Consider the following 288,358-nt stretch of genomic DNA (forward strand, 5'->3'; position numbering starts at 1 on the left):
TATTTGCTACCTGATGATAGATCTCTCAGGTATTGTGAGAGATCAATACAGGTCTACCTGTGCTTTATCGATTACACTACTTTTTTGATAAAGTGCACCATGCTAAGCTGATGAGCCTGCTAGAAAGACAGAAGGTGGGTAAACAAAGCCTACACCTTCTGCGTAATCTGTACTGGAAACAGGAAGCAGCGGTCAGAGTGGATGGACAAGCTTCTTCGAACTGGGTGAAGATCAAGCGTGGTGTCAGACAGGGCTGTCACTTCAGGTCCTTCCACAACATTTCGATTGGATTAAGGTCAGGACTTTGACTTGACCATTCCAAAACATTAACTTTATTCTTCTTTAACCATTCTTTGGTAGAACGACTTGTGTGCTTAGGGTCGTTGTTTTGCTGCATGACCCACCTTCTCTTGAGATTCAGTTCATGGACAGATGTCCTGACCTTTTCCTTTAGAATTCGCTGGTATAATTCAGAATTCGTTGTTCCATCAGTGATGGCAAACCGTCCTGGCCCAGATGTAGCAAAACAGGCCCAAACCATGATACTACCACCACCATGTTTCACAGATGGGATAAGGTTCTTATGCTGGAATGCAGCGTTTTCCTTTCTCCAAACATAACGCTTCTCATTTAAACCAAAAAGTTCTATTTTGGTCTCATCCGTCCACAAAACATTTTTCCAATAGCCTTCTGGCTTGTCCACGTGATCTTTAGCAAACTGCAGATGAGCAGCAATGTTCTTTTTGGAGAGCAGTGGCTTTCTCCTTGCAACCTTGCCATGCACACCATTGTTGTTCAGTGTTCTCCTGATGGTGGACTCATGAACATTAGCCAATGTGAGAGAGGCCTTCAGTTGCTTAGAAGTTACCCTGGGGTCCTTTGGGACCTCACTGACTATTACACGCCTTGCTCTTGGAGTGATCTTTGTTGGTCGCCCACTCCTGGGGAGGGTAACAATGGTCTTGAATTTCCTCCATTTGTACACAATCTCTCTGACTGTAGACTGGTGGAGTCCAAACTCTTTAGAGATGGTTTTGTAACCTTTTCCAGCCTGATGAGCATCAACAACGCTTTTTCTGAGGTCCTCAGAAATCTCCTTTGTTCGTGCCATGATACACTTCCACAAACATGTGTTGTGAAGATCAGACTTTGATAGAGCCCTGTTCTTTAAATAAAACAGAGTGCCCACTCACACCTGATTGTCATCCCATTGATTGAAAACTCTAATTTCACCTTCAAATTAACTGCTAATCCTAGAGGTTCACATACTTTTGCCACTCACAGATATGTAATATTGGAGCATTTTCCTCAATAAATAAATGACCAATTATAATATTTTTGTCTCATTTGTTTAACTGGGTTCTCTTTATCTACTTTTAGGACTTGTGTGAAAATCTGATGATGTTTTAGGTCATATTTATGCAGAAATATAGAAAATTCTAAAGGGTTCACAAACTTTCAAGCACCACTGTACCAGTACTTGACCAATTCAAAGATACTGATACAAACAAGAGTGAGGATGATTAAAATGTGTATGGTCTATTGCCCTATACGGTGCGGAATGCTGGACCATGAGTGCAGACCTGATACGTAAGCTGAGAGCTTTTGAAATTTGGTGTTACTGGCGTGCACTTAAGATCAGTTAGCAGAAAAAGATGAGTAATGCGCATGTTTTGGAGATGGCTGGAATACAACGAGAACTGATGACAAAAGTCATGAAAAGGAAAAGCTGGTAATGCGGGCATTTGATAAGGGCTGAAGGCCTACTGGCAGATGTGCTGATGGGGAAAGTGTCAGGAAAGAGAGCAGACAGAGGAGAGTTTGGTTGGATGACATAAAAGAATGGCTTGATACCAATATAGAAGGGATTGTGAGAAGAAGAAACGGAGAGAGCTGGCGGCAAGCAATCTCCAACCTGCGAGATGCAGACGGAACCTGACCTGATAAAATGGTAGTAGAGGAGCACTGATAAGAGTAGAGGAGCACTACGTACCTCATATAAGGAAACATGACGGTATGTGGTGTAACAGGAAAATAATCACGTGTTTTATTCCTCTTATACTACAGCAATTTGCCAGCTATTAATTACGTCTTAAATTATTAATTAACAACATGTACTTTAACCTTTTCTAGTTCGGTGTTATCATTACAAATGACCTATGGCTGCTAAAGGGTGACTCTAAAGTTGCTTTCCTGGTAAATACTTTACAAATACTTGTGAGTTTTCATGGTTGTGCATTGCATACGGGTCATTCTAGAATTCGGTGTGCATTTCATTTCACGTTTCTGAGATAAACCTTTTGTTATTTTCCCCAAAAGAAATCTTTATTGAATCAATTTTGAACAATAATGCAAATTATGACAAACTTTCACCGATAGCGATGCTCGATGTACATTTACGACCCAATTTATCCATAAAACATTAACTAAACGACTCCCACCCCTCCCCCCACATTACTGGCCGTCTTCGACTCCTGATTCATCCGTTCAACTCTAATAAACAGTAAGTGATTCAGTCTAACAGTCTGTTTTGTGGAGCTTATTCTATTAACTGTTATAAAATCAATTGTGTAGGAAGGCTATTTTCTGTATTATGTGAAATTTCAGTCATAAAAATATTTTTTTATCCATCCCAATGTTCTTGTCAACTCTGTGATAAAACCGCATAAAATCCACAAAGACTTTTAATAAGACACATGAGACCTGAGAGAGGAAGTGATGTCACTTCCTCTGGCGGGAAACTTCAGAAAGGCAGTGAGGGATGTTATGTTCTGTTTTTTTCTCTCATTCATGTGAATAAAATGTTGAGGATTTTACACCAACAGTAGATTAATTATTCGTCAAATCTGTTATTGTGATATCGGAGTGAATCTCTCACTCATTTTTTAAATACAACAATAATATGATCCAAATCCATAAAATTCTGTTTTTATACATGCCGTGTGGTAGCTGGTTCGAGGTTAGTTAGCATGTGGGAAATGTCAACTCTGTTAATAGATTGCCCAGTTTAACGACAACAGAGTTGACGATGACGAACAGAATCGACACTTGAAATGTACCCGCAGTTATAGAATGGGCCGTACACGTAGCGCTGTTCAATTTTATGACAGCTTGGTTTGATTGAAAAATTACATACAGACATAACGTACAAAATGCATTTGCGGAAATTTAGAAAAATTAAAAAATGCCAGGTTAGTGATATTTTATACTAATCTGTCAAAATCTGACTGTATTATTAATGAGCATGTAAATACTCATCACAATTCTCAAAGTTCATCAGAGATCTCAAAGAAGGACAAGGGCAATGATCCTTAAAATTTGGAAAAAATATTGAAAGCAGTAGCGGCACGGTGGTGTAGTAGTTAGCGCTGTTGCCTCACAGCAAGAAGGTCCGGGTTCGAGCCCCGTGGCCGGCGAGGGCCTTTCTGTGCGGAGTTTGCATGTTCTCCCCGTGTCCGCGTGGGTTTCCTCCGGGTGCTCCGGTTTCCCCCACAGTCCAAAGACATGCAGGTTAGGTTAACTGGTGACTCTAAATTGAGCGTAGGTGTGAATGAGAGTGTGAATGGTTGTCTGTGTCTATGTGTCAGCCCTGTGATGACCTGGCGACTTGTCCAGGGTGTACCCCGCCTTTCGCCCGTAGTCAGCTGGGATAGGATCCAGCTTGCCTGCGACCCTGTAGAACAGGATAAAGCGGCTACAGATAATGAGATGAAATGCCCCTGTTGTGTTATTCCTTGTTTTATCAGCACATGCCTATATTTGTGTCCATCACAAAAACAAACCAAAAGAAAAAAAAAATCGAGGAAACAGGTCAAAGCACAGACACAGATGGACCATTGCTGTTTCTCTTGCCTGCGTGTTATCTGCTTGAATGAGCAGATGTGACGAGAACCCTCACAGTGCTCCTGACTGACTGCGCTTACAGAATAAATCCTACACTCCATCATAATGTACAGGACTCACATCAGTGGAGCTCCTCTAGAATACAAGATAAACCCCAAATTGCAGTGCAGAAATGGTGAAATGGCAAACAATAGAGCTCTCAAGATGTGTGTGTCTCACAAGTTAGTCTTTTAAGTGTCACCGTGGGAATTTGGGGTCCAAGAGTGTGACTGTGAAATAATGTTACAACAAATACATGTCTACAGACTGTATAAGCAAGAGGTCACCTCTGTTACAACACACACACAGCTGTCAAAACAAATTTCAGAATAATTACTTATTCAAACGCAAAAACGTAATTCAGTATTTTAATATTAGTGGCAATAACACAAGTCTATCAAAAACCTTTTTGGATGAATTGTCATGACTTGATGTAGGAAAATGGTCATTTACGTCTTCCATCAGTACCATCTGCTTGTTTTACCGTGTTAATAGGTTACATACCTGGATAACTGTACACCTGTACTCGGTATAAAACCAGATGGTCATTTATTGTCCAGACTCCAACCAGAGCACGTTCTGATGATGACGACTGTAGGGCCAAGCCATAAGGTGAAATACCTCAACCCTACAGGAAACTTATGAAATGATTTGGAACAACAGAGTGAAACGTAGGCACCCTTGAGCTCTAGATGAACTGTCATCTTTCACTGGAAGAGTAAGCTACAACTGACATGACCTATTCAAGTCATTCAGACCTTACCGGACCGGACCGGTGCTGTTTTTAAGGTGAGAGGAAGCAGATACGTATTGGATTTACTATTTTCTTTAACTGAATCTCAAATGGTGTTCTGCATGACACTGCATGTGCACGATATACAGTACGTTTTTAATAATAGCATTGTTATACAACCCCAATTCCAAAAAAGTTGGGACAAAGAACAAATTGTAAATAAAAACGGAATGCAATAATTTACAAATATCAAAAACTGATATTGTATTCACAATAGAACATAGACAACATATCAAATGTTGAAAGCGAGACATTTTGAAATTTCATGCCAAATATTGGCTCATTTGAAATTTCATGACAGCAACACATCTCAAAAAAGTTGGGACAGGGGCAATAAGAGGCTGGAAAAGTTAAAGGTACAAAAAAGGAACAGCTGGAGGACCAAATTGCAACTCATTAGGTCAATTGGCAATAGGTCATTAACATGACTGGGTATAAAAAGAGCATCTTGGAGTGGCAGCGGCTCTCAGAAGTAAAGATGGGAAGAGGATCACCAATCCCCCTAATTCTGCGCCGACAAATAGTGGAGCAATATCAGAAAGGAGTTCGACAGTGTAAAATTGCAAAGAGTTTGAACATATCATCATCTACAGTGCATAATATCATCAAAAGATTCAGAGAATCTGGAAGAATCTCTGTGCGTAAGGGTCAAGGCCGGAAAACCAGACTGGGTGCCCGTGATCTTCGGGCCCTTAGATGGCACTGCATCACATACAGGCATGCTTCTGTATTGGAAATCACAAAATGGGCTCAGGAATATTTCCAGAGAACATTATCTGTGAACACAATTCACCGTGCCATCCGCCGTTGCCAGCTAAAACTCTATAGTTCAAAGAAGAAGCCGTATCTAAACATGATCCAGAAGTGCAGACGTCTTCTCTGGGCCAAGGCTCATTTAAAATGGACTGTGGCAAAGTGGAAAACTGTTCTGTGGTCAGACGAATCAAAATTTGAAGTTCTTTATGGAAATCAGGGACGCCATGTCATCCGGACTAAAGAGGAGAAGGACGACCCGAGTTGTTATCAGTGCTCAGTTCAGAAGCCTGCATCTCTGATGGTATGGGGTTGCATTAGTGCATGTGGCATGGGCAGCTTACACATCTGGAAAGACACCATTGATGCTGAAAGGTATATCCAGGTTCTAGAGCAACATATGCTCCCATCCAGACAACGTCTCTTTCAGGGAAGACCTTGCATTTTCCAACATGACAATGCCAAACCACATACTGCATCAATTACAGCATCATGGCTGCGTAGAAGAAGGGTCCGGGTACTGAACTGGCCAGCCTGCAGTCCAGATCTTTCACCCATAGAAAACATTTGGCGCGTCATAAAACGGAAGATACGACAAAAAAGACCTAAGACAGTTGAGCAACTAGAATCCTACATTGGACAAGAATGGGTTAACATTCCTATCCCTAAACTTGAGCAACTTGTCTCCTCAGTCCCCAGACGTTTACAGACTGTTGTAAAGAGAAAAGGGGATGTCTCACAGTGGGAAACATGGCCTTGTCCCAACTTTTTTGAGATGTGTTGTCATGAAATTTAAAATCACCTAATTTTTCTCTTTAAATGATACATTTTCTCAGTTTAAACATTTGATATATCATCTATGTTCTATTCTGAATAAAATATGGAATTTTGAAACTTCCACATCATTGCATTCCGTTTTTATTTACAATTTGTACTTTGTCCCAACTTTTTTGGAATCGGGGTTGTAATACACTCACCGGCCACTTTAATAGGGACATGTTCTTGATTCTAAGATTCCTGTTCTTGGCTGGCAGGAGTGGGAACCAAGTGCGGTCTTCTGCTGTTGCATGCTGAGAAGCTTTTCTTTTGTATCTGCATGATTTTACGCATTGTGCTGCTCTCAACGGATTGGCTGATTTAGATAACAGCAGATGTATGGGTGTACCTAATATAGTGGCTGAGGAGTGTATATGTAGTGAATATATACACAGCGAATGCAAAGCCATGTTCAATAATAATTTTTTTTCAAATGGGTAAATAAATCTTAAATATTCAATTTAACGATAAAAGTGTTATTGCTGCTTATTGATTTTCTCATTTCATAGCTTATGTTATACGAACCCGTAGTGTAAAATGGGCCGGCTCTACGGAGGGGGCCTGGCCCACCTAATCACAAGGCTGGCCCACCCACCCGATGGAGAGAGGGGGAAAAAAAAAGTCATATATGTACATATAATGTTGCGCCCCCCCCCCAAAAAAAAAAAATTTCCTGGCCCACCCTGTTAGTGAGAGCTGGATCCGCCCCTGGTGTAAAGCTTACTGATAATTTTCACTTTGTCAGCTGGAGTATTAATATTGAAATGCACCGAATTAAATGTAGGAATGCACTTTTTTAAGCCTTTCCACCCTGCAGCTTGTTCTCCCCATCACACCGCAGTGAGCGATGAGGAAGGGTGAAGAGTAGCACATGCTTTCCCTCTCAAATGCAAAGTCACATGGCAGCTGATGAAGACACTAACTGCCTCCTTCTGTATCTAGGAGATAGGGAGAGAAAGGGAGAGAGTAATGCGATTCATCCCACCAAAAACAGGGCCAGTTATGATCACATGAACTCCTGTTGACTTACCAATTTACTAGAGGTGTGACGATTCAGTTTTTTCACGATTCGATTCGAATCACAACTTTGACCTTCTGATTCGAATCACGATTCACATTTTTTTGTCCTCTATTTTATAACTGATGCAAATCACTGTCAGTATCCTGTTAACTGTCAGCCTAGAAATGTACAGCAATAAAAAACAAACAAGTCGTGTTGCCTTTGCAGTCTTTATTCAGACATTGAATGCAACTATGGATGCATCACAGTTCAGTCATTTTTGGCACGTTTTAATTTTCAAACCGCAAAACACTAAGAAACAAAAAAAGCAATGAAAACTTCATGACTTTTGTCTCAATCTTTTAAAACACAAAAATACAGTCACTTGTGTCGAAGTGAATCCCACCGCTTGAGACACAACAGTCGTTGTCCAGAGAGTAGATAAGGCACTGAGATTGTAAGAAATGCCGCCAAACTGGGCTTTTAAAATCCGTCGGCTTCAGGAATTCCGAGTCGTCTGCCATGTTGTTAACAAAGCAACACGTGATCTCGTGAGATTGTCATACCAACCACAAACATGGCTGCGCCGGATACCGAATCAAAATTTTAATATCAAAGTTATGCCATTAGTCGAAATTTGTAATGCACCTAGGGTTATTGGGATGAAATTAGGTATTGAGTGAATCATCAGTGAATTTGATTAAATTTTAATCGCGGATTGAAATGGATCGATAGATCGAGGATCGATTAATCGTCACACCTCTACAATTTACCATTTACTGCTGCACCATATGGGAGCCCAAAATTCGAATGCAATTTTTAAAGGAATTTCACAGTCCTAACACACACACACACACACACACACACACACACACAGTCAGGAGACTCTCTGCTCACCAGTCTGCATCTCTACAACAGATCAATCGCCACAATTAGTTATGGATAAATCAACGATAGAAAAGCATTCCTCTCTCTCTTTCTCACACACACACACACACACACACACACACACACACACACATAAAATACTACACAGTGTGGAGTACAAAGAAATATCAATGTATTTAAATGATCAAAAAGGCACAAGGTATTGCTAATCATATAAAACATGCTAAAACCAGTCATAATTTCTTCTTTTGACTTAAACATTTAAAGACAATAAGAACAGTTTTAAAAGGTCCATCATTGCATAACCACCAAATATACTATTCCCAAACTCTGCACACACACACACTCACTCACACACACTCACTCACTCACACACACTCACTCACACTTTGAAAACACTCTGTGTTTAAAAGTGATTTCTGAAGGATGCTTTGATTTGTTGCTATTAGCAACTACTACTGTGTAAAAACATGTTCATGTGCGTGTGTTATGCAGGAAAAGAAAAACAAAAAACTAAGAAGTTCGTCAGACTGAAAGGATCATGAGTCGCTGGATTTCAAACAGTGCACTTGGAAATGGAAAAAAGTGAGAAGTTTAACTGCATGTATGAGTATTTTTTTGGGTGGGGGTGGAGGGGTGATGACTCTAAGGCTAAAAGCCCTTCAGTACAGAGTCAGGATCAGATTCACATAAACTCAAGTCAGATAGCAGCAGGAATGGTGTCACCCCAGTGCGCTGTGGGGTAGATAGAGGATGGCACAAAGTACCATGCCGTTGGCACTGTTACCAGCCAATAAGGTTGGCTTTGGCCTTCTCTGTAAGTTTGCGAACTCTGCCTTTGCTCGATGTGCCGAAAGTGATAGAGGCATCCTCGAACAGAAGCTGTCTCTGCTCTTCTTCAGAGTCTTCCTCATTGTAGAACGCTGTCCTACGGCCCTGGTTACGCGTTTTCATAGGTCCCTTACTGTTCCCATCCCCTCCAGACTCCGCCCCTTCTGGTACCTCCTTTGGGGCAGGAGATGTGTTCTGTTCGTTGCAACGGCGTCCGCTCCTTCTAACAGTTTTGGGACTTGGAGGGGCTTGCTCTGCTGTCCTCACTAACCGCGGTCTTCCACGACGCTTTGGTTGCTGTGGAAGCCCCGCCCCTGAGTCTGATAGGCTAGTATCCTGTGCGGTGGACGAAGCCCCGGCCTCGTCACCTGTGGACTGGTCGGGCTCCTCCTCGTTGGTGGAGTTCAAACGCAGAGCCTCCAGCTCTTTTTTACTTTTCCTGCCCCGCTTCCCTGGAGGGCGGAGCAACGGGGGTGGTTCAACAACCTCTGCTGTCCTTATCTGAGTCTCCAGTCTGGGTCTACCACGCCCCCTTTTCACTACACCCAATGGCATTTGACTGCTATGGCCATTCAGATGAATGTTGTTGGGAGGAAGAGGAGGATGATCCACTGGACCTGGCAGAAGAACAGAGTGGATAAATGAAGAAGTAAAACCATCGTAGATAATAACATCGAATGAAGTCAGTTTTTATCACCATATAATCTATAAGCATATTTATTCTCTCCACATTCACTGGATATGAGCAATCGCACACTCTGATTGGCTACTCTACTACTAGGCTATCAGTTCATATACTGTGAGTAGAGAAAAACAAAATGGCGGCGCGTGTTGGTGAATCAAAAACTACTCAAAAACAAAACCACAAAATATGGAATAAAAAAAAAAATATATATATATATATATATATATATATATATATATATAAATTTACCAGCTGGGAGGTCCATATGGTGAAATACCGTGACCGAGGTCTTGAAAGTACTGAGCGAGGCCCTCTGGGCTGAGGTCAGTGTTCAAGGCCGAGGTCACGGTATTTCACCATACGGACCGACCTTAAGCTGGTAAATAATATATTTATTTTTTCCTTTACCAAATTCTAACAGAAAACGAGAGCGCCCGAAAGGGAAAACCAAGGCGAGCCGCCATTTTGAATCCTCATTCACGGCTGTAATGCAAATGGCTTCCTCCTCGGTATACAAGTGCACTTCCATGGCAGGAAAAAAACTACATTTTGCCGCCTATGTAGTCCCCTATTTATACAAATAGGAGTCATTCAGGATTCAGCCATGTTTTTGCTCGGCGTTAGCAACAGTTAGAGGTTTTTAGTTTTCTCCTGAAATGTTTTCTTTTATTTCTTCTTCCTCAGGGTAGTAAAACTCGCTTTCGCTGTGAACACTGTCGTTATCGCTATCCATGCTGTAAAATTAATGCTATTCTCCTGAGAAATGCTGGCAAAAATTTATAAGATTTTTGATAATCTTATAAATAAATCTTATAAAAAAAGATAAATGTTGACAAAAAATGCTACTATGTTTGTAGTTGTTGTGAACGAGCGAGTCGCCAGAGGTCCGTAACTGGGGTCTGTATCGTAGGATACAGACCCGCTCGCCAGCCAATCAGAGTGCAGGACTTGATGGAAACTGGACCGCGAAAAAAATAATTGATGTTAAGAACGCATCTTTTTTTTTTCCAAGAATTTTTATTATCGCATTTTTCACAAATTGCTCCTGCCATTTCGCCGGTTTGTTTACATTCCAAGCGGAAACGATTTTGTCGGACATTCTTTATAAAGATTTTATTCATCGAATTTGCAAAAAATAAAATTAAAATGCTGTTTCTCAAAATCCAGTGAATGTGGATAGAATAAAACAGTTATTCCACTCAATCTCGTCGTACACGGATTATAGTCAGCTTTCTAAGCTGAAATTTCATCTGTGCTGTATGTCGAGCATGTATAGCATATTTGACAATAAAGTTGACTTGACTTGATAGTCGATGAGGCGCATGCTATCAGCTCATGCACAACTCAATTTCGTGGAATAACTGTTAAATATCTGGATGGAATATTATACCTACAGGAGAATGGTGCATCATACAGGACAAATACACCAGCGCTGTAAAAATGAGCACTGCCAGAGGTATAAGTGAAGTGAGAAAAGTTTGTGGGGTTTTTTTGTGGGTTTTTTTTTAATATATTGGGAAAAATTCTGGATCTAACTGGAAAAGCCTGATCTGGATCACTCTACTGAGACACTGCATACAATACACACTACATGGCCAAAAGTTTGGTCATCAGATCATCAGACCCATATGTGGTTCTTCCCCGGACTGTTGTCGGAGCTTTGGAAGAACACAGCTGTATAGAACATTTGTTTGCTCTCGAATGGAGTGTTCAAAAACTACATATAGGTATAATGGTCAGGGCTCCACAAATCTTTGGGCATATCGAGTATTCCAGTTGATACTAACCCTAATATCACCTGCAAATTGAGGCTTACGGTAACTGCTTCACCAAACCAGTGCAGTCAACTTTCTAAGCTGAAATGTGTTTAAATTTAAATACATGTTGTACTTTATAATAATCCTCATGAAAAGGAGTGTTTTTTACTGAAAAACTGAATTTTCAGGGATTGAAATTTTTCTTCGAACAGTGAAAACAGACACTGATTAGGAAGCCTTTTGGGATTCAGCCTGACTCGTGTAACGGTGAACCGAAGATATATTTTTAGGTGGATCTCGAATCTCCTAAGCCAAGTGTTCTCAAACCTTTTGCACCCAGGGACCATGACCCTAAATTATTAAAACAGGAAGGGAGCTATTGAAGAAAACTATTCCTGACATTGTGACCTTGCTGATTTTGGATCAATTCCAAATCATAAACATTATAGACGGGTAATACAGAAAACTGAGTCTCAGAGCATCAAGGTGTGGTATAACATTCTGCACATGCTACATCCACACCCCATCATCCGACAGCGCAAATACCTTTACAGTTGTACAAATGAAAGCGTGATAAATCCCAAACCTGGCGTGTGCTTGACAGGAGTTCGAAGTTTCCGCCTCGACTCCCTGCCTCCGCTGTCCGCGTTGCTGGAACTCTCGGTTTCCTTGGAGATGCTGGGAGAAGCCTGAGAGTTCTGAGCTCGAGCAGTCCTGGATGTGGAATCTGGTCCTTTGCTGTGGGTGGGGAGAGGGGGTGGAGATGACTGCGATGGAGGCGGGTCTGTGGAATGAGTGCCAAAACGACTGGAGCTACGAGTGCGCCCAGCGGTGACGGTGTGTTCCGCTTTGCCGTTGATATGCGGAAGTGTTTGTCTTAAGGACGCAGGGCGGGAGTGGCTAGCTGGTGTGGGTGGAGCTGCTGCATCAGAGCGAGGAGGAGCACGAGAGGAGACACGCTTCTTCCTCTCAGGGCTGATGGGAAAGGAAACAGAGGAAAGCATTACCGAGGACAGTTAACACAGAATAACCAGCATGGGGAAGATTACTGAGGATACGTAATTCCAGTACTGTAATATCATGTTTCGGCCTTCTGAAAAAAACCCCACCCAAGTACGAAAAAGACAAATGTGTATTTAATTGACTTTATTTTAACTTTTTTTTCCTGCCATTATAAATTAACCCTGGCTGTCATAAGTGCCCCCCCCCTACACCTAAACAGACATGTAAATGTTTTTTTTAATCAACTTAAAAAGCCCAGGTTCTCAAACTGGACCATATAATAATTAAAAAAAAATCTATTTATTAAAGCCAAAGTACAGAGCCCCTAAAGGGACATGTGAAAAAACACCTGAACTCCATAAATATGATAAAGCGATTCTGACAGGAGAACGACCGTATCGCGGGATATATGCAAGAACGCAAATTGCACCAGAAGATATAAATCAACTAACAGACAACATGCACACCAGATACCTTCCCAGAAGAATGGAGATTATTATAACAGCAAAGGAGAACTCAGTCTTGAATGGAGTGTTCAAAAACCACATATATTTAAGATGGTCAGGTGTCCACAAACTTTTGGTCATATAGTGTATATTTGTATTCCAGTTGATACTAACCCGAATATCACCTCGGAGACAAATTGAGACTCATGATAACTGCTTCACCAAACAAGTGCAGTTAATTTTCCAGGTTGAAATGTGTTTAAATTCAAATATACTTTGTACTATACAATACTCTCTATTTTTTTTCCTGAAAACTGAATTTTCGGAGATTGGCATTTTTCTTCGAACAGTGAAGATATGATAAATCAGTTAAGACATGACGTAGGCACCAGATACTTTCTCTAGTTTCAGAAAAAGGGTCTGTTTTTTTTTTTTTACCCATGTCCCTTTATGGGCTCCGTTCCGAACAGCTTTTTACCGCTGCGCACATGGGCGCCGGCAGGGGGGGAAAGGTTAGAACAATTCTAGGGGCCCAGCACTGCCATGGGGCCCTTTAAGGGGCTGATAATATGCTTTTAATGATTTTAATAAGACTTTTGAAATAACAACAATGCAATATTCCATCTGGTAAAATGAGCTAATTGAACAAGGTTGTCTATTTCTTGAGTTCTTCAACATATTGTCATTTAACCCTCCCCCTTTTGCGAAATGGTACGGTCCAGTTCTGGTAGAAGCGCGATGCGTTAAATCTGTGTGCTGATCAGTGCAACGCTACTTGCTGCTGTGTTGCGGTGCAGCAGCCAGCCAGCCAGCAGCGGAGTGCGTACAGTCTATGATCGCTAAATATGAAGCGTGGCTGTCAAAAACGTAAAGAAAGGCAGCTGAAAGCTGAGAGGGACCGGAGAGGCAGGCAACTGGTCACTCAGTTTTTCCCAAAGAAAGGTAGCTATCGCTCACGTGTGTTCAAAATATCAGCGAATGGTAAATGAACAGTATGAACGTGGTTGGATTAGCCTATCAACAGAACACTTTTACAGTTTGTACAGTGACATTTTTTCCATTTTAATAACTGAACTGACTTGTGTGATAAACAAGATGAAATATTACGTTATGCTGGTGCTAATAACTAGTGCTAATAACCAGTTTCATAACTAATGGGGTGCCCTAAATATGCACAGATTCAGCCTCAGGGGGTCCTCCGCCCTACCAAACCACTGAACCCCCCTTTGGAGAAGGAGGTAAGCAGCAATACAACCCATAAATGCTTTAGGATTGAAGTTTTTAATGAGCGAGCGCCATATACAGTTTGCTAGATTAAAGTGTTGCTAATAACGGACACCAGTCAAGTGTTTGACATGGTTACGTGTGTGGAATGTTCACACGTTCTAAACCATTGGTTTCAAATTGAGGAGCTGGAGAAAGCGCAGCACACATAAAAGAGGGATAGAGGTTACAACATATGAAGAAATACAAACATATTCCCTTTTTGCAGAATAGTACACACAGCTTTCTACCTAACACATAACAATCCATGGGATTTCCATAGGTATTCTGATGCTGGGTAGAAAACTTTTTCTATGATTTATTAGCAGTCACATCACACGTTTCACTACCAGTTGTCCTAGTACAAGAAGGCATGTGGCAAAATCTTGAATTTTCATTTGTGATTGTAAATGCACCAGAATTGGTCACTGACCAGTTTTCATCTAGTCCCTGGTAGGTTAATACATAAAATGTAATAACAAAGTCACAAACTCAAGGTCCATGGGCTATCAAAAGTCAAATAATAACAATAGTGCAATTGTGACGAGGGTGGGCAAAGTTGGGGGGCCCAAAATTCTAATCTTTCATGGGGCCCAAAATTTCTGGCGGCGCCCCTGGCTGCGCACATTAGGACCAAGTTACATTACATTACATTACAGGCATTTAGCAGAGGCTCTTATCCAGAGCGACGTACAGCAAGTGTGAAAGTCAGGTACATGAAGTGCTGAACTTCTAGATAAAGTTCTAGTGCGAACTGAACAAGTGACAGAATAATACTTATTATTCTATCCACATTCACTGGATATGAGCAATCGTGCACTCTGATTGGCTACTCTACGACTAGGATATCTGCTCATATACCGTGAGTAGAGAAAAACAAAATGGCAGAGCGTGCTGCTGAACCAACCGAGGACGAAATAAAAACTCTACTCGAAAACAAAACCCAAAAAATTATCATCAGGTATTTAAAAGAAACAGAAAAAGCTCAAAGAATCTAGTTTTTGCTCCCCAGTGTCTCCTGTTCCACACTCCAGCCCAGTCGGTGGCAGTAATGTACCTTTAAGTTGGTTTGCCAACCGCCATAAAACCCTAAAGCGGAAGAAGGAGAAGAAAACCCCCCCAAAATAAAAAAGCAACAAAATATGGAATAAAAGTACTTCATGGTAAGAATGTATCTTTTATTTATTTTCAAGAATTATTATTATTATTATTATAGCGTTTTTCACAAATTGCTCCTGCCATTTTGCCGGTTTGTTTACATTCTAAGCGGAAATGATTTTGTCAGATGTTTTTTATAAAGTTTTTATTTATCAAATTTGCAAAAAAATTAAAATAAAATTACTCTGTTTCTCAAAATCCAGTGAACGTAGATAGAATAAAACGGTTATTCCACTCAATCTTGTCGTACATAGATTATAGACAACTCGGTACTACGTGCCTCGTCGGCTATCAGCTCATGTACGACTCGATTTCGTGGAATAACTCTTAAGTGTAATACTCTGTTGAAGTACCAATACTTAGCAAGTTGATATTATTTATCAGCGAGGTAGTGAATTTTATATTAAACAAATTCACTTCAAGGGACCAGACAAACAGACTAATAACTAAAAAAAATCTCAACAATTAATATAATAAATTTGATAATTGTGGGTTGGGATTGCCAACACTGTTTAAAATAAATAAATAAATAAATAAATAAATAAAATAAAAAATCATGGACCCCCTGTCTATTTTTCACAAACCCCCGCTTTGAGAAACAATGTGTTAAACAACAGAAACCGTAATAGACACAAATAGTCAACTATTTGAGTTCCCATTATATTATAATATCATAAAAGAAACAAATCATGTAGCTTCCCATATCTCTCTTCAGCACACTGTTCTGCATTCTCACTCAGCTATCTCAGTAATTGGAAGTTCTTTAATAATGACAAAAGCAAGCTGCATCGAGACTGAGAGCCCAACTTCGTTTTTTTCAACCTCACTGAAATAAACTGAAGTCAAAAAGTGTGTTTTATTGTTGCACTTACAGCGGAGTTCAAAAGTCTGAGACCACACTGAAAATCTGGGATTTTTTTTTTATTTCACGTTGGAAATAAACAGGTTTATTTATTTAAAGGTAGCCCGCCTTTCAGATTTTTCAAGTGTAGGTTATAAAAAGAATTTTCCCGACACCCAATTATTTTTGTTTTGTGGACTAAAAGCTACTGAACTTGAATCACAGACTTCCAATTTAATTGATTTTTTTAAATAGAAAAATTAATTAATTGAAGGCCACCTGGTGCTAAATTCTCCACTATTTTTTCCTGCTTCACCATGATCCAATACAAGATACTACGTCATGCATCACGTGGTGGGCTTTCCCTGTTTGCGCAAGGCATTGTGGGATACAAATTTGAAACAGGAGAGAAAAATGGAGGACGCGAGTGTGTGAATGAAACGTGAAAGACCGACTACAGTAACGGAAAGAAAGTGAGAAGAAAAGACGTTATGTTCTATACGAAGGAAAGGAAACGCAGGACCAAACTAATAAATATGGGCGCTCAGCGAGCACCTCGGTGTGATCAGCTGTTCGTTTAGCGACAGAATGATGGAACTGTCAGTGCACGCTCAAAGGGAAACCTGTAGATGGCAGTAATGCAACACTGTGGATGCCAGCTGCCGTAAAACCCAAAAGAAGAAGAAGAAGGTAAACCTGCGCATGCGCACACGGACTTCCTCTGTCTGCGTGACTGCGCGAAGCGAGCGATTTCATGCACATTATTTGCTTTAATCGCCTCAAATTAAATAACTTCCCAGCCACAGAATGGCCTGATATTTTGTGAGATATTACAGAAATAAACATCTATCACAATGACCACATTTCAGAGGGAACTAAATTTCACCCATTTTATGAAATCGAAAGGCCGTCTAGCTTTAAAAAAAAGAAAATAAATCTTCAATATCTTGAAGATTTAATATTCAAGATTCTATACTATTTAGGTCCCTATTCACAGTCAATTGAAGCAAATTTATGATACTGACCATATTAATTGCGTTGTACAGGTTAGGTTTTCCTCATGCCTAATTATGAGTTCAGACGACACTCCAACAGATTTGATCTAAAATGAATCATAACATTTTGCCAACTTGTGGAGTCTGTGCCTGCTCGAGTGCACACTGTCATTAAAGCAAAAAGGAGACAAACCCAATGCTAAGAGAGAACTAAATTCATGTAAATATTTCAGAGATTTTCCTTTTCACTCAGCTTGAGGTCAGTGATTTTATATATATATATATATATATATATATATATATATATATATATATATATATATATATACATATATATATATATATATATCGGGCGGCACAGTGGTGTAGTGGTTAGCGCTGTCGCCTCACAGCAAGAAGGTCCAGGTTCGAGCTCCGTGGCCGGCGAGGGCCTTTCTGTGTGGAGTTTGCATGTTCTCCCCGTGTCCGCGTGGGTTTCCTCCGGGTGCTCCGGTTTCCCCCACAGTCCAAAGACATGCAGGTTAGGTTAACTGGTGACTCTAAATTGAGCGTAGGTGTGAATGTGAGTGTGAATGGTTGTCTGTGTCTATGTGTCAGCCCTGTGATGACCTGGCGACTTGTCCAGGGTGAACCCCGCCTTTCGCCCGTAGTCAGCTGGGATAGGCTCCAGCTTGCCTGCGACCCTGTAGAACAGGATAAAGCGGCTACAGATAATGAGATGAGATATATATATATATATATATGTTTGTTATTTACCAGCTGGGAGGTCCGTATGGTGAAATACCGTGACCGAGGTCTTGAAAGTACTGAGTGAGGCCCTCTGGGCCGAGGTCAGTATTCAAGGCCGAGGTCACGGTATTTCACCATACGGACCAACCATAAGCTGGTAAATAATATATTTATTTTTTTCTTTAACAAATTCTAACAGAAAACGAGAGCGTCCGAAAGGGAAAACCGAGCCGAGCCGCCATTTTGAATCCTCATTCACGGCTGTAATGCAAATTGCTTCCTCCTCGGTATACAAGTGCACTTCCATGGCAGGAAAAAACTACATTTTGCCGCCTATGTAGTCCCCTATTTATACAAATAGGAGTCATTCAGGATTCAGCCATGTTTTTGCTCGGCGTTAGCAAGTTAGAGGTTTTTAGCTTTCTCCTGAAATGTTTTCTTTTATTTCTTCTTCCTCAGGGTAGTAAAACTCGCTTTCGCTGTGAACACTGTCGTTATCGCTATCCATGCTGTAAAATTAATGCTATTCTCCTGAGAAATGCTGGCAAAAATTTATAAGATTTTTGATAATCTTATAAATAAATCTTAAAAAAAGATAAATGTTGACAAAAAATACGACTATGTTTGTTGTGAACGAGCGAGTCGCCAGAGGTCCATAACCGGGGTCCGTAACTGGGGTCAGTACCATAGGATACGGACCCGCTCGCCAGCCAATCAGAGTGCAGGATTTGATGGAAACCACACCACGAAAAAAATAATATTTGTAATGAAAAGTGTTGTATTAAATTAGAAAAGCATGCAAAATAGAAGCATTTTCACTGCTCTCAAACTTTTGGACCCCAGCGCATGTAAACAAGAACAGGTTGCTCAGTTTAATAACGAACAAATAGACCGATCACTGAGGACACAATGTTCCCGTAAATCAGTGCACCTGGAGGCAGAGCTGGATGGGGACGAGCTTCTTCTCCTCCTCTTCATGGTCTGTCTGGTCGGTCGCTCTCTGTGCAGACGCTGTCGGGTTTGTCGCTCTGTCTGTCGGCTCTGAGCTGCTTTGAAATCATCTACAATCGAGCTGACATGTTCTTCAAACAGGGCAGACAGGCGAAGACTCATACTGTAGATCTACAAGCAAGACACACAAAATATACAGTATATTGCATTATTTCCTTTAAGGTAAAAAGCTGCATCACTTTCATATTGGACTGCGTTGTTTTTGAGAACTATGGAGTAAAATCAGTAAAACGATATATGTATTCGTAAAAAAAATACCCTGGACTTCTTGCTGGGTGTGTAGGCTTTGGAATTGCTAAATATGAGTCGCACATCTTTGCATAAATCCATCGGAGACTCGTATTCTCCTGCTAGGAGAGTTTTCTGGACTGTCCCGAAGTCCATAGGAGTGTCCACAATTTCCAGGTAATCCTAGCAAAGAAAAAGGTTGGTATCTAAAGTTCATAAAGTTTTAATGCTAAGTAAGGAAGTACACTACCATTCAAAAGTTTGGGGTCACTCTGAAATGTCCTTATTATTGAAAGAAAAGCACTGTTCTTTTCAACGAAGATCACTTTAAACTAATCAGAAATCCACTCTATACATTGCTAATGTGGTAAATGACTATTCTAGCTGCAAATGTCTGGTTTTTGGTGCAATATCTCCATAGGTGTATAGAGGCCCATTTCCAGCAACTATCACTCCAGTGTTCTAATGGTACAATGTGTTTGCTCGTTGCCTCAGAAGGCTAATGGATGATTAGAAAACCCTTGTACAATCATGTTAGCACAGCTGAAAACAGTTGAGCTCTTTAGAGAAGCTATAAAACTGACCTTCCTTTGAGCAGATTGAGTTTCTGGAGCATCACATTTGTGGGGTCGATTAAATGCTCAAAATGGCCAGAAAAATGTCTTGACTATATTTACTATTCATTTTACAACTTATGGTGGTAAATAAAAGTGTGACTTTTCATGGAAAACACAAAATTGTCTGGGTGACCCCAAACTTTTGAACGGTAGTGTGTAAGTAAATAAATAAATGAAGTCAATGACTGGCAAATAATTATCACTATCCAAAATAATGTCGACTCACACCAGGATTAATTACACCATTCAAAAGACATGACATTATATTCATTTATTTATATTGTTACAGGGCTCAACGTTAACTTTTAAACCCACTTGCCCTGGGGGGTGAGTGGGGGTTAATTTCCACTTTCCCCCTATTTTGCGAGTACCAATTTTTTTTTTTTTTTAGGAAAACCATAGAATAGTTGTGAATTGCAACACAAAATGAAGATCACACATGGAGCTGAAGTTTGGTTATTGATCAAGTTTATTATTAAGTTTGGTTATTGGTTACTTTTTACTTGTAACGGACAATAACAATTTTATCCAAAATATTTTTTTCTGCCTGAGTGGATTTATTTCCATTTCACATGCATGCAGCTGTTGTAAAGTTCAGTGTGTTTGTGTAGAACTCTCTCAGACTGCAGGTTCATTACTCGATAATATGGACCCTTTTCACGTGACGTCACGACAAACGCGGCCGCCATTTTGGACGTGTACTACCAGTAGTTTACCACAGCCAGCATTGAGGAACGGCAGCAAAGAAAGTGTTTATTTTCAGCAAGACTTCCATCATGCCACTATGTTGTTGTGCACCTGGATGTAGTAACCATCAACAAACAAGGCAAGGGTTATCATTTTATCGGATCCCGGTAGATGCTGACCGACGGAGAAGATGGATAGCGGCATACCAACGCTTGTGTAGTGACCACTTTGTTGGAGGTAAGACGAATAAAATTAGCCAGAAAAGGCATTACATTGCTGTTAACATTCCATTCTAGTTTACTGTAATTATGATCTGGCAGCTATTTACACCGGATCCAGTGTAAATAGCCGCCGGAGCCAATGTCCGAGGTTCCGGAGCGCGCTTCCTCGCGGCCCGGCCGGACGTTGGCTCCGGCAGCTATTTACACTGGATCCGGTGTAAATAGCTGCCAGATCATAATTACAGTAAACTAGTAAATACAGTTTTCTGCATCTCGCTCCTTTTTCTTTTATGTTTGTCGCCTTCCTCGCATTCGAACCGATTTGAGCCGAAGTCCACTACATGTCCAAAATGGCGGTCGCATTTACGAAGGTCACGTGACTGAAAAGGGTCCATAGAACTATATAACAAAGTTTGTATGAAGGGTGCTAAGACTTTTGAACAGTACTGTGTTTGAGAATATTTATCTCTTTTTTTATATCATCTACCTCTAGGTTTAAAAAAAACAATAAAAAAAACCGCTGCATCATGACAGTTTAAAAAAAACATAGAATAGTTGTGTTTAAAATTATTGTTTCGTGTGTAGGATGTGGGTGTTTTATACAGACCTGGCAACCTGTAACTGAATCAGTGTCTGTCATGAAGCAGTGCTTTTTTTTTTTAAATAAACCTAGAGGTGGATGATGTAACAAAAAAAACCCCAACCACGATATATAAATATTTTGCCCAGGATTGCGTTCCTCTGATAACAGAAACAAAGCTCCAGCTCTCTCTGCTCTTAATCTGTTCTGTTCTTTCAGGATTTATCACTCATGTTTCTCCTTGTTGAGTTTTTTATGCCCGAGTTGTTTGAAACCAATCTGGGTTTTCTGTGTCGAATAAGGCAGCGGCTTCACCTTTAAGAAAATCAAACACTTTCATGAAGGAGCTGACTCGAATGTGAGCAGAAAAAAAACCCCGAGATTCTTAAGCAAACTCTTCCATCCTCACTTCCGACTTCCCGTTTTTGTAAAATACATTTTAAATACAATCGTGAATTTCTCTGGAGTTTTCAGGCTGAGCGCCTCTCCTCGTATTCTTTAACCGCTCATTTCCTGGTTGTTCTTGAAGCATTTGCTTCTATTTGTGAACAATTTTCTTGATAGCAGGGAGACCGTAATGCCTTTTATCTATTTCTCTGTTTGAACAAGCAAAAACAGCACAGAAATGAACCATATTGAAGACAGATTAAGCTGCTCGCATGAAAGACGGTGTCTGTCTGACCCCAGCTGTAATTATCACGTGATGCGTGATGTCATGCGCAAGGGGTCTATAAACAGTACGCGTCCCATACTACACCAGCGGGGGGATATAAAATAACTTGCAAAGCAGTAAATGAAACCGAGACTAAGAAAACAGCCAAGACATAATGGCGGATACGTAGTGAGGGAGGGACGCTTTTAGGAACTGAAATAAAAGATCAAAAAGCCTCATTTTTGTGGTGCTATTTTGTAATATATGCTCATTCCAACTTGCCCAGTCGCGCATGTCGGGGACATATCCCACTTGCCCGAATGCATATTTCACTTGCTCCGGGCAATCGGGCAGTCCTTAATGTCAAGCCCTGTGTTATTGTGTCAGTAATCTGAATTGCTTTGCATACGTCCATCAGAGACTTGTATTCTCCTGCTAGAAGAGTTTTCTGGACTGTCCTGAAGTCCACAGGAGTGATTTAGCACAAGTAGATGTTGTGAAATTTTGAAATTCAGACTAATGAAGCCCTCGCCTTCGGTATTTCTGACAAAATCATGCCCCCAAAACATTAATGGCCGCGTAGCCTGGAAAGCTGGTGTAAATGGAGATCTTTCTAAACTGGTAACATGACTGACAGGTAAGACGAGACACCTTTACGTCCTCACTGGTGGTCCATATCATTTTTTTTTTCTTTCTGTGTGACGCCACAAAGACTCTAAACATACAATTTATAATTATTAATGGTGTGCTAGGACAACTTTGTTGAATATTGAGACACTGAGACACTGGCATTTCAGTGCAAATAATATGGTTTCGGATGTCTAAAGCTGCACTATATCTACTATAACAGTACATTAATTTGGCTTGTGTACAGGGTTCATGTGTGCGTGTGTGTTACCGGGTATTCTTCAAGATCCACAGGTTGTCGGAAAGGCTCAGAGTCCTCACACTGGAATATGAGGTCCAGCAGCTCTCTGCAGCGCCCCCTCCAGGCCTGGGGGTCTCCAGATGCAGGTTTATTCCTCAGATTTCTCAGGATGGGCTTCTGCTTGCCCTGAGCACAACATAAGACAACACAACACCAGACTCATACAATCATCTATAACATAATTAAATTGACTGGATAAAATCACACATTCCAATAGTGGGCTTGTTGCAGGTGATTTACAAAGAATAATTGTGTCATCGCTTTATTCCTGTGGAACATGGCCCCATATGGACAACCTAAAGATACACTGAGAAGATGGCTCTGAATAATTAATACAAACAGTTTTGCTATGAAGGCTTAGGAGTACAATGGCCATGATAACTTTAGGACTGCAGTTGTCATGAACAGTTTTATGGTCGAGTCACTGTTAATGAACAGCTGATAACGGCAACAAAATAGACTTCATGTTAAAACTTTGCACTTTGTGACCATACAGGACAGTTATAGAAGTGAATTATCTATAATCACGCTATCTGTTATCACCCAAATGAGAAAGGGTCTGATTTTGAGTCTGGTTCCTCTCAACATTTCTTCTTCATGTCATCTCAGGGAGTTTTTCCTTCCCACCGTCACCTCAGGCTTGCTCATTAGAAATAAAGGCCCGGTCCCACTGGCCGATGGACACAAAACGTATGCAAAAAGGACACAGTGGACGAGCAAAATTTCAGGGGTGGCTCTATCCGTTTTCATCCGCTCCAGAAATGGACAAAATTGGCGAAAATTTGCGAAAACAGGACAGAAAAGAACGGACGTGGGTAGTATATAGCGGGGATGTTAAACGCATGTTCATAGGAAGCCTAGCGGATGAAAGCGGATGGAAGTGGATGACAGCTCCGAAGGGGTTACCGGTGATAACTGAGAAGCGGACGCATAGCAGAAAGAGCGGATGCATAGCGGATGAAGGGGATGCATCACGTACGCCTAACGGAAACAAAGGGGATGTTGCGCGGCTGTATATCGGATGCAGACCGTTCACTGCGCTAGGTGTCCTTCTACATACTCTAGACATACTCCAGACATCCTAAATATACGAGATACATCCCAGATATAAACGCTTTGTCCGTTTTGAATACTTTATATACGAGATGCATACGCTTACATCCTTTCTATTTCCGTGCTACTAATGATGAATAGACGTTTCATGTACCTTATCTTTCCTCCCTCTTTCCATTTTCAGCTGCAGCGGATGTGAGTTACGAGGATGCCCAGAGGATGCAGAGAGGATACAGCAGACGTTTAACGGATGATAACGGACATAGAACGTTTGTTGCTCGTATATGTCGCGGATTTACATCGTACACGGCGGAAAGTTCATCCGTTCTAAAAGTTTTGTGCAGCTCAAAACTTTTTGCGCGGATGAAATCACAGTGGACGGATGCTCGATGGATAGAGCGTATGAAGCACGTATGCAATGAGTACACAACGGATGCATAGCGTTTTCCAACGGATGGCAAAGATTTTTTTACGTTTCACATCCTCTTTGCATCCATAAGTGCAGTGGGACCGGGCCTTAACTGTATTAATTCATACATTAGGGGACGCCATGGCATAATGGTTAGAGAAGCAGCTTTGGCACCAAAAGGTCACTAGTTCAAATCCCTGGACCAGCAGGAATGGCTGAAGTGCCCTTGAGCAAGACACCTACTCCCCAGGCTGCTCTGGGTATGCTGTATGTTGCTCTGGATAAGAACATCTCTGAAATGCCAGTAATGTAACGTTTAAAATCTATACTTTTCTGTAAAGCTGCTTTGTGACAATGTCAATTGTTAAAAGCACTATACAAATAAACTGACTTGGCTTGTCAACTGCATGCAAAATAGTGTGAGGAAACAGGATATAAAAGAAGTTTTTGCATGCTCTAATTGTTCTTGATAAATGTTTGCTTCAACAGACTATTACACTACGTGCTATTCTGTCACTTGTTCATTTGGCACTAAAACTTTCTTGTCGAGAAGTTCAGCACTTCTTGTACCTGACTTTTGCACCTGTTGTACATCACTCTGGATAAGAGTGTCTGCTAAATGCCTGTAATGGAATCTAATTACAGCAGTAGAAATTCTCAGAAGTTTCAAACCAAAAGCAAAACTTGTTACACATGTCTGGTACCTAATATGAAACCAACTTTGCAGAGGTATTACAGTGGCGCTTGAAAGTTTGTGAACCCTTTAGAATTTTCTATATTTCTGCATAAATATGACCTAAAACAACATCAGATTTTCACACAAGTCCTAAAAGTAGATAAACAGAACCCAGTTAACCATTCTTTGGTAGAACGACTTGTGTGCTTAGGGTCGTTGTCTTGCTGCATGACCCACCTTCTCTTGAGATTCAGTTCATGGACAGATGTCCTGACATTTTCCTTTAGAATTCGCTGGTATAATTCAGAATTCATTGTTCCGTCAATGATGGCAAGCCGTCCTGGCCCAGATGCAGCAAAACAGGCCCAAACCATGATACTACCACCACCATGTTTCACAGATGGGATAAGGTTCTTATGCTGGAATGCAGTGTTTTCCTTTCTCCAAACATAACGCTTCTCATTTAAACCAAAAAGTTCTATTTTGGTCTCATCCGTCCACAAAACATTTTTCCAATAGCCTTCTGGCTTGTCCACGTGATCTTTAGTAAACTGCAGACAAGCAGCAATGTTCTTTTTGGAGAGCAGTGGCTTTCTCCTTGCAGCCCTACCATGCAAACATTGTTGTTCAGTGTTCTGATAGTGGACTCATGAACATTTAACATTTAGCCAATGTGAGAGAGGCCTTCAGTTGCTTAGAAGTTACCCTGGGGTCCTTTGTGACCTCGCCGACTATTACACGCCTTGCTCTTGGAGTGATCTTTGTTGGTCGACCACTCCTGGGGAGAGTAACAATGGTCTTGAATTTCCTCCATTTCTACACAATCTGTCTGACTGTGGATTGGTGGAGTCCAAACTCTTTAGAGATGGTTTTGTAACCTTTTCCAGCCTGATGAGCATCAACAACGCTTTTTCTGAGGTCCTCAGAAATCTCCTTTATTCGTGCCATGATACACTTCCACAAACGTGTTGTGAAGATCAGACTTTGATAGATCCCTGTTCTTTAAATAAAACAGGGTGCCCACTCACACCTGATTGTCATCCCATTGATTGAAAACACCTGACTCTAATTTCAACTTCAAATTAACTGCTAATCCAAGAGGTTCACATACTTTTGCCACTCACAGATATGTAATATTGGATCATTTTCCTCAATAAATAAATGACCAAGTATAATATTTTTGTCTTATTTGTTTAACTGGGTTCTCTTTATCTACTTTTAGGACTTGTGTGGAAATCTGATGATGTTTTAGGTCATATTTATGCAGAAATATAGAAAATTCTAAGGGGTTCACAAACTTTCAAGCACCACTGTAAGTCATAATTTTAAGAAATTATGACTTTTTTTTACGTGTGAGTGGGCACCCTGTTTTATTACGTTTTTATTTATAATGTACCATCAGGTCTGAGTTTCGTGCATGCTAATGAGCTGCAGCGGACATAAACACACAGTATTTCCCACTCGAACAATTGCTTATCATGATCTGAGTCAGTGCTCGGAAATCATGTCAATCAAAATTCAGAATGTTCATTCATAAAATGCACCTGCACAAACTGGCCTCCTAACAGCATTTCTTTGCAGAGCTGCAGAGCATGATGCGTAACGCTGACCTCAAGCAGCCGGAAGGACGCGTTTGAGAGCAACGGATAACTGGTTGCTAAGCAACCACTGTTTGCTTGTCCGTTTCCAAATGTAAGGCTCTCTCACGCTGCACAGTCAGCCGTGTTTTGTAACTTTTGCACAAGCTCGCAGTGTTCAGTGAGGGGATGATGGAGTTTGTTGGAAACTACAGGTCCGGAAGCGCTGGCAGTGATTTATGAACAGATTTATGCCAAACAATTCCTCCAGACAAAAATAGCCGAAAACACAGAAGCAACTTCCCCACTGAGAAGCTCTTACCTTATTATTGCGCTTAGATGTTCCTGGAGTTTCAGGCTCTTCATCCTCTTCTTCTTCATCCTGCATTTCCATGGAAACCAATAAATTAATAAATGCATTGCAATCCACAAACCATAAGAGACACCTGCTTATTAATCTAATAACCCCCTGTCATAAAGCAAACTTGAGAGATGTGCTTGAGAGAGGATGGGTATTGAGTACTTACATCACTTGAGTCAGAGAACGCTGTCTTTTTCATACTGTTGTACAGTGGAATAATGTCAGTGCAACCTTGGTCCCTATTAAAAGCACAAAGAATAGAAAAAAGACTAATTAGATGCACTTACTGAGATGCATTCAATCAGGCTCAAAAACGCAACTGTATCTCACATTACACTTTTCTCACATATCGAAGGTATTGTCAGTATTCAAGAATTACAAAGCAGCTGATTAGACGTTAAAATTTTCTCCTGAATCTTTTACTGTTTCTCCTTTTCAGTGTTAAACACTGAAAAGGGTTTTATGTGAAATAAAAGTATCATTGAACTCGGTTTTCTTTTAAATACAACCGCACTGTTTTGCTGGCAGGTCGTTACCAAATGTACAGTGTTTAACAAAGCACATATCCTGTATCGTAAAATTGCACTCAAGCCTCACGATATGGCATGGTTAGCGTCAATAAATTCCGATGGTATAAGAGAAATAAAACATTTTGGGATGTCCCGACACTCCTACCTATATATCAGGGCTCGACATTAATGGTAGTCCGACTGTCCAGGACAACCAAATGTTTAGTCTGGACAAGTCAAATCTACATCTGCCTGTCTGACGGGATGAGTTGAAGATTTGTTGAAAATCACCATTTTTATGCAAGAGTTACATCAATAAAGTTCCAACAAAACTAGTTCGATTGCCCTCAGTGATCCAGCCGTGTTATTGTTTACGAAATTCCGGGGAAGCAGAGTACAGCAGGTGCGGGTGTAAAAATAAACACGTTATAATATCTAATTACAGATTATTAAACTTTGAATTCATCAAAATCAGAGCAATGGCTATCAAATACCTCAGTAAAATAAATATCTGTGGTGACTCTTGCTTTCATTTGGACATTTGTTCTATTTTTTTTTTTTTTGTATGATCCACATTAACCACCACAAATGTCGTAAAATATTTCAGGGGGATTTTATGACCGTGCCGAACTCACTTATGGTTTGTTTTCATTCACAGTGTGATTCTGTCCCCCTTATCATGTCCATCTTGTTTTCTTTTTTCGGTTTAATTTCTTTAAATTAATTTATACTTCAACTTTAACTGGATTAATCAAGATTTAACTTGATTTCCTCCAGAACCTTTGAATTTTGGGCGAGTCTAACTCTTAAAACTGCAGATCAGGTAATGGGTTATAACAGCACGCACACACCATAATGGGGCACTGAATAGTTTGTGTTTATTGTTACAGTTAAAGTTTGACTTTTATTGAAAAATTATAAATCATTAAAGCGTAATGATTACCATAACTATACCTGCTTTTTGATAAACTTTGTTAATCACTTTCCTTTCACTGAACTAGTAAATATATAGTAATAAAAAGGTGACGGTCAGGACAAGTGAAAAATCTTGCTGCTTGTCTGACTAGACGAGTGGGTTAAAAAGTTAATGTTGAGTCATTCATATATATATATATGATTAGAATAAAGCTTTTTGGGGGAATATACAGAATGTAGTGTTGGGAATATTTGCTAATTTGCATATTCATATAATCTCTCCTCAAAAAGGGGTAACGTAGGAGGTGTTTAATGTGAGCGGTTCTACAAGAGATTTTAATCCAGCAGGAACCACAGTGTTAGCCAGCAATACTGTGCAAAAATACAGTGGTGCTTGAAAGTTTGTGAACCCTTTAGAATTTTCTATATTTCTGCATAAATATGACCTAAAACATCATCAGATTTTCACACAAGTCCTAAAAGTAGATAAAGAGAATCCAGTTAAACAAATGAGACAAAAATATTATACTTGGTCATTTATTTATTGAGGAAAATGATCCAATATTACATATCTGTGAGTGGCAAAAGTATGTGAACCTTTGCTTTCAGTATCTGGTGTGACCCCCTTGTGCAGCAATAACTGCAACTAAACGTTTGCGGTAACTGTTGATCAGTCCTGCACACCGGCTTGGAGGAATTTTAGCCCGTTCCTCCGTACAGAACAGCTTCAACTCTGGGATGTTGGTGGGTTTCCTCACATGAACTGTCTTGCTGCATGACCCACCTCCTCTTGAGATTCAGTTCATGGACAGATGTCCTGACATTTTCCTTTAGAATTCGCTGGTATAATTCAGAATTCATTGTTCCATCAATGATGGCAAGCCGTCCTGGCCCAGATGCAGCAAAACAGGCCCAAACCATGATACTACCACCACCATGTTTCCCAGATGGGATAAGGTTCTTATGCTGGAATGCAGTGTTTTCCTTTCTCCAAACATAACGCTTCTCATTTAAACCAAAAAGTTCTATTTTGGTCTCATCCGTCCACAAAACATTTTTCCAATAGCCTTCTGGCTTGTCCACGTGATCTTTAGCAAACTGCAGATGAGCAGCAATGTTCTGTTTGGAGAGCGGTGACTTTCTCCTTGCAGCCCTGCCATGCACACCATTGTTGTTCAGTGTTCTCCTGATGGTGGACTCATGAACATTAACATTAGCCAATGTGAGAGAGGCCTTCAGTTGCTTAGAAGTTACCCTGGGGTCCTTTGTGACCTTGCTGACTATTACACGCCTTGCTCTTGGAGTGATCTTTGTTGGTCGGCCACTCCTGTGGAGGGTAACAATGGTCTTGAATTTCCTCCATTTGTACACAATCTGTCTGACTGTGGATTGGTGGAGTCCAAACTCTTTAGAGATGGTTTTGTAACCTTTTCCAGCCTGATGAGCATCAACAACGCTTTTTCTGAGGTCCTCAGAAATCTCCTTTGTTCGTGCCATGATACACTTCCACAAACATGTGTTGTGAAGATCAGACTTTGATAGATCCCTGTTCTTTAAATAAAACAGGGTGCCCACTCACACCTGATTGTCATCCCATTGATTGAAAACACCTGACTCTAATTTCACCTTCAAATTAACTGCTAATCCTAGAGGTTCACATACTTTTGCCACTCACAGATATGTAATATTGGATCATTTTCCTTAATAAATAAATGACCAAGTATAATATTTTGTCTCATTTGTTTAACTGGGTTCTCTTTATCTACTTTTAGGACTTGTGTGAAAATCTGATGATGTTTTAGGTCATATTTATGCAGAAATATAGAAAATTCTAAAGGGTTCACAGACTTTCAAGCACCACTGTATATTGCAAAATATTTCCTACATTGGTTTGTTGATCACATTTTGAGGTACGTCGTCGTATTGTATAGTAAGACGCGATACACAGACTGCGCGTTTGCTTAGGGCCTTTATTGTAGTCTGACTTTTTAGGATGTGAAGCATCACTTACTTAATAAACTGCAGCAGGAGGTCTGATACAAATTTGGCTGTTTTGACGATGAAAGCTCCAGGCTCGTTAAACGTCTGTGCGTTGTGTTCAATATAGCGAATCTCCCACATGAGAGAGGACATTCGCCTGCCAGTATAGGACAAATGAGTACATACACAACAGTTCATCATACATATGACTATCTATGTCACTGAACAATGTGAAATGTTTCCTATGATACAGTGCTATCAGTTAACACAGAGGCTTTAACTGCTAAATGTATGTGGTGTAACCCAGCAGGATGAACACATCCTGATGTAATTTAATAACGGATTTGGGTAGGTGTCTGTCTTTTTGTATGAGCAAGTATGTGTGTGTGTGTGTGTGTGTGTGTGTGTGTGTGTGTGTGTGTGTGTGTGTGTGTGTGCTGACCTATAGAAGCGATTTTCCAGTCTGGTCCGGATTGTACTCAGGTCTGTGACATAAGCCACCACAGTGCAGTATGTGGGATACGCCTGCAGGTCCACGGGCACGGCAAATGGAGCTGCTACATCTGAGATGCAAACAGACAGGCAAACTGATTTAATGACACAATCAATATGTGCATTCAATATTTATGACACCCACTGATGACAGAAGAGCACCTGTCGTACTCACGGGCGCAGATAGAGGGTGGGACGGGGGGGATTCGTCCCACCCAGATTTAAATTCACCTCGTTCGGTCCCCCCCACTTATAGGGAGGAAAAAACGTCTATGCTGTCTTTCTTTGCATAAGGCAAACCTCACGGAAAAATCAAAAGACTAATTACCATTCGGTTTACTGAGGTGCACAGCAGTACATACATAGTTGCAACAACTCACATAAAACAAAACAAAGACTGATATTCGGTTGGTTGAGCTGCACAGGTTGCGAGCTCGAGCTTGGTTGCTATGGTTACCCACAACAAGTTTGACAGCCATATCGGGGACAGCTCCGAGTTCAGGACCCCAACACGGCATGATGAAGGGTGCCAAACCGAAAAGGCAGAAAACGATTGCATAGTTTTTTCAAAAAACAACGACTGTAAGTAAACTGTGCCTTACTTTATCATATCACCTTGCGATTTTTTGATAGTCTGTTCAAAGTAATGTCGTAGTGAAAGTAAAATCGTACGGAGTAGAGATGCCTTTCTGGTAGCCTCCTTCTTTCGGTGGTAGCCTGTAGATACAGTGCTCAGAAGGCAGTTTTAATGTTTAATCTGGCGTTCCCTGCCATAATTTCAGCGAGCATATTGTTTCATAAGGTTTACACTTTACACAGACCTAGATGCTATAGATAAATACAAAGGGTAGACAAAACAGTCAGCAGTCATCCAGACCACACACAGACACAGACACACACATATTCAACCCACATGACATCCTGTCGTGTCAGTGGTAAATAGCACATGAGAGCACCAGACATCACAGGTGTGCTCTATTCCTACTCTTTATTTATTAGTAGGCCTAAGCTAACGGTTGCAGGGATGAAGGAGTGATGTTTTTTTTGTCTTAGCTGAGTAATGTCGCCGCCCTGAGGGCATCAGAGTATATTCCTCGCACAACACATGTCGGGGGTGGGGTTGGGGTTGGTTTGCTGGCAGTTTTGTCCCCCCCGTTCAAAAAACGTATCTGCGGCCCTGGTCGTACTTCAGGATGACGTCTGAAGGAGGCAGATTTGCTAAAGCCGTATTTGTTCCCTTAATTTCTCAAAGTGACGTGTGTCAGGAAATATTTGTAGGTCATAAAACGCCAGATATGAAGTAATTCCAGTGGCGAACCGTTACAATTAGAGCTGGGACGTGAGCTCAGCCAAACCTTAGCCAGACGCCAAAAAAGCAACAGGGCAAAGGATTTTGTAAGGGATTAGCGGCAGGCTGCCAGGTTGCTCCGCTGTGTGTAGATGTCAATGTTGATTTTAAAAGTCGCTAAGTAAATCACACAGGGAAATTAATACTTAACTTACTTACTTATCGCCTTCTCGCTCACTCATGGAGCATAGGCCATCGACTACAAGCCTCCATCGTCTGCGATTTTGGGCCAGCTTTTCCCTCCTTCCACATTTCCGCCTCTACACTTTGCCTCCATGTAGTCCTAGATCTACCACGCCGGCGCTTTCCCGACGGGTTCCGCGTAAAAGCCTGTTTGGTAATGTGATCTTTCGGCTTCCTCAGCGTGTGACCAATCCAAGTCCATTTCCTTCTACATATCAGTCTTCCGATTGTCTTTTCTTTTCCTTTTAATACTTCTAAAGTAAAACTGGTGTCGAGATAAACTGTTATAACTCACAGCAGTCAATATTTTTTTCTGAGACTGTCAGATCATCTATTTTGTAATTACTGGATGGCATGAAATATTACTTTGATGCACTGTGTAGCAGTAATTAAAAAAACAAAAAACAAAAACGAATTCTGTACTTTTAGTAGATGAAAAGCAGATACTGACTCTCCACAGGAAATACAATCACTGAGGATCAGATGATCTTCATTAGTTTAACAGGTAAAACAAGATCAACTGTGAGCTACTGCTCACTGACGTATCTCTCCCCCGGCTCTCGCTTATATCAGAACGCAAGCAATCGAAGGAATAGGACGCTTATTATGAATGTTGACTGCAAGAAATAATGAACCCTGAAACAAGTAAGTAAAGAGCAGTGTCTCTCCACAGGGATTTCAAACAGCATCCTGGGAAACTGTCATTTTCAAATAGCGTCAAAATCCACGTTACATGTTTCGTAAATACGTTCAGTCGGTAAACAGGAAGTTGATGTGGGACAGACCTGAAAATGGTATACATGGTATAGAACCCCAAGCTGAAGTTTGGGACCAAGTGGCGATGATTAGTGGTTGCTGAGAAAAAGGGTGTTTCAGATGGACGGACGAACGGACGGACGGAGGTAAACCAGTATTCTCCTCCCCTTCGGAGTGGGGGTATAACAAATACCGTCTGAATAGGGTTTAAATGGTATTTGGGTTGAACAAACTGCAATCCCAGAAACACAGAGTAATGGAATACTAGGGTGACCGCATACCCAACATGATCAGTTGGTCAATGCCAGCGATGATGCGTTGACACTCTTCGTCACGCGTCCGTGAGCCCCACTCTCCATCCAGAGAACGATAGAGTAAGGCCTTGTGTTCCCCTGCAGTTAATGGCACACTCTGACCCAAGACTTCAGGAAATGCCGCTATACACAGGAAGAGAGAGAGGGGGCATGAGACAAGAATGTCCAAACTATCAGGAACTAAAACATTAAAACAAAATCACCAGTCTGAATTTCAAACCATCAAACACACACCCTTTCTTACGGAAGCCGCGAGAGGCCCTTCATATAATCTTTTTTTTATTCACCTTGTTATCCCGAGATAACGACATAATTAATTCGAGATCTTGAGAAAACAAAACAATTATTCCGTGATCTCGAAAAAACAAAACAATTATTTCATGATCTCGAGAAAACAGCTGAGATTTCTAGCAGAGCTGCGCCCCCTGTGGGTCAGACAACAAAGACTTAGAAATTGGCGGACATGTAACAGAGCAGAAATGGCTTTTTACAGTGCCTTGGGGGGGGCCAGTCTTCTGCGGAGGTGCCGCGGACTAATTTTGAAATTATCCCTTATTAAAAGACTTAATGCAATCTCTCCCTGTGTCAACCCCTGATCAAAATATTGCCTTATTAGGTGATCGATTATTCCAGACATTCTAATGACCAAAGTTGTGTCTATACAGAATGAGAAATAGCCCCAAAGTCAGCATATCACAAGTCTCTTGGCGCACCTGAATGAACCATTTCTCAGCTGTTTACTCGAGATCATGACATAATTGTTTTGTTTTCTCAAGATCACAGAATAATTGTTTTGTTTTCTCGAGATCTCGAAATAACGGTTTTGTTTTCTCGAGATCCTGAATTAATTATGTTGTTATCTCGGGATAACAAGGTGAATAAAAAAGGGATTATATGAAGGGCCTCTCTCGGCTTCCGTACTTTCTTCATTCACGTGCAACAAAAAGTTATTCATGAAACTGTAAAAGTGATGATACCCAAAGTGTGTGTGTGTGTGTGTGTGTGTTCAACCTTCGTTAGGTATCTCTTCCATGTCCCACGGGCTCATCTTTTCTGTGTCTCCATTATCCCAGCTGCAAAACACACACACACACACACACACACACACACACACACACACACACACAAACAAAATTTATTTTAACTGTGCCTAAATGTGCCTGCTCACCTTAAAGCTGAGATTAAGTGAGGTTGGGGAGTAAGGGCTTGCCATGACTAAGTGTATGGTTATGAATGTTATCCAGATTAGGTTTTGATTTGAAGATTCTAACCTTTGCTGATTTCTGACAGACTGTACAGCCACTCGGTTAGAAGTAATGTAACTCAATATATTTGTTACATCGTGTGCCGGTTCTAGCCTTCCCAGAACCCTAAAGAACATTTTTTGGTGCCCCACTTTCACCATATACATCCATCCTTAACCAGAGTAACACATGACAATACTGATAGCAAACCACTATTCAATGTCCCTAATGATAGCTAAACTAGCTGTAGTGAATCACAACCCCGATTCCAAAAAAGCTGGGACACTGTAAAACGTAAATAAAATAAAAACAGAAAAAAAAAATTGCAAGCCCTATATTTCACTGAAAACAGTACAAAGGCAACATATCAAATGTTGAAAATGAGAAATGTTATTGTTTCTGATGCTCATTTTGAATTTGATGTCAGCAACATGTTTCAGAAAAGTGAGGACGGGGCAAGAAAAGACTGAAAAAGTTGTCATGCTAAAAAAAAAAACCCTAATGTGGTTAATTGGCAGCAGGTCAGTAACATGATTGGGTATAAAAAGAGCATCCCAGAGAGGCGGAGTCTCTCAGAAGTAAAGATGGGGAGGGGTTCACCGCTCTGTGAAAGACTGCGTGGGCAAAAAAAGTGCAACAATTTAAGAATAACGATCCTCAATGTAAAACTGCAAAGAATTTGTGGATCACATCATCTATGGTCCATAATATCATTAAAAGATTCAGAGAATCTGGAGAAATCTCTGTATGCGAGAGACAAGGCTGAAAACTGTCATTGGATGCCTGTGATCTTCAGGCCCTCAGGAGACACTGCATTAAAAGCAGACACGGGTCTGTAGCGGAAATCACTGTATGGGCTCAGGAACACTTCAGAAAACCATCATCTGTCAAAACACTTCATTACTGCATCCACAAATGCAAGTTAAAACCAGATATAAACAATATCCAGAAACACCGCCCCCTTCTCTGGGCCCGAGCTCTTTTACGATGGACTGAGGCGAAGTGGAAAACTGTCCCGAGGTCTGACGAATCAAAAGTAGAAATTCTTTTTAGAAATCATGGACACCACGTCCTCCAGGCTAAAGAGGAGAGGGACCATCCGGCTTGTTATCAGTGCACAGTTCAAAAGCATTCAGCGTCTGTGATGGTATGAGGGGGCATTAGTGCACATGACATGGGTAGCTTATACATCGGGGAAGGCATCATTAATGCTGAATGATATAAACACGTTTCAGAGCAATATGCTGCCATCCAGACAAAATCTTTTTCAGTGAAGGCCTTCCTTCTTCCAGCAAGACAACGCCAAACCGCTTTCTGCACATATTAAAACTTCATGGCGCCATAGTAAAAGAGTCCGGGTGCTAAACTGGCCTGCCTGCAGTTCAGACCTGCCTCCCATTTAAAACATTTGGCGCATTATGAAGCGCAAAATACGACAAAGGAGACCCGAACTGTTGAGCAACTGAAATTGTAGATCAGGCAAGAACGGGACAACATTTCTGTTTCAAAACTACAGCAGTCGGTCTCCTCAGTTACCAAACATTTGTAGAGTGTTGTTAAAAGTAGAGGTGATGCAACACAGTGGTAAACACGCCCCTGTCCCAACTTTTCTGAAGTGTGTTGCTGACATCAAATTCAAAATGAGCATATATTTTTCAAAAAACAATAAAATATCTCAGATTCAACATTTAATATGTCGTCTTTGTACTATTTTCAAATAAATATAGTGTTTTCACGATTTGCAAATCTTCATATTCTGTTTTCATTTGTTTTACACAAAACTTTTTTGGAAGCAGGGTTGTATATTAGCATTCCTTCATGGCTCGTAGTCCCTTAGAGGTGGGAGATACAGCCAAAATCATACATTATAAGTAACTAATACATATTAAACTTTTTTTATTAAACTATGATGTAGCTCCAGCTCTTCTGACTTCAATTTTAAAATATCTTCTACTCTGGCCAAACAAATCAGATAACAAATGATAGTTAAAATGATTAAAAGGCCCATATAAGTCACAATAAACCAATCATTTCCTGGTTCTTGGCCAGCTGCATAAGACAGACACGGTCACTGTTTTGTTGTCTAGTAGCTGAACACAATGCCTAATAAATTTTAAACTTGATGGATCTACTCTCGTGAGAGGTACGCAATCAAAATGGCCTAATCACGGTTGTTGTGGCTGGGTGCTTTAGTGCCATATGACTGTTGGTCCCTGCTCGGACATCAATCACACAACATTCAATACCAGGAGCATAAAATGGCGTTAAAGAAACAGAATGACCAACTCCACCACTGTATGTACGCACAGGAGTTTTCTAAAAAGTGAGCTCTCTTTATCACTGATCAAAATGAGTACACTGTCAGAAACAGGGGTACAGTAGGAGTCCATTTCTGTCCTCCATGGTATAATCTATACTAATGTACCCCCTAGGGCTCATTACTGGACCTCATGGTCATTATATGTACCATTTTAGGGCCAAGAAGGTAAGAAGGTACATGTATAGTGGTGCTTGAAAGTTTGTGAACCCTTTAGAATGTTCTATATTTCTGCATAAATATGACCTAAAACATCATCAGATTTTCACACAAGTCCTAAAAGTAGATAAAGAGAACCCAGTTAAACAAATGAGACAAAAATATTATACTTGGTCATTTATTTATTGAGGAAAATGATCCAATATTACATATCTGTGAGTGGCAAAAGTATGTGAACCTTTGCTTTCAGTATCTGGTGTGACCCCCTTGTGCAGCAATAACTGCAACTAAACGTTTGCGGTAACTGTTGATCAGTCCTGCACACCGGCTTGGAGGAATTTTAGCCCGTTCCTCCGTACAGAACAGCTTCAACTCTGGGATGTTGGTGGGTTTCCTCACATGAACTGCTCGCTTCAGGTCCTTCCACAACATTTCGATTGGATTAAGGTCAGCACTTTGACTTGGCCATTCCAAAACATTAACTTTATTCTTCTTTAACCATTCTTTGGTAGAACGACTTGTGTGCTTAGGGTCGTTGTCTTGCTGCATGACCCACCTTCTCTTGAAGTTCAGTTCATGGACAGATGTTCTGACATTTTCCTTTAGAATTCGCTGGTATAATTCAGAATTCATTGTTCCATCAATGACGGCAAGCCGTCCTGGCCCAGATGCAGCAAAACAGGCCCAAACCATGATACTACCACCACCATGTTTCACAGATGGGATAAGGTTCTTATGCTGGAATGCAGTGTTTTCCTTTCTCCAAACATAACGCTTCTCATTTAAACCAAGAAGTTCTATTTTGGTCTCATCCATCCACAAAAATTTTTCCAATAGCCTTCTGGCTTGTCCATGTGATCTTTAGCAAGCTGCAGATGAGCAGCAATGTTCTTTTTGGAGAGCAGTGGCTTTCTCCTTGCAACCCTGCCATGCACACCATTGTTGTTCAGTGTTCTCCTGATGGTGGACTCATGAACATTAACATTAGCCAATGTGAGAGAGGCCTTCAGTTGCTTAGAAGTTACCCTGGGGTCCTTTGTGACCTCGCCGACTATTACACGCCTTGCTCTTGGAGTGATCTTTGTTGGTCGACCACTCCTGGGTAGGGTAACAATGGTCTTGACTTTTCTCCATTTGTACACAATCTGTCTGACTGTGGATTGGTGGAGTCCAAACTCTTTAGAGATGGTTTTGTAACCTTTTCCAGCCTGATGAGCATCAACAACGCTTTTTCTGAGGTCCTCAGAAATCTCCTTTATTCGTGCCCTGATACACTTCCACAAACATGTGTTGTGAAGATCAGACTTTGATAGATCCCTGTTCTTTAAATAAAACAGGGCGCCCACTCACACCTGATTGTCATCCCATTGATTGAAAACACCTGACTCTAATTTCACCTTCAAATTAACTGCTAAGCCTAGAGGTTCACATACTTTTGCCACTCACAGATATGTAATATTGGATCATTTTCCTCAATAAATAAATGACCAAGGGTAATATTTTTGTCTCATTTGTTTAACTGGGTTCTCTTTATCTACTTTTAGGACTTGTGTGAAAATCTGATGATGTTTTAGGTCATATTTATGCAGAAATATAGAACATTCTAAAGGGTTCACAAACTTTCAAGCACCACTGTATGTTCCCAAGTGGTATATAGAGGCTATAAATAAGTACCTTAGAGGGAAGTGCCCCAGTGACAAGCCATTGCACCCCTAAAGGTATAATAATGTACTTTATTTTCTGAGAGTGTATATAACATGTCTGCATTGCAAATACTGACCAAACGTTATAGCACTGGAAGAGGCTATCAGGATATTCCGCCTGGTACGGCTCCTGACTGTCGATCGTACCAAACCACCAGGCATCATCGATCACAGAGCGGAAACGATCGCCTGAAACAGCAACACAGACTTGTGTTTAAACACACACATTCAACGAGAAATCCACACATGCAGTTGTAACACTGACCTATCATCCACTGACGCTGTCTTGCATTGTCAAACTGCTGACGGAGTACCAGGAAATCGATGACATCAGGCATGTCATGGTATCTGTGAAGTAAAGGGAGGATTAAAGGGCGTGTCAGAGCCAAAACAGTCATTTGGAGGCTTTTCGAAAGCCTGTGAAGGACAAACAGAGCTTTAAGTGAGTGAGTGTAAGTTATGCAACATTTCTCTACTCACTTCATGGAGAAGGAGCCGCCTGTTAGTTTGCCTGTGTCTGGGTCCAAGAAGGCCAGCTTCAGACAGCACAGAGTAGGCAAACCCACCTCATACTTAATACCTACAATCTTCATCAGCTCCTGCTCCTGCACACGTCCACATAAACACACCAAGTTTTACATCATCTACAAATTACACTTATTTTAAAATCTGTTACTTGAACAGTTTTGAAACAGCCGTGCCGATCAGTGTGTGTTATAAGGCAAAGTCACACATGCAAATATTCTGACTTGAAGTATTATTGTTTTATCGTACAACCCCGATTCCAAACAAGTTGGGACAAAGTACAAATTGTAAATAAAAACGGAATGCAATGATGTGGAAGTTTCAAAATTCCACATTTTATTCAGAACAGAACATATATGACATATCAAATGTTTAAACTGAGAAAATGCATCATTTAAAGAGAAAAATTAGGTGATTTTAAATTTCATGACAACAACACATCTCAAAAAAGTTGGGACAAGGCCATGTTTCCCACTGTGAGACATCCCCTTTTCTCTTTACAACAGTCTGTAAACGTCTGGGGACTGAGGAGACAAGTTGCTCAAGTTTAGGGATAGGAATGTTAACCCATTCTTGTCTAATGTAGGATTCTAGTTGCTCAACTGTCTTAGGTCTTTTTTGTCGTATCTTCCGTTTTATGATGCGCCAAATGTTTTCTATGGGTGAAAGATCTGGACTGCAGGCTGGCCAGTTCAGTACCCGGACCCTTCTTCTACGCAGCCATGATGCTGTAACTGATGCAGTATGTGGTTTGGCATTGTCATGTTGGAAAATGCAAGGTCTTCCCTGAAAGAGACGTCGTCTGGATGGGAGCATATGTTGCTCTAGAACCTGGATATACCTTTCAGCATTGATGGTGTCTTTCCAGATGTGTAAGCTGCCCATGCCACACGCACTAATGCAACCCCATACCATCAGAGATGCAGGCTTCTGAACTGAGCGCTGATAACAACTTGGGTCATCCTTCTCCTCTTTAGTCCGAATGACACGGCGTACCTGATTTCCATAAAGAACTTCAAATTTTGATTCGTCTGACCACAGAACAGTTTTCCACTTTGCCACAGTCCATTTTAAATGAGCCTTGGCCCAGAGAAGACGTCTGCGCTTCTGGATCATGTTTAGATACGGCTTCTTCTTTGAACTATAGAGTTTTAGCTGGCAACGGCGGATGGCACGGTGAATTGTGTTCACAGATAATGTTCTCTGGAAATATTCCTGAGCCCATTTTGTGATTTCCAATACAGAAGCATGCCTGTATGTGATGCAGTGCCGTCTAAGGGCCCGAAGATCACGGGCACCCAGTATGGTTTTCCGGCCTTGATCCTAACACACAGAGATTCTTCCAGATTCTCTGAATCTTTTGATGATATTATGCACTGTAGATGATGATATGTTCAAACTTTTTGCAATTTTACACTGTCGAACTCCTTTCTGATATTGCTCCACTATTTGTCGGCGCAGAATTAGGGGGATTGGTGATCCTCTTCCCATCTTTACTTCTGAGAGCCGCTGCCACTCCAAGATGCTCTTTTTATACCCAGTCATGTTAATGACCTATTGCCAATTGACCTAATGAGTTGCAATTTGGTCCTCCAGCTGTTCCTTTTTTGTACCTTTAACTTTTCCAGCCTCTTATTGCCCCTGTCCCAACTTTTTTGAGATGTGTTGCTGTCATGAAATTTCAGAATGTCTCACTTTCGACATTTGATATGTTGTCTATGTTCTATTGTGAATACAATATCAGTTTATGAGATTTGTAAATTATTGCATTCCGTTTTTATTTACAATTTGTACTTTGTCCCAACTTTTTTGCAATCGGGGTTGTATGACCCGTACGGACCCGCGCATGCACTCTTAATAAAACCATTGGGAAAAGTCACATGATTCGGCGGATACGGATTTTTGAATCCGGTCTGGAAAAAGTCGTACGCAGTCCCGGACCCGTTTCCCTCGCTTCGGCCGTTTTCGTTTCAAAACAGAAACGCACCAGAGGCAGAAGGCAGCGGATTGTTTCCTGGAGCAAACACTGGTGTAATAAATAAACAAAGTCTTGTTCTTCCAGGTGCTAGTGTCACATCCATTATTCCGAAAAAACGATGTTTTGTTATCGAGTCGTCATCAGATGAAGAAGATTGAACTGACTCGACTCTATTTTGTTTCCAAAATCAAAGTTCTTTTGTGTAGACTTCATCAGCTTGTATTGATGATGTCTCCATGAGCTGACCTGAGTTTGAACTGACTTTTACTAACGATGTTATCTTAAAATCGTTTTAATTTCGAGAGAACAGTAAAGGCGGCTGTATTTTATAGAATTCAAACTGTTATTTCAAACTCCTGCAAAGGTGATTCAACATATAAATGGTTTGCTGTCAATCAAATAAAAATTGATTGGTTCGTTTTTCACACACAGCTGTTCATTGTTTTCCATTGTGTATGTTAGTTAAAAAAGGTCATATGATAAAATGCTCACTGAGTGAGTTAGGTCGGGCCGGACGGGAAAATATTTGGCTCTTGGTCATTTGTACGGGCCTCGCAACCTTGAGCCAAGTATTTTCTCATCCGGCCCTCCCACTCAGTCAATATGTACTGTACGTCCTGTTTGACACATTATCATCTTTTGTATTGACTGCTACACTGATTTAGGTGTCTCCATGAAAGCCATACCCGCAGCTCCATCTTGTGCCAAGGCTGCTTCTTAGGGTTGATGCTGAAGATCCTGTTTTTTTTGGCCATCTCCACATACGCCTCGTGACCTTGTCGGAAGTAATACACCTGCACAGACATGATGTATGACCATCCTGATATAGTTTACAAAGTTATAGTCCTTTCATTAAATGTACATCATGTTGTAGAAGACAGCGTAGAAGTGTATATGTATTCTAGGGGTTTCACAGACTAGTTGCCTGATGCATTCGTGAGTCACTGCAGTTATTATTACTGTCCTTTAAATCTAAATAAAATGTTTTAATAAAATCTTACACTGTCGCATAATGAATTCTGCCATGACCAGTACTGTACAAAAGAGTGCACAGTTATAATTAACTATCCAATTGGGAACTATTTCTATAGGTACAGTGGTGCTTGAAAGTTTGTGAACCCTTTAGAATTTTCTATATTTCTGCATAAATATGACCTAAAACATCATCAGATTTTCACACAAGTCCTAAAAGTAGATAAAGAGAACCCAGTTAAACAAATGAGACAAAAATATTATACTTGGTCATCCACTTGGTTCATCATTGAAGAAAATGATCCAATATTACATATCTGTGAGTGGCAAAAGTATGTGAACCTCTAGGATTAGCAGTTCATTTGAAGGTGAAATTAGAGTCAGGCGTTTTCAATCAATGGGATGACAATCAGGTGTGAGTGGGCACCCTGTTTTATTTAAAGAGCAGGGATCTATCAAAGTCTGATCTTCACAACACATGTTTGTGGAAGTGTATCATGGCACGAACAAAGGAGATTTCTGAGGACCTCAGAAAAAGCGTTGTTGATGCTCATCAGGCTGGAAAAGGTTACAAAACCATCTCTAAAGAGTTTGGACTCCACCAATCCACAGTCAGACAGATTGTGTACAAATGGAGGAGATTCAAGACCAATGTTACCCTCCGCAGTAGTGGTCAATCAACAAAGATCACTCCAAGAGCAAGGCGTGTAATAGTCGGCAAGGTCACAAAAGACCCCAGGGTAACTTCTAAGCAACTGAAGGCCTCTCTCACATTGAGTCCACCATCAGGAGAACACTGAACAACAATGGTGTGCATGGCAGGGCTGCAAGGAGAAAGCCACTGCTCTCCAAAAAGAACATTGCTGCTCATCTGCAGTTTGCTAAAGATCACATGGACAAGCCAGAAGGCTATTGGAAAAATGTTTTGTGGACAGATGAGACCAAAATAGAACTTTTTGGTTTAAATGAGAAGCGTTATGTTTGGAGAAAGGAAAACACTGCATTCCAGCATAAGAACCTTATCCCATCTGTGAAACATGGTGGTGGTAGTATCATGGTTTGGGCCTGTTTTGCTGCATCTGGGCCAGGACGGCTTGCCATCATTGATGTAACAATGAATTCTGAATTATACCAGCGAATTCTAAAGGAAAATGTCAGGACATCTGTCCATGAACTGAATCTCAAGAGAAGGTGGGTCATGCAGCAAGACAACGACCCTAAGCACACAAGTCGTTCTACCAAAGAATGGTTAAAGAAGAATAAAGTTAATGTTTTGGAATGGCCAAGTCAAAGTCCTGACCTTAATCCAATGGAAATGTTGTGGAAGGACCTGAAGCGAGCAGTTCATGTGAGGAAACCCACCAACATCCCAGAGTTGAAGCTGTTCTGTACGGAGGAACGGGCTAAAATTCCTCCAAGCCGGTGTGCAGGACTGATCAACAGTTACCGCAAACGTTTAGTTGCAGTTATTGCTGCACAAGGGGGTCACACCAGATACTGAAAGCAAAGGTTCACATACTTTTGCCCCTCACAGATATGTAATATTGGATCATTTTCCTCAATAAATAAATGACCAAGTATAATATTTTTGTCTCATTTGTTTAACTGGGTTCTCTTTATCTACTTTTAGGACTTGTGTGAAAATCTGCTGATGTTTTAGGTCATATTTATGCAGAAATATAGAACATTCTAAAGGGTTCACAAACTTTCAAGCACCACTGTATACACTCTATAGGTTTGCTTGTGTGTATAAATTACCTCATCACCCATCTGAGGGGTGAAGGGGCATCTCCGAGGGACGGTGTCTGTGATCCAATCAGAGGGCAGCCATTCCTCTAGAGTCAGACCCTGATCCTGTAACTCAGGTAATCTCTGCAGAAAAAATGCGCACACACACACACACACACACACACACACACACACACACCATATACCCGTAGAGGAATTATGATGTCATAAGTCTTATCCACAAAACCATATTCCTGACTAAAGTGACACAAACACATTCCCACCTTCCTCTTCTCCTTTGGCTTTTTCTTCTTTGGTAGTGCTCCATCTTTGTCTTGTTTTTCTTTCCTCCTTTCTTTCTTGGCATCTTTCTCTTTTTTCTTCTCTCCGTCCTCCTCAGAGCTGCTGGCGTTCTTCTTCTTCTTTTTCACAGTTGTCTTCTTGGGTGGTTCTAGATTTATGCCTGCATCCGCCGTCCAGTCCGAATAATCACTTGAGTAGTCACTAAAACACACACACACACACACACACACACACACACACACACACACACACACACACACAAAGGGCTGCATCAGGGTTTGTGTACTATTAAAGCACCTAAGGAAATGTACTGGGAAATGTGATATTTCAACAGAATTTTCACAGATGCTTGAAAATAAAATGATCACACTTCGTCAAGAGAGTGCAAGCACACACTCTTTGTGAAACTTCCTGTGATTTCAATGAAACACCTCTCCCAAGCAGACTTCTCGTGTTAAAAAGCTACAGCCTGTGCTCCTCTTACTGAGACACGGACATGTTTCCGTTTGCGGCGTTGTGGATCCAGCTGCCAACCCGTTCATGATAATCTGCTCGCTAAAGTAAACCTAGAGGAATGACCACTGCATCTGCATCCAGCATCAGATCTAGCATCCTGAACAGAAGCCTGTACCATATGATGGCCTGACTAAACACGTTTGTCATGTTCTGTCATAATCACATTTCCGTTAGCGACTATTCTTTGTTTGCAATCACGTGACTTTTTGCCTCCTGGTTCACTTCCAGTTTTCAAGTGACGCGCAATAATCAAAGATGGCGTCCAAGCCAAGTACACGTCCGTCGTCATCTTGTGGAAAACATCCTACATCTGACCATGTTAACGGATAGAACCAAAAGCAAAATCGAGATATCAAGAAAAAATATATTTATGCGATGGATCGGACCCCTACGGCTTAAAGACAGACTGTTCATGCGATTTCAACAACTTTCAAAACGTGCAGTTTCCGGACGTTTCCGATTATCTGGTTGTCCAAACATCGTTTTACACGAAGAATCAAATGAGAGCTTTTAAAAAGTCTTGAAGCGTATAACTTTTTCGTTTGTGGCTGGGTTCATGGCGTTGGAATAAAACTTCTCAAGGACAACAATTGTCTTATTTTTGCGAGGCTGGGTAACGCAAGTTGAAGTGTAGTATGTGATTCGAGTCGGAGCTGCTGTAGGCATTTTTTGCGATGATAACTTTTGATTATAGATCCATAAAGTTGATATACGTACCTTTAATAAAATGATCGCTGCAAACACGAAACTGCGTGTGGACTCTCGATTCCTTTCGAACGCAGTGAAAGGTTTGCAAGCCATTTTTCACGGCGTCTTTTTGAGAGTTTTCTTTCTTGCACCCTTGTGCACGACTTCTTTTGGTATCCTATAATCTCATCTCATCTCATTATCTGTAGCCGCTTTATCCTGTTCTACAGGGTCGCAGGCGAGCTGGATCCTATCCCAGCTGACTACGGGCGAAAGGCGGGGTACACCCTGGACAAGTCGCCAGGTCATCACAGGGCTGACACATAGACACAGACAACCATTCACACTCACATTCACACCTACGCTCAATTTAGAGTCACCAGTTAACCTAACCTGCATGTCTTTGGACTGTGGGGGAAACCGGAGCACCCGGAGGAAACCCACGCGGACACGGGGAGAACATGCAAACTCCGCACAGAAAGGCCCTCGCCGGCCACGGGGCTCGAACCCGGACCTTCTTGCTGTGAGGCGACAGCGCTAACCACTACACCACCATGCCGCCGCTTTACAATTATAAGGAGAAAAAAAAAGTCCACCAAATCGAGGTCAGGATGTCATTCCAATGGTGTAGCAGCTACAGTCCCACCAAAAGGCGCACGAAAACAAGTCCTACACCACCAGCACAGCCGCCGCGATGCCGCCGGGCAACATCACTCGGAACACCACGCCATGGATCCACAAAACGAGCACAGACGCACCACCACGCAGAGCGCTGGTATGTCCCAAACCGCCTGCGCAGCCGCTGCGAGACGCCACCGAGCAACATCGCTCGGAACATCACGCCAAGCACAGAGCGCTGGACAACCACGATGTTAAAATGAGCAGCGAGCTCACTGCAGTCCATAGCGAGGAGCACAGGCACCACCCATGGCGAACCAAGGCCTGGAGGGAACCGACGCCCAAAACTGGGTCCGGAGCTACAGCACAACTGGCAGACAAAACACACTCGAACAAAAACAAAACATCAAACTACACAAAAAAACCCAGAAAATAAAATAAAAAGCTCCGGTGAGAAGCGGCAGTCAGAATGCGCACGACGTACTTTTTGTCTTATTCTCGATTTGATCAGTTCGAACATCCAAACACAGAGCAACAATCTGGCATGTTTGGAGGCGAAAGACAAGCAACTACTGCAAAACGACTTTAAACAAATACGATGCCTGACAATCAGCTGGAAATCTGAACACGTAATGAGGCGGATGACTACCAGAAGTGGCGTTTATTACAAACAAAAAATGAACCAACTCCAAAAAATATACACAATAGTTACTTTTAGGATATAGGGCGTGGTCAGTGGTTGCCGATTTCCTTCCAACCCCGATTCCAAAAAAGTTGGGACAAAGTACAAATTGTAATTAAAGCCGCAAGCGGCCTCGACGGGCCCTCGCGCCAGCGGCCAAGGGGGGCGGGGCCATGCGTCCCTGCGAAAAACCTTCCACAGCTTCTGCGGCAAGAGACATTACTCCCACAATGGCGACAAAGCACAGAATTGGACACATGGCATCAATAGGGTCTCGCACTTCGTGCGTTGTCGACCATGGCAAGCGCCTCAAAAAGGGTCTTGAAAAGAGTTTGCTTGCCAAGTTTGACAAATCAGAAGCTGCAATATCATTTTTGCCGTAATCAGCACACCCAGGGGCGAAAGTGCACAAAATTTGGCGTATATGTCAGGTGAGCTATGAAGAGTTTGCGTATGAAGTTTGATGACAATTGAGTAAATAGAAGATGAGATATAGATTTTTGAAGAATAAATTTTTTGGTTTTTCCCATGTCAGTAGGTGGCGCTATGCTGTACATGAGCGATTATGAGTTGGAAAAATAAGTGTCTACAACAGCAACGTACTATCACAAGGTAGTGGTGTGAAGGAAAAGCATTATGGAATTATTTACCAAAAACCCGTTTTGGAGCAATTGCGTGGGCCAAAAACAGCGCCCCCCATGGACGAAAATTCCCAAAATGTGGTATACATGACATGGGAGGTAGTAAGAGGGTGGCCGTGAAGTTTGACCAAATTTGAGGAAAGATTGGATTTTTTGCGCAAAAATAGCGCCCCCAGTGGCGAAACATCACAGAAATTGGGTCACATGTCAGAAGCCCAATGAGTGATTTGCGTGTGAAGCATGAGCAGTGTTGAGCAATTAGAAGATTTGTTATGAATTTTTAAGCATGTAAAATACTGCATTGAAAAATGATTGACGTATAACTTCTGAACGGTTTACCCTACGTGAAACATATTTAGCAACTTTTGTCAGCCATGTCTGTAGATGATGTGTATCAATTTTGGTGACGTTCCTATGAACGGTCTAGGAGGACTTGCGCTGTCTTCGTGGCCATGCATTTCGCACAAAAGTGAAATTACCTCACTTCCTGTAGGGCGTGGCTAATGCATTGGAATTACATTTTTGTCCGGCTTGGTGAGATACATATGCGTACCAAAGGGCATGCCACTACTACAAACTACATGGCAACCAGGCACCGTAATGCGAGAGGCAAAAATCACAACACGTTAGGGGGCGCTATAGAGGCCCTGAGGCCCGCCTGGATCTGGGCTTCTGGTTCTCAGAAGCGGTGGCAGTCTAAGAAAAAGGAGCCAAATTTCAAGTGTTGTCGACCATGGCAAGCGCCCCAATAAGGGTCTTGTAAAGAGTTTGCTTGCCAAGGTTGACAAATCAGAAGCTGCAATATCATTTCTGCCATAACCCGCACCCCCAGGGGTGAAAGTGCACAAAATTTGGCGTATATGTCAGGTGAGCTATGAAGAGTTTGCGTATGAAGTGTGATGAAAATTGAGTAAATAGAAGATGAGATATAGATTTTTGAAGAATAAATTTTTTGGTTTTTCCCATGTCAGTAGGTGGCGCTATGCTGTACATGAGCGATTATGAGTTGGAAATATAAGTGTCTACAACAGCAACGTACTATCACAAGGTAGAGGTGTGAAGGAAAAGCATTATGGAATTATTAACCAAAAACCCATTTTGGAGAAATTGCGTTGGCCAAAAACAGCGCCCCCCATGGACGAAAATTCCCAAAATGTGGTATACATGACATGGGAGGTAGTAAGAGGGTGGCCGTGAAGTTTGACCAAATTTGAGGAAAGATTGGATTTTTTGCCCCAAAATAGCGCCCCCAGTGGCGAAAGATCACAGAAATTGGGTAACATGTCAGAAGCCCAATGAGTGATTAGCGTGTGAAGTATGAGCAGTTTTGAGCAATTAGAAGATTTGTTATTAATTTTTTAGCATGTAAAATTTTGAAGTGAAAATTGATTGACGTATAACTTCTGAACGGTTAATCCTACGTGAAACGTATTTAGTAACTTTTGTCAGCCATGTCTGTAGATGATGTGTATCAATTTTGGTGACATTCCTATGAACGGTCTAGGAGGAGTTGCGCCGTCTTCGTGGCCATGCATTTCGCACAAAAGTGAAATTACCTCACTTCCTGTTGGGCGTGGCTAATGCATTGGCATTACATTTTTGTCCGGCTTAGTGAGATACATACGCCTACCAAATGGCATGCCACTACTACAAACTATATGGCAACCAGGCACCTTAATGCGGGAGGCCAAAATCACAACGACTTAGGGGGCGCTATAGAGGCCCTGAGCCCCGGCCAAGTTTGGGCTTTTGGTTCTGAGTAGCGGTGGCAATTCTCGGAAGTGGTGCCAAATTTCGTGCGTTTTCGCCCATGGCAAGCGCCCCGAAAATGGCCCAACAGCGGAGAAAAATAAAGAAGAAGAAGAAGAAGAAGACGGAAGAATAATTAAAGCCGCAAGCGGCCTCGACGGGCCCTCGCGCCAGCGGCCAAGGGGGGCGGGGGCATGCGTCCCCGCGAAATACCTTCCACAGCTTCTTTGGCAAGAGACATTACTCCCACAATGGTGACAAAGCACAGAATTGGACACAGAGTACACGGTGCGCTGAGATGTTGTCATGGACAGAACATTTTATGCCATGGCTTCCCAACCAAATTAATGTATTTACCTCATCAGTCACCAAGCTATAGCTACATAGGATTGTCTTCTGTTAGACATCTATTAGTCTGTATGTAACGCTACAACACTTGCTCCCGACTGCCTACCCATTCCCCACAAGTCATGTGTGTTTAAGGCAACCAAAACAACATACTCCTGGTGCCTCATGATTGTAAACACCTCTCCTGCAACTGCTACAGCGCAATGAGCGCCCCCAGGGGTCCACAAGTCATGTGTGTTTAAGGCAACCAAAACAACATACTCCTGGTGCCTCATGATTGTAAACACCTCTCCTGCAACTGCTACAGCGCAATGAGCGCCCCCAGTGGTGAAAGTTCACCAAATTTGGTAGACATGTCAAGGGACCTATGAAGAGTTGTTTTGTAAAGTTTGATCAAGTTTGACCAATCAGAAGCCGAGATATAAATTGTTGCCTGAAAACAGCGCCCCCAGTGGCAAAAGTTCACAATATTTGGCACATATGTCAGGTGACCTGTTAAGAGTGTGCCTATCAAGTTTGATCAAGATTGAGAAAATAGAAGATGAGATATTGATTTTTGAAGAATAAATTTTTTGGTATCTCCCATGTCAGTAGGTGGCGCTATGCTACAACACTTGCTCCCGACTGCCTACCCATTCCCCACAAGTCATGTGTGTTTAAGGCAACCAAAACAACATACTCCTGGTGCCTCATGATTGTAAACACCTCTCCTGCAACTGCTACAGTGCAATGAGCGCCCCCAGTGGTCCACAAGTCATGTGTGTTTAAGGCAACCAAAACAACATACTCCTGGTGCCTCATGATTGTAAACACCTCTCCTGCAACTGCTACAGTGCAATGAGCGCCCCCAGTGGTGAAAGTTCACCAAATTTGGTATACATGTCAAGGGACCTATGAAGAGTTGTTTTGTAAAGTTTGATCAAGTTTGACCAATCAGAAGCCGAGATATAAATTGTTGCCTGAAAACAGTGCCCCCAGTGGCAAAAGTTCACAAAATTTGGCACATATGTCAGGTGACCTGTTAAGAGTGTGCGTATCAAGTTTGATCAAGATTGAGAAAATAGAAGATGAGATATTGATTTTTGAAGAATAAATTTTTTGGTTTCTCCCATGTCAGTAGGTGGCGCTATGCTGCACATGAGCGATTATGAGTTGGAAAAATAAGTGTCTACAACAGCAACGTACTATCACAAGGTAGTGGTGTGAAGGAGAAGCATTATGGAATTATTTACCAAAAACCTGTTTTGGAGCAATTGCGTTGGCCAAAAACAGCGCCCCCCATGGACGAAAATTCCCAAAATGAGGTGTACATGACATGGGAGGTAGTAAGAGGGTGGCCGTGAAGTTTGACCAAATTTGAGGAAAGATTGGATTTTTTGCCCAAAAATAGCGCCCCCAGTGGCGAAATATCACAGAAATTGGGTAACCTGTCAGATGCCCAATGAGTGATTTGCGTGTGAAGTATGAGCAGTTTTGAGCAATTTGAAGATATGTTATGAATTTTTAAGCATGTAAAATTTTGCTTTGAAAATTGATTGACGTATAACTTCTGAACGGTTTATTCTACGTGAAACGTATTTAGGAACTTTTGTCAGCCATGTCTGTAGATGATGTCTATCAATTTTGGTGACATTCCTATGAACGGTCTAGGAGGAGGTGCGCCGTTTTCTTGGCCATGCATTTCGCACAAAAGTGAAATTACCTTACTTCCTGTTGGGCGTGGCTAATGCATTGGCATTACATTTTTGTCCGGCTTAGTGAGATACATATGCATACCAAATGGCATGCCACTACTACAAACTACATGGCAACCAGGCACCTTAATGCGGGAGGCCAAAATCACAATGAGTTAGGGGGCGCTATAGAGGCCCTGAGGCCCGCCTGGATCTGGGCTTCTGGTTCTCAGTAGCGGTGGGAGTCTAAGAAAAAGGAGCCAAATTTTGTGCGATGTCGACCATGGCAAGCGCCCCAAAAAGGGTCTTGTAAAGAGTTTGCTTGCCAATTTTGACAAATCAGAAGCTGCAATATCATTTCTGCCATAACCCGCACCCCCAGGGGCGAAAGTGCACAAAATTAGGCGTACATGTCAGGTGAGCTATGAAGAGTTTGCGTATGAAGTTTGATGACAATTGAGTAAACAGAAGATGAGATATAGATTTTTGAAGAATAAATTTTTTGGTTTTTCCCATGTCAGTAGGTGGCGCTATGCTGTACATGAGTGATTATGAGATGGAAAAATAAGTGTCCACACCAGCAACGCACTATCACAAGGTAGTGGTGTAAAGGAAAAGCATTATGGAATAATTTACCAAAAACCCGTTTTGGAGAAATTGCGTCGGCCAAAAACAGCGCCCCCCATGGACGAAAATTCCCAAAATGTGGTATACATGACATGGGAGGTAGTAAAAGGGTGGCCGTGAAGTTTGACCAAATTTGAGGAAAGATTGGATTTTTTGCCCAAAAATAGCGCCCCCAGTGGCGAAATATCACAGAAATTGGGTAACATGTCAGAAGCCCAATGAGTGATTAGCGTGTGAAGTATGAGCAGTGTTGAGCAATTAGAAGATTTGTTATGAATTTTTTAGCATGTAAAATTTTGAAGTGAAAATTGATTGATGTATAACTTCTGAACGGTTTATCCTACGTGAAACGTATTTAGTAACTTTTGTCAGCCATGTCTCTAGATGATGTGTATCAATTTTGGTGACATTCCTATGAACGGTCTAGGAGGAGTTGCGCCGTATTCGTGGCCATGCATTTCACACAAAAGTGAAATTACCTCACTTCCTGTTGGGCGTGGCTAATGCATTGGCATTACATTTTTGTCCGGCTTAGTGAGATACATATGCATACCAAATGGCATGCCACTACTACAAACTATATGGCAATCAGGCACCTTAATGCGGGAGGCCAAAATCACAACGACTTAGGGGGCGCTATAGAGGCCCTGAGCCCCAGCCAAGTGTGGGCTTTTGGTTCTGAGTAGCGGTGGCAATTCTCGGAAGTGGTGCCAAATTTCGCGCGTTTTCGCCCATGGCAAGCGCCCCGAAAATGGCCCAACAGCGGAGAAAAATAAAGAAGAAGAATAATTAAAGCCGCAAGCGGCCTCGACGGGCCCTCGCGCCAGCGGCCAAGGGGGGCGGGGGCATGCGTCCCCGCGAAATACCTTCCACAGCTTCTTTGGCAAGAGACATTACTCCCACAATGGTGACAAAGCACAGAATTGGACACAGAGTACACGGTGCGCTGAGATGTTGTCATGGACAGAACATTTTATGCCATGGCTTCCCAACCAAATTAATGTATTTACCTCATCAGTCACCAAGCTATAGCTACATAGGAATGTCTTCTGTTAGACATCTATTAGTCTGTATGTAACGCTACAACACTTGCTCCCGACTGCCTACCCATTCCCCACAAGTCATGTGTGTTTAAGGCAACCAAAACAACATACTCCTGGTGCCTCATGATTGTAAACACCTCTCCTGCAACTGCTACAGCGCAATGAGCGCCCCCAGTGGTGAAAGTTCACCAAATTTGGTATACATGTCAAGGGACCTATGAAGAGTTGTTTTGTAAAGTTTGATCAAGTTTGACCAATCAGAAGCCGAGATATAAATTGTTGCCTGAAAACAGCGCCCCCAGTGGCAAAAGTTCACAAAATTTGGCAGATATGTCAGGTGACCTGTAACGAGTGTGCGTATCAAGTTTGATCAAGATTGAGAAAATAGAAGATGAGATATTGATTTTTTAAGAATAAATTTTTTGGTTTCTCCCATGTCAGTAGGTGGTGCTATGCTACAACACTTGCTCCCGACTGCCTACCCATTCCCCACAAGTCATGTGTGTTTAAGGCAACCAAAACAACATACTCCTGGTGCCTCATGATTGTAAACACCTCTCCTGCAACTGCTACAGTGCAATGAGCGCCCCCAGTGGTCCACAAGTCATGTGTGTTTAAGGCAACCAAAACAACATACTCCTGGTGCCTCATGATTGTAAACACCTCTCCTGCAACTGCTACAGCGCAATGAGCGCCCCCAGTGGTGAAAGTTCACCAAATTTGGTATACATGTCAAGGGACCTATGAAGAGTTGTTTTGTAAAGTTTGATCAAGTTTGACCAATCAGAAGCCGAGATATAAATTGTTGCCTGAAAACAGCGCCCCCAGTGGCAAAAGTTCACAAAATTTGTCACATATGTCAGGTGACCTGTTAACAGTGTGCGTATCAAGTTTGATCAAGCTTGAGAAAATAGAAGATGAGATATTGATTTTTGAAGAATAAATTTTTTGGTTTCTCCCATGTCAGTAGGTGGCGCTATGCTGCACATGAGCGATAATGAGTTGGAAAAATAAGTGTCTACAACAGCAACGTACTATCACAAGGTAGTGGTGTGAAGGAGAAGCATTATGGAATTATTTACCAAAAACCTGTTTTGGAGCAATTGCGTTGGCCAAAAACAGCGCCCCCCATGGACGAAAATTCCCAAAATGAGGTGTACATGACATGGGAGGTAGTAAGAGGGTGGCCGTGAAGTTTGACCAAATTTGAGGAAAGATTGGATTTTTTGCCCAAAAATAGCGCCCCCAGTGGCGAGATATCACAGAAATTGGGTAACATGTCAGATGCCCAATGAGTGATTTGCGTGTGAAGTATGAGCAGTTTTGAGCAATTTGAAGATATGTTATGAATTTTTAAGCATGTAAAATTTTGCATTGAAAATTGATTGACGTATAACTTCTGAACGGTTTATTCTACGTGAAACGTATTTAAGAACTTTTGTCAGCCATGTCTGTAGATGATGTGTATCAATTTTGGTGACATTCCTATGAACGGTCTAGGAGGAGTTGCGCCGTTTTCGTGGCCATGCATTTCGCACAAAAGTGAAATTACCTTACTTCCTGTTGGGCGTGGCTAATGCATTGGCATTACATTTTTGTCCGGCTTAGTGAGATACATATGCGTACCAAATGGCATGCCACTACTACAAACTACATGGCAACCAGGCACCTTAATGCGGGAGGCCAAAATCACAATGAGTTAGGGGGCGCTATAGAGGCCCTGAGGCCCGCCTGGATCTGGGCTTCTGGGTCTCAGTAGCGGTGGGAGTCTAAGAAAAAGGAGCCAAATTTCGTGCGATGTCGACCATGGCAAGCGCCCCAAAAATGGTCTTGTAAAGAGTTTGCTTGCCAAGTTTGACAAATCAGAAGCTGCAATATCATTTCTGCCATAACCCGCACCCCCAGGGGCGAAAGTGCACAAAATTTGGCATACATGTCAGGTGAGCTATGAAGAGTTTGCGTATGAAGTTTGATGACAATTGAGTAAACAGAAGATGAGATATAGATTTTTGAAGAATAAATTTTTTGGTTTTTCCCATGTCAGTAGGTGGCGCTATGCTGTACATGAGTGATTATGAGATGGAAAAATAAGTGTCCACAACAGCAACGCACTATCACAAGGTAGTGGTGTAAAGGAAAAGCATTATGGAATAATTTACCAAAAACCCGTTTTGGAGAAATTGCGTCGGCCAAAAACAGCGCCCCCCATGGACGAAAATTCCCAAAATGTGGTATACATGACATGGGAGGTAGTAAGAGGGTGGCCGTGAAGTTTGACCAAATTTGAGGAAAGATTGGATTTTTTGCCCAAAAATAGCGCCCCCAGTGGCGAAAGATCACAGAAATTGGGTAACATGTCAGAAGCCCAATGAGTGATTAGGGTGTGAAGTATGAGCAGTGTTGAGCAATTAGAAGATTTGTTATGAATTTTTTAGCATGTAAAATTTTGAAGTGAAAATTGATTGACGTATAACTTCTGAACGGTTAATGCAACGTGAAACGTATTTAGTAACTTTTGTCAGCCATGTCTGTAGATGATGTGTATCAATTTTGGTGACATTCCTATGGACGGTCTAGGAGGAGTTGCGCCGTCTTCGTGGCCATGCATTTCACACAAAAGTGAAATTACCTCACTTCCTGTTGGGCGTGGCTAATGCATTGGCAATACATCTTTGTCCGGCTTAGTGAGATACATATGCATACCAAATGGCATGCCACTACTACAAACTATATGGCAACCAGGCACCTTAATGCGGGAGGCCAAAATCACAACGACTTAGGGGGCGCTATAGAGGCCCTGAGCCCCGACCAAGTGTGGGCTTTTGGTTCTGAGTAGCGGTGGCAATTCTCGGAAGTGGCGCCAAATTTCGCGCGTTTTCGCCCATGGCAAGCGCCCCGAAAATGGCCCAACAGCGGAGAAAAATAAAGATGAAGAATAATTAAAGCCGCAAGCGGCCTCGACGGGCCCTCGCGCCAGCGGCCAAGGGGGGCGGGGGCATGCGTCCCCGCGAAATACCTTCCACAGCTTCTTCGGCAAGAGACATTACCACAAGGTAGTCGTGTGAAGGAAAAGCATTATGGAATTATTTACCAAAAACCCGTGTTGGAGCAATTGCGTCGGCCAAAAACAGCGCCCCCCATGGACGAAAATTCCCAAAATGTGGTATACATGACATGGTAGGTAGTAAGAGGGTAGCCGTGAAGTTTGACCAAATTTGAGGAAAGATTGGATTTTTTGCCCAAAAATAGCGCCCCCAGTGGCGAAATATGACAGAAATTGGGTAACATGTCAGAAGCCCAATGAGTGATTTGCCTGTGAAGTATGAGCAGTTTTGAGCAATTAGAAGATTTGTTATGAATTTTTAAGAATGTAAAATTTTGCAGTGAAAATTGATTGACGTATAACTTCTGAACGGTTTATGCTACGTGAAACGTATTTAGAAACTTTTGTCAGCCATGTCTGTAGATCATGTGTATCAATTTTGGTGACATTCCTATTAACGGTCTAGGAGGAGTTGCGCCGTGTTCGTGGCCATGCATTTCGCACAGAAGTGAAATTACCTCACTTCCTGTTGGGCGTGGCTAATGCATTGGCATTACATTTTTGTCCGGCTTAGTGAGATACATAAGCGTACCAAATGGCATGACACTACTACAAACTACATGGCAACCAGGCACCTTAATGCGGGAGGCCAAAATCACAACGATTGAGGGGGCGCTATAGAGGCCCTGAGGCCCGCCTGGATCTGGGCTTCTGGTTCTCAGTAGCGGTGGCAGTCTAAGAAAAAGGCGCCAAATTTCGTGCATTGTCGACCATGGCAAGCGCCCCAATAAGGGTCTTGTAAAGAGTTTGCTTGGCAAGTTTGACAGAACAGAAGCTGCAATATCATTTTTGCCATAACCAGCACCCCCAGCGGCGAAAGTGCACAAAATTTGGTGTAGATGTCAGGTGAGCTATGAAGAGTTTGCGTATGAAGTTTGATGACAATTGAGTAAATAGAAGATGAGATATAGATTTTTGAAGAATAAATTTTTTGGTTTTTCCCATGTCAGTAGGTGGCGCTATGCTGTACATGAGTGATTATGAGTTGGAAAAATAAGTGTCTACAACAGCAACGTACTATCACAAGGTAGTGGTGTGAAGGAAAAGCATTATGGAATTATTTACCAAAAACCCGTTTTGGAGCAATAGCGTCGGCCAAAAACAGCGCTCCCCATGGACGAAAATTTCCAAAATGTGGTATACATGACATGGGAAGTAGTAAGAGGGTGGCCGTGAAGTTTGACCAAATTTGAGGAAAGATTGGAATTTTTGCCCAAAAATAGCGCCCCCAGTGGCGAAATATCACAGAAATTGGGTAACATGTCAGAAGCCCAATGACTGATTTGCGTGTGAAGTATGAGCAGTTTTGAGCAATCAGAAGATTTGTTATGAATTTTTAAGCATGTAAAATTTTGCATCGAAAATTGATTGACGTATAACTTCTGAACGGTTTATCCCACGTGAAACGTATTTAGTAACTTTTGTCAGCCATGTCTGTAGATGATGTGTAACAATTTTGGTGACATTCCTATGAACGGTCTAGGAGGAGTTGCGCCGTCTTCGTGGCCATGCATTTCGCACAAAAGCGAAATTACCTCACTTCCTGTTGGGCGTGGCTAATGCATTGGCATTACATGTTTGTCCGGCTTAGTGAGATACATATGCATACCAAATGGCATGCCACTACTACAAACTATATGGCAACCAGGCACCTTAATGCGGGAGGCCAAAATCACACCGACTTAGGGGGCGCTATAGAGGCCCTGAGCCCCGGCCAAGTGTGGGCTTTTGGTTCTGAGTAGCGGTGGCAATTCTCGGAAGTGGTGCCAAATTTCGCGCGTTTTCGCCCATGGCAAGCGCCCCGAAAATGGCCCAACAGCGGAGAAAAATAAAGAAGAAGAATAATAATAGTGAACTCTTACAAGAACAATAGGGCCTTCGCCCTATAGGGCTCGGGCCCTAATAATAGTGAACTCTTACAAGAACAATAGGGCCTTCGCCCTATAGGGCTCGGGCCCTAATAATAGTGAACTCTTACAAGAACAATAGGGCCTTCGCCCAGTAGGGCTCGGGCCCTAAATAAAAACGGAATGCAATGATGTGGACACTAATCTGTCCTACTCCTGTCTCTGTCCCTGTTCTGCCAACAAGGTCAATAAGCCTAATCTACCCTAATGTGTTAAGTCAAGTCAAGTCAAATAAACTTTATTGTCAAATATGCTATACATGCTCGACATACAGCACAGATTAAATTTCAGTCCTCTCTGACCCATGGTGCAGTGCAAACAGGCAATGCAAGAAATAAAAATAGAATAACTAAAATTAAAGCCGCAAGCGGCCTCGACGGGCCCTCGCGCCAGCGGCCAAGGGGGGCGGGGGCATGCGTCCCCGCGAAATACCTTCCACAGCTTCTTTGGCAAGAGACATTACTCCCACAATGGCGACAAAGCACAGAATTGGACACAGAGTACACGGTGCGCTGAGATGTTGTCATGGACAGAACATTTTATGCCATGGCTTCCCAACCAAATTAATGTATTTACCTCATCAGTCACCAAGCTATAGGTACATAGGATTGTCTTCTGTCAGACATCTATTAGTCTGTATGTAACGCTACAACACTTGCTCCCGACTGCCCACCCATTCCCCACAAGTCATGTGTGTTTAAGGCAACCAAAACAACATACTCCTGGTGCCTCATGATTGTAAACACCTCTCCTGCAACTGCTACAGCGCAATGAGCGCCCCCAGTGGTGAAAGTTCACCAAATTTGGTATACATGTCAAGGGACCTATGCAGAGTTGTATAAGTTTGATCAAGTTTGACCAATCAGAAGCCGAGATATAAATTGTTGCCTGAAAACAGCGCCCCCAGTGGCAAAAGTTCACAAAATTTGGCACATATGTCAGGTGACCTGTTAAGAGTGTGCGTATCAAGTTTGATCAAGATTGAGAAAATAGAAGATGAGATATTGATTTTTGAAGAATAAATTTTTTGGTTTCTCCCATGTCAGTAGGTGGCGCTATGCTGCACATGAGCGATTATGAGTTGGAAAAATAAGTGTCTACAACAGCAACGTACTATCAGAAGGTAGTGGTGTGAAGGAGAAGCATTATGGAATTATTTACCAAAAACCTGTTTCGGAGCAATTGCGTTGGCCAAAAACAGCGCCCCCCATGGACGAAAATTCCCAAAATGTGGTATACATGACATGGGAGGTAGTAAGAGGGTGGCCGTGAAGTTTGACCAAATTTGAGGAAAGATTGGATTTTTTGCCCAAAAATAGCGCCCCCAGTGGCGAAATATCACAGAAATTGGGTAACATGTCAGAAGCCCAATGAGTGATTTGCGTGTGAAGTATGAGCAGTTTTGAGCAATTTGAAGAAATGTTATGAATTTTTAAGCATGTAAAATTTTGCATTGAAAATTGATTGACGTATAACTTCTGAACGGTTTATTCTACGTGAAACGTATTTAGTAACTTTTGTCAGCCATGTCTGTAGATGATGTGTATCAATTTTGGTGACATTCCTATGAACGGTCTAGGAGGAGTTGCGGCGTCTTCGTGGCCATGCATTTCGCACAAAAGTGAAATAACCTCACTTCCTGTTGGGCGTGGCTAATGCATTGGCATTACATTTTTGTCCGGCTTAGTGAGATACATATGCGTACCAAATGGCATGCCACTACTACAAACTACATGGCAACCAGGCACCTTAATGCGGGAGGCCAAAATCACAATGAGTTAGGGGGCGCTATAGAGGCCCTGAGGCCCGCCTGGATCTGGGCTTCTGGTTCTCAGTAGCGGTGGGAGTCTAAGAAAAAGGAGCCAAATTTCGTGCGATGTCGACCATGGCAAGCGCCCCAAAAAGGGTCTTGTAAAGAGTTTGCTTGCCAAGTTTGACAAATCAGAAGCTGCAATATCATTTCTGCCATAACCAGCACCCCCAGGGGCGAAAGTGCACAAAATTTGGCGTACATGTCAGGTGAGCGATGAAGAGTTCGCGTATGAAGTTTGATGACAATTGAGTAAACAGAAGATGAGATATAGATTTTTGAAGAATAAAATTTTTGGTTTTTCCCATGTCAGTAGGTGGCGCTATGCTGTACATGAGTGATTATGAGATGGAAAAATAAGTGTCCACAACAGCAACGCACTATCACAAGGTAGTGGTGTGAAGGAAAAGCATTATGGAATTATTTACCAAAAACCCGTTTTGGAGAAATTGCGTCGGCCAAAAACAGCGCCCCCCATGGACGAAAATTCCCAAAATGTGGTATACATGACATGGGAGGTAGTAAGAGGGTGGCCGTGAAGTTTGACCAAATTTGAGGAAAGATTGGATTTTTTGCCCAAAAATAGCGCCCCCAGTGGCGAAATATCACAGAAATTGGGTAACATGTCAGAAGCCCAATGACTGATTAGCGTGTGAAGTATGAGCAGTTTTGAGCAATAAGAAGATTTGTTATGAATTTTTAAGCATGTAAAATTTTGCATCGAAAATTGATTGATGTATAACTTCTGAACGGTTTATGCTACGTGAAACGTATTTAGTAACTTTTGTCAGCCATGTCTGTAGATGATGTGTATCAAGTTTGGTGACATTCCTATGAACGGTCTAGGAGGAGTTGCGCCGTCTTCGTGGCCATGCATTTCGCACAAAAGTGAAATTACCTCACTTCCTGTTGGGCGTGGCTAATGCATTGGCATTACATTTTTGTCCGGCTTAGTGCGATACATATGCCTACCAAATGGCATGCCACTACTACAAACTACATGGCAACCAGGCACCTTAATGCGGGAGACCAAAATCACAACGACTTAGGGGGCGCTATAGAGGCCCTGAGCCCCGGCCAAGTTTGGGCTTTTGGTTCTGAGTAGCGGTGGCAATTCTCGGAAGTGGTGCCAAATTTCGTGCGTTTTCGCCCATGGCAAGCGCCCCGAAAATGGCCCAACAGCGGAGAAAAATAAAGAAGAAGAAGAAGAAGAAGACGGAAGAAGAATAATAATAGTGAACTCTTACAAGAACAATAGGGCCTTCGCCCTATAGGGCTCGGGCCCTAATAAACAATATAAACAAACACTCTAGATAAAAAATAGACATAGACTAAACACTCACAGGTGTGTGTATATATATATATATATATATATATATATATATATACATACACAAACCCGATTCCAAAAAAGTTGGGACAAAGTACAAATTGTAAATAAAAATGGAATGCAATGATGTGGAAGTTTCAAAATTCCATATTTTATTCAGAATAGAACATAGATGACATATCAAATGTTTAAACTGAGAAAATGTATCATTTAAAGAGAAAAATTAGGTGATTTTAAATTTCATGACGACAACACATCTCAAAAAAGTTGGGACAAGGCCATGTTTCCCACTGTGAGACATCCCCTTTTCTCTTTACAACAGTCTGTAAACGTCTGGGGACTGAGGAGACAAGTTGCTCAAGTTTAGGGATAGGAATGTTAACCCATTCTTGTCTAATGTAGGATTCTAGTTGCTCAACTGTCTTAGGTCTTTTTTGTCGTATCTTCCGTTTTATGATGCGCCAAATGTTTTCTATGGGTGAAAGATCTGGACTGCAGGCTGGCCAGTTCAGTACCCGGACCCTTCTTCTACGCAGCCATGATGCTGTAATTGATGCAGTATGTGGTTTGGCATTGTCATGTTGGAAAATGCAAGGTCTTCCCTGAAAGAGACGTCGTCTGGATGGGAGCATATGTTGCTCTAGATCCTGGATATACCTTTCAGCATTGATGGTGTCTTTCCAGATGTGTAAGCTGCCCATGCCACACGCACTAATGCAACCCCATACCATCAGAGATGCAGGCTTCTGAACTGAGCGCTGATAACAACTCGGGTCGTCCTTCTCCTCTTTAGTCCGAATGACACGGCGTCCCTGATTTCCATAAAGAACTTCAAATTTTGATTCGTCTGACCACAGAACAGTTTTCCACTTTGCCACAGTCCATTTTAAATGAGCCTTGGCCCAGAGAAGACGTCTGCGCTTCTGGATCATGTTTAGATACGGCTTCTTCTTTGAACTATAGAGTTTTAGCTGGCAACGGCGGATGGCACGGTGAATTGTGTTCACAGATAATGTTCTCTGGAAATATTCCTGAGCCCATTTTGTGATTTCCAATACAGAAGCATGCCTGTATGTGATGCAGTGCCGTCTAAGGGCCCGAAGATCACGGGCACCCAGTATGGTTTTCCGGCCTTGACCCTTACACACAGAGATTCTTCCAGATTCTCTGAATCTTTTGATGATATTATGCACTGTAGATGATGATATGTTCAAACTCTTTGCAATTTTACACTGTCGAACTCCTTTCTGATATTGCTCCACTATTTGTCGGTGCAGAATTAGGGGGATTGGTGATCCTCTTCCCATCTTTACTTCTGAGAGCCGCTGCCACTCCAAGATGCTCTTTTTATACCCAGTCATGTTAATGACCTATTGCCAATTGACCTAATGAGTTGCAGTTTGGTCCTCCAGCTGTTCCTTTTTTGTACCTTTAACTTTTCCAGCCTCTTATTGCCCCTGTCCCAACTTTTTTGAGATGTGTTGCTGTCATGAAATTTCAAATGAGCCAATATTTGGCATGAAATTTCAGAATGTCTCACTTTCGACATTTGATATGTTGTCTATGTTCTATTGTGAATACAATATCAGTTTTTGAGATTTGTAAATTATTGCATTCCGTTTTTATTTACAGTTTGTACTTTGTCCCAACTTTTTTGGAATCGGGGTTGTATAACTTCATCGATCTGTTTGGCATGTGAGGTACCTGGAGCTGCTGTGATCATCAGGCCAGGGCTCCTTTTCTTCTCTCTCTTCATCTGAAGACTCTCTGCTCGGAGGACGGACTTCTGCCTCACCCTGATAAACAACGTGAAGGCTCATCATCATCTTTTTCACTGACATTAATAAGAAATTCTTACTCAGCAGAACACAGGGACTCAGCAGACAGACAGAATGCTTCAGCTCTACACGGATGCAGTTAAAAGGAATGGGTAATTATAACTAATATCAGCATTAGAAACATTATTAGAAACATGAATGTCCTGATTTAGAAGAGGTACTGATTTTATCTTGGTAAAAATGTACCAGCTTAGGATAAATCTGTAACCTGATTCTCCCTGCGGCCAAATGATACTATAGAATAATATACTCTAAGCTTTTTATGTCCTTAATATAGAACTAATAAATCATGAGTCAGTATAAATAAACGCTGTATTCACAGCTGACTAGAAACGCAAAAATGATCATTATTCATTGTGATAATTATTAATAGTTAAGCCTCCATTGACTTTATGTCTACAGTGCAAGTCATAAAACAGAAACCGGTTAAAATGTTTGTTTGTTTCCAGGCAATTTGGTTTGATTGCATCAATTTGTCTTAATAACATATTAATAACTACTTATTAACTGAGCGCAAGGTCTTTACAGGAAAATATCAGACTGAGGTCTTGACAGTACAAAAAAGACCTCAGTCTGATATTTTCCCGTAAAGACCGAGCAAGTGAGATTAATAAGCAGTTTATTCTATGGCTTTTTTATTTCTAAGATTAAAATACACGGTGATTATAATGAAGCGTGACGCTGCTTTCAGTCACGTCATATTTGTAACGTAATTGAGTCACGCGCGCAGAATAAACAGCGAGCGGTTTCAAAACTGAATTTATTTCTCCGCTTGAGTCATACATGACAAATGTTCTGAGAAATACAGATTATATTTTGATCTTGGTTTATTTTTCAACAAAATGATGCAAGATAATGAAGAGCTTTTTGAGAAAAGGCGCCTTGGAAAGAAAGTCCGTAATCGCCCACGGGTATTACGGGAAAATTCTGCCCGCCAAGGAACCAATCAGAGTGTACGATTTTACCGAAAGTAGACTGCGCCATGTAATAATACATAATAACATTATTTCCTGCAAAACATGATGTTCCTGCTGCTGCGCTTTGTGTTGACGTGTGTTTGACATTTGTGCTGATTTGTAATAAAACTATTGTTTGTGCCTGTTTCTAGTTTATAATATTAAGTTCAACAGTCAAGAATCACGTCTTAGTGACCTGAATAATCAAACTGGCTCCAAGCCATTTTTGCATATCGGCAAAACTAAATAAAATTACTTTGGTTAGGTTTTTGGTTGAGTTTTGAGTTAATGGGACATGATGACATCACTTTCAGCTGTAGACAATACAGCTGATTTTAAATCATTTTAAAAAATCAAGCATAAATAACTTTTATTGTCCAAGCCAGCAGAAATAAATGAGGCAGGTGCAAGCTTCAGGAAGGGGAACTGCTTTGGAGCGAGTAAGTGAAGCTGTGACTCGGTCAATAATGAGCACATTAAGCACAGAACAAACACGTCTTCAAAAATTATGAATATTTATCAAAGCTCTGTCAGAGGTAACAATTTTTCATTTTAATTTTATGCATTTTTATAAAATAAAGATACAATGCGATCTTGTAATTGTAACAACCTTGGCACTGCAAATCGTGTTGCTGTTTCCATGGCAACAAACTCCACGTGCCTTTTTATTTTGGTTTCACTTTAGGTCTCGCCTCTACCCTCGTCTTGTCATTGGACTGTTTGCCTGATTGTACTCTCCTGTCCCTCGTTTCCCTTCATTTTGCATGTTTATCCTAACGTTTCCACGTACAGTTGTGGAGATTATACAGTGCCTTGAAAAAGTATTCATACCCCTTGAACTTTTTCACATTTTTCCACCTTACAACCACGAACTTAAAAGTTTATTATTGAGATTTTATGTGATAGGCCAACACAGAGTAGCACATAATTGTGAAGTGAAACGAAAATGATAAATGGTCTTCAGAATTTTAAACAAATAAAAATCTGAAAAATGTGATGTGCATTAATATTCAGCCCCCTGTCCTCTGATACCTCTAAATACAATCCAGTGCAATCAATTGCCTTCAGAAGTCATCTAATTAATTAATAGAGTCCTACTGTGTGTAATTTGCTCTCAGCATAAATACACTTGTTCTGTGAAGGCCTCAGTGGTTTGTTAGAGAACACTGAAGAACAAACAGCATCATAAAGACCAAAGAACTCACCAGACAGGTCAGGGATAAAGTTCTGGAGAAGTTTAAAGCAGGGTTAGGTTATAAAAAAATATCCCAAGCTCTGAACATCTCAAGCAGCACTGTTCAATCCATCATTCAAAAATGGAAAAAGTATGGCACAACTGCAAACCTACCAAGACATGGCCGTCCACCTAAACTGACAGAGCGAGCAAGGAGAGCACTGGTCAGAGAAGCAGCCAAGAGGCCCATGATCACTCTGGAGGAGCTGCAGAAATCCACAGCTCAGGTGGGAGAATCTGTGCACAGGACAACTATAAGTCGTACACTCCACAAATCTGGCCTTTTTGGAAGAGTGGCAAGAAGAAAGCCATTGTTGAAAGACAGGCATAAGAAGCCATGTAGGGGACACAGCAAACATGTGGAAGAAGGTGCTTTGGTCAGATGAGACCAAAGTTGAACTTTTTGGCCTAAATGCAAAGTGCTATGTGTGGCGGAAAACTAACACTGCTCATCACCCTGCACACACCATCCCCACTGTGAAACATGGTGGTGGCAGCATCATGCTATGGGGATGCTTTTCTTCAGCAGGGACAGGGAAGCTGGTCAGAGTTGATGGGAAGATGGATGGAGCTAAATACAGGGCAATCCTGGAAGAAAACCTGTTGGAGGCTGCAAAAGACTTGAGACTGGGAAGGAGATTCACCTTCCAGCAAGACAATGACCCTAAACATACAGCCAGAGCTACAATGGAATGGTTTAGATCAAAGAATATTCATGTGTTAGAATGGCCCAGTCAAAGTCCAGACCTAAATCCCATTGAGCATCTGTGGCAAGACTTGAAAATTGCTGTTCACAGACGCTCTCCATCCAGCTTGAGCTATTTTGCAAAGAAGAATGGGCAAAAATTTCAGTGTCTAGATGTGCAAAGCTGGTAGAGACATACCACAAAAGACTTGCAGCTGTAATTGCAGCAAAAGGTGGCTCTACAAAGTATTGACGCAGGGGGGCTGAATACTAATGCACATCACATTTTTCAGATTTTTATTTGTTTAAAATTCTGAAGACCATTTATCATTTTCGTTTCACTTCACAATTATGTGCTACTCTGTGTTGGTCTGTCACATAAAATCTCAATAAACTTTTAAGTTCGTGGTTGTAAGGTGGAAAAATGTGAAAAAGTTCAAGGGGTATGAATACTTTTTCAAGGCACTGTACATTGTGGCCAGTGATGGGAATAACGGCGTTAGAAATAAACGGCGTTACTAACAGCGTTACTTTTTTTAGTAACGAGTAATCTAATTAATTACTTTTTACATCGTTATAACGCCGTTCCCGTTACTTACAATAAAATGCTCTGCGTTACTTTATTAAAGCTGTTTTCATCTGGCACGCTGCTCATTCAGCCTTTCTTTACTCTGCTTTAGTGTGGGGCGGGGAGACGCGAGACAACGGCATAGTCAGCCAATCAGAGTAGCTTTGGACAACATACGTAGGTAGCCTCCGCCTACTGCACTACTGCACGCTCTTTCAATCAGAAGACACAGCGATGGCGAGCAGTCAGCCCAGCACTGCGCTTTCACACTGGAAATACAGCATTACTTTTCATTACTTGAAATAAAAGGCAAAAATGTCTACGTGCAATGCACATTATGTCGAGGAACAAAGCGTTTGTCCTCGTCAGTGGCCAGTAATTAGTAACAATTTTAATAACTACAAAAATATATTAAATTTGATAGATGTCTTATCTCACATTGTCCCACAAAAATATTAATGTAGTGTAGATAATGTTACTAACTGGTTCTGTTAAGTGTCCATTTCAGTCATTAAACACATTTAACATTTACTTTTATTATGATTACACTAATTGAATTTTTTTTTTTGGGGGGGGGGGGGACAAAATGTAACGGAATAATTACTTTCCCTGGTAATTAGTTACTTTTATGACAAAGTAACTCCGTTACTAACTCAGTTACTTTTTGGGAAAAGTAACTAGTAACTATAACTAATTACTTTTTGAAAGTAACGTGCCCAACACTGATTGTGGCTGTTGTTTTTTTTTCTTCTTTTTAATATAAATATTTTTATCTGATTTTACAAGTAAGGTGAGAGAAAAACAGCATTTCGATTCTCCTATATGTCCTGGATATATAGTGAATTGACAATAAAAATCTTTGAATCTTTGGCCAGAGCCTTGTTACTTGAGTTCTTGTATCCGGTGAATTCTGGGTGTTTATCCTTTTCTGTATCATTGCTCTTGTCTTTTTAACCTTAACTCCCACTCTACAATACAGCTTTTGGATTTTGTCTAATTAGCGACATGACTAACAAACACAACATCACGCGACAGAAATTTCATAAATCTTGTAGATGTTAATGTATATGCGTATAGAAACAGAGAGATTTAAACAAAAAAAAAAAACCTCAAAGAGAAACAAAAACGGAATCCACAGAGCACTATTATCCTGAAGATTCAACGCTGACTGTAGTGACAGAGAAGAAAACGAGCTGATGGAACAAACTGTGATTCAACACAGACACAGAGATCAAACAAAGCATTCTGTTTAAGTAACAGTAATCAGTGTGTGTGTGTGTGTGTGTGTGTGTGTGTGTGTACCTCCGAAGCACTCGGCTCCTCCTCGTTGGCCTCACTCTGACGGCTCGTCTCTTCCACAGCCAGCCGCGTGTGGTAGTTGTGCTGGTTGCCTTGGTGACGGCGCCCCTCCTCCACCGTGTTCTCCAATGCGTGCTGCTTTGAAAAATTCAGACCATAACATGCACACTTTGACCCCCATTTATAAGTGAAATTGCAGTGCAGTGTGTGTGTGTGTGTGTGTATACCCGGTTCTCTCTGTGGTACTGGCTGTGTATACTGCGTCTCCTCCTCTCTGACCTGTAGACGTTCATCTCCTCCTCTCCTCGAGCCGTCCTCCAGATCTCTTGTTTGCTGCAAACATAAACACACAATCATTCAGCAACGGAGCACTTGCATGTGACGTCACAGCCGATCCAGATTGTGACAGACGCCATCTTGTCGGTCAAACGCCATATTTCCGCCTTCTACTTCTGGTTCTACTTTTACCTTTTCTTCTGGAAAACCCTACTATATACAATTCTACTACAACGACTGCGGCTACAAGCTCTCCCTACCTGTGCACGTTTTTTGTGTGGATTTTTGCGTGTTGTTCGTCTGTACCTTCAATATCCACTATAACCGTATGGACTTACTGGACATTGGTTTCCAGCAGAAAATGACGGTTTGTAGCGATTTCCATCGCATGCACAACATTCCAGACGAGATAGCGAGACCAGCGGGGTCTCCGTGGATTGTTATCGGAAGCAAAGCGAAGGAGGCGGCGCCGGGAGCGGAAGCAAAAGTGAGGCTGCAGAGCCGGCCTGTTGACTAAGCTCAGAAAACAGCCACTCAAACCTCCACTGCTAAGCCTCTACCTCTCCAACGCCAGATCCATGGTAAACAAGATGGACGGTTTGGAATTACAGCTGGAATTACCTTATTCTATTCTATTCTATAATCGGCTGGTCAGTGCTATACTCAATACTTAAGTGACTTACCCATCCAATGAGGATTCTTGTTTACAAGATGCCACATCTGAGTCGCTGACAAATCCTGAATTTCTGTAAAGATAACTGTCCAGAGATTTATAAGCATGCAGTGCTTCACCACTGAACAGCGAGGGAAAGTTAATGAGGTAATTATACATGTCTGGGTATTCCGCTGGCAGTTCAAAATGCGGTCGTGAAAACTCCGTCCGGTAAGCCATAAGGGTCACTAATCTGTAGGTCGTTTATTTTAGACATATATCTAGTTATCTGTTCATTAGAAAAATGAGCCGTGTAGTCCGTCGGTTGAAATTGATCCATTCTGTACACGAGTGCAGCAGTATTCAGCGGTGTTTTTTACCGACAAGATGGTGGCTGTGTACTTTATGGTCACGTGACTGCAAGATCTCTACTGGAAGACATTTCACGAAAAAAGAAAACAAATTTGTATCAAAGCCTGAAATGGGACAGTTCATTTTTAACAGATTTGTGTAAACGCACGTTGAAAGAATTCTTTATGATCAAAAAGTGGAGCTACAAATCCTGATCCGGGACGGCCCGTACTTCTCTTTTTTCCCACCTTTTGTACCTCACCGAGCACATTAAGTAATCACCAAACTGTGCTGGGCTGTGGCCAGTGTTTTGGTATTAGGGGAAACAAAATTAGTAGGAGTGTAATTTTATTTATTTTTCACGCCCTGTAGGCCAATTGGCCTGTCAGTTGCCATCCTCTTACAAGGCTGCCTGCATCTATCGTGAGCAGATACTTCATCGACCGCCAGCTTGCTCAGCCTGTTGCAGCTTCACCAGCTGGCGAATATACTTGCATACACCTGCGCAGACACAATATATGATCATCCTGATATAATTTGCCAAGTTATATTCCTTTCATTAAATGTACAACATGTTGTAGAATACATCGTAGAAGTGTATATGTACAGTGGTGCTTGAAAGTTTGTGAACCCTTTAGAATTTTCTATATTTCTGCATAAATATGACCTAAAACAGGGGTTTTCAAAGTGTGGGAGAGTCAGCCCCTCCTCAGAGAGCAAATAAACAACAGCACCCTCCCATTACAATTTTTGTTGTTGCTATACTTAATGTTCCATTCATATTTAAAAAAAATGGTTGTTGTACACATTTTTATTTTTTTCTTTTACACATTTTAAACATCTGTGCTTTTTAAAACATCTTGTTTTACACATTTTAAACATCTCATAGCATCGTTAGCTAGCACCTCTTAGCAGACAACACACTGTGGATGTCTTCAGATCCAGTCCATGAAAATCCAAACTTTAAATAATCGTGGTCATACTTCCTTCTTTTTCCAGTCCCCCAGGATTCCGCGGGCCTTTTTTGTGATTGTTGTGGGCTAAAATGTCTGATGTTGCGGGGGGGGTTCCAAAAAATTGCGATGAAAGTTGCGGTGTTTTTTAGGTTTTTGTTGCGACTGCATTGCGGGAGGAAGTGAAAGTTGCAAGAAATTGTTGCGATTTTCTCTTTTTGTGATTAAAATTGAGTGATATGTTAAATATTAAGTTATTACTGAAAAACTATTGATTAAAAAACAAAGACACTAAGAAATGGTCCTATAAACAACTGTACCAATATAAAAGATTACCAGGACTACAAAAATGCAGAAAAATCGGCTTTACTTATCCAAATGCACCTGTTGTTCAAAAGTTAAAGTGCAGAGAACCTCACAGCACAACATGAAGTTACCTTAAAATATAATATAAATGCCTCAGCTTTCATGTAAGAAAAAAACTATTAATACTAGTACTGTGTGCAGGCAGTCTCTCCTGAAGACTAAATTAAACAATAATTATAAACTAATAAAATAAATGGCTCAGGCTTCAGAAGAAAAAAACAATTTGAACAGAATCTCACAGTATGATGCTGAAGCTGCCTAAACAATGGAAAATAAAATACCATTTTGCCAAAAATGTTGGCATCCATTAATTTCTTGTATTAAGTAAAAAAATAATGTAAAGTGCACACAGTCCTTCACTGTAAACATAACACACTTTCAGTAACAGAATTTAAGCCTACATAAACACTGACTCGCACATGCAGTGTTGCCAGATACTGCTGACGTTTTCCAGTTCAAAACCCGCCAAAATGCACTTGAAACCGCCCAATCTGGCAACACTGCGCGCATGCTGCTTCTCTTGAACGTATACACGGAAGTAAGGCGGAAGGTAGTTTGTCGACGTCACCTCAAGACGATGCCAACGATTGGTCAAATTTGCGGGAAAGTTGCGGTGATTGGATATAATTGCAACACCGCCCTGAATTCGCGGGGATTGGTTGAATTTGCGTTGAAGTTGCAAATCGCAACATCGCGAAATCCTGGAGGGTCTGATTTTTTTGCTTGGCCCAGAATCTGTCTCCTCACTCACTGTAGCTTTAGGTACTAAAAATCGATCCATTTTGTCTCTGGCAAAGGCTAGCTGAAGTTTGCTCAATGTCCGCAATAGTAACTTATTCTGGTTTATTTTTTCTCGCGTTGCGCCCCCCTGAAGAACTCTGGCGCCCCCTAGGGGAGGCGCACCCCACACTTTGAAAAGCCCTGACCGAAAACATCATCAGATTTTCACACAAGTCCTAAAAGTAGATAAAGAGAACCCAGTTAAACAAATGAGACAAAAATATTATACTTGGTCATTTATTTATTGAGGAAAATGATCCAATATTACATATCTGTGAGTGGCAAAAGTATGTGAACCTTTGCTTTCAGTATCTGGTGTGACCCCCTTGTGCAGCAATAACTGCAGCTAAACGTTTGCGGTAACTGTTGATCAGTCCTGCACACCGGCTTGGAGGAATTTTAGCCCGTTCCTCCGTACAGAACAGCTTCAACTCTGGGATGTTGGTGGGTTTCCTCACATGAACTGCTCGCTTCAGGTCCTTCCACAACATTTCCATTGGATTAAGGTCAGGACTTTGACTTGGCCATTCCAAAACATTAGCTTTATTCTTCTTTAACCATTCTTTGGTAGAACGACTTGTGTGCTTAGGGTCATTGTCTTGCTGCATGACCCACCTTCTCTTGAGATTCAGTTCATGGACAGATGTCCTGACATTTTCCTTTAGAATTCACTGGTATAATTCAGAATTCATTGTTCCATCAATGATGGCAAGCCGTCCTGGCCCAGATGCAGCAAAACAGGCCCAAACCATGATACTACCACCACCATGTTTCACAGATGGGATAAGGTTCTTATGCTGGAATGCAGTGTTTTCCTTTCTCCAAACATAACGCTTCTCATTTAAACCAAAAAGTTCTATTTTGGTCTCATCCGTCCACAACACATTTTTCCAATAGCCTTCTGGCTTGTCCACGTGATCTTTAGCAAACTGCAGACGAGCAGCAATGTTCTTTGTGGAGAGCAGTGGCTTTCTCCTTGCAACCCTACCATGTACACCATTGTTGTTCAGTGTTCTCCTGATGGTGGACTCATGAACATTAACATTAGCCAATGTGAGAGAGGCCTTCAGTTGCTTAGAAGTTACTCTGGGGTCCTTTGTGACCTCGCCAACTATTACACGCCTTGCTCTTGGAGTGATCTTTGTTGGTTGACCACTCCTGGGGAGGGTAACAATGGTCTTGAATTTCCTCCATTTGTACACAATCTGTCTGACTGTGGATTGGTGGAGTCCAAACTCTTTAGAGATGGTTTTGTAACCTTTTCCAGCCTGATGAGCATCAACAACGCTTTTTCTGAGGTCCTCAGAAATCTCCTTTATTCGTGCCATGATACACTTCCACAAACATGTGTTGTGAAGATCAGACTTTGATAGATCCCTGTTCTTTAAATAAAACAGGGTGCCCACTCACACCTGATTGTCATCCCATTGATTGAAAACTCTAATTTCACCTTCAAATGAACTGCTAATCCTAGAGGTTCACATACTTTTGCCACTCACAGATATGTAATATTGGATCATTTTCCTCAATAAATAAATGACCAAGTATAATATTTTTGTCTCATTTGTTTAACTGGGTTCTCTTTATCTACTTTTAAGACTTGTGTAAAAATCTGATGATGTTTTAGGTCATATTTATGCAGAAATATAGAACATTCTAAAGGGTTCACAAACTTTCAAGCACCACTGTATTCTAGGCAGACTACATCACAGACTAGTCGATTGATGCAAACACCGATTCACACAGATGGGCAATTTAGAGTAGCCAGTTAACCTAACTTCATATCTTTGAAGGAAACCCACACAGACACAGGGAGAAGATGCAAACTCGGCACAGAAAGGTCCCGGTCGGCCACTGGGCTCGAACCCACAACCTTCTTGCCGTGAGGTGACAGTGCTAACTACTGTGCTGCGCAGGAGAGTAATGATAAGCAAAATTAGAACTGGTGTCTTAATATGATTCAATGAATGTCGGCTGTAGGGTTTAATATTCAAACGATTGAAACATTCAGTATACTAACGTACAGTTACTGAAACTTAATGGCAAGGTTCATGCGATCCATTCAGACTTTTATTACACAGCAAAAGCTGTTGATTAAAATGTATGCTGAGGTGAAGTGTTTTTAATTACTTTTAAGCCTCTGTAAAAAGGAAGCTAGTGTTTCAGAGGTAGGTAGGAGTGTAGGCTTGATTAAGTTTAAAAGGTTATTTCTCCTTAAGTTGTACTTTATGACGAATAGCTTACTTTATTCTGCAGCCTGTTGCATGTACTGAATCGAAAGCCTTGTATCATACGAAACATTTCACAGGAAATATCACTTTCTATGGTTTCTTTTCAGATAAATACTGAAAGTTACAAGTCAATAGGGGTGTTCACACGACAACTTTTACTCCAGTGTAGCACCGGGGCTGCCCCGGTAGAGCGTTCACACGGTACAAAGTTATACCGGTGTAGCCCCTGAAAGCTGCTTAAACCGGTGCAAATCTAACCCTGCTCGGGAGGCGGTTTAAGAAATTTACTCCGGAGTAAATGCTAGTTTGCGGGGCAGCACCGATATAAAATGGGACGTCTGAACGCTACAGGGGTAGACTCGCTACGCGTGAGGAGAGTTGATTACATACGGGCATTGCATAATTTGCATCCTGGTATTTTGCGCTTCCAAAATGGCGAATATCAGAACTGCGTGTCTTCCGGTGTTGCCAGATTGGGCGGTTTTAAGTCCATTTTGGCGGATTTGAACATATTTTGGGCTGGAAAATGTCAGCAGTATCTGGCAACACTGGTGTCTTCATCCACGTTGTTTTCCCGGCGCTTGGTGATGCCATGACAACCGGGAAAAGGAAGTACCTTTTCACGCATGCGCATATTTCATTTCCGCATTATTACTATCGTATAGCACGGTCGCAAAAACTGCCGTGTGAACGCCAGTGGGGCTGCACCGGTGCTAACACGCTTCTCTCTAGTAAGCAGGTTTGTGACGTGTGAACGCTCCACAAAATTCACACCGGTGTAAGATATATCGCAACAAAATACATCGGTGCAGCATCGATGCAAATATGTGCCGTGTGAACACCCCTAGTATAGAGACCTGAAGGGCATGAACTGAAATTTTACCCCAAACGCTTCACATGTTAATCGGCTGCATGCTGGTTTCAATGCAGTGCGAGTCTACGTTGAGGCATTATGTTGTATGTTTATGGCCTCTGTGTGTGTGTTGGCTACCTGGCTGTTCCATGTGAGAGTTCAGGCACCAGTACTCGTCTACTCCACGCTACCAGGTCGGTCTCGGTGGCCATCTCGCTCCGAGGAGCGTTGCTGTGCATCTGCCTGACCCCCTCGATCTGACCACTGCGCCTCAGGCCCACGTTAGGGGGAGACGACACTTCTGTTGGGGAGCTCACAGACCCTGCACACGCATGTACACACCACATCATCAGCATCACTAAGCATATTAATGTACCCCATACACATAAATCATCTTTATCTTCATCAGGACTCTGACCTCGGGCAGCTCTGGAGTCTGAGCCCAGTCTCTGGTCCTGTTCCTGCTGCAGTCTCTGGATCATACTGTCCAGGGGACTAGAACCTTCTGCTGCTTGCTGACTCAACACCTGATTTAATCCTGAGACAGCAAAAAAAAGAGAGAGAGAGAGAGAGAGAGAGAGAGAGAGAGAGAGAGAGAAGTAGAAGCGAATGTTACCTGCCCTTCAGCTTTCCCAGTGTACCATATCACAAGAACAATTTTTGGACTTTTTTGTTACGACTTCCTGACATGAAGTACAATTATGCGAAGTAAAAAATACCTAATACCTCCCATACTGCTGTACATACCTGAGCTTACGGCTAACTTTATGCTGTCGTGTGTTTGTTTCTTTGTTTGGTCTCTACCTGATGATGTCAGACCCATCTGTGGGATGAGCTGCTCCTCTCTGCAGTTCTCACGACCGGGCACCAGGCGCTGATAACGAGGAGGGTGCGGGTTCCCGTCCACGTCCACCAGGAAGGGCGGGGGCATGAGGTGGGGGGCCTGCTGCGTCTGCTCGTCCAACACATAGTTGTGGGCATCGCGGATCAGCGGCCGGTAATCAGTGTGGAAGAACATCTGGTCCGCTATCTGGAACACAGATCAGCACACACGAACAACAAACAGAGCCACACAGAACAGGAATGATCTCAGCATCCAGACTTCACAGAACACTGACGGGTGCATTGAGCAAAGCTTGAAATTAGAAAAGTGGTCTTGTATGCTGTAGTTAAAAGACGCGATTATTTATTTATTTTCAAAAACAGGTCGCTATGAGACAAAGACACACCATTAAAAAAGATAACAAATCACAAATACATATTCACCTCACGGAATCCAGGGACACATGTCGGCCGAAACGAATCCGAGAAAATCGCAAAAGAAGCATTTTTTTTTCGAAATTTGTGATTTTCATTTTTTCCATAATGTGCAAGTTGAGATCTTGAAGAATGCAATCAGTATTTCAGATAATAGATTGTATTGTTGGAAAAGCATACATTTTTTGTTGCAAATTGTCTCGTTTTTGTCAGGACTGTAGCCTGCTGGGGGGTGTGAGTAAATTACCATATGGGCCATTCATGTGATGATTTAAGTCTTTTGTTGTTTTTTTTTCGCGAATCAGCTGTATGATACAAGCTGAGCTCGTGGCTACTTAAGCTGCATACAGGCGTGTAATTTCACTATGGAATGAGGAAGCTAAACAGAGCGCAGAGGAGCTGAAACACCGCGAAGCAAACAGACGCACGGTATTTACATCGGAGATAACCATTTCTAGCAAAAAAACCCCAACCAAAAGGAAGTGTTCTAGGACTACATATTCCATCGGAGGCATTGATGTGTGCAAGGCGACGTTTCTCTTTCTGATGGGGTAAGTTTATTAATCTAAGGTTATGTGGTTATTTTTGCATGTAACGGAGAGTGTTGTGGTTTGGTTACATGAAACTAGCATTGTGTTATCATCGTGCTATCTTTCTTTCTTACGGTGTGAGTAATTTTTCAACCACAAAACGTTAAAGTATACTTTAGGACTTATTTTTGTACTTCATAATTGTTTTGGGCATACTTTGCATGGAAGGAAAATTGACGTGGTGTTCTTTGTTTACATGAAAGTAGCATCGTGCTAGCTAGTAGGGGGTAGGGCTTTCCTTAATGTCATGCAAATGAGCACCATTATGTGCCCGCCCTGCACCCAGAGTAACTCAGTGCGTTTACATGCACATAGAGAAAATCGAATTTCTGCCGTAGCTCAACTGAAACCGAAGTTCTCAATGCCATGGAAACACCTTAGCTCGGCTGAAATCGAACCGAACTGGATTTCTCGTAATCGAGCTGCGCGACCTAGATTATGCGATTGTAGCCGAGTTACTTAGTGCATGTAAACCGTATCAAGCTACGTAGTCGAGCTACTTACTTCAGCACTGCCCCTTCCGGAAGTGACAAGTGACGAGACCACAAGTGGGAAACACAACAGCTTCGGTCGGCATGACAACGCGATGGTGTACAGAATGTTCAGCAAGTGCTGAGCTGCTTCATTGTTGTCCATCTTCTCTCTCTCGATGTTGCTGTCCTCGTCGTCGTTCTTCTTGTGAACACGGAACTGATAACTTTGTTTATACTCTTGAATAGCTCTTCTTCATGACGACAACCGGAAGTGTACCAACACGATGGGGCGTGTAGCGCCACCTGTGGCTCGGGTGCACAGTGTACCTCACACAATAGCTCGATTTCCTTGTGTGCATGTAGGATTGGATTTCTCTGGCACCCCTGCTGGGACCCTTAGCTCGATTACCGACAGTAGCTCGATTTGGATGCGCATGTAAACGCACTGAGTGAGAAGGAAAACTTTGAGGGCGATTTTCTCCCTTTCCTGTTTTAAGAAGTATACACTTTCAAAAGGCCACACATTCTTCAAATATTGTCAGATCTCCACATGGAAGGCATCATTGGAAAGCTTAGAAACTGTACTTTCTGAATCTGTCAATAACTCAAAACGCCCCCGGGCCGACATGTGTCCCTGGATTCCGTGATCTGACACAGGTGGCCTGAAAAAACTGAATTCCGGCAAGCAGCCAAAAAATTAAAAAAATTTTTTTTAAATCTAGGTTTTAGCCAAAATTAAGTTTTTACTTCGGTTTGAGATACTTGACTTTGATTCTGTAGCTTTAAGAAACCACGAACCTAGATCACCAAAACAACCTGGAAATGTTGTTTCTTACTTTTTAATCTTGGCTTGGCTATCTCCCTCCAAAAATCATATGATGCAAAAAGCCAGTTTAACAAACACTTTAAAGATGACTCAGACTTTGCTTGCTAAGTGCGATTTCCTCATGCATGCTTTGAAAAAGTCATTGAATAGTTACAAGCCATAGCAAAACTGAAAATATCGGTAATCAATTTAGTTTGTAATCAGTACTTCTGTCAAAATGTCTGTGATGCTCCTGTGCTGTCATGTCAGCAAAACAGAGAAGAGCCTCAAGAGTTTGAATACGGGAGATTTACTCAACAGAACAGGCTGAATTAATCAGCGATTTATTTCCACACTGATCAGTGCAGTGAATCTGGCAGTAATGTTGTTTTTCCAAAGTAGACGAGGTAATAATTCAGCGCAACTGGAATAAAATCTTTCAATCTTAAATCTGTTGGGTTGGGGTTTTTTTTTTCCCATAGTACAACATTTCCAAACAATTTCTCAGCCAGCCACACTTATAGGAAGAGAGAGAGAGAGAGAGAGAGAGAGAGAGGAAAATAGACAAGATCTTGTCAGGTTCAGTACCTTGTCATATCTGCTGCTGGAGCCAAAGCCAAAGATGAGCAGGTGTCCGTGAGAATCCGTACAGGCAAAGTGCTGCCCATCTGGAGAACACTTACAGTCAAACAGCGCACCGTGCCCCTGACCCTCAATCTGAAACCAACACACATAAAACCAGCAGCGTGCAGAGAGGATGTTTATGAGGCATGTACGATTTAAAAACAGTAAATCAGACTACAAAGACTTGTGCTAAAGTGGTTTACTAGTAAAATCAGTCAAATAAAAAATGAGGTTCGCCAAAGAAAACAGATTTAGAGATCACTACAGGACAGCTGACATGCCACATCTTATTTGGATACGAGTGTTTTACTGGGAATTATTATCCATACAGGCCACTTTTTCCGTGGAATAAAAACACGTGTTCTATTCCCTTCTAGTGGGTTTATTGATGGCATGCAATATTGTTATCATATCGCTTATCCTGCATGTATTACGCCACTCTCCCCAATAGAGAATGAGCGTGCAATATTGTTATAATATTGCACGTTGTCAAGACAACAACATGACAACACACGCAAAGATCCAATGACAAAACTTTTCTGTTGCGCATGCGCACAATCATTTATTTGTTGGCCGGGAGAGACAGAGGATGGGGTTAATTCAGTGCTCAGTTTAAGCACTAAAAAAATTAATTGAAAATAAAGACGCATTGAACACCCAAAAGGCTACCAAAACTTCACTATACGTTCTTCACGCATATTTACAAGAGAAAAACATACCAATGGACGTCAAAAAACTGGAAAAGAGACACGTCGGAGACGTAAAACTTCCGTGCTAGTGAGTGACTGTGGCAGTTTGTTCACAAACATGACCGTGAGGTTTGCTTCATTAAAAGCCAAAGATTTAAAGACAAAGGTGCGCTGAACACCCGAAAGGCTACCAGAACTTCACTGGATATTCTTCACGTATATTTACAAGAGAAAAACACACCAACAGACATTGAAAAACTGGAAAAGACAGCAAGAGTGGAAATATTGTCAAAGTTCTATTTGGAGGTGAGGAAACGTGACGGAGACTTTTACAAGAGGACTTCACTCGTGGACTTCACTCAGCAAAGTCCTTTTGTTTTGAACAACTGCAGTGTAACAATTAACTACGACCAAAAGTAACTGTGAACTTGAACTGTCAGCCTGGATGTCGCTTGAATACAAGTTAGGTTGTGGTTCAGGCTTTTTGGACTCGTACCATTTTTATTGTTAGAACTTTGACTTTGTACAGTACACTGGATTGACAGAACATTAAATTACATTCGATCAGAATCAGCATTCAGTATTGATAAGTTACCGCCCTGTTCTTAACTTTTTGTTCCATTGAATGTGTATGTATTATAATCTCATTCTCAGCTCATTATCTGTAGCCGGTTTATCCTGTTCTACAGGGTCGCAGGCAAGCTGGAGCCTATCCCAGCTGACTACGGGCGAAAGGCGGGGTACACCCTGGACAAGTCGCCAGGTCATCACAGGGCTGACACATAGACACAGACAACCATTCACACTCACATTCACACCTACGCTCAATTTAGAGTCACCAGTTAACCTAACCTGCATGTCTTTGGACTGTGGGGGAAACCGGAGCACCCGGAGGAAACCCACGCGGACACGGGGAGAACATGCAAACTCCGCACAGAAAGGCCCTCGCTGGCCACGGGGCTTGAACCCGGAACTTCTTGCTGTGAGGCGACAGCGCTAACCACTACACCACCGTGACGCCCCCTATGTATTATAATAATAATAATAATAATAATATTGGCTGACTTTTTTTATGGTCTATCAGATATATTCCATTCAGCTACTCGTCTTCAACTCGTTCAATATCATGATAGCTGAATGGAATATATCTGATAGACCATTCATAGCCAGACAATATTATTATTATTATTACAAATACTCATTTGATGGAACAAACCTGGCGGCCATGCTTGTTTACAAATTGTCACAGTCGTTCGCTAGCATGCAAATTTTATGTGCAATACATATCTTCTGACATTTTCAATTCACTGCGACAATTTACTGCGGGCGCCGCCGGAGAACAAAGAAATGGTTCTGTGCATGCACAGCAGAAAACTTTCTCATTGGATATTCACATCAGCTCTGACGTGTGACGTCATGTTGTCTTGACAACCATGCGATATCATAACCCATATTCAACGCTCATTCTCCATTGGGTAGAGTGACGTAATACACGTAGGATAAGCGATATGCTAACAATATTGCATGCTATCAAACCAAATGAATGAAACCCGCTAGAAGGGAATAGAACACATGCTTTTATTCCATCGAAAAAATTTCCTGTATGGATAATAATTCCCGATATTTCACTCCGATGACATCACTCCCAGTGTTTTGCCGCTGACTAGACGCGCGTTGTCAAAATGGCGAACCGGTTCAAAATTAACATTCTTTTGATTAACTTGCGTTTTGTTTTGTTTTTTTGTATGGATATGTCCATATAATATAAAGAACATTACACGGTGGCGTGACGATATGAAGTTTATCTTTTCGTGTTGAAAAATATATCACTCGCTCGCTCCACTCCATATATCATGATATATACAGTCACCATTCGAAGATAAACTTCATATCTTCATGCAACCGTGTAATATCCTGTGTATATATTTAACCATTATTCCACGAAATCGAGTCATACATGAGCTGATAGTCGGCTATAATCCGTGTACGATGAGATTGAGTGGAATAACTGTTTTATTCTATCCACATTCACTGGATTTTGAGAAACAGAGCATTTTTATTTTTAGCAAATTCAATAAATAAAAACTTTACACAAAACGTCTGACAAAATCATTTCCACTTAGAATGTAAACCAACTGGCGAAATGACAGGAGCAATTTCTGAAAAATGCGATGATGATGATAATAATAATTCTTGAAAAATAAAAAAAAAACATCTTACCATCAAATACTTTCTTTCCATATTTTGTTGTTTTGGGTTTTTTTTTTTGCATTTTTTGGGGTTTTGTTTTCGAGTAGAGTTTTTATTTCGTCCTCGGTTGGTTCAGCAACATGGTCCGCCGTTTTGTTTTTCTCTACTCACGGTATATGAGTTGATATCCTTGTAGTAGAGTTAGGGTTAGGGTTAGGGTTAGACACGTGATTGCTCATATCCAGTGAATGTGGAAAGAATAAATATATTCATTTTTTTCACGGTGCGTTTTGCATCAAATCCTGCGCTCTGATTGGCTGGCGAGCGGGTCTGTATCCTACGGTACGGACCCCGGTTACGGACCTCTGGCGACTCGCTCGTTCACAACAACAACAAACATAGTAGCATTTTTTGTCAACATTTATATTTTTTTATAAGATTTATTTACAAGATCTATTTATAAAATCTTGTAAATTTTTGCCAGCATTTCTCAGGAGAATAGCATTAATTTTACAGCATGGATAGCGATAACGACAGTGTTCACAGCGAAAGCGAGTTTTACTACCCTGATGAAGAAGAAATAAAAGAAAACATTTCAGGAGAAAACTAAAAACCTCTAACTGTTGCTAACGCCAAGCAAAAACATGGCTGAATCCTGAATGACTCAATTTTGTATAAATAGGGGACGACATAGGCGGCAAAATGTAGTTTTTTTCCTGCCATGGAAGTGCACTTGTATACCGAGGAGGAAGCCATTTGCATTACAGCCGTGAATGAGGATTCAAAATGGCGGCTCGGCTCGGTTTTCCCTTTCGGGCGCTCTCGTTTTCTGTTAGAATTTGGTAAAGAAAAAAATAAATATATTATTTACCAGCTTAAGGTCGGTCCGTATGGTGAAATACCGTGACCTCGGCCTTGAATACTGATCTCGGTCACGGTATTTCACCATACGGACCTCCCAGCTGGTAAATAACATGTATATATATTGCATTTCTCTTTCTGTGTATGTTTTATTTTCATTGCTAATTCACATACAAAGACATGATTTTGCTATCAGTGGAAAATCTGAACGGTGGGAATACTGCATCTAAATAATAAGATGTTTATTCATGTTGGAACAAACTGAATAATGAGAGGGCATGGAGGGAAAATAAGTGCAGAAGAAAGTAAGGAGGGTGCATTTCAGTGCAGTGTATAAAGAGAAGCCGACAGTGGGGTATGATTACCATGTTGAAGTAGGAGCGTATTTTCACTCCTCGTGCCAGATCCCACACAATAGCATTGCCATCATGGCCAGCTGAGAACAGCACTCTGGGATCGAAGGGGTGTGGCTCCAACACGAACACCTCATCCTCATGGCCCTGAGAACAGAGTGGTCATAATGATCCAAAAATATCACAATGCTGAAAGGAATCATGTGTACACCGTGTACCAAGATATTTCATTTCACTGGCAAGAAAATTAAACATGTTGTATGGAACGTACCACGAAATTAGTATAGGTAATCGTACGGGGCTGAGTAAAATTAAGGATTAATTTCACGAGTGATTTCGAAGTTTTGAAAATTGCCCGAGTCATGAAGCGACGAGTGATTTCAAAACTTCGAAATCACGAGTGAAACTGATCCTTAATTTTACGAGGAACCACACGATTACTTGTTTATAATATAATCGGGCCAAATTCACACTTCGGAAGCCATTCAAGTTCACAACATTTGTCATTCACGTTTTCTGAACCAATCAGGGCGCGAGACTATCTTGCACGTTTGAATCAGTTTCTAAAGCGTTCCTTGTTTTCGCAAATCTCTCGCTTTTCCCTCGAGGACTTTTCATGATTCTTGAAAAGTAACATCTTTCAGGATTGATCCCGGATATTTCTCTTGTCTCAGATGCCGATCCAATGCTGCCTGCGTTACTTTAAGAGAGTCTGGTTCGTTGTTTTCCCCATTTTCTTTCCTCACTTCTGCATAAAACTGCGATAGCGCCTTGTCTAACTCACAGCATTCATACGCCACTAGAGAGTCGTTTATTTGTCTTTCGGTGGCCCATTTCTTAAACACGGAAAGCCAAAAATTCGTACTTTTTTGGTATTTTCATTTTCACCTGCAGCTTTCAATTGGTTTATTATTTCTTCGTCAAACGTAGCGAAACGCGGCATTGCTGAGTCAGCAGAGTCTGCCATTTTGTTGACAAAATTTGCTAATTTTTGTAACCGTAACCAAGCAATGAACTAGTCAATAGCATTTCAGAAATACGGCCCTGTGTTAAGGAAAAAAGCCCTCCTTGATTGACCAATCAGAATTGAGTAATTTGACCCTATGTATTATAAACATTGTTATATGTATGATGTGTCATTTATTAATAAATTTTAAAAAACGTAATGAGTGTCAGATTGCCAATTTGTGGTATAAGAAGAATAAAACACTTCTGGCCTATTACATTTTTCCTTATGTAGTGAAAATTCATTATGTCTGATTATTATAACTATTCTTTTAAGTTCGTTTCTTAAGACACGTATTTTTAAGTATGTTACCTCGCTTGTTGACAGTTTCGGCGAACACTTCCACCTTCTTCAAAACAGTCACCAGATGTCGAGTGGTGACGTGCCTTATCAGCTGATGTTACTCTATGGAGGCGTGAACGTCCCGCCCAATTTGACAGGTAGTCCACGCCTCCTGCTGTCAGGTCGCTGCCCCAGGACTGCGCTCCAGGTATGTGACAGCGCGTACGCTCCCTCATCCCGGTTCATGGTCCTCTGCGCCCGCTTACGTATCTCCACTGCCTCCAAAATCCAACGCTGGTATCTATTCTCTTCAGCGCGAATGACTCTGGCCTCTTCCCAATTCATAATGTGATTTTGTCGTTTGCAGTGGTCTGAAATGGCTGATTTTAAGTTTTCTTGGCTTGCTTTTTCTTTTTCGGATCTTGTGAGTCTTTTTGTTGTTTCTTTTTCACATTCTAATTGGTGTTCTTTCCTGCGAGTGTGGAAGCATCTGCCCGTTTCACCAATATAGACTTTATTGCATGACCGGCAAGGGATTTCATATATGATATTGCATTTATTGTCCAGTTGTATTTTATCTTTGGGGTGAACTAGCAGCTGTCGGAGGTTCTTGTATGGTTTGACCGGGGTGTTGATGTGGTATTTCCTCATGGATCGTTGGACGCGTTCTGTAACTCCTTTTATGTATGGTAATGTGACAAAGCCCCGGTTTGTTTTTTCTGTGTTTTTTCTTGTCTGTTTGTTTCTTTCCTTTTTTTGTGTCTGTGATTTTCCTTTTCGAATTGCCCACAGACAGCAGGAGGCGTGGACTACCTGTCAAATTGGGCGGGACGTTCACGCCTCCATAGAGTAACATCAGCTGATAAGGCACGTCACCACTCGACATCTGGTGACTGTTTTGAAGAAGGCGGAAGTGTTCGCCGAAACTGTCAACAAGCGAGGTAACATACTTAAAAATACGTGTCTTAAGAAACGAACTTAAAAGAATACATTTTTCCTTATTTAACCATCCAGGGTGCAGTGGTTAGCACTGTCACCTCACAGTAAGAAGGTTCCGGGTTTGAACCTCACGGCCGACGGGGGCCTTTCTGTGTGAAGTTTGCATGTTCTCCCCGTGTCTGTGTGGGTTTCCTCTGGTTTCCCACACAGTCGAAAGACATGCAGTTAGGTTAACTGGTTACTCTAAATTGCCCAGAGGTGTGAATGTGTGTGAATGGAATCACTACTGTAATTCTTCCCTAGAAACTTTGATGGCTGGAGCCGTCAGAGCGGCCACGTCACTGCAGTGATATGCCAGAGAGAGACGGAGCGAGAATTATACAGAGCGAATATCAGTGGTTGTGGTTGTTGTTTTTAAAGGTGCATTCGACAAAACCTGGCAAGATTAGGTGTGCATAACATGCTCCATATTGGAAAAGCACTGCCAAGATTTATTCTGGTTTTACAGTGGTGCTTGAAAGTTTGTGAACCCTTTAGAATTTTCTATATTTCTGCATAAATGTGATCTAAAACATCATCAGATTTTCACACAAGTCCTAAAAATAGATAAAGAGAACCCAGTTAAACAAATGAGACAAAAATATTATACTTGGTCATTTATTTATTGAGGAAAATGATCCAATATTACATATCTGTGAGTGGCAAAAGTATGTGAACCTTTGCTTTCAGTATCTGGTGTGACCCCCTTGTGCAGCAATAACTGCAGCTAAACGTTTGCGGTAACTGTTGATCAGTCCTGCACACCGGCTTGGAGGAATTTTAGCCCGTTCCTCCGTACAGAACAGCTTCAACTCTGGGATGTTGGTGGGTTTCCTCACATGAACTGCTCGCTTCAGGTCCTTCCACAACATTTCCATTGGATTAAGGTCAGGACTTTGACTTGGCCATTCCAAAACATTCACTTTATTCTTCTTTAACCATTCTTTGGTAGAACGACTTGAGTGCTTAGGGTCGTTGTCTTGCTGCATGACCCACCTTCTCTTGAGATTCAGTTCATGGACAGATGTCCTGACATTTTCCTTTAGAATTCGCTGGTATAATTCAGAATTCATTGTTCCATCAATGATGGCAAGCCGTCCTGGCCCAGATGCAGCAAAACAGGCCCAAACCATGATACTACCACCACCATGTTTCACAGATGGGATAAGGTTCTTATGCTGGAATGCAGTGTTTTCCTTTCTCCAAGCATAACGCTTCTCATTTAAACCAAAAAGTTCTATTTTGGTCTCACCCGTCCACAAAACATTTTTCCAATAGCCTTCTGGCTTGTCCACGTGATCTTTAGCAAACTGCAGACGAGCAGCAATGTTCTTTTTGGAGAGCAGTGGCTTTCTCCTTGCAACCCTGCCATGCACACCATTGTTGTTCAGTGTTCTCCTGATGGTGGACTCATGAACATTAACATCATTCATTAACAATTACATCATTCATCATTTTTTGTACCATGTTATATACTGGATATTTTTCCTGGTTATCTGCACGATAGATAGATAGATAGATAGATAGATAGATAGATAGATAGATAGATAGACAGACAGACAGACAGACAGACAGACAGACAGACAGACAGACAGACAGACAGACAGATAGATAGATAGATAGATTACTGCATCTTTAATTTGTCTTAGTTTGTAGAAGTACTACTGATATGTGTCACAATCTCACAAAAATGCATTACTGCCTAATTTGTGACGATTATATCATTCTATGATTATTATGTTTCTCAGTTCTATTCTAGGGAAATTACAACCCCAATTCCAAAAAAGTTGGGACAAAGTACAAATTGTAAATAAAAACAGAATGCAATAATTTACAAATCTCAAAAACTGATATTGTATTCACAATAGAACATAGACAACATATCAAATGTCGAAAGTGAGACATTTTGAAATTTCATGCCAAATATTGGCTCATTTGAAATTTCATGACAGCAACACATCTCAAAAAAGTTGGGACAGGGGCAATAAGAGGCTGGAAAAGTTAAAGGTACAAAAAAGGAACAGCTGGAGGACCAAATTGCAACTCATTAGGTCAATTGGCAATAGGTCATTAACATGACTGGGTATAAAAAGAGCATCTTGGAGTGGCAGCGGCTCTCAGAAGTAAAGATGGGAAGAGGATCACCAATCCCCCTAATTCTGCGCCAACAAATAGTGGAGCAATATCAGAAAGGAGTTCGACAGTGTAAAATTGCAAAGAGTTTGAACATATCATCATCTACAGTGCATAATATCATCAAAAGATTCAGAGAATCTGGAAGAATCTCTGTGCGTAAGGGTCAAGGCCGGAAAACCAAACTGGGTGCCCGTGATCTTCGGGCCCTTAGACGGCACTGCATCACATACAGGCATGCTTCTGTATTGGAAATCACAAAATGGGCTCAGGAATATTTCCAGAGAACATTATCTGTGAACACAATTCACCGTGCCATCCGCCGTTGCCAGCTAAAACTCTATAGTTCAAAGAAGAAGCCGTATCTAAACATGATCCAGAAGCGCAGACGTCTTCTCTGGGCCAAGGCTCATTTAAAATGGACTGTGGCAAAGTGGAAAACTGTTCTGTGGTCAGACGAATCAAAATTTGAAGTTCTTTATGGAAATCAGGGACGCCGTGTCATTCGGACTAAAGAGGAGAAGGACGACCCGAGTTGTTATCAGCGCTCAGTTCAGAAGCCTGCATCTCTGATGGTATGGGGTTGCATTAGTGCGTGTGGCATGGGCAGCTTACACATCTGGAAAGACACCATCAATGCTGAAAGGTATATCCAGGTTCTAGAGCAACATCTGCTCCCATCCAGACGACGTCTCTTTCAGGGAAGACCTTGCATTTTCCAACATGACAATGCCAAACCACATACTGCATCAATTACAGCATCATGGCTGTGTAGAAGAAGGGTCCGGGTACTGAACTGGCCAGCCTGCAGTCCAGATCTTTCACCCATAGAAAACATTTGGCGCATCATAAAACGGAAGATACGACAAAAAAGACCTCAGACAGTTGAGCAACTAGAATCCTACATTAGACAAGAATGGGTTAACATTCCTATCCCTAAACTTGAGCAACTTGTCTCCTCAGTCCCCAGACGTTTACAGACTGTTGTAAAGAGAAAAGGGGATGTCTCACAGTGGGAAACATGGCCTTGTCCCAACTTTTTTGAGATGTGTTGTTGTCATGAAATTTAAAATCACCTAATTTTTCTCTTTAAATGATACATTTTCTCAGTTTAAACATTTGATATGTCATCTATGTTCTATTCTGAATAAAATATGGAATTTTGAAACTTCCACATCATTGCATTCCGTTTTTATTTACAATCTGTACTTTGTCCCAACTTTTTTGGAATCGGGGTTGTACATCATTATACACTTTTCTGATTGTGTCTTTTGTCAGTATCTTCAGAAAAATTATTTACCAATGACATTTTTCCAACAGGACAGACTTAGACCAGACAGCCTGCAAAGAAGACCCAGTGATTAAAACTGCAATGTGATAAGAAGCTGATTTAATCTGAAGCCGCTTTGCTGTTAATCTGCTTTTTTTTAAATGATTTATCCCTTTCAAATCCTTGTTACGGTGTTTATTATAAAAGCTACATAAAAAAATACAGGAACTCAGATTTTTCAAATATCATTTTAAATGTTCCATATCCGAATCCATCTCTGATCCAGAAACCACCACAAATCCAGAATCCAGTCCAGATATCATCTCTCTCTCGCTCTCTCTCCCTTTCAGTTACCCATTGAACTCACCTGTTTCCTGTTAACCCTCAGGTACATCAGTGGTTTTTATACCAGTTCACTCTACTTTGTAAGCTTTTGTACTTCCAATATGGAGTTCTGAGTATTTTTTTTCCCGTTTGTGTTTGCTGTTAATTTGAGACCTGGTGTGATTTTAGCAAACCAGTGAAAAACTAAATATCAAGATTTGTATTGTACTTGAAAAAATTAGCTTTAAGTATCCTGATTCTATGTTACTGCCAAACGTTTTCATCACCTATCAGCCAGAATGAACTTTCCACACCTCCCCTGATTTACTGCAAGTTGGACTTTATTCCACAAAACATGAAACGTAGATCAAAGCTTAATGAGATCAATTTAAGAGGAAAAGGCTCAAACAGGAGACTATAAAGACAGACGGTGGGGTGTTAGCCAAAATCCTCGGCTAAACCACGTCCTAGTGAGCTCATTTCATCTTGGCAGAGAGGTACTGGTGTTTTATTGCTGGTATGAGCTGTACGCTGATGAATCTAGTGTGCGGTTACAATAAAAATATATTCCGTTAGTGTGATCCGTGGATACGGGATATAACTAGGAGCCCAAATATTTCATTTATCATGTCGGATTCTTTCATACAGGTCTTGATTGTGTCTAGCCCTGGTTGTAACTATGGCCTGTGACTTTCATTTTCTCGCCAGTTTAAGTGGAACTCTCAGCCAGATGTAACCGGGTAATGTTGGAAAACGGGTACTTGTAGAAGGTACCTGCTGTCTGTCAGCGTGGTTTATGCCCAGTGATAACTCCTAATGTCTAACCCCATTAAGGTAACTTATTTAGCACTGTAGACACCAGTGGCGGCTGCTGGTTTTTAAAACAGGGGAAGCCCATTTTACGCATTCATCGTAAAACCTGTAGGCCGGATATCAAAGCATAGAAAGGTGTGCCCCATTAGCATAGTGAACTAGACAACCCTACCTAGTGGCAGAAAGTATTTTTGCTTGTACATTTCATGTTATAGTCTGGCTTGCCAGGCTAGTGCCTCATATCCTTAATCAAAAATATCAAACATCCAAAAATCACTGGCTATTCAACGAAGAGCCTTGAACATCATACCCTGATATGCAACACGGAGTCTTTAACACAACACCCAGCTGTGCAACACATCCTTGAACATCTTCTGCAACACAGTCTGGAAATTCATAACCAGGTAGGCTATGCAACACACAGAACCTTGAATATTATACCCAGGTATAACCTATAACACAGAGCCCACCATTCTCTTAACATTACTGAACAATATACACACTTCAGATTCATGAACATGAACACTATTTATACACAAATTCTGCCCTCCGCTCCTTTTCCAGAAAATGGTCTGTGACCCTGTCATACCAGCTGGTTGTGCTTTCCAGAGACTTCACCAATTTCTGTTAGCAGCTAGCACTGCAGATCCCAATAAGGCTCAAGCTAGCCTACAACCAGATTGAACTACAAATGAAATAAATGAGTGAATTCACGAATGATCAAACTGATAGAATGGATGAAAGTTAACGGAGCACAACGAGTAATATTTACATTTATTTACAGAGTAATGTACAGAGACATCAATGAGAAGAAACATTTATATGAAAAGAAATTCGGACAGCACTTTGGCACACGATTACACTTTCTCGACATCCGCTAGGGACTGACTGATCATACTTCCGTGTTCCTCGCCAAAGTACCGCCCTCCTCATGTCTTTCAAACACTACCTCCAATAATCCTTTATCAGCCCGGCTTCTTGTCCCTCCCACTGTCTCGTTTAGTCCCAGAGAAGCCCGGCTTCCCTGGAAGTGACGATTTTGTTGATTTTAACCAATAACAACTAGCCGAAATTGGCTGTTCAGAGCCGTCTCATACAGTAGACTGCAACGGATACCCGGCTGCCAGTCAGTGTTGCAAGATACTGCTGACGTTTTCCATCCCAAAATATGTTCAAAACCCGCCAAAATGCACTTAAAACCGCCCAATCTGGCAACACTGCTGCCAGTCCATAGAGCCCATTGAAATAAGAAAGGTTACAGCCTGGCAGCAAAGGTGATTCTCGTAGCGAACTGCAAGTTCGTCAGACATCACTCAAATAAGTTACAGGATAGTTATGAACATAAATACAATCTTGGGCATATATTATGTTATGCAAGTTATTGTTTTAATGAGAATTCAACGTCGTAGATGCCGCAGTTTGGGAAGAGAATTTTAGGGGAAGCTCGGCTTCCCTTGTTGTCTCTGAGAAATCGCCCCTGGTAGACACACAGTGTACCCAAGCTTAGCAGGTCATACGTGCATACTTGCCAACCCTCCCGATTTCGGCAGGAGGCTCCCAATTTTAGCCTCCATCTCCCGCCTCCCGATCGTATTTGTTAAAAACTGGATAATCTTCCGGTTTGGGGAAATCCCTACCGCCAAGTTAAAAATACTCCCGATTATGTCCAATCAGAATCGTATGTGAAACACTGCTGACGTCAACTGATTTTTAACCAATCAACAAACAGAACGACAGTCACTTCCAGAATGTAGGATTCACCCAGGCTGTCCGACATTTTTTACAAGCAGTCATTCATTCATCACGGCCACTAAACCCAATACCACACGGCAAAAACATGAATGCAAATCCCAGGTTGCCTGGCAGAATGAATTTCCATGGATAAGCAAATGCTCGACCAGCCAGTTACACATTTTAAGGTAAAGATGCCTTAAATCAGAATATAACGGACATTTGAGTGTGAAATTAAACGAGTCTTCCGTAGCATTTCAGAAACAAACTGGACGACTTCTAAAGCGTTGAGTGAAATTTTGCAGGACAGAGAATGTGTTTGGTGAGTGTATTTGAATAGTGCGCTCGTGTCTTAGTGCTATTTTGAATTAATGTTTGAAAGTTTACAAGTGAATTATCTGGAAAGTGACTGATTTTGATGGAGTTTTGAGGTTTTAAGTGAAAGATTACTAGCGAGTGTATTTTGGTCGGACTAAAATGCTGCGTTCGAGTGAATTTCTTTGTGGAGTATATTTTGATAGTATGGTAGTATTTATAGAGCCATTTTTACATTTTGTTTGAAAACTTTCAGTCAAAGTTTGCAAAAGAGCAAATTCCTTTGCTGCATTCCGAGAGGATTTCTAGCGCTTTTTAAAAATTCTTTTGGAAAGTGTTTAGTGAGAGAGAGGCATTTTAGTCGTACTAATACAGTGCAGTATTTATTTAATTGAGTTGTTACTATTTTGGTTAAATCTTATTAAAATTTAATTTATATATGATATTATAGTTCTCTGTATTTTTACATGAGCTTACAGAAGGAAAACGCATTTGATGCAATCCAATAATACTTTCATTCACTGTGACTATTTTAAGAAATGATAAACATTCTTCTAAAGCATCGCTTGTGTTATTTTCTGTGGGTTTCTGTATGGATAATATTCAGGCAGGAGATTTTTCAGCTAAAAATCTGATTTCAGACTTCCCTTTCATTGTTGTTATATTAAAATTCAAGACAAGAGTATTATTTGAGATTTTTCACTCTGAGCTCTCTCATGCCTGATACATGAATCCCATAACCTACAGTAACTGATAGAACAATATCAACAAATCAGAAACTCTTTAATTGTATACATTTCAAATAGTTTGCAATTAATTGGGATCCACTGTTTTTGTCATTTCAACCGCGCATCAGACCCTCGTCCAATTGAAAATGTCGTTCACACACTTTTCTCCCCCATGAGAATTTTGAAAAGTTGGCAAGTACGTACGTTTATGAAACTACAGAATGCTTATTTCCTTCTAGAGTCTACATAAAATGGAAAAATTAGCATTTTTCGGTTATTAATTCAAGACAGCACGTTTCAAACCTTGGAAACATAATTAGACACCTATTTGATAATTATTAAACCTGTATGCAGTCATTTTGTTTCATATTAAATCATTCACTGCTGAATTCATTTTGATCTTGTGCATGATGGGGCTTTGTCCCAATGAGCCATCCATCCGTTATCGATACTGCTTATCTGTCAGGGTCACAGGGGAAGCTGGAGCCACTTTGGGAGAGAGGCGGGGTACACCCTGGGCAGTTTGTGTCCTTTACCTGAGCTGACTTTTTTGAGGGGGGAAAAGTGTCACAGAAAGCTGCGCTTGCAAACTGAGAAAGAGAGAGAAAGAGAGAGAGAGAGCGGTAACGAAGAAGAGAGGAGTCAAGAGGCTCCTGCAAGCAACGTGTTTGTGGGATCAGAAATACGTTGAGGAGAAAGCGAAGAGAAGTGCAAAGTGATTGGAGGCAGAAAGACCTTTGGCGTGGACCTTAGATGCCGTTGATGGAGATGTTTGACTTCGCGCTGGTCTTGGAAAGAAGAATGTCGATGTCAAAAATGTCACACCCCTGTTCTGCCGTGGTGGTTGTCCCTTTTACACAGACCTTGATTCCGGCTCAGAGGCGGAATGACACAGACACCCCCGTTTCACATTCGGACGTTTTATACAGAATGCAAGGCGGAATAAACCCCAAATCCTCCCACTTGTCCATTTGCCTTTACACACTACGTGTTCATCAAGTTGTGTAGGTTTTTTTTTTTAAATAAACAAATCATGTCATCAGGTCACTATTCAGACCAGAGTGGGTAAATAAAATGATAGCCTTTGAACACTCTCCCCTTTCTGAGCTAATATCACATCAATAGTTATGATAAATGCACGTGATCAATACACAGCAGAGGATCTGGGTCCATGTACATTTTGGTCATTCTGTTTTTCTTTCAGAAACATCCATCCATCCATCCATCCATCCATCCATCCATTATCTGTAGCCGCTTATCCTGTGCACGGTTGCGGGCAAGCTGGAGCCTCTCCCAGCTGACTATGGGTGAGAGGCAGGGTTCACCCTGGACAAATCACTAAAGCCTAGGTCACAACCGGATGTACGATTTTTTGGTCGTGCGATTTTTGGCATTTCCCAAATCGCTGCGGTTTTTTTGTTCGTGGAGAAAGACGCGCGTTGGCCGTAAGTTTGTCTTGCAGCCTGAAAAAAACATAAGCGCCCGTAGAGTTTGTTTGACATGACAAAGAACCTCTGCGGCCGGTCTGCGGTCAGTCTACGGCTTGAAAATCAGCACGTCACACGCGCGCCCTCCGTGCGTTTCTTGCGTTTTTTGCACGTAGACCTAGTCTGGCTAACGCGACTTCAAAGCTCTACGAGCTATTGGTCTGGCCAAGATATTCAGCCCAACCGTTTCCCAGAGCCCGTGGTTGACCCGCCTCCCTGAAATGCCTCAGTTTGCTACTGGTCGAAGCCAGAAAAGGCTGTGACGAAGCTTAAACCAATCACATCACTCTTTCCTCTGACGTATGTGACGCGACGATAGGATTCTCGCTGAGCCCCATTGATTTGGCTACTAGCGGGGCTAACTGGTAGATTAAAGTCTTACCGAAGCCGGTCGGGAGCAAGGTGAAAACGTCCTTCCTTTCAATAAATACCTCCAGGGCTGCTCTTTGCTCTGTTGAATGCTTTCAATACAGCATGATTCTGTAAACAATCTATGGCTTCCGGTCGCAGTTCTACTACGTCACTGCCTTGAACACGCCTCTACCCAGGGCCGTTGGAGATGCTCAAAGTTGATTGGCTCCCAATTTTTCCGGAGCTTGGAAGAGCTGTCGATAGCTTGCCTGGCCAGACTAAGCTCGCAACAGGCCCTCGTGTTGCATCACGCTTAGGATGGGCGGGCCCAGGCTAACGTAGACCGGCCGTAGGAGCACGTACGGCCGGTTGTGACCGAGGCTTAAATCATCACAGGGCTGACACATAGAGACACACAACTATTCACACTCATATTCACACCTACGGTCAATTTAGAGCCACCTAACCTGCATGTCTTTTGGGGAACCTGGAGCACCCGGAGGAAACCCACACAGACACGGGGAGAACATGCAAACTCCACACAGAACTGGACTCGAACCCAGAACCTTCTTGCTGTGAGGCGACAGTGTTAACCACTACACCACCGTGCCGCCCATTTAAATATCCAAAAATTAATAATGGAAAAACAAGCATTATTCTATCCACAGTCAATGGATATGAGCAACCATGCACTCTGATTGGCTACTCTACTACTAGGATATCAGCTCATATACCGTGAGTAGAGAAAAACAAAATGGCGGCGCGTGTTGGTGAACCAACAAAGGACGAAATAAAAACTCTACTCGAAAATGAAACCCCAAAAAATAATGAAAAAAAAGCAACAAAATATGGAATGAAAGTATTTGATGGTAAGAACATATCTTTTTTATTTTTTCAAGAATTATTATTATTATTATCGCATTTTTCACAAATCGCTCCTGTCATTTCGCCGGTTTGTTTACATTCTTCATCTTTAAGTATTAAAATGTGTTGAATTTTTTTAGCCCAGTTCAAAAGCTCAAAGAAGTTTGAAAATTACAGAACTGAAATGTCCAAGGAAGAATTAAATAAATGTCTAAAGCCTAAATTCTATTCGTCGACACGACAGCGAAACGGCACTTTCTACAAAAAAACAGCACTAAAGTCGATTCATGCTGCCATCGATAGGTTTTTAAGAAGTCCGCTTAAGTGGAAATGATTTTGTTGGACGTTTTGTATAAAGTTTTTATTTATTGAATTTGCAAAAAATAAAAATAAAAATGCTCTGTTTCTCAAAATCCAGCGAATGTGGATAGAATAAAACAGTTATTCCACTGAATCTCATCGTACATGGATTATAGACGACTATCAGCTCATGTACGACTCGATTTCATGGAATAACTGTTAATTATTTTTTTCGCGGTCTGGTTGCCATCAGATCCTACGCTCTGATTGGCTGGCGAGCGGGTCTGTATCCTACGTTACGGACCCCAGTTACGGACCCCGGATACGGACCTCTGGCGACTCGCTCGTTCACAACAACAACAAACATAGTAGCAATTTTGTCAACATTTATTTTCGCATTTCTCAGGAGAATAGCATTAATTTTACAGCATGGATAGCGATAACGACAGTGTTCACAGCGAAAGCGAGTTTTACTACCCTGAGGAAGAAGAAATAAAAGAAAACATTTCAGGAGAAAGATAAAAACCTCTAACTGTTGCTAACGCCGAGCAAAAACATGGCTGAATCCTGAATGACTCCTATTTGTATAAATAGGGGACTACATAGGCGGCAAAATGTAGTTTTTTTCCTGCCATGGAAGTGCACTTGTATACTGAGGAGGAAGCCATTTGCATTACAGCCGTGAATGAGGATTCAAAATGGCGGCTCGGCTCGGTTTTCCCTTTCGGGTGCTCTCGTTTTCTGTTAGAATTTGGTAAAGAAAAAAATAAATATATTATTTACCAGCTTAAGGTCGGTCCGTATGGTGAAATACCGTGACCTCGGCCCAGAGGGCCTCGCTCAGTACTTTCAAGACCTCGGTCACGGTATTTCACGATACGGACCTCCCAGCTGGTAAATAACACATATATATATATATATTTCATTTTCCTGACCAGAAACAGTATCTACAAAATTTAACAAGGACTTAATAAAATCACATGAAAACAAAGCCAGAAAAATAGCCTGGGTTTTTTCCATTTTTACAAAAGGAAACTAGTTTCTGAAAGGAAAATATATAACAGAATGACTAAAAATGTACACGGACTGATCTGCTACAAAAGCCATGACGCATGGCCAGTTTTGTTTTTTTCCCCCCATACATTTATCAGCTTTATCCGTTTACTGAAATACTTTTGCTGGGTCTGCATCTCTGTAATAACAAATGTGTTCCTGTTGATTAAAAACCTGAGCCAGTTTCATGCGTTCTTACAGAAACATCATTTAGTATGGGGTCACGCTGACCCTGAACCTGAACATGAAGGTTAATGGATGAGAAAAAGCCAGTGCTGGAATAATAAATCCCATGAGTTGACCCAGAAGCTCTGTTCTTACCATGAGGATGTGGATGAGGCTGCCTGTGTACGAGTTCCACACCTTCAATGTCAGGTTGTTAGCTGCTGTGATGACCATGTTGTCATGGCGATTCCAGGCCACCATGGTGACCTTGAGTTTGGTCACTTTGTCCTCCAGGGGTGGAGGGTTGTACTTCCTGATGGAATAAAGAGAGATTATTTTGCTAAAAAGTACACAGGACGTTTCAATCTGCAGTGTTTTTCCATTAATTCATCTAACTGTATACGTTTGCTAAAACATTTTAAGTGTGACATATTTCATCCATACTGAAATTCAGATTAAAGCACTAATCTGAATATGAATTATTATTATTATTATTATTATTATTATTATTATTATTCTCTAATATAGTCAATAGTTCCAATATATTACATGGGTGCACAAAAATATAAAGTTGACCTTCGAGTGGTGAATTTACTGTATAAACTTCATATCTTCGCACCACCATGTAATGTCCTTTATATTATATGGGCACATCCACAAAAAATACGCAAGTTAATCAAAAGAATTTTAATTTTGAACCAGTTTGCCATTTTGACAACACGTCTAGTCAGTGGAAAAACACTGGGAGTGACGCCATCGGAGTGAAATATTGGGAATTGTTATCCGTACAGGCCACTTTTTCCATAGAAAAAAAAATGTATTTTATTCCCTTCTAGCGGGTTTATTGATGGCATGCAATATCGCTTATCCTCCACGTATTACACCACTCTCCCCAATGGAGAATGAGCATGCAGTATTGTTATAATCATTTGTGCACAATCATTTCTTTGTCGGCCGGGAAAGAGAGAAGACGAGGCTAATCCAGTTCTAGGATTAAGCATTAAATAAATAAACTGAAACTAAAAAGACACGCTGAACACCCGAAAGGCTACCAAAACTTCATTAGATATTCTTCACGCATATTTACAAGAAAAAAACATATCAACGGACATCAAACAACTGGAAAAGAGACACTTCGGAGATGTAAAACTTCCATGCTAGTGAATGACTGACAGTTTGTTCACAAACATGACCGCAGGGTTTGCTTCGTTAAAAGCCAAAGATTTAAAGAGAAAGACGTGTTGAACACCCAAAAGGCTACCAAATATTCTGCACGCATTTAATCTTCTGCATTAAATATACGGGAAAAACTGGAAAAGACACACGCCGGAGATGTAAAACTTCCGCACTCGCGGGTGACTGTAACAGTTTGTAAACAAAAATGGCCGTGAGGTTCGCTTCACTCAAAGTGGAAGATTTAAAGACAAAGACATGCTGAACACCTGAAAGGCTACCAAAACTTCACTGATTCTTCACGCATATTTAGAAGAGAAAAACACACCAACGGACATTGAAAAACTGGAAAAGAGAGCAACAGCGGAAATATTGTCAAAGTTCTATTTGGAGGTGAGGAAAAGTGACGGAGACTTTTACAAGAGGACTTCACTCAGCAAAGCCCTTTTGTTTTGAACAATTGAAGTGTGACAATTAACTACGGCCAAAAGTAACTTGAACTGTCAGCCTGGATATCGCTTTATATAAGTTGGGTTGTTCAGGCTTTTTGGACTCGTACCATTTTTATTGTTAGAACTCTGACTTTGTACAGTACACTGGATTGACAGAACATTGAATTACATTCAATCAGAATCAGCATTGGTAAGTTACCGCCCTGTTGGTAAGTTACCGCCCTGTTCTTAACTTTTTGTAAAATTTATAATTGTTCCATCGAATGTGTATGTACAATAATAATAAAATAATAATAATATTGGCTGTTTTTTCATGGTCTATCAGATATATTCCGTTCAGCTACTCATCTTTGACTCATCCAATGTCATGCTAGCTGAATGGAATACATCTGATATACCACTCAACGCCAGCCATCTCATCTCATCTCATCTCATCTCATCTCATCTCATCTCATCTCATCTCATCTCATTATCTCTAGCCGCTTTATCTTGTTCTACAGGGTCGCAGGCAAGCTGGAGCCTATCCCAGCTAATATTATTTAATTATTATCCATACAGGACACTTTTTCGATGGAACAAAAACATGTATTCTATTCCCTTCTACTGGGTTTATTGATGGCATGCAATATTATCATATTGCTTATCTGCTGTGTATTAGGGCCTCTGCATGCTCTTGTGACGAGGCTTTCGCAGATAGCTTTTCGCAGACAGTTGTAATTTATCGTTGAGCGGGGAGTAATAGGCGTGTGCGATGTTATTCACCGCCACAACGCAAGGGGGCACGAAGTCGCGAAATCGCTAGGAGTAGTTGGTGGGTGTGGTTAGTGGAGTGTTTATCCTCCGGTTACTTATAATGACTAGAACTGGAGTCGTATAGATGTACGTACTTCCTCACTTCCTCGATCAACCGCTCTTCGTGCTGCTCCATCTTCGCTCATGTTTTTAAAAATGGCGGTCGTGAAAACAAACCAAACCGGGAAAGTAGGGAAGCGGAAGTGCGTGTACAGCGGATGTAGTGGACCAATCAGAGCCCTCTTGTCTGCGACGCTGTCTGCGAGGCTTCTGCGGTGGTCACAATTTTTGGGAGGTGCGCGCAGAGCGTCTGCGAAGAGGGGGGCTACGCAGACGCCATCTGCGACGCCATCTGCGAGGACTGCGTTGTCAGCATAAATTGGCCTTTACGCCACGCTACCCAATGGAGAATGAGCGTGCAATATTGTTATAATATTGCATGGCTGTCAAGACAACATGTCACAAGTCGGAGAGGTAAAACTTCCGGGTTAGCAAGCGACAGTGACAGATTGCAAATGAACATGGCCGCCAGGTTTGCTTTGTTAAAAACGGAAGATTCAGAGAGCATTTTGGCTGCCAGGTTGCTCCGTTGTGTGTAGTTGTCGATGTTGATATTAAAAGTAACGAAGTAAATTACACAGAGAAAAAATAAATTGCCCTGACTGCACTAGCATTGGCCTTCGCTAACGCTACACCAATTGGAAGGTAACTGGACTGCTGCGCTAACAGCACCGAGTCGCGGGTCAGCTAGCGTTGGCCTTTGAGAATGCTGATATGAAGAGAGTGTGTATGTATAACAGTATCATCGTCTGGCTTTTTTTTGTGGTCTATCAGATACATTCCACTCAGCTACTCGTCTTCGACTCGTTCAGTATCATGCTAGCTGAATGGAATATATCTGATAGACCACTCAATGCCAGCCAATATTATTTAAATATGTCACTCAGATCTGTGATGCATTTCGTATGAGAAATATGAGCTTTTCAACACAAGATGATAAACTTCATATCCTCAAGCCAACGTGTGATTTTTCTTTTTATTATATCGACACATTCACAAACAAAAACTCCCCAAAACGATTCATCGATTTCCTCATGAGTGACATATAGAGATTTATGTCCCGGTTTTGGTTCTCGTTGTCCCGGATGGAGCTTGAATGAAAAATACGAGTGGCGTATTTCCCAGTAAAACACTCGTTTCCATAAAATATATCATATTGGTGAAGCTCTGAAATGAAAATTCTTTGCTGAACGGCAGAAACCAAGCACTACTTTTTGTTAATTGTCTTTTTAGTACAAATGCATGAGATGTACGTTTTCAGTATTTTTTTTTTTAACTAGCATAAAATGCAAATGCAGCACTTAAATAACACGCTTTTATTGACGTGCTTGTTCTAATACATTATTGTTTCTGTAGTAACAACTCAATTGCTGGGACTTACAGTATATTGCAGATGCTCCACAAAAACTGATTAAAAAATGTATTTAATTATTGCTGTACTCAGGACACATTTATTTAGGTTTATGGAAGGAGTCTCCAGTGTCAGCATTTTTGGTACAAAGCAGAGGCAAGTTTAAATCTTTAAGACAGAGGATTTTGCACTTTTGCGTTTTCTCAGTGACACAAGCTGCATTGTTTCTTTTTTTTTTTAATCTTAGTTTCAAGAGAGCAAAGAAAGGCTGGTTATGGAATGACTTTTTAGTTGCTATAACGTAACTGATAACAGGAACTAACTGGTTTCACAAACATTCCATAACTAAACAGATCAAACGTGTTTATTAATAAATCTAAAATTGTAGTTGTTGGCAAATTGCTGTGACGGATGAAGAACACAACTTTAGGACATGCTGTTCCTGGAAAATAATCAGCACTGAGGTGGTGACAGCAACATCACACCACTCCATCGTTCATTATTTTCTCATAACACCATGCCGTTTAACTGAACCGTGTAAAATACTCAAACCCTGAATAAGTGTGGAGTGGTGTGTGGGGATGTTTGTTACCCTGGCAGTTTGGTGGCCATGTCCAGCAGGATGCTTCTCCAGTCCTGCTGCTGCAGCTGCCATATCCGCGCTGTCCCGTCTCTACTGCCACTCACGAACCTGCACATACACACCATGCGCATGTAAACAAACCTCGCACTTACGGTACTAACTCACACGTTAGTTAAAAGAACACTAGAACTAGTGAGCACCAACACCCCAGTGAGCATACTATCACTGTCATGACTCACAGCAGTGTTTTCTTCTCACTGATATTTAGTTAGTCAGTCCATTTATTCTGCATCCTAATGTGTTCAGAGGATGTAAGCTACCGGTATTTTCAATTTTGAGCTGGCAAAATAATATAATAACAGCAATGGTTTTGTTAATCTAATGCTTTCTTGTGTAAAGAAAACGTGCCCATGCTTTAAAGGATAAGCTGACCAAGCGCTCATCTGTTTACAGCTTACTTTAAGTGGAGTTCATAAATTTATCCATATAAAATTCACCCCTTGAGATAAGCAATGTCTCTGATTAAGACGCTGTCTCTTCTCATCTCCTCCAAGGAGATAAACATTTACTGGACTTTAAAGGGATGATAGTATTAAGTAGTCCTGGGTGTGACTTTAAACTAGGGATGGCAAAAACTAAAAAAAATCTTGACCGACCACCGAGCCTCATTAGCCGGTTAAAGTCGGTTAACCTATGAGTTTAAACAGGGATGCAAATGGTGCGCCTTTTGGCGGATGCCGCCTTTTTCACGGCTGAATCGTGCAGATCCGATTTTTTTTTTGGGGGGGGGGGGGGGGGGGGGCGTTGGAGTGTCTGAATAATTTCATCAGAGTAAATTCTGTATTAAAATTACTAAATAAGCAAATGTCGTTACAGTCCATGAAACATAGGAAGTACAAGTATGAGAAGAAAACAGTAAATCAGAAAGCTGCGCACATTTTCGCGGAAGCTGTGCAAATGTGCGCAGCTTTCTGATTTACTGTTTTCTTCTCATACTTATACTTCCTATGTTTCATGGACTGTAACGACATTTGCTTATTTAGGCAAGGCAAAGGCAAGGCAAGTGTATTTATATAGCACATTTCATACACAGTGGCAGTTCAATGTGCTTTACAGAAGTAAAAGCAAAACACTTTTAATTTAGTAATTTAGTAATTTTAATACAGAATTTACTCTGATGAAATTATTCAGACACTCCAACGCCCCCCCCCCCCCCCCCCCAAAAAAAAATCGGATCTGCACGATTCAGCCGTGAAAAAGGCGGCATCCACCAAAAGGCGCGCCGTTTGCATCCCTGTTTAAAATTTTAGAATTGGAATTATTAGAATCTATTCTAAATCTAACCGCGAGCATCCGTACATTCAGTCCCAGTCGCTGCCCTCCACTCACATTACCTTTTCTACAGCGCGAAACATTTAGTCAAACGCGGCACTGATGTCGAGAGGTTTGTATTGGAGCGGAGGACAAATGGCTCCAGCTTAGAGACAGTTTCAGTTGTTCATGATGGCGTTGAAAATAAAGTCAAGTGCTAGAAGTACATAATATTCAGTGATGGGAATAACAGCGTTAAAATAAAGGCTGTTATAACGCCGGGTAATCTAATTAATTAGCTACAATCGTTATAACGCCGTTACCAATATCAACACGCCATTACTGCATGGTATTGAAGTTGCTCTGAAGCCGTCACCGACTTGGCTCACAGACATAAAAGCTGCGTTTGTCACTCCCCCTCCAGACACCGCTGTCATTTCATTCTCTCCCCTTCCCTCCAAAAGTCGGCATCTGCGCCTTTAGTTTGTGTGGACAGATATGATCTGCAATGACATGCATTGTTGGCTACAGACCGAAACATACTTTCAGAATGCACTGGCCAAGGCAGGACTAAACTCGATGTGCCTTCTAATAATAATTAAAAAAAAACAGAATAGTAATTTGTAAGCTAAAAAGCCTGTGTCTACACTTTTCTTTCGCCGAGTGGCAGCTGTCTTCAACTGGGGCAGGAGGGCGGGACATGACTGAATGGGTGTTTCTGATTCGTCAGCTGTCGTCCTTACACCGCATGGCATGCCCCAAGCGTTTACAACACAGAATTCCAGGTTCTCCGCTCCAAAATCGGCAGCTTCAAAACGATTGATTTTTTTTTTTAACCGACAACCAAAAAAAATTAACCGGTTGACGTTGATTCGGTCAACCATCGGTCAAACGGTCATCGGTTAACATCCCTACTTTAAACTGCAATCGGTGGTGAGTCTCAGGTCCGGAAGGGCTTGAGTATTGGGGAAAGCGGAGTTACCCCTTAATCACCATTGCTCCCAGGTCCGCTCTGGGTTCCAGCTATGGGTTTAATCGTACATCACCAATAAGGCGCTGGCAACAGGGCGCTTTTCGGTGCAATGTGGCAGATGAACCCAACAGGGTCAATGGCACACCACCAGATGGCATGCAGAAGAGCCACTCAAATGGCCAACGGATGGCATCACTTCCATACCCGTCAGGTCTGTGGCACTTTTGTGCACCAATTGGCATCAGGACTGGAGGTCCAGAGAGACAACATGATGGGGGCACGACATCGATTGGCTTACTTTACTGTGCAAGGCGCTTCGTTAGGAGAGGAGAATAGTATGCGAGAGCTGACAAGGCCAGATGTTCCATGGTGGCTCGGCTGGGCCATTCGTGCTGCCAGTGCGGGCGACTCTGTCGCTCTGGTACAGGCCTTGTGGCCTATCTGCGTTTCTGTGCATCCTAATGAATCAGTCATCATCGCTCACAATGGACAGCCGGCACCGCCAACTATTAAGTAACTATTAAAAGTATTTAAAAGGGACATGTCATGGAAAACTGTTTTTTTTTCTTGTTGTTTTTGAAATAATATATATAAATCAATGTTACTTGGGGATCTACTGGGCCTTTCAAAGCGGACTGTTACCTTCCCAGTCTGTAATGGCCATAGAAAAAAATAGGCAGAGAGAGCAGGCTAATTACAAAAGTGCATGCATCTTACATAGAATATCCTCTCACTTTTATTTTATGGTACCAACCACATTAGCATATACAGTGGTGCTTGAAAGTTTGTGAACCCTTTGGAATTTTCTATATTTCTGCGTAAATATGACCTAAAACATCATCAGATTTTCACACAAGTCCTAAAAGTAGATAAAGGGAACCCAATTAAACAAATGAGACAAAAATATTATACTTGGTCATTTATTTATTGAGGAAAATGATCCAATATTACATATCTGTGAGTGGCAAAAGTATGTGAACCTCTCGGATTAGCAGTTAATTTGAAGGTGAAATTAGAGTCAGGTGTTTTCAATCAATGGGATGACAATCAGGTGTGAGTGGGCACCCTGTTTTATTTAAAGAACAGGGATCTATCAAAGTCTGATCTTCACAACACATGTTTGTGGAAGTGGATCATGGCATGAACAAAGGGGATTTCTGAGGACCTCAGAAAAAGCGTTATTGATGCTCATTAGGCTGGAAAAGGTTACAAAACCATCTCTAAAGAGTTTGGACTCCACCAATCCACAGTCAGACAGATTGTGTACAAATGGAGGAAATTCAAGACCATTGTTACCCTCCCCAGGAGTGGTCGACCAACAAAGATCACTCCAAGACCAAGGCGGGTAATAGTCGGCGAGGTCACAAAGGACCCCAGGGTAACTTCTAAGCAACTGAAGGCCTCTCTCACATTGGCTAATGTTAATGTTCATGAGTCCACCATCAGGAGAACACTGAACAACAATGGTGTGCATGGCAGGGTTGCAAGGAGAAAGCCATGGTGACACATATCAATAGTACTTCTACAAACTAAAACAAATTAAAGATGCAGTAATCTATCTATCTATCTATCTATCTATCTATCTATCTATCTATCTATCTATCTATCTATCTATCTATCTATCATTAGTGCAGATAACCAAGAAAAATATACAGTCTATAACATGGTACAAAAAATGATGAATGATGTAATTGTTAATGAATGATGCTAATGGTAATGTTCATGAGTCCACCATCAGGAGAACACTGAACAACAATGGTGTGCATGGCAGGGCTGCAAGGAGAAAGCCACTGCTCTCCAAAAAGAACATTGCTGCTCGTCTGCAGTTTGCTAAAGATCACATGGACCAGCCAGAAGGCTATTGGAAAAATGTTTTGTGGACGGATGAGACCAAAATAGAACTTTTTGGTTTAAATGAGAAGCGTTATGTTTGGAGAAAGGAAAACACTGCATTCCAGCATAAGAACCTTATCCCATCTGTGAAACATGGTGGTGGTAGTGTCATGGTTTGGGCCTGTTTTGCTGCATCTGGGCCAGGACGGCTTGCCATCATTGATGGAACAATGAATTCTGAATTATACCAGCGAATTCTAAAGGAAAATGTCAGGACATCTGTCCATGAACTGAATCTCAAGAGAAGGTGGGTCATGCAGCAAGACAACGACCCTAAGCACACAAGTCGTTCTACCAAAGAATGGTTAAAGAAGAATAAAGTGAATGTTTTGGAATGGCGAAGTCAAAGTCCTGACCTTAATCCAATGGAAATGTTGTGGAAGGACCTGAAGCGAGCAGTTCATGTGAGGAAACCCACCAACATCCCAGAGTTGAAGCTGTTCTGTACGGAGGAATGGGCTAAAATTCCTCCAAGCCGGTGTGCAGGACTGATCAACAGTTACCGCAAACGTTTAGTTGCAGTTATTACTGCACAAGGGGGTCACACCAGATACTGAAAGCAAAGGTTCACATACTTTTGCCACTCACAGATATGTAATATTGGATCATTTTCCTCAATAAATAAATGACCAAGTATAATATTTTTGTCTCATTTGTTTAACTGGGTTCTCTTTATCTACTTTTAGGACTTGTGTGAAAATCTGATGATGTTTTAGGTCACATTTATGCAGAAATATAGAAAATTCTGAAGGGTTCACAAACTTTCAAGCACCACTGTAGCAACCTGAACCAAGAAGATGGAGCCATCTACCTCGTTATTCAGCAAACGATGCAAGGAACAAACCAGAGAGAAAACGCCAGTGTGCTGTTCCAGGATGCACAAAAGAAAACCCGATTCTGCATATTCTACCCCAGCATCCAGTGGATCCTCACGAGCAATAAAACTCGGAGGGAAAGGGTGTAAATTTTACGCCGGGCTGTACACATATCCTCAGCAGGTCTCTAAAGTAAACAGCCTCTGTATTTTTGGTTGTGACACTGGTTCGGTGTCTCATCTCATCTCATCTCATTATCTCTAGCCGCTTTATCCTTCTACAGGGTCGCAGGCAAGCTGGAGCCTATCCCAGCTGACTACGGGCGAAAGGCGGGGTACACCCTGGACAAGTCGCCAGGTCATCACAGGGCTGACACATAGACACAGACAACCATTCACACTCACATTCACACCTACGCTCAATTTAGAGTCACCAGTTAACCTAACCTGCATGTCTTTGGACTGTGGGGGAAACCGGAGCACCCGGAGGAAACCCACGCGGACACGGGGAGAACATGCAAACTCCACACAGAAAGGCCCTCGCCGGCCCTGGGGCTCGAACCCAGGACCTTCTTGCTGTGAGGCGACAGCGCTAACCACTACTGGTTCGGTGTCTGCGCTTTCATTTTCCTCTTACATGTAAGGCTGTAATCCTGGCGCAGAAGCCACTGCTCACCTCTCCAGAGTTTAGCTACAATTCCACACGTGTTGGTGGAGAGAGTGTGGCTGACGGAGTTCTTCTTTAAAGATGTTGGCCAATCAGACCGAAGGCTAATTACATATTAAATATTTAACCCTCTGGGGTGGAGAGCTTCACCAGCGAAGCTCGGCAAGTTGAGAACGAGTAGGCCATGTTTTTAGATAAGTATCTTCCGAATTTTTATCATACAAGCACGATAAACATAGTGACAGAAACTTTATACTCTCCTACGTGCCCACTGCCAAATAATATATTTTTTAAATGATCTAAATTAGATGAAACATAAAAATTGTCACTTTATTCAGTCACACTGTAGTCGGAGCGCTGAGCGCCCACTTACACATTCATTAAAGACTATTCACATGGTCACGGCGTGATAATCACTTTCACTCTTGATTGGTTTCTCTTTCGCGGTGGGAACGCCCCCCGTAAACAGGACATAGTTCAGGCTATTTGGAGGTAAAACTTGTTGCGAGATGGCACGCGGATTTTATGCGCTTTGGATGATTCAGGACAGCGATTCAATTCAGTCTTGAGAACTGTAAGACTGATGATGAGTGGTGCTTTTTTTTTTAAACTTTGACTCAATCCAGCTGAAGATGAACTCGAGTAAGTGTAAATATTTCTTCTATTTATTATGAGCAGATCGGCTGATGCGCGTGCGCTGCAGTGCATACGCAGGAAAAATGACTGAGCAGTTTTTCCAGAGTTAAAAGTATTTTCCTCGAAAATAGTTAATTTAGCTCTATTTTGAGTTTAGAGAGTAAAATTTGGAGTTGGAGTGGGAGCAAAATTACAGAGTAATTGTGTAACAGAGTTGGTTGTGGCTCTGAACTGAGTAAAATACTACAAGAGTTAATTTCAAGACACACTGAATTAGAGTCAAATACCAAAATAAAGTCAAATACCAGATAAATGATGTTATAAAAAGCAGTTTTAGACCTGTGTTGGAATGTGTGAAAAAACATGACCTTACCCAATGTGACGAACCGTTTTGATCACTTGACCTGATGGGATTAAGTCTTGGCAGTGGGAGGGGTTTTCACTCTTCTCATTGAATGGAATTTTTTACACTTCTCATTGAATACCCCTCCCACTGCCAACCCTTTATCCCAAAACTATAGGACGTAAATTTTTTTGATGGCCAGTTAATTGTCCAAATCAATGCGTTTTCATTTCAGTATTAATGCTGTAAACTGTTAGTAAACTGTAAGAAAACGTCTCTGAGGTCCGACTTTTATTCCGAGCTCTGACTTTCCAGTTCTGGGGTAAATCTTCACTCTGTTACCCCTTTTCCACCAAATCAGTTCCAGGGCTGGTTCGGAGCCAGTGCTGGTGCTGGTTCACAACTCGTTCAACTTGCGAGCCAGCTGAGAACCAGTTTGCTTTTCCATAGCTCGCGGTGCTAAGCGGAGCCACGTCATTACGTCGCTGTATACGTCATTACGTCGCTGTATATGTCAGTTACGGCAACAACAACAATAACAATAATAATGGATGACTTCGCGTTTGTACAGCTGCTGCTTCTCGGCGCTTAAAAATGGCGATCTTTCGCGGTCTTGTTATTGTTGTTGGTCTTAACAACTCCGCCCCCCCGACGTAAGCGGTTCTTTCCTCTGGCCCAGCAGAGAGTTGGTGCTAGCCTGGAACCGGTTTTTCTGGCCCCAGAGCCAGTTCTTTGTCAGTGGAAACAGAAAACCCGGTTCCAAACTAAGCACTGGCCCCGAACCAGCCCTGGAACTGCTTTGGTGGAAAAGGGGCATGTGTGTGTAACTCAACTCTGAATACGACCCACTGTAATTGTGGCTTTGTGCTACGAACTGGATTATATGACTGCACCATGATGCGCATATTCATATTACTACAGAAATTTCAGACACGCGCGCAAAATTTATTCTATTATTTGAAGCATTTTTTTTCCCACAGCATATTTATTCTTTTATTGGCTGCTTATAAAGGTAGAATAAGGAGCTTTTTGTTCTGTTCCACTCTTCTGACATTTTGTACCAACTCCTTGCCTTCTTTAAAACAATCCTTGTGCATGTAAATATTCTTATTTATAATACCCCTGGGTGGTGTTGATACCTGTCCCACTCTGTCCTCATCCCTCATCGTTCTGTTTCTCTGAGCTTCCCCCTCTGCCAGACTTCCCCTCATTAAAATGAGTCTGAAGGGAAATACACGGATCTCCTCAGAGAGGAAGAGGTTCTCATTTGCACGGAGTTTTACTGCAAATACACAAGGGGCTTTAAATGGGGTGTGTCAGCACTGTAAATGCTAATGTACGGTAAGTATAGATGTGTGTGTTTCATACTTTATTGAAAACCATGCATGAGCATGTCCATGTGTAGGCGTTGGCATGGGGCGGTGGTTGTATTTTTTTTTTTGCTGACATCAGAACATGCCGGTTCTCTTAATCAGAACTGAAATCCCTTTAACAGCTAACACACACACACACACACACACACACACACACACACATCTCACCTGTCTCCTCCATGTGAGAACTGGATGCTGTCGACTTTGTCCTGCAGAAAGGTGAATAAAGCATGAAGGAGGGTGTGATAACCAGTCAGTAAGAAACATTTTCATGACTTCAGATCAACCACAAACACACACACACACACACACTCTCACCGTATGTGACTCCAGCTCAGCGATCTTCTCTGGCTGATCTCCACCAAAGTAATAAACTCTGATAATGTGATCAGTGCTGCCTGTGGCCAAAAACATCCCACCTGAAACACAGCAGTTATTACTATATTTAGATCACGATACATTACACTGCGTTACATTTAATACGTTAGCAGGCACTTTAACACAAGGCAACTTATAATTGAGGCAGAATTCAATCCGAGCGTGAACCTGAGCGACGAAAGGTCCATCAGTGGCTCACAGAATGAACTCACAACCTTCAGGTCGCTAGCGCAAAGCTTGACAATAAATATCCATATGACCTATACATATTAACGAGGATTGTCCGATATAACAACTTTTATAATAACTAATACAGGAAAAAGTCATGTGTCCACCTGTATCTGGTCATTATTCTTTAAGTTTGTTTCTTAAGACACGTATTTTTTAGTATGTTACCTCGTTTGTTGACAGTTTCGGCGAACACTTCCGCCTTCTTCAAAACAGTCACCAGATGTCGAGTGGTGACGTGCCTTATCTATGGAGGCGTGAACGTCCCGCCCAATTTGACAGGTAGTCCACACCTCCTGCTGTCAGGTCGCTGCCCCAGGACTGCGCTCCAGGTGTGTGACAGCGCGTACGCTCCCTCATCCCGGTTCATCGTCCTCTGCGCCCGCTTACGTATCTCCACTGCCTCTAAAATCCAACGCTAGTATCTATTCTCTTCAGCGCGAATGACTCTGGCCTCTTCCCAATTCATAATATGGTTTTGTCGTTTGCAGTGGTCTGAAATGGCTGATTTTAAGTTTTCTTGGTTTGCTTTTTCTTTTTCGGATCTTGTGAGTCTTTTTGTTGTTTCTTTTTCACATTCTAATTGTGAAGTGCATACAGAAAACGTACACATACCGACCAATATCTTCTCTGGACATCTGAACATCCCATAGCACATAAAATGTCAGTAATCAGAACACTATACGACCGAACACAGAACATCACGGAGGAGAAAGACAGACAGGAGGAGGAACAACACATCCAACAGGCATTAAAAAACTGCCAATATCCAGCGTGGGCAATTCGAAAAGGAAAATTACAGACACAAAAAAAGGAAAAAAACAAACAAACAAGAAAAAACACAGAAAAAACAAACCGGGGCTTTGTCACATTACCATACATAAAAGGAGTTACAGAACGCATCCAACGATCCATGAGGAAATACCACATCAACACCCCGGTCAAACCATACAAAAACCTCCGACAGCTGCTAGTTCACCCCAAAGACAAAATACAACTGGACAATAAATGTAATGTCATATATGAAATCCCTTGCCATTCATGCAATAAAGTCTATATTGGTGAAACGGGCAGATGCTTCCACACTCGCAGGAAAGAACACCAATTAGAATGTGAAAAAGAAACAACAAAAAGACTCACAAGATCCGAAAAAGAAAAAGCAAGCCAAGAAAACTTAAAATCAGCCATTTCAGACCACTGCAAACGACAAAACCATATTATGAATTGGGAAGAGGCCAGAGTCATTCGCGCTGAAGAGAACAGATACCAGCGTTGGATTTTGGAGGCAGTGGAGATACGCAAGCGGGCGCAGAGGACGATGAACCGGGATGAGGGAGCGTATACGCTGTCACACACCTGGAGCGCAGTCCTGGGGCAGCGACCTGACAGCAGGAGGCGTGGACTACCTGTCAAATTGGGCGGGACGTTCACGCCTCCATAGAGTAACATCAGCTGATAAGGCACGTCACCACTCGACATCTGGTGACTGTTTTGAAGAAGGCGGAAGTGTTCGCCGAAACTGTCAACAAACGAGGTAACATACTAAAAAATACGTGTCTTAAGAAACGAACTTAAAGAATAGTTATAATAATCAGACATAATGAATTTTCACTACATGTATCTGGTCATGTTCATAATAAAACCAAGAACGGAACTGAACTGATTCCCTCCTTAGAATACGGGAACAAAAAGAAAATTTTAAAACACACACCAAAAACAGGCAAATACATGTGAAACTAATAAATATTTCCAACTTTTATGGAGGGGCGGCACGGTGGTGTAGTGGTTAGCGCTGTCGCCTCACAGCAAGAAGGTCCGGGTTCGAGCCCCGTGGCCGGCGAGGGCCTTTCTGTGCGGAGTTTGCATGTTCTCCCCGTGTCCGCGTGGGTTTCCTCCGGGTGCTCCGGTTTCCCCCACAGTCCAAAGACATGCAGGTTAGGTTAACTGGTGACTCTAAATTGAGCGTAGGTGTGAATGTGAGTGTGAATGGTTGTCTGTGTCTATGTGTCAGCCCTGTGATGACCTGGCGACTTGTCCAGGGTGTACCCCGCCTTTCACCCGTAGTCAGCTGGGATAGGCTCCAGCTTGCCTGCGACCCTGTAGAACAGGATAAAGCGGCTAGAGATAATGAGATGAGATGAGAACTTTTCTGGAATTTTGCCCTCTCTGGTACAAAAATGCTATTACAAGCTCTTTGAGGAAGAACTTTTCATAACCTTTGCTCTGCTTCACCATGTGGATTAAAGTGGAAGCAAAACAGAGACAAGATATGAGTGTTTTAAAAGCCACTGAAGTCTTCATGATGAAATTTAAACACCACTTAATTCCTCGTACTGAAATATATATTACTCTGAAAACCAAGCAGTTTGTTTGAACTAAAATTTACAATCTCATTGTTAAATAAATCAACAGTTATTTTTTAGCACAATAGTCTGTTTTTACACTGAGGGTTGGACGATATACCTGAAAAATGTATCCTGATTAAACATTTCATTTCATTCAATATCAGGAATTATTATACATATAGGACACTTTTTCGATGGAATAAAAACGTGTTCTATTCCCTTCTGGCAGGTTTCATTCATTTGGTTTAATAGCATGCAATATTGTTAGCATAACGCTTATCCTACGCATATAACGTCACTCTACCCCAGTGTTTCCCAACCTTTCTTGAGCCACGGCACATATTTTACATTCGAAAAATCCCACGGCACACCACCAAACAAAAATGTCACAAAAAGTATATATAATGAAATATAATGATCATCTAGTCTCAATTTACTCACAGTTTACTTACTCAGTGTGAAACCTGGGCCTGTTTAGTTGAACACAAAGCTGATATACTCGCAGGAATTAAAGAAAGACACACACGAAGATCTTCCTCAACACCTCTGAGTCTCTCTCCTTTTTTTAGTTTTTATAGCAGTCATGCTTGAAAAGCCCAGCTCGCATAGATAGGTTGTGGAAAATCACTTTTTTTGCTTTCTTCTGACCTCTACTCATACTAGGGCCTTCATCTGGGTCAGAATTTTCTCCAGGACCCAGTTTGGATTGTGTACTTTTTCTTTTCAAATATTTATCCATCGCTATCACCGCTGTCACACCCGAAGCATTACTAATTCTATTGTTTGAATGGCAACAGGTAGATACACAGGTTAATTAGCTACCTGCTGCCATCCAGTGGAAGAGTATTTAATTGTTCTGCCTGTCATTATACGTCGCTGCCATAGACGAATGAAGACAAATTATTTGCAGTAAATAAATAATAATTTTCGGAACAATTAAGTGAAATTGGATAATTTCCCACGGTACACCTGAAGATCTCTCACGGCACACTAATGTGCCGTGGAACAGTGGTTGGGAATCACTGCTCTACCCAATGGAGAATGAGCATGCAATATTGTAACAATATTGCACGTTGTCAAGACAACACAACGTCACATGTCGGAGATGTAAAACTTCCACGCTAGCCAGCGAAAGTGACAACCTGTAAATAAGCATGGTCGCCAGGTTTGCTTCGTTAAAAACGGAAGATTTTGAGAGAATTTTGGCTGCCAGGTCACTCCGTTGTTAATTTTAAAAGTAACTAAGTAAATTACACAGAGAAATGAATACTTAAAGGGGAACTGAAGGCAAATTTTTTATGATCAAAATTCTATTTCTCTCATTTTATTAAATATAGGAATACGTTTTTGATCACTATTTTGTCACTGCTATAGCAAGTTATAAGCGTTTGAAATATGCTCTGTAATATATCAGTCCATATGTCAAAGCGACGGCCATAAACGAGATTTGTTGAGACCTGTGCGAGACATCGTAGGACGGAAGTAAAACGTACTGCGGAAATCAAAGTCACCAACATTTGCCAACGTTGTCAAAAGACGCGCGCGCCCTCTTTCGAATGCTGACGTAATCAAGCCGGAAGTTTTGGTAGCAATCAGGAAAGTTCACCTTGCTGACACTTCATGTTTCGAAGTCTCGCACAAGTCTCATGAAGATTGCACAGATCAGCGATGCCTGCCATGGACCAAACGAACTAAATTCAACATGGCGAAAAACCGAATAGGCCGATAAGTCTCTCATCTCATCTCATTATCTCTAGCCGCTTTATCCTGTTCTACAGGGTCGCAGGCGAGCTGGAGCCTATCCCAGCTGACTACGGGCGAAAGGCGGGGTACACCCTGGACAAGTCGCCAGGTCATCACAGGGCTGACACATAGACACAGACAACCATTCACATTCACACCTACGGTCAATTTAGAGTCACCAGTTAACCTAACCTGCATGTCTTTGGACTGTGGGGGAAACCGGAGCACCCGGAGGAAACCCACGCGGACACGGGGAGAACATGCAAACTCCGCACAGAAAGGCCCTCGCCGGCCACGGGGCTCGAACCCGGACCTTCTTGCTGTGAGGCGACAGCGCTAACCACTACACCACCGTGCCGCCCACATTTCTTATTATATTGAAATTTTTTTAGCTTTATTACTCTTCTGTAATCCTTTTGCCTTTAGTTTTTATATATTGTAACATAAGATTTGGAATTTATCTTATACAATAAAGACCTATAAATAAATAAATAAATAAATAAAGCTGAACACATGAACGGAGCGTGATGCACCTTACATGATGCTGTCATGATAACGCTGACAACATGGAGTGCTTGAGTGAGTGCAGTCAGCGCATTGAGCTTTTTCTTTCTGGCCCATTCAACTGATTATTAATGACGTTAACAGTCCGTGTATATTTCATCATTATATTTTCATATCAGTAACAAAAACTGATATGCAATTTTAGTTTTTATTATCAGAAATTGCAGATATAAAATGTAAAAGCAACCTGTGCTTGTTGCTGATAAGTGACATGCATGATTTACTGAGCGGTGTGAGCGGAGCGAATTTCAATCCGCATGAGTGGAGCACATTCCAATGTGACCTGAAATCACGAGGTAGAGCGTTTTTTTGTGCTGCAGGTAATGCGGGCTCTTTCCGCCAGCTACCACCACAAGTATATTTGAAACCTGTGGGAAACGCTGCTCGTTTTCTCACTCCATGCTGTTTCTCTTGTCGCATGTCAATGGTGCAAGCGAACAATACGCCAGTTAAACGTGTGGCCATTTACGTGTCACTCGTAGCACGCTCCATTATCAAGGGATACGATGGACTGCTTATTTTCTTCATGCACCCAAACTTTCTGTCCTCTTTATGTGCTTTTCTGGCAGTTTGCATTTAATATGTTTAAGAGAAACGATCAAACACGTTCTACTGAACAATTTTCTTATTACAACTGATGACGTGTCTACTGACGATACATATCGCCATCGTTTTATCGCCCAGGTCCATTTACGTCTATAAGCTGTCGCTGAACTAAATTGTTCATTCTGAATCAACCAATGTGAAATTCAAAGTAGTTTTATTTCACGGTTCAGAGATTTACACTTTAAAATTCATGCCAATTTTAAAAATCACACATCCACACTCGCAGAACACCTTATTAAGAACACCTGTATGTCTACTCATTCACGCAATTATCTAATCAGCCTACTGTGTGGCAGCAATGCAATGTGTTAAAGGGCTGATGACACGAACATGACTCTATGCAATTTCTTAAACTATACAACATGGCAAACATGTTAGATTTCTGTTATAATTACGTGAAAAGAAGCTGTTGTTATGCGAATATCCAACTTTTAATTGCACAGCGCAAGAAAACTGGGTCCGTGGCTCGCGGCCATGTTGTGACGTCAGCGGAAGAACACGCTGCGGTTCACTGGCTGTTCTACTCATAGACATCCTATGGTTCTACTCTGGTTCTACTCAATGGAAATGGCGCATGAAAACGCCGGTGAACTCTCTAGTGCTAGCTCTTCCTCTTCTGGGAGTCTAGAATTGTGTTGATCTCTTCCGAATAGAATCTATGATAGCCTACCCTCTTTACCCTTTGCCTCTCGTTGCTAGGCAGCAGTTACATGAAAGCCGCAAGCTTTCACAAGCAAATACATGACTGATATCACGCCAACTTTATGATTACATTTATGATTATCATGTAGAATCTATAGCTCTACGTACCTTTATCTTATGTCGTTTCACAACACATGTTGTGACAGGAGGACTGTCTTTGGATCCGGCATAGCTACTAGTAGACCCCCTCCGGAATACTGGCAGTGTTGCCAGATTGGGAGGTTTCCCGCCCAGTTGGGCGGTTTCAAGTGCATTTTGGTGGGTTTTGAACATATTTTGGGCTGGAAAACGTCAGCAGTATCTGTTGCCAGATTGGGAGGTTTACCGCCCAGTTGGGAGGTTTCAAGTGCATTTTGGTGGGTTTTGAACATATTTTGGGCTGGAAAACGTCAGCAGTATCTGTTGCCAGATACTGCTGACGTTTTCCAGCCCAAAATATGTTCAAAACCCACCAAAATGCACTTAAAACCGCCCAACTGGGCGGGAAACCTCCCAATCTGGCAACACTGTGTAGGCACTGCTGATGGTAGTAACACACGTTTGTGCTGAACTGAACACCCAAGAGATTCTTTTAAGCTGGGAAGGGTGTCAAAACAATCCAAATCGAAGTGTTCAGAGCACAGGACGGATGTTGGTGAGGGCTCCCACTTGTCACGAGTGCGCCTGACTTGCTTCACCCACTTCGCATGCAGCTCGGGATCTCCGGGAAACTTGAATAAACTTACCCCATCCTTGTGGGTTTTGGAGCAAAAGCCGGCAACACAACGCGAAGGCATAATAACTATATATATATATATATATATAATGTATAATAATGTATAATAAAAATACTAATAATGATAAACTGAACACCTGTCGCATCAACAACAAACTGGTAAGTTAGGAGGAAGGTTCTTTCGCTGACGTCATATAGCTCCTCCTCCTCCTTCGTCTCCTGGGTGCTGCAGCCCCGTCAAATTTGCCCAAATAGCCGCGTTTTTTATCATAACTTCTAAAATAGGCGCCTTCGTGAATTAATATATGGATCATCGGGAATTACTTTTTATGTTATAAAACATCGCCAAAGATGTCAAAAACGTGTCATCAGCACTTTAAATCCATAAACTGTAAAAATAATGGACTCTGTGATGTCACTCATAGGATTTACGATGAGCAGGTTTGGAGCTCAAATAAGGAGGCTACGGGCGTCGCCTGACTCCGCCTAACTCCCGGCTAGTCCATAAATGGAGAAAGGAGCAAGGATTGTGAAGCCTGGCTGCTGGAATGGTACGGCTGGAAAACGCCTATTAACCTTGAAGCTAACAAGCTAACCAACAAGCTACTGGCTAAACTAAAAGAAGCCGCTCCATAAAATACAGACCATAACCTCAACGGCCGGTTTACGAAAAAAAAAAATCACCGGCTCCATAAAGTATTTACATAAATTCACCACAGGCTTGCATTCTGAGGTAATGCCAGCTAACGGCTATCAAGATGACACAAGCCAAGCTGTCACTCAAATCAGCCCCGCCCCTAATTATGCACGAATGTATTTCTCACTATCATTTAAACTGTTGAATAATATAAGGGAGAAAACTAGCAATAGAGACCGAAACCTTTTTTTTTTTTGGTACCAGGCTGTAAACAGGTTTGTATTCGCTGTAAAGTTGGACATTTTAACATGGGGGTCTAAGGGGAATTGACTCGCTTTTGGAGGCTGCCTCAAGTGGCCATTCGAGGAACTGAAGATTTTAGCACTTCCGCATTGGCTTCGCTTTTCAGGACCGGAGGTTGCCGCTTGGTAAAATCACGCAGATACGGGTCAGCAGCTTTGTGGAACGTTCATCAACTATCCAAATGGGGGAGAAATGTGAGTTTGACTGTTGGTGCCAGACAGGCTGGTTTGAGTATTTCTATAATTTCTGATCTCCTGGGATTTTCACACACACAACAGTTTCTAGAGTTTAGTCAGAATGGTGCAATAAAGAAAAAACATCCAGTGAGGAGCAGTACTGTGGAGGGAAACGCCTTGTTGATGCAAGAGGTCAGTGGAGAACAGCTAGACTGGTTCGAGCTGACAGAAAGGCTCCAGTAACTCAGATAACCACTCGGTACAATTGTGTAGAGTAGAAAAGCATCTCAGAATACACAACATGTTGAACCTTGAAGCGGATGGGGATTTCTACAACAGCAGAAAACCAAGTTGGGTTCCACGTCTGTGAGCCAAGAACACGCACAGCCTCACCCAAACTGGACAGGTGAAGACTGGAAAAACGTAGCCTGGTCTGATGAATTTCAATTTCTGCTAAGGCACACAGTTGGAAGGTCAGAATTTGGCATCAACAGCAGGAACCCATGGACCCAACCTGCCTTGCGTCAACAGTCCAGGCTGGTGGAGGTGGTGTAATGTTGTGGAAGGAATGCTTTCTTGGCACACTTTCGGCCTGTTAATACCAATCAATACCACAGCTTGAATGCCACAGCCCAATTGAGTTTTTTGTGGCTGTCCATGTGCATCCCGTCATGGCCACAAATTACCGTCTTCTAATGGCTACTTCCACACGATAATGCACCAAAATTAATCTCAAACTGGTTTCATGAACATGACAATGAGTTCGGTGTTCTTCACCGGCCTTCCCAGTCACCGGATCTGAATCCAGTAGAACACCTTTGGGATGTGGTAGAACAGGAGATTTGCAACACCTGGAAAATCTACAGGAATTGCATGATGCAAGAATGTCAACATGGAGCAGAATCTCAAAGGAATATTTTCAATATCCTGTGGAATCCATGCCATGAAGAACGGAGGGTGTTTTGAGAGCAAAATGAGGCTCTACTCGGTATTAGTATAGTGTATGTATATTCAGATAGGGTTTGGGTTGTTGTTTTTTTTCACCTATTAGAATTCTCATCCCTCATTATCTGTAGCTGCTTTATCCTGTTCTACAGGGTCGCAGGCAAGCTGGATCCTATCCCAGCTGACTACGGGTGAAAGGCGGGGTACACCCTGGACAAGTCGCCAGGTCATCACAGGGCTGACACATAGACACAGACAACCATTCACACTCACATTCACACCTACGGTCAATTTAGAGTCACCAGTTAACCTAACCTGCATGTCTTTGGACTGTGGGGGAAACCGGAGCACCCGGAGGAAACCCACGCGGACATGGGGAGAACATGCAAACTCCGCACAGAAAGGCCCTCGCCGGCCACGGGGCTCGAACCCGGACCTTCTTGCTGTGAGGCGACAGCTAACCACTACTAGTCTGGCTAACGCGACAAAGCTCTACGGGCTATTGGTCTGGCCAAGATATTAAGCCCAACCGTTTCCCAGAGCCCGTGGTTGACCCGCCTCCCTGAAATGCCTCAGTTTGCTCCTGGTCGAAGCCAGAAAAGGCTGTGACGAAGCTTAAACCAATCACATCACTCTTTCCTCTGACGTATGCGACGCGACGGGGCTAACTGGTAGATTAAACTCTTACCGAAGCTGGTCGGGAGCAAGGCAAAAACGTCCTTCCTTTCAATAAATACCTCCAGGGCTGCTCTTTGCTCCGTTTTCAATGAGAACTTCCCGTTGAATGCTTTCAATACAGCATCTATGCGTAATAGATGCGGAAGCGTGAATGAAGCGCTTCCGGCATAGATTCTGTAAACAATCTATGGCTTCCGGTCGCAGTTCTACTACGTCAGTGCCTTGAACACGCCTCTACCCAGGGCTGTTGGAGATGCTCAAAGTTGATTGATTCCCGATTTTTCGGGAGCTTGGAAGAGCTGTAGATAGCTTGCCTGGCCAGACTAAGCTCGCAACAGGCCCTCGTGTTGCGTCACGCTTAGGATGGGCGGGCCCAGGCTAAACCACTACACCACCGTGCCGCCCCTATTAGAATTCAATTTTCAAAATAAATATGTTATTCACCAGCTGGGAGGTCCGTATCATGAAATACCGTGACCGAGGTCAGTATTCAAGGCCGAGGTCACGGTATTTCACCATACGGACCGACCTTAAGCTGGTAAATAATATATTTATTTTTTTCTTTACCAAATTCTAACAGAAAACGAGAGCGCCCGAAAGGGAAAACCGAGCCGAGCCGCCATTTTGAATCCTCATTCACGGCTGCAATGCAAATTGCTTCCTCCTCGGTATACAAGTGCACTTCCATGGCAGGGAAAAAACTACATTTTGCCGCCTATGTAGTCCCATATTTATACAAATAGGAGTCATTCAGGATTCAGCCATGTTTTTGCTCGGCATTAGCAAGTTAGAGGTTTTTATCTTTCTCCTGAAATGTTTTCTTTTATTTCTTCTTCCTCAGGGTAGTAAAACTCGCTTTCGCTGTGAACACTGTCGTTATCGCTATCCATGCTGTAAAATTAATGCTATTCTCCTGAGAAATGCTGGCAAACATTTATAAGATTTTTGATAATCTTATAAATAAATCTTATAAAAAAAAGATAAATGTTGACAAAAAATGTTACTATGTTTGTTGTTGTTGTTGTGAACGGGCGAGTCGCCAGAGGTCCGTAACCGGGGTCCGTAACTGAGGTCCGTACCGTAGGATACAGACTCGCTCACCAGCCAATCAGAGCGCAGGATTTGATGGAAACCGCACCGCAAAAAAAAAAATGTTAAGTACCCAGGGCTAACCAAAGGCAACTGAAATGTGGAATGAGAAACTGTTCACTGCAATGGAAGTCTGTCTCACCCTGATATAACTGCTTCAAATTACATTTTTAAGCTAAATAATCTCGTTGTCCCATTGTTACAGTAGTGATGAAACTTGCCAGAAAGGTTCCCAGGGCATCCTGCAGGACGCTACAAAAAAGTCACACAAGCGAGAGGTTTTACTCCCACATGGGTGGGAGTCAGTGGACAGATATGAAGCTTGCGGGATAAATACAAATTATATTCGGTAGCACGAATGTACAGTGTTTGCTGATTCATACTAAGTAACTTGCCTTTGCTGCTTTCAATTACGCTGCTAGTTTGTTTACGTGTTGGGTAATAAAACCAGCTAAATTCATTAGAAAATACTGCAGGCGAGTACAAAAAATAAATAAATATCTGCTGCAACTGGCAGAGCATGCTGACTGTGCTGGTATTTCTACCTCAGGGTTTTTTCAGTGGTTTCCTGTGTTTATGGGGCTATAGTGGTAGCTTTCCTATTTAAAAAAAAACAACTCCAGAGTAGTGCAAGATCATTCAAAGAATGCAAGTTCAAATCCCGATAATGTGTTTGACAGCACAGACAAGAGAAAGGAAGCTAAGATTCAACAGAAATAGGATGTGGTTTGGGTTTTTTTTGCTCTGCCCAGACGGACAGCAGATTATTAAAGTTCTTACAGGATACAAAACAGGCAAAAAGGAAACACCTATTACAAAATACAACACACTTAATTTTAACTTTTTGTTGATCCTAAAACTGTAGACATCACGTTTTCCGACAGAGGTTTAAACGGTCTGACTTGATCACAGGGTTGCTCTGGTTACCGGTATTTATTGGAACAGTACGGTATCATTTAACGTTACTGCATTTCGCAGCTTTGTTGACTATGCTTTGAAATGCGCCTTTAAGAGTTTGCTCTTTCTCCCACTCTTGAAGACTACGCCAGCAGTTTGTTTATTTTTATACTAGGGCTGTCAAAGTTAACGCGATAATAACGCGCTAATGCAAATTCTTTTTAACGCTACTAATTTTTTTGACGCGTGATTTAAAGCTACACAGCTTTTCAATTTCATAAAATCGGTGAAATTTAGTTCCGTCTGAAATGTGGTTATTGTGATGTATGTTTATTTCTGTAATATCTCACAAAATATCAGGCCATTCTGTGGCTGGGAAGTTATTTAATTTGAGAGGATTAAAGCAGAAATCGCTCGCTTCGCGCAGTCAAGCAGACAGAGGAAGTCCGTGTGCGCATGCGCAGGTTTACCTTCTTCTTCTTCTTTTGGGTTTTACAGCAGCTGGCATCCACAGTGTTGCATTACTGCCATCTACAGGTTTCCCTTTGAGCGTGCGCTGACAGTTCCATCATTCTGTCGCTAAACGAACAGCTGATCACACCAAGGTGCTCACTGAGCGCCCATATTTATTAGTTTGGTCCTGCGTTTCCTTTCCTTCGTATATAACATAACGTCTTTTCTTCTCGCTTTCTTTCCGTTACTGTAGTCGGTCTTTCACGTTTCATTCGCACACACGTCCTCCGTTTTTCTCTCCTGTTTCAAATTTGTATCCCACAATGCCTTGCGTGAACGGGGAAAGCCCACCACGTGATGCATGACGTAGTATCTTGAATTGGGTCATGGTGAAGCAGGAAAAAATAGCGGAGAATTTAGGGTCACATGGCCTCCAATTCATTAATTGTTCTCATCTCATCTCATTATCTCTAGCCACTTTATCCTGTTCTACAGGGTCGCAGGCAAGCTGGAGCCTATCCCAGCTGACTACGGGCGAAAGGTGGGGTACACCCTGGACAAGTCGCCAGGTCATCACAGGGCTGACACTTATGGCCCTTTTCCACTACCCTTTTTCAGCTCGCTTCAGCTCACTTCAGCCCGACACAGCTCGCATTTCGACTACCTCAGAACAGCACTACTCAGCTCGCTTCAGCCCTGCTTAGCACCCAAAACTCGCACAGTTTTGGAGTAGGGCTGAAGCGAGCCAAACCGAGCCGAGTGGGGCTAGGGGCATGAGGAGACACTCCCCTGTGCACTGATTGGTGAGGAGGAGTGTCCTCACATGCCCACACACACCCCGCGAGCACGCTGGGATCTGTAAACACCGTAAACCCAGAAGAAGAAGAATTACGAATTACAAGAATTTCTGAAGCCTTATGCGCCTCGCCTCATCTATACGCTCTTGCCAGTATCTGTTGGCGTTGTCGGTGACAAAAAGCCACAGCACCAAGACCAGCAACACTAACGACTCCATGTCCTCCATGTTTATTGTTTACTATTCGGGTCGTGAGACTACCGCTTAAAAAGTCACTGATGTCACTGTTTGCGCCGCCTAACGACATCACGTGACGTCCACCCACTTTCGCTAACTCCACCCAATGTGTCCACCCACTTCCAGCCAGCACGGTTCAGCGCGGTTGTAGTCGAAATGCAACCCCAACAGCCCCACTCAGCTCGACTCAGCACGGCACGGCTCAGCCCGACTCAGCCGCGTTGGTAGTGGAAAAGCGGCAATAGACACAGACAACCATTCACACTCACATTCACACCTACGCTCAATTTAGAGTCACCAGTTAACCTAACCTGCATGTCTTTGGACTGTGGGGGAAACCGGAGCACCCGGAGGAAACCCACGCGGACACGGGGAGAACATGCAAACTCCACACAGAAAGGCCCTCGCCGGCCACGGGGCTTGAACCCGGACCTTCTTGCTGTGAGGTGACAGCGCTAACCACTACACCACCGTGCGGAAGTCTGTGATTCGAATTCAGTAGCTTTCGGTCACTAAACAAAAATAACTGGGTGTCGGGGAAAATTATTTTTATGACCTACACTTGAACAATCTGAAAGGCAGTATAGCTTTAACACATGCATGCTCTGTGCCCCTCCCCCGTAGTTTGGGAAATCAGGAAGTGACATAGCACGAGCGAGTGATGTAGTGAGTAGCTGATCGGTGTAAATCATGATAAAGTGCACTTGTGTACAGAATCAATTTATATTGTTGCGTTCTGACTGTTTACATACAATGTGTGTATTTTTATATGCTTCTGATGGTCCAGAGGGGAGAAAAGAAGACGTGTTAAGGTCCAGGTGTGTGTGTGTGTGTGTGTGTGTGTGTGTGTGTGTGTGTGTGTGTGTGTGTGTGTGTGTGTGAGTTTGTTTTATTCTGAGAAATGTCTGAGTGATGTAAGTGTTTTATAAATGCAGTTTTTGCTCGTGAACGTTCTGTATATTTACCAGTGAGTTTTGCATTTTACTAGAAAACAGCTTTATGAGCTGCGTGCCTTAACAAATGTATTTATTTGGGTTTTGTATTTTTATCTTCTTTATTTAAGAAAATAAAGAAACTACTGTTGTCCAGAGTCCACATCACCGAGTGTGTTTAGTTTAGTTTATTGTATAGTTTGAGGCTGGAAGTTAAGGCCAGAACTAGAGGAAAATACTGCTGTTTTGTTCACACTGAATTGTGCTCAACCTTCAAAATTATAAAGTTAACGCAGATTTTTTTTTTTTAAATGCAGTGGGGGAATAAAATACTCACAAAAATGATTTTTGCTGTGTCCAGCCTTATCCTTCCTGTAGAGCCCTGCACTCCCGCGGGAGTCCCGCGGGACCCGCCGCAAAGCAGTGTGGCGCGGGACAAATTTTGAAAGCTCATTGTGGGCGCGGGCGGGAGCGGGAGTGCACAATGCGGGCGCGACTGAAAAATCCGACCCGCGCAGACCTCTACCTTCCTGACCTGGCCACATACATTTGCATAAAGCAAGTATATTTGTCCGTGCCCCCTCCCCAAACACATGAAAAGTATCCCTTTGAGGTACATTTAGAACAGATTAAAAATTTGCGATTAATCATGAGTTAATTATGGACAATAATGCGATTAATCCTGATTAAATATTTTAATCGATCGACAGCCCTAGTTTATACAGTATGTTTAATAGGAGTCTATATTTGATTAATCCTAAAATTGTGCAACTTTGCTAAACTGTTCCTTTAAGGTCCAGTAAGGCCTAAAGAGGCATTTTGAGCTTGATAGATAGATAGATAGATAGATAGATAGATAGATAGATAGATAGATAGATAGATAGATAGATAGATAGATAGATAGAAAAACTCGACTCATGACTTGACTCATGTTAGTTTTCTGTATTCCTCTGATGCTGTATGGAATGTGGCATGCATATTGATGATGGGTGGAATCAGCCGCATTATAAACATCAATCAGTGATGACGCGCTGGGACAGGGAAGGGCAGAAGGAAGTGCAGAAGGAAGGCTGTGGTTCCGGCCTACCTGCGCTGAATGATGAGCAGATCATCTGCACACCTGGTCTGGGCCGTTCTGTGAATTTGCTGGGTCGTGGCCTGCATGGGTGCGTAAACACACACTGTTACATGAGGACATTACGTGAAAATGAGAATGAAAATTAGGAGTGTGTCTGAGAATGATCCAGTGACATGTGGGTCAGGTACATGTTGTGACACCTGGCAGGAAGCGAGCAAACAGCACTCACCCAAATTTGAGCGTCCGCGCGTCCCACTGCCAGAAGCAGATTGTTCCATCGGCACCAGTGGAGGACAGAAACCTCTTATTACCGCTGCAAAGAGGAGAGAACTACACACACACACACACACACACACACACACGGAAGACATGTATTCATGGTAGGGCTGAGCAATATGATGAAATACAACCCTGATTCCAAAAAAGTTGGGACAAAGTACAAATTGTAAATAAAAACGGAATGCAATGATGTGGAAGTTTCAAAATTCCATATTTTATTCAGAATAGAACATAGATGACATATCAAATGTTTAAACTGAGAAAATGTATCATTTAAAGAGAAAAATTAGGTGATTTTAAATGTCATGACAACAACATATCTCAAAAAAGTTGGGACAAGGCCATGTTTCCCACTGTGAGACATCCCCTTTTCTCTTTACAACAGTCTGTAAACGTCTGGGGACTGAGGAGACAAGTTGCTCAAGTTTAGGGATAGGAATGTTAACCCATTCTTGTCTAATGTAGGATTCTAGTTGCTCAACTGTCTTAGGTTTTTTTTTGTCGTATCTTCCGTTTTATGATGCACCAAATGTTTTCTATGGGTGAAAGATCTGGACTGCAGGCTGGCCAGTTCAGTACCCGGACCCTTCTTCTACGCAGCCATGATGCTGTAATTGATGCAGTATGTGGTTTGGCATTGTCATGTTGGAAAATGCAAGGTTTTCCCTGAAAGAGACGTCGTCTGGATGGGAGCATATGTTGCTCTAGAACCTGGATATACCTTTCAGCATTGATGGTGTCTTTCCAGATGTGTAAGTTGTCCATGCCACACGCACTAATGCAACCCCATACCATCAGAGATGCAGGCTTCTGAACTGAGCGCTGATAACAACTTGGGTCGTCCTTCTCCTCTTTAGTCCGAATGACACGGCGTCCCTGATTTCCATAAAGAACTTCAAATTTTGATTCGTCTGACCACAGAACAGTTTTCCACTTTGCCACAGTCCATTTTAAATGAGCCTTGGCCCAGAGAAGACGTCTGCGCTTCTGGATCATGTTTAAATACGGCTTCTTCTTTGAACTATAGAGTTTTAGCTGGCAACGGCGGATGGCACGGTGAATTGTGTTCACAGATAATGTTCTCTGGAAATATTCCTGAGCCCATTTTGTGATTTCCAATACAGAAGCATGCCTGTATGTGATGCAGTGCCGTCTAAGGGCCCGAAGATCACGGGCACCCAGTATGGTTTTCCGGCCTTGACCCTTACGCACAGAGATTCTTCCAGATTCTCTGAATCTTTTGATGATATTATGCACTGTAGATGATGATATGTTCAAACTCTTTGCAACTGTACACTGTCGAACTCCTTTCTGATATTGCTCCACTATTTGTCGGCGCAGAATTAGGGGGATTGGTGATCCTCTTCCCATCTTTACTTCTGAGAGCCGCTGCCACTCCAAGATGCTCTTTTTATACCCAGTCATGTTAATGACCTATTGCCAATTGACCTAATGAGTTGCAGTTTGGTCCTCCAGCTGTTCCTTTTTTGTACCTTTAACTTTTCCAGCCTCTTATTGCCCCTGTCCCAACTTTTCTGAGATGTGTTGCTGTCATGAAATTTCAAATGAGCCAATATTTGGCATGAAATTTCAAAATGTCTCACTTTCGACATTTGATATGTTGTCTATGTTCTATTGTGAATACAATATCAGTTTTTGAGATTTGTAAATTATTGCATTCCGTTTTTATTTACAATTTGTACTTTGTCCCAACTTTTTTGGAATCAGCAGTTGTATCAATATCATGATAAATTACAACCACGTAGTTGCTCATCCGGCCTGCCATCAAAACAACCACGACGACCAAAACATCAAACAGAACTGAAATGTGACGATGTGAGAGAGAGAGAGGACCAACCTCTACGACAAACTGTTTACAACAGGAACATCAACAAAGTACTAAATTTTGTTCCCCGAGGAAGGGAAGATCGACCCAAAACTTCGACCAGAACTGAATTCGTATGATAAATGAGAGAGGAGATACAATTCTAGTCAGAAGAATATCTGTTAAGTTGACCTAATACTAATTTCTTGGCAAAAAATTGACAATACAATGAGCAATGACTGCGCAGAAGGTCGAGTTCTTTCAAATAAAACAATCAGAACTGAAATCCATTGAGAACTGAGGGAGGGAGGAGACACGATTTAAGTGAAAATAAACAAAGTTGTAATCAAATTGTTTACAACAAGAAAATCAACAAACAAACGACTAATTTTTGTTCCTCGAGGGAAGATCGACCCAAAACATCGATCAGAACTGGAATCGGATGAGAAATCAGAGAGGAGATACAATTCTACTGAGAGGCCTGGAAAATTTGTTAATTTGGCCTAATTAGTAACTCGTTAGCAAAAAATCTGACAAAACAATGACCAAGTTTTGTGCGGAGTGATGAGTTCTTTCAAACAAAACAATCAGAGTGGAAATCCGTGCAGAATTGACGAAGGAGATACGATTTAACTGAATTGTGGATGACGGATGGACGGACGGACGCCACGCCATGGCAATCGGCCTCATGGCCAGATGAGCTAACGATGTCACAGTAAACTGAGGACAAACTATCCCATCCTGTATTACAGTAGAGCGCCGTTATAATACGGATCTCTATTACACAAAAACCGTTATAACACGGTCCGCTCGTATCTCAGAACAGCGCTTCACCAGCTGCGCCATCGAGAAAGAGAAAGGCGTTCAGTATTGCTGAAAAACTAGAGATTATCGACAAAGTTAAGAAATCTACACAAGCGAAACCATGCCGTCTTCAGTCTCAACGCGGATGGCTACGAGACGAAGAACAACTCAGAGCCTTGTCAAGAGAAATGGATGAAAGTCGACAGAAACGCAAGAAAGCTCGTATGGCTAAGGACGCACACCTGGAGAACGCCACGTACACCTTGTTTACACAGCAAAGACCTAAAGGCATCCCAATATACAGCCCCATCACCCAGGCGCTGAAATTCACACGAGAAATGAACATCGAAGGCTCTGAAATCAGTACTGGCTAAAGGTCGCCGTGGAATTACGCGGATAAACGTCCACAGCAGCGCTCGTTCCGCTGATAACGAGGCAGCATCCGACTTTCCTGCCATTTTAAAGAAAATAAGTGAAGGGGAAGGTCTGGTACCAGAGCAAGTCTACAACACGGATGAAACTGGTCTTTACTATAAAATACTATAAATACATCGGATGTTGTTACAGGAAAAAACAAGTTTCATAAAGAATAAATTTATTTTATATATGCAAATACATGTAAATAAAATGTATTTAAATAACATACATACGCATCCATTGTTTGGGTTTTTTTTTTGTTTGTTTTTCTAATAACGACTGTTTGTATCAGTAGTGGTTTAATATTAAAATATTTCAGACACTGGCAGCAAAATATGGCACAAAAAAGACCTCGGTCTGATATTTTCCCGGAAAGACCGAGCAAACGAGGTTAATAAGGAGTTTATTATATGGGGTTTTTTTTATTCCTAAGATTAAAACAGACAGTCATTACAATGAGGTGTGATGCTGCCTTCAGTCACGTCATATCTGTAACGTAGTTGAGTCGCGCGTGCAGAATAAACAGCGAGCGGTTTCAAAACTGAATTTCTGTTCACGGTTAGCGGCTTCTGAATGCTCTTCGTCGCTCATTTCTTGAATAACTCAGTGTCTCGTGTTTGTCTTTTGTGTTTCGGCTGTTTTTAATTCCGTTTTCATTTCCAATTAATCTTTTCTGTTTGTCATTTTGTTTTTTCGCAACATTGAAAATCAGCGCCTTGGAAAGAAAGTCCGTAATCGCCCACAGGCATTACGGCAAAATTCTGCCCGCCAAGGAGCCAATCAGAGTGCGTAATCTTACCGGAAGTAGCTCGTGCCGTATAATAATACATATTATACTATCCACATTCACTGGATATGAGCACACGCTCTGATTGGTGACTCTACTACTAGGATATCAGCTCATATACCGTGAGTAGAGAAAAACAAAACGACGGAGCGTTTTGCTGAACCAACCGAAGATGAAATAAAAACTCTACTCGAAAAAAACCCCAAAAATACAAAAAAAAAGCAACAAAATATGGAATAAAAGCATTTGATGGTATGAACATATCTTTTTTATTCTTCAAGAATTATTAGTATAGGTAATCGTACGGGGCCGAGTAAAATTAAGGTTTAATTTCATGAGTGATTTCAAAGTTTTGAAAATTCGCGACGAGGGCAATTTCAAAACTTCGAAATCACGAGTGAAATTGATCCTTAATTTTATGAGGAACCATACCATTACTTGTTTATAATATATCGGGCCAAATTCACACTTCGGAAGCCATTCAAGTTCACAACATTTGTCATTCACGTTTTCTGAACCAATCAGGGCGCGAGACTATCTTGCGCGTTTGAATCAGTTTCTAAAGCGTCTTTCATCATGACACGGCGACACGACACGAGGATTTTGAAAGTGGTTTACAAAATTTTATTGGAACTTCTTTACAAAAGCCATTCTGTTGATAAAATTTGCTAATTTTTGCAACCAAGCAACGAACTAGCCAATAGCGTTTCAGAAATACAGCCCCGTGTTAAGGAAAAAAGCCCTCCTTGATTGACCAATCAGAATTGAGTAATTTGGCCCTATGTATTATAATAATAATAATAATTATTATTATAGCATTTTTCACAAATTGCTCCTGTCATTTTGCCGATTTGTTTACATTCTAAGCGGAAATGATTTTGTCGGAAGTTTTGTACAAAATTTTCATTTATCGAATTTGCAAAAAATAAAAATACAAATGCGCTGTTTCTCAAAATCCAGTGAATGTGGATAGAATAAAACAGTTATTCTACTCAATCTTGTCGTACATAGCTTATAGACAACTCGGTGCTACGCGCCTCGTCGGCTATCAGCTAGTGTACGACTCGATTTCTTGGAATAACTGTTAAATATTATTTGTTACATTGACGGTCAACAAGTTTAAAAAATGTTTTAAATGATTCATCAGCATGGTAAAAACGATCATCGTTCTTGCAATTTCTTCGTCGGATATAAAGCTCATGGAATGTTTTCTACTCGACCCATGCCAGATTTTCCAGATCATTATAACACGGATTCGCTCATAACACGGTCGGATTCGGATTCTTTGGATCCTAACTATCGGTGTTATAACGTCCAACGTATCCACTGTATGTGAAAAAGGCTTGTAGGCTTGTAAGTGTGTTTTTGGGAGGAAGTGTGTGTGTGTGTGTGTGTGTGTACCTGTAGTGACGTTATGGAGGCCGCGTGTCCCTCTAGCACCGCCAGTGGAGCACACGTCTGTAGACACCACACTCTGATCATCTTATCACAGCTTCCAGCTGCCAGCAGTGTGTTCTCATAGTTCACTGCCATGTCTGAGATTTCTGCAGCATGACCCCTCAGTGTGGCCAGCAATCTCCCATCATCTGTGGCCCAAATCTTCACCAGGCAGTCATCTGAACCCTGCAACAGAGCAAAGAGCTGCTCAGTTAACACGCTCTGCTCAAACCAAATCACACTGTATTTTAAATGAATCTCCACCAGACCAGCGTTCAAGTCCTGTTAGTTCTGCACGAGTCTGTCACAATTACGGCATTTTGACTAACAACTGTCATACAAATAACTAGCCATGTTTACACACACACACACATTTTTACATTCAGAATGAATTCATTTCAATCGGCGATTCTGAATGTCTGAATTCTGATGCAAAAAGCTGACGGTCCTGACCCACCACCAGGCCTGGCAGGGCTCTACATTAACTTTGAGACATGGTTGCCCATTCAGGCAACCATTTGTAGAAATCTGGTTGCCCGAACTCAGAACATGGTTGCCCAAATATTATGTTTGTTTTTTTTTTAATTTATTATTCAACCTTCTCAGACGCTGTCTGTATCAACAAGCACTGACACTAGCGCCCCGTGCGAGTAATCCGGTAATTAGTCATGTAGTGAAGGACATACAAATATTCAGTCCCACCAGGATTCCGCGGGCCTTTTTTGTGATTGTTGCGGGCTAAAATGTCTGATGTTGCGGGGGATTTTCCAAAAAATTGCGATGAATGTTGTGGTGTTTTTTAGGTTTTTGTTGCGACTGCATTGCGGGAGGAAGTGAAAGTTGTGAGAAATTGTTGCGATTTTCTCTTTTTGTGATTAAAATTGAGTGATATGTTAAATATTAAGTTATTACTGAAAAACTATTGATTAAAAAAACAAAGACACTGAGAAATGGCCCTATAAACAACTTTACCAATATAAAAGATTACCAGGACTACAAAAATGCAGAACAATAGGCTTTACTTATCCAAATGCACCTGTTGGTTCAAAAGTTAAAGTGCAGAGAACCTCACAGCACAACATGAAGTTACCTTAAAATATAATATAAATGCCTCAGCTTTCATGTAAGAAAAAAAACTATTAATACTAGTACTGTGTGCAGGCAGTCTCTCCTGAAGACTAAATTAAACAATAATTATAAACTAATAAAATAAATGGCTCAGGCTTCATAGAAGAAAAAAAACAATTTGAACAGAATCTCACAGTATGATGCTGAAGCTGCCTAAACAATGGAAAATAAAATACCATTTTGCCAAAAATGTTGGCATCCATTAATTTCTTGTATTAAGTAAAAAAAATAATGTAAAGTGCACACAGTCCTTCACTGTAAACATAACACACTTTCAGTAACAGAATTTAAGCCTACATAAACACTGACTCGCACATGCAGTGTTGCCAGATACTGCTGACGTTTTCCAGTTCAAAACCCGCCAAAATGCATTTAAAACCGCCCAATCTGGCAACACTGCGCACATGCTGCTTCTCTTGAACGTATACACGGAAGTAAGACGGAAGGTAGTTTGTCGACGTCACCTCAAGACGACGCCAACGATTGGTCAAATTTGCGGGAAAGTTGCGGTGATTGGATATAATTGCAACACCGCCCTAAATTCGCGGGGATTGGTTGAATTTGCGTTGAAGTTGCAAATCGCAGCATTGCGAAATCCTGGAGGGTCTGAATAGAACACTGAATATGCACTACGCGATAATTATTAGCAATGGGAAACTGCATTGCGAGCCCGCGATGTGCAAATGTGAATTCCGCTAGTTGTTGAACATCCCGTAATGATAACATGGACGCGGTCTTTCCGAGTCAAACAATCGCAAATCGTGATGGAATTTCATCATAATATGAATGAATAAACATCGTTTTTCATGCAAGTTGACATATTTGGGTAGTTACCCGATCGGGCAAGCACTTGTGAGAGTCTGGTTGTCCGAATCTATTGAATGGCTGCCCCGGGCAATCGGGCTACTGTTAACGTCGAGCCCTGCCTGGAATTTCGTCATTTTAGGGGCGAGGCCACTTGGCCTTTTGTGCTGTCAATTTTTTGAGGGCACAAAGGCCAAAAGCCAGGGCACCAAGGCCATAAAATAAAACGATGATTTTAAGTTCACGTCTATAATGAATTTAATTTAAGGACTAATGACTCTTCTGAGGAAGATTTGAGTCTCAGTCGAAACTATCGAGCAGGTAAAGAAACATCTCCGACACTATTATGTCTGAAGATAAGAAAATATTGAACACATCTAAACTTATCAATCCATCACTCACTTCAAAAATTGTAAAACTTATTAAACCTATATCCTCCAATCATTTTTGTTCAATTGACACCGAATGTGCGAGAGCGTCTTCAGACTGTACTACTACGCAGATTTTTGATTAATCAAAATTGAGCCTGGAGTTCATCAAAATGTTTGACTGTAAATGGAACATGTACTAGCATGCAGGCTACTGATTAACCCGTAAGAGCCCAGACCGATTTCTCAATTAAGGAAAATTATTGAGGAAATAAAATGAACTAAATAGACGACAAAGAAAACATTTCTGACCTTTTATTTTTTAAAATAGCACTTTCATGTCTCAAGATCTGAAATATTAAATTGCAGATTTGCAGAACACTGCAACACTATTACACTGTTAACCCCAAAGTTCATTCTGTGCAAACAGTTTGAGTAAATTCCACTTTTAAAGATTAGTTTTATTGCATTACTTAAACAGTATGAGTATATGAAGAGTATATGAAGAGTATATGAGACAGTCATTGGGTGTACTCATTTTATGTAATTTAAACAAACTTAAACTATCATGTTTTACCTCAGGCCACAGTGCTGCCCTGCTGTGATTGGCTCAAAACTCAAGACAAGTCTGTGCTTGTCCGTTGACGGCTCCAGAGGAAGTTGCGCCATTTTCTAATTTACACAGAGCAATTTAAGGTCTTTGCGCTTTTGACAGCAAGCTAATTAGCATGTTAGCGGCTACAGTCGGTACTCGGCACGTTAAAAAGTGGGTCAACGTTGTAACGACATAACGCTACTGTACAAGCAATGCTTATTTAACGGTAACAAACGTAAGCCCTATATGTTGAAATTCCTCTCTTATTCGTTTGTTAATTTATCACACAGTCTTACCTCAGTCAACTTCTTCCCTCCTTCTGTGAAAATTCAACGTCTCAGACACGGACACAAGTGGGCGGGGGATGCGTTTGATTAAGTCTCCTGGTTGGCTGGTGATAGATTGGTGTCATTATAGCGCGTCGGAGCGGTTCATGCCAGGCTCGAGTCCGATCCACCACTGATGAGTTGCCCAATAAGAATCCAGAATGTCATCAAAAGACGTATTTTTTTCTCAATAGACGCAGGTGATGTTCAAGCCTATTGGCAGTCACGAGGCAGACTACAAAACCGCAAAACCGCAGGGCATCAAGGCCACTGTGGCCTTACGGCAGATATTTTTTTCCAAGGGCACAAGGCCAAATTGAGAGGGCACGAGGGCCATGGCCCTCGTGAAATTCCTGCCCTGCCCACCACCCATTGTCATTGGCACCGATCACGTCGAGTTCGTCACCTCATTTGTTTACCTGGGATTGGAACGCACCAACAATGGCGACCTCCTCCTCACTGAGATCAATAGGCAATGTGGACTGGTGGCAGGCATCATGAGAAGCCTTTGGAGACCACTCTGGAGACGACGTGATATCTCCTGACACATCAAGCTACAGGTCTACAATGCTGCGCTTTTGTCTACGGCAGCACCTTGGCCACCCATGTTCTTGGCTTTGAGACCCGTGCCCTCAGGACCATTGAAGGGGTACGTTGGTACGACCGTGTCTCCAACGAGGAGCTCCGCCAGAGGATTCTCAGCTCATTATCTCTAGCCGCTTTATCCTGTTCTACAAGGTCGCAGGCGAGCTGGAACCTATCCCAGCTGACTACGGGCGAAAGGCGGGGTACACCCTGGACAAGTCGCCAGGTCATCACAGGGCTGACACATAGACACAGACAACCATTCACACTCACATTCACACCTACGCTCAATTTAGAGTCACCAGTTAACCTAACCTGCATGTCTTTGGACTGTGGGGAAAACCGGAGCACCCGGAGGAAACCCACGCGGACACGGGGAGAACATGCAAACTCCGCACAGAAAGGCCCTCGCCGGCCACGGGGCTCGAAACCGGACCTTCTTGCTGTGAGGCGACAGCGCTACCCACTACACCACCGTGCCGCCCACCCGCCAGAGGATTAACCAACCAAATATCCTCTGCACCATCGCACAGCGCCGTGTTCGCTGGCTCGGACGCATCCTGTGCTGCACAGACGGCCACCCCACAAGAGACATTTATGAGTCTGATCCGCCAGTGGTGTGATGGAGACGCCCCCGTGGCCAACCACACACCCGCTGGAACGATGTTGTTCATCAAGACCTCCAGCAGATTAATTTGAGGCTGGAGGATGTCCCGGCACTCAGCCAAGACCGTGAGAAATGGCAGAGGATTCTGAATGTACTGTACATTTACATGAAAGTCATCGGATAGATGTGCGTGTCCCAAGAGTGCAATCGGAACAGAATTCCTGACATGCACAATCCCACGTAGCTGGTTTACTCTGCTCCATAAACATGAACATGGCGAGTATTGTAGCCTTAACATCTTAACATGGGTTGTTTTTTTTTTTTTTTAAATCAGATAGAAGTGCTGAGCAGGAGAAGGTGAGCACAGGACAATGTGTTTTGAAATGCCATCCTGTACGCAGCCAGACCTTTGCTGTCTATTCCGCTTGCCAAAACAACAGGACTGTGGAAGTCCTAAGCAAGGACTAGTGGGACAAAGTTGTCCTACATCATCACTGTGCAAAGGCGTACTCAACATGAGCAGAAGGTTACAAATGCAGAAGGGTTTACATGGCTAACATTTTCTTTGATAATTAAACAGATTATCAGAGGTCTGCAGCACCTCTTGAAGTCCTTGCTTCATGTCGATTAAATTCTCAATTTCATTACGATCGAGCTGTTTACATGAAATTTCATTCTGATCGAGCTTGAATCGGATTATTAACGGATTATTAAGGTCCATGTAAATGTAGTTATTGTGATTAACAAGTATTTATGCCACTCCTATAATATGAGCATGATAACCTAATGCATATACACTACCGTTCAAAAGTTTGGGGTCACCCAGACAATTTTGTGTTTTCCATGAAAAGTCACACTTTTATTTCCCACCATAAGTTGTAAAAGGAATAGAAAATACAGTCAAGACATTTTTCTGGCCATTTTGAGCATTTAATCGACCCCACAAATGTGATGCTCCAGAAACTCAATCTGCTCAAAGGAAGGTCAGTTTTATAGCTTCTCTAAAGAGCTCAACTGTTTTCAGCTGTGCTAACATGATTGTACAAGGGTTTTCTAATCATCCATTAGCCTTCTGAGGCAATGAGCAAACACATTGTACCATTAGAACACTGGAGTGAGAGTTGCTGGAAATGGGCCTCTATACACCTATGGAGATATTGCACCAAAAACCACACATTTGCAGCTAGAATAGTCATTTACCACATTAGCAATGTACAGAGTGGATTTCTGATTAGTTTAAAGTGATCTTCGTTGAAAAGAACAGTGCTTTTCTTTCAAAAATAAGGACATTTCAAAGTGACCCCAAACTTTTGAACAGTAGTGTACACCTTTCTAAAAAAAAAAAAAAAGACATCATTTATTGGCATTGATTAACTTTCTACATTAGTAGATCGGACAGAAGTGCAGGATGTAAATCAAATCACAAGTGGCGCAACAGAAAGGTGTTTCCCGCCCCCTTATTGTCTGGAAATTGCAAGTTGGAATCCTGAAAAATGTCATAACCTCGAGTGGACAGAAGTCCAAGAGAGCAGAACTCCCCGTGCTCTCTGGGTACGAGAGACTGCGTCCCTTGTCAATCACAGTGACACTACCGTGAAAGTCTGTGAGCTCATGGATGCGAAAGAGGGCGGATAGAGCTTTCCCCGATACCTCTTTAAACCAACGCCCAGGGTTGGACCTGGGTTATGTGACCAATGTTCAACCCTTCTTTTGTCAATTCAAACCACTGAGGCCCTGTCCACACGGCAACGGATTCAGGTGAATCCGATACAATTGTTTATCGTTTCGGCCTGGCATCCACATGGCACCGGCGTTTTGGGTGCCCAAAACGCAATCTTTTGAGAACGGGTTCCAGAGTGGAAAGATCTGGCAACGTTGCCGTTGCGAAGTCGTCTGGACGAGTAGAACGGATTTGTTTACGATGACGTTACAACCACATGACTGTCAGTGCTTCACGCCGGGTAGAAGTGTAACGAACTCGATGCGAGTTGTCAACAAATCCTATAACTTGGTTCATGAAACGCGCTTACAAAATATTTTCACTGTGAATATTTATTGTGTAATGGTGCAAAGTGAGAGAGAGAGAGAGAGAGAGAGAGAGAGAGAGAGAGAGAGAGAGAGAATAGCCCTTAGGGCAGAGTCAATCCCGCCAGCAAAATTAGGGAAAAAAAGGAGCGATCTCACCTCTTCAGATGTTGGTTTAAGTCCTACAATACATTCCTCAAAAAGGGAGTAGAAGCACAAATTAATCCATCAACGTGTAGCATTCAATTTATTCCGGACCATTAAAGACGCCGCCTTCCGCGTAGAATCATACGTCATCCTCGCCGCCATATTGGATAGGTCAAAGCGGAGAATAAAGATGCCTCATTCATGTGCTGCGTTTAACTGTACCAACAGGTTTACCGTCCAAACGAGATCACATGGGATTACCTTTCACAGGTGAGACTGGAAAAATACTTTTCATTGTATTTGGTCATTATAATGTAATTTTACGAACAGATTTTTCTGACTTTGTGGCTAATATGAAGTCTCGCGCATAATAGTTTATGCGCATGCGTCCTTACTTCTTCTATTGTTCTGGTGTCTCCGAAAGGACCGTCTTACAGCGCCCCTAGAGGTGTGGCATGTGTATTGCATCGTTTTCAGCAAGCGTTGCGTTCCCATATGGACCTGATATTTTACTGATCGTTGCCCATGTGGACGCAATATTTTTTTAAATAACATCTCGTTGCCGTTGTCGTGTGGATGTAGCCTGAGTCAACACGAGAAGAACGATCTCAAAACTTGTTTAGAGAGCTGCCTTGGATCCCTTTAACTGATCGATGGATTTTTCATAAATGCCTTTTTGTATTCAAATGCTTGAAAGGACTTTGCCCTTCATGCCTCAGGAACGTGTTTACCCGCAATTCTGAAGTACAGAAACACGACACTCGGAACAAATCTAACATTCACATGGTCGAAATATCATCCAAGTCTGGTTACAGAGCCTTCAGATACTCTGTTGTTAAATTATTCAACAGTCTGGATTCAGTTAAAGACTATTGGTTATGTAGATAACTAAAAATGTTCTAGATTAACTCAAAACTGTCCGATCTACTCAAACCTCTAAAGGGGTGTTCACACGGCAACTTTTACTCCGGTGTAGCACCGGGGCTGCCTTGGTAGAGCGTTCACACGGTACAAAGTTATACCGGTGTCGCCCCTGAAAGCTGCTTAAACCGGTGCAAATCTAACCCTGCTCGGGAGGCGGTTTAAGAAATTTACTCCGGAGTAAACGCTAGTTTGCGGGGCAGCACCGATATAAAATGGGACGTCTGAACGCTACAGGGGTAGACTCGCTACGCGTGAGGAGAGTTGATTACATACGGGCATTGCATAATTTTGCATCCTGGTATTTTGCGCTTCCAAAATGGCGAATATCAACAACAACAGAACTGCGTGTCTTCCAGTGTTGCCAGATTGGGCGGTTTTAAGCGCATTTTGGCGGATTTGAACATATTTTGGGCTGGAAAACGTCAGCAGTATCTGGCAACTCTGGTGTCTTCATCCACGTTGTTTTCCTGGCGCTTGGTGATGCCATGACAACCGGGAAAAGGAAGTACATTTTCACGCATGCGCATATTTCATTTCCGCATTATTACTATCGTATAGCACGGTCGCAAAAACTGCCGTGTGAACGCCAGTGGGGCTGCACCGGTGCTAACACGCTTCTCTCTAGTAAGCAGGTTTGTGACGTGTGAACGCTCCACAAAATTTACACCGGTGTAAGATATATCGCAACAAAATACATCGTGCAGCATCGATGCAAATATGTGCCGTGTGAACACCCCTTAAGTTATTATAATTTTCATCCTATTTCTTAGTTTCAACTGTCAATACAAACTTCTATAAGTTTGAATATTTTATCCACATTTTTTATTTTTATTTATTCTATTCGTTGTTATATATTTGCCATTAATTTATATTTGTTACGCACAGCTTTCATGTAAACAAGTGTCGGCTTTTGAAACCCTGCGTCTAATAAAGTATTATTATTATTATTATTATTATTATCTGATGAGTTTATGCTGTCATGTGTTGTGTTGTCCATCGTCCGTCCGGAGTCGTCCACATTTCACAAAAACCGCTTCTTCTCTCTCAATTCTTCACCAATTTTTATTCTTTTTGGCAGGAAGGTAGGTCTGCCTGGGCTGCATATAGATAGCTTCTACCCGAATTTGCATAATTGCAATTAATAATGACGATATGGAGTAATTAATCAATCCCTAACGAGCAGTTTTCACACACATCACTGCTTCTCCCTCAATTCTTCACCAATTTTGATTCTTTCTGGTATGAAGGTAGGGGAACCTAGGGTGCATATAAGTACTTCTACCCACATTCACTTCATTACAATTATTAATGAAGTTATGGACTAATTAAGCCTTAATAAAGCAGTTCAACAACAACAACAACAAAAAATTGCTTCTTCTCGGTCAATTCCTCGCCATTTTGGATTCTTTCTGGCGAACAGGTCGGTATTCCAAGGGTGGAGATCACTTTTATATACTGTATAGATTGTATATAGTGTATATAGCTTGCAACATTTATTGCGCAAGGTGGCCGACTTTAGATCGTTCCTTCTGGACTAGACGGGGCCGGAGTGAGCCACGCCATCACTGACGGTCTCGTTGTTGTTGTTATTATTATTACACGGGTTAATCCACAGTCACGGCGATTCCGACAGGAGCCGGATCATAACCCAGGAGAACTGCATAACAATTAACTCACAGACTGATAATGGGCGGCTATCACTCACACACACACACACTGTGTCTGGTTCTCATGCACTTTTCCCCCTCTCGGCTGCATCGTGTCTGTGCCTTTTATTTCATTTTCCCTCTGATTGGCGCTCTCAGATGTGTGTGTGTTCACCGCTCGAGCGCATGTTTATGCGTGTGTGCATGCGAAAAGGTGTGAGCTGGCGCTCGTGCGTGCTTTGATTTCATAAGCTCACTGCATGGAGAGTAGTCGTACTAATAGTAATCAATGAGGTGCATGAGAACAGGCACGTGCTTTATTTCAGCTGCAGTATTTTGCTCGAAAATAACAGCGCATGCAGCTTTTTTAGTCTCGTTTAATGCAACTGAAAAGAAACTTCTTCAGTAAGGTTTGTAAGTTTGCACTCGAGAGTGGTTAAGTTGTTCTCGTGTGTGTGTGTGTGTGTGTGTGTGTGTAGAACAAAGCACTGAAAGCGCTGTGCACCCTCATTTGCAAATGAGATTCATTTGTCCCGCCCGGTGGTTAGTGACCCCGGGTGGTGCCATTCACATTTAAATCGACCCTTGTCTGACCCGTCTCAAGAGGTGGGTCATAAAGCTGAGTCAGACAATACAGGTTGACCTAAATCACCGAGTCGACACAAAAGCAACGTGGGTATAACCCTGGATGGACTTCGTTGTGCAAAGGGTTTGAGTGTTTTACTCCTCGGTTACTGTTTGAGTGAGATTTGGGGGAGGGGGAGGGGGAGGGGTACTGTGTGAGTGGGTGGAACTTGTTAAGAACAAATTGGTTAAAAAAAAACACACACACACACACACATTTTAAAATTGCTATGGAATAACACTTTACACCGGGCCACATCACACCACCCTGTCCCTGACTGACTGTTTTCCTGTAACAGCACTTCCTGTTGCGTTTTATTCTTGCATTATGCAGTACATATAATAAAACTATATCTCTTCCCTTTTCTTCACATTTCTCCCTTCTGTCATCTCGTACCAAAAATACCGTTTTGGCGCAAACTCATTTCATTCAGATTGACATAATCTCCAATTTTATTTGAATTATTTTACGAGAAATAAAACATCTGTCCATTCTTCAAAAAAAAAAAAAAAATCACAACTTTTTGTCTTGCAGGTTTAACAACCGTTTCTTCTTTTTTTTTAACTCCTAAAAACAGTGCTAAAGTGTCCACGACCATTAACCATTGCGGATTTTGAAACTTAAAATGAGGTCTTCGGTATGAACAAACATTTCACATGACATCATGCAGAACAACTTACAAAGGAGAACCGTTCCAGCAGCTTTCCCTTGTTAAAAAAAAAAACACACTGAAACAATACGATCTAAAGTCCGACACGGCGCACGCTACACCTTTGCTTCCTGCTGGAAAAAACATTCACACCCTCATTTGTGAAACTGTAAATGCAGTCTGACAGATAGTCCATGCAAGGCGCATTCCCGAAGACGCATGTTACACACATGCTGAATGCCAGCGTCACACTCTCTTACAGCTCTGCGATACGAAGGAGACGGTGAAGATGATGATCCTATTCTTGCTTTGCTTCCAGAGCCACAAAAGAAACACTTCTCCACGATGCACAAGCAAAGACACACACCCCCAACACACACACACACACACGCTGAGCAAGCGTCAAGAGAGAGAGAAGGAGAAAGAGATTGAAGTGGAGGGAAGGCGAGAAGGGAGGGAGAGGTGGGTGGGAGTAATCTTTGCAGTTCAGCCATTTTTGGTTATTTAAAAACTATTGCAGGAGAAAATGGAACCCGAGAGCACGCACCGAGAAACGGACATGAGTAAGAACACACTCTCGGAGGAAGAACAAACGCATGACAAAGTTAACTGTGCAATACGCTGCAATGCTGCTCAAGGGTCAAACAACAGCACAGGCGGCATATCCAAATCCCTCGCTCATGCTAGAAATTCAGTTTGAGTAAAAATGACTTGTATACATTTTAAAAAAAAAATCTCTGAAGTCTCAAATCTGATTTATCACAAGGTGTTGGTTAATTTTCTACAACAGCAGCTCTGACTGTGATTGTTCTGATACATCATCATTTCTATACTACTACTACTACTACTAATAATAATAATAATAATAATAATAGCTAATGCTGCGTTCATGTGCTATGGGAAGATGATATTTTCCAGTTGGGAAGTGGTATTTACCAGTGTGTTGTGTTCACATGCTTTTGTTGTTGTTGTTGACAAATTAAAGATGGTGGACCAGATTCAAGTTAGCAATAGTTAGTTAGCTATTGTTAGCAATAGCGTCTGCTCTGGATAGGTAAAAACAAACCATAACAACACATTTTTAAAGGAAACGGATTTCTAACGTATTATATTACACTTGTTAATGACGCAACATTGCATAGACACAAAAAACTACCCACTAATACTAGTAAAAAAAAAAAACTTTAGTAGCGTACAATGCTTAACATTCAAGTGTCTTGTACCGCTCGCCGCCATGTTGAAAAGGTTAAAGTTCATCTCATCTTGGCAACTCGTGTATCAAAATTTTCTACGAGTTGCCCAGTGGAAAATACCACAAGAGGGGGCGTTCATGTGTGCTTTCCATGTCGGCGTTTGGTATTTACCATAATTCCCATAGCACATGAACGCAGCATAATTCACAGGGACGGTCCACATAGTCCAAGGTAAATAAATAAATAAATAATGGATGTTTAAGCTGATCTGCTGTACAGTAGCACAAGTGCTAAAAGGTGCTAACTGCCTCACGGATGGAACACAAGCATGCTGTGGTGTTTGTTAATGAATAAAAATAAAAGGAACTGTTGACAAATTTTGTCCTGTACAATGAATAAAACAGTGAGACATTTTATTCTCGGAATAAGAAACGAGTGACGGTGTAGCTCACTCCGGCCCCGTCTAGTCCAGAAGGAACGATCTAAAGTGGGCCACCTTGTGCAATAAATGCTGTATGCGATATACACTATGTACAAGCTATATACAGAAGCCATATACACACCAGGAATACCGACCTATTCGCCAGAAAGAATCCAAAACGGCGAGAAGAAGCGATTTTTGTTGAACTGCTCACTCATTAAGGCTTAATTAGTCCATAACTTCATTAATAACTGTAATTAAGTGAATCTGTGTAGAATTCCATGCACCCTAGGTACCTCTACTTTCATACCATTAACAATCAAAATCGGTGAAGAATTGAGCGATGTGTGTGGAAACTGCTCCTTAGGGGTTGATTAATTACTCCATATCTTCATTATTAATTGCAGTTATGCAAATTCGGGTAGAAGCTACCGTATATGCGCCCCAGGCGGACCGACCTTCCTGCCAAAAAGAATAAAAATCGGTGAAGAATTGAGAGAAAAGAGGTGATTTTCCTGAAATGTGGGTGGACGATGAACAACACATGATGGCATAAACTCATCAGCTGTCGGCCAGAAGAGATAATAACTGCCATCGTTCTGTCCACATTCGCTGGATATGAGCAATCGCACGCTCTCATTGGCTGCTTTACTACGAAGCTATCAGCTCATATACCGTGAGCAGAGAAAAACAACATGGTGGAGCGTTTTGCTGAACCAACCGAGGATGAAATAAAAACTCTACTCGAAAACAAACCCCCCCAAAAAAAGAAAAAAGAAACAAATGAAAGTATTTGATGGTAAGAACATATATATTTTTTATTTTTCAAGAATTTATTATTATTATTATTATTATTATTATTATTATTATTATTAAAATGTTAAAACAAAACCCCCCCAAAAAAGCAACAAAATATGGAATGAAAGCATTTTATGGTAAGAATTTTTTTTCAATAATAAAAATAATAATAATAATATTATTATTATTATTATCATCATCATCATCATCACATTTTTCACAAAATCGCTCCTGTCATTTCGCCGGTTTGTTTACATTCTTCATCTTTAAGCATTAAAATTTGTTGAATTTTTTTTAGCCCGGTTCAAAAGCTCAAAGAAGTTTGAAAATGACAGAACTGAAATGTCCAAGGAAGAATTAAATAAATGTCTAAAGCCTAAATTCTATTCCTCGGCACGACAGCGAGACGGCACTTTCTAAAAATAAAACAACAACACTAAAGTCAATTTGTGCCGCCATCGATAGGTTTTTAAGAAGTCCGACTGAGTGCAAATTATTTTGTCGGACATATTGTATAAAGTTTTTTATTTATCAAATTTGCAAAAAATAAAAATAAAAATGCTCTGCTTCTCAAAATCCAGTGAATTTGGATAGAATAAAACAGTTATTCTGATCAATCTCATCGTACATGGATTATCGCCGACTATCAGCTCATGTACGACTCGATTTCGTGGAATAACTGTTAAATGTCAGTGCAGTCTGAATAAACTGGTCATGCGGAAAAAAATCATCGAGTGTATGAGTAAAGTGGCCACCACAAGACTTTCAACTGTACCCATGTCTGGAAACGGACTGTCGGGATGAACACCTTTCATTCCTCAGTTAGTGATTGGATAAATAAGTGCGTGTAATAATATTCCCTCTGCAACACAAATCACATCACAGTTCTCTCCAGGCTGAGCCAGCTTTCTGTGCCAGTGAATGCTCTCCGTGTACTAACCACCAACACTGCGATTTCGTTTCAACTGCTCTCTCAGCTGCAGTTATCTGACACGAGTCTGTTATTAGCATGTAAACCTGCAACAATACGATTAGCGCATCATGCGCCTGTACTAAAGTGGTTGAGAATAAAAAACCGTAAGCGCTTTATTCTCTTCAGGGTCGTGGTGAATCCGAAGGCTATACTGGGAACAACTGGGCATGAAGTGGGAATACACCCTGGATAGGACGCCATTTAACAATTATTCGCTGAAGGTGAAATGAATATGGGTGAATAATAAGCGATATGAAGTCGAGGTCATTAATCATGGGTATTCACTGAGCCTGAGGTGGATAATTATTTTAGTATAAATACACAGCTGATTATTTCAAAAATCATATTAAAAAAATGTATTTCAAACTTCAAAAGCGGCATGAAAACGCAATAAACGCGCGGCGCAGACTTGTGTCACTTATCTACGCCGAGTCATATAAAATACTTTGTTTTGAAATCGATAAAATAAATCAGAATTCCACTTTATCTTTGAATAGTTTTAGACCAAACTGCGTAGCACGTTTAGTATTTTTAGGAACAGCGTTTTCTTTCATCATTTGTAATTCTTCCTCGCTTACGGTGACGAAGCAATCGGCCGCCATTTTGCCGAGTCGCTCGAGGTGATTGTCCAGAAACAGTCAGAATCTCTCGACCAATCGGTGCGTACGATTTCCTATAATCACCTGCGTAGTTATCTCATCTCATCTCATTATCTGTAGCCGCTTTATCCTGTTCTACAGGGTCGCAGGCGAGCTGGAGCCTATCGGGCGAAAGGCGGGGTACACCCTGGACAAGTCACCAGGTCATCACAGGGCTGACACATAGACACAGACAACCATTCACACTCACATTCACACCTACGCTCAATTTAGAGTCACCAGTTAACCTAACCTGCATGTCTTTGGACTGTGGGGGAAACCGGAGCACCCGGAGGAAACCCACGCGGACACGGGGAGAACATGCAAACTCCACACAGAAAGGCCCTCGCCGGCCACGGGGCTCGAACCCGGACCTTCTTGCTGTGAGGCGACAGCGCTAACCACTACACCACCGTGCCGCCCCCTGCGTAGTTATACTAATCACTAATAACTAGAAGCCTTCACTTAAACTGGGACGAAACCAGAGAACCCATGAACCCACTCGGTTTCGTACAGACAGTAACCCGAGTTCAGGATCGAACTGTGTACTCTGGAGCTATGACACAGCAATGCTACCCGCTGTGTAAAGGCATCCAGGAAGAACTGAATAACCCGACCGTAACAACTGAAGGATGTCTCGGAGACATTCACACACTCCTTCACCACCACGGATATCAAGTCGAAGTGAAGTTATAAATGGGAGGCTACAAGATTCTAACATTCTATCAGGCTTTCCCTGATGAACAAACCAGTCACACGCTTCACCTTCTCCAGAGAAATGCAGGTGCATCGTGTCTTCTCATTAATGTGCAAATCATTAATCCGAACAGATTTCGTGTCCAGGCTTTTTATTTTTTTATTCAGAGTTTAACAGCAGACACGCAGGTTCAACAACCAGACAAAAAAAAACAAGATCAACTGTGAGCTACTGCTCACTTCCGTATCCCCGCCTCTTGCTTATATCAGACAGAATGCAAGCGATCGAACGAATAGGACGCTTATTATGAATGTTGACTTCAACAAATAATGAATCCTGAAACATGTAAGTAAAGAGCCGTGTCTCTCCACAGGGATTTCAAACAGCATCCTGGTAAACTGTCATTCTGAAATAGCAATTTACACTTGAAATAGCGTCAAAACCCACGTTACATGTTTCATAAATACATTCAGGAAGTCGATGTGCGACAGACCTGAAAACGGTAAACACGGTATAGAATCTCAAGCTGAAGTTTGATACCAAATATCAAGCAGCTGTGATTTGTGGTTGCTGAGAAAAAGGCTGTTTTGGATGGACGGTGATACGGACGGACAAACAGAGGTAAACCAGTATACGCCTGCTCCGAAAGTATAAGAAAAAAACTCCTTAACTCAGGGGTTTTCAAAGTGTGGGAGAGTCAGCCCCCCCTCGGACAGCAAATAAACAACAGCGCCCCCCCCTTACAATTTTTGTTGTTGCTATACTTAATGTTCCATTCATATTTTAAAAAAATGGTTGTTGTACACATTATTTTTTTCTTTTTCACATTTTAAACATCTGTGCTTTTTAAAACATCTTGTTTTACACATTTTAAACATCTCATAGTATCGTTAGCTAGCACCTCTTTGCAGACAACACACTGTGGCAGTGGAGCATCTACAGGTCCAGTCCATGAAAATCCAAACTTTAAATAATCGTGGTCATACTTCCTTCTTTTTCCAGTCCCCCAGGATTCCACGGGCCTTTTTTGTGATTGTTGCAGGCTAAAATGTCTGATGTTGCGGGGGTTTCCAAAAAAATTGCGATGAAAGTTGCGGTGTTTAGGTTTTTGTTGCGATTACATTGCGGGAGGAAGTGAAAGTTGCGAGAAATTGTTGCGATTTTCTCTTTTTGTGATTAAAATTGAGTGATATGTTAAATATTAAGTTATTAATGAAAAACTATTGATTAAAAAAACAAAGACACTGAGAAATGGTCCTATAAACAACTTTACCAATATAAAAGATTACCAGGACTACAGAAATGCAGAAAATTAGGCTTTACTTATCCAAATGCACCTGTTGGTTCTAAAGTTAAAGTGCAGAGAACCTCACAGCACAACATGAAGTTACCTTAAAATATAATATAAATGCCTCAGCTTTCATGTAAGAAAAAAAACTATTAATACTAGTACTGTGTGCAGGCAGTCTCTCCTGAATACTAAATTAAACAATAATTATAAACTAATAAAATAAATGGCTCAGGCTTCATAGAAGAAAAAAAACAATTTGAACAGAATCTCACAGTATGATGCTGAAGCTGCCCAAACAATGGAAAATAAAATACCATTTTGGCAAAAACGTTGGCATCCATTAACTTCTTGTATTAAGTAAAAAAAAAATAAAGTGCACACAGTCCTTCACTGTAAACATAACACACTTTCAGTAACAGAATTTAAGCCGACATAAACACTGACTCGCATATCATGCAATGTTGCCAGATACTGCTGACGTTTTCCAGTCCAAAATATATTCAAAACCCGCCAAAATGCACTTGAAACCGCCAATCTGGCAACACTGCGCGCATGTGGCTTCTCTTGAACATAGACATCCGGAAGTAAGGCGGAAGGTAGTTTGTCACCTCAAGACGACGCCAACGGTTGGTCAAATTTGCGGGAAAGTTGCGGTGATTGGATATAATTGCAACACCGCCCTGAATTCGCGGGGATTGGTTGAATTTGCGCTGAAGTTGCAAATCGCAACATCCTGGAGGCTCTGTTTTTTTGCTTGGCCGTCTCCTCACTCCCTGTAGCTTTAGGTACTAAAAATTGATCCATTTTGTCTCTCACGTTGCGCCCCCCCTGAAGAACTCTGGCGCCCCCCAGGGGGGGCGCGCCCCACACTTTGAAAAGCCCTGCCTTAAGTGATTTTAAGTTTACTACTGGAGGATTTATTTAAAAGAAATACTCTTCACGGCGATGCGACCCTTCTGGATGGACAATCTGCTCATTCAGAATCCCACCACCTGCTGCACTACACGCAGTGGCTGAGATGTAATCTGTCTGACAGTAAAAAGACTTTTACTATGCAGATTAATTATCACGCACAGACAGATGACAACCGAGCTTTTCTGAATTAGGAATATGCAGGTGTGTGAAGAAAAATTCCAGCAGAACTCGGCCGTATAACGCTTCTATAATAAGCAACAGTCGACCCTCGAGGTTGAGCACATCAAGAGAAAATCAAGACACTGGGCAGACTCGAAAATCTTGTACATGTGGCCAGAACACTAAGTCATGATGCCAGCGACTTGCTGATTTTTTTTTTGTCGAGTGAAAACATCATCCGCGACATGATTATATACGCGCTCATTTCTCTTGGCTTGTATTTAACTAGCTAACTAGTTTGTCACACGTTTATTATATTGTGTTAGTATTACTTTTTTTTAGTCCGGACAGTTCGATGTCCAGCTAACCACAACACGAGCCTAGGACACATACAGGAGCTTTAACTAGCAATAATTTACTTGCCGTCCCACGCACCAGACTTTGCACCATGGGGGGGGGTGTCCTTCAGTGCCACTGCCCCCCCAAACTCTGGAATTCTCTTCCTCAATCTCTCCGTGACTGCTCTTCTTTCTCTACTTTCAAATCTCAACTGAAGACTCTCCCTGTGTCCAAAATCACTCACTACTCACTGTATAGTGGACTCTATAGTGAGTTCGCCATTTTGTAGTGCTGTCCGAATGTATATAGCGAGAATTATTTATTACCCCCTATATAGATAGTGGACTCATAGTATCCCACAATGCACCGTGAAAAGTAGTGTACAACCGATGGTCACTAACCAAGCAATATACACTACCGTTCAAAAGTTTGGGGTCACTCTGAAATGTCCTTATTTTTGAAAGAAAAGCACTGTTCTTTTCAATGAAGATCACTTTAAACTAATCAGAAATCCACTCTATACATTGCTAATGTGGTAAATGACTATTCTAGCTGCAAATGTGTGGTTTTTGGTGCAATATCTCCATAGGTGTATAGAGGCCCATTTCCAGCAACTATCACTCCAGTGTTCTAATGGTACAATGTGTTTGCTCATTGCCTCAGAAGGCTAGTCTGGTTAACACCAGACCATATCACAAGTGAAATATGGTCTGGAATCCGCCTATTGAATTTCTCGTAGGGGAGGTGTGGTTTACGATTGTCACCGGCCGTTTATTGGACGTTGCGAATGTCTATCATTTGGCGTATACGTAGCCCATGGCCAATCATGGCAGTTGTACCCGGTGATGTAGTTAGAGCAACGAAGAGGCAACTCTTGATAGCATTTTCCTGCTCTGGACCAAGCTGTGCCGCAGAAATCCCGAGATCGCCTGCCTCCTTTACCTGGTCTTCCACCAAGGCAGTCAGTGGCGAGACTACCGCAACGATGGTAAACCCCATCTGCTTAGCCACTAAGGGGGCTAGTTGGTAAATGAGACTTTTACCAAACCCTGTCGGGAGCAAGGCAAAGGCATCTGTCTTCGTGTCAACGAAAGACTGTAACGCCAAACGCTGTTCTTTTTTTTAAAACAAACTTTCGCTCTAAACTATTCAGAACAGTGTCTAAAGCTTGATCGAAAGTTTGGTTCATATCGCTCGCCGCCATGTTAAATGTGATCCGTAAACAGTCCCAAATAAACTACAAGCCTCCGTTTGTCGAGTAGTACGTGTCACCGTCTTTCCACCCCTCCCCACTCTCTGATTGGCTCCCTAACTCAGGCAAGCCTTTAGACCATAGTTTCCATGCTGTCTTTTCAGATCGGAACGATTCTGCAAAGCAGCATGGGATTTCCCAGGCTATCAGAAGGCTAATGGATGATTAGAAAACCCTTGTACAATCATGTTAGCACAGCTGAAAACAGTTGAGCTCTTTAGAGAAGCTATAAAACTGACCTTCCTTTGAGCAGATTGAGTTTCTGGAGCATCACATTTGTGGGGTCGATTAAATGCTCAAAATGGCCAGAAAAATGTCTCGACTATATTTTCTATTCATTTTACAACTTATGGTGGGAAATAAAAGTGTGACTTTTCATGGAAAACACAAAATTGTCTGGGTGACCCCAAACTTTTCAACGGTAGTGTATCCCATCATGCATTGCGGTCGCACTGAAAGAAAAAAAAGTGTGTTGGGGTGAACGGATGGAGGATGAAACGCATTATAAACAAGTACAATTAAAAAGAGTAAGAGAATAGAAAATAAGCTAAAATTGAATAAGACATAAAATACAAGAATAAAAGTTAGAGTGCAGAGCGAGGAATTCATCAAAGTTGATCGAATAAAAGGCAGCGGTGAAGAAGAAAGAAAGTATTCAGCCTTGAGTTTAAAGAACTGAAAGACGCAGCAGACACAAAGTACTTTGTATTTATTAATGTGGGAAATACGCTCAGTATAATATGGATTTATCATAAAAATAAATGCGTGTATTTATTATTTTGAAAACCCACCAGCAGACTGACCTGGCACGTTTTAATTGTGCGACAGTAATGACGTAAATAACGGCGTGACGGAATCCGAAAGTGTTTTGGGTTTTTTTTCCATTTTACCAATGAGCTCACTATATAGTTTTCTATATAGAATTCCCTAGATAGTGAGTAGTGAGTGAGTGAGTGATGAACATGTCTCTTCCTCTCTTACTGCTTCGTCTATTTTTTCCCCTCCCTCCTGTAAAGCGACCTTGGGATTGCGAAAGGCCCTACTGTTATCGTTATTATTATTATTTACTTGGACTAACTAGTTACTGTATGATTTGTCCACCTCTGCTTCTGAGTTCATTTAAGCAGCGCAAATCGCAAATAAAAGAATCAGTACCTAAAATATTTATCACTTACTCCAAATGACACATCTCAGTTCTTCTTCCAGTCAAATGTAAAATAGACACATCATCTGGGATTTCCCGTCGCTTAAAAGTTACAGAAATAATACTGAATTTGATTCCAGTGATCTGATCTCCTCCAATTAGCCAAAACCAAAGAAAACTCCAGAATTCCTACTTGGAGGAACTCGGGATGATCTCAACTACGAGTTCCTCCGATTTCACCGAGTGACCTCAAATCAACATGTCTGCCCACAGCATCACCGGTAAGCAAAGGAGCATCTCTTATGTTTCAGTGAGTTTAACTGTGTCAATCAACAGACAGACATCCAGTTTGCTGATAAAACCTATAACGTTACCGATACACCTTCGGGACGCAAATATACATCATTCATCACAGGTAGCTGGTGAGCTTGTCACTAACAAAAAAAATGAACACGCAGGCTCCCGGGGCAAAATGACATCATTCTGAGCTCTCCGTTCCCATTTCTGAGGTAAGACAAACGCAGTATAACGTCCACTATGTTTCAGGTACACATACAAAATTATTTTAAAGAGATGCTAGCATGCTGCAATGTCAGTTTATATGGCTTTAGTATAAATACACAGGTGATTATAAAAAAATAAAAAATAAATCGCACATGCTGATTCGGACTGTTTCTCAATAATCACCTCGAGCGACTCGGCAAAATGGCAGCCAATCGCTTTGTCGCCGTAAGTAAGGAAGAATTAGAAATTATGAAAGAAAATACTGTTCCTAAAAGCACTAAAGATGCTATGAAGTTTGGCCTAAAACTATTCAAAGGTATGGCAGAATTGTGATTTATTTTATTGATTTCAAAACAAAGTATTTGTCTTATCTCAGTTATTATTTAAATAATATTAGCTGGTGTTGAGTCGTACATCAGATATATTCCATTCACCTAGCATGATGCTGAACGAGTTGAAGACGAGCTGAATGGAATATATCTGATATACCACAAAAAATGCCAGCCATTATTCATCTCATCTCATTATCTCTAGCCGCTTTATCCTGTCCTACAGGGTCGCAGGCAAGCTGCAGCCTATCCCAGCTGACCACAGGTGGCACGGTGGTGTAGTGGTTAGCGCTGTCGCCTCACAGCAAGAAGGTCTGGGTTCGAGCCCCGTGGCCGGCGAGGGCCTTTCTGTGCGGAGTTTGCATGTTCTCCCCGTGTCCGCGTGGGTTTCCTCCGGGTGCTCTGGTTTCCCCCACAGTCCAAAGACATGCAGGTTAGGTTAACTGGTGACTCTAAATTGAGCGTAGGTGTGAATGTGAGTGTGAATGGTTGTCTGTGTCTATGTGTCAGCCCTGTGATGACCTGGCGACTTGTCCAGGGTGTACCCCGCCTTTCGCCCGTAGTCAGCTGGGATAGGCTCCAGCTTGCCTGCTACCCTGTAGAAGGATAAAGCGGCTACAGATAATGAGAGAGATGAGAATCTTCCGCATTTAACAAAGCAAACCTGGCGGCCATGTTTGTTTATTTACAAATTGTCCCAGTTGCTCGCTAGGGCAGAAGTTTTACGTCTCCGACGTGTAACGTCATGTTGCCTTGACAACCGTGCAATATTGTAAACCAGGGGTTTTCAAAGTGTGGGAGAGTCAGCCCCCCTCAGAGAGCAAATAAACAACAGCGCCCCCCCCCCCCTTACAATTTTTGTTGTTGCTATACTTAATGTTCCATTTGTATTTAAAAAAAAATGGGTGTTGTACACATTTTAATTTTTTTCTTTTACACATTTAAAACATATGAGCTTTTTTAAAACACCTTTTTTTACACATTTTAAACATCTCATAGCATCGTTAGCTAGCACCTCTTGACAGACAACACACTGTGGCAGTGGAGCATCTTCAGATCCAGTCCATGAAAATCCAAACTTTAAATAATCGTGGTCATACTTCCTTCTTTTTTTGCTTGGCCCAGACTCTGTCTCCTCACTCACTGTAGCTTTAGGTACTAAAAATCGATCCATTTTGTCTCTGGCAAAGGCTAGCTGAAGTTCGCTAAATGTCCGCAATCGTAACTTATTCTGGTTTATTTTTCCTCACGTTGCACCCCCCCAAAGAACTCTGGCGCCCCCTAGGGGAGGCGCGCCTCACACTTTGAAAAGCCCTGTCGTAAACCATATTCAACGCTCATTCTCCATTGGGTAGAGTGACGTAATACACGTAGGATAAGCGACATGCTAACAATATTGCATGCTATCAAACCAAATGAATGAAACCCGCTAGAAGGGAATAGAACACGTTTTTATTCCATCGAAAAAGTGGAATAATAATCACCAATATTCACTTTCAGCAAATAATTGTTAAATCTCTCGTTCGAGAAATCAGTGAAAAACAGGTTCGATGTGTCTAAGCGATATAATGATCAAGTTTTGAACTTGCAATGTCATTCAGTGAGAAAATCCCATACCACTCGACAACCAAAAACCACGTTCGAGCTTGTGAATTCAGACGTCAGAGTTAACCTCGATAAAGGCGATAAAAGGTGAACGTAACCACTACTGAGAGCAAATGTGTCTTTCTTTCCCCTCTGACGAATTGATCCGAACGTATTTGCTTTTGTCCGACTGCTGCTTTAGGAGTAAATCCTCCTGCATCACCGTAGCAAGGGTCACTCATACTGGCTGACAAAATGTGTTACTGGGGAAGAAAATACGACCAGCAATTTCAAAGGTCTGAACAGAAGACAGCTCGAAAGGTTCCTTATGCTGGAGAAATATGAAAGCGGAATCGTACGCATCCTTCTCCGAGAAGGTTTTAATACCTTGTTGGGATAACGTCAGATGAGTGTGATATCGAGGTGACTGACAGTCCGAGCTGAATGCAAATACAAACTACTGTAAGTAATGTCTGGACAACAAACTTCACGATATTCCCTAGTGGCTGAATTACTTTCCTGTCCTTGGTCCAGTAGAATGTTTTGTGGGTGGAAAATATGCAGGGAGTGAAACACACACACACACAATCGGAAGAAATCAAAAGCAACCTGGGATATTATGCAGCTAATTTCCTCCCCTAGAAATTCCATCCTCGAATGGAGCACTACATTTCAAAGTGCGCTACAGAAAAATCCTTGGCTTTGAGAGAACGCATGGAACAGCGCAGACAACAGGGTGGGAAAATATGCAAATCAATAAATAACCTAGTTTCTTCTCATCTCTTTATGCCTGTTTTGCACACACACACACACACACACACACAAACACACTTACTGTGAAGATGCGGCGGCCCGTCCGGTCGAAAGCGACACAATATACCGAGGACAGATGTCCCAGAATCCTCTTGTGCATCTTCATGTGTGAGTAAACAGCTGTGGGGACTAGCTGACCCAAACGGTACGAACCATTCAGCTTCCGGCTGTAAGCTGTCTCCACTACACACACACACACACACACACACACAGGAACAGATGGCTAAAATGATAATCGCAAGAATTTGTCTATATTATTAAGCCAATTTACGAACAAAATGATTTGATTGCGGAAATTGGCTTTTTATTTCACAACGGATATGATCAACATATATGCTTAAAAATGACACCTTATTTATCATAATAATTAAGTATAGATTTTAAGTGCTAAATATAAACACAATTACATTAGAAATACAGTATATCTATAAACCACCATGGTATGCAATGCACAGAGTTTCTCATTTAAATCTAGGATTAACCAGGTCCGTAAATAAATAAATGCAAGTTCAGCATTATAAGACTGATCATGTTTATTTAATTGAGGAAGCCAAAAACTGAGACTGAAATTAAAACCTTATTAATTGGTGGGTGGTTTGATGCGACACAACATAACAGGGTTACTATTACCACCCTCAAGTTGATTATTTTCCTATAAATGCACTCCCTGAAGGGTGTTTTATACGACAGAAATTGGCCAACAATTACAATTTACTATTACTCAAAAATGGTCATACTTTTCATCCATTTATAGATACATTTAATGTTGCCAAATGTCTACAAAACTATTTAGTTCCTGTTATTTACATAAGAACAGCCATAAACAACGTCCCTCTTGGGCCACTCCATTTTGTTTTGGTTTTTTTTCTTTCTTGTCGTTAATAAGACAAAAAAAATGCAGCTTGTCATGTTACCAAGAAACCGTGCTCGCGAGAAATCTCTGTCCTGAAGATGTCAAAAAAAAAAAAACTTACAGCTAAAGTTACACAACTTTACCTCTGAGTTGACTGACTCTGGACACTCCTTTTAAAAAAAGCGAAATAAACTTCACCATAACAATCAAACACTTTTTCAATCTCTTGATGCAGACTGTCTGTCTGTCTGTCTGTCTGTCTGTCATACAAATCCCTGTATTAGCTGTTACTATAGAAACAGTAACAAATTCATACTAGTGCATTAATAGAAACCCTTGCACCTTTGGACTATTATCAGAGCTACTGCTAAGGACGTGTTTGTGTGAACATTGGTGATGGAAGCAGAACAGGCAGTACCAAATCCGGGCGTGCTCCATCTGGAAGATTTTACTGACTTGCATTTTTGTTTTTTAAAAGAGAGAGAGAGAGAGTTTGTTGTTTTGACATCAAAAGAACTTGCGCAACATTTTGAGGAGGAATGATGCCAGGCAGCGCTCAATGCATCACAATGAAATTTGACAAATCTGTTGATGATTTCTCCTCTGATTGAGTAGTGGACAAAAGAAATCCTCAGACTTCTCTATTCTGAATACATTATATGTCAGACATTATATTTCATACCAATATCATTAATGTCATTATTAACGACTCGCTTCAAATCGGCGTTCTGCTCTACACTAATTCACCAATCAGAGGTGGAAAGTAACGAATTATATTAACTCACGTTACTGTAATTAAGTAGATTTTTTTTGTGTACCGTATTTTCTGGACTATAGAGCGCACCTGTATATAAGCCGCATCCGCTCTATTTTTTAAAAAAAATTAAAAAAAAGATATACAAGCCGCACCGGGCTATAAGCCGCAGATATCTATGTTGAAAAATTAGATATTTACTGCATGTACAGAACGATTTTGTACTGTAAATGTACATGTATGTACCTGAACAGATTCTTTCCGAACAGTGCCTTTTAACACAGCAGCAACTTTGCTGATTAAAACGGAACAGAACCAAGAGAAAATAACCGGTATTTATTTACCTTCATTTCTCCTGTGTTTGAAACCACAAGTCACTTTAATCATCTTCGCTGGATTTGAAAATAATTACCAGTTAGTAATTTGTCGTGCGTGTTCTATCTGCTAAAGATCTGCTAATTCTTCTTTGCATTGATTTTTCGTCTATCTTATTTTTGATTCTACTTCCGGTTAGAGCGCCCCTAGCGGTGGAAGAAAAATCCACAGAATAGCCGCACCTTTGTATAAGCCGCATGGTTCAAAACCTAGGAAAAAAGTAGCGGCTTATAGTCCAGAAAATACGGTAATTTGTAATTTTTTTAAGTAGTTTTTGAAATGGGTAACTTTACTTTTACTCAAGTACATTTTGAACCAAGTATTTTACTTCGCTACATTCGAAAACCGCCTGTTACTGAGTAAAAAAATTAAATGCAGGGTAAAAAAAACAATTGGCCTGAACTGAAAGGAAACTGGCGCAGGCGCGCGCACGGAATATCCATATTAGCCTACATGTATCGTTGGATGATGGCTGGTGCCGAGGTAGCCGAGCAAGAGATAGAGGAGGTCATGGAGGAGGTTGAGGATTGCCAAGAAGAGAATTCCCGTGGACAGCGAGGGAAATCCTTGGCCGTATCTCAGCCAGTACTTTGCATTCAAACGCAAACGAGGCAATAACATAATAATGCAATGCGAAATGCGCCTGCCCTGCCGTACAGAGCTATCAGTCTACAAAACTTCCACATCAAATCTGCGGAAGCATGTGGTGGTAAGTACTGTAGATATGTGCATTTACCTGTGTATCCCAGACGTTATATTTATTGTTTGGTTAAAACCTTCCACTGTTGAGTAAAATGTGCCTTCATTATCAATTCTTTTGGCCGCCTAGCATCCATACTGATCACTAACGTTTCAAGTGAAGTAGCCTAAATGAAATGAATCACCTCACGTTTACAAATGTGTTTTATCAGAACGACAGTCAGAAATAATACGAGTGCATGGTTTTAGTTGCAGTTGGTCTCTTATGAAAAAATCCTAATTCCTGTATAGACTCGCTCCTGGGTTGTTAGCTGTAGCCTGGACTCGAGCTTTGGGAGGTCACTGATAGGCCATCAAAACATTTTCATTGTCTTGGATACTTTGTTTGAGTTTGGTTTTCTTTTCTTTTTTTATTGTGGTGTTTGAGTTGGACCATACAATTCAGAATTTGGCACTTTGCTTAAAAATGTTTTATGGGGCGGTCTCAAAATAGTTTGCACATTACCTCTCGACAGGTTGTAAACATTATGCAGTTAATTTGTCAGTTATATTTTCTATATAAGGAAGAGCACAGTGTTACTAAGGAATCGCTTAGCTGTCTTTAAATCGTGAGAGCCCTGGACACTTTGAGTTTGGTTGGTTTACGTTTCATATGTGTCATTTAGTAAGTCTGCTTTAGTGGCATTAGATTAGATTAGATTAGATTAGATCAGATTAGATTAGATTAGATTAGATTAGATTAGATTAGATTCACTTTATTCATCCCACATCGAGGAAATTCAAGTGTTACAGTAGCAAGAAAATGTCAAACAGATAACAAATAAAACTGAAATACAAATTAGACAAACGAAGGATTAAATACAGAGGGCTATTTGCATTATCTACCGTGAAAAAGTATAGAATAATTGCCTTATTGAGAGGCTCGGAAAAATTGCACATTACAGGTAGACTCTGTATATATACACACATATACACATAAATAATATTTATATATATATATAAATATAAATATAAGTATGCATAAAAATAGCAGGCGTTTGTCAGTAAAGAAAAAAATGGATGATAGAATTTACAAGTTATGCCACTTGTACTTGAAAATGTTTGATGGGGTAATCCAAACAAAGCTTTATACATTATACTGCCTGGAAGGTTATTATGTGGACTAATAGTTCATTAAAAACAATTTGATTTATGACTTGTCCTTTCTTTTTTTACATCAAATAATTGAAAGTAACTAAGTAACTTTTACTCAAAGTACATTTTAAATTGAGTACTTTTTTACTTTTACTCGAGTAGATTTTTAGATGGGTACTTTTACTTTTACTTGAGTAGAATTTAAGCAAAGTAAAGATACTTTTACTTAATTACAATTTTTCAGTACTTTTTCCACCTCTGTCACCAATTAAATACTCAATATGTCTTCAAGTCAGTTTTTTTTCTTAGTGAAATACTGTACGATTCGTTTTTGGTTTTCATTTAAAAAAAAAAAGTATACAGTACCAGTCAAAAGTTTGTACACTCTTACTGTACTCATTCATAGGGTTTTCTGTATTTTGCATTTTCTACACTGAAGACCTCGCAACTATGAAATAACATCTGGAACATATATGGAATTATGTGATGAACAAAAAAGTGGGAAATATGAATTATATTTTGTTTTTAGATTCTTCAAAGTAGCCACCGTTTACCTTGATGACACTTTACACACTATTGTCATTATCTTAACCAGCTTCATGAGGTCGTCACCTGGAAGGGCTTTCAATTAACAGGTGTGTCTCGTCAAAAGTTAATTAGCGGACGTGTTTCTTGCCTTCTTAATGCGCTTGAGATCAAACAGTAAATAATAATAACAATAATAATACTACAGTAAATAACCCTATTACACACCACAGCTGTAATAATCCATGTTATGTCAAGAACCGCTCAATTAAATAAAAAGAAACGACATCCATCATTACTTTAAGACATAAAGAAGTGACTTTTAATGAATAAAAATAAAGAAAAAACACTCAATTAGAAGGTGTGTCCAAACTTTTGACTGGTGTGTGTATGTGATAGCCCTGGTTACTAATATGACGACCCTACGGCGTTTCTTTAAACGTGCTATTTTTTTCTGATTTTTACCCCATTTTCCCACAATGTTATTCACACCCACTAGCGAGAGGGTGAAGGTTAATATGTGATTCCTCCAACACACATCTTTTCAAACTGCTGCTCATGCTACACATCATGCTACAATTTCTGCCCTCTTCCACATAAACGAGCTCATCGTTTCCTGTGATTGAGTAATATCACTCTGATTTGATTGGCAGAAGACACAGTGCCATGCTACCCTAAAACCTCACTATCTCCTGACGATTTCCTGTTGTGCCACTCGTGACTCATGAGCCCAAAAGCGCTTTTCAAAAATAAACATAAAGTTGACCTGCTATTTAAGGGCCAAGATGTCATTTTTTGTCTCCTGCCTGAAGGATTAATCACGGTTGCAATAAAAACTCGAGCAAGCCTTGCATTTTCTCTTCTACTGATCCCACACCCTCTGCTGAACATGCTCGTTTCATGGGTTCCCTTTTTTAGAGAACGGGGCTGAACCAAACAGCAGCTTCGCCTGAGGGTGAAGCTAATTTCCAAGAAATGAACAAGACCAAACGCATGCCTGTATTACAGTATTAAATACCTTTTAAATCATAGGATTATTACTTATTTATAAACAGCTTGTAGCTTATTACAGATCTGTAACGATTCACTTTTTTTTTAGGAAATGCTGAACACGATCGCACAATTTTTTTTTTTTAATACTGATTTTTTTTAATGCAGCAGGAATTAATCTGTGTAATTGACAAACAGGTGTGTGAAAACTGTACCTCATGAAGCGCTCGCTTACTGTGCTGTTCTCTTAATTAAAAAGGAGTGTGATGGTGCCAATCAAGCGGCCGGTTATTTAATTCTTTAGGGTTATTATTCCCGATAACCTGCCACCTGTGACTTAATACTCCCCGCGGTTTACAGTTAATTCTACAGCTACATCTTAATCTACACAATTCCATCTTTCTGTATGAATGCCCACTCCAGCCAATAAGAGAAGGCTTACCGATGTTGGGCGGGCTTCCATAGATGACAGGCGGCTCGGGTGGCCTGCCAGAGTGCAAGGCTGCGAGGGCTGAACCCTTCCATACCACGTGCTTACAACCTGTCAACAAACACACACACACGGCGTGAGAAAGAGCTCCACTGTGACATGGATGTACAGGCAAAATCCCGTAAGCTGGATCAGCTTCTTAAAGTACAACAAATTCCCTGCTATCGGTCTTCTTCAGGTAAATAAAATATACGAATATTTTTTTTTTTAACCGTCCATAAATTTTAAATTGCATTTGCATTCTAAGAAAGTCATACAGTACACTAAAATGCTAAAGATTTAAAGAAAATATGCAAAAGGCGCTTAATGTTTTCCATACTCGTTCATTCAAATTACAATGACACTAAAAGTACATGGAATTATTTGCACATTCTTTTTCATCGCATCTTTCGTCTTTGGTTTTTTTTTTAACCTCTCCTTCTGTCTTCCTTTTAATTATGTTCTTTCTAATTTCTTTCATTATACTCCATTTATTTTCTTTATTTATAGCTATTATATGTACATGACGAAATTACATTATGTTAACAACAATAATATATTTATTTAACTATTCCATGCTTGACTTACCTGGATTACTTTGCACTATGCACCTATTTTTGTTGTTGTTGTTTGCTTGTTTTGTGTTTACATTTTTTTATCTGTTTTTGTACTATGAGAGCTAAGTGAACCGGAGTCAAATTCCTCGTGTGTGTCCACACACCTGGCAATAAAAGTGTTTCTATTCTATTCTAATAATAATAATAATAATAATAAAAAAATGTATTGCCTAAATACATTTTAAATGCAGAGAAAGAATTTCCCCCAAAAATCACTCCCCAAATAAATAAATAAATAAATAAATAAATAAACAAGCAGAATCTAATAAAAGGTAATATTATAAGACTCTAATAATCCAAATTAACAAGTAAAAGGAGAGGAGGAAAACTGGAAGTTAAATTGCATTAAATGTAATTATACACATAAAATTAACCTACTGATACTTGTGTGTGTGTGTTTTATATCTTAGTGAGGACCAAATTTCCCCGCAAGGAAAGTACCTGACTGTTTTGACACTTGCTCAATCCCCATGAGGAAAACTAAGTGTTTCCTGTTCATTAAGGTTAGGTTTACATAGTTCAGAGTCATAACAATTGTTTTTAGCAGAAGTAATAACTATGGAAATGCAAGGTGCTCACCAGGACCGTAAGACAATCTTGTGTGCGTGTGTGTGTGTTTAAGAAAAATCGAGCTCACTCTTGTTGGTGCGGAGCAGAGACTGGCGCCCCACTCCCAGCAGTGAGTTGACTCCTGGCACGCTGGCAGGAACCTCTCTCTCCAAAAGAGGACCAACTCGCTCACACACTCGCAACAGGTGATCTGGAGAAGTGTGTTTGTACAGTTTGACCTGTATAAACACACAACCAGTACGTTAAAGACACACATCTATACCACACACACACAAAAAAGCACTTTATATTCTAAATATCCCACGCACAGTACATTCATCCAGACAATAACACTTCAAAACAAAATTATATTTTATCTCAGCACCAAAACCTTGCACTTAACAATTACTAACATTTTATGACACATTTCTATAAAAACACAACGTATGCCTACATGATGAGAATTTATATCACTTATATTTAGAGTAAAACAAAAACACACACATGTGACTGATCTTAATATCCGGGATGTTAGTATTTCGAGTCTCGTGACTCAGAGTTCATCCAGTATTAAGGGATTGTGCCATTTTGAACATCAGTCAAATCAGGTGATGAATAAGAACACAGAACTCTTTATGAGGTGCTTCATTTTCCACACTGCTCTTTATCTGCCTGATCAGCAGCCTATTCCAACGCCTGGCTACTAATTAATGAGCTTTTAATTGCATTTAGCAGCATCCTATTGGACGACACGAGACAGTCCCCCGCTCAAGCAAACACACGCGTGCGCACACACAGAAACAAATAACCATGTGCTCAATGAAGCAAACACACACCGGTATCCGTGTGCGAACACTGTGTTTGATTTGTGTCTTAAACCCTCTTACGACCACGTGCCATGAAACAAAATCACGGTGTGATCAGACGACATGGAGACTAATGAGTCTTGCTTCGTCCTGCAGTCATAAGGATACATAATAATGATTCATGATACACGCTTTGAAAGAATCATGATTAAAATGATAATTACTGTGCGTAAATATAACAATCATGAACACCGAGTCACTTGCATTGTTGCAGTTTCAGTTGATGTCACAGCCTTAATTTATTAATTACTGCTTTTATATATATATAAAATTTCTGCTTTGGTTATGCTATTGCTACTGTTTAATATCAATTAATTGTTGTTATTACTATTAACATTATTAGTAGTAGTATTACTATGGGTGATAGTGGTGAGACACCATTAAGTGGTGATGATGATAATAATAATAATTATTATTATTATTATTAGTAGTAGTAGTAGTAGTATGGGTGATGGTAGTAAAACACCATTAAATGGTGGTGGTGGTGATGATGATGATGAAGATTAATTATTATTTTTAGTAGTAGTAGTAGTATTACTATGGGTGATGGTAGTAAAACACTATTAAGTGGTGATGATGATGATTAATAATAATTAGTATTATTTTTAGTAGTAATAGTAGTATTACTATGGGTTATGGTAATAAAACACCATTAAGTGATGATGATAATTAATTTATTATTATTATTATTAGTAGTAGTAGTAGTAGTAGTATGGGTGATGGTAGTAAAACACCATTAAATGGTGGTGGTGGTGATGATGAAGATTAATTATTATTAGTAGTAGTAGTATTACTATGGGTGATGGTAGTAAAACACCATTAAATGATGATGATGATTAATAATAATTATTATTTTTAGTAGTAGTAGTATTACTATGGGTTATGGTAATAAAACACCATTAAGTGATGATGATGATGATAATTAATTAATTAATTAGTAGTAGTAGTAGTATGGGTGATGGTAGTAAAACACCACTAAATGGTGGTGGTGGTGATGATGATGATGAAGATTAATTATTATTTTTAGTAGTAGTAGTATTACTATGGGTGATGGTAGTAAAACACCATTAAGTGATGATGATGATGATAATTAATTAATTATTATTAGTAGTAGTAGTAGTAGTAGTATGGGTGATGGTAGTAAAACACCATTAAGTGATGATGATGATAATTAATTTATTATTATTATTATTAGTAGTAGTAGTAGTAGTAGTATGGGTGATGGTAGTAAAACACCATCAAGTGGTGATGATGATGATTAATAATAATTATTATTTTTAGTAGTAGTAGTATTACTATGGGTTATGGTAATAAAACACCATTAAGTGATGATGATGATGATGATGATAATTAATTAATTAATTAATTAGTAGTATGGGTGATGGTAGTAAAACACCACTAAATGGTGGTGGTGGTGATGATGATGAAGATTAATTATTATTTTTAGTAGTAGTAGTAGTATTACTATGGGTGATGTTAGTAAAACACCATTAAGTGATGATGATAATTAATTAATTATTATTATTATTAGTAGTAGTAGTAGTAGTAGTAGTATGGGTGATGGTAGTAAAACACCATTAAATGGTGATGATGAAGATTAATTATTATTTTTAGTAGTATGGGTGATGGTAATAAAACACCATTAAGTGATGATAATGATAATTAATTTATTATTATTATTATTATTATTATTATTATTAATAGTAGTAGTAGTATGGGTGATGGTAGTAAAACACCATTAAGTGGTGGTGGTGATGATGATGAAGATTAATTATTATTTTTAGTAGTAATAGTAGTATTACTATGGGTTACGGTAATAAAACACCATTAAGTGATGATGATAATCATCATCGTCATTATTATTTATTTATTATTATAAGTAGTATTACCATAGGTGGTCGTAGCAAAACACCATTAAGTGATGATCATCATCATCATCATCATCAGTATCAGTATCACTATAAGTAACAGTATTAAATGCCATTAAGTGGTGATGATGATGATTACATTATTACTATTAATAGTAATTATTGTTGTAGTAGTAGAAATACTTGTTGTGGTTGTATTAAAACGTTAAGTGATGGCTATTATTATTATTATTATGATATTTTTGTAGTAGTAGCAAGAAGAGTAGAGAAATACATGAGTTATAATTAGTTATAATTAGTAGTAGTAAACTTATTATTACTGAGTAATGGTAATAAAACGCTATTTAAATTTGTATTATTATTATTATTATTATTATTATTTATTATTATTATTAGTAGTAGTAGTAGTAGTATTAATGCATGCTGTAGTGTGAAAACCTAAATAAATATCAGCTTCACTGTCGTCCAAGAAGAAGAAGCAGAAGAAGAATAGGGGAATAACCCGAGCGACGGCCCCAGCTGGTTTAATGGCTGATCCTCAGAACTCGCTCTCATGTCTCACTCGGGCCTGAGTGAAGTGTCGGTGAAGGCGGCGGGGACAGCGGCACCGTGTCCGAGTCCACGCCGGAAAACAAGCGCTGCGAGGCGGCTGAGCGAGTGAACTGCAGCCGCAGCCTTCCGCTCGCACACACACACACACACACACACACCCAGAGCGAGGAGGCTCTGTTCCTAACTAACCAGCGGATCATCTAACCGGCCTTCAGTGCCGAACAGAACCGGACCACTGACACCACACACTGCTCACTGAAGAACCTACTGATCTAGATCCGGTTTAGGACGGAACCGTAGGACGCGCCACAGCGGCGTTGCCTCGGCAACCATAGGCGGCGTTCTATTGTGATATATTGTCTATGCGGCTTGGGACGCGTTGAAGGAAGACAAAAAACAAAAACAGCCAAAATGTGTTGGAGAGCAGAGCAGAGTCAACAACCAACACACACACACACACACACACAGAGACAGACAGACAGACAGCACGCCTCCTCCATAAGAGCAGGGCAGAGCGCGGACTCGGTTACGTAACTGATCTTCCGGAGAGGGGGGCTGGATCCAACCGGGGCAGGGGGGGCTGGATCACAACCCTAAAGTTTTTATAATTTTATCAAAAACATTTTTCATCCATCAGTCATGAACATGAAACGCTTTCAGACCGAAGAAACATGGCATTCATACTGAGAGTAATTAATTAAATTTAATTAATGTATAAATATCCTGGTTAATCAATAAGTCACCTTCAATTAAGGGGAAAAGAAAAACTCGTCCTTTAGCTAAATGACGAAAGAATAAAAAAAATTCCATCGAATCCCCCTCCAAAAAAAAAAAAAAAAAACTTGATCTCAACCTAAGTGTTGTTAATGCACTGCTCTGGTAAACTTCTGTCCAAAAAAAAAGGAGAGTAAATAAAATAAATGGTGTGTTTTACACTGTCTGTGGTTGTATTGCATGAAGCAGGGCGCCTCCATATCCCGCCCAGCTCTCACACACACTCTCACACACACACACACACACACACACACTGCGCACTCCCTCCCACCACTAACAGTCCTCACATGCAGCTCATGACGTACCTTTATTTCTAACACATTTTCCCAACTCCTCTATTTAATCCTAATCCACAGAGCTGTCAGTAAACTCAGAGCTGCTGTAAACCCAGCGCCACTTCAGGGTCACCACGGCTGAGCTTCCTCTCCAGGTCAATGTTTTTTGTTTTATTTCAGTGTGTTTTTTTCTCTTTCTCAGATATATGAGAGGTTTTTTTCCCTTCCTGATTTAAAAATTGCGGGAAATTCAATTTCTTATTTTGCTCTCCAAAAACTTTTTCCTCAGTTATAGGGCATGCCTTACCAAATTCTCATAACTCCCAGGGTGTTCCTTTCCAGTCCAGTCTATCCTTTTGGGTAACAACTGGAAAAGGGAAAACAGTGTTATCCATCTCGTATTGTAAGAAGGTCGAGGTAAGGATTTAAAAACGATAATAAATCATGAAGGAACTGAGCGACGGATGGAGGTAAAGTACAGCGACGATGCAACGCCGAGTCAGTCAGTCAGTCGCCTTGTGCAGCTTACCTCCTTCTCCTGAACCTCCCGAATGAGGGTCTGAAAAAGACACAAACACGCAAAATTGTGTCATAATTTCTTCCAGGGATGTCCCGAATAGTCTTAAATGATAAAATCGCGCACCTCTGCCGAGTCCTGACAAGGTCCAGCTTCCAAAAACCGGGCTATTAGGAAGTACAGTTCTGCGCGAAGGGGGAAGAATACACATATGTAGCTACGTTAGCTTTGAACAAGGGCGCCTGTGTGTGTGTTGTGGAAACACAAACGTGTCAAAAATATATATATACACCTTCGACGACATGTTTTTACTCACCGGATTTCAACTGCGCGGTGTGTTTGCTGTCACTAGCCATGTTTTGGTGTCGGTTTGGGGCGAAGGAGAAGGTGTGTGTGGCCGTGCCGTGCCGCTGGCCGCCCTGTAGTTGTCAGTGTTTGTTCGCCACCACCAGGAAGAGCTGCGCCTCCATTCAGCAACGCGCACGCACACACAGGGCAAACAAGTAGTTCCGGCTTTTGCTCCTCAACCGTCACTTGCGCGCTCGCGACAAATAGTTCCTGTCTTTCTTTCCCATCCTGCCCGGTAGTGATCCGGATAACCGGCCGCGGTTCGCTTATTTTAAAAGCGCAATCGGTTTGAATTTATACACCGGACTCGGTAAAGCCCATCAGGGACGGTTTTTCGGTTCCATAAAGCGCGAGCGCGAGTAGTTTCTCATGCTCTCTCTCTCTCTCTCTCTCTCTCTCCTTCCTCACTGCGCAGGAATACCAACCTAGAAGGGTGTTGTGTTGTGTGTTTTTTTTTTCCCTCTTTGCAAATGCTACACTGCTAACATGGACGGATTAACCCGAGCCGTGTTGCTCTCACATCGGATTTTATTTCTTTTCAGTCCATTTCCTAACATTTACCAACTTTTTCAAATCCATTTCCATTTCACATCGCTTCCTGTTTCTGTCCAGCCCGATACCTGACTGCCATGTTGTCGTGTTAACTGACTAAAACAACGATTTTATGTATTTACTCTTGTCAAACGTCCTCCATATTTATTATCTACATTATTTGTTCGTGTTCAACCCTGTTCGGTTTGCTCTAATGGCCTTGAGGGTTTAATAAGCCTTGAGAACCAGTCTAAGGATTTTTTCTTAGGCTCAGAAAGTCGTCCATTTCTCTCCTAAATGGGAACAAGGCAGTAAAATGGGGGAAGGGAAGTAAAACACGGGGGATGTAATGAATTAAAGCTCGTCACTTTCACCAATCCACATCTAATAGACACAAAACAACATGGACGACTTAGACAAAAGACCACAGAGGATGTGTTTTCATGCACACATCATACACTAGATAAAGAAGTCTGACCTCAGCACTTCATATAAACACTACTGTACAGTGTCACTCAGTTAGGGACATTATATGGATATGTATATATTTATACAGATATATATTTATTCCCCAGTGGTTCAGTCATGGGTAAGATCATGAGGATAAAATAAATGGGTTTAAAAGCAGATAAATTCCCATTCCCCTCCAAAACACACACACACACACACAGTCCTCAGTCACGCACGAACACCTACATTCTTGAATCCACAATTAATTTCTAAAACACCTGAGCTTAACTAACTCCACGTTATGTGTTTATACAACAGGCCTTAGTGATGTGTGGCAGGGGTTCACAAACTTTTTGCAACCTGGGATAACTGCACAACAAATCCTGCACACCGCGTCCAAACATAATCCAACGATTTTTAAATGATCAGTCTCGTCGTTTTAAATATGTATAATTACTGATTCGTTGCTGTCTTTTCGAAGCAATTGTCCTTATTTAGCTCTGTCCTTACTCTTTTATATTTTTCTACAGTATAGTACTTTATTATATTCTGTTATGTATTTTCTATTATCTGTCTTTATTCTTTTTTTTTTTAAACTTAATCTACATTTATCTACATTTTAGTCTGTACTTGAGGTGCTGCAACATCTGGATTTCCCCTCAAGGGGATCAATAAAGATTATCTTATCTTATCTTATAATGTTTTGCAACTAAAGAGGGGTTTTTTTTATTCCTGAAATTTCCAATGATTTAATACCTTAGGGTTCAGCTTGATTATTATTATTATTATTATTATTATTATTATTATTATTATTATTTTAACAGGCTACTTATTTTTTCAGCTTTTGAAATTTGGATTAAACTCATTCAATTCAAGTGAAATTGAATAAATTGGCAAAGTATATTTTAAAAATCAGTATAAAATGTTGCCATGTTTGTATTGTGTTGTAATTTACACCGTTGTAACAAAGCTTTAAACACACACACACACACACACACACACACACACACACACACACACACACACACCTGGATATGTTTTTGAGAACCACTGGTGTAATATGTAAACTAGTGTTGTGTATTCATAGCATTATAGTGTTTGGAGAACACCTGTAATAAACATACACACATATATGCATATGATATTACATGGTGGTGCAAAGGTATGAAGTTTATCTGTGAGTCATGACTGTAAATATCACAAGTGAGCAAAGTGAATGAGTGATATATTTTTCAACACGGAAAGATAAAGTTCATATCTTCGCACCACCGTGTAATGTTCTTTATATTATATGGGCATATCCATGCACACAAAAATATGCAAATTAATCAGAATTTTAATTTTGAACTGGTTCACTATTTTGACAATGCACATCCAGTCAGCAGGAAAACACACTGGGAAATATGTCACTCAGATCAGCAATGTATTTCGGATGAAAAATGCAAGTTTTTCAACATGAGAGGATAAACTTCATATCTTCAAGCCAACATGTGATTTTCTTTTTATTATACAGACACATTCACAAACAAAAAGTACCCAAATTTATCAAAACAATTCATCAATTTCCTCACGAGTGAGAATATTGAAAAATATGTTACTCAATGTCCCAGAAGTAGTTCGTATGAAAAATATGAGTGGCATATTTCCCAGTAAAACACTCCTGTCTGTATAATACATATATATAGTCTTAGGTGCCCTATTTCTTTCATACAAATTTTGCTATAGGTTTGTATTTCGTGAATATTTTCTGAATTCTGCATTATTTTTATTGAGTCACTACAAAACATTTTAAATTTCTAAACATTACTTTTCTAAAAAGAACATTACAGAAAAAAAAATGTTTGTATGTCAGTAAAGAGAGCAGTGTGTTACATAAGAGACACTTTTCAGACAAAAAACATAATGAAGGCTGCTGAGTTTTGGTGTAAAATGAAGAAGCGAATGTGACAGTCAAAGTGTGCAGAAGAACTGTGGCTGGTTCTGGAAGATGCTCAGGAAAACCTACAGATCATTTCTGTATAAAACTGCACTCACTGGACCTCAGACTATTTAAGAAGAAAAAAAAAGGTTTTACACACTAAATATTGAGATTGTTTAGTTTATTAGTGTTTACTGCATGTAAGTAGAAAGATTGAATTTCATTATTTTTGAAGTCATCTTTACAGCATTTCTTTGCATGTGCCTAAGACATTTACGCAGTATTGTGTATATTGTTTTATTTTGTATATTTGTAATCACTCCGAAGCGATTTGAAATGAGAATGCATCAAAAAATGACTCATATATGAGGTTTGTTTGTTTTTGTTTGTTTTTTTGGCCGTAAACACATTCCTTAATCGATAATATATCCATCACCAAAATATTATACTGTAAAACAACCTATAAATGTGACTTTGTAGGCCAAATAAATGTGAGCTATGCATTAATTTCAGTTCACACATCACAAAGTTTATACAGTGGTGCTTGAAAGTTTGTGAACCCTTTAGAATATTCTATATTTCTGCATAAATATGGCCTAAAACATCATCAGATTTTCACACAAGTCCTAAAAGTAGATAAAGAGAACCCAGTCAAACAAATGAGACAAAAAATATTATACTTGGTCATTTATTTATTGAGGAAAATGATCCAATATTACATATCTGTGAGTGGCAAAAGTATGTGAACCTTTGCTTTCAGTATCTGGTGTGACCCCCTTGTGCAGCAATAAATGCAACTAAACGTTTGCGGTAACTGTTGATCAGTCCTGCACACCGGCTTGGAGGAATTTTAGCCCGTTCCTCCGTACAGAACAGCTTCAACTCTGGGATGTTGGTGGGTTTCCTCACATGAACTGCTCGCTTCAGGTCCTTCCACTACATTTCGATTGGATTAAGGTCAGGATTTTGACTTGGTCATTCCAAAACATTAACTTTATTCTTCTTTAACCATTCTTTGGTAGAACGACTTGTGTGCTTAGGGTCGTTGTCTTGCTGCATGACCCACCTTCTCTTCAGATTCAGTTCATGGACAGATGTCCTGACATTTTCCTTTAGAATTTGCTGGTATAATTCAGAATTCATTGTTCCATCAATGATGGCAAGCCGTCCTGGCCCAGATGCAGCAAAACAGGCCCAAACCATGATACTACCACCACCATGTTTCACAGATGGGATAAGGTTCTAATGCTGGAATGCAGTGTTTTCCATTCTCCAAACATAACGCTTCTCATTTAAAACAAAAAGTTCTATTTTGGTCTCATCCATCCACAAAACATTTTTCCAATGGCCTTCTGGCTTGTCCACGTGATCTTTAGCAAACTGCAGACAAGCAGCAATGTTCTTTTTGGAGAGCAGTGGCTTTCTCCTTGCAACCCTACCATGTACACCATTGTTGTTCAGTGTTCTCCTGATGGTGGACTCATGAACATTAACATTAGCCAATGTGAGAGAGGCCTCCAGTTGCTTAGAAGTTACCCTGGGGTCCTTTGTGACCTCGCTGACTATTACACGCCTTGCTCTTGGAGTGATCTTTGTTGGTCGACCACTCCTGGGGAGGGTAACGATGGTCTTGAATTTCCTCCATTTGTACACAATCTGTCTGACTGTGGATTGGTGGAGTCCAAACTCTTTAGAGATGGTTTTGTAACCTTTTCCAGCCTGATGAGCATCAACAACGCTTTTTCTGAGGTCCTCAGAAATCTCTTTAGTTCATGCCATGATACACTTCCACAAACATGTGTTGTGAAGATCAGACTTTGATAGATCCCTGTTCTTTAAATAAAACAGGGTGCCCACTCACACCTGATTGTCATCCCATTAATTGAACACACCTGACTGTAATTTCACCTTCAAATTAACTGCTAATCCTAGAGGTTCACATACTTTTGCCACTCACAGATATGTAATATTGGATCATTTTCCTCAATAAATAAATGACCAAGTATAATATTTTTGTCTCATTTGTTTAACTGGTTCTTTTTATCTACTTTTAGGACTTGTGTGAAAATCTGATGATGTTTTAGGTCATATTTATGCAGAAATATAGAAAATTCTAAAGGGTTCACAAACTTTCAAGCACCACTGTAGCTGATTTCCTCCAAACTTGATTTCTGTTCTGATGATGATGATGATGATGATGATGCTACTTTAAACATTTTTTTAACTTCTCTGGATTTACTGCACCAAATTCAACAAATGACCCTTTATTTTAAAGTTTTACTGTAAATTAACTGTAGATTTAGAATATCTAATTAAAAACCTTTCAGTTTATATTTATTTATTTCTATAAACTCAATAATTAAAACAGCTTTGGGATGAATGTGTTCTGATTTCCAGGTGATCCACACTGGTGTAAAATGTAAACTCATATTTTAGCAGGGTGATCAGTATTTCTAACATGCCACTATTTTTAACACTAGCGTCAGATTTAAAAAGAAAAAAAAAGGAAGTGTTATATCTGATCATGTAGATAATGCAATCTGGTGTATTTCATATAAGACAGCTGTTTTCAAACATTTCAAACCCTCGGGGGGAAAAAACAAAAGATGTAGTCCCATATTAGACAACACACATTCACTTTATGATCCAATCATTCAAATCATCAGACATTTTATTCCTGAACATTTCAATCACAGAACCCAACTTCAAATATTATAAACATTTTGTACTGTAAATGTTTTCTCAGTTTCATCAACCTCTAAAAATTCCTGTTTATTGTTCAGTTATTCATCTTAAAGCATATTATTCAATACAAATTATTCTTATGCAAGAGTGAAAGATATGTGTATTTACAGTAGTTGCAAGAGTAAGGAAAGAGTCTGAACTCATCCAGTTCTGTGTGTTTACAGTGGTAAAAAGTGCAGTTAGATTCAAGGTGATATTATTTATTACGTTATTACACATGTTACAAAGCTTTATTTAGGTTAGTAAATGACCAGCGTTCTATAATAAATGCATTATTGCCATATATTATATAGACATGAGTGCTTTACTGGGAAATACACCACTTGTATTTTTCATATGAGCTCCATCCAAGACATGGAGAACCAAAACCATGGCATAAATCTCTATATGTCATTCGTGAGGAAATCGATGAGTTTTGATAAATTTGGGTACTTTTTGTTTGTGAATATGTCGATATAATAAAAAAAAATCACGTTGGCTTAAAGATATGAAGTTTATCTTCTGGTGTTGGAAAAACTCACATTTTTCATATGAACTACATCTGAGTGACATATTTAAATAATATTGGCTGGTTTTGAGTGGTGTATCAGATATATTCCATTCAGCTAGCATGATACTGAACGAGTCAAAGATGAGTAGCTGAATGGAATATATCTGATATACCATGAAAAAAAGCCAGTCAATATTATTATTGTTGTTGTTGTTGTTATACATACACACTCTCTTCATATCAGCATTCTCGAAGGCCAACAGTAGCTTATCTGCGACTCGGTGCTGTTAGCGCAGCAGTCCAGTTACCTTCCAGCCGGTGTAGCATAGAGCAGTAGCATTAGCAAAGGCAAACACTAAGGCAGTCAAGCCAGTGCTACCAAGAGCTCCTAGCACAGGCTAACAACTGAGAAACGAAGATTTCTGTCTCCAGAGTCTTCTTCCATGCTGCACGCTTGCGACAGTATTTTTCACTCAGACTTAAGTATTCATGAACTAAGTAAATTATACAGAGTACTTTTAAAATCAACATTGACAGCTACACACAACGGAGCGACCTGGCAGCCAAAATTCTCTCAAAATCTTCTGTTTTTAACAAAGCAAACCTGGCAGCCATGTTTATTTGCAAATTGTCACAGTCGCTTGCTAGCGCGGAAGTTTTAGATCTCCGATATGTGATGTCATGTTGTCTTGCCAACATGCAATATTGTAATAATATTGCATGCTCATTCTCCATTGGGTAGAGTAGAGTGATGTAATACACATAGGATAAGCGATATGCTAACAATATTGCATGCTATCAAACTCAATGAATGAAACCCGCTAGAAGGGAATAGAACACGTTTTTATTCCATCAAAAAAGTGTCCTGTATGTATAATAATTCCTGATATTTCACTTCAATGACGTCATTCCCAGTGTTTTCCTGCTGACTAGATACATGTTGTCAAAATGGTGAACTGGTTTAAAATTAAAATTATTTTGATTAACTTGCGGCTTTTTTTTTTTGTGGATATGTCCAATATAAAGAACATTACACGGTGGCGCGAAGATATGAAGTTTATCTTCTCACTTTGAAAATATTTTCACTTGTGAATATGTTCACCACTCAAAGATAAACTTCATATCTTCACGCAACCATGTAATCTCCTGTATATATGATAACTAAATATTAGGAGTTGATTGTGATCTCTATCACCATCGGGTCATCCATAAACAATATTGGAGACGTCTAACTATATGTCCCTGACCTGATCTTCGTGCAGCACGGGCGATTGCTCTAAGACAACGAGGGAGGCTCAGCCTCCTCTAAAAATGACGAACATCGTGTAGGATGAATTGCGCTAGGCTTATGTTATAGCCAACCTTATAACATTGCTATTTCAGATCCAGAATCATAGAAATATATGTGCTCAACCCAACTACAGTGCGAAATCATCCGTTATAACTTTCCCCAGTTCGCCTAATGTGTGCGTGAGTTTTTCCCCCTCGTGACAGCGCGATGCAGCCCAGCCTCAGTGGATTGGGAGCTATGTACTTGTCAATCTCAAAATGCAAGACGATTATTGAACAAATACTGCGAAAACGCCCGCCCACGGACTCCGAGCCTCACATGGGAGGGACATGGCAGTTTCCGCGAAAAGACTGGTGATTGGTGAAAGCGGCCGGATATTTTCTTTGATTGACAGCTCGTTTCAACTATAGACAGGCAGCGGACAGTGTTGCCAGATGGGGCGATTTACATTTTGCATTTTGGTGGGTTTTGAACATATTTTGGGCTGGATAACGTCAGCAGTATCTGGCAACATCAGTTCAGTCCCATGCGGATTCGCAAGTGCTGTGGTGTATTGTAAGAGATCAGCTTACATTTCGATTTCATTCATTACATACGGTTTCTACCAGCTTTTTTAGTTTGTATATATTTTCATTGTAAATAAAGTGTAAATATAGTGTTGTCAAGTTTGCTATCTTAGTTCCAGAAATTTTGTTTACTTGAGTGACTGAACTTGAACTTGAGGGGGCTAGTCAGCTAGCAAGAAAGCTGCGCACGGAGGCCAAGCATTGCTGATTTAATTTTGGCGAAGCCATTTGCCAGTCTTCCTTTCAAGGAAAAAATTAAAATTAAAGAGCAGGGTAGACCAACGCCTCAAATTGACTTGGTGAAAAAGGTAGGGAATAATACTCGTTCCTTTCAGCTCTCCTGGTACGAGAAAGTGAATTGGCTAACAGCAAGTGACCCACATCAACAACAGTAAATAGGCTACTTTAGTAATATGTCATGGATGGACCAAAAATATAGAATCTATTTAAAATGATTATGCTGAGTATATTATATTGGAATATATATTTTTCTGGATATGAATTAAACACAGCTACAATTTGGAAAACATTTTTAAACAAAAACACAGCCGAGAACATTTCACACTACAGACCTGGATTAAAAGTGAAGGGTTATCAAAATTGTCAATAAAACATTTCTCAGTCAAAATAAGTAAAATATAGGGAAAGTGTCATTGAATGAAATGTGTGGCCCCCAGCTCTACTGCTAAGGTTCCTGACAAAGAGCTGCTTTCAATAATGATCAATTTTTAAACAACATGCCACAATTTTAAAATATAAAATGTTAAAATATACCCCCCCCCCCCCCCCCCCCCAACATCACCATCATGTATATTGAACAGTAAGCTAATGGGCCAAAAGAACCTGTTATTTCACAGTTTGTGACCCTGCCAACAGTCAGCCAGATCAGAGGCAAGAGTATGGGCAAAATTGATGTTTTTTCTTTTAAAATCTGGAAATATCGTAACCGACCAGCCTCCCCTGTTTGAAAGACTACCAGCCGCCACTGTCGTGCAGCCATGTAACATCGTATTTTATATATACGTGTGTGTGTGTGTATACACACATACATTCTGTCCACCTTCACTGGATATGAGCAATCGCGCGCTCTGATTGGCTACTCTACTCCTAGGATATCAGCTCATATACCTTGAGTAGAGAAAAACAAAATGGCGGAGCATCTCTATCACCATCGTCTCATCAGTAAACAAAATCGGAGACGTCTAGCTATATGTCCCTGACCTAAAAAATTTTAGTGAGTGCAGAAATGTGTCATAGTTAATATACTTTATCACTCTTTCGGATGTGTACTGCATCAGTTTCTGAGCTTATTAAAAATCAAATCTGCTCTGACTTCAGCGAGACCGTAAAAGTTTGTTGTTCACAAGAGCACCTACCGTAAGTTACTTGTTGATTTCTGAATTATGTTAAGTGATACTGTCTCATTAATACAACTGATAATAACGAACATGCTTGTAGTATGTGATTAATGAGGAATGTTACACAGTACGACAACTTAAAACTCAACTCATTACATTTTTACTTGTAGCAAGCTGATTTGTCTAGCAACGTTATAGTAGTTGAAATTATTATTTTTTTATTAAATTGAGGTTTGCATTTTACAAACTACTAATTGTCCTCATAAACACAATAATTTATATCATAGCTAAATCACATACCAGATTATTATCCCACTTCCACTTCAGTGTAAATGAGATCTTGAAATTGCTTAGGTTTAGTGTACACGTCATAGTAGTAGTTAGACAAGGGTCATTTCTCGCTCAGTTTTCAAGCTATCTGGATGAAACTTGGTGTGCATGTAGGTAGTGACCAACTGTGATCTCCATATCATGCATGACATCACATGATGTCATGATGACATTTTATTACATCATACAATTTTCAGGAATGGCTATGAATAGGACCACCTGGTACAGTACCAGGACAAGCTAGACAAAATTATTTCACGCCGTCTTCCATGGCCCTTGTACCTTAATACTTTTTTGCACTCATTTGACCTCTGACCTTGACCCTTTGCCAGAATTAGGTCAAAGGTCACTTATATGTTAAATCACTACTCCTCCCTCATTTTTTCATAAATTTTCACCAAATTGTGTACGGAGAACCTATTTGGGGGGCTTCAAAATAGTTTGCATCGGTTAAGTGATTTGACCCATTCTCTCTGAGTTACTTGACCTTGAACTTGTCAATTAGGTGATTAATCTCATCTCATTATCTCTAGCCGCTTTATCCTGTTCTACAGGGTCGTAGGCAAGCTGGAGCCTATCCCAGCTGACTACGGGCGAAAGGCGGGGTACACCCTGGACAAGTCGCCAGGTCATCACAGGGCTGACACATAGACACAGACAACCATTCACACTCACATTCACACCTACGCTCAATTTAGAGTCACCAGTTAACCTAACCTGCATGTCTTTGGACTGTGGGGGAAACCGGAGCACCCGGAGGAAACCCACGCGGACACGGGGAGAACATGCAAACTCCGCACAGAAAGGCCCTCGCCGGCCCCGGGGCTCGAACCCGGACCTTCTTGCTGTGAGCCGACAGCGCTAACCACTACACCACCATGCCGCCCCCAGTTAGGTGACTCTACAGCAAAAAGTCAGAGTTTTGTCTAGTTTTCATGGTCTTTGAGCTAGCCTTGCTTCTTTGCCATAGAAAAACATGTTTTCATGAATATTTATAGTTTTGACCTATTGACCTTTGACCTAGGTCAATATTAGGTCACATATATTCAATGGCCTATATCTCAAAAACGGAGCAAGATAAGGCCATAGGTACTATTAATCATGAATAGGAAGTCATATATGGGCTTTCATTTGGGAACATTGGTTTTGCCCTGGAGTGACCTTGACAGGTCAGATCAATGATCTGCATATTTTTCACTGGCCTGCATCAAGAAATTGGTGAAAGATAGGAACTTCCATCCATCCATCCATTATTTGTAGCCGCTTGTCCTGTGCAGGGTTGCAGGCAAGCTGGAGCCTATCCCAGCTGACTACGGGTGAAAGGCGGGGTACACCCTGGACAAGTCACCAGGTCATCACAGGGCTGACACATAGACACAGACAACCATTCACACTCACATTCACACCTACGGTCAATTTAGAGTCACCAGCTAACCTAACCTGCATGTCTTTGGACTGTGGGGGAAACCGGAGCACCCGGAGGAAACCCACGGGGAGAACATGCAAACTCCACACAGAAAGGCCCTCGTCAGCTGCTGGATTCGAACCCAGGATCTTCTTGCTGTGAGGTGACAGTACTAACCACTACACTACTGTGCCGCCCAGATAGGAACTTAGTTAATATTAGTAACCACTGAAGTATTATATCCTTTTCCCTTTGTCATCAGGTTCCAGACGAGTGGCCTCATTTCCCTCAGTTCTGTGACCTTGACCTTTGTCCCAAGGCCTCAGGTGTGGAAATGGGATACCACTGTGCCCTTGGCACAGTACCTAGTTGTTGTTGTTATTATTATTATTATTATTATTATTATTATTATTATGTCTGAGAAACCCTAAAGTGTCTTCCTTTGCTTATGAAAGTAGCTGGAAAGTATGGCAGCTCATTTCTGCCATGTATGAGAAAATATTATGCAGCTTTATCTTACAATTCCAATTTTTCATCACACAATTGCAAGATACATCACTCAATTATCTCATAATCGCAAGTTATTCTCAAACTGCAACTTTTTATCTCACAACTGTGAGTTAATACTACAGTTATGACTTTACATCCTGCACCTGCAAGTTAAAATTTCACAATTACAACTTATTTCTCCTCCTATGGAATTACTTATTATTATCACGTAATTGTCACTTATTGCTTCGATTTCCAATAATCAAACCCCAACAAAACCCAGCAGTGTGTAAACAAGCATTATACAACAGTTAGTTCCGGGCCACTAATTTGATTGGACAAGCAGCGTTCGAAGAGCACTGATATTTAGCACATTGCTCAGTTTGTATCACTTTGTTTTTCTGTGTTTGTTCCATAAAATCCCATTTCTAGCAATTCGTTATTACAGCGAAACAATTACTACAGTTACTATGGGCTGTTGGTCAAGCTTTGTGTTGGCATGGTAACACACAACACTCTCTCTAGCTGTGGTTTCTTTGGGAACAACAGTATTTTCACTGACAGAGCAAAAATAAGCAAAATACACTCACTGGCCACTTTAATAGGAACTTGTTCTTGATTCTAAGATTCCTGTTCTTGGCTGTAGGACTGAAACCCAATGTGTTCTTCTGCTGTTGCATGCTGAGATGCTTTTCTACTCACCACGGTTGTAAAGAGTTGCTATATCCTTCCTGGCAAAAAAGCTCAAGCCAATCTGGCCATTTTCCTCTGACCCTCTCTTATCAACAAGGCATTTGTTTCCACCCACAGAACTGTCACTCACTCACTCACTCACTCACTCACTCGATGGCTTTTGTTTTTCGCACCATTCTGTGTAAACTCTAGAGACTGTTGTGTGTGAAAACCCCAGGGAATCAGCAGTTTCTGAAATACTCAAACCAGTCCATCTGGTTCAAACCAACACCCATACCACAGTGAAAGAAAGTCACACTTTAGGCCACAATTTTCCCATTCTGATGTTTGAATATTAATTAACTGAAGCTCTTGATTTGTATCTGCATGATTTGATGCTTCGTGCTGCTGTCAAGCGATTGGCTGAAGTGGCCGATGAGTATATTTTATCCATATTTTGTCTGAAATGTCAGTTACTTAATATTAATTTCTTGTTTATGGAACTGTTATAGAAAAGCAATATCACACTTGCAGTCATGCTGCTGTACTGAATATCAGCACGGGTGTGATGACCTGCAGCCGGAGTCAGATATTGTTTAAATATAACTTATATGAAGTGTCTTATGCTGGGATCGGACTACACGATATTTTTGTCTTTCGCGATGGTCATTATGTCAGATTAGGCGAGCATAGTGCCATAAATTCCTGTCATGTCTTGGTCAGGAGACTGACAATACTCCAAAGTTTGACCCTGACCAATCATCGTTTACATCCTTGCCTGTTGTTGGGGAGGAGGGTCAAGAAATTGTCAACTAGATAGAGACTGTGACTAAAGTCAAAGTAATTTGTGCTAGCTGTTACAAATCAGGACAGAGTACCCTGTAGATCTGGAACAGTAAGAGATAGAGAATGATGCTTAGTGAGGAAAAGTAACGTCCTGCTGCCCTGAACAAAATTTTTTTTAAATGATTGAAAAAATCATGAAAATTGACGGAGTTATAAGTGATTGAAAAAAGCCTCGTTTTTCATGGATCATTCCAGTTTGGTGATCCAGATCAGCACCAAAAGTCATAGCAATTTAATTCAGCCCAGAGGTATTCTTCATGTGAAATTTGGTGATGATTGGTTGAAAACTGAGGGAGAAATATCATCCTAAAAACATTAGGGTAATAATAATAATAATAATAAGAAGAAGAAGAAATAGATAGATACTGTGACTAAAGTCACAGTGATTTGCACTAGCTCTTACAAACCGGGACGTCTGGTCACTGTACTGTGGGTGCAATCAGTTAATTATTGAATTAAGTGATCAATCTCATTAAATCAGTCTCATTAAATTTGAAGGTTAATAATTAAAATGAATCAATCCCATTGAATCGTTTACTTTGACTCATTTGAATTGAATCATACCATAGAATCACTCATTTGAAGTGAATCATTTAGTGAATCATTTAGTGAATCATACCATTAATCCTGGTGCTTAATAATAAATTACCAAACAGCTAAATTATGGTATATTTCCAAATTATTACAATCACTTACCACATTACATAACTTTTATATGCACCTTTTTGAATTCTTTGAGGAGATTGGGGACTTCAGATATTGTTCACCAACAAGATGAATACACACAGCTTTGATAATAAATGGTTTTATTATAACAGACAAAAATGGATAATCAATATATACAAATATGAGGTGTGTATACATGTGTGTGTTTATGTGTGGTGTGTGTATGGCCTAGCTTGTTGCTAGCTAAAACAAAGGAATGTTATCTAAATAGAACAAAGGATTAGCTCTGTGGCTAATGTGTGCTTGTGTATGTGTGTGTGTGGGGGGGAAGGACTTGACCATGTCTTTAGCCTCGTGTAGCTAACTACACGTGGTGGAGGCCTAGATTAGCCTTGTGTTGCTAGTGTGTGTTTGTGAAAGGCCCTATGGCCTAGCTAAAGTGTGTTTGTTAGGCCTGGTGAGGCCTACTGAGCACGTGTTGCTAAAGACAAAGGGAAGCTATCTAAAGTGTATCAGGCCTGGTCAGGCCTGTTGAGCACGTGTTTTCTCAGTAACAAAAAGATTCCACACTCATAACATTACCAAACTCACTGAAACCTTGATAAGGTCAAAATGTATGATAAGGAAATTAGTGTTAGTCAGAGAGGAGTATGCACAACCTATTAAACAATTGAGAGAACATAGAACCAAAATAAATCAACACGCTGCGTGTCTAACAGTGTAACAGATAAACCTGGGTTTAAATTCACACTATTCAAATAAAAGCAAATTCCTAAGACTATCTTAATTATGCCCAAATGCCAAAATCTTACTTAATCCTGCCTTTAGCAAGATATGAAGAACTATTCGCCGGTGTAGTTTTGGGCCTCGCCGTGGGAGCATGTGAGCCGCTCGTGATGGAGGCGTAGAAAACTTTCGGGTCCAGCGGAGCATTTGGGTGGTTCCTGTGGAAAGCAGAGGATTCTTGGTCCGAACCTCAGCGTTCGTGAGGAAAAGTCTCTGATCAGCATAAGATGCACAGCGCTTTTGAGTTAAAAAGGATTCAATCGTTTCTTAACTTTTAACTGCCTGGGCTGCAGTCGTGACGTCACTTCTAATACGGATAAACCGGTTGTAACTCAGGTTGAGTTTAAAGATCGCGCGACTCTGGAGTTTACCTTGGCCAGTGGTTAAGCACAGAACGCGCTGGATGGTGAATCTCGCAAGAAAAGAAGACGTCTTTTTGGCGGAGAGCATCTCTTTTGTGCGTCTAGCTTCCTTGAAAACCGGACGCGAGAGACAAAATGGCGGAGCTTCCGCTTGGACTTATGTGCGCATGGCGGACTGACGTAGATGATCCCGCCCACACGTGACGTAGGTCACGCGGAAGTGCCTGGGAATTGTAGTTCTGACACAAGATGGCGGCATGATACCTACAGTACCCTATAGATTCGGAAAGGCAAGAGATAGAGAATGACACTTAGTGAGGAAAAAAGCCTGCTTCTCATGGATCATTCTGGTTTGGCGATCCTGATCAGCACCAAAAGTCATAGCAATGTAATTCAGTCCAGAAGCCTAGAAGCCCAGACCTCACATGAGATCTTCTTCATGTGAAATTTGGTGATGATTGGTTGAAAATTGAGGGAGAAATAAGGTCCGAAAAACATTAGGAGTATAATAATAAGAAGAAAAAGAAGAAGAAATAGATAGATACTGTGACTAAAGTCACAGTGATTTGCACTAGCGCTTACAAACCAGGACGTCTGGTCACTGCACCATATAGATCTGAAACGGTAAGAGATAGAGAATGATGTTAGCGAGGAAAAATGCCTGTTTTTCATGGATCATTCTGGTTTGGTAATCCAGATCAGCACCAAAAGTCATAGCAACGTAATTCAGCCCAGAGGTATTCTTCATGTGAAATTTGGTGATGATTGGTTGAAAACTGAGGGAGAAATAATGTCCTAACAAACGTTATATTAATAATAATAATAATAATAATAATAATAATAAAGTAGAAAGATCCTGAGTGAGAGTAACAATTTGCGCCAGCACTGCTAGCGCAAATTAATCATGGCTACAGAAGGAACATCAAGGAACATGTCGTAGGAATTGTCAAACTAGTTGAGAAAATAAAAAAATCCTGACATGCTAGACTTTTGGTCAGGGTGTTGTTGGGTGTCCCAGACATCCCATCTCTATTCTTTGATTATGTCGTACTTGAAGATCTGTTGTTTGTTCTTGACGTTCATATTCAGGCCTGACGCTGGACATTTGTGTCAAAATCGGGCTGAAATCCTAGGGTGGATAGGATAGCATTCCTTTGATGTTCACGTGGTTTAGCTATGGGTAGAAGATAGCATGTAGTTGCAGCAAGTTCCAACTGTGAGATAATAACTCATTAAAAAAAAAGTCGCAACTGCAAAGTATCACACAGCTGTGACTTTTTTAATCTTTACTGTGACAATTGTGAAGTAAACTTACATAATATATTCATATACATGCCAAAAACAAGCTTCCATCCTGAGATAAGCTGAGAAACAAACATCTTGGAATGCAAGTCTTTCTGTAGACAGGAGGAGACTACATCCTGCCACCATGTTATCACTGTTTCCACATTAAATTTGACAACTGGAGCAATGTGGGAGGTTAAAAAAGTGTCCTCGTAGCAAGTCATGGCCATGCAGACTTATCAACACACACTTTCTCTGTTGTCTGCATACCTTTTAAATGATGAAACCGACTCCACTAAGAGCCAGTTTTCTTATAACCGTCCCTTCACAGCTCGGATATCTCTGCTGGAAAGTTCAGGTGTGGCTTCTGGTTGGATTTAAGATGTAATTCGGGTTAAAACTAGATGTGATCTGTGTGTGTGTGTGTGTGTGTGTGTGTGTGTGTGTGTGTGTGTGTGTGTGTGTGTGTAAAACCAGGCCTGTTTAACTAAAGAGGAAGGAAAGCTGCCGTTTTGATTTTACTTCTACTCTTTGTGTAGAGTACGTGTGTCTCGGGGGGGGGGCAGATATAAATGCATCTTGCTCAGAATCTGACCTGACTTCCACTTCAGATATAAGTACAGTATTACCTCATTCTTCTGTCAAGGTCTGTCTTTGAGTCACAGTGAGGTTGTGCTTGAGATGAATAAAAAGTACCCTGGGGTGATCTGTTTGGAGAAAGGACCGTTAGGAGACATGATCAGATACAGGGAGCTGTCGAAGGACTTAATGGACTGTACGATCTTGGGGGTGGAGGGGAGGGAGTAAGTTTTCAAGTATCATTCCTCAGTGCTTTATGGTTTGTACTTTTTTTAATATGGATATAGTGAATGTACCTATAGGGGAGCTTTAAAGGTCTACTATATGATCCTTTGTAGGTAGAAGACACCTTCAGAGTACTACTGGTACATAGTTCCACCTTGAGAGAGATGGTTGAGATTTACAGTGGTGCTTGAAAGTTTGTGAACGCTTTAGAATTTTCTATATTTCTGCATAAATATGACCTAAAACATCATCAGATTTTCACACAAGTCCTAAAAGTAGATAAGGAGAACCCAGTTAAACAAATGAGATAAAAATATTATACTTGGACATTTATTTATTGAGGAAAATGATCCAATATTACATATCTGTGAGTGGCAAAAGTATGTGAACCTTTGCTTTCAGTATCTGGTGTGACCCCCTTGTGCAGCAATAACTGCAGCTAAACGTTTGCGGTAACTGTTGATCAGTCCTGCACACCGGCTTGGAGGAATTTTAGCCCGTTCCTCCATACAGAACAGCTTCAACTCTGGGATGTTGGTGGGTTTCCTCACATGAACTGCTCGCTTCAGGTCCTTCCACAACATTTCCATTGGATTAAGGTCAGGACTTTGACTTGGCCATTCCAAAACATTAACTTTTTATTCTTCTTTAACCATTCTTTGGTAGAATGACTTGTGTGTTTAGAGTCGTTGTCTTGCTGCATGACCCACCTTCTCTTGAGATTCAGTTCATGGACAGATGTCCTGACCTTTTCCTTTAGAATTCGCTGGTATAATTCAGAATTCATTGTTCAATCAAACCCAAACCATGATACTACCACCACCATGTTTCACAGATGGGATAAGGTTCTTATGCTGGAATGCAGTGTTTTCCTTTCTCCAAACATAACGCTTCTCATTTAAACCAAAAAGTTCTATTTTGGTCTCATCCGTCCACAAAACATTTTTCCAATGGCCTTCTGGCTTGTCCACGTGATCTTTAGCAAACTGCAGACAAGCAGCAATGTTCTTTTTGGAGAGCAGTGGCTTTCTCCTTGCAACCCTGCCATACACACCATTGTTGTTCAGTGTTCTCCTGATGGTGGACTCATGAACATTATTAACATTAGCCAATGTGAGAGAGGCCTTCAGTTGCTTAGAAGTTACATTGGGGTCCTTTGTGACCTCGCTGACTATTACACGCCTTGCTCTTGGAGTGATCTTTGTTGGTCGACCACTCCTGGGGAGGGTAACAATGGTCTTGAATTTCCTCCATTTGTACACAATCTGTCTGACTGTGGATTGGTGGAGTCCAAACTCTTTAGAGATGGTTTTGTAACCTTTTCCAGCCTGATGAGCATCAACAACGCTTTTTCTGAGGTCCTCAGAAATCTCCTTTGTTTGTGCCATGATACACTTCCACAAACATGTGTTGTGAAGATCAGACTTTGATAGATCCCTGTTCTTTAAATAAAACAGGGTGCCCACTCACACCTGATTGTCATCCCATTGATTGAAAATATCCATTCATCCATTATCTGTAGCAGTTTATCCTGTTCTACAGGGTCGCAGGCAAGCTGGAGCCTATCCCAGCTGACTATGGGTGAGAGACGGGGTACACCCTGGACGAGTCGCCAGGTCATCACAGGGCTGATTGAAAACACTTGACTCTAATTTCACTTTCAAATGAACTGCTAATCCTAGAGGTTCACATACTTTTGCCACTGACAGATATGTAATATTGGATCATTTTCCTCAATAAATAAATGACCAAGTATAATATTTTTGTCTCATTTGTTTAACTGGGTTCTCTTTATCTCCTTTTAGGACTTGTGTGAAAATCTGATGATGTTTTAGGTCATATTTATACAGAAATATAGAAAATTCTAAAGGGTTCACAACCTTTCAAGCACCACTGTAAATCTAAAGCTTTAAACCCGAATGAAAGAATACAGAACACACTCATATCACACAACAAACCTTATTCCAGAGAAATTCTGTCTCAAGACACTCATTCAAACATAACACTCAGTCTGAAACTGTTTTTGTTTCATTTGTTTGACTGGACAGGTCATAAAAAAAGTGATGTGTAGTGGCTTTGCTCAACCACTGGATGTCAGAAACACTTCAAAGTTCAGAGGCCAAGTAAAGGTCAAAGGTTACCAAGCTAAACATGTCAAATTTTTTTTCTGTTTTTTTTAAATGTTGCATTGAAAATCAGCAATTATTTATGAACAAACACTCTCATAAAATAAAGTACATTATTACACATACAGGACATGTTTTCGATGGATTAAAAACGTGTTCTATTCCCTTCTAGCGGGTTTCATTCGTTTGGTTTGATTGCATACAATATTGTTAGCTTATCGCTTATCCTACGTGAATTGCGTCACTCTGTCCAATGGAGAATGAGTGCTGGATATGGTTTACGATATTGCATGGTTGTCAAGACAATATGACGTCACATGTCGGAGACGTAAAACTTCCACTCTAGCAAGCGACTGGAACAATTTGTAAATAAACATGGCTGCCAGGTTTGCTTCATTAAATGCGGAAGATTTTGAGAGAATTTTGAAAGAGAAAGATATGTTGAACACACAAAAGGAATTTATAATAATAATAATAATAATGGCTTTTTTTGGCGGTATATCAGATATATTCCATTCAGCGACTCATCTTCGACTTGTTCAGTATCATGCTAGCTGAATGGAATATATCTGATAGACCACTCAACACCAGCTTTTAGGGGTATAATGACTTGTCACGGGCGGCACGGTGGTGTAGTGGTTAGCGCTGTCGCCTCACAGCAAGAAGGTCCTGGGTTCGAGCCCCGGGGCCGGCGAGGGCCTTTCTGTGCGGAGTTTGCATGTTCTCCCCGTGTCCGCGTGGGTTTCCTCCGGGTGCTCCAGTTTCCCCCACAGTCCAAAGACATGCAGGTTAGGCTAACTGGTGACTCTAAATTGACCGTAGGTGTGAATGTGAGTGTGATGGTTGTCTGTGTCTATGTGTCAGCCCTGTGATGACCTGGTGACTTGTCCAGGGTGTACCCCGCCTTTCGCCCGTAGTCAGCTGGGATAGGCTCCAGCTTGCCTGTGACCCTGTAGAAGGATAAAGCGGCTACAGATAATGAGATGAGATGACTTGTCACTGGATCAGTACCCTTTATATACTGCTTGGGACCGTGTATGTACCTTTTTGCCCCTAAAAAGGTACACATAATTACCATGATGTCCAGTAATAAGCCCTAGGGGGTACATTAGTGTAGACTGTACCTTGCGGGACAGAAACGGACTCCTACTGTACCCCTGTTTCTGATGGTGAACATGTCAGATGTTTTCAACATTTATATTTACATTTAATATTTTGCAACGTGTACAAAACCAGTTATCAGTTACATTATAGTAGCTATAAACAGTCTTTCCATCCTGGCATCTTTTTTCCCTTTCTTCTGAAAGACAAAAACAACAACAACAACAACAACAATGCATCATGTTACAGAGAAACTGCACAACCATAAACAAAGACTTTTCTGTGGTGAAAAATGTATCGACTGTTAGAAAAGCACTGATGCTGGATGAAAACCTTCCAAAGACCTAAAATAAACATCTCCTTACAGAAAATCTAACCATATCAGTGATTATATGCATTTTTTAAATTTTTTGTTAAACAACATATTGTTTATGGTTGTTGTTATTAGGGTAATTATGGATGATATAGAGTCTGTTTCTATGGAAACAGTAATGTATCAGCATAATATATTACATTAATGGCATTTAATGTAATTAACACTGTTATCCAGAGCAATATACATCATACCCAGAGCAGCAAAGTGGGGCTAGGTGCCTTGCTCAAGGGAACTTCAGCCATTCCTGCTGGTCCAGGGAATCAAACTGGCAACCTTTTGGTCCCAAAGCTGCTTCTCTAACCAGTAGGCCACGGCTTCCTCCATATAAACTTGTGATTTGTCATACAGCCAACACTACATTCGGAACACCTTCTGACCAATCTGATTTGAGAACTGAACAACACCGTGGTATAAATTTTCAATAATAAACTCTTACGTGGAAGTTTCCAGAACGCCTACACTTTTAACCGCTGAGAAATTCAGATTCTTTGAATATGTGACTTGGAAACAGTCCCCTGTTACGTGTTACACACCACACGCCTCCATCTTGGTACACTGGTGTTTCATGTCCTGTTTTTGCCTATTGGACCGTCTTTGCTTTTATTTAACCCTGTAATATCTTTTGCTGTTGTTAATTAACAACAGCAGCAACGACTCAGATTACCAAGTGACAGTTTCAGCTCTTGGTTTCTTAAAGTAACACAAGAAAACCACTTCCAGTGACAGTTTCGCACTTTGACTGCACTCTGGCCGTGTACTCAAGTTAATTCCTCTGAAAAGAAATTAAAGCAGTCAGACTAGAACGTTCTGGCTAACGTGTCTTTGTGAAAGAGGCGGGACCAAAGCGGAACAGGAAGACTGGCGATATTATAAAAGTCCATTTGGTGCAGTTAGAAATGTAACTGAAGTGACTTCCAGGTGGAGAAATGACTTGAGCTTTTGTGAATGCAGTACAATTCAACTTTCTTCAATAGATTAAAGGATACTAAATAAATATTTAACAATAAAACATAGTAGCTGGAGATATATAATTTAATACAGCGACACAACTGTTTAGCGTGACTTTTTGGTTTGTAAATTGATAAGTTTAGTCCGGTTGGGACGTATTATATAAAATGGTCTGCATACACAATAATAAAATTGTCATTTTTTCTATTTTGGATCAACATGAAGTGAAGGTGGGCAGCACGGTGGTGTAGTGGTTAGCACTGTCACCTCGCAGCAAGAAGGTCCGGGTTCGAGCCCCGTGGCCGGCGAGGGCCTTTCTGTGCAGAGTTTGCATGTTCTCCCCGTGTCCGTGTGGGTTTCCTCCGGGTGCTCCGGTTTCCCCCACAGTCCAAAGACATGCAGGTTAGGTTAACTGGTGACTCTAAATTGAGCGTAGGTGTGAATGTGAGTGTGAATGGTTGTCTGTGTCTATGTGTCAGCCCTGTGATGACCTGGCGACTTGTCCAGGGTGTACCCCGCCTTTCGCCCGTAGTCAGCTGGGATAGGCTCCAGCTTGCCTGCGACCCTGTAGAACAGGATAAAGCAGCTAGAGATAATGAGATGAGATGAAGTGAAGGTTAGATTTCTATGCATGTAGATGTATTTAAGCTGGAGTTTGGAGTTTACACTTAGCGTCCACTTTATTAAAAACACATGGACATCAGCCAATCATGTGGCGGCAGCACACCGCATACAATCATGCAGCTTCAGTTAATGTTCACATCAGCTGAAAATTAGAAGGAAAAAAAAATCATCACGTTGTCTTTTTTCCAGTCTTTAGCTGTCCAGTTTGGGCCTCAGATTCCTGTTCTTGGCTGACAGGAGAGGAACCTGATGTGGTCTTCTGCTCTTGTAGCTCATTTACTTCAAGGTTTGATGTCTTGTGTGTTTTGAGATGCTTTTCTGCTCACCAGGGTTGTAAAGAGTGATTATTTGAGTTACTATAGACTTATTGTCAGCTCAGATCGGTCTGATCGTGTTGTCTGATCTTTCTTTTCAGCATGGTGTTTCAGCCTGTGGATTCTCTGCTCACAGGATGTTTTTTAATTATTTTTGTTCTGCTCTGTGTAGACTCTGGAGACTGGTGTGTGTGTGTGTGTGTGTGTGTGTGTGTGTGTGTGTGTGTGTGTGTGTGTGTGTGAGAGAGAGAGAATCCCATGGCATCAGCAACAAGAAAGACTCAGACCAGACCATCTGATATCAACATCCATAGATAACTGCGCAAATGTACAGGTGTTTATAATAAAGTGAACAGTGAGTGTAATTTGAAATAACTGTAATTTAGCTTGAAAATTTAATTGTGTTTCTGCTTTTAATATTTTAAATTCCCAGAACCACTCGGTTACAGTCTCAACTACACTCCTGTCCTGTTAGTTTTTACAGTACCTCCTTTATAATTAAATAATGAGAATTAGCTGTTACTGACAACTGCTACTACTACTAGAGCGGCGACTACAATTATCAACACCTGAACGATCTTTTGGCCGTTGCAAAAGTAGAAAAGACTTTCAATATGTAAATTGTGCATGAATAATTACTCAAACTTCCACTGGAAAAAAAACGAGTTGATTCCTGATTACTTAGCGTATCAGATCATGTGACACCGTTCCACAATTATTGACACTTTTGTCCACAGTTATCGACACCGTTCCACAATTATCGACATCCAGATGATTATTTAGAATAGAATAGAATAGAATAGAATGTCTTTATTGTCACTATACACATGTACAATGAAATTAAAGCATCTCCAATAATAGTGCAAACAGCGTGGAGAGAGAGAGAGAGAGAGGGGAAAAAAAGGGGGGGGGGGGGGGGGGGGTGTAAGGTGCACAGTCCTGAGGTGTATGTGTTGTATTACACATTATGGAGTGAGGTATTGCTCATAGCACATTATAAAAGTATTGCACAGAGAGAGTCACATTATAAAATAAAATATTACACATTATGAAGTATTGCAAGGTAAGGTGCACAGTCCTGAGGTGTATGTGTTGTGTGTAGGGTGCACAGTCCTGAGGTGTATGTGCTGTGTATAGGGTGCACAGTCCTGAGGTGAATGTGCTGTGTGTAAAGTGCACAGTCCTGAGGTGAATGTGTTGTGTGTAAGGTGCACAGTCCTGAGGTGAATGTGTTGTGTGTAAGGTGCACAGTCCTGAGGTGAATGTGCTGTGTGTAAGGTGCACAGTCCTGAGGTGTATGTGTTGTGTGTAAGGTGCACAGTCCTGAGGTGTATGTGTTGTGTGTAGGGTGCACAGTCCTGAGGTGAATGTGCTGTGTATAGGGTGCACAGTCCTGAGGTGTATGTGCTGTGTGTAAAGTGCACAGTCCTGAGGTGTATGTGTTGTGTGTAAGGTGCACAGTCCTGAGGTGTATGTGTTGTGTGTAAGGTGCACAGTCCTGAGGTGTATGTGTTGTGTGTAAGGTGCACAGTCCTGAGGTGTATGTGTTGTGTGTAAGGTGCACAGTCCTGAGGTGTATGTGTTGTGTGTAAGGTGCACAGTCCTGAGGTGCATGTGCTGTGTGTAAGGTGCACAGTCCTGAGGTGTATGTGCTGTGTGTAGGGTGCACAGTCCTGAGGTGAATGTGCTGTGTGTAGGGTGCACAGTCCTGAGGTGAATGTGTTGTGTGTAAGGTGCACAGTCCTGAGGTGTATGTGCTGTGTGTAAGGTGCACAGTCCTGAGGTGTATGTGCTGTGTGTAGGGTGCACAGTCCTGAGGTGAATGTGTTGTGTGTTACTTAGCGTATCAGATCATGTGACACCGTTCCACAATTATTGACACTTTTGTCCACAGTTATCGACACCGTTCCACAATTATCGACATCCAGATGATTATTTAGAATAGAATAGAATAGAATGTCTTTATTGTCACTATACACATGTACAATGAAATTAAAGCATCTCCAATAATAGTGCAAACAGCGTGGAGAGAGAGAGAGAGAGAGAGAGAGGGGAAAAAAAGGGGGGGGGGTGTAAGGTGCACAGTCCTGAGGTGTATGTGTTGTGTTACACATTATGGAGTGAGGTATTGCTCATAGCACATTATAAAAGTATTGCACAGAGAGAGTCACATTATAAAATAAAATATTACACATTATGAAGTATTGCAAGGTAAGGTGCACAGTCCTGAGGTGTATGTGTTGTGTGTAAGGTGCACAGTCCTGAGGTGTGTGTGTTGTGTGTAGGGTGCACAGTCCTGAGGTGTATGTGCTGTGTGTGAGGTGCACAGTCCTGAGGTGTATGTGTTGTGTGTAAGGTGCACAGTCCTGAGGTGTATGTGCTGTGTGTAAGGTGCACAGTCCTGAGGTGTGTGTGTTGTGTGTAGGGTGCACAGTCCTGAGGTGTATGTGCTGTGTGTGAGGTGCACAGTCCTGAGGTGTATGTGTTGTGTGTAGGGTGCACAGTCCTGAGGTGTATGTGCTGTGTGTAAGGTGCACAGTCCTGAGGTGTATGTGTTGTGTGTAGGGTGCACAGTCCTGAGGTGTATGTGCTGTGTATAGGGTGCACAGTCCTGAGGTGAATGTGCTGTGTGTAAAGTGCACAGTCCTGAGGTGAATGTGTTGTGTGTAAGGTGCACAGTCCTGAGGTGAATGTGTTGTGTGTAAGGTGCACAGTCCTGAGGTGAATGTGCTGTGTGTAAGGTGCACAGTCCTGAGGTGTATGTGTTGTGTGTAAGGTGCACAGTCCTGAGGTGTGTGTGTTGTGTGTAGGGTGCACAGTCCTGAGGTGTATGTGCTGTGTGTGAGGTGCACAGTCCTGAGGTGTATGTGTTGTGTGTAGGGTGCACAGTCCTGAGGTGTATGTGCTGTGTATAGGGTGCACAGTCCTGAGGTGAATGTGCTGTGTGTAAAGTGCACAGTCCTGAGGTGAATGTGTTGTGTGTAAGGTGCACAGTCCTGAGGTGAATGTGTTGTGTGTAAGGTGCACAGTCCTGAGGTGAATGTGCTGTGTGTAAGGTGCACAGTCCTGAGGTGTATGTGTTGTGTGTAAGGTGCACAGTCCTGAGGTGTATGTGTTGTGTGTAGGGTGCACAGTCCTGAGGTGAATGTGCTGTGTATAGGGTGCACAGTCCTGAGGTGTATGTGCTGTGTGTAAAGTGCACAGTCCTGAGGTGAATGTGTTGTGTGTAAGGTGCACAGTCCTGAGGTGAATGTGTTGTGTGTAAGGTGCACAGTCCTGAGGTGAATGTGCTGTGTGTAGGGTGCACAGTCCTGAGGTGAATGTGCTGTGTGTAAGGTGCACAGTCCTGAGGTGAATGTGCTGTGTGTAAGGTGCACAGTCCTGAGGTGAATGTGTTGTGTGTAGGGTGCACAGTCCTGAGGTGACTGTGCTGTGTGTAGGGTGCACAGTCCTGAGGTGTATGTGCTGTGTGTAAAGTGCACAGTCCTGAGGTGTATGTGTTGTGTGTAAGGTGCACAGTCCTGAGGTGTATGTGTTGTGTGTAAGGTGCACAGTCCTGAGGTGTATGTGTTGTGTGTAAGGTGCACAGTCCTGAGGTGCATGTGCTGTGTGTAAGGTGCACAGTCCTGAGGTGTATGTGCTGTGTGTAGGGTGCACAGTCCTGAGGTGAATGTGCTGTGTGTAGGGTGCACAGTCCTGAGGTGAATGTGTTGTGTGTAAGGTGCACAGTCCTGAGGTGTATGTGTTGTGTGTAAGGTGCACAGTCCTGAGGTGTATGTGTTGTGTGTAAGGTGCACAGTCCTGAGGTGTATGTGCTGTGTGTAGGGTGCACAGTCCTGAGGTGTATGTGCTGTGTGTAAGGTGCACAGTCCTGAGGTGTATGTGTTGTGTGTAAGGTGCACAGTCCTGAGGTGTATGTGCTGTGTGTAAGGTGCACAGTCCTGAGGTGTATGTGCTGTGTGTAACGTGCACAGTCCTGAGGTGTATGTGTTGTGTGTAGGGTGCACAGTCCTGAGGTGTATGTGCTGTGTGTAAGGTGCACAGTCCTGAGGTGTATGTGTTGTGTGTAGGGTGCACAGTCCTGAGGTGTATGTGCTGTGTATAGGGTGCACAGTCCTGAGGTGAATGTGCTGTGTGTAAAGTGCACAGTCCTGAGGTGAATGTGTTGTGTGTAAGGTGCACAGTCCTGAGGTGAATGTGTTGTGTGTAAGGTGCACAGTCCTGAGGTGAATGTGCTGTGTGTAAGGTGCACAGTCCTGAGGTGTATGTGTTGTGTGTAAGGTGCACAGTCCTGAGGTGTATGTGTTGTGTGTAGGGTGCACAGTCCTGAGGTGAATGTGCTGTGTATAGGGTGCACAGTCCTGAGGTGTATGTGCTGTGTGTAAAGTGCACAGTCCTGAGGTGTATGTGTTGTGTGTAAGGTGCACAGTCCTGAGGTGTATGTGTTGTGTGTAAGGTGCACAGTCCTGAGGTGTATGTGTTGTGTGTAAGGTGCACAGTCCTGAGGTGCATGTGCTGTGTGTAAGGTGCACAGTCCTGAGGTGTATGTGCTGTGTGTAGGGTGCACAGTCCTGAGGTGAATGTGCTGTGTGTAGGGTGCACAGTCCTGAGGTGAATGTGTTGTGTGTAAGGTGCACAGTCCTGAGGTGTATGTGTTGTGTGTAAGGTGCACAGTCCTGAGGTGTATGTGTTGTGTGTAAGGTGCACAGTCCTGAGGTGTATGTGCTGTGTGTAGGGTGCACAGTCCTGAGGTGTATGTGCTGTGTGTAGGGTGCACAGTCCTGAGGTGTATGTGCTGTGTGTAGGGTGCACAGTCCTGAGGTGTATGTGCTGTGTGTAAGGTGCACAGTCCTGAGGTGTATGTGCTGTGTGTAGGGTGCACAGTCCTGAGGTGAATGTGTTGTGTGTAAGGTGCACAGTCCTGAGGTGTATGTGTTGTGTGTAAGGTGCACAGTCCTGAGGTGTATGTGTTGTGTGTAAGGTGCACAGTCCTGAGGTGTACGTGCTGTGTGTAGGGTGCACAGTCCTGAGGTGTACGTGCTGTGTGTAGGGTGCACAGTCCTGAGGTGTATGTGCTGTGTGTAGGGTGCACAGTCCTGAGGTGTATGTGCTGTGTGTAGGGTGCACAGTCCTGAGGTGTATGTGCTGTGTGTAAGGTGCACAGTCCTGAGGTGTATGTGCTGTGTGTAGGGTGCACAGTCCTGAGGTGAATGTGTTGTGTGTAAGGTGCACAGTCCTGAGGTGTATGTGTTGTGTGTAAGGTGCACAGTCCTGAGGTGTATGTGTTGTGTGTAAGGTGCACAGTCCTGAGGTGTATGTGCTGTGTGTAGGGTGCACAGTCCTGAGGTGTATGTGCTGTGTGTAGGGTGCACAGTCCTGAGGTGTATGTGCTGTGTGTAGGGTGCACAGTCCTGAGGTGTATGTGCTGTGTGTAAGGTGCACAGTCCTGAGGTGTATGTGCTGTGTGTAAGGTGCACAGTCCTGAGGTGTATGTGTTGTGTGTAAGGTGCACAGTCCTGAGGTGTATGTGTTGTGTATAAGGTGTACAGTACTGAGGTGTATGTATTGTGTGTAGGGTGCACAGTACTGAAGTGTATGTGTTGTGTGTAAGGTGCACAGTCCTGAGGTGTATGTGTTGTGTGTAGGGTGCACAGTCCTGAGGTGTATGTGCTGTGTGTAGGGTGCACAGTCCTGAGGTGTATGTGTTGTGTATAAGGTGCACAGTCCTGAGGTGTATGTGTTGTGTGTAAGGTGCACAGTCCTGAGGTGTATGTGTTGTGTGTAAGGTGCACAGTCCTGAGGTGTATGTGTTGTGTATAAGGTGTACAGTACTGAGGTGTATGTATTGTGTGTAGGGTGCACAGTACTGAAGTGTATGTGTTGTGTGTAAGGTGCACAGTCCTGAGGTGTATGTGTTGTGTGTAGGGTGCACAGTCCTGAGGTGTATGTGCTGTGTGTAAGGTGCACAGTCCTGAGGTGTATGTGTTGTGTGTAGGGTGCACAGTCCTGAGGTGTATGTGCTGTGTGTAAGGTGCACAGTCCTGAGGTGTATGTGCTGTGTGTAGGGTGCACAGTCCTGAGGTGTATGTGTTGTGTGTAGGGTGCACAGTCCTGAGGTGTATGTGCTGTGTGTAAGGTGCACAGTCCTGAGGTGTATGTGTTGTGTGTAGGGTGCACAGTCCTGAGGTGTATGTGTTGTGTGTAGGGTGCACAGTCCTGAGGTGTATGTGTTGTGTGTAGGGTGCACAGTCCTGAGGTGTATGTGTTGTGTGTATGGTGCACAGTCCTGAGGTGAATGTGCTGTGTGTAGGGTGCACAGTCCTGAGGTGTATGTGCTGTGTGTAAGGTGCACAGTCCTGAGGTGTATGTGTTGTGTGTAGGGTGCACAGTCCTGAGGTGAATGTGTTGTGTGTAGGGTGCACAGTCCTGAGGTGTATGTGTTGTGTGTAGGGTGCACAGTCCTGAGGTGAATGTGCTGTGTGTAAGGTACACAGTCCTGAGGTGAATGTACTGTGTGTAGGGTGCACAGTCCTGAGGTGTATGTGTTGTGTGTAGGGTGCACAGTCCTGAGGTGAATGTGCTGTGTGTAAGGTACACAGTCCTGAGGTGAATGTACTGTGTGTAAGGTACACAGTCCTGAGGTGAATGTGTTGTGTGTAAGGTACACAGTCCTGAGGTGTATGTGCTGTGTGTAGGGTGCACAGTCCTGAGGTGTATGTGTTGTGTGTAAAGTGCACAGTCCTGAGGTGAATGTGTTGTGTGTAAGGTGCACAGTCCTGAGGTGTATGTGTTGTGTGTAGGGTGCACAGTCCTGAGGTGTATGTGCTGTGTGTAAGGTGCACAGTCCTGAGGTGTATGTGCTGTGTGTAAGGTACACAGTCCTGAGGTGAATGTGTTGTGTGTAAGGTGCACAGTCCTGAGGTGTATGTGTTGTGTGTAGGGTGCACAGTCCTGAGGTGTATGTGTTGTGTGTAGGGTGCACAGTCCTGAGGTGTATGTGCTGTGTGTAGGGTGCACAGTCCTGAGGTGTATGTGCTGTGTGTAGGGTGCACAGTCCTGAGGTGTATGTGCTGTGTGTAAGGTACACAGTCCTGAGGTGAATGTGTTGTGTGTAAGGTGCACAGTCCTGAGGTGTATGTGTTGTGTGTAAGGTGCACAGTCCTGAGGTGTATGTGCTGTGTGTAAAGTGCACAGTCCTGAGGTGTATGTGTTGTGTGTAGGGTGCACAGTCCTGAGGTGTATGTGTTGTGTGTAGGGTGCACAGTCCTGAGGTGTATGTGTTGTGTGTAGGGTGCACAGTCCTGAGGTGAATGTGCTGTGTGTAGGGTGCACAGTCCTGAGGTGTATGTGCTGTGTGTAAGGTGCACAGTTTTGAGGTGTATGTGTTGTGTGTAGGGTGCACAGTCCTGAGGTGAATGTGTTGTGTGTAGGGTGCACAGTCCTGAGGTGTATGTGTTGTGTGTAGGGTGCACAGTCCTGAGGTGTATGTGCTGTGTGTAGGGTGCACAGTCCTGAGGTGTACGTGTTGTGTGTAGGGTGCACAGTCCTGAGGTGTATGTGTTGTGTGTAGGGTGCACAGTCCTGAGGTGTACGTGTTGTGTGTAGGGTGCACAGTCCTGAGGTGTACGTGTTGTGTGTAGGGTGCACAGTCCTGAGGTGTATGTGTTGTGTGTAAGGTGCACAGTCCTGAGGTGTATGTGTTGTGTGTAGGGTGCACAGTCCTGAGGTGTATGTGTTGTGTGTAAGGTGCACAGTCCTGAGGTGTATGTGTTGTGTGTAGGGTGCACAGTCCTGAGGTGTATGTGTTGTGTGTAAGGTGCACAGTCCTGAGGTGTATGTGCTGTGTGTAGGGTGCACAGTCCTGAGGTGTATGTGCTGTGTGTAAGGTACACAGTCCTGAGGTGAATGTGTTGTGTGTAAGGTGCACAGTCCTGAGGTGTATGTGTTGTGTGTAGGGTGCACAGTCCTGAGGTGTATGTGTTGTGTGTAGGGTGCACAGTCCTGAGGTGTATGTGCTGTGTGTAGGGTGCACAGTCCTGAGGTGTATGTGCTGTGTGTAAGGTACACAGTCCTGAGGTGAATGTGTTGTGTGTAAGGTGCACAGTCCTGAGGTGTATGTGTTGTGTGTAAGGTGCACAGTCCTGAGGTGTATGTGCTGTGTGTAAAGTGCACAGTCCTGAGGTGTATGTGTTGTGTGTAGGGTGCACAGTCCTGAGGTGTATGTGTTGTGTGTAGGGTGCACAGTCCTGAGGTGTATGTGTTGTGTGTAGGGTGCACAGTCCTGAGGTGAATGTGCTGTGTGTAGGGTGCACAGTCCTGAGGTGTATGTGCTGTGTGTAAGGTGCACAGTTTTGAGGTGTATGTGTTGTGTGTAGGGTGCACAGTCCTGAGGTGAATGTGTTGTGTGTAGGGTGCACAGTCCTGAGGTGTATGTGTTGTGTGTAGGGTGCACAGTCCTGAGGTGTATGTGCTGTGTGTAGGGTGCACAGTCCTGAGGTGTACGTGTTGTGTGTAGGGTGCACAGTCCTGAGGTGTATGTGTTGTGTGTAGGGTGCACAGTCCTGAGGTGTACGTGTTGTGTGTAGGGTGCACAGTCCTGAGGTGTATGTGTTGTGTGCAGGGTGCACAGTCCTGAGGTGTATGTGTTGTGTGTAAGGTGCACAGTCCTGAGGTGTACGTGTTGTGTGTAGGGTGCACAGTCCTGAGGTGTATGTGTTGTGTGTAGGGTGCACAGTCCTGAGGTGAATGTGCTGTGTGTAGGGTGCACAGTCCTGAGGTGTATGTGCTGTGTGTAAGGTGCACAGTCCTGAGGTGAATGTGTTGTGTGTAGGGTGCACAGTCCTGAGGTGAATGTGCTGTGTGTAGGGTGCACAGTCCTGAGGTGTATGTGTTGTGTGTAGGGTGCACAGTCCTGAGGTGTATGTGTTGTGTGTAAGGTGCACAGTCCTGAGGTGTATGTGTTGTGTGTAGGGTGCACAGTCCTGAGGTGTATGTGTTGTGTGTAAGGTGCACAGTCCTGAGGTGTATGTGCTGTGTGTAAAGTGCACAGTCCTGAGGTGTATGTGTTGTGTGTAGGGTGCACAGTCCTGAGGTGAATGTGCTGTGTGTAGGGTGCACAGTCCTGAGGTGTACGTGTTGTGTGTAGGGTGCACAGTCCTGAGGTGTATGTGTTGTGTGTAGGGTGCACAGTCCTGAGGTGTATGTGTTGTGTGTAGGGTGCACAGTCCTGAGGTGTATGTGCTGTGTGTAAGGTGCACAGTCCTGAGGTGAATGTGCTGTGTGTAGGGTGCACAGTCCTGAGGTGTATGTGTTGTGTGTAAGGTGCACAGTCCTGAGGTGTACGTGTTGTGTGTAGGGTGCACAGTCCTGAGGTGTATGTGTTGTGTGTAGGGTGCACAGTCCTGAGGTGTATGTGTTGTGTGTAGGGTGCACAGTCCTGAGGTGTATGTGCTGTGTGTAAGGTGCACAGTCCTGAGGTGAATGTGCTGTGTGTAGGGTGCACAGTCCTGAGGTGTATGTGTTGTGTGTAAGGTGCACAGTCCTGAGGTGTATGTGTTGTGTGTAGGGTGCACAGTCCTGAGGTGAATGTGCTGTGTGTAGGGTGCACAGTCCTGAGGTGTATGTGCTGTGTGTAAGGTGCACAGTCCTGAGGTGAATGTGTTGTGTGTAGGGTGCACAGTCCTGAGGTGAATGTGCTGTGTGTAGGGTGCACAGTCCTGAGGTGTATGTGTTGTGTGTAGGGTGCACAGTCCTGAGGTGTATGTGTTGTGTGTAAGGTGCACAGTCCTGAGGTGTATGTGTTGTGTGTAAGGTGCACAGTCCTGAGGTGTATGTGCTGTGTGTAAAGTGCACAGTCCTGAGGTGTATGTGTTGTGTGTAAGGTGCACAGTCCTGAGGTGTATGTGTTGTGTGTAAGGTGCACAGTCCTGAGGTGTATGTGTTGTGTGTAAGGTGCACAGTCCTGATGTGTATGTGTTGTGTGTAGGGTGCACAGTCCTGAGGTGAATGTGCTGTGTGTAAGGTGCACAGTCCTGAGGTGTATGTGTTGTGTGTAGGGTGCACAGTCCTGAGGTGAATGTGTTGTGTGTAGGGTGCACAGTCCTGAGGTGAATGTGCTGTGTGTAAGGTGCACAGTCCTGAGGTGTATGTGTTGTGTGTAGGGTGCACAGTCCTGAGGTGAATGTGTTGTGTGTAGGGTGCACAGTCCTGAGGTGAATGTGCTGTGTGTAAGGTGCACAGTCCTGAGGTGTATGTGTTGTGTGTAGGGTGCACAGTCCTGAGGTGAATGTGTTGTGTGTATGGTGCACAGTCCTGAGGTGAATGTGCTGTGTGTAGGGTGCACAGTCCTGAGGTGTATGTGCTGTGTGTAAGGTGCACAGTCCTGAGGTGTATGTGTTGTGTGTAGGGTGCACAGTCCTGAGGTGTATGTGTTGTGTGTAGGGTGCACAGTCCTGAGGTGAATGTGCTGTGTGTAAGGTGCACAGTCCTGAGGTGTACGTGTTGTGTGTAGGGTGCACAGTCCTGAGGTGTATGTGCTGTGTGTAAGGTGCACAGTCCTGAGGTGAATGTGCTGTGTGTAGGGTGCACAGTCCTGAGGTGTATGTGTTGTGTGTAAGGTGCACAGTCCTGAGGTGTATGTGTTGTGTGTAGGGTGCACAGTCCTGAGGTGAATGTGCTGTGTGTAGGGTGCACAGTCCTGAGGTGTATGTGCTGTGTGTAAGGTGCACAGTCCTGAGGTGAATGTGTTGTGTGTAGGGTGCACAGTCCTGAGGTGAATGTGCTGTGTGTAGGGTGCACAGTCCTGAGGTGTATGTGTTGTGTGTAGGGTGCACAGTCCTGAGGTGTATGTGTTGTGTGTAAGGTGCACAGTCCTGAGGTGTATGTGTTGTGTGTAAGGTGCACAGTCCTGAGGTGTATGTGCTGTGTGTAAGGTGCACAGTCCTGAGGTGTATGTGCTGTGTGTAAAGTGCACAGTCCTGAGGTGTATGTGTTGTGTGTAAGGTGCACAGTCCTGAGGTGTATGTGTTGTGTGTAAGGTGCACAGTCCTGAGGTGTATGTGCTGTGTGTAGGGTGCACAGTCCTGAGGTGTATGTGTTGTGTGTAAGGTGCACAGTCCTGAGGTGTATGTATTGTGTGTAGGGTGCACAGTCCTGAGGTGTATGTGTTGTGTGTAAGGTGCACAGTCCTGAGGTGTATGTGCTGTGTGTAAGGTGCACAGTCCTGAGGTGTATGTGTTGTGTGTAAGGTGCACAGTCCTGAGGTGTACGTGTTGTGTGTATGGTGCACAGTCCTGAGGTGTACGTGTTGTGTGTAGGGTGCACAGTCCTGTGGTGAATGTGCTGTGTGTAAGGTGCACAGTCTTGAGGTGTATGTGCTGTGTGTAGGGTGCACAGTCCTGAGGTGTATGTGTTGTGTGTAAGGTGCACAGTCCTGAGGTGTATGTATTGTGTGTAGGGTGCACAGTCCTGAGGTGTATGTGTTGTGTGTAAGGTGCACAGTCCTGAGGTGTGTGTGTAGGGTGCACAGTCCTGAGGTGTATGTGCTGTGTGTAAGGTACACAGTCCTGAGGTGAATGTGTTGTGTGTAAGGTGCACAGTCCTGAGGTGTATGTGTTGTGTGTAGGGTGCTCAGTCCTGAGGTCTATGTGTTGTGTGTAAAGTGCACAGTCCTGAGGTGTATGTGTTGTGTGTAAGGTGCACAGTCCTGAGGTGTATGTGTTGTGTGTAAGGTGCACAGTCCTGAGGTGTATGTGTTGTGTTTAGGGTGCACAGTCCTGAGGTGTATGTGTTGTGTGTAAGGTGCACAGTCCTGAGGTGTATGTGCTGTGTGTAAGGTGCACGGTCCTGAGGTGTATGTGTTGTGTGTAGGGTGCACAGTCCTGAGGTGAATGTGCTGTGTGTAGGGTGCACAGTCCTGAGGTGTATGTGCTGTGTGTAAGGTGCACAGTTTTGAGGTGTATGTGTTGTGTGTAGGGTGCACAGTCCTGAGGTGAATGTGCTGTGTGTAGGGTGCACAGTCCTGAGGTGTATGTGTTGTGTGTAGGGTGCACAGTCCTGAGGTGTATGTGTTGTGTGTAAGGTGCACAGTCCTGAGGTGTATGTGTTGTGTGTAGGGTGCACAGTCCTGAGGTGTATGTGTTGTGTGTAAGGTGCACAGTCCTGAGGTGTATGTGCTGTGTGTAGGGTGCACAGTCCTGAGGTGTATGTGCTGTGTGTAAGGTACACAGTCCTGAGGTGAATGTGTTGTGTGTAAGGTGCACAGTCCTGAGGTGTATGTGTTGTGTGTAGGGTGCACAGTCCTGAGGTGTATGTGTTGTGTGTAGGGTGCACAGTCCTGAGGTGTATGTGCTGTGTGTAGGGTGCACAGTCCTGAGGTGTATGTGCTGTGTGTAAGGTACACAGTCCTGAGGTGAATGTGTTGTGTGTAAGGTGCACAGTCCTGAGGTGTATGTGTTGTGTGTAAGGTGCACAGTCCTGAGGTGTATGTGCTGTGTGTAAAGTGCACAGTCCTGAGGTGTATGTGTTGTGTGTAGGGTGCACAGTCCTGAGGTGTATGTGTTGTGTGTAGGGTGCACAGTCCTGAGGTGTATGTGTTGTGTGTAGGGTGCACAGTCCTGAGGTGAATGTGCTGTGTGTAGGGTGCACAGTCCTGAGGTGTATGTGCTGTGTGTAAGGTGCACAGTTTTGAGGTGTATGTGTTGTGTGTAGGGTGCACAGTCCTGAGGTGAATGTGTTGTGTGTAGGGTGCACAGTCCTGAGGTGTATGTGTTGTGTGTAGGGTGCACAGTCCTGAGGTGTATGTGCTGTGTGTAGGGTGCACAGTCCTGAGGTGTACGTGTTGTGTGTAGGGTGCACAGTCCTGAGGTGTATGTGTTGTGTGTAGGGTGCACAGTCCTGAGGTGTACGTGTTGTGTGTAGGGTGCACAGTCCTGAGGTGTACGTGTTGTGTGTAGGGTGCACAGTCCTGAGGTGTATGTGTTGTGTGTAAGGTGCACAGTCCTGAGGTGTATGTGTTGTGTGTAGGGTGCACAGTCCTGAGGTGTATGTGTTGTGTGTAAGGTGCACAGTCCTGAGGTGTATGTGTTGTGTGTAGGGTGCACAGTCCTGAGGTGTATGTGTTGTGTGTAAGGTGCACAGTCCTGAGGTGTATGTGCTGTGTGTAGGGTGCACAGTCCTGAGGTGTATGTGCTGTGTGTAAGGTACACAGTCCTGAGGTGAATGTGTTGTGTGTAAGGTGCACAGTCCTGAGGTGTATGTGTTGTGTGTAGGGTGCACAGTCCTGAGGTGTATGTGTTGTGTGTAGGGTGCACAGTCCTGAGGTGTATGTGCTGTGTGTAGGGTGCACAGTCCTGAGGTGTATGTGCTGTGTGTAAGGTACACAGTCCTGAGGTGAATGTGTTGTGTGTAAGGTGCACAGTCCTGAGGTGTATGTGTTGTGTGTAAAGTGCACAGTCCTGAGGTGTATGTGTTGTGTGTAGGGTGCACAGTCCTGAGGTGTATGTGTTGTGTGTAGGGTGCACAGTCCTGAGGTGTATGTGTTGTGTGTAGGGTGCACAGTCCTGAGGTGTATGTGTTGTGTGTAGGGTGCACAGTCCTGAGGTGAATGTGCTGTGTGTAGGGTGCACAGTCCTGAGGTGTATGTGCTGTGTGTAAGGTGCACAGTTTTGAGGTGTATGTGTTGTGTGTAGGGTGCACAGTCCTGAGGTGAATGTGTTGTGTGTAGGGTGCACAGTCCTGAGGTGTATGTGTTGTGTGTAGGGTGCACAGTCCTGAGGTGTATGTGCTGTGTGTAGGGTGCACAGTCCTGAGGTGTACGTGTTGTGTGTAGGGTGCACAGTCCTGAGGTGTATGTGTTGTGTGTAGGGTGCACAGTCCTGAGGTGTACGTGTTGTGTGTAGGGTGCACAGTCCTGAGGTGTATGTGTTGTGTGCAGGGTGCACAGTCCTGAGGTGTATGTGTTGTGTGTAAGGTGCACAGTCCTGAGGTGTACGTGTTGTGTGTAGGGTGCACAGTCCTGAGGTGTATGTGTTGTGTGTAGGGTGCACAGTCCTGAGGTGAATGTGCTGTGTGTAGGGTGCACAGTCCTGAGGTGTATGTGCTGTGTGTAAGGTGCACAGTCCTGAGGTGAATGTGTTGTGTGTAGGGTGCACAGTCCTGAGGTGAATGTGCTGTGTGTAGGGTGCACAGTCCTGAGGTGTATGTGTTGTGTGTAGGGTGCACAGTCCTGAGGTGTATGTGTTGTGTGTAAGGTGCACAGTCCTGAGGTGTATGTGTTGTGTGTAGGGTGCACAGTCCTGAGGTGTATGTGTTGTGTGTAAGGTGCACAGTCCTGAGGTGTATGTGCTGTGTGTAAAGTGCACAGTCCTGAGGTGTATGTGTTGTGTGTAGGGTGCACAGTCCTGAGGTGAATGTGCTGTGTGTAGGGTGCACAGTCCTGAGGTGTACGTGTTGTGTGTAGGGTGCACAGTCCTGAGGTGTATGTGTTGTGTGTAGGGTGCACAGTCCTGAGGTGTATGTGTTGTGTGTAGGGTGCACAGTCCTGAGGTGTATGTGCTGTGTGTAAGGTGCACAGTCCTGAGGTGAATGTGCTGTGTGTAGGGTGCACAGTCCTGAGGTGTATGTGTTGTGTGTAAGGTGCACAGTCCTGAGGTGTACGTGTTGTGTGTAGGGTGCACAGTCCTGAGGTGTATGTGTTGTGTGTAGGGTGCACAGTCCTGAGGTGTATGTGTTGTGTGTAGGGTGCACAGTCCTGAGGTGTATGTGCTGTGTGTAAGGTGCACAGTCCTGAGGTGAATGTGCTGTGTGTAGGGTGCACAGTCCTGAGGTGTATGTGTTGTGTGTAAGGTGCACAGTCCTGAGGTGTATGTGTTGTGTGTAGGGTGCACAGTCCTGAGGTGAATGTGCTGTGTGTAGGGTGCACAGTCCTGAGGTGTATGTGCTGTGTGTAAGGTGCACAGTCCTGAGGTGAATGTGTTGTGTGTAGGGTGCACAGTCCTGAGGTGAATGTGCTGTGTGTAGGGTGCACAGTCCTGAGGTGTATGTGTTGTGTGTAGGGTGCACAGTCCTGAGGTGTATGTGTTGTGTGTAAGGTGCACAGTCCTGAGGTGTATGTGTTGTGTGTAAGGTGCACAGTCCTGAGGTGTATGTGCTGTGTGTAAAGTGCACAGTCCTGAGGTGTATGTGTTGTGTGTAAGGTGCACAGTCCTGAGGTGTATGTGTTGTGTGTAAGGTGCACAGTCCTGAGGTGTATGTGTTGTGTGTAAGGTGCACAGTCCTGATGTGTATGTGTTGTGTGTAGGGTGCACAGTCCTGAGGTGAATGTGCTGTGTGTAGGGTGCACAGTCCTGAGGTGTATGTGCTGTGTGTAAGGTGCACAGTGCTGAGGTGAATGTGTTGTGTGTAGGGTGCACAGTCCTGAGGTGAATGTGCTGTGTGTAAGGTGCACAGTCCTGAGGTGTATGTGTTGTGTGTAAGGTGCACAGTCCTGAGGTGTATGTGTTGTGTGTAAGGTGCACAGTCCTGAGGTGTATGTGCTGTGTGTAAAGTGCACAGTCCTGAGGTGTATGTGTTGTGTGTAAGGTGCACAGTCCTGAGGTGTATGTGTTGTGTGTAAGGTGCACAGTCCTGAGGTGTATGTGCTGTGTGTAGGGTGCACAGTCCTGAGGTGTATGTGTTGTGTGTAAGGTGCACAGTCCTGAGGTGTATGTATTGTGTGTAGGGTGCACAGTCCTGAGGTGTATGTGTTGTGTGTAGGGTGCACAGTCCTGAGGTGTATGTGTTCTGTGTAAGGTGCACAGTCCTGAGGTGTATGTGTTGTGTGTAGGGTGCTCAGTCCTGAGGTCTATGTGTTGTGTGTAAAGTGCACAGTCCTGAGGTGTATGTGTTGTGTGTAAGGTGCACAGTCCTGAGGTGTATGTGCTGTGTGTAAGGTGCACAGTCCTGAGGTGTATGTGTTGTGTGTAGGGTGCACAGTCCTGAGGTGTATGTGTTGTGTGTAAGGTGCACAGTCCTGAGGTGTATGTGCTGTGTGTAGGGTGCACAGTCCTGAGGTGTATGTGTTGTGTGTAAGGTGCACAGTCCTGAGGTGTATGTGCTGTGTGTAAGGTGCACGGTCCTGAGGTGTATGTGTTGTGTGTGTAAGGTGCACGGTCCTGAGGTGTATGTGCTGTGTGTAGGGTGCACGGTCCTGAGGTGTATGTGCTGTGTGTAAGGTACACGGTCCTGAGGTGAATGTGCTGTGTGTAAGGTGCACGGTCCTGAGGTGTATGTGTTGTGTGTAAGGTGCACAGTCCTGAGGTGTATGTGCTGTGTGTAAGGTGCACAGTCCTGAGGTGAATGTGCTGTGTGTAAGGTGCACAGTCCTGAGGTGTATGTGTTGTGTGTAAGGTGCACAGTCCTGAGGTGAATGTGCTGTGTGTAAGGTACACAGTCCTGAGGTGAATGTGCTGTGTGTAAGGTGCACAGTCCTGAGGTGTATGTGTTGTGTGTAAGGTGCACAGTCCTGAGGTGTATGTGCTGTGTGTAAGGTGCACAGTCCTGAGGTGTATGTGTTGTGTGTGTAAGGTGCACAGTCCTGAGGTGAATGTGCTGTGTGTAAGGTGCACAGTCCTGAGGTGTATGTGTTGTGTGTAAGGTGCACAGTCCTGAGGTGAATGTGCTGTGTGTAAGGTACACAGTCCTGAGGTGAATGTGCTGTGTGTAAGGTGCACAGTCCTGAGGTGTATGTGCTGTGTGTAAGGTGCACAGTCCTGAGGTGTATGTGCTGTGTGTAAGGTGCACAGTCCTGAGGTGTATGTGTTGTGTGTGTGTAGGGTGCACAGTCCTGAGGTGTATGTGCTGTGTGTAAGGTGCACAGTCCTGAGGTGTATGTACTGTGTGTAGGGTGCACAGTCCTGAGGTGAATGTGTTGTGTGTAAGGTGCACAGTCCTGAGGTGAATGTGCTGTGTGTAAGGTACACAGTCCTGAGGTGAATGTGCTGTGTGTAAGGTGCACAGTCCTGAGGTGTATGTGTTGTGTGTAAGGTGCACAGTCCTGAGGTGTATGTGCTGTGTGTAAGGTGCACAGTCCTGAGGTGTATGTGTTGTGTGTGTAGGGTGCACAGTCCTGAGGTGTATGTGCTGTGTGTAAGCTGCACAGTCCTGAGGTGTATGTGTTGTGTGTAAGGTGCACAGTCCTGAGGTGTATGTGTTGTGTGTAAGGTGCACAGTCCTGAGGTGTATGTGCTGTGTGTAGGGTGCACAGTCCTGAGGTGTATGTGTTGTGTGTAAGGTGCACAGTCCTGAGGTGTATGTATTGTGTGTAGGGTGCACAGTCCTGAGGTGTATGTGTTGTGTGTAGGGTGCACAGTCCTGAGGTGTATGTGTTCTGTGTAAGGTGCACAGTCCTGAGGTGTATGTGTTGTGTGTAGGGTGCTCAGTCCTGAGGTCTATGTGTTGTGTGTAAAGTGCACAGTCCTGAGGTGTATGTGTTGTGTGTAAGGTGCACAGTCCTGAGGTGTATGTGCTGTGTGTAAGGTGCACAGTCCTGAGGTGTATGTGTTGTGTGTAGGGTGCACAGTCCTGAGGTGTATGTGTTGTGTGTAAGGTGCACAGTCCTGAGGTGTATGTGCTGTGTGTAGGGTGCACAGTCCTGAGGTGTATGTGTTGTGTGTAAGGTGCACAGTCCTGAGGTGTATGTGTTGTGTGTATGGTGCACAGTCCTGAGGTGAATGTGCTGTGTGTAGGGTGCACAGTCCTGAGGTGTATGTGCTGTGTGTAAGGTGCACAGTCCAGAGGTGTATGTGTTGTGTGTAAGGTGCACAGTCCTGAGGTGTATGTGCTGTGTGTAAAGTGCACAGTCCTGAGGTGTATGTGTTGTGTGTAAGGTGCACAGTCCTGAGGTGTATGTGTTGTGTGTAAGGTGCACAGTCCTGAGGTGTATGTGCTGTGTGTAGGGTGCACAGTCCTGAGGTGTATGTGTTGTGTGTAAGGTGCACAGTCCTGAGGTGTATGTATTGTGTGTAGGGTGCACAGTCCTGAGGTGTATGTGTTCTGTGTAAGGTGCACAGTCCTGAGGTGTACGTGTTGTGTGTAGGGTGCACAGTCCTGAGGTGTATGTGTTGTGTGTAGGGTGCACAGTCCTGAGGTGAATGTGCTGTGTGTAGGGTGCACAGTCCTGAGGTGTATGTGCTGTGTGTAAGGTGCACAGTCCTGAGGTGAATGTGTTGTGGGTAGGGTGCACAGTCCTGAGGTGAATGTGCTGTGTGTAGGGTGCACAGTCCTGAGGTGTATGTGTTGTGTGTAGGGTGCACAGTCCTGAGGTGTATGTGTTGTGTGTAAGGTGCACAGTCCTGAGGTGTATGTGTTGTGTGTAGGGTGCACAGTCCTGAGGTGTATGTGTTGTGTGCAAGGTGCACAGTCCTGAGGTGTATGTGCTGTGTGTAAAGTGCACAGTCCTGAGGTGTATGTGTTGTGTGTAGGGTGCACAGTCCTGAGGTGAATGTGCTGTGTGTAGGGTGCACAGTCCTGAGGTGTACGTGTTGTGTGTAGGGTGCACAGTCCTGAGGTGTACGTGTTGTGTGTAGGGTGCACAGTCCTGAGGTGTATGTGTTGTGTGTAGGGTGCACAGTCCTGAGGTGTATGTGCTGTGTGTAAGGTGCACAGTCCTGAGGTGAATGTGCTGTGTGTAGGGTGCACAGTCCTGAGGTGTATGTGTTGTGTGTAAGGTGCACAGTCCTGAGGTGTACGTGTTGTGTGTAGGGTGCACAGTCCTGAGGTGTATGTGTTGTGTGTAGGGTGCACAGTCCTGAGGTGTATGTGTTGTGTGTAGGGTGCACAGTCCTGAGGTGTATGTGCTGTGTGTAAGGTGCACAGTCCTGAGGTGAATGTGCTGTGTGTAGGGTGCACAGTCCTGAGGTGTATGTGTTGTGTGTAAGGTGCACAGTCCTGAGGTGTATGTGTTGTGTGTAGGGTGCACAGTCCTGAGGTGAATGTGCTGTGTGTAGGGTGCACAGTCCTGAGGTGTATGTGCTGTGTGTAAGGTGCACAGTCCTGAGGTGAATGTGTTGTGTGTAGGGTGCACAGTCCTGAGGTGAATGTGCTGTGTGTAGGGTGCACAGTCCTGAGGTGTATGTGTTGTGTGTAGGGTGCACAGTCCTGAGGTGTATGTGTTGTGTGTAAGGTGCACAGTCCTGAGGTGTATGTGTTGTGTGTAAGGTGCACAGTCCTGAGGTGTATGTGCTGTGTGTAAAGTGCACAGTCCTGAGGTGTATGTGTTGTGTGTAAGGTGCACAGTCCTGAGGTGTATGTGTTGTGTGTAAGGTGCACAGTCCTGAGGTGTATGTGTTGTGTGTAAGGTGCACAGTCCTGAGGTGAATGTGCTGTGTGTAGGGTGCACAGTCCTGAGGTGAATGTGCTGTGTGTAGGGTGCACAGTCCTGAGGTGTATGTGCTGTGTGTAAGGTGCACAGTGCTGAGGTGAATGTGTTGTGTGTAGGGTGCACAGTCCTGAGGTGAATGTGCTGTGTGTAGGGTGCACAGTCCTGAGGTGTATGTACTGTGTGTAGGGTGCACAGTCCTGAGGTGTATGTGCTGTAAGTAAGGTGCACAGTCCTGAGGTGTATGTGTTGTGTATAAGGTGCACAGTCCTGAGGTGTATGTGTTGTGTGTAAGGTGCACAGTCCTGAGGTGTATGTGCTGTGTGTAGGGTGCACAGTCCTGAGGTGTATGTGCTGTGTGTAAGGTACACAGTCCTGAGGTGAATGTGTTGTGTGTAAGGTGCACAGTCCTGAGGTGTATGTGTTGTGTGTAGGGTGCACAGTCCTGAGGTGTACGTGTTGTGTTTGGGTGCAGAGTCCTGAGGTGTATGTGTTGTGTGTAGGGTGCACAGTCCTGAGGTGTATGTGTTGTGTGTAGGGTGCACAGTCCTGAGGTGTATGTGTTGTGTGTAGGGTGCACAGTCCTGAGGTGTATGTGTTGTGTGTAGGGTGCACAGTCCTGAGGTGAATGTGCTGTGTGTAGGGTGCACAGTCCTGAGGTGTATGTGTTGTGTGTAGGGTGCACAGTCCTGAGGTGAATGTGCTGTGTGTAGGGTGCACAGTCCTGAGGTGTATGTGTTGTGTGTAGGGTGCACAGTCCTGAGGTGAATGTGTTGTGTGTAAGGTGCACAGTCCTGAGGTGTACGTGTTGTGTTTGGGTGCACAGTCCTGAGGTGTATGTGTTGTGTGTAGGGTGCACAGTCCTGAGGTGTATGTGCTGTGTGTAAGGTGCACAGTCCTGAGGTGAATGTGCTGTGTGTAGGGTGCACAGTCCTGAGGTGTATGTGTTGTGTGTAAGGTGCACAGTCCTGAGGTGTATGTGTTGTGTGTAGGGTGCACAGTCCTGAGGTGAATGTGCTGTGTGTAGGGTGCACAGTCCTGAGGTGTATGTGCTGTGTGTAAGGTGCACAGTCCTGAGGTGAATGTGTTGTGTGTAGGGTGCACAGTCCTGAGGTGAATGTGCTGTGTGTAGGGTGCACAGTCCTGAGGTGAATGTGCTGTGTGTAGGGTGCACAGTCCTGAGGTGAATGTGTTGTGTGTAGGGTGCACAGTCCTGAGGTGTATGTGTTGTGTGTAGGGTGCACAGTCCTGAGGTGAATGTGCTGTGTGTAGGGTGCACAGTCCTGAGGTGAATGTGCTGTGTGTAGGGTGCACAGTCCTGAGGTGTATGTGTTGTGTGTAGGGTGCACAGTCCTGAGGTGTATGTGTTGTGTGTAAGGTGCACAGTCCTGAGGTGTATGTGTTGTGTGTAGGGTGCACAGTCCTGAGGTGTATGTGTTGTGTGTAAGGTGCACAGTCCTGAGGTGTATGTGCTGTGTGTAGGGTGCACAGTCCTGAGGTGTATGTGCTGTGTGTAAGGTACACAGTCCTGAGGTGAATGTGTTGTGTGTAAGGTGCACAGTCCTGAGGTGTATGTGTTGTGTGTAGGGTGCACAGTCCTGAGGTGTATGTGTTGTGTGTAAGGTGCACAGTCCTGAGGTGTATGTGCTGTGTGTAGGGTGCACAGTCCTGAGGTGTATGTGCTGTGTGTAAGGTACACAGTCCTGAGGTGAATGTGCTGTGTGTAAGGTACACAGTCCTGAGGTGAATGTGCTGTGTGTAAGGTGCACAGTCCTGAGGTGTATGTGTTGTGTGTAAGGTGCACAGTCCTGAGGTGTATGTGCTGTGTGTAAGGTGCACAGTCCTGAGGTGTATGTGTTGTGTGTGTAGGGTGCACAGTCCTGAGGTGTATGTGCTGTGTGTAAGGTGCACAGTCCTGAGGTGTATGTGCTGTGTGTAAGGTGCACAGTCCTGAGGTGTATGTGTTGTGTGTGTAGGGTGCACAGTCCTGAGGTGTATGTACTGTGTGTAGGGTGCACAGTCCTGAGGTGTATGTGCTGTATGTAAGGTGCACAGTCCTGAGGTGTATGTGCTGTGTGTAAAGTGCACAGTCCTGAGGTGTATGTGCTGTGTGTAAGGTGCACAGTCCTGAGGTGTATGTACTGTGTGTAGGGTGCACAGTCCTGAGGTGAATGTGTTGTGTGTAAGGTGCACAGTCCTGAGGTGTATGTGTTGTGTGTAGGGTGCACAGTCCTGAGGTGTATGTGTTGTGTGTAAGGTGCACAGTCCTGAGGTGTATGTGCTGTGTGTAGGGTGCACAGTCCTGAGGTGTATGTGCTGTGTGTAAGGTACACAGTCCTGAGGTGAATGTGCTGTGTGTAAGGTACACAGTCCTGAGGTGAATGTGCTGTGTGTAAGGTGCACAGTCCTGAGGTGTATGTGTTGTGTGTAAGGTGCACAGTCCTGAGGTGTATGTGCTGTGTGTAAGGTGCACAGTCCTGAGGTGTATGTGTTGTGTGTGTAGGGTGCACAGTCCTGAGGTGTATGTGCTGTGTGTAAGGTGCACAGTCCTGAGGTGTATGTGCTGTGTGTAAGGTGCACAGTCCTGAGGTGAATGTGTTGTGTGTAGGGTGCACAGTCCTGAGGTGAATGTGCTGTGTGTAAGGTGCACAGTCCTGAGGTGTATGTGTTGTGTGTAGGGTGCACAGTCCTGAGGTGAATGTGTTGTGTGTATGGTGCACAGTCCTGAGGTGAATGTGCTGTGTGTAGGGTGCACAGTCCTGAGGTGTATGTGCTGTGTGTAAGGTGCACAGTCCTGAGGTGTATGTGTTGTGTGTAGGGTGCACAGTCCTGAGGTGTATGTGTTGTGTGTAGGGTGCACAGTCCTGAGGTGAATGTGCTGTGTGTAAGGTGCACAGTCCTGAGGTGTACGTGTTGTGTGTAGGGTGCACAGTCCTGAGGTGTATGTGCTGTGTGTAAGGTGCACAGTCCTGAGGTGAATGTGCTGTGTGTAGGGTGCACAGTCCTGAGGTGTATGTGTTGTGTGTAAGGTGCACAGTCCTGAGGTGTATGTGTTGTGTGTAGGGTGCACAGTCCTGAGGTGAATGTGCTGTGTGTAGGGTGCACAGTCCTGAGGTGTATGTGCTGTGTGTAAGGTGCACAGTCCTGAGGTGAATGTGTTGTGTGTAGGGTGCACAGTCCTGAGGTGAATGTGCTGTGTGTAGGGTGCACAGTCCTGAGGTGTATGTGTTGTGTGTAGGGTGCACAGTCCTGAGGTGTATGTGTTGTGTGTAAGGTGCACAGTCCTGAGGTGTATGTGTTGTGTGTAAGGTGCACAGTCCTGAGGTGTATGTGCTGTGTGTAAGGTGCACAGTCCTGAGGTGTATGTGCTGTGTGTAAAGTGCACAGTCCTGAGGTGTATGTGTTGTGTGTAAGGTGCACAGTCCTGAGGTGTATGTGTTGTGTGTAAGGTGCACAGTCCTGAGGTGTATGTGCTGTGTGTAGGGTGCACAGTCCTGAGGTGTATGTGTTGTGTGTAAGGTGCACAGTCCTGAGGTGTATGTATTGTGTGTAGGGTGCACAGTCCTGAGGTGTATGTGTTGTGTGTAAGGTGCACAGTCCTGAGGTGTATGTGCTGTGTGTAAGGTGCACAGTCCTGAGGTGTATGTGTTGTGTGTAAGGTGCACAGTCCTGAGGTGTACGTGTTGTGTGTATGGTGCACAGTCCTGAGGTGTACGTGTTGTGTGTAGGGTGCACAGTCCTGTGGTGAATGTGCTGTGTGTAAGGTGCACAGTCTTGAGGTGTATGTGCTGTGTGTAGGGTGCACAGTCCTGAGGTGTATGTGTTGTGTGTAAGGTGCACAGTCCTGAGGTGTATGTATTGTGTGTAGGGTGCACAGTCCTGAGGTGTATGTGTTGTGTGTAAGGTGCACAGTCCTGAGGTGTGTGTGTAGGGTGCACAGTCCTGAGGTGTATGTGCTGTGTGTAAGGTACACAGTCCTGAGGTGAATGTGTTGTGTGTAAGGTGCACAGTCCTGAGGTGTATGTGTTGTGTGTAGGGTGCTCAGTCCTGAGGTCTATGTGTTGTGTGTAAAGTGCACAGTCCTGAGGTGTATGTGTTGTGTGTAAGGTGCACAGTCCTGAGGTGTATGTGTTGTGTGTAAGGTGCACAGTCCTGAGGTGTATGTGTTGTGTTTAGGGTGCACAGTCCTGAGGTGTATGTGTTGTGTGTAAGGTGCACAGTCCTGAGGTGTATGTGCTGTGTGTAAGGTGCACGGTCCTGAGGTGTATGTGTTGTGTGTAGGGTGCACAGTCCTGAGGTGAATGTGCTGTGTGTAGGGTGCACAGTCCTGAGGTGTATGTGCTGTGTGTAAGGTGCACAGTTTTGAGGTGTATGTGTTGTGTGTAGGGTGCACAGTCCTGAGGTGAATGTGCTGTGTGTAGGGTGCACAGTCCTGAGGTGTATGTGTTGTGTGTAGGGTGCACAGTCCTGAGGTGTATGTGTTGTGTGTAAGGTGCACAGTCCTGAGGTGTATGTGTTGTGTGTAGGGTGCACAGTCCTGAGGTGTATGTGTTGTGTGTAAGGTGCACAGTCCTGAGGTGTATGTGCTGTGTGTAGGGTGCACAGTCCTGAGGTGTATGTGCTGTGTGTAAGGTACACAGTCCTGAGGTGAATGTGTTGTGTGTAAGGTGCACAGTCCTGAGGTGTATGTGTTGTGTGTAGGGTGCACAGTCCTGAGGTGTATGTGTTGTGTGTAGGGTGCACAGTCCTGAGGTGTATGTGCTGTGTGTAGGGTGCACAGTCCTGAGGTGTATGTGCTGTGTGTAAGGTACACAGTCCTGAGGTGAATGTGTTGTGTGTAAGGTGCACAGTCCTGAGGTGTATGTGTTGTGTGTAAGGTGCACAGTCCTGAGGTGTATGTGCTGTGTGTAAAGTGCACAGTCCTGAGGTGTATGTGTTGTGTGTAGGGTGCACAGTCCTGAGGTGTATGTGTTGTGTGTAGGGTGCACAGTCCTGAGGTGTATGTGTTGTGTGTAGGGTGCACAGTCCTGAGGTGAATGTGCTGTGTGTAGGGTGCACAGTCCTGAGGTGTATGTGCTGTGTGTAAGGTGCACAGTTTTGAGGTGTATGTGTTGTGTGTAGGGTGCACAGTCCTGAGGTGAATGTGTTGTGTGTAGGGTGCACAGTCCTGAGGTGTATGTGTTGTGTGTAGGGTGCACAGTCCTGAGGTGTATGTGCTGTGTGTAGGGTGCACAGTCCTGAGGTGTACGTGTTGTGTGTAGGGTGCACAGTCCTGAGGTGTATGTGTTGTGTGTAGGGTGCACAGTCCTGAGGTGTACGTGTTGTGTGTAGGGTGCACAGTCCTGAGGTGTACGTGTTGTGTGTAGGGTGCACAGTCCTGAGGTGTATGTGTTGTGTGTAAGGTGCACAGTCCTGAGGTGTATGTGTTGTGTGTAGGGTGCACAGTCCTGAGGTGTATGTGTTGTGTGTAAGGTGCACAGTCCTGAGGTGTATGTGTTGTGTGTAGGGTGCACAGTCCTGAGGTGTATGTGTTGTGTGTAAGGTGCACAGTCCTGAGGTGTATGTGCTGTGTGTAGGGTGCACAGTCCTGAGGTGTATGTGCTGTGTGTAAGGTACACAGTCCTGAGGTGAATGTGTTGTGTGTAAGGTGCACAGTCCTGAGGTGTATGTGTTGTGTGTAGGGTGCACAGTCCTGAGGTGTATGTGTTGTGTGTAGGGTGCACAGTCCTGAGGTGTATGTGCTGTGTGTAGGGTGCACAGTCCTGAGGTGTATGTGCTGTGTGTAAGGTACACAGTCCTGAGGTGAATGTGTTGTGTGTAAGGTGCACAGTCCTGAGGTGTATGTGTTGTGTGTAAAGTGCACAGTCCTGAGGTGTATGTGTTGTGTGTAGGGTGCACAGTCCTGAGGTGTATGTGTTGTGTGTAGGGTGCACAGTCCTGAGGTGTATGTGTTGTGTGTAGGGTGCACAGTCCTGAGGTGTATGTGTTGTGTGTAGGGTGCACAGTCCTGAGGTGAATGTGCTGTGTGTAGGGTGCACAGTCCTGAGGTGTATGTGCTGTGTGTAAGGTGCACAGTTTTGAGGTGTATGTGTTGTGTGTAGGGTGCACAGTCCTGAGGTGAATGTGTTGTGTGTAGGGTGCACAGTCCTGAGGTGTATGTGTTGTGTGTAGGGTGCACAGTCCTGAGGTGTATGTGCTGTGTGTAGGGTGCACAGTCCTGAGGTGTACGTGTTGTGTGTAGGGTGCACAGTCCTGAGGTGTATGTGTTGTGTGTAGGGTGCACAGTCCTGAGGTGTACGTGTTGTGTGTAGGGTGCACAGTCCTGAGGTGTATGTGTTGTGTGCAGGGTGCACAGTCCTGAGGTGTATGTGTTGTGTGTAAGGTGCACAGTCCTGAGGTGTACGTGTTGTGTGTAGGGTGCACAGTCCTGAGGTGTATGTGTTGTGTGTAGGGTGCACAGTCCTGAGGTGAATGTGCTGTGTGTAGGGTGCACAGTCCTGAGGTGTATGTGCTGTGTGTAAGGTGCACAGTCCTGAGGTGAATGTGTTGTGTGTAGGGTGCACAGTCCTGAGGTGAATGTGCTGTGTGTAGGGTGCACAGTCCTGAGGTGTATGTGTTGTGTGTAGGGTGCACAGTCCTGAGGTGTATGTGTTGTGTGTAAGGTGCACAGTCCTGAGGTGTATGTGTTGTGTGTAGGGTGCACAGTCCTGAGGTGTATGTGTTGTGTGTAAGGTGCACAGTCCTGAGGTGTATGTGCTGTGTGTAAAGTGCACAGTCCTGAGGTGTATGTGTTGTGTGTAGGGTGCACAGTCCTGAGGTGAATGTGCTGTGTGTAGGGTGCACAGTCCTGAGGTGTACGTGTTGTGTGTAGGGTGCACAGTCCTGAGGTGTATGTGTTGTGTGTAGGGTGCACAGTCCTGAGGTGTATGTGTTGTGTGTAGGGTGCACAGTCCTGAGGTGTATGTGCTGTGTGTAAGGTGCACAGTCCTGAGGTGAATGTGCTGTGTGTAGGGTGCACAGTCCTGAGGTGTATGTGTTGTGTGTAAGGTGCACAGTCCTGAGGTGTACGTGTTGTGTGTAGGGTGCACAGTCCTGAGGTGTATGTGTTGTGTGTAGGGTGCACAGTCCTGAGGTGTATGTGTTGTGTGTAGGGTGCACAGTCCTGAGGTGTATGTGCTGTGTGTAAGGTGCACAGTCCTGAGGTGAATGTGCTGTGTGTAGGGTGCACAGTCCTGAGGTGTATGTGTTGTGTGTAAGGTGCACAGTCCTGAGGTGTATGTGTTGTGTGTAGGGTGCACAGTCCTGAGGTGAATGTGCTGTGTGTAGGGTGCACAGTCCTGAGGTGTATGTGCTGTGTGTAAGGTGCACAGTCCTGAGGTGAATGTGTTGTGTGTAGGGTGCACAGTCCTGAGGTGAATGTGCTGTGTGTAGGGTGCACAGTCCTGAGGTGTATGTGTTGTGTGTAGGGTGCACAGTCCTGAGGTGTATGTGTTGTGTGTAAGGTGCACAGTCCTGAGGTGTATGTGTTGTGTGTAAGGTGCACAGTCCTGAGGTGTATGTGCTGTGTGTAAAGTGCACAGTCCTGAGGTGTATGTGTTGTGTGTAAGGTGCACAGTCCTGAGGTGTATGTGTTGTGTGTAAGGTGCACAGTCCTGAGGTGTATGTGTTGTGTGTAAGGTGCACAGTCCTGATGTGTATGTGTTGTGTGTAGGGTGCACAGTCCTGAGGTGAATGTGCTGTGTGTAGGGTGCACAGTCCTGAGGTGTATGTGCTGTGTGTAAGGTGCACAGTGCTGAGGTGAATGTGTTGTGTGTAGGGTGCACAGTCCTGAGGTGAATGTGCTGTGTGTAAGGTGCACAGTCCTGAGGTGTATGTGTTGTGTGTAAGGTGCACAGTCCTGAGGTGTATGTGTTGTGTGTAAGGTGCACAGTCCTGAGGTGTATGTGCTGTGTGTAAAGTGCACAGTCCTGAGGTGTATGTGTTGTGTGTAAGGTGCACAGTCCTGAGGTGTATGTGTTGTGTGTAAGGTGCACAGTCCTGAGGTGTATGTGCTGTGTGTAGGGTGCACAGTCCTGAGGTGTATGTGTTGTGTGTAAGGTGCACAGTCCTGAGGTGTATGTATTGTGTGTAGGGTGCACAGTCCTGAGGTGTATGTGTTGTGTGTAGGGTGCACAGTCCTGAGGTGTATGTGTTCTGTGTAAGGTGCACAGTCCTGAGGTGTATGTGTTGTGTGTAGGGTGCTCAGTCCTGAGGTCTATGTGTTGTGTGTAAAGTGCACAGTCCTGAGGTGTATGTGTTGTGTGTAAGGTGCACAGTCCTGAGGTGTATGTGCTGTGTGTAAGGTGCACAGTCCTGAGGTGTATGTGTTGTGTGTAGGGTGCACAGTCCTGAGGTGTATGTGTTGTGTGTAAGGTGCACAGTCCTGAGGTGTATGTGCTGTGTGTAGGGTGCACAGTCCTGAGGTGTATGTGTTGTGTGTAAGGTGCACAGTCCTGAGGTGTATGTGCTGTGTGTAAGGTGCACGGTCCTGAGGTGTATGTGTTGTGTGTGTAAGGTGCACGGTCCTGAGGTGTATGTGCTGTGTGTAGGGTGCACGGTCCTGAGGTGTATGTGCTGTGTGTAAGGTACACGGTCCTGAGGTGAATGTGCTGTGTGTAAGGTGCACGGTCCTGAGGTGTATGTGTTGTGTGTAAGGTGCACAGTCCTGAGGTGTATGTGCTGTGTGTAAGGTGCACAGTCCTGAGGTGAATGTGCTGTGTGTAAGGTGCACAGTCCTGAGGTGTATGTGTTGTGTGTAAGGTGCACAGTCCTGAGGTGAATGTGCTGTGTGTAAGGTACACAGTCCTGAGGTGAATGTGCTGTGTGTAAGGTGCACAGTCCTGAGGTGTATGTGTTGTGTGTAAGGTGCACAGTCCTGAGGTGTATGTGCTGTGTGTAAGGTGCACAGTCCTGAGGTGTATGTGTTGTGTGTGTAAGGTGCACAGTCCTGAGGTGAATGTGCTGTGTGTAAGGTGCACAGTCCTGAGGTGTATGTGTTGTGTGTAAGGTGCACAGTCCTGAGGTGAATGTGCTGTGTGTAAGGTACACAGTCCTGAGGTGAATGTGCTGTGTGTAAGGTGCACAGTCCTGAGGTGTATGTGCTGTGTGTAAGGTGCACAGTCCTGAGGTGTATGTGCTGTGTGTAAGGTGCACAGTCCTGAGGTGTATGTGTTGTGTGTGTGTAGGGTGCACAGTCCTGAGGTGTATGTGCTGTGTGTAAGGTGCACAGTCCTGAGGTGTATGTACTGTGTGTAGGGTGCACAGTCCTGAGGTGAATGTGTTGTGTGTAAGGTGCACAGTCCTGAGGTGAATGTGCTGTGTGTAAGGTACACAGTCCTGAGGTGAATGTGCTGTGTGTAAGGTGCACAGTCCTGAGGTGTATGTGTTGTGTGTAAGGTGCACAGTCCTGAGGTGTATGTGCTGTGTGTAAGGTGCACAGTCCTGAGGTGTATGTGTTGTGTGTGTAGGGTGCACAGTCCTGAGGTGTATGTGCTGTGTGTAAGGTGCACAGTCCTGAGGTGTATGTACTGTGTGTAGGGTGCACAGTCCTGAGGTGAATGTGCTGTGTGTAAGGTGCACAGTCCTGAGGTGTATGTGTTGTGTGTAAGGTGCACAGTCCTGAGGTGTATGTGCTGTGTGTAAGGTGCACAGTCCTGAGGTGTATGTGTTGTGTGTAGGGTGCACAGTCCTGAGGTGTATGTGCTGTGTGTAAGGTGCACAGTCCTGAGGTGTATGTACTGTGTGTAGGGTGCACAGTCCTGAGGTGTATGTGTTGTGTGTAAGGTGCACAGTCCTGAGGTGTATGTGCTGTGTGTAAGGTGCACAGTCCTGAGGTGTATGTGTTGTGTGTGTAGGGTGCACAGTCCTGAGGTGTATGTGCTGTGTGTAAGGTGCACAGTCCTGAGGTGTATGTGTTGTGTGTGTAGGGTGCACAGTCCTGAGGTGTATGTGCTGTGTGTAAGGTGCACAGTCCTGAGGTGTATGTACTGTGTGTAGGGTGCACAGTCCTGAGGTGAATGTGTTGTGTGTAAGGTGCACAGTCCTGAGGTGTATGTGCTGTGTGTAAAGTGCACAGTCCTGAGGTGTATGTGTTGTGTGTAGGGTGCACAGTCCTGAGGTGTATGTGTTGTGTGTAGGGTGCACAGTCCTGAGGTGTATGTGTTGTGTGTATGGTGCACAGTCCTGAGGTGAATGTGCTGTGTGTAGGGTGCACAGTCCTGAGGTGTATGTGCTGTGTGTAAGGTGCACAGTCCAGAGGTGTATGTGTTGTGTGTAAGGTGCACAGTCCTGAGGTGTATGTGCTGTGTGTAAAGTGCACAGTCCTGAGGTGTATGTGTTGTGTGTAAGGTGCACAGTCCTGAGGTGTATGTGTTGTGTGTAAGGTGCACAGTCCTGAGGTGTATGTGCTGTGTGTAGGGTGCACAGTCCTGAGGTGTATGTGTTGTGTGTAAGGTGCACAGTCCTGAGGTGTATGTATTGTGTGTAGGGTGCACAGTCCTGAGGTGTATGTGTTCTGTGTAAGGTGCACAGTCCTGAGGTGTACGTGTTGTGTGTAGGGTGCACAGTCCTGAGGTGTATGTGTTGTGTGTAGGGTGCACAGTCCTGAGGTGAATGTGCTGTGTGTAGGGTGCACAGTCCTGAGGTGTATGTGCTGTGTGTAAGGTGCACAGTCCTGAGGTGAATGTGTTGTGGGTAGGGTGCACAGTCCTGAGGTGAATGTGCTGTGTGTAGGGTGCACAGTCCTGAGGTGTATGTGTTGTGTGTAGGGTGCACAGTCCTGAGGTGTATGTGTTGTGTGTAAGGTGCACAGTCCTGAGGTGTATGTGTTGTGTGTAGGGTGCACAGTCCTGAGGTGTATGTGTTGTGTGCAAGGTGCACAGTCCTGAGGTGTATGTGCTGTGTGTAAAGTGCACAGTCCTGAGGTGTATGTGTTGTGTGTAGGGTGCACAGTCCTGAGGTGAATGTGCTGTGTGTAGGGTGCACAGTCCTGAGGTGTACGTGTTGTGTGTAGGGTGCACAGTCCTGAGGTGTACGTGTTGTGTGTAGGGTGCACAGTCCTGAGGTGTATGTGTTGTGTGTAGGGTGCACAGTCCTGAGGTGTATGTGCTGTGTGTAAGGTGCACAGTCCTGAGGTGAATGTGCTGTGTGTAGGGTGCACAGTCCTGAGGTGTATGTGTTGTGTGTAAGGTGCACAGTCCTGAGGTGTACGTGTTGTGTGTAGGGTGCACAGTCCTGAGGTGTATGTGTTGTGTGTAGGGTGCACAGTCCTGAGGTGTATGTGTTGTGTGTAGGGTGCACAGTCCTGAGGTGTATGTGCTGTGTGTAAGGTGCACAGTCCTGAGGTGAATGTGCTGTGTGTAGGGTGCACAGTCCTGAGGTGTATGTGTTGTGTGTAAGGTGCACAGTCCTGAGGTGTATGTGTTGTGTGTAGGGTGCACAGTCCTGAGGTGAATGTGCTGTGTGTAGGGTGCACAGTCCTGAGGTGTATGTGCTGTGTGTAAGGTGCACAGTCCTGAGGTGAATGTGTTGTGTGTAGGGTGCACAGTCCTGAGGTGAATGTGCTGTGTGTAGGGTGCACAGTCCTGAGGTGTATGTGTTGTGTGTAGGGTGCACAGTCCTGAGGTGTATGTGTTGTGTGTAAGGTGCACAGTCCTGAGGTGTATGTGTTGTGTGTAAGGTGCACAGTCCTGAGGTGTATGTGCTGTGTGTAAAGTGCACAGTCCTGAGGTGTATGTGTTGTGTGTAAGGTGCACAGTCCTGAGGTGTATGTGTTGTGTGTAAGGTGCACAGTCCTGAGGTGTATGTGTTGTGTGTAAGGTGCACAGTCCTGAGGTGAATGTGCTGTGTGTAGGGTGCACAGTCCTGAGGTGAATGTGCTGTGTGTAGGGTGCACAGTCCTGAGGTGTATGTGCTGTGTGTAAGGTGCACAGTGCTGAGGTGAATGTGTTGTGTGTAGGGTGCACAGTCCTGAGGTGAATGTGCTGTGTGTAGGGTGCACAGTCCTGAGGTGTATGTACTGTGTGTAGGGTGCACAGTCCTGAGGTGTATGTGCTGTAAGTAAGGTGCACAGTCCTGAGGTGTATGTGTTGTGTATAAGGTGCACAGTCCTGAGGTGTATGTGTTGTGTGTAAGGTGCACAGTCCTGAGGTGTATGTGCTGTGTGTAGGGTGCACAGTCCTGAGGTGTATGTGCTGTGTGTAAGGTACACAGTCCTGAGGTGAATGTGTTGTGTGTAAGGTGCACAGTCCTGAGGTGTATGTGTTGTGTGTAGGGTGCACAGTCCTGAGGTGTACGTGTTGTGTTTGGGTGCAGAGTCCTGAGGTGTATGTGTTGTGTGTAGGGTGCACAGTCCTGAGGTGTATGTGTTGTGTGTAGGGTGCACAGTCCTGAGGTGTATGTGTTGTGTGTAGGGTGCACAGTCCTGAGGTGTATGTGTTGTGTGTAGGGTGCACAGTCCTGAGGTGAATGTGCTGTGTGTAGGGTGCACAGTCCTGAGGTGTATGTGTTGTGTGTAGGGTGCACAGTCCTGAGGTGAATGTGCTGTGTGTAGGGTGCACAGTCCTGAGGTGTATGTGTTGTGTGTAGGGTGCACAGTCCTGAGGTGAATGTGTTGTGTGTAAGGTGCACAGTCCTGAGGTGTACGTGTTGTGTTTGGGTGCACAGTCCTGAGGTGTATGTGTTGTGTGTAGGGTGCACAGTCCTGAGGTGTATGTGCTGTGTGTAAGGTGCACAGTCCTGAGGTGAATGTGCTGTGTGTAGGGTGCACAGTCCTGAGGTGTATGTGTTGTGTGTAAGGTGCACAGTCCTGAGGTGTATGTGTTGTGTGTAGGGTGCACAGTCCTGAGGTGAATGTGCTGTGTGTAGGGTGCACAGTCCTGAGGTGTATGTGCTGTGTGTAAGGTGCACAGTCCTGAGGTGAATGTGTTGTGTGTAGGGTGCACAGTCCTGAGGTGAATGTGCTGTGTGTAGGGTGCACAGTCCTGAGGTGAATGTGCTGTGTGTAGGGTGCACAGTCCTGAGGTGAATGTGTTGTGTGTAGGGTGCACAGTCCTGAGGTGTATGTGTTGTGTGTAGGGTGCACAGTCCTGAGGTGAATGTGCTGTGTGTAGGGTGCACAGTCCTGAGGTGAATGTGCTGTGTGTAGGGTGCACAGTCCTGAGGTGTATGTGTTGTGTGTAGGGTGCACAGTCCTGAGGTGTATGTGTTGTGTGTAAGGTGCACAGTCCTGAGGTGTATGTGTTGTGTGTAGGGTGCACAGTCCTGAGGTGTATGTGTTGTGTGTAAGGTGCACAGTCCTGAGGTGTATGTGCTGTGTGTAGGGTGCACAGTCCTGAGGTGTATGTGCTGTGTGTAAGGTACACAGTCCTGAGGTGAATGTGTTGTGTGTAAGGTGCACAGTCCTGAGGTGTATGTGTTGTGTGTAGGGTGCACAGTCCTGAGGTGTATGTGTTGTGTGTAAGGTGCACAGTCCTGAGGTGTATGTGCTGTGTGTAGGGTGCACAGTCCTGAGGTGTATGTGCTGTGTGTAAGGTACACAGTCCTGAGGTGAATGTGCTGTGTGTAAGGTACACAGTCCTGAGGTGAATGTGCTGTGTGTAAGGTGCACAGTCCTGAGGTGTATGTGTTGTGTGTAAGGTGCACAGTCCTGAGGTGTATGTGCTGTGTGTAAGGTGCACAGTCCTGAGGTGTATGTGTTGTGTGTGTAGGGTGCACAGTCCTGAGGTGTATGTGCTGTGTGTAAGGTGCACAGTCCTGAGGTGTATGTGCTGTGTGTAAGGTGCACAGTCCTGAGGTGTATGTGTTGTGTGTGTAGGGTGCACAGTCCTGAGGTGTATGTACTGTGTGTAGGGTGCACAGTCCTGAGGTGTATGTGCTGTATGTAAGGTGCACAGTCCTGAGGTGTATGTGCTGTGTGTAAAGTGCACAGTCCTGAGGTGTATGTGCTGTGTGTAAGGTGCACAGTCCTGAGGTGTATGTACTGTGTGTAGGGTGCACAGTCCTGAGGTGAATGTGTTGTGTGTAAGGTGCACAGTCCTGAGGTGTATGTGTTGTGTGTAGGGTGCACAGTCCTGAGGTGTATGTGTTGTGTGTAAGGTGCACAGTCCTGAGGTGTATGTGCTGTGTGTAGGGTGCACAGTCCTGAGGTGTATGTGCTGTGTGTAAGGTACACAGTCCTGAGGTGAATGTGCTGTGTGTAAGGTACACAGTCCTGAGGTGAATGTGCTGTGTGTAAGGTGCACAGTCCTGAGGTGTATGTGTTGTGTGTAAGGTGCACAGTCCTGAGGTGTATGTGCTGTGTGTAAGGTGCACAGTCCTGAGGTGTATGTGTTGTGTGTGTAGGGTGCACAGTCCTGAGGTGTATGTGCTGTGTGTAAGGTGCACAGTCCTGAGGTGTATGTGCTGTGTGTAAGGTGCACAGTCCTGAGGTGTATGTGTTGTGTGTGTAGGGTGCACAGTCCTGAGGTGTATGTACTGTGTGTAGGGTGCACAGTCCTGAGGTGTATGTGCTGTATGTAAGGTGCATAGTCCTGAGGTGTATGTGCTGTGTGTAAAGTGCACAGTCCTGAGGTGTATGTGCTGTGTGTAAGGTGCACAGTCCTGAGGTGTATGTACTGTGTGTAGGGTGCACAGTCCTGAGGTGTATGTACTGTGTGTAGGGTGCACAGTCCTGAGGTGAATGTGTTGTGTGTAAGGTGCACAGTCCTGAGGTGTATGTGTTGTGTGTAGGGTGCACAGTCCTGAGGTGTATGTGTTGTGTGTAAGGTGCACAGTCCTGAGGTGTATGTGCTGTGTGTAGGGTGCACAGTCCTGAGGTGTATGTGCTGTGTGTAAGGTACACAGTCCTGAGGTGAATGTGCTGTGTGTAAGGTACACAGTCCTGAGGTGAATGTGCTGTGTGTAAGGTGCACAGTCCTGAGGTGTATGTGTTGTGTGTAAGGTGCACAGTCCTGAGGTGTATGTGCTGTGTGTAAGGTGCACAGTCCTGAGGTGTATGTGTTGTGTGTGTAGGGTGCACAGTCCTGAGGTGTATGTGCTGTGTGTAAGGTGCACAGTCCTGAGGTGTATGTGCTGTGTGTAAGGTGCACAGTCCTGAGGTGTATGTGTTGTGTGTGTAGGGTGCACAGTCCTGAGGTGTATGTACTGTGTGTAGGGTGCACAGTCCTGAGGTGTATGTGCTGTATGTAAGGTGCACAGTCCTGAGGTGTATGTGCTGTGTGTAAAGTGCACAGTCCTGAGGTGTATGTGCTGTGTGTAAGGTGCACAGTCCTGAGGTGTATGTACTGTGTGTAGGGTGCACAGTCCTGAGGTGTATGTGCTGTATGTAAGGTGCACAGTCCTGAGGTGTATGTGTTGTGTATAAGGTGCACAGTCCTGAGGTGTATGTGCTGTGTGTAAGGTGCACAGTCCTGAGGTGAATGTGTTTTGTGTGTAGGGTGCACAGTCCTGAGGTGTATGTGCTGTGTGTAAGGTGCACAGTCCTGAGGTGTATGTGCTGTGTGTAAGGTGCACAGTCCTGAGGTGAATGTGTTGTGTGTGTAGGGTGCACAGTCCTGAGGTGTATGTGTTGTGTGTAAGGTGCACAGTCCTGAGGTGTATGTGTTGTGTGTAAGGTGCACAGTCCTGAGGTGTATGTGCTGTGTGTAAAGTGCACAGTCCTGAGGTGTATGTGTTGTGTGTAAAGTGCACAGTCCTGAGGTGTATGTGCTGTGTGTAAAGTGCACAGTCCTGAGGTGTATGTGTTGTGTGTAAAGTGCACAGTCCTGAGGTGTATGTGTTGTGTGTAAAGTGCACAGTCCTGAGGTGTATGTGCTGTGTGTAAAGTGCACAGTCCTGAGGTGTATGTGCTGTGTGTAAAGTGCACAGTCCTGAGGTGTATGTGTTGTGTGTAAAGTGCACAGTCCTGAGGTGTATGTGCTGTGTGTAAAGTGCACAGTCCTGAGGTGTATGTGTTGTGTGTAAAGTGCACAGTCCTGAGGTGTATGTGCTGTGTGTAAAGTGCACAGTCCTGAGGTGTATGTGCTGTGTGTAAGGTGCACAGTCCTGAGGTGAATGTGTTGTGTGTGTAGGGTGCACAGTCCTGAGGTGTATGTGTTGTGTGTAAGGTGCACAGTCCTGAGGTGTATGTGTTGTGTGTAAAGTGCACAGTCCTGAGGTGTATGTGCTGTGTGTAAAGTGCACAGTCCTGAGGTGTATGTGTTGTGTGTAAAGTGCACAGTCCTGAGGTGTATGTGTTGTGTGTAAAGTGCACAGTCCTGAGGTGTATGTGTTGTGTGTAAGGTGCACAGTCCTGAGGTGTATGTGCTGTGTGTAAGGTGCACAGTCCTGAGGTGTATGTGTTGTGTATAAGGTGTACAGTCCTGAGGTGTATGTATTGTGTGTAGGGTGCACAGTACTGAAGTGTATGTGTTGTGTGAAAGGTGCACAGTCCTGAGGTGTATGTGTTGTGTGTAAGGTGCACAGTCCTGAGGTGTATGTGTTGTGTGTAGGGTGCACAGTCCTGAGGTGTATGTGCTGTGTGTAAGGTGCACAGTCCTGAGGTGTATGTGCTGTGTGTAAAGTGCACAGTCCTGAGGTGTATGTGTTGTGTGTAAAGTGCACAGTCCTGAGGTGTATGTGTTGTGTGTAAGGTGCACAGTCCTGAGGTGTATGTGCTGTGTGTAAAGTGCACAGTCCTGAGGTGTATGTGTTGTGTGTAAAGTGCACAGTCCTGAGGTGTATGTGTTGTGTGTAGGGTGCACAGTCCTGAGGTGAATGTGCTGTGTGTAGGGTGCACAGTCCTGAGGTGTATGTGTTGTGTGTAGGGTGCACAGTCCTGAGGTGAATGTGCTGTGTGTAGGGTGCACAGTCCTGAGGTGTATGTGTTGTGTGTAAGGTGCACAGTCCTGAGGTGTACGTGTTGTGTTTGGGTGCACAGTCCTGAGGTGTATGTGTTGTGTGTAGGGTGCACAGTCCTGAGGTGTATGTGTTGTGTGTAGGGTGCACAGTCCTGAGGTGTATGTGCTGTGTGTAAGGTGCACAGTCCTGAGGTGAATGTGCTGTGTGTAGGGTGCACAGTCCTGAGGTGTATGTGTTGTGTGTAAGGTGCACAGTCCTGAGGTGTATGTGTTGTGTGTAGGGTGCACAGTCCTGAGGTGAATGTGCTGTGTGTAGGGTGCACAGTCCTGAGGTGTATGTGTTGTGTGTAAGGTGCACAGTCCTGAGGTGTATGTGCTGTGTGTAGGGTGCACAGTCCTGAGGTGTATGTGCTGTGTGTAAGGTACACAGTCCTGAGGTGAATGTGTTGTGTGTAAGGTGCACAGTCCTGAGGTGTATGTGTTGTGTGTAGGGTGCACAGTCCTGAGGTGAATGTGCTGTGTGTAGGGTGCACAGTCCTGAGGTGTATGTGTTGTGTGTAGGGTGCACAGTCCTGAGGTGTATGTGTTGTGTGTAAGGTGCACAGTCCTGAGGTGTATGTGTTGTGTGTAGGGTGCACAGTCCTGAGGTGTATGTGTTGTGTGTAAGGTGCACAGTCCTGAGGTGTATGTGCTGTGTGTAGGGTGCACAGTCCTGAGGTGTATGTGCTGTGTGTAAGGTACACAGTCCTGAGGTGAATGTGTTGTGTGTAAGGTGCACAGTCCTGAGGTGTATGTGTTGTGTGTAGGGTGCACAGTCCTGAGGTGTATGTGTTGTGTGTAGGGTGCACAGTCCTGAGGTGTATGTGTTGTGTGTAAGGTGCACAGTCCTGAGGTGTATGTGCTGTGTGTAGGGTGCACAGTCCTGAGGTGTATGTGCTGTGTGTAAGGTGCACAGTCCTGAGGTGAATGTGTTGTGTGTAAGGTGCACAGTCCTGAGGTGTATGTGTTGTGTGTAAGGTGCACAGTCCTGAGGTGTATGTGCTGTGTGTAAAGTGCACAGTCCTGAGGTGTATGTGTTGTGTGTAGGGTGCACAGTCCTGAGGTGTATGTGTTGTGTGTAGGGTGCACAGTCCTGAGGTGTATGTGTTGTGTGTAGGGTGCACAGTCCTGAGGTGAATGTGCTGTGTGTAGGGTGCACAGTCCTGAGGTGTATGTGCTGTGTGTAAGGTGCACAGTTTTGAGGTGTATGTGTTGTGTGTAGGGTGCACAGTCCTGAGGTGAATGTGTTGTGTGTAGGGTGCACAGTCCTGAGGTGTATGTGTTGTGTGTAGGGTGCACAGTCCTGAGGTGTATGTGCTGTGTGTAAGGTACACAGTCCTGAGGTGAATGTGTTGTCTGTAAGGTGCACAGTCCTGAGGTGTATGTGCTGTGTGTAGGGTGCACAGTCCTGAGGTGTATGTGTTGTGTGTAAAGTGCACAGTCCTGAGGTGTATGTGTTGTGTGTAAGGTGCACAGTCCTGAGGTGTATGTGCTGTGTGTAAAGTGCACAGTCCTGAGGTGTATGTGTTGTGTGTAAAGTGCACAGTCCTGAGGTGTATGTGTTGTGTGTAAGGTGCACAGTCCTGAGGTGTATGTGCTGTGTGTAAAGTGCACAGTCCTGAGGTGTATGTGTTGTGTGTAAAGTGCACAGACCTGAGGTGTATGTGTTGTGTGTAAGGTGCACAGTCCTGAGGTGTATGTGTTGTGTGTAGGGTGCACAGTCCTGAGGTGTATGTGTTGTGTGTAAGGTGCACAGTCCTGAGGTGTATGTGCTGTGTGTAGGGTGCACAGTCCTGAGGTGTATGTGCTGTGTGTAAGGTACACAGTCCTGAGGTGAATGTGTTGTGTGTAAGGTGCACAGTCCTGAGGTGTATGTGTTGTGTGTAGGGTGCACAGTCCTGAGGTGTATGTGTTGTGTGTAGGGTGCACAGTCCTGAGGTGTATGTGTTGTGTGTAAGGTGCACAGTCCTGAGGTGTATGTGCTGTGTGTAGGGTGCACAGTCCTGAGGTGTATGTGCTGTGTGTAAGGTGCACAGTCCTGAGGTGAATGTGTTGTGTGTAAGGTGCACAGTCCTGAGGTGTATGTGTTGTGTGTAAGGTGCACAGTCCTGAGGTGTATGTGCTGTGTGTAAAGTGCACAGTCCTGAGGTGTATGTGTTGTGTGTAGGGTGCACAGTCCTGAGGTGTATGTGTTGTGTGTAGGGTGCACAGTCCTGAGGTGTATGTGTTGTGTGTAGGGTGCACAGTCCTGAGGTGAATGTGCTGTGTGTAGGGTGCACAGTCCTGAGGTGTATGTGCTGTGTGTAAGGTGCACAGTTTTGAGGTGTATGTGTTGTGTGTAGGGTGCACAGTCCTGAGGTGAATGTGTTGTGTGTAGGGTGCACAGTCCTGAGGTGTATGTGTTGTGTGTAGGGTGCACAGTCCTGAGGTGTATGTGCTGTGTGTAAGGTACACAGTCCTGAGGTGAATGTGTTGTCTGTAAGGTGCACAGTCCTGAGGTGTATGTGCTGTGTGTAGGGTGCACAGTCCTGAGGTGTATGTGTTGTGTGTAAAGTGCACAGTCCTGAGGTGTATGTGTTGTGTGTAAGGTGCACAGTCCTGAGGTGTATGTGCTGTGTGTAAAGTGCACAGTCCTGAGGTGTATGTGTTGTGTGTAAAGTGCACAGTCCTGAGGTGTATGTGTTGTGTGTAAGGTGCACAGTCCTGAGGTGTATGTGCTGTGTGTAAAGTGCACAGTCCTGAGGTGTATGTGTTGTGTGTAAAGTGCACAGACCTGAGGTGTATGTGTTGTGTGTAGGGTGCACAGTCCTGAGGTGAATGTGCTGTGTGTAGGGTGCACAGTCCTGAGGTGTACGTGTTGTGTGTAAAGTGCACAGTCCTGAGGTGTATGTGTTGTGTGTAGGGTGCACAGTCCTGAGGTGTATGTGTTGTGTGTAGGGTGCACAGTCCTGAGGTGTATGTGTTGTGTGTAGGGTGCACAGTCCTGAGGTGTATGTGTTGTGTGTAGGGTGCTCAGTCCTGAGGTCTATGTGTTGTGTGTAAAGTGCACAGTCCTGAGGTGTATGTGTTGTGTGTAGGGTGCACAGTCCTGAGGTGTATGTGTTGTGTGTAGGGTGCTCAGTCCTGAGGTCTATGTGTTGTGTGTAAAGTGCACAGTCCTGAGGTGTATGTGTTGTGTGTAAGGTGCACAGTCCTGAGGTGTATGTGCTCTGTGTAAGGTGCACAGTCCTGAGGTGTATGTGTTGTGTGTAGGGTGCACAGTCCTGAGGTGTATGTGCTGTGTGTAGGGTGCACAGTCCTGAGGTGTATGTGTTGTGTGTAAGGTGCACAGTCCTGAGGTGTATGTGCTGTGTGTAAGGTGCACGGTCCTGAGGTGTATGTGTTGTGTGTAAGGTGCACAGTCCTGAGGTGAATGTGTTGTGTGTAAGGTGCACAGTCCTGAGGTGTATGTGCTGTGTGTAAGGTGCACGGTCCTGAGGTGTATGTGTTGTGTGTAAGGTGCACAGTCCTGAGGTGAATGTGTTGTGTGTAAGGTGCACGGTCCTGAGGTGTATGTGCTGTGTGTAAGGTGCACGGTCCTGAGGTGTATGTGTTGTGTGTAAGGTGCACGGTCCTGAGGTGTATGTGTTGTGTGTAAGGTGCACAGTCCTGAGGTGTATGTGTTGTGTGTAAGGTGCACAGTCCTGAGGTGTATGTGCTGTGTGTAAGGTGCACAGTCCTGAGGTGTATGTGTTGTGTGTAAGGTGCACAGTCCTGAGGTGTATGTGTTGTGTGTAAGGTGCACAGTCCTGAGGTGTATGTGCTGTGTGTAAGGTGCACAGTCCTGAGGTGTATGTGTTGTGTGTAAGGTGCACAGTCCTGAGGTGTATGTGTTGTGTGTAAGGTGCACAGTCCTGAGGTGTATGTGCTGTGTGTAAGGTGCACAGTCCTGAGGTGTATGTGCTGTGTGTAAAGTGCACAGTCCTGAGGTGAATGTGCTGTGTGTAGGGTGCACAGTCCTGAGGTCTATGTGTTGTGTGTAAAGTGCACAGTCCTGAGGTGTATGTGTTGTGTGTAGGGTGCACAGTCCTGAGGTGTATGTGTTGTGTGTAGGGTGCACAGTCCTGAGGTGTATGTGTTGTGTGTAGGGTGCTCAGTCCTGAGGTCTATGTGTTGTGTGTAAAGTGCACAGTCCTGAGGTGTATGTGTTGTGTGTAGGGTGCACAGTCCTGAGGTGTATGTGTTGTGTGTAGGGTGCTCAGTCCTGAGGTCTATGTGTTGTGTGTAAAGTGCACAGTCCTGAGGTGTATGTGTTGTGTGTAAGGTGCACAGTCCTGAGGTGTATGTGCTCTGTGTAAGGTGCACAGTCCTGAGGTGTATGTGTTGTGTGTAAGGTGCACAGTCCTGAGGTGTATGTGCTGTGTGTAGGGTGCACAGTCCTGAGGTGTATGTGTTGTGTGTAAGGTGCACAGTCCTGAGGTGTATGTGCTGTGTGTAAGGTGCACGGTCCTGAGGTGTATGTGTTGTGTGTAAGGTGCACAGTCCTGAGGTGAATGTGTTGTGTGTAAGGTGCACAGTCCTGAGGTGTATGTGCTGTGTGTAAGGTGCACGGTCCTGAGGTGTATGTGTTGTGTGTAAGGTGCACAGTCCTGAGGTGAATGTGTTGTGTGTAAGGTGCACAGTCCTGAGGTGTATGTGCTGTGTGTAAGGTGCACGGTCCTGAGGTGTATGTGTTGTGTGTAAGGTGCACAGTCCTGAGGTGTATGTGTTGTGTGTAAGGTGCACAGTCCTGAGGTGTATGTGTTGTGTGTAAGGTGCACAGTCCTGAGGTGTATGTGCTGTGTGTAAGGTGCACAGTCCTGAGGTGTATGTGCTGTGTGTAAAGTGCACAGTCCTGAGGTGAATGTGCTGTGTGTAGGGTGCACAGTCCTGAGGTGTATGTGCTGTGTGTAAGGTACACAGTCCTGAGGTGAATGTGTTGTGTGTAAGGTGCACAGTCCTGAGGTGTATGTGTTGTGTGTAGGGTGCACAGTCCTGAGGTGTATGTGTTGTGTGTAGGGTGCACAGTCCTGAGGTGTATGTGTTGTGTGTAAGGTGCACAGTCCTGAGGTGTATGTGCTGTGTGTAAGGTGCACAGTCCTGAGGTGTATGTGCTGTGTGTAAGGTGCACAGTCCTGAGGTGTATGTGCTGTGTGTAAAGTGCACAGTCCTGAGGTGTATGTGCTGTGTGTAAGGTGCACAGTCCTGAGGTGTGTGTGTTGTGTGTAAGGTGCACAGTCCTGAGGTGTATGTGCTGTGTGTAAGGTGCACAGTCCTGAAGTGTATGTGCTGTGTGTAAAGTGCACAGTCCTGAGGTGTATGTGCTGTGTGTAGGGTGCGCAGTCCTGAGGTGAATGTGTTGCATTTCACATTATGGAGTGAGGTATTGCACATTATAAAAGTATTGCACAGAGAGAGTCACCTTATAAAGTACTGCAAATTATAAATTATTGCATGAAGACAGTCACATAGTAAAATAAATAGACTATAAAGTCAGAGCATATCCGAGTTCAGGGCGGTTATGGGTTTTGGAAAGAAGCTGTTTTTGAATCAATTTGTCTTTGTCCTGATGCACCTGTAGCGCCTCCCTGAGGGCAACAGGTCGAACAGATCAAAGCCAGGGTGGGAGCTGTCCTTGATACTGTTCTTAGCTCTGCTAAGGCAGCGGGAGGTGTAAATGTCCATCAGGGAGGGGAGAGGGCAGCCAATGATCTTCTGTGCTGCCTTAACTACCCTCTGGAGCCTCTCCCTGTCTATAGTAGTGCAGCTGCCGTACCATACTGTAATACAGTACGTCAGCAGGCTCTCGATGGATGAGCGGTAGAAGGTCAGCAGCAGGTTGGAGTTTAGGTTGTACTTCCTGAGGACTCTCAGGAAGTGTAGCCGCTGCTGAGCCTTCTTAATGACTGCTGTAATGTTTGCTGACCAGGAGATGTCGGCGGAGATGAGGACGCCGAGAAACCAGAAGGTGTGGACCCTCTCCACATACACATTGTTGATGTAGAGGGGGGCTAGGTTGGTGCTGTGCTTCCTGAAGTCAACAATGAGCTCTTTGGTTTTTTTGGTGTTCAGAGTGAGGTTGTTTTCTGAACACCAGGCTGCCAACTTCAGGACCTCCTCTCTGTAGGCTACCTCGTCTCCCTTTGAGATGAGTCCGACCACTGTGGTGTCGTCAGCAAACTTGACGATAAGGTTGTTGTTGTTGTGGGTCGGACTACAGTCGTGGGTGTAGAGGCAGTACAGGAGGGGGCTCAGCACACAGCCCTGTGGCGAGCCGGTGCTCAACGTGCGGGTGGAGGAGAAGTGGGGGCCAAGTCTCACAGTCTGGGGCCGGTTGGTAAGAAAGTCTTTTATCCAGGCACATGTGAGAGGGGGGAGGCCGAGAGTGTCCAGTTTACTGATAAGGATGTCCGGGATTATTGTGTTGAAAACAAAAGGAGAGCCGTGAGCCGCTGCAACCACGTGCGCCGCCATCTTGGAATATATATATATATATATATATATATATATATATATATATATATATATATATATATATAAAATCAGTATATGGTAGTAAGTTAACAAAACAGTTTTTATTTAAAATGTGTTTGACATAGACATATTTAGTACAAAATATCTTTTATATAAATATAAGGATTTCAGTGTTTGCGTAAATGAGGAAGTAATTCTAATGTTTGTAAACAAATGAACTGATAATGTTTAACCTGCGTCAGAAAATCTTTCTGTTCCACTTTCTAAATATTTTCGTAGATCACATTTTGCTAATCATTCGTTGTTGTTTGTATTAATTTCTAGTTTTGTAGTTTACTACATGGAACCACATGGAAATCCAGGTCAAAGGTCGCATGTCATTCCTCGAACAAAAATATAAAATGTCTACTGATATTGTAATATGCGGTCGATATTTACAACAAACTCTAAAAATATTTTCTGAATGGAATAGAAAAATGTGAATATTTCAAGCCTGTAATTTTATATGCTAAGAATTTAATTCTGGTCTAATTCTATTTATTGCAATAGGATTCCAAATACTCTATAAACATTCCATTCTGTTATGAATCAGAAAAAAAGTATTATAAATCACAGCACTTTTATTTTTTAAAGTACGTAATCGACTTCAACAATGTTACACAAAGATCGATCCATAACAGTTGTAAATGTCCCTTAATCCCACAGGGTGTCGATAACGGTGGACACCGGTGAAAGTGATCACTGTTATCGACACCTCACGTGATTCTCAAACGCGCGTTTAGATACAGAATGGCGACTGTTAAATGAAGGAGTAAGAAAAAATCAGATTCAACAAGGAGATCATGAAATATCAGTGAATTTGATCAGTAAAAACATGTCCATGATCTTTCCACCATGCTTACCTGCGATGATAACATCCGGGTTTTCATCAAATTGCTGATCGTGCTAAAAATAATTCCGTCTCAGGTAACAAGTTGTGTCATCAAACGACAAGATCAAATGGTGAGGGCGGGTCTTCCGGTTGATTAATTAACCAATAATAACTGTTGTAACTGAAACTCACCTTTGTAAAACTGTTTTTAATTGATAAATCTGAAAAGTTGTCGATAATTATGGACTGTCGATAATTGTCAGCGCTCTATGGCTATTACTACTACTACTACTACTACTAATAATAATAATATGAATAGCAAAATAAGCTACAAATTAAAGTGATTAATCAAGTATGGGATCACATGGGAGATGAAAAGAAAATGTGAGAGCAAACTACAAGACCTTGGAGTTGAAAGAGAATTGCCGAAAACACTAAAAGATAGAAGAAAGAAGTGATTAGGGCACATACTGAGAGGGGATAGTTTATATCGGACACTAATAGAAGGGAAACTAGAAGGGAAAAGGAGAAGAGGAAGAAGAAGAGCTACGCTAATGAGCAACTTGGGAGGAAGAAGACCATCCATCCATCCATCCATCCATCCATCCATCCATTTTCCCATCCTCAGGTTTGAGGGTCGGGGACTCCGAACTGCCGCACCGAACTTCCACGTTCCTTGATTACATGTCAGCGCTGTACAATGCGCAAGTGGCCTTCCCGTCCATTCTTTGATGTCGTCACCCCATCTTTTTCGTTGTCTTCTTCCCTCAAAGATGTACATGCACAGGTTCTGGGCTCTGACCATATGGCCAAAATACTGCAGTGTCCTTCTCTTGACGGTTTCAACAAAAGTTCTTTGTGTGCCCATCTCTTCCAGAACTGATTCATTTGTTCTGTGTTCTGTCCATCTTATCCTTAGAGCACGTCTATAGCAATCCATTTTGAACGCATTCATTCTTCTTATATCGTCTGTCTTAGTAGCCATGATTCGCAACCATAGAGTGCTACTGACCATACAAGTGTTTTTAAAAGCTTCAACTTTATATGTTTGTTCAAGGCGCGGTCTTTCCACAGAAGAAGACCATATGGAGAATTAAAAAGAATGGCGTAGGATAGAGAAGGATGGAGGCTGTCAAACCTGTAGGAGGACCTGCCCAAAGGCGGAGCACTAAGAAGAAGAATCAAGTATGACGTCAAAGTATAAAGTGGTTTTCTTTTTCTGGAGTCAGAAGTTAACTCCCACCAATTCACCACTATAGCAAACCACTCAGGACTTCCTGTCTTCTGGTCCTAACCATCCAATATAATTATATGGTCTAAGATCAATAACATGAAACCTAGAGGAATCTGAACATCTATTTTCTTAAATATGTAATTAAAGAGTGTTAGCTACATATTCCTTTCCACATACATAGCCCATGGGTGATATTATTATTTATTTAAAATGTATAACTCTGTGCTTTGGGTTGCTTCTCTGTGAGCCAGGTCTTGAAGGGTTTGGAAACAAACTGATTCTGGTGTTTTAGAGCAATGAAAAAAACAAGAAGAATCCTTTATTTTGTCACATGTACACTCAGGCAAAGCTCTGCATTTAACCCATCTGAAGCAGTGAGCACACACACACACACACCCAGAGCAGTGGGCAGCTACGCTACAGCGCCCAGGGAGCAGTTGGGGGTTAGGTGCCTTGCTCAAGGGCACTTCAGCCATGATACAGAGGGAGGGGAAAGTGCTGTTCATTCACTCAACTCCCCTCACATTTTTCCTGCCGGTCCTGGGAATAGAACCGGTGACCCTTTGGGGCCATGGCTGCCCCTCAAAAAAACCATTAATATTGGTGAATACACTACGTAAGGAATAATACACTTGGGGGTATGCTGTTGGAGGAAAATAATGAGCTTTGGGATGAGGCCTGATGTGAAGCGGCGTTATTGTTACAACCCTAAAGTTGATTATTTTCCAATAACAGCATGTCTTGAAGTGTTTTATTCCTCGTAATATTGTTGCCATAACAATGTACCAACACTAACAATAAAGTCAAATGTTTTTACAACAAATTTTGGTACTCTGGCCCCCTTTTTTAAACCATTTGTACAAAATCTTGGGGTAACGTTTGACAGTGGGCTTAAATTTGATAAACAGATTAGTTCTGTTGTTAGAACGAGCTTTTTTCAACTTCGTCTCTTGGCCAAAGCGAAGCCGTTTCTCAGTCGGCAGGATCTCGAGAAGGCAATTCATGCATTTATCAGTTCGAGACTGGACTATTGTAATGGCCTGTATGTTGGCCTCAGCCAGTCTTCAATTTTACGTCTCCAACTTGTACAGAACGCTGCGGCCCGATTTTTAACAAGCACGTCTAGACGTGAACACATTACTCCTGTGTTGTCGTCACTCCATTGGCTTCCAGTCCGTTTTAGAATTGATTTTAAACTTCTGTTGTTTGTTTTTAATGCCATCAATGGCCTGGCTCCCTCTTACCTGTCTGAGATTTTAACTATTCGTGATCATGGTAGGGCCCTGCGTTCTTCGGGTCAGCTTCTGTTAGAAGTTCCAAGGTCAAGATATAAACAGTGGGGTGATCGTTCTTTTGCTGTCGCTGCTCCCAGACTGTGGAACAATCTGCCCCCCGACATTCGCACCACTATTGATCCCGGCCTTTTTAAATCAAAGTTGAAGACCTACTTTTTTAGATTGGCATACAATCCTGACTAGGGGAGTCTTGTTTTTGAGGGGTGCTTCGTTTCGTCTGTTTTATTTCATGTACTTCTGAAAGGCTTTTGGTAATCTGCAGCACGGTGGCACCTTCCGTAGTCAAAATCTGTGTTTTTATGTGTTTTGGTGTTCTGTTTTATGGCTTTGATGTAAAGCACTTTGGGTACCTTTTGGTTATTGTAAAGGGCTATATAAATAAAATTTGATTGATTGAATAAAGAATGACGCATTATACCTGTATCCATGAAACATTGTGTTATAGCAGCTATAAACAGTTGGTCCTTCACCAGCGTCTTTATTCCTTTCTCAGCTTAGCAGTTTAATGAGATTCTTCAATTCTGTAGCAGAAAGCGTGAAGTTACTTACAGCTTTACCTCTGATTGTTACAAAGCGCTGACACTGGAGACTCCTTCCAAAAAATGCTAAAAAAAAAGTCTTCACCATAAACAATTACTTAAAGTTTATATGGAGTATCCAACATATAAAACTGTGTAAGTTGTTACTGTAGAAATGATCATTTATTACAACAAGCACATTATCATGGAGAGCTCTTGTTACAGGAAATCCACACCTTCTGACCAATCAGAATTGATAATTCCACAACCCTGTGGTATCAATATTCTTATTACCTCCGCCAATGTTATTGGAGGTTCTATGATACCCGTGGTGCAACCTGGACACATCGTCAGTGATGTTTCCTGAAGTCATCGGGTGTTAATATCAGACACCCTCACCCAGGCGACCCAGCCAGGGGTCATCAGACCCCGACTTGTGTCCAGGTAGTGTACTCTGCCACGTGTCACCCCTCTTCATCCAGAGCCATTGACTTCTCTGCCGCTTCCAAGATGTTTTTGATGGTCCTTCTTCTTTGCAGCCCACAGATTCTCAGGAGGCCCAGGACCCGATGTAGGGACTGGCCTGCAAACCTTCTACAATCCACCTCCACAGGCTCACATCAGGCCTTCCACCCTTGTCTCTGACAGTCAGCCGCCAGATTGGCATATTTGGCTCCGTTTTTCTCCTGAGCCTCCTCCAGCCGGTCTTCCCAGGGCACGGTCAACTCAATCAAGACCACTTGTCTGGATTCCCCAGACATCAGGACCATGTCAGGTCTGGGTGTGGTGGATGTAATGAAGTCCGGGAACCTAAGTTGCCTCCCCAAATTGACCAGGAGCTGCCAGTCCCTCGCTGATGCGAGTAACCCACCTCTGGATCTTTGTTGGGGCTGTAACTTCTCCCGTTTGGACAAAGGTAATGGCGACCTTCGCTGGGTGTTGGTGCTTGCTGTGGACTATGCCAGAACAAATGGTATCTGCTAATGCATGGAGAACTTGGTCATGACACCACCGGTACCTTCCCTCTCCTAAACTCTTCAGGCAGCTGCTGAGAATATGCTCCAGCGTTCCCCTCTGCTGGCAGAGTTGGCAAGCAGGTGATTATCAGGCCCCAACTGTGCAAGTTGGTAGGGCTTGGCAGGACATCATACACAGACTGGACCAAGAATTTGAAGGGGAATGTTTCCATCTTCCAGAGCTCTGCCCAGGTTACAGTTTTACCTCTGTTTGCTGTTCCCAACATAACTCAAAAAGTAGTGAATGGATTTTGATGAAATTTTGAGGAAAGTTAAGCCATGGGCCAAGGGACAAATGATTAGATTTTGATGCAAATCTGGATACAGTGGTGTGAAAAAGTGTTTGCCCCCTTCCTGATTTCTTATTTTTTTGCATGTTTGTCACACTTAAATGTTTCAGATCATCAAACAAATTTAAATATTAGACAAAGATAACACAAGTAAACACAAAATGCAGTTTTTAAATGAAAGTTTTTATTATTAAGGGGGAAAAAAATCCAAACCTACATGACCCTGTGTGAAAAAGTGATTGCCCCCTAAACCTAAAAACTGGGTGGGCAACCCTTAGCAGCAATAACTGCAATCAAGCGTTTGCAATAACTGGCAGTGAGTCTTTTACAGCGTTGTGGAGGAATTTTGGCCCACTCATTTTTACAGAATTGTTGTAATTCAGCCACATTGGAGGGTTTTCGAGCACGAACCGCCTTTTTAAGGTCATGCCACAGCATCTCAATCGGATTCAGGTCAGGACTTTGACTCGGCCACTCCAAAGTCTTCGTTTTGTTTTTCTTAAGCCATTCAGAGGTGGACTTGCTGGTGTGTTTTGGATCATTGTCCTGCTGCAGAACCCAAGCGCGCTTCAGCTTGAGGTCACGAACAGATGGCCGGACATTCTCCTTCAGGATTTTCTGGTAGACAGCAGAATTCACGGTTCCATTTACCACAGCAAGTCTTCCAGGTCCTGAAGCAGCAAAACAGCCCCAGACCATCACACTACCACCACCATATTTTACTGTTGGGATGATGTTCCTTTTCTGAAATGCTGCGTTACTTTTATGCCAGATGTAACGGGACATACACCTTCCAAAAAGTTCAACTTTTGTCTCGTCAGTCCACAGAGTATTTTCCCAAAAGTCTTGGGGATCATCAAGATGTTTTCTGGCTGGGGGCGTCGTGGCTCAGGTGGTTAGGGCGCTATGCCATGAATGCGGGCGACCCGGGTTCGGTTCCGGCCTGGGGTCATTTCCCGATCCCTTCCCGTCTCTCTCCCGCTCGTTTCCTGTCTCTGCGCTGTCCTGTCCAATGAAGGTGCAAAAAGCCCAAAAAAATATCTTTAAAAAAAAAAAAAAAAGATGTTTTCTGGCAAAACTGAGACGAGCCTTTATGTTCTTTTTGCTCAGCAGTGGTTTTTGTCTTGGACCCCTGCCATGCAGGCCATTTTTGCCCAGTCTCTTTCTTATGGTGGAGTCATGAACACTGACCTTAACTGAGGCAAGTGAGGCCTGCAGTTCTTTGGATGTTGTTGTGGGGTCTTTTGTGACCTCTTGGATGAGTCGTCGCTGCGCTCTTGGGGTAATTTTGATCGGCCGGCCACTCCTGGGAAGGTTCACCACTGTTCCATGTTGTCACCATTTGTGGATAATGGCTCTCACTGTGGTTCGCTGCAGTCCCAAAGCTTTAGAAATGGCTTTATAACCTTTTCCAGACTGCTAGATCTCAATTACTTTGTTTCTCATTTGTTCCTGAATTTCTTTGGATCGCAGCATGATGTCTAGCTTTTGAGGATCTTTTGGTCTCCTTCACTTTGTCAGGCAGGTCCGATTTAAGTGATTTCTTGATTGAGAACAGGTGTGGCAGTAATCAGGCCTGGGTGTGGCGAGAGAAATTGAACTCAGCTTTCCAAAGATGTGATAAACCACAGTTAATTTATGTTTTAACGGGGGGTGGAATCACTTTTTCACACAGGGTCGTGTAGGTTTGGATTTTTTCCCCTTAATAATAAAAACCATTTAAAAACTGCATTTTGTGTTTACTTGTGTTATCTTTGTCTAATATTTAAATTTGCTTGAAGATCTGAAACATTTAAGTGTGACAAACATGCAAAAAAAAAATCAGGAAGGGGGCAAACACTTTCACACCACTGTATGTATGCGGGTCTTTTCCCAACGTAACTCAAAATCTAGTGAACTGATTTTGATGAAAATTGGTGGACAGCTTTAGTATTATCCCAGGTTCAAGTAATTTTGATATTGATCCGGGGACGGCACAGTGGTGTAGTGGTTAGCGCTGTCGCCTCACAGCAAGAAGGTCCGGGTTCGAGCCCCGTGGCCGGCGAGGGCCTTTCTGTGCGGAGTTTGCATGTTCTCCCCGTGTCCGCGTGGGTTTCCTCCGGGTGCTCCGGTTTCCCCCACAGTCCAAAGACATGCAGGTTAGGTTAACTGGTGACTCTAAATTGAGCGTAGGTGTGAATGTGAGTGTGAATGGTTGTTTGTCTCTATATCTCAGCCCTGCGATGACCTGGCGACTTGTCCAGGATGTACCCCGCCTCTGACCCATAGTCAGCTGGAATAGGCTCCAGCTCGCCCACGACCCTGCACAGGATAAGCGGTTACGGATAATGGATGAATATTGATCTGGATTGAAATTTTGGATTCAGATAAATTTATCATGATAACTCAAACTAGTAGATGGATTTTGGTGAAATTTGGTATGTATCGTTATCCCAACCCAGCTTAGAATTGCGTAACTTTTGGAAGTGAGCTGTATCTTCTATAATTGGGTAATTATTGGTCTAGATAATCTAATATGTAGCATGACAGAGGTATATATTCCACCAAGTGCCCTTCTAGTTATATTTATATTTCCACATCACTAACACCAATACAAATTTTAAAAAATATTCAAATGATTTACTGTATATCAAATTTGCAAGTATTATTTTATTAATCCCTTAAACATCCAGGACAGGTTGATTCCTCACTTTTGTAACTACACCCCTGCGGTGTCATATTCCTCATAATTGATATTTAACTCAGCCAAAACAAACCCAGTTCTGTTTATAGAGGAAGAGTTTATTGGCTGACTTCATGGCCAACCAACGTGAACCAGGCCTTTCAATTCCCCCTTCTGTTCCTATCCCTTTGCAACACTGCTGACCTTTCACTTCCTGACATCAGCAATTGTATTTAGTGTGTGTGTGTGTGTGTGGTAGTGGTAGTTTAGGATCACGTGCCGAATGAAAACCTAATGAAAGGCCTTTGTGGCTGCTGGTTGGATCTCCAGCAGTTTTCTATTGGGTTAAAACTCTAAACTCAAACCAGGGAACCAGAAACTTGCACCTCTATACACGCAAACATCACTCAGAAAGTGACATCAGCAGAACTATTTATAACCACACCCACACCACCCATATACACAGCACCTCTTTTTCCTTTCATGGTTTTATTTGAAAACACATTTTCACAGACAATATCCCAAGCCAGCCAGGCAGGCGGATCTCCAGAAGCACGTCAGGTTCAGTTTCAGAACAAACGTCACTCTCAGCACCCTCCGTTTATTGCTATGGTTGTGTGCCATTTCGTTAAGGATCATATTCAAATTAGCAATTAAAAAAAAAAAATCAAAAGGTGTCCACAAGTCCCAATCTGCCCATTAAAAAGGATTAAAAAAAAACTGGAAACAATTTTTTTTCCTTCTTTCAGTCGCATCTTTCTCATTCAGCGACATTATTATTATACATTATACAAGAGATTATAATTAAAAAAAAAAACCCAGAAGAATCAAAATAAACACTAAACTTATGAGCCTGAATGTCCAGATGACTCATTCAGTGCGGCACAAACATTAAGCACGTGTTGTTACGTAACTGGAGGGGACGTAAGACGCAGGTTTCCAACCGACTACAAAGTTATTAACTGATATGGCTGCTGCTGGTGAAACATTTAAGAAAAAAAAAACCCCCAAAAACAACGTTTTCTCGTTTATCGTCGACAGATCTGTCCGATCTGGTGATAACAGAGTAGAACAGGGACTTCTGGTAGGAGTGTGAGCTAGCTAAGTAAATCTACAATGACAAGTCTAAAAAAAGTTAGCATCTTACAAAATACTCAATAAAGAATAAAAAAATGTCTTTTCCAATTCCCGGAAAACCAACTCGAGTCACTCCTTAGCTTCTTCCTCGGCCTCAGTGGTCGCGGATTCCTGAACAGAGAGCAAGAGGGGGAACAAAAAAAAAAAAAGAGAGAGGGATCACTTTATTGCACTTGTTGAATTTTCCTGCTGTGAAAAATGTAACAGAATCCGTTAGTTGTAAATCCTGTTAAACCCAAACCACGCGCGTTAGTACGTCATTACCACACTTTCTTACAAACACACAAAAGAAAGCAGACACACTGATACACGTATATAACTTTAAAATGAACACTGCAAAGCAAAAAAAAAAATCCAAATTAAATTAATGAGCTTTTACTGTAAGTATCTAAAGCATGTGGCCAGGGATGAGAATGGGACATTTAAAAAAAACTCTGAAACGTCTGCCAACTTTCCCACATTTTATATTTTATATATATATATATATATATATAAGTGCTGTCAAAAATGTCGCGTTATTAACGCGTTAACTTGACTCAATTTTAACGGCAATAATTTTTTTATCGCGAGATTAACGCTCTGTGACATGATGCCACGCCCCACATAGCCAGAGTCCTCTGCCCTCCCCCGAAGAGCCACGGTGCTCGACTAAGGTTTCGTTTTCCCATCGGCGGCTCCAGCCCCACTTTGCAGTGGCTGTGACAAGACATGTTATGCTCTGCAATAAAAAACAAAACAAAACAAAACATTGGTACAACCAGTGTTCGAACTATGCCGATATTTCGGGGGGGGTGTCCCTTTATTCCCTTGGGGGGGGGGGGGGGGGTGCTCGTGCTTGTCTCAGAGCGCGGCTCTCCATCGCGCGCTCACTTCGGATATGCAAATGCTTCCCATTACACACGATTGCTATGTCAATAAACATCATTTTGCCAATATTTTAGAGACCCCCCAACATTTCCCAAGTCATGTTTTCAAGGGATCTCATGTCTGTTTCAGGGGATCTCGGATCCCCCGAGTACCCCCGTAGTTCGAACGGTGAGCAAGCCCATTCACTTTATGCTGATAAGAGAATTATAATGGTTTTTCATGTGACAAAAATGTGCGATTAATCGCGAGTTAACTATGACAGTCGCAACATTAATCGCAATTAAATATTTTAATCGCTTGACAGCACTAATATATATATATATATATATGTTTTCAAATTCAATGATGGTTTAAAACGTTTATAAACTTTAAGATAACAAATCCCTTCAGATATAATTTTTTATATATATCGTGAGCGATAATGGAGGTAACCGTAACGATATATTCGATTCCTCCTGACTCTATCTTTGACAATTTAAGTAAAACGTACCTTTGTGCTTTTTTGTTTTGATGTGCTCCTGGATGTTTCTAGCTCCTCTGTTTCCATAATTGATCGTATCTGAGCACAGAACCTTTCCCGGCACGTCCACTTTTCGGATATGTTCCGTCAGGCACGTCGTCACAGTTTGTGTCCCTATCTGCACGGTAACGCTACTATCGAGCCATGCCCATCGGAAACAGTTCTTTATCCCGTTCGATTTATCGTTTTCCCTGGCACGATCCTCATTTTTGCGGTCCAAAACTTTCGCCATATTGGCGAAGCAAGTTTGAAAATTAACCAAAATAACTAGAACTTAAGAAGTGATCAAAACCGTGTACGTATAGCTTGTTTCTCCGTGAATTGTAGAAGTGAGATGAAACTAGTGCCAAAACGTTGCCGGAAATCGTCGTGAGTTGTCGTTAGCATAAATATTGAAGAAAGCAATGACGATTTCCGTTATCACAGCTGCAACTAATTTTGTGATGAGCGTTGCCGAAAGATGCTGGCGGTCGGTCGGTCCTGCCTGCTTGTACCACCGCAAGCCTCGCCTCGCGCCGACCTCTACGCCCCCCCCCGGAAATTTTCTCAATGGATTTACACGTTTCACAAAAATGACATTTTCAGCGGGAAAAACTCGGAATTCCGCAGATCCACGGAAAATTCTCATCCCTGTGTGGCACTTCATTACATTCATTCCTGCAAAGATAAAGCCTCCAAAAATTACAGCGACACAACAATCTCCATTAATTAATATCATCACGATGTACACGACTGACTTGGACTTTAAACTAAACACTTGGATTTGCTGAGGCTAAAAAGGAGGCTCAGTGGAGGCGGAGCTCAAAACAAGCTGTTTTTACTTGCACCGTACGGTGGCGGAGGCATAAATACAAACTTTTTCCAAGTACACACGAAAATTCGGGTCAAAAGAGACAGCAGAAAAGGTAAAAACAGCTATTATAGAAATGGATTGCTTCGCGTCGCCAGTCAAACTCTTATGGCTGTCAAGGAATGTCAAGTTAGCCTGCTCACCACGGGATTATTGCTACGGGGAAAACTGACACGGGACCAATTCCTCCAAATGGCCTATTCCTGATATGACATCATCATCATCATGATTGGCCAACATCCAGTACTCAATTAATATCAGGCAGTGCAAATATACACAATCTGAGCATCGAGTAGTGAGAGGTTCATCTGAATGAATGATCACCGTCCTGTATAATTACGCTGGCTCCGAGCCATGTTCACCTCACAGCAGTGTGACGTGGAAATACAAAGCAAAGCCCTATAATCATTTACACTGACAGACCTATTCATCTATTATACAAACACCACAACCTTCAATTACACCAAAAACAGACCCTGTGATGGATTAGCAACATTCAAGGTAACATCTCAGCACGCGGATGATACTGTAAGTAATAAATACGACGCAGAGACATCAGTTTAAGCTTCATAAATCTCATAGCTAACAAACAGACATTAATTACGGATCTTACCACAGCCGCAATCAGTTTATTTACAATTTAACCTCACCATGAAACGGCTCCTTAGCTGGTATTTGATCCGTCTGCTCACATATGTCCTTCTGAAAGTCTGACTGACGTGGTATTAGAGTGTGTATTATAGAGTGTTAAATAGCCTTCGAGGTGCGCCGTAGCGAAACAAACCTGACAGTAGCTCAGTGAGCTAACTAAATACGGAGAACTGCGAAGAGATTAACGAGAGCTTCTGACTTACTCAGACTGATGAAGAAGCCCTGACGGTGTATGAAGACAGAATAGTGTTCTCACCGAGTCTGAGGAAGCGCCATTTTCCAGCTCAAGTTTGTAAAACACTTCCGAGAAGTGCCAGTTATATAATCGCAACCTTGTACAAATTAATCTGTCTTCAAAAATCAATGATTATTTTTTTAGTTTGGAAAAGTGATCAGTGTGCGGGAAGACGTACTGCCAAAAACGCACCAACAAACAACGATTACTGCTAACAAGCTACTACTGTAGAGCAAGACCCACCTCAAAACATGACCAAAAAAAAAATCTTCAAAATATATAGATTTGCTCTGAAATGGGCAGCAATACAGCAGTGTTTCATTTAATCAGAAAACTAAAATGTCAAAAATCATGACACACACACACACATAACCCCGATTCCAAAAAAGTTGGGACAAAGTACAAATTGTAAATAAAAACGGAATGCAATGATGTGGAAGTTTCAAAATTCCATATTTTATTCAGAATAGAACATAGATGACATATCAAATGTTTAAACTGAGAAAATGTATCATTTAAAGAGAAAAATTAGGTGATTTTAAATTTCATGACAACAACACATCTCAAAAAAGTTGGGACAAGGCCATGTTTCCCACTGTGAGACATCCCCTTTTCTCTTTACAACAGTCTGTAAACGTCTGGGGACTGAGGAGACAAGTTGCTCAAGTTTAGGGATAGGAATGTTAACCCATTCTTGTCTAATGTAGGATTCTAGTTGCTCAACTGTCTTAGGTCTTTTTTGTCGTATCTTCCGTTTTATGATGCGCCAAATGTTTTCTATGGGTGAAAGATCTGGACTGCAGGCTGGCCAGTTCAGTACCCGGACCCTTCTTCTACGCAGCCATGATGCTGTAATTGATGCAGTATGTGGTTTGGCATTGTCATGTTGGAAAATGCAAGGTCTTCCCTGAAAGAGACGTCGTCTGGATGGGAGCATATGTTGCTCTAGAACCTGGATATACCTTTCAGCATTGATGGTGTCTTTCCAGATGTGTAAGCTGTCCATGCCACACGCACTAATGCAACCCCATACCATCAGAGATGCAGGCTTCTGAACTGAGCGCTGATAACAACTCGGGTCGTCCTTCTCCTCTTTAGTCCGAATGACACGGCGTCCCTGATTTCCATAAAGAACTTCAAATTTTGATTCGTCTGACCACAGAACAGTTTTCCACTTTGCCACAGTCCATTTTAAATGAGCCTTGGCCCAGAGAAGACGTCTGCGCTTCTGGATCATGTTTAGATACGGCTTCTTCTTTGAACTATAGAGTTTTAGCTGGCAACGGCGGATGGCACGGTGAATTGTGTTCACAGATAATGTTCTCTGGAAATATTCCTGAGCCCATTTTGTGATTTCCAATACAGAAGCATGCCTGTATGTGATGCAGTGCCGTCTAAGGGCCCGAAGATCACGGGCACCCAGTATGGTTTTCCGGCCTTGACCCTTACGCACAGAGATTCTTCCAGATTCTCTGAATCTTTTGATGATATTATGCACTGTAGATGATGATATGTTCAAACTCTTTGCAATTTTACACTGTCGAACTCCTTTCTGATATTGCTCCACTATTTGTCGGTGCAGAATTAGGGGGATTGGTGATCCTCTTCCCATCTTTACTTCTGAGAGCCGCTGCCACTCCAAGATGCTCTTTTTATACCCAGTCATGTTAATGACCTATTGCCAATTGACCTAATGAGTTGCAATTTGGTCCTCCAGCTGTTCCTTTTTTGTACCTTTAACTTTTCCAGCCTCTTATTGCCCCTGTCCCAACTTTTTTGAGATGTGTTGCTGTCATGAAATTTCAAATGAGCCAATATTTGGCATGAAATTTCAAAATGTCTCACTTTCGACATTTGATATGTTGTCTATGTTCTACTGTGAATACAATATCAGTTTTTGAGATTTGTAAATTATTGCATTCCGTTTTTATTTACAATTTGTTCTTTGTCCCAACTTTTTTGGAATCGGGGTTGTATATATATATATATATATATGGACACGAGTGTTTTACTGGGAAATACACCACTTGTATTTTCATTCGAGCTCCATCCAGGACATGGAGAACCGTGACACAAATCTCTATGTGTCACTCGTGAGGAAATCGATGAACTGTTTTGATAAATTTGGGGACTTTTTGTTTGTGAATGTGTCGATATAATAAGAAAATTAAATGTTGGCTTGAAGATATGAAGTTTATCTTCTGGTGTTGGAAAAACTCGCATTTTTCATACGAAATACATCACGGATCTGAGTGACATATTTAAATAATATTGGCTGGCTTTCTTTCGTGGTATATTGGATATATTCCATTCAGCTAGCATGATACTGAACAAGTCAAAGACGAGCAGCTGAATGGAATATATCTGATACACCATGAAAAAAAGCCAGCCAATATTATTATTATTCATACACATTCCTTTCGGGTGTTCAACGCGTCTTTTTCTTTCAAAATTCTTTCAAAATCTTCCGTCTTTAACGAAGCAAACCTGACGGCCATGTTTGTTTACAAATTGTCCCAGTCGCTCACTAGGGCAGAAATTTTACGTGTCTGACGTGTGACGTCATGTTGTCTTGACAACCATGCAATATCATAAACCATATTCAACGCTCATCCTCCATTGGGTAGAGTAGAGTGACGTAATACACGTAGGATAAGCGATATGCTAACAATATTGCATGCTATCAAACCAAATGAATGAAACCCGCTAGAAGGGAATAGAACACGTTTTTATTCCATTGAAAAAGTGTCCTGTATGGATAATAATTCCTGATATTTTCATCAAATTTTATTTTCATCAATATTTGATCAAATTTGCAAAAAATAAAAATGCTCCATTTCTCAAAATCCAGTGAATGTGGATAGAATAAAACAGTTATTCCACTCAATCGCGTCGTACACGGACTATAGTCGACTCGGTGCTACGCGCCTCGTCGGCTATCAGCTCATGTACGACTTGATTTCATGGAATAGCTGTTATATATAAAATCCTAAAATTAATAAAAGGCTTATTTAGAAAAAAATGGCATTTAAAACTGAAAAGGAGAAAAGTAATTAGTTAAATTTTGATGTGAGAATTTCAATATAAAAATCTTAATTAAAAAAATATTCATGTTAAAAAAAAAAGTTAACGAATAACTAGAACACTTTAACAGCAATTCATCTGCTTCCAATCAGCTTGTAATTAAATTTATATAAAACAATTATGAAAAGATCGTGATATCCAGGAAAGCATACCGTGACATAACAATTACCCGTATATTGTCATATTGTAGGAAACTGGATGTTCAAATTTTTGACTCGATGTGAATCACTGAAAACACTTGACTATTTTTTTTTCTCCAAACTTTAAAAAGAGAGAATATCCCCCAAAGTAATTCCCCCCCCAGATACTGTCTCCCATCGCCTGGTGTCCAGAACACTAAGCGACAGAAACAAAAATCTCTGAAACACCGATTTTAATTTCACTAACACTTTCAGGCAAACGTGACCTAATCTGGAAAAATAAAAAAGGGCAAAAAGGACCGCCCCCGAGTTTCATCTTCAACAAATGGATCCACGGTAAGAAATTTCTGCACTGCACCTTGTGAGAAGGTCCAAATGCAGCCAACACACAACGTAGATTTACAGCTGAACACAGTGACATATCCAAACACACACTCTTCACACTCTCGTACCCTTTACTCTCACGCTCTCCTTCTGTCCTGTGATGGACAGCAGGGTGGGGGAGGGACTTCTCGGAGCTGACACAGTGACAGACGAATGAGAGATGCAGATCTACGTGTGTGTGTGTGTGTGTGTGTGTGTGCACGTGAGAGAGAGAGAGAGACAGAGAGATATGTTTGGGAAATGAACGTTAGATGGATATGATTTACACAAATTGAATAAAATGAATAATCATGATGCTGCTCGAATCAGAAAGATTACAACAACTTCCTGTTTATCTTACATGTAACATCCTGTCTCTCTTAAACGATACGTTAAAGAGACGTTGCTTAACGCTGTGACAGAAAAGCCACATGAACACTTTTCACATGCGACTCGTGATGACTCACATCTTTATCACATGCAGTTTCAGTGTTTAACGTCTGTTCAACTTTTAAAACATTCATTCTAATAAATCTTGCATTTAAACCAGAAACGGCTGAACCCATCTCATGCATTATCTTTGCTGAAATTGCTAGTATTTTGCTTTTGAATGAATACCAGCGTTGAGTTTTTTTTTTTAGCTGAAAATGACCAAGTATACAAAAATGTAGTTAAGCAACATCCGTGCTAATGTCATGACGATGTTAAGTGCATTTGAACAACGTATTATTATTATTTTTTTAAAATAATGAATCATTTTAGTGTCTTATAGTTTGGGCTACAGCAACACGGTTGATCTCGTCACTCAGTAACACAATACTGTTGAAAATACAGGGGGAAAAACAAAACTAAACAAGAGAACTGAATTTTCTTCTTCTCATGAGCTTTAGGAAATTCCTGTTGAACATGTGACTTGTGATATATCCGAATATGTCACCGGCGTGAATGCGGTCAGGTCACAGAGTTGGACGAGGCTGTCGCCGTCGCACACGTGAGCAAGAGACGGTACACAGATTCGCACATTGATGTAAAAATAATAGATTTTCTACAGCATTTTATGAGATTTCAAAATAAAGCGACTTTGGAAATGCAGAATATTGTTTTCTAAGCGCAGTAAAGATCTGATTAAGTGATTTAACTGAAATATACACATACACTCACCGGCCACTTTATTACGAACCCCCTGACCTCCACCTGCGTTTTTTTTTTTAATGCGGTTCTCTAAATCAGCCGATCCCTTGATGGATAAAATCATGCAGATACAAACTTCAGTTAATTAATTAAATGTTCACAATGTTCAAACATCCAAATGGGAAAAATAGTGATCTCAAAGTGTGACTTTCTTTCTTTCACTGTAGTGTGGCTGTTGGTTTGAGCCAGATGGGTATTTCTGGTTTGAGTATTTCAGAAACTGCTGATGATCTGGGGTTTTCACACACAACAGTCTCTAGAGCTTACACAGACAGAATGGTGTGAAAATAAAAAAACATCCGAGTGAGTGAGCGACAGTTCTGTGGGTGGAAACAAAACGCCTTGCTGATAAGAGAGGGTCAGAGGGAAATGGACAGATTTGTGGGTTTGTTTTTTTTTTGCCAGGAAGGATATAGTAACTCATAGCAACTCTTTACAATCGTGGTGAGCAGAAAAGCATCACAGCATGCAACAGCAGAACAGAAAACCATACTGGGTTCCAGTCCTGCAGCCAAGAACAGGGATCTCAGACTCAAGAACAAGTTCCTATTAAAGTGGCCGGTGAGTGTAGGTTGCTGTAAAGGACACTTTCAATGTCTTTTGTCTTTATTTACTTTCTTATTAATAAATCTAATATCAGTGGGACACAAATGACGCCTCGCCTCAGTCATTGAATCATCTATAAAGCTTCTACAAGACAAATATTTCCGCACTAGTTAAACAAATCATAATGCATAATGCTTTGGGGAAAAAAAAAAAAAAGGCTACGTCAATTTTTTTTTTAATTTGTGAGCATGTTAAGTAATAATAATAATGATGATTCTTTTCATTTTCATTATTAAAAAAAAAAAAAAAGTGTTTTAAAGTAACTCTCACCCCCTCTGGCTTGGTCTCTCCATTCTCAGTGGGCACCGCCTCTTTCTCCTCCTTCTTCCCTTTGGCTCCGCCCTTCTTCCCTTTTGCCGCTTTGTCGTCGGATGCCTTCTGCAAACATCAATCAGGACTCAGTGTCTCAATTCGACATCACGTCACTGCGCTACACAATGCTGCAAAATCGCACCGAGCTTTCAGGGGGTACGAACGGGGCAGAAGGTCAGCGGAACGTAAATAAAGGTGGAAAGGAAAGTTCAAAGTAAATCTGTGAGTGTATTCTACATAACGTATCATTTATCTGCTCTCATTCCATAAAAATGAAACGCGTTACAAATCACAAAGATCGTATTTTTTTTTTAATCTTATCTCCAACTGCTATTTTGTGCAGTTTTTTTTCCGTGCACTTGATTCTGATTGGTCAGAGGTTGTTGATTAATTTTCTCTAACAGCAGCTCGGATAGTACAGCCAACTGCAACAACTTACTCATGGATTTATGATGCTTTATATAAGGCAAGAGAGTTTATAAAACATTTAGGGAAGGAGTCTCCAGTGTCAGCACTTTGGTACGCAAGTAAGAACCTGAACTAACTTGTCTCACAAGCATCCAACAACATTAAATCTAACTATAAACGGATAAAAAGTGCGATGTCTGTCTGTCTCTGTAAGAAATGGAAAACTATTCTCAGCAAACTGTTATGGTATAAGAAGAATAAAACACTTCAGGACATGCTGTTAGTGGCTTCAGAGTGGTAACACTATCTCTGCTTCACACTGGGCAGCATCACATCACGTCATCCTTGATTGTTTTTCTATAACCGCATGCCTACAAGTGTTCTATTCCTTACATAGTCACTACATTTGCAGCAGTGCTTGAAAGTTCGTGAACTCTTTAGAATTTTCTATATTTCTACATAAATATGACCTAAAACATCATCAGATTTTCACACAAGTCCTAAAAGTAGATCAAGAGAACCCAGTTAAACAAATGAGACAAAAATATTATACCTGGTCATTTATTTATTGAGGAAAATGATCCAATATTACATATCTGTGAGTGGCAAAAGTATGTGAACCTTTGCTTTCAGTATCTGGTGTGACCCCCTTGTGCAGCAATAACTGCAGCTAAACGTTTCCGGTAACTGTTGATCAGTCCTGCACACCAGCTTGGAGGTAACGCTTCTCATTTAAACCAAAAAGTTCTATTTTGGTCTCATCCGTCCACAAAACATTTTTCCAATAGCCTTCTGGCTTGTCCACGTGATCTTTAGCAAACTGCAGACGAGCAGCAATGTTCTTTGTGGAGAGCAGTGGCTTTCTCCTTGCAACCCTGCCATGCACACCATTGTTGTTCAGTGTTCTCCTGATGGTGGACTCATGAACATTAACATTAGCCAATGTGAGAGAGGCCTTCAGTTGCTTAGAAGTTACCCTGGGGTCCTTTGTGACCTCGCCGACTATTACACGCCTTGCTCTTGGAGTGATCTTTGTTGGTCGACCACTCCTGGGGAGGGGAACAATGGTCTTGAATTTCCTCCATTTGTACACAATCTGTCTGACTGTGGATTGGTGGAGTCCAAACTCTTTAGAGATGGTTTTGTAACCTTTTCCAGCCTGATGAGCATCAACAACACTTTTTCTGAGGTCCTCAGAAATCTCCTTTATTCGTGCCATGATACACTTCCACAAACATGTGTTGTGAAGATCAAACTTTGATAGATCCCTGTTCTTTAAATAAAACAGAGTGCCCACTCACACCTGATTGTCATCCCATTGATTGAAAACACCTGACTCTAATTTCACCTTCAAATTAACTGCTAATCCTAGAGGTTCACATACTTTTGCCACTCACAGATATGTAATATTGGATCATTTTCCTCAATAAATAAATGACCAAGTATAATATTTTTGTCTCATTTGTTTAACTGGGTTCTCTTTATCTACTTTTAGGACTTGTGTGAAAATCTGATGATGTTTTAGGTCATATTTATGCAGAAATATAGAACATTCTAAAGGGTTCACAAACTTTCAAGCACCAGTGTAAATGTAGTGAATATGTAAGGAATAAAGCACTTGTAGGCATGTGGTTACTTTCAGGCAACACTGTAAAACAGTCAGTTAAATGTTAATTAAGGCAAACATGATTAGCCTCCTTCAATAAAGTAATTCTACTATGAGGAAAAAAATGTCTTGTGAACTTTTTGTTCAAATTTTGAAAAAAAAAAAAAAAAGGTTGGATTTCATTTGATTCGAAGTTGTCAAAAAGAAGACCAATCTCGTCTCAGCTTTACCTTTGGAATTTGTTTTCATGCAGATTGAGTTATTTGAATATTTACCTCTTTGCAAGTTAAATTCATCTCCCTTTTTAAAAGTCTTCTGCGTGTAAATATTTTAAGTGTGAAACTTTTTGCAGCTTCCATATACAGTACATACAACTCTGACCTGCTGTATCCACAGTTAACCGCATAAAATTTACCACAAGAACTTATTACCACTTATATCTTTTCCCTGTGTGTATATATACACTCATGAAGGAACAGAACAAACTGTGTGTAAAGGTTCCGTCAGTGTTCATTCAGTCTTTTGAACTTCAAGTTATTCGTATTTACACTTCGTTTATCATTAGAGGTAACGAACACCTTCTGAAGTTCGAAGCTGAAGTTACAAAATGAATGATGTGGAACATTATTTTCTTACCAGGCTTGTAGTACTTGAGTTCGACTCGTGCCCTAATTTTAAGGACTCACGACTCGACTTGAACACTGATGACTCGGACTCGTACATGAACTGAATTCGGACTCGTAAATTGGCCACGAGGACTTGGATTTTTTCTTTGTTTTTTGTAACATGGCATAATGATTTGGCATAAGATATTTATATCTACACTATTTTTTGGTACTAATTTGTGCAAGAGTGTCACACCTGCGCACCTTGGCATGTGCATCAGATAGACTCTCGGGCGCGCTCTGGACAGCGCGCGCACCAAGCGGACTCTCGCACACGCGCACCGTAATCGACTCACAGGGTTAAGGCGTAATCGGTGTGCCTGTATAAAAACTGTGAAAACACACTTACTTTGTGAAGTATTGAGTTGCGTTGCTGATACATTACCGAGCCTTATTTCCTTGTTTGGTTTCCTGATCCCTGATTTCCTGTTTCTCGTCTTTGATTCTGCCGAGTCTACAATAGCCTGTTTGTGCGTCGCTTGACCTATCGGCTGTTTCACCGTTTTACGATTTTTCCTGCCGTTCTGGATTGTTTACCGTCTTCACTTGTATTAATAAACACACCTTCTGCACTTACAGCCGTCTCCCAACCGTCTCTGACAGAATACTTCACACTCCCTGACAAAGAGAAGCACATTCACCTGTTCATACGCCATGTTCAGGAACTAATGTTAATGGGGAACTGAAGGCAAATTTTTTTATTAGCAAAATTCTATTTCTCTCACTTTATTAAATATAGGAATGCAATATTGATCACTATTTTGTCGCTGCTATAGCAAGTTATGAGTGTTTGAAATATGCTCTGTAATATATCAGTCCTCCACTTGAGGCAGTTTAAGTATCTCGGGATCTTGTTCACGATAGAGTGTGAGATTGACAGGCGGCTCACTGCAGCCTCCGCAGTGATGCGGTCGCTTTACCGGTCCGTCGTGGTGAAGAAGGAGCTGAGCCAAAAGGCGAAGCTCTCGATTTACCGGTCGATCTACGTTCCGACTCTCACCTATGGTCATGAGCTTTGGGTAATGACCGAAAGAACAAGATCACGGATACAAGCGGCCAAAATGAGTTTCCTTCGCAGGGTGGCTGGGCGCTCCCTTAGAGATAGGGTGAGAAGCACAGTCACTCGGGAGGAGCTTGGAGTAGAGCCGCTGCTCCTCCACATTGAGAGGAATCAGCTGAGGTGGCTCAGGCATCTCTTTCGGATGCCTCCTGGACGCCTCCCTGGGGAGGTGTCCCAGGACACGCTGGAGGGACTATGTCTCTCGGCTGGCCTGGGAACGCCTCGGTGTTCTTCCCGAGGAGCTGGCCGAGGTGTCTGGGGAGAGGGAAGTTTGGGCTTCCATGCTCAGACTGCTGCCTCCGCGACTCAGCCCCGGATAAGCGAAAGACGAGGCGAGATACATCAGTCCATATGTCAAAGCAATGGCCGTAAACGAGATTCGTTGAGACCTGTGCGAGACATCGCAGGACGGAAGTAAAACGTACAGCGGAAATCAAAATCGCCAACATTGTCAAAAGACGTTCACGCCCTCTTTCGAATGCTGATGTAATCAAGCCGGAAGTTTTCCCTGTGTCCGAAATCGCTCCCTACTCACTATATAGGGCACTATATAGTGTGGACGCCATTTTGTAGTGGTGTCCGAAACCTTATTGAGGATTGTGTGAAATGCGCTCGGTATAATATGTATTTATCACAAAAATACATGCCTGTGTTTATTATTTTGAAAACCCACCAGCCGCCTGATCTGGCACGTTTTAATTGTGCGACAGTAATGACGTAAATACCAGCGTGACGGACTCGTCCTTATCCTGTCGTCTTTCCAACTCTTCTCTACTCCATGTTGGTTCGAAGTCGTATGGAATAATCTCCATGTCACGTATGTGAGGGAGGCGGATGTATGTGCAGAAGTATACAGTTTAATAAAGTGCAGAATATATATACAGTGAGACAATATACACACAGGCAAACAATCCAAAACGGCAGGCTCGATCAAAAACGAGAATACAGGCAGAAAGGTCAGTCGAGGCGCAAACAGTACATCAAAGGCTAAGCGAGGACAAGAACGAGAAACAGGCACAAGGATCGCGAAACAGGAAATCAAGACGACGGGTAGAAAGGCTCGGTCATGCGTATCATAATACTTCGCGATGCAAATGCATCAGCGCAGCCGTTAAACAGGCAAACACACAGTTCCGCCTTGTTCACGGCGTGCGTGCCTGAGTCCATTTGGCGCGCCTTCAGATGCACGCACCACAGCACGCGGGACTGACTGACACTCCATCGCTGATGAAGCTGGCAAATCTCGAAATGAACCTAAATTGGAATGATATGGCGATCTGGCCGCTGTGTAAACAGCTTTCAAAATGGCGGCGCTGACACGTCACATTTGAAGTCTCGCACAAGTCTGGTGAAGATCGTGCGGATAAGCGACGCCTGCCGTGGACCAAACGAACTACATTCAACATGGCTAAAAGCTGAAAAGGTCGATAAGCGTAATATAATATGCCAATACGAGTCACGATATAAGGTTAATAAAACCGAAAACGTAATTGAATAACACGTTAATTAAGAAATAAAGCAAGTTTAAAAATGACTTCAGTTCTCCTTTAACTTAATGGCACTGAAACAGCCACCGTCAAATGGTGCGGTTGGAGTCTTGTTCCCAGACTCGACTCGGATCAAGAGCGGACTCGACTTGAAATTTTCTTTAATGACTTGGACTTGAATACTGGAGACTCGAGACTGGACTCGAGGTTTAATGACTCGACAACACTGTTTCTTATAACTACACGGTCTGGAATGTTATTCTGCTTATACCACAGCGATTTTCCAACAATTATAAGGTTTCATTTACTAATTAACAAAATGCTGTACATTTTTAACCGTTTATAATTCAGATATAATCTTGGGGAACATCTGAGAGACAATTTAGTTCCTGTTATCACTTTTATTCTCCAGCTGTGATGAACAGTCATTCGCTCATCAGTCTCTCTCTCTCTCTCTCTCGCCAGGTTTTCACTGCAGTTTTGTGCAAAATAGAAACAATATTTTAAAAAATTCCACAAAACACAACTGCCAATAATCTGTGTTCCCACTGAGTGATGTGTGATTATACCTGGGTTTTCTTTTCTCGCGGTAGCTCTTACTGAGCATTCGTTTTTCTGAAAAGCCGCGTTTCCGTTTCCTCTTCATGTTGATTTTAAATGCAAACAACGTTTTTCCATTTTACAAAAATATTGCTTTATCAACTTGTCCGAAAAACCACCTCATGTGAGCGTGAAAACATTTTTGCAATACCTGAGGTGTTTTTTTTTTTAATTCACATTTCTATTACTCGCTTTTTAGTTCATAATTTCAAACTGCACTTTGAGCAGGTTAAGGGAACTTAACACCCCTTCTCTCTCTCTCTCTCAAATGCATCTCATCATTTCAGCAAGAAATCGTAAAGCATGGTTTTCCCCAAAGCGTTTTAGCATATTGGGCCCGATACGCTTGCTCTGCCTGCTGATACGCTTAGTCGCTTTAGGTAAAATCCGATACGCTTAGATTTATACCGATACGTTAAATTTCCTACCCACAAGTAACGAGATACATAGGAGAGCAAATAACAGATCCATTTACATATTGATTGATATTTGTGTTAAACAAGCCGTCTTTTTTTCCAACGTTTGTGTCGATTCTGTCAAAGTAATATGTCCGCGTGGTATGATGTAAACAAACTAATCTGTTGGCTATGTCAAGATCACGTGTTCAAACCGTCCAATAAAAACATCGAAAGAAAACGTCAGACATCCCGGAATTTTCCGATTCATTATAAGTGATCTCACTGGCTGCCGATGTCGTCCCCCACCAGATGGACAAAGCCGACTGATTTTAATAAGCTAGGAGACTCGCTGGACAATTTGATCCACATCAGCATGGATGACAGTGAGACGGACTATTGCCGCTTTTCCACTACCAACGCGGCTGAGTTGGGCTGAGCCGTGCCGTGCTGAGTTGGGCTGAGTCGAGCTGAGTGGGGCTGCTGGAGTTGCATTTCGACTACAACCGCGCTGAACCATGCTGGCTGGAAGTGGGTGGACACATTGGGTGGAGTTAGCGAAAGTGGGTGGACGTCACGTGATGTCGTTAGGCGGCGCAAACAGTGACATCAGTGATCTTTTAAGCGGTAGTCTCACGACCCGGATAGTAAACAATAAACATGGAGGACATGGAGTCGTTAGTGTTGCTGGTCTTGGCGCTGTGGCTTGTTGTCACCGACAACGCCAACAGATACTGGCAAGAGCGTATAGATGAGGCGAGGCGCATAAGGCTTCAGAAATTCTCGTAATTCGTAATTATTCTTCCGGGTTTACGGTGTTTACAGATCCCAGCGCGCTCGCGGGGCGTGTGTGGGCATGTGAGGACACTCCTCCTCACCAATCAGTGCACAGGGGAGTGTCTGCTCACGCCGCCAGCCTCACTCAGCTCGGTTTGGCTCGCTTCAGCCCCACTCCAAAACGGTGCGAGTTTTAGGGGCTAAGCAGGGCTGAAGCGAGCTGAGTCGTGCTGCTGTTTGGTAGTCGAAACGCGAGCCGTGTCGGGCTGAAGTGAGCTGAAGTGAGCTGAAAAAGGGTAGTGGAAAAGGGCCATATGAGAGGGCTGCCTAACATTGGGCCAAGCAAAAGCCGAGGAGAATTAATCTGCTTTAAAGGAGTAGAAAACTTAATTCATTAGTTTGGGTTTGCAGAAAGATTACGTACTTATAAACATTCTCACGAAGTGAAGTTGTCCAAATGTGTCAAATATAGCATAATTTCAAATAATAATCAGCATTTTTGGCAGCGTGATCCAAAATCACTGGGATCCATTTAACAAAATAATAATAATAATAATAATACATCTGTTTTGTATAGCGGTTTTCATGGTACTCAAAGACGCTTTCCAGGAAGTTCAAACACACACACACACACACTCACTCACTCACTCACACAACAGATAAATAGTAGACAAAGAAAGAAAAAAATAAATAAAAATTATAATAAATAAATAAATAAATAAATAAAAAGTAAAAAAAAGTCCACCAAGTAGGGGTCACGATGTAATTCCCATGGTGTAGCAGCCACAGTCCCACCAAAAGGCGCATGAAAACAAGTCCCACACATCTCCAGCACCGCTGCCGTCAGCAACATCGCCCGAACACCACACCATGGATCCACACAGCGAGCAGAGAGGCTCCGCCACGCAGAGCGCTGGTGTGTCCCAAACCGCCTGCACAGCCGCCACGACACCACCGAGCAACATCGCTCGGAACATCACGCCAAGCGTTAAAGCGCAGAGCGCTGGACAACCACGAATGTTAAATGAGCAACGAGCTCACTGCAGTCCACAGCTGGGAGCGCAGGCATCACCCACAGCGAACCAAGGCCTGGAGGGAACCGACGCCCAAACTAGGTCCGGAGCTACACCACAACCGGTGGACAAAACACTCAAACAAACATCAAACTACACAAACACACAGGGGGGGAAAAAAAAAGGCGGCTCCGGATTACACTGGGGAACACAATTTTTGTTGAGTTAGGTCTGACAGCTGTTTTTACCTAATTTTTGGGTGCGGAATCCAAAACTGATCTCAGTTTTTCTCCATCACGTCAAGTTTTTGAACTATAGGATCCCTGTTTTCTTAAAAAATATGAAAAATACTGTACTTAACAGATATGTGCTTGTTTTTATAAAAATTTACAAAATATTGATATACAATGAAATATGAAAGAAACTGGCATGACTGCATTGTTTATTTAACACTTATGTTTTTACAAAGGATATGGCTACTGTAATTGTAATTGTGTGCAAGAAGAAGAAACCTAATTTGTCACATGCACACTTCAAGCACAGTGAAATTCATCCTCTGCATTTAACCCATCTGAAGCAGTGAACACACGCTCAGAGCAGTGGGCAGCCACACCAGAGCGCCCGGGGAGCAGTCAGGGGTTCGGTACCTCGCTCAAGGGCACTTCAGCCCAAGGCCGCCCCACGTCAACCTAACAGCATGTCTTTGGATTGTGGGGGAAACCGGAGCACCCGGAGGAAACCCACACAGACAACATGCAAACTCCACACAGAAAGGCCCTCGCCGGCTGCTGGGTTTGAACCCGGAACCTTCTTGCTGTGAGGCGACCGTGCTAACCACTACACCACCCGTGTAAGCCCGTGCAAGTAGTTAAGGTAAAATTTAATGTTTATAGCTCTTTCTGGAGTGTTCAACTTGAGGACTATCGCGTTTGATGCTCCAACAATAGTCAGCCATCATATGTACATCCCATCTACCCTGATAACGTTCTTCCATAACCTTCAAATAGTCTCACTACAGCTAATCAGTGGAATTTTGCTTATCTGGAGGGTAAGCTGTGGAGAAAAAACTTGACGTGCAAGAAGAAAAAAAAATAATAAAAAAATTAAATAAAACTGACTGCAATTTTGGAATCAGCATGCCAATTTTAGTTTTAATCAGCATAAAAATCTAACTCAACAGAAAATTTTTTTCAAATTGTTCCCCAGTGTTGTTCTTTCGTTAAAGGCTCACAGTGACATCACACTACCAAATATGCTTATCATTATTATTCGAAATTATGCTACGTTTGACACTTAACAAATTCCCTTCATGAATGTGTTTATAAGTACATAACCTTTCTGCAAACTTACATGTATGAATTAAGTTTTCTTTTCCTTTAAATATGTTTTAATCTTAATCTAGTCCATTTAATAAAGTGCCAAAATTTAAACTTTATAATATGCAGCTGCCTTACTTTTCTTTTCAGTGCATCTTAGTTATACATATATTACGGTAATTGCATCAGAAACATTCTAAATCATTACAGTTATAGTAATACAGCAACTTATTTTAAGGTGGCAGGTCTTAGGTTCAGATCCCTTTGTGATCAACAGGAGGTCATGATGATCGACTCTCTTCACTGGATTGCAGAAGATGGAGCAAACCACTGTTCATATTTTCATGCACATTTTTGTTACAACACGACTTGATCAGAGGTAATTAAGGGATCCCCGTAGATTTTCAATCTATCACAGACCTCAATAATCTATAACAAAACAGTTAAACTTGCATGTTGAACTTTAAGTAAATGTGTATACATTAATACTATTTAGGTCAGAAATCATTGAAACACTGGTAAAATCTATCCTATAATCATGGATCTAAAACCTCTCAGAGACCCTGAAAATGCACCTGAGAGCATCTATTTTCAAAAAGCTTCCCGGGAGGGGGGCCATGCCCTCGCACTCCCCTAGTTTCGCTTCACGCTGTTGGCGCTCAATCGTCTGTGTATTATCTCATCTTCTTCCGCTTATCTGGGGCCGGGTCGCGGAGGCAGCAGTCTGAGCATGGAAGCCCAAACTTCCCTCTCCCCAGACACCTCGGCCAGCTCCTTGGGAAGAACACCGAGGCGTTCCCAGGCCAGCCGAGAGACATAGTCCCTCCAGCGTGTCCTGGAACACCTCCCCAGGGAGGCGTCCAGGAGGCATCCGAAAGAGATGCCTGAGCCACCTCAGCTGATTCCTCTCGATGTGGAGGAGCAGCGGCTCTACTCCGAGCTCCTCCCGAGTGACTGTGCTTCTCACCCTATCTCTAAGGGAGCGCCCAGCCACCCTGCGAAGGAAACTCATTTCAGCCGCTTGTATCCACGATCTTGTTCTTTCGGTCATTACCCAAAGCTCATGACCATAGGTGAGAGTCGGAACGTAGATCGACCGGTAAATCGAGAGCTTCGCCTTTTGGCTCAGCTCCTTCTTCACCATGACGGATGGGTAAAGCGACCGCATCACTGCGGAGGCTGCACCGATCCGCCTGTCGATCTCACGCTCCATCCTTCCCTCACTCGTGAACAAGATCCCGAGATACTTAAACTCCTCCATTTGAGGCAGGACTTCGCCAACCTGGAGAGGGCAAGCCACCCTTTTCTGGTCGAGAACCATGGCCTCGGACTTGGAGGTGCTGATTCTCATCCTAGCCGCTTCACACTCGACTGCAAACTGCCCCAGTGCATGCTGAAGGTCCTGGTTTGAAGAAGCCAACAGGACAACAACATCCGCAAAAAGCAGAGATGAAATCCTGTGGTTCCCAAACAGGATTCCCTCCAGCCCCTGGCTGCACCTAGAAATTCTGTCCATAAAAATTATGAACAGAACCGGTGACAAAGGGCAGCCCTGCCGGAGTCCAACATGCACTGGGAACAGGTCTGACTTACTGCCGGCAATGCGAATCAGACTCCTGCTCCGTTCGTACAGGGACTGGACAGCCCTTAGCAAAGAGCCCCAAACCCCATACTCCCGAAGCACCCCCCACAGGATACCACGAGGGACACGGTCGAATGCCTTCTCCAGATCCACAAAGCACATGTGGACTGGTTGGGCAAACTCCCATGAACCCTCAAGCACCCTATGAAGGGTATAGAGCTGGTCCCCTCCTAGAACTGCCACCTTATTGTGTGGAGGGGTTTGTGTGCTTGAATGATCCTAGGAGCTATGTTGTCGGGGGCATTATGCCCCTGTTAGGGTTTCTCAAGGCAGACAGGTCCTAGGTGACAGGCCAGAGCAAGAGCAGTTCACCAAATCCCCTTATGGAAATGAAAAAAAAAAAAAAATCAAGGACCGTGATGTCACCCGGTATGGCGCAGCCGGGGCCCCACCCTGGAGCCAGGCCCGGGGTTGGGGCTTGTATGCGAGCGCCTGGTGGCCTGGCCTTTGCCCATGGGGCCTGACCGGGCTCAGCCCGAAGTGGTGACGTGGGCCCGACCTCCTGTGGGTTCACCACCCACAGAGGTAGCCGTAGGGGGCCGGTGCAGTGTGGATTGGGCAGCAGTTGAAGGCAGGGGCCTCGACGACCTGATCCCCGAACACAACGGCTAGCTGTTGGGACATGGAATGTCTGTATTTATCATGCCAGAATTTAGGGCTTTAATTTTTTTCTGGGGAAAACATTGGTATAGTATAAACTCCTCTGTCCTGAATACTTTCCTCTGTTGGAAAACTTCGCAAAGCACCATGACCGTTATGAAGCACTGACACCTCAAACTTCTTCCATATATGTTAAATAAATTTCTCCTAACAACAACAACAACAAAACCATCACCTCATCAATGACGCATTTTTCTTTGTTAAACAAAACATATTCATCTGTTTATTATCACTCTTATCTGGAGCATTCTGTGAAGTGTCCACTGTACAAGTTCCTGGGTAAGAGCTGTTACTATGGAAACCATAATGTCTGAGAACGAGTGCATTAAATATGACTCTATCGTTCACGTTGCAGCTGGATCTCCTGTCCTGTCTGAACCGTGCTGTTACACCAAAATAACGCACACCTTCTGACCAATCAGATTAGAGAACTGAACCCCATTGTGGTATAAACTACAGTTAACCTTAAGAGCAGTGAACATTATGTAAATATCCGTCCAGCAGCTTTAGCAATGGCTTTACTACTTCCTGTTCAAGTCTTTACCAAGTTTGCGCTATGAACTCATGAGTATCTATTGCTTCCTGTGACCCGAGCTCTTGTTATATCTCCGCAGTAAAGACTGTGTTACTAAGGCAGTGGGTTCATATCCCAGGACAGTCCGTACTGCCACTCAATAAGACTCTCAACACTGAATTTTTATGTTTAAGATGACATCACAGCAGAGCTAATCAACTCAACTGGAGCTGGAGTTGGGGGGGTGTTTAATCACCATGAAGACAACTCAAGTAACTGAGACCGCCTGCTATTAAATAAAAACATACTCTATTTTCAGTTTTGAACGGCTACAAAATCAGTCGGTACACGATTCGGTCATCTTGGACGTAACTGTGAAACAGTGAAGGATCTGTCTGTGGATCACGAAGCCAGAAGTAAACCTTGTAAAATTTCTGTATGGGTGTAATTATGGTTATTGCGTAATTTCCACATCGGATTATGTCACTGTTTGGCTTTCAAACTGGTAAGAAAACACAGACTGGATCATGTTGCTGGAAAAAGAAAACGTAAATGCGTACATTGCCAAACCTGAAACAAAATAATGAGCGTTCCTGGGAAGGACGGGGTGTAAAAAGTTAAAATGTGAAATAAATAAATAAATAAATAAAATAAAATAAACGTCTACTGTTCCTTGTAGAAAGTGTAATGTTTCCATCTGGCCAATGCTTTTTACTGTTGATTAAACTGTCTGAATGCATCTGCACTTTCAAACTACTTTCTAATCATCATTAACAGTAATTAATTTTTCTGAAGGGTTACATTAACACTTTGTCAAGCTGTTTAATTGTTTTCTTTTAGTCAAAAATTTCAGCCTTTGTTCTCTTGAAAATGCACTTTGGACAGATTTACAGCTGAAAATTTTCTTTTAAAAACTGAAAGATTTTAGTTCATGTTGACGAATTTAAAAATATTCTCCATGGCTGCCGTAACAGAAGCTCGAGTGCCGAATGGTAGAAGGAGGCGGGGCTTCCTGAGGAGCATCGGTGGAGTCATGTGGCAGTTCCCTCCCACCAGCCAGCTCTCCCCAACAGGGAAGTGTGAAGGCTAACCTGTGCTTGGTCTGAGACAGGTGAAGCCAGAAAACCTGCATCACAGAGCAGCGTAACACGCTCAGAGGGAAGTGCTATTAGCCGTCTTCCGCATACATGAGCTCACAGACGCCAGTTCTGTTGTCTTGGCTTCCGGCTACAGATGGCAGTTTCAGTGTCGGGACTGTTTCAATGTCAAACTTCTAGTATGCTGTTTTATTGGCGGAAAGAAAATCAATGCTGCTCTTTCAGGGAAACCATGGTCTATAACGGTTAGAGAAGCAGCTTTGGGACCAAAAGGTTGCTTGTTCAATTCCCTGAACCAGCAGGAATGGCTGAAGTGCCCTTGAGCAAGGCATCTAATCCCTAACTGCTCCCCAGGCTGCTCTGGGTGTGTTGTATGTCGCTCTGGATAAGAGCGTCTGCTAAATGCCATGAATGTAATGGTGTAATTTTGAACAATAACTATTTTGATGTTAAAACGCGGTGCATTGACGCAAACTGACGTGGAGGTCGTTAGGTCTGAGACAATTTGTACTTTGTCCCAACTTTTTTGGAATCGGGGTTGTATTTATTTTATATTCTGCTGAAGTTACATACGGTAAAGTACAACCCCGATTCCAAAAAAGTTGGGACAAAGTACAAATTGTAAATAAAAACGGAATGCAATAATTTACAAATCTCAAAAACTGATATTGTATTCACAATAGAACATAGACAACATATCAAATGTCGAAAGTGAGACATTTTGAAATTTCATGCCAAATATTGGCTCATTTGAAATTTCATGACAGCAACACATCTCAAAAAAGTTGGGACAGGGGCAATAAGAGGCTGGAAAAGTTAAAGGGACAAAAAAGGAACAGCTGGAGGACCAAATTGCAACTCATTAGGTCAATTGGCAATAGGTCATTAACATGACTGGGTATAAAAAGAGCATCTTGGAGTGGCAGTGGCTCTCAGAAGTAAAGATGGGAAGAGGATCACCAATCCCCCTAATTCTGCACCGACATATAGTGGAGCAATATCAGAAAGGAGTTCGACAGTGTAAAATTGCAAAGAGTTTGAACATATCATCATCTACAGTGCATAATATCATCAAAAGATTCAGAGAATCTGGAAGAATCTCTGTGCGTAAGGGTCAAGGCCGGAAAACCATACTGGGCGCCCGTGATCTTCGGGCCCTTAGACGGCACTGCATCACATACAGGCATGCTTCTGTATTGGAAATCACAAAATGGGCTCAGGAATATTTCCAGAGAACATTATCTGTGAACACAATTCACCGTGCCATCCGCCGTTGCCAGCTAAAACTCTATAGTTCAAAGAAGAAGCCGTATCTAAACATGATCCAGAAGCGCAGACGTCTTCTCTGGGCCAAGGCTCATTTAAAATGGACTGTGGCAAAGTGGAAAACTGTTCTGTGGTCAGACGAATCAAAATTTGAAGTTCTTTATGGAAATCAGGGACGCCGTGTCATTCGGACTAAAGAGGAGAAGGACGACCCGAGTTGTTATCAGCGCTCAGTTCAGAAGCCTGCATCTCTGATGGTATGGGGTTGCATTAGTGCGTGTGGCATGGGCAGCTTACACATCTGGAAAGACGCCATCAATGCTGAAAGGTATATCCAGGTTCTAGAGCAACATATGCTCCCATCCAGACGACGTCTCTTTCAGGGAAGACCTTGCATTTTCCAACATGACAATGCCAAACCACATACTGCATCAATTACAGCATCATGGCTGCGTAGAAGAAGGGTCCGGGTACTGAACTGGCCAGCCTGCAGTCCAGATCTTTCACCCATAGAAAACATTTGGCGCATCATAAAACGGAAGATACGACAAAAAAGACCTAAGACAGTTGAGCAACTAGAATCCTACATTAGACAAGAATGGGTTAACATTCCTATCCCTAAACTTGAGCAACTTGTCTCCTCAGTCCCCAGACGTTTACAGACTGTTGTAAAGAGAAAAGGGGATGTCTCACAGTGGGAAACATGGCCTTGTCCCAACTTTTTTGAGATGTGTTGTTGTCATGAAATTTAAAATCACCTAATTTTTCTCTTTAAATGATACATTTTCTCAGTTTAAACATTTGATATGTCATCTATGTTCTATTCTGAATAAAATATGGAATTTTGAAACTTCCACATCATTGCATTCCGTTTTTATTTACAATTTGTACTTTGTCTCAGCTTTTTTGGAATCGGGGTTGTAACTTACTGCAATTACTCACAACATAAAAAGCAAATTATGCCCAATGTGAGACTGAAACAAGCACAGGCTGCATGCAAAACATTCAAAACTTTTGAAACAGGATCTGACCTATGATGGTGTGTGTGTGTGTGTGTGTGTGTGCATTGTTACCTTAGCTACAGCTTTTTTGGGCTTGGGATCAGGTTTAGGAGGAGCCGGTTTCTATTAACAAAAGAAAATAAGACCATTAAGCAAACAGATGATAAATTATTCATAAAAACCATTAAAATATATGAAAGTAACATTTACAACAAGCCGGTTGGTTGTATAAAAATCAACATTTTGGGTCATGGGGGAAAGTGTAGATATAAGGCACTTGTTTTGGAACTGCAATATCAGGTATTTTTATTTATCTTAGTTTTAAAACAGTAACTTCTGAGTGACTTTTGAAGCAACTTTTTTTTGGCACATTTTCAATGAAAAAAAAAAAGAGGCTGTGTCTGTAATATATATCCACACAGATGCTCTTAGCAGGAATCTCTCCACGCTGTGCGCTGTGAGTGATGCAGGAATTCACTACACCAGGCAACCTAGAAGATGAAACTGCCAATCTGGTGCTCGAGTCTGCCCTTGAACACATCCAGGATTTAACCGTTTACAGTTTTGCCACGGAGAACTCGACAGCGGTACGTAATAAACTAGCGCTTTTAAAACAGTGACATTAAATACGAAATAATCATGGCTCTGCAAATCAAACCAAAGCTTTGTGCACTTCTAATAATCGCCCGATATTCCAGTGTTTAATGATAGTCTCAGAATTTTTAGATTACTTGGTTTTTTCCCCCTTCATATTATACATGATACGATTACAAAGGTATCTGAAACACGAGCCGTATCAGAACCCGCTCCTTTCACCAGCTGAGATTTGATTCTACTAGAAGAAAAAGTCGACACTTTTAGTTTGCTTAGGAAAGATCCTACTGGAGTGTGTCTAAGGCTACGTGCAGGCTGAAGTGACTCAAATCCGATCTTTTCGCCCATATGTGACCTGTATCCGATCTTTTATTGACAATATGAACGACACAGATCCGATTTTTTCAAATCCGACCCAGGCCGTTTGGATATGTGGTCCTAATTCCGATTCCTATCCGCTCTTTTCATATGCGACTTCAGTCTGAACCGCCAGGTCGCATTCATCCGACTTACACGTCATCAACAAGCCACAAACGTCACTATTCTGCGCTGAAGTAGGCGGCGGGTCTCTCAAAAAAAGTTACAACAACATGGCGCATAATCACGGGCGCAGATAGAGGGTGGGACTCGTCCCACCCAGATTTAAATTCACCTCGTTCGGTCCCCCCCACTTATAGGGAGGAAAAAACGTCTATGCTGTCTTTCTTTGTATAAGGCAAACCTCATGGAAAAATCAAAAGACTAATTACCATTCGGTTTATTGAGGTGCACAGCAGTACATACATAGTTGCAACAATTCACATAAAACAAAACAAAGACTGATATTCGGTTGGTTGAGCTGCGCAGACTGCACAGGTTGCGAGCTCGAGCTTGGTTGCTATGGTTACTAACAACAAGTTTGACAGGCATATCGGGGTTGGGGTTGGTTTGCTGGCAGCTTTGTCCCCCCCAGTTTTTTGTCCCTCCCAGTTCAAAAAACGTATCTGCGCCCCTGCGCATGACATCAGTGCGAGGGACGCTTCGGGCTGTGAAGGTTCTGAATCTTCTCAATGGAAGGACGCAGAGGTTAGGGAGCTGATTTCCATTTGGGGGGATGCAGCTATTCAAGCTAGATTGGATGGGTCATACCGCAACCGGGCGGTTTTACTTCCGTAAACACTGGCCATGCTCACTGCGTGTGACGTCGTCGTATCCTGCAATGTGCATGCGGAACACTTTTAGGTCGCTTTTCGTTCATACTGAGGATCACATACAAGTCGCATATATTTGTTAATGTGAACGACCTCACAAAAAAATCGGATTTCACAAAAAAATCGGAATTGAGAATTAAGCCTTGCAGTGTGAACGTAGCGTAAATGCTGTGTGCATTTTCTCATAAAAATACTGAAACAGATACTGGAGTATTATGGAATCAATTTTGTGCCAAAATGTTCATACAATACTTTTGAAATATCAAATAAAAACGATAAATCAAAATTCAAAAAAAAAAAAAAAAAGTCAAATTTTTTAGACTGGCAAACAAATTATTCGTGTAATCGTGCAAAATATCAGTCTGTTACTCTTCAGAAACCTTTTATTTTTGTTCCGCGTCTTTCTCAGTTTTGTTTGACGTAATTTATTTTGGTTGCGATTCCAGCTTTCTCGTTTGCGCTCCCTGACTTTTTGCTTGCAGTTTTGGCACAAACTTCACGTGTGGGTGGGCTGTCCAGGAATGCATTCCCATTGGCTAACTTGTGTTTGACTGACAGCTACGCTCAGCCATTTCCTACTCGGATTCTGGCGGACTGTTTGACGAGTGACCGATCCATTGGCGGTAAACAAGGATCGAGTGGACTTCAGTGGCGACTATGATATTGAATTAATTCAACAAAGTGTAAGTGCGGGACAAATGTGTTGTATGTGTTGCAGTAGTGCACATTATGCAGGCGTGTTTAACGTTAGCAAGACAGCTATTATATTGGGTAGTGGAGCTAAGGCTAACATTTGACTTGCCGCGAAACACCTGCATAATGTGCACTACTGCAACACATACAACACATTTGTCCCCGCACTTACACTTTGTTGAATTAATTCAATATCATAGTCGCCGGGCGGCACGGTGGTGTAGTGGTTAGCGCTGTCGCCTCACAGCAAGAAGGTCCGGGTTCGAGCCCCGTGGCCGGCGAGGGCCTTTCTGTGCGGAGTTTGCATGTTCTCCCCGTGTCCGCGTGGGTTTCCTCCGGGTGCTCCGGTTTCCCCCACAGTCCAAAGACATGCAGGTTAGGTTAACTGGTGACTCTAAATTGAGCGTAGGTGTGAATGTGAGTGTGAATGGTTGTCTGTGTCTATGTGTCAGCCCTGTGATGACCTGGCGACTTGTCCAGGGTGTACCCCGCCTTTCGCCCGTAGTCAGCTGGGATAGGATCCAGCTTGCCTGCGACCCTGTAGAACAGGATAAAGCAGCTACAGATAATGAGATGAGATGAGATCATAGTCGCCACTGAAGTCCACTCGATCCTTGTTTACCGTCAATGGATCGGTCACTCGTCAAACAGTCCGCCAGAATCCGAGTAGGGAATGGCTGAGCGTAGCTGTCAGTCAAACACAAGTTAGCCAATGGGAATGCATTCCTGGACAGCCCGCCCACACGAAGTTTGTGCCAAAACTGCAAGCAAAAAGTCAGGGAGCGCAAACGAGAAAGCTGGAATCGCAACCAAAATAAATTACGTCAAACAAAACTGAGAAAGACGCGGAACAAAAATAAAAGGTTTCTGAAGAGTAATAGACTGATATTTTGCACGATTACACGAATAATTTGTTTGCCAGTCTAAAAAAAATTGAATTTTTTTTTAAATTTTGATTTATCGTTTTTGTTTGATATTTCAAAAGTATTGTATGAACATTTTGGCACAAAATTGATTCCATAGAGTATCGACCAATACTGATCCTATATCATGATTTAACTAGAAGGGCACTCGGTAGAGCGCAGACCTCCACCAAGCCATATACACTCGCTGGCCACTTTATTAGGAACACCCATCCCATTCACCCGCTGTTCTGTAATCAGCCGATCCCTCGACAGCGGCACGATGCATCAAATCACGCAGATACAAATCAAGAGCTTCAGTTAATGTTCACAGTGTTCAAACATCAGAAGGGGAAAAACTGTGATCTCACAGTGAAGTGTAAAGGCCTCTGCATGCTCTTGTGACGAGGCTTTCACAGATAGCTTTTCGCAGACAGTTGTAATTTATCGTTGAGCGGGGAGTAATAGGCGTGCGCGATGTTATTCACTGCCACAACGCAAGGGGGCACGAAGTCGCGAAATCGCTAGGAGTAGTTGGTGGGTGTGGTTAGTGGAGTGCTTATCCTCCGGTTACTTATAATGACTAGAACTGGAGTCGTATAGATGTACGTACTTCCTCACTTCCTCGATCAACCGCTCTTCGTGCTGCTCCATCTTCGCTCGTGTTTTTAAAAATGGCGGTAGTGAAAACAAAACAAAGTAGGGAAGCGGAAGTGCGTGTACAGCGGATGTAGAGTGGACCAATCAGAGCCCTCTTGTCTGCGACGCTGTCTGCGAGGCTTCTGCGGTGGTCACAATTTTTGGGAGGTGCGCACAGAGCATCTGCGAAGGTGGGGGGGGCTACGCAGACACTGTCTGCGACGCTATCTGCGAGGACTGGGTTGTCAGCATAAATTGGCCTTGACTTTTTTTCTTTCTTTCACTGTGGTACGGGTGTTGGTTTGAGCTGGTTTGAGTATTTCAGAAACTGCTGATCTCCTGGGGTTTTCACACACAACAGTCTCGAGAGTTTACACAGACAGAATGGTGCGGAAAACAAAAAACATTGAGCGAGTGAGTGGCAGTTCTGCAGCTGGTGTTTATCGACATCTTGTTGATAAGAGAGGGTCAGAGGAAAATGGCCAGATTGGTTCGAGCTTTTCTTGCCAGGAAGGATATAGCAAGCTTATGCCGCTTTTCCACTACAAATGCGGCTGAGTCGGGCTGAGCCGTGCCGTGCTGAGTCGTGCTGAGTGAGGCTATTGGAGTTGCATTTCGACTACAACCGCGCTGAACCGTGCTGGCTGGAAGTGGGTGGACACATTGGGTGGAGTTAGCGAAAGTGGGTGGACGTCACGTGATGTCGTTAAGCAGCGCAAACAGTGACATCAGTGAGCTTTTAAGCGGTAGTCTCACGACCCGGATAGTAAACAATAAACATGGAGGACATGGAGTCGTTAGTGTTGCTGGTCTTGGTTCTGTGGCTTGTTGTCACCGACAACGCCAACAGATACTGGCAAGAGCGTATAGATGAGGCGAGGCGCATAAGGCTTCAGAAATTCTCGTAATTCGTAATTCTTCTTCTTCCGGGTTTACGGTGTTTACAGATCCCAGCGCGCTCGCGGGGCGTGTGTGGGCATGTGAGGACACTCCTCCTCACCAATCAGTGCACAGGGGAGTGTCTGCTCACGCCCCCAGCCTCACTCGGCTCGCTTCAGCCCCACTCCAAAACGGTGCGAGTTTTAGGGGCTAAGCAGGGCTGAAGCGAGCCGAGTCGTGCTGTTTTTTGGTAGTCGAAACGCGAGCCGTGTCGGGCTGAAGTGAGCTGAAAAAGGGTAGTGGAAAAGGGCCATTAGAGCAACTCTTTACAGCCGTGGTGAGCAGAAAAGCATCTCAGCATGCAACAGCAGAACACCACACTGGGTTCCAGTCCTGCCAGCCAAGAACAGGAATCTCAGAATCAAGAACAAGTTCCTATTAAAGTGGCCGCTGAGTGTCTTATCAGCAGCAAAATCAGATCGCTTGAACCGAGGATAATGCTAAACTACTTTTTGAGTTATGTTGGGAACAAACAAACAAATGGAGGCCAAACCATAACCTCCTCCAACAAGGCTGGTGGAGGTAAAAATGACCAACCTTTAAAATACGCAGCTGTTCTATCACTTTACTATAATACAGGACGAAATACACAGCCGGAGGTGGAGTATCCTGGATGCCAGGAAAAGATGAGCGATATGGCAAAAATATCATAATCGTGACATTTCTTCAATACACAGTATCTCAAGTATCTCGAAACAGATTTCATAACAAACTGCAAGAATCATATTTTTAAAAGGTAAAGGCAAAAGTCAATATCCTAGTATTAGTATCCTAATATCCACTTCATCCTAGTATGAATAAAGTGGAAATGTGATTGAAGTGTATTATGTGCCTAAAAAAACCCGCCCAGTTGTTTTTGGAAACCTGCTTTCTGGTCCAGAATGCTTGTTTGTATTTGGATTGACCTCATCGGTCATTTTACAGACACGCCCCCAACTCACTTTCACATCCTCATAACTGGTTATAAGGGGAATTTTGCATGTTATAGAGTTGAAACTCGGCTTTCAAGCAGTTGAAAGTCATGTTATGACAATCCTTGCTAATGCTAACTCTAAATGAGCTACGTCTGTTGATCTGCATACCTGTACCTATCTATTTCACCAGCTTTCCAGACATTACGCCATTATGTCAGCTATTATGTTTTTGTTAATTACATTTCAAGGCAACGAAAGTATGTAGAAGCACCTGAAGCACTCAGTACCACTCGAAAGTTTAGACGCACCTTCTAATTCAATGTTTTTTTCCTTTATTTTTATTAATTAAAGCTAGACCACCTTTCAGATTTTTCAAGTGTAGGTCATAAAAAGAATTTTCCCTGATGCCCAGTTATTTTTGTTTAGTGGACCGAAAGCTACTGAATTCGAATCACAGATTTCCAATTTTATTAGCTTTTTTAAATAGAACAATTAATGAATTTAAGGCCATGTGGCCCTAAATTCTCCGCTATTTTTTCCAGCTTCACCATGACCCAATTTGAGATACTACGTCATGCATCATGTGGTGGGCTTTTCCCGTTTGTGCAAGGCATTGTGGGATACAAATTTGAAACAGGAGAGAAAAATGGAGGACGTGAGTGTGCGAATGAAACGTGAAAGACCGACTACATGCCGATGGTGAGACGGCACTTTCTACAAAAATAAATAAATAAATAAAAAAACCCACTAAAGTCAAATAATGTTGCCATCGATAGGTTTTTAAGAAGTCCGTCTAAGCAGAAATGATTTTGTCGGACGTTTTGTGTAAAGTTTTTATTTATCGAATTTGCAAAAAATAAAAATATTCCGTTTCTCAAAATCCAGTGAATGTGGAGAGAATAAAACAGTTATTCCACTCAATCTCATCGTACACGGATTATAGCCGACTATCAGCTCATGTACGACTTGATTTCATGGAATAACTGTTAAATATTACCAAATCTAGAAGACTGGTACTGATACCAAGCCTTTTGTCAGGTTTTAAAATTCAAACACTGACTGTAATAGGAAAACTGGTTAGTGTTAGTATTCAAACATGCTCTAGAACAGTATACAAGTATGCAATTTCAGACGCAACATTAGTTTGTTTATTTAATTGTGGACACAGCCGTTCGGTGCTGTACTGCCTCCGTTGTCTACACTGGTACTGACCATACTGATGTGTCATTAAAGAAGAACTGAAGTCATTTTTAAACTTGCTTTATTTCTTAATTAACGTGTTATTCAATTACGTTTTCGGTTTTATTAACCTTATATCGTGACTCGTATTGGCATATTATATTACGCTTATCGACCTTTTCGGTTTTTAGCCATGTTGAATGTAGTTCGTTTGGTCCACGGCAGGCGTTGCTTATCTGCGCGATCTTCACCAAACTTGTGCGAGACTTCCAACGTGACGTGTCAGCGCCGCCATTTTGAAAACTGTTTACACAGCGTCCAGATCGCCATATCATTCCAATTTAGATTCACTTTGAGATTTGCCAGCTTCATCAGTGATGGAGATTATTCCATACGACTTCGAACCAATGTGGAGTAGAGAAGAGTTGGAAAGACGACAGGATAAGGACGAGTCCGTCACGCTGGTATTTACGTCATTACTGTCGCACAATTAAAACGTGCCAGATCAGGCGGCTGGTGGGTTTTCAAAATAATAAACACATGCATGTATTTTTGTGATAAATACATATTATACCGAGCGCATTTCACACATAATCCTCAATAAGGTTTTGGACACCACTATAAAATGGCGTCCACACTATATAGTGCCCTATATAGATAGTTTTCACATGACGTCACAGAGTCGGGGATTCCCTGGTGGCGGCCATCTTGGAGGGCTAGCTTCCCGTACGGGTCACTGAGCACACATTGTAGCGCGCGAGTTACATTTATTTATATATTGTTTACATTTATAGTTACATTACTACTATTTAAAGCTAGCAATGGTGCACACCTGTTGTATTCACGGCTGTCGTAATAGGTCAGATGATGAAGTCAAACGGAGCTTTTATGGAATTCCCACTGTACGGGAGCACGAAGGCGAGCAAACAAACTCAGCATACAAAGGAGAAATCTATGGCTTGCGAGAATCAACCGCAAGGATTATCAGCCTTCCAAACACAGCAAAGGCCCAATCCCAATTCTAATTTCTACCCCTACCCCTCCGCCTTCCCCTTGGCCCTTCCCCTTGAAACTGAGCTACAAGGGATAGGGCTTGAAATTCAACCCTTACGTATTGGGATAGCCCTTCAACGATCGCATACGTCATCGCGTACCTCCGTCAGCGTTTACGTTAGCAAAACGCGACGCGTCATTGGCTGCGACCAGCCGCTACAGTCAGAGCCAGAGGCAGAAATCTCTGCTGGCAGGGTGTGATTTGTTAACTAACACCACTGAATGGGATATCTTTGGCGCTTCGTGCACCACATCCGACAGAATGAGGTGTCAGAACACTCATGTAAACAATAAAAGCGAGAATAACAGAACAAAACGTATGCAGTAAAGCAACCGAAAACAATACTCACTCCCAAAGCTTTTTAGCAGCAGCTTGGATTTCAGAAATCGCTGCTCATTCTCAGCTCGAAAGCGAATCAAGCGGCGTGTTTCCTCTGGATAACAACTTAAAACATGTAAATAATGGAGAAAATACATTTATGACAATCTTTCGCCGCGGGAACCGCCATCTTTCTGAAATCCGCATGAAATCTCGCTGAAATCCGCATGGCATTGTGGGAAATCACTCAAACCCCTTCGTTCGGAGTCTGCTCCAGGAAAATCTCCGTTTGGAGGGGTACAGAAGCCCTACCCCTTCCCCTCCCCCTCCGCGTTAACTGGGATTGGGATACCCCTACCCCTTCACGTGAACGCGCAAAATGGAGGGGAAGGGCTAAGGGGTTGGTCCAAGTGGTGAAATGGGATTCGGCCAAAGTCTGCTCCGATCATTTTATAAGTGGTAAGTTGTTTAAATAAACAATCAATTGTGTTTAAGTTTGTTTTTGGAAACCAACACATCATGTGAACAATCTCTGGAGGATGCCTAACTGGAACCGCTGAGTGTACGTTTACATTGTAATGTACACTTAATATCGCTCGTTTGTCACGTTTCTATTTGAAACTTGTCACTTCACTCATGCAAGGGTCATTTTTGAAAAACATTTTCGGTCTATTCTGTATGATTTAATTTGTGTTTGGGATGCAAACAGCGCGCCTTTTGGCGGATGCCGCCTGAATCGCGCAGATCCGATTTTTTTTTTAGGGGGGACGTTGGAGTGTCTGATTAGAATTTCAAAGTAAATTCTGTATTAAAATTACTAAATAAGCAAATCCGTTACAGTCCATGAAACAGGAAGTATAAGGATAAGAAAAAAACAGTTTAAATCGGGAAGCTGCGCACATTTGTGCAGCCCGAGCGGTGTGCAGGACTGCGCAAATGTGCGCAGCTTCCCGATATAAACTGTTTTTTTCTTATCCTTATACTTCCTGTTTCATGGACTGTAATGGATTTGCTTATTTAGTAATCTTAATACAGAATTTACTTTGAAATTACAATCAGACACTCCCAACGCCCCCCCTAAAAAAAAACCCCGGATCTGCGCGATTCAGGCGGCATCCGCCAAAAGGCACGCTGTGAATATATAAAGTTGTATATATCAGACAGCCTTTAAAGTTTGATGAAGTCAGTTTCAGGCTTTGGCAGTTTCAGGCTTTGGCAGCCCTGCATAGTCACTTGAAAATGCATCTTTGTCCACTTCGTAGGGGTCAATTCCCCCAATCAAGGCCAGTTTGGCTGCATACCGTTGTCGTGAGATGTCGTCTAATGTATCTATATACTTCTGTTTGCTTGATTTTGCCGACATCGATCTTTATTTTAGAAAACTGACTATACAACTTCATAAATTCGTCCGAGATAACGTAGCCGGTAGTGGCAATGGTCCGTTTTGTTTGCCCTCCAAGATGGCAGCTAGGGGGCGTTCCCCGGAATGCCGTGACGTCAGTGAAAACTATCTATAGTGAGTAGGGAGCGATTTCGGACACAGGGAAAACTTCCGGCTTGATCACATCAGCATTCGAAAGAGGGCGCGCGCGTCTTTTGACAACGTTGGCAGATGTCGGTGACTTTGATTTCCGCTGTACGTTTTACTTCCGTCCTACGATGTCTTGCACAGGTCTCAACGAATCTCGTTTACGGCCATTGCTTTGACATACGGACTGATATTACAGAGCATATTTCAAACACTCATAACTTGCTATAGCAGCGACAAAATAGCGATCAAAAATGCATTCCGATATTTAATAAAATGAGATAAATAGAACTTTGATAATAAAAAATTTGCCTTCAGTTCCCCTTTAATTTCTGAGCATATGCACATGTGATGCGCCAAATGATCACGGCCATAAATCCCCAAACACGGCCTATAAGTTTGATACTAACCCGTACTAACCAAAATTGTGTGAAATTTTGTTGTTTTGTGAAGTAATTTTGTGCATTTCTGTGAACATTTTTGTCGACGGTCAGCTGTTTCCTGGTGGGTACCCGGCACGCGTGCTTTCCATATATAGAAGTTAAATCGAGAAAATATAATTTACCGCCAAAAATGTAGCGTTCTTATTGGTCAGACTTCAAAACGAGGCTTGAATGGAAGCAAAATACTCTGAGTTTTTTGAGCTTCGCCGGTGAAGCTCGGCAGGTTTAGAATGAGTGGATCATGTATTTAGATAAATATCTTCACAAGTTCTTTTATCATACAAACCTGATAAACATATTGACAGAAACTTTATACTTTCCTACGTGACCCACTGACAAATAATATTATAGTTTTTAAATTAGATGAAACATAAAGCTCGTCCCCTTCCTCAGTCACACCGGACTGTTCCCATGGCAACGGCGTGATCATCACTTTTCCTGATTTCCACTCTTTCGGTTTCGATTGGTTTCTCTTTTGCCAAGATTTACATTCCCTTAAACAGTACTTTCATAAACTACCATTATTATTGAATTTTTTGTTTTGTTCACAGTATTTATATTTCAGGTAACTACAGGAAAAATTCCTTTCATTTGTAACTTAATTTCACTTATTTTTATCCTCTTTATTGCACTTAACAGAATCAAAACGATTCCTAACATTCTGTGATGTAACATTTGCATGATATATATTTCATAAAAGCAGAACTTGTTAAAGGAATCTATTATTTTCAGTTGTATATATTTCACAATATTAATCTTCAGAGTCGGCTGAATCTCGTTTGTTATCTTTGTTGTTTATAGTAAAGACGTGTTCTGCGTAATACGACTTGACTGCAGCAATTTGTATTTTGTTTTTTGTCTTAAGTGCACGAGAAATTATAATTTAGGGTTTCTGCTTCTATTGCAGGAATTTGTAGAAGATTTTACTGATAATTACAGTCAGTGCGTTTACATGCACATAGAGAAAATCGAATTTCTGCCGTTGCTCGACTGAAATCGAAGTTCTAAATGGCATGGAAACACCTTAGCTCGGCTGAAATTGAACCAAACTTGATTTCTCGTAATCGAGCTACGCGACCTAGATTATGCGATTGTAGCCGAGCTACTTAGTGCATGTAAACCCTATCGAGCTACGTAACCGAGATACTTACTTCAGCACTGCCCCTTCCGGAAGTGACGAGACCACAAACGGGAAACACGACAGCCTCGGTCGGCATGACACTTCACCTTAGCCGCCACTTTATTAGGAACACTTGTGTCTGGGCATGTACGCACCCATTTCCAATTAGTTGGTCAGTTATTAGCATGTTAGCAGGCTAACAGTTAATATGTTCACCATTACAGATCAACTTCAACCTAGTGGCCATTTTATTAGGAACACTTCTGTTTCTACATACAAACTCTCTTCTTGTGAACACGGAACTGATAACTTTGTTTATACTCTTGAATAGCTCTTCTTCATGACGACAACCGGAAGTGTACCGACACGATGGGGCGTGTAGCGCAACCTGTGGCTCGGGTGCACAACGTACCTCACACAATAGCTCGATTTCCTTGTGTGCATGTAGGATTGGATTTCTCTGGCACCCCTGCTGGGACCCTTAGCTCGATTACCGACAGCAGCTCGATTTGGATGTGCATGTAAACGCACTGAGTGATTTGTAAAGTTCTGGTTAATGAATAAGAAACTAAATTTAAACTTTGTTATAACATTTTATTAAGTTAGGAAATAAAATTTGTGCTAAATGCCGAATAAAATATGAAAATTTTTAAAAATTTGTGCCCCCCCAGGTCGTGACCAAGTTACACTCCCTACTTTCAGAAAAACACTTCCAACCTTCCCAATCCTGGCTACGCCCCGGACCACAGAATACAGCTAACAGCACGGATAAATGGACTAAATACTGAATTTATTTTTTTTACATTTCATATAACAGTGCATGGACTATCCAGTAGAAACTTACCGAGGAGAGGCGCTCTGACCTCCGAGTGGGCTGAGAGAGAAACACACAGAGAGAGAAAGAAAGAAAATGAGAGCATTTAGATGTCTTGGAGTTTTAATAATGACATGTTTCTAATATCCACAGTTCTGTGCAAAAGTCTTCGGCACATGTAAGGAAATGCTGTCGACCAAAAATGGCTTAAAAATAATGAAATTAAACGTTTCAACATTAAAAACTACAGAAACAGTAACCAGTAAGCCATAATAAATGAAACGGAGTCAATATTTGGTCTGAGACGACGCTTTGCTTTAATATAAATAAATAAATAAATGAATGAAGTGTTCTCAGGTATAAGTGTGGTCAGTTTTATGTGGAAATGATCTGTAGGTTTTCCTGAGCATCTTACAGAACCAGCCACAGTTCTTCTGGACACTTTGACTGTCACACTCACTTCTTCATTTTACACCAAAACCCAGCAGCCTTCATTATGTTTTCTTTTTTCATCTGAAAAGTGCGCTCTTATGGAATATACCACTCAGAAATATTACAAACATTTTTTTTCCCCTGTAACATTTAATTTTGTGCTGGAACCCCCCCCCCGAATGTTTGGAACTCTAAAATGTTTTTGTGTTGCTGACTCGATAATGTAGAAGTCATAAAATAGAAATCTATAGCAAAGTTTGTATGAGAAAAAAAAAAGAATAGAGGGTCTAAGACTTTTGCACAGGACTGTAGATACAAACTGCCCTAATAAAGTCAACAAGAATCCGAAGTGAACATGAACATCTCCCTCGTGCCTGAGCGCGAGTCAAATGAAAACCTTCATTTAAAGACAAATTGTCACAAAATTATATCAGGTTTAGGTCGCAGGGGAAGGAGCTAATGGACCAGAAGGACAGTTTTACTTTTGCAGCCACATATTTAATTTACTGTTTCTCTGATCAGTGTCTCACTTCTTTTTTTTTTTTAAGGTTTGTGTGTGTGTGTGTGTGTGTGTGTGTGTGTGTGTAAAACTCACCTCCTGCTTTGTGACTTTCGTAGAGTCTTTCCCCTCCGCTCCCTCAGGTGACTGAAGAAACACACATGCGCGCACACACACACACACACACACACACACAATATACACCATTTAACCATTTATTCGACTTTTAACAGGCACTTTGTCACCCGGTTTGTTCATTCAGTATTGATTTTGCGCCACTTGTGTTTACTTTCTGTTATGCAGTACATAATGTCAGTCAAAACACACACACACACACACACACACTCCTCTTAAAACTGTAAATATAAATTATCTTTAATAAATCTACTGAAATTAAACCCTAATATACAATATGCCTTAGTTATTCCAAGAAATACACAATACCTATTTCAGTAACTGTGGTTTGTTTTTCCCCCCCAGAAACATTTTCCAGATTTGTTCTTTCAAAGCTAGACCGCCTTTCAGATTTTGTCATGAAAAGAATTTTCCCGACACCCAATTATTTTTGCTTAGTGGACTGAAAGCTACTGAATTCGAATCACAGACTTCCAATTTTATTATTTTTTAAATAGAACAATTAATGAATTTAAGGCCATGTGGCCCTAAATTCTCCGCTATTTTTTCCTGCTTCACCATGATCCAATACAAGATACTACGTCATGCATCACATCCCGTGGTGGGCTTTCCCCGTTCACGCAAGGCGTTGTGGGATACAAATTTGAAACAGGAGAGAAAAATGGAGGACGTGAGTGTGCGAATGAAACGTGAAAGACCGACTACAGTAACAGAAAGTGAGAAGAAAAGACGTTATGTTCTATACGAAGGAAAGGAAACGCAGGACCAAACTAATAAATATGGGCACTCAGCGAGCACCTCGGTGTGATCAGCTGTTCGTTTAGCGACAGAATGATGGAACTGTCAGTGCACGCTCAAAGGTAAACCTGTAGATGGCAGTAATGCAACACTGTGGATGCCAGCTGCTGTAAAACCCAAAAGAAGAAGAAGAAGGTAAACCTGCGCATGCGCACACGGACTTCCTCTGTCTGCTTGACTGCGCCAAGCGAGCGATTTCATGCACATTATTTGCTTTAATCCCCTCAAATTAAATAACTTCCCAGCCACAGAATGGCCTGATATTTTGTGAGATATTACAGAAATAAACATCTATCACAATGACCACATTTCAGACGGAACTAAATTTCACCGATTTTATGAAATCAAAAGGCCGTCTATTTTTAAATCTGCAATTTAGATGTTAAAATAACTTTTTCCCCCTCAACCTGTAATCAGTAATATAATATAAAGTGCACAATACAGCTTTGTATTTTTTGCTCACTAGTTTCTGTTCACTTCTAGGTGCTGAAATGGGCTCCGCCCCCACGTGGATCAGAGCTGATTGGCTGCACCCCTTTTCTGTAAGCACAACTCAGCATATTTCTATATTTGATTTAACTCGGAAATGGAAATACGGAGCAGGGAATTATGTCGTTTTTTGACCACCATGCTTTCAAGATACAAAGTGGGAAATACACGCGGACGCCTTGTCTTTTTTTTTTTTTTAAACCATGCTGTGAGCGGCCATGTTGATTTGACATCACTAGCTGTACACAGGGTTGGGGAGACAGTCCTGAGTTTCCGAGTGGCGGGCTTTGTTTGGTTATTCTCTGTCGGAGTTGAGCAATTCCAGCGTTATGGACGTGACACTTGAACTCAAAATGGCAACAAATGACCCAGTGCATGTTTTATTGTCTCCCAGTATTTAAACAGGTGTTGCATATTTTAAGGCTGTACCATACTGGAGAAGTGATAGAACAAGAACAATTCCCATAGTACATCTAGGGCATGCCAGAAAACGCCAATAAAAGATGCGTTATGGATGTGACAGAAAAAGTATCACTTTTCTTGGGTGACTGTACATTTTTATCAAACTCTGTGAAATTGTAAACCTAATGTCGAAATGGAGATATCCGTTTGATAGAGGGGTCCAAGGTGAATATTAAAAAATCTTTGTTTAAAATATTTTGTATTTCATGCAGAGTTTTGGAAGGAAAAGTCAGCGTTATGGATGTGACGAAATTCCGTTATGGATGTGACGCGTCTGAAATAGACATGGCATATGTTTAGAAAATCAGCAATTTAACCACCATAACCCTTTGAAAAACTCTCTAAATATCAGCTAAAACTATCAAAGTTCTTAAATAATATTTAGGATGGCTATTGTTTTGCTGTTTTGTGGATTTTAGCATACATTTCTGTGGCTTGTGGGAATAATATAGAATTGTACATGATCAAAGTTGATTTTAGCTTGGGGTTTACATTATAAGAAAGAAAGACTGACAGTGACACATTAGGTTGGTTACAAATTGTTTCAACTTATTCACATCTGTAAAATACAGGCCTAGGTGATATCTCTGGGAGTGGTTTTGATGTATTACATGTTGCTTTATTTTTGCATGGTGAGGCTGACATTTACATGGAATTGCCCAGTTACAAGTTTTACTCGAACTCATCATTAGCCAACAGGTTGGGGTCAGTTAGGGAGAAGGAAGTTGAAAGAAAGCTCTAAACATGACACCCTTCTCCCTGAATTGAATTTTAATCATTTTATTAAGGTTCGATGTTTGAGGTGAGTGACACAATGATTTGTTCCTGTGATGCATGGAGCAACATCAGCGTCAGATGTTGCACATGATAAATTATTGTGCCTTGGTCTGGTGTTTGATGCCAAAGTATATAAATATATATTAGTATAAAGTATATTAAACACATGACACACTGAACCAGCACTTTTATTACTGAACAATGTGTTAATGAGCACAATAATGCAAAACACTCACTCACAAGACAGAGGTTTGAGAATTCCGGGGTCAAAGTTCAACTCGATAATTCTGGCACAAAGCAGTGTGTCTTTCACGTCCTGCATCCTTTCTACTTTATTCATGTTTTGTTTATCGGATGCTTTAGCTAAAAAAAAAAAAAATTCAGCGGAGAGTGGTTTTCAGGTGTGTCCTGTATCACTGTAGTGTAACTGGTACAGCTACACTATGCGTGTCGGCACGTCAGCATTAAGTCACTAAACGTTTAAGCTACAATCCCGTCACAACCTGATCTCGAGACATTTGTATAAATGTAAACAAGTGTGATGTTTTGTTCAATATCATACACGCTGTAAGAAAGGTACAAACTTGAACGCACCACTGACTCTTTGTGCCTTTTTATCTGTCACTAATTTCAACATGAGACCATACAGAATTGCTTTTTTTTAATTAAAAATGTTACGTAAAAAGTGTCTAACTTTACGGAAATCCATAACGCAACCTTTTTATTACCGATCACTTTATTTTCCTCAACTCGGCTGTCTGTGATCACTGTGGCATTGAATCAGTAGCTGGTAAACACGTTACATTATACATTCTATGGCCATCAAACTCAATCCCCAAAGATTATCTTTGATGATGTGTGATTTTGTGTCTGACAGCAAAATCAGTCTGAGTGTGGTACAGTACACAGCTGGCTGAGGAAGTTCTCGAGTATCTTCTGCATTATAGCAGGTAACAGCATAAACCTGTTTCTGCAGTCATACGATCATCAGAGCGTCACATTAAACACAGAAAAACAACTGTCACCTTTCATAACCATTATCAATATTAATCAATGTGCTGTAATAACTAAACTAATTATCATCAGTGCAATTGTTATATCAATGTTCATTATTCAAAAAAAAAAAATTAATTATCTATAATCCATGAATAATTGTTTGTATTACTACTAATAATAATAAAAACTACTTTTTTAATAATAATTTTTTTTTAAAATTATAACTCAATTGTATAACACTTTAATAATCACTACTTATTAGATATATTAATTAATAATTACAGTAGTAATTATTATAATTCAGTATTATTAATTACTACTTAATTGATAAGCAGTGATTATCAAAATGTAATTTAATAAGTAGTAAATATTAAAATGTTATAAACTGAGTTATAAGATTAGTTAAATTATTTGAAAAGTAGTAATTATTATTATTAGTGATACAAACAATTATTCATGGATTACAGATAATTTGTTTTTAATAGTGAACATTGATATAAAAATTGTACTGATAACAACAATTATTACTAGTAGTACAGTTATTTTATATCAATGTTCACTAATTTAAAAAAATGATCTATAATCCATGAGCATTTGTTTGTATTCTACCAATTACTACTTTTTAATAACTTAATTTTATAACATTTAATAATCCCTAGTACTTATTAATCACTAATTCATAAGTAGTAATGATTAATCAATAATAATTACTACTACTAATTATTATTACTGGTTGTTAATATTATTCTTATTATTATATTACAAAACACTGTTGCAGACAATAGGTAATAAAACTCAAACTTTTCGTACAAATTATTTACATTGTACTACATTTAGAATTATTGTATTTTCTGTAGTTCTTTTTAATTGAGTTTTGAAATAAAGGTTGTTTATATATTCATATTGTACTTAGTACAATGTTAATTATGTAAAAAAAATGATGCTAATCATTATTATTAGCAGTATTATGTCCTGTAAGTCCCATTTTCCACCTGACTCTTGTGCGCATGCGCGAACCCCCCCCCCCTGCGTTTCACTCCGGAGCGCTTGACCTCTAACACGCGCGCCTCGTGTCCGTGAAAACCCGGTTTCCCGGTGGGCCGCGCGCCCGGCGCTGCGTCACCGCCTTCAAACACATCTGTGCGATCCAGCGGTTTTTATCGCGAGCGAGTCTTCTCCTCATTTTAGGGGCTTTTGTGTCAGCGGCAGTGTCGCGCGCACGGTGCCAATTGTCTGCGCGCGGCGCGCTCCTGAGGAGGCGCGCTCCCGAGACGCGCGTGTGTGATTGATGTGCCAGTCGCTTACATACGGGTCTGAGGGGAGGAAGAGGAGGAGGAGGAGGAGGAAGAGGGGGTGTCTGTTCAAACAGGGCTATTAAATTAAATAAATAAAATAAATAAATAAAACTACTACATTCCTAAATCGATCAGCGATGCGAATTTAAAAGTCGCGTTTTAAATCTGAGGCGAAAAAAACAAAAACAAACCAAAATGGACGCAGAGCATCGCCTCAGTGACATCCAGCTCAGAAAGCAGTCCGAGGCGCGATCATGGAGGAAAACCAGCAGCTGACGAACAGTGAATAAAAACCGAAAAGCATGAATATGAGCGGTGGGGGGGAGGGTGTGTGTGTGTGTGTGTGTGTGTAACCGAGCCAAAAAGCAGCACTGATTTGCAAAACTTCACGCCGAATCCTGGCGTTTACCTGCTCGACATTTTGGCTGCATAACAAACCGGAGAAAACCGAGTGTGTGCGGAAAAGAAAAATAAAATTAAATACGAATTGAATTTCCTTACCTTCCTCTTGGGCATTTTTTCCGCCGTGTTTGTTTGTTTTGCCCTCGTTAAACAGGCGAGTTTAACAGGTCCGGGTGTTTTAGCCTCTGACTCACTGAGTTTGTAACTACGACGGAATACTGGATCAATATCTAAAACACCTCCTGTAATAACATGTTAATAATATGCTGCCTCTCTGCGCCACTATTGGACACTCTGGCGCTCGCTCACACGCCGACTCGCGCGCTGATTGGCTCACCGAACAAATATGCAAATAGATCCGGAGCGCTGATTGGCTTCCACGCTTTGTAGCCCGAGCTCTGATTGGTTACGCGCTTTTTTTTCGGAAGCAAATCACAACACGAGGGCAGCGCATGAGGTTTAAAGGTGCAGAAGAGACAGAAGGTGAGGCGCAGCCTGGGTTGCCAGTTCCGCTGTTTTAAACTCTACAGTTTAGTTTTGAAAGAAGTTTGCAGGTAATAAAGCACGTCCGTGAACCAGAGGTGGTAAGCAGGCAAGCTACACCCTGGACAAGTCGCCAGGTCATCACAGGGCTGACACATAGACACGCAACCATTCACACTCACATTCACACCTACGCTCAATTTAGAGTCACCAGTTAACCTAACCTGCATGTCTTTGGACTGTGGGGGAAACCGGAGCACCCGGAGGAAACCCACGCGGACACGGGGAGAACATGAAAGGCCCTCGCCGGCCACGGGGCTCGAACCCGTGACCTTCTGGCTGTGAGGTGACAGCGCTAACCACTACATCACCGTGCCGCCCAGAATGAAATCTAATTTTAATACGGTGCGGTTTCCATCAGATCCTGCGCTCTGATTGGCTGGCGAGCAGGTCTGTATCCTACAATACGGACCCCAGTTACGGACCTCTGGCGACTTGCTCATTCACAACAACAACAACAAACATAGTAGCATTTTTTGTCAACATTTTTTTTATATAAGATTTATTTATAAGATTATCAAAAATCTTATAAATGTTTGCCAGCATTTCTCAGGAGAATAGCATTAATTTTACAGCATGGATAGCGATAACGACAGTGTTCACAGCGAAAGTGAGTTTTACTACCCTGAGGAAGAAGAAATAAAAGAAAACATTTCAGGAGAAAGTTAAAAACCTCTAACTGTTGCTAACACCGAGCAAAAACATGGCTGAATCCTGAATGTCTCAATTTTGTATAAATAGGGGACGACATAGGCGGCAAAATGTAGTTTTTTTTTCCTGCCATGGAAGTGCACTTGTATACCAAGGAAGTACCAATTTACATTACAGCTGTGAATGAGGATTCAAAATGGCGGCTCGGCTCGGTTTTCCCTTTCAGGCGCTCTCGTTTTCTGTTAGAATTTGGTAAAGAAAAAAATAAACATATTTACCAGCTTAAGGTCGGTCCGTACGGTATTTCACGATACGGACCTCCCAGCTGGTAAATGACATATATAAAATACAGAATTATGTCAGTTTTATTATATAAAGCAAAGACAGAGAGAGAGAGAGATTAATATGCAAAGTATTAGGAAATTAAACGAGTCTTATGGCGTATTCACACCTACGTTGTTTGGTCCGGACCAAACGAACCAAATTTCCCTTGGTCCGGACCTTTTGGGTTGGTCTGAAGACAAACCACCGAACTCTGGTCTGGACCAAACAAGCGGACCGAGACTGAGCTGCAAGGTCGGACTCGGTCCGGACCAAAGGAACCCTGGTGCGGATCTTTTGGAGGTGTGAAAGCAGACCGGACCTAATGCGACAGTTTTGCTTTTTTGTACCTCGGGAGCTTCCGTCGTTTGTCGAGCATTATGGGAAACAGAGTCTTGACACTCCACCGCAAAGTGCAAACACTGTTTCGGTTGTCAAGGGAACCTTACAACAGTCATTCAGGCCAGTGGTAGGCTAGACTACAGAGTACAAAAAATGAGTAGGGGGCAAACATGGGCCGAGGAAGAAACGCGCACCCTTGTGGATATATGGGCAGATGTCCACATATCTGAGCTTTTGGAGAGAACACACAAAAATGCCGACGTGTTTGCTGTATTCAGTGAGAAAATGAAGGAGAAGGGGTTCACGCGCTCCCCAGAACAATGTCGGATAAAAGTGAAGAAACTCCATCAGACCTACATTAAAATCAGGGACATTCTTTCAAAAAGTGGCGGTACTAGCGACGCAAAAAAGAAATTCATCTATTGTGTGAAGAGCCAGAACTGTCACAACATGATGTGCGCTCATCAGCGCTATCCTCCGTAGCCGCCTTGCCCTTTGTCATCGTCATTGATAAATTACTTGTACAACAGCATAGTAATCGCACAACTGTGAAAACTGGAAAAAACATATAGCTTTGATGACATTAAAAAGAATAACAGCACGGAAAGCCTCCGTGACTACTTTTGAACTTAACGCTTTGTGCGCGTGTCGTCTCTGCCCAATAGCTGAACGGCCTCAGGGCGCGTGGCTTTGTTGAAGATTTTGGTCCGCTTACTAAAATGTACAGTGTGAAAGCGAACCGCACCAAAATGAAAAAATAAAAAAAACATTTGGTTCGGACCAAAGCAAGTGAACTATCGAACTATCCTGGTCTGAATACACCCTTAGTTTTACACCGGATCAGACTTTTTTGCTCTGGTTTCATGTCTTTTTTGGGCCTCTTTCTGAGAGGGTTAATTTTAGAGATCTGGCAACCCTGCGAGCAGCCAATCCGCGCGCGACACCGCGAGCTCGTCTCCCTGGGAAACGTATTTCTGGTTAGTCCAGTTCTCTCCGTGCTGAAATGACACGAATGGGACATTTATGAACACGTTATAATTCGATTTATATTACAGTCATATCACAATAGCTAAACATGCTTTGCTTTTACTAAACACGGTATTTTTTATGTTAACAGCGACACGCCAGTCCGCTTCCCCGCTCGCCGGCATCCAGTTAATGAACCGCTTTATAACCGAAGTGAAGTGAAGTGAATCAGTTCTACACGGACATGAATGCGGATGGAGTTGATGACATTCTTCAGGTGGCGGGACATCACGCGCGTCTCCAGCCTGCTGCACATGCGTCAGGCACGTGACTCGAAAAGAACGGCGCACGAGCCAACAAAGCCCAGCCCCTGTACAATGACCTGACAATGGAGGACCTGCATCACCATCACACAACATGGATGCTCCTCTGGAAGCTGACTGTGTGCACAATCAGAGCTTTCCTGTGTTTGGATGAATGTTTGGTCCGAAAGTCCTAACTGAGGAACAATCCAGCACAGTGGAACAATCAACTCATTCCAGAGCTCAGTGTCCTTCTGGTGCTGTCTGTGCATTTCTATATGGAAATTACAACCCACAACATTGTTTCTAACCATTCAAATCAAACCACATGACACTAAACCATATGGGTCATTCTATAATTTCGAGTACAATTCACATTAAAAAAAAGTCCAAAAACAATGTTTTTTGTTAGTAGAACAATCAGTGGTTCAAGTTAATACTAATTTTTTTTTTCACGGTGCAGTTTCCATCAAATCCTGCGCTCTGATTGGCTGGCGAGTGGGTCCGTATCCTACAATACGGACCCCAGTTACAGACCCCGGTTACGGACCTCTGGCGACTCGCTCGCTCACAACAACAAACGTAGTAGCATTTTTTGTCAACATTTATCTTTTTTTTTTATAAGATTTATTTATTAGATTATCAAAAATGTCATAAATTTTTGCCAGCATTTCTCAGGAGAATAGCATTAATTTTACAGCATGGATAGCGATAACGACAGTGTTCACAGCGAAAGCGAGTTTTACTACCCTGAGGAAGAAGAAATAAAAGAAAACATTTCAGGAGAAAGATAAAAACCTCTAACTGTTGCTGACGCCGAGCAAAAACATGGCTGAACCCTGAATGACTCCTATTTGTATAAATAGGGGACTACATAGGAGGCAAAATGTAGTTTTTTTCCTGCCATGGAAGTGCACTTGTATAGCGAGGAGGAAGCCATTTGCATTACAGCCATGAATGAGGATTTAAAATGACGGCTCGGCTCAGTTTTCCCTTTCAGGCGCTCTCGTTTTCTGTTAGAATTTGGTAAAGAAAAAATAAATATATTATTTACCAGCTTAAGGTCGGTCTGTGTGGTGAAATACCGTGACCTCGGTCACGGTATTTCACGATACGGACCTCCCAGCTGGTAAATAACATACATATACACACATATATATATATATATATATATATATATATATATATATATATATATATATACACACACACACAGTATATAAAATGTGTGTGTGTGTATATATATTAGTGCTGTCAAAGTTAACGCGATAATAACGTGTTAACGCGATCTCAATTTAACGCGATTAAAAAAAAAATAGTGCCGTTAACGCAAATTCTAATTTGGCCTTGCAAGTCACTCGTAGTTCCTGCTGAGGCTTGTCGCGCGCTGCGTTTAACTGTACCAACAGGTTTACCGTCCAAACGAGATCACATGGGATTACCTTTCACAGGTGAGACTGGAAAAATACTTTTCAATACTGTTCCTTCAGTCTTCAGTTTCCCAGCTCATCTCCACCGGGGAGGTGTAGAGTTATACGCAGTGAGAATTAGAGAATACAGTGCCACACTATGATGAACGTTTTTGAACGTATGATGAATGTTTTTATTTTTGTTATCTGTTTTTTTCTTCTTTTATGGCAAATACTTCTCTTCAAAAGAAACTAATGAAGAGTAAAATAAAACATTTTTTTCATTTTCACAGTGATATGCACTTTATTTTTCATCCCTTGGTTTTCTCATCTAATATGGAAGTTATGGATGTCAGTGGCTGTGACAAGACGTGTTATGCTCTGCAATAAAAAAAAACAACATTGGTACAAAGCAAGCCCATTCACTTTATGCTGATAAGAGAATTACAATGGTTTTTCATGTGACAAAAATGTGCGATTAAATTGCAATTAATCGTGAGTTAACTATGACAGTCGCGACATTAATCGCGATTAAATATTTTAATCGCTTGACAGCACTAATATATATATATATATATATATATATATATACACACACACACACACACACACACACGTATATACATACATATATACATACATATACATATATATACACACACACACATTATATATATATATACACATACACACACACATATGTATATATATATTAGTGCTGTCAAAAATGTCACGTTATTAACGCGTTAACTTGACTCAATTTTAACGGCGATAATTTTTTTATCGCAAGATTAACGCTCTGTGACATGATGCCACGCCCCGCACAGTCAGAGTCCTCTGCCCTCCCCCGAAGAGCCACGGTGCTCGGCTTAGGTTTCATTTTCCCATCGGCGGCTCCAGCCCCACTTTGCAGTGGCTGTGACAAGACGTGTTATGCTCTGCAATAAAAAAAAAAAAAAAACATTGGTACAACCAGTGTTCGAACTATGCCGATATTTTCAGGGGGTCCCTTTTTTCCCTTGGGGGGGGGGGGGGGGGGTGCTTGCGCTTGTCTCAGAGTGCGGATCTCCATCACGCGCTCACTTCGGATATGCAAATGCTTCCCGTTACACACAACTGCTATGTCAATAAACATCATTTTGCCAATATTTTAGAGACCCCCCAACATTTCCCAAATCATGTTTTCAAGGGATCTCACGTCTGTTTCAGGGGATCTCGGATCCCCCGAGTACCCCCGTAGTTCGAACGGTGAGCAAGCCCATTCACTTTATGCTGATCAGAGAATTACAATGGTTTTTCATGTGACAAAAATGTGTGATTAAATTGCGATTAATCGCGAGTTAACTATGACAGTCGCGACATTAATCGCGATTAAATATTTTAATCGCTTGACAGCACTAATATATATGTGTGTGTGTGTGTATATATATATACACACACACATATATATACATTTTATATTATATATATATTCCTTCAGTGTACCATATTTGCAAGTTGCAAAGCTTAAACATTAACTTTTTATTTATTTGTCTTCTTTTTTTTTTAAGGGAAAGGATAGTTTTTGCTGCTCAACTATGTTAAGGACAAACTGGATGTCATTCACTGTCAGAAATAGCAGTACAGTAGGGGCCCATTTCTGTCCCCCAAGGTACAATCTACACAATTGTACCTCCTCGGGCTCATTATTGGACCTCAATGTGTATATATGTTCCCTAGCAGTATTTAAAGTGCATATCACGGGTAAATTCAGGAGCAAGATCAATGTAATTCTCCTATTTTATATTAAACTTTGGTCAAATATCTGTCACATTTTGCATTTT

General features: G+C 42.5%; 2 protein-coding genes and 1 long non-coding RNA gene across 5 annotated transcripts; 1 reads left to right on the forward strand and 2 right to left on the reverse strand.

The window, feature by feature from the left end:
* Positions 1 to 7,460: 7,460 nt before the first annotated feature.
* On the reverse strand, positions 7,461 to 164,927 carry phip (pleckstrin homology domain interacting protein). 3 transcript variants are annotated; one of them, XM_060938514.1, is made up of 39 exons: positions 164,768 to 164,927; positions 164,578 to 164,636; positions 164,464 to 164,493; positions 164,242 to 164,301; positions 159,688 to 159,838; positions 158,407 to 158,505; positions 152,657 to 152,817; positions 129,120 to 129,341; positions 123,836 to 123,936; positions 123,616 to 123,686; positions 108,423 to 108,523; positions 108,273 to 108,313; positions 100,104 to 100,202; positions 95,840 to 95,996; positions 81,896 to 82,030; positions 77,755 to 77,883; positions 74,846 to 75,071; positions 74,460 to 74,579; positions 74,180 to 74,363; positions 67,807 to 67,912; positions 67,583 to 67,714; positions 62,704 to 62,795; positions 44,247 to 44,466; positions 43,993 to 44,106; positions 41,949 to 42,056; positions 39,240 to 39,364; positions 39,025 to 39,107; positions 38,837 to 38,948; positions 34,348 to 34,409; positions 33,304 to 33,459; positions 30,686 to 30,806; positions 30,275 to 30,400; positions 27,006 to 27,078; positions 26,801 to 26,860; positions 22,734 to 22,889; positions 19,109 to 19,261; positions 18,771 to 18,961; positions 11,992 to 12,380; positions 7,461 to 9,580 (listed from the first exon to the last, which is right to left on the reverse strand). In XM_060938514.1, the coding sequence occupies exons 1-39, from the start codon at positions 164,805 to 164,807 to the stop codon at positions 8,916 to 8,918; spliced, it is 5,430 nt and encodes a 1,809-aa protein (XP_060794497.1). In that variant the 5' UTR covers positions 164,808 to 164,927; the 3' UTR covers positions 7,461 to 8,915. The 3 variants fall into 3 exon arrangements, with proteins under 3 accessions (XP_060794497.1, XP_060794496.1, XP_060794498.1); XM_060938513.1 differs by having other exon boundaries at positions 67,583 to 67,717; XM_060938515.1 differs by lacking the exons at positions 152,657 to 152,817; positions 158,407 to 158,505; positions 159,688 to 159,838; ... (2 more) ...; positions 164,578 to 164,636; positions 164,768 to 164,927 and adding an exon at positions 139,616 to 139,938 and having other exon boundaries at positions 67,583 to 67,717.
* On the forward strand, positions 158,539 to 160,736 carry LOC132897135 (uncharacterized). The gene is made up of 3 exons (XR_009656250.1): positions 158,539 to 158,632; positions 159,461 to 159,553; positions 159,673 to 160,736. It is a non-coding gene; the product is annotated as an uncharacterized LOC132897135 (long non-coding RNA).
* A 73,471-nt stretch (positions 164,928 to 238,398) lies between the features above and the next one.
* Positions 238,399 to 282,236, reverse strand: hmgn3 (high mobility group nucleosomal binding domain 3). Its single transcript, XM_060938516.1, has 6 exons — positions 282,101 to 282,236; positions 276,744 to 276,794; positions 275,747 to 275,776; positions 263,462 to 263,512; positions 247,841 to 247,948; positions 238,399 to 239,174 (listed from the first exon to the last, which is right to left on the reverse strand). Exons 1-6 carry the CDS (start codon positions 282,113 to 282,115, stop codon positions 239,133 to 239,135), a joined length of 297 nt encoding a protein of 98 aa, XP_060794499.1. The 5' UTR covers positions 282,116 to 282,236; the 3' UTR covers positions 238,399 to 239,132.
* Between the last annotated feature and the right edge of the window lie 6,122 nt (positions 282,237 to 288,358).

The sequence above is a fragment of the Neoarius graeffei genome, chromosome 13 (assembly GCF_027579695.1).
Source record: "Neoarius graeffei isolate fNeoGra1 chromosome 13, fNeoGra1.pri, whole genome shotgun sequence".
Taxonomy (NCBI): domain Eukaryota; kingdom Metazoa; phylum Chordata; class Actinopteri; order Siluriformes; family Ariidae; genus Neoarius; species Neoarius graeffei.

Bases quoted from the DNA above. Each gene is read 5' to 3' on its own strand.
- hmgn3 (XM_060938516.1), bottom strand. The intron at 263,513-275,746 runs GTAAGTTTCTAC...TTTTGTTAATAG, and splicing joins GGTCAGAGCGCCTCTCCTCG to AAACCGGCTCCTCCTAAACC. The intron at 247,949-263,461 runs GTAACAATGCAC...TGATGTTTGCAG, and splicing joins CCAAAAAAGCTGTAGCTAAG to AAGGCATCCGACGACAAAGC.
- phip (XM_060938513.1), bottom strand. From the start codon at position 164,807: ATGGCTAGTGACAGCAAACACACCGCGCAGTTGAAATCCG. The intron at 129,342-152,656 runs GTAAGTGTGTTT...GCTCTGTTGCAG, and splicing joins CGGGCCGCCGCATCTTCACA to GGTTCAGATGACTGCCTGGT. The intron at 34,410-38,836 runs GTCAGTATTTGC...TGTGTTTTGCAG, and splicing joins TTCCAGTGCTATAACGTTTG to CTGGGATAATGGAGACACAG.